The sequence below is a fragment of the Pongo pygmaeus genome, chromosome 7 (assembly GCF_028885625.2).
Source record: "Pongo pygmaeus isolate AG05252 chromosome 7, NHGRI_mPonPyg2-v2.0_pri, whole genome shotgun sequence".
Lineage (NCBI taxonomy): Eukaryota > Metazoa > Chordata > Mammalia > Primates > Hominidae > Pongo > Pongo pygmaeus.
Genome location: NC_072380.2, coordinates 148332985 through 148621342, shown reverse-complemented (window position 1 = coordinate 148621342; position 288358 = coordinate 148332985). Strand labels below are relative to the sequence as shown.

The 288358-nt window shown below is 40.7% G+C and overlaps 1 protein-coding gene, 1 long non-coding RNA gene and 1 pseudogene across 9 annotated transcripts; 2 read left to right on the top strand and 1 right to left on the bottom strand.

Annotated features, from left to right (window-relative positions):
* Positions 1–67087: 67087 nt before the first annotated feature.
* Positions 67088–268308, bottom strand: KHDRBS3 (KH RNA binding domain containing, signal transduction associated 3). 7 transcript variants are annotated; one of them, XR_010127301.1, is made up of 11 exons: positions 267791–268306; positions 204214–204332; positions 182427–182543; positions 176249–176395; positions 167568–167707; positions 142321–142516; positions 116228–116310; positions 78449–78507; positions 76436–76585; positions 74982–75040; positions 67088–67393 (listed from the first exon to the last, which is right to left on the bottom strand). XR_010127301.1 is itself a non-coding variant. In XM_054497905.2 (9 exons), the coding sequence occupies exons 1-9, from the start codon at positions 267876–267878 to the stop codon at positions 76494–76496; spliced, it is 1041 nt and encodes a 346-aa protein (XP_054353880.1). In that variant the 5' UTR covers positions 267879–268306; the 3' UTR covers positions 76304–76493. The 7 variants fall into 7 exon arrangements, 4 of the variants coding, with proteins under 4 accessions (XP_054353880.1, XP_063525174.1, XP_063525173.1 ...); XR_010127302.1 differs by lacking the exon at positions 267791–268306 and adding an exon at positions 267562–267764; XR_010127303.1 differs by lacking the exon at positions 78449–78507 and having other exon boundaries at positions 267791–268308.
* LOC129042885 (microtubule-associated protein RP/EB family member 1-like) lies at positions 97289–98514 on the top strand (annotated as a pseudogene).
* LOC134740048 (uncharacterized) lies at positions 267782–274120 on the top strand. Of its 2 annotated transcripts, XR_010127305.1 has the most exons (4): positions 267782–267863; positions 270096–270271; positions 270728–270832; positions 270994–274120. It is a non-coding gene; the product is annotated as an uncharacterized LOC134740048 (long non-coding RNA). The 2 variants fall into 2 exon arrangements; XR_010127304.1 differs by having other exon boundaries at positions 270728–274115.
* Positions 274121–288358: the final 14238 nt, after the last annotated feature.

Sequence of the window (288358 nt, the reverse complement as noted above, 5' to 3'; positions counted from 1 at the left end):
GGGCATATGTAACCACAGCTGCCAGGAGGGTACAGAATTAGATTAAGATCTTTCATTTTAGGTGGTTGGAAAGGTTTTGCCTTTTATCCCCCTCAGGAAATGGGTTGTTAATCTTTAAAGTGAATCAAACCTGAGGGGCCCTCTCATGTCTCCCCTACAGACCCATCTCGTTCCAGAGAACCTTGACTGGACAAAGGAGAGATGAACTCTTCTCTTTTTTTTTTTTTTTTTTTCTGAGATGGAGTCTCGCTGTCGCCCAGGCTGGAGTGCAGTGGCACAATATCAGCTCACTGCAGGCTCCGCCTCCTGGGTTCACACCATTCTCTTGCCTCAGCCTCCTGAGTAGCTGGGACTACAGGCGCCCGCCACCACGCCCGGCTAATTTTTTGTATTTTTAGTACAGACGGGGTTTCACCGTGTTAGCCAGGATGGTCTCGATCTCCTGACCTCGTGATCCACCCGCCTCGGCCTCTCAAAGTGCTGGGATTACAGGCGTGAGCCACCGCACCCGACCTCTTCTCTTGCAGCTGTCATTGCTTTGCTGGGAGACCCCTCAGCTCCTCTGGGGCTGGGAGATGTGGCACCTTAACCTCCCTCCTTGGATGTCCTAACATGATCAGACATAGCACTGACAGCCTGTCCCTCCATGGGTCTCCTTTGTCACTCTAAGTGGCACCTTACTGTGGCTCCAGCCAAATATTGGAGATTCATTCATTCTTCTCTTTCCCTCAATATCCCACACACACACCCACTCACCAGCAGGTCCTATTGGCTCGACCTCCAAAATGTATTCCGAGTGCAGACTCTGCCCTCCAGGGCCTTTGTCCCCACCCTGGTCTAGACCCCCAGTGTCCCTTTTCTTGCCTCAGTGACAGTAATGACCTTTTAATTGGCCTCCCTGCTTTACCTTTACCCCCAACAGAGCATTCTGCATAAAGCAGCAAAAGTGATCATTGCCAAATGTTAATCGAAGGAGTTGTTATGGGTGGAATCATGTGCCCTGTAACGGTATGATGAAGTCCTAACCCCTGGTACCTGTGAATGTGGCTGATTTGGAAACTGGGGTTATGCAGATGTGACTGGTTAAGATGAGGGTGGGCTGTAGACCCAAGACGACTGGTGTTCTTATAAGACTCAGAGACACACATGCAGAGTCATGCAAGGAGAAGGCTATGTGAAGTCAGAGGCAGAGACTGGAATGAGGGGGTCCCCAGGGGCTGTTGGCAAACAGCAGAAGCTGGAAGAGGCAAGGATGGACCTCCCTGGAGCCTCCAGAAGTAGTATGGCTCTGCAGACACCTTGATTCAGACTTCTGGCTTCCATCCTCTGTGGGAATGAATTTCTGTTGTTTTATCTAGTTTGTGGCGATTTGTTACAGCAGCCCTGGAAACTGATACAGATGGAAAAAACAGCAGCTTTCCAGTGAGGAATCCTGGCAGTCACCGCCCTATTGAAGGCAACAAGGTTCATGCCACCAGGGATAGGTCTTCTTGCAACCACTTACTCTCCGATACGATACAATGTGATAAGAAGGGCACTCCATCTTGTTCCCCAAAACCCGCAGCCTCAGTCTAATCACGAGAAAACTACAGACAAATCCAAACTGAGGAACATTCTGCAAGATGCTGACTGCTACTCTTCAAAAGCATCAGGTCATGAAAAACAAGGACAGACCCAGGAGTTGTCACAGATCGGAGGAGCCTCAGGAGCCCGGATGACTAAATGCAGCCTGGGATCCTGGATAGGATTCTGGGACAGAAAAGGGACATCAGTGAACAAGCCACTGAAATCTGAATAAAGTCTGTAGCTTAGTGAAGAGTGTTGCATCAGTGTTAATTTTTAGCATTGATAAATGGGCCATGGTTATGTAAGATGTTAACATGAGAGGAAGCTGGTGAAGGGTAGACAGGAACTCTCTGTGCTGTCTTTGCAACTTTTCTGTAAATCTAAAATTATTTTCAAATAATTTAAAAAATCCAAACCTTCCTTTTGCACTTAGTATAAAATTCAAATTCTTAACCAAAGCCTGCCAAGGCCCCGTGGCCTCTCCTGCCTCCTTTTTTGTCCCATGTGGCTCCATTCACCCACCCTCAATTCCCCAAACATCCAGGACAGTTCCTGCATGAGGACCATTGTCCTGGCTGTTCTTCCTCACCAGAAAGCTCTTCTCACTGAGTTTTAAAGAACTGGTGCCCAGTCCCTTTCTGTCACTCAATCTAAACGTCTCTTACTTTCCTTTCTCCAGCACTCGGTCGTTCTCTGCCCCATTGGCCTATTTTAATTGTCCAAGTCACCCTAATTTCTGGTTTTGTCCATGTTTGCCAATTTATCAACTGTTTATCTCTTTCCCTAGAAAGCCAACTCAGTAATATTAAAGATATTGTCTATCTAGTCCATAGATAAAGTTCCAGCTCATAGCAGGAGAGCCACAAATGATTATCCAGTGAGGGAACAAACAAATGACGAATTGGAGAATCTCTCTGAGACTGCTTTTTCAACAGTAAAGAATGCAACAAATATGCTTTTCTCCAGGACTTGCTTTATGATGGACTAGTCCCAAATATACCATGTAACATAACCAGGAATATTACTAATATATTATTAATACAGCATGGTGCCCAGCACACCATGCTGAAAGGGTTTGCTCTTTCTGCCCATCCCAGCAGGTGGCAGAGCTGGGGTCTGTGGTCTCACAGCAGAGCAGGAGCAGGGACTAGAGAGTGCCAGAATTTCTCCTTTGGACTTGGAACCAGCCAAGGATACTGTGGAGAGAGAAATGAGGTGTACTCATTGAAAAGTCCTAGGTGCCGGTTGGAATGTAAGAGACCCACATGAGAAGCTGGAACTGCCAACAAGTGAGGACACACTGCTCTTGGCAGTGGGTCATGAATAACGTATTTGTTACCCACGACATAGGTGCTGGGGTTCCAGCCTCCACGCTTTCATTCCAGGTAGCAGGAGGGAGAATTGAGGAAGGGCAAAAGGCGATTCCCAGGTGAATAAGATCCGTTTGCAGGAGCACTTTGGGAAGTGCATCCAGCACCTTTCCCTCATATCACATCCACTGAACCCAGCCACACAGCCAAGCCCAAGACCAGGGCGGCTGGGAGGTGGACTCTCTTAGCAGGTCATTGCTCCCGCTAACAAAATGGGAGTTGTATTGGTTTGTTGTTAGGGAAGAAGAGAATAGACATGGGCAGGTGACCAGCGGACTCTGTCCCAGGTGGCTTCTACCCAAGTGGCTCTTGTCAGGGACTATCATGACTCTGGTAGGCTTGGCCCAAGATGACTGGTATCCCAGAAGGAAAGAAGAAGTGCACCAGGCAGGGGAAGGGCAGGGGTGGTCTCTGCAAGAGGCTGTCCTTGCAGGTGAAAGATGACCAGCACATAAGTCCAATGCCAAAGAGAAGCTGTGTATCTGGGCTGATCAGAGTCAAATAAATTTTAAAAAACCAAAAGCTTTCTCTTGCAGTTAGAATAAATCCAAATTCTTAACCAATCCCCTGCGGCCTCCCCTGACTCCTCTGACACAGGAGGGTCTGAGCTGCAGGCTGAGGAACAACAGGACCATGTGGCAGCTGCATGAAGCTGGCTGGCCCAGCTTATCTGGGTAGGAAAACAGTGGTCAGGTCCAGTAGAGAGGGGTCTAGCAGGCTTAGGTTCCAATCAGAGGAGCTAGGTTCAAGCCCAAGGCTCCAGCCCCACACCTGGAGGACCTGAATCTTATCAGGAACCAGAAAGGACTCTAGTCTTCTGCCCAGCACAGGGTACCAGGGTACAGAGAGCAGCATGGCCTTACAGTCCATTATTTTTTTAATAGAGTTCTTTCAGTTTTGAAATAAGCAACCATAAGCACTGACAGGTGAGGTACATGCCACTAGACACTAAATTTTTAAGGAAATCCAAGCATTCAGATACTCGAACCCTCATGATGACAGATGGTGGTTGAGTTCCACGGGTTGCCCCTCCTTCCATCCCTGCTGCTCTGCCTCTTCATGACCCTGGACCACTCTGACTGCCTCCAAACTGGAGTCTCAGCCTCCTTCCCCCTCGGCCTCCATGCCATCCTCCACTAACTGATGGAAATGATGGTTCTAAAGCCAGCAGCATTGGCCTCACCCAGGAGCTTGTGGGAAATATAGACCTTCAGGGGTCACTCAACCCTAGGGAGTCTCCATGTGCATTTTCACGCTACCCCCAGGTGATTCCTCTGCACAACAGAGTTTGGAGAGCACGGTTCTAACTCACACCCCAACCAGGCCATGTCTTCCAGCATTGAGGCAGAGGGCCCAGACACCTGTGCGTGATCCGGTAAGACATGGTGTGTCCTCCCAGCCCACCCACCCACCTCACCAATCTCATCTCCCTCCACTTGCCCAGAACCTTCATTTCAAACATAAGGAGATTCTTACCACCCCCCTAGATGCTGCCACATGTCTCCACATCTGGACCTTGCAGTCATCCAGCTATTGCGAATTCATTCCTTCCACAAAGATGCTCAGGGCTCAAAGCAGGGGACCGAGGGGGCTGGACTTCATGGAGCCTGGAATCTACGCAGGGAAGATGCTTAGGAAGGAAGCCTGGTGCTAAACATTCATTGATTAAAGACACATGTGTAAGTGCCGCAAAGATTTTTCTGGCTGAGAGGAGCACACAACAGGTGCCTAACCTAGAACTCTCCTGATAAGGTTTGGCTGTGCCCCCATCCACATCTTGTCTTGGATTGTAGCTCCCCAAATCCCCACATGTTGTGGGAGGGACCTGTTGGGAGGTAATTGAGTCATGGGGACAGGTTTTTCCCATGCCGTTCTCGTGATAGTGAATAAGTCTCATGAGATCTGATGGTTTTATAAAGGGCCGTTCTCTTGCACATGCTCTCTTGCCTGCTGCCATGTAAGACGTGACTTTGCTCCTTATTCACCTTCTGCCATGATTGTGAGGTTTTCCCAGCCATGTGGAACTGTGAGACCATTAAACCTCTTTTTCTTTTAAATCATCCAGTCTTAGGTATGTCTTTATTAGCAGCATGAGAACAAACTAATACAACTCCTCTGCTGAGGGGCAAGAGAGTCACAAGGAAGAGTCACAATGCAGCCAGGCCAGGCAGAGGAAGGGGTGCATGAGGCCAGAAAGGAAGAATCCCGGCATTCCCAGAATGTGGGATGCAAAGAGGAACGTGGCCCCAGAAGACTCTCTGGATGGAGCATTTGGAGAGGCTTCTGGGGCCACTCTCAGGGGTCACGGTGAGGAACCCAGCCCAATGGAGAGGAATGTATGTGCTTTGCTAAGGCCCCTCTTCAGTTTTCCCATCTTTGAAATGACCAAGCTGGACTTGCTAAAATGCCTGTCCCCGGAAAATGTCATGATGCTACATTATTCATGGAGGATGTTCCAAGTGCCTTTCTTGGGAGGTATCCCTGAGTTTTCCTACAGTGACTACAAAATAGCAGCCATTGCTGCCTATCACTTGGGTGAAAATATGGCCATATGTACAAAATTGATTCACTACCAGAGAAAGGGGCATTAATCCAGCTGCAAATTCTCTTTGCTGAGACACGAGGCAGTAAATTTCAGCTAGCCAGCAGCAGCTCCGATTTAGTGTGAAATATGGTGCTTATGTTTTGTGTGTGTGTCTTTTAATAAAGGGAACACTTTTTCAGATTCTTAATTGACAATCACATTTTCCCATCTAAAAACCATAGCAGATGATGAGATCATAAAAACAAGAAGCAAAGAAATGCCTTTTTTCTGCCCTTATTGACACTTCAAAACATGGAGTTAATTGAGTGAGCCTTTTGGTCTGCAGTCAGGACATTCCTGTTTTTGAGTATCAAAAGAAAATTAACTCAGCCAGAATAATTCGTTGAACATCTATTAAATGCAAGGTGGTTTTCTCAGAACAGGGAATAACAATAACAGTCTTATTATTGTTATTATTGCCACCATCCTTTATTGAATGCCTACTCTGTACTGAGCACTTTTTACAACTCTCTAAGTTTCGAAACAGCTCTGAAAGACAAGCTCTCATTATTCCCATCTCCCTGATGATGAGCAGTGTGCTCAGAGAAGTGACTTGTCCTTGCTTGCACAACTAGATGGAGAGTGAGCAGATTTGAACCCAGGTCTTACGTTGCACCCCAGCAGTCCTCTACTTCGGTGATTTCCAGGAAAGACATGAAAAGGCTTCTGCCTCAAATCCCCTTGGGATGGTTAAGTGTATGTGTCAACTCGACTGGGCTAAAGGATGCTTTGATACATCCTCGGATAGCTGGAAAAACATTATTTCTGGGTATGTCTGTGAGGATGTTTCTGGAAGAGATTAGCATTTGAATCAGTAGACTAAGTACAGACAATCTGCCCTCACCAATGTAGGAGAGCATTATTCAATCAATTGAGGGCCTAAATAGAACTATTATAGTACAGGTGGCAAAAGCAGTTTAGGTGACCTTACACATGTAGATGAGCCCCACACATCTGATCCATCGTCTCTCTCTCTCTGGAACTTAGAGATGCTAATCACCTTTTTTATTCTAGACTTCGGGGACAGAAAGAGTTCCATTTTAACATTTTGTTAACTATTGATTAATTTAACACATGTTTATGAACAAGACATTGAGCTGAGTGCTGCGGACACACAGCGAACAAGGGACTCAGTCCTGCCCTTGAGAAGCTCATGATTTAGCAAGGGAGACAGATACTAAACTGTAATTACCAGTGAAGTGGGTGCTTCAAAGGAATCCTGTGGAGATGCTGGGCATATCACCTCTTCTAGGGTTGCAGTACAGTTTGAAACATGCAACACCATTTCCTCCTTCATCTGTCCCACAGCCAGGGTGTCCAGAAGCTAATGGTTGCCCTTGTATGGGTGGGAGAAGCATCCAGCCCACTCAGGGACCTAGATAGAAGTTGGCTGAGAGGAGAAGCTGAATGTGGCCCTCAGCCCCAGGGCTCCTGTCTTTGTTAGCTCAGGCTATCATAACCAATCGCCATAGACTGGGTGAATTGAACAACAAGTTTATTTCTCATATTTGAGGAAGCTGTGAAGTTTGAGAGAAGTGTGCCAGCATGGCCAGGTTCTGGTGAGGACTCTCCTCCTAGTTTGCAGAAAGCTGTCTTCTTGCTTTGTCCTCACATGATGGAGAGCAGGGAGAAAAAGCAAGCTCTGTCCTGTCTCTTCTTATAAGGGCACTAATCCCATCATGGGGGCTCTGCCCTCATGACCTAATTACCTCCCAAAGACCCATCTCCAAATACTATCACGGGTGGATTAGGGTTTCAGCATATAGATTTGGGGGATATATTCAGTCCATAACAACCTCAAATTTGGGTACCCTGAGACCGTCCTGCTTGGTCTTCAGTCTCAGCAGCTCACCCACCCTACAGTTTCCCAGCCCCAGGGCAGCTCTTAGAGATATGACCCAAGGTGCTCTGACCTAACTGCACAGCCTGTTCCCTGCCTCACCCTTGGCCGTGCAGAAACAGGAGAGTAGCTGAGCAGGGATAGGGCCTCTGGTGTGGGCTTACATCAGCCCAGGAAATGGGGTGCACACTTGGTGCAGCCCCACCAGCCACAGCCGCTTCTCTCTCTCTGAAACTTATCCAGCAGAGCCCTTCCGCTCACTCACCAAGAAGAATGCATGCCTTGCTCTGCCAACCCTTGGGTATAAAACCAAAATAGTGACAGTTCCCGGCACAGGTGGGTGCCAGGCTTGGAAACGTGCCTCAGGAGAGCTTTGGTATGAGGGAAGATGTATAGATGTGGGGTGAGGGGTGCTGGAAGCAGGCTCCAGGACAAAGCCAGCAGAGAGGGAAATTGATAATAACCACCATCTATCAAAAGGCTTTTGCTGCACAGCAAGAACGGTGCTAACTGCACAAAGATGATGTTAAGTTTAATCTTCAAAACAATCTAGTGTGTCTGGGCATCTCCCAGGCACTTGAGTCACATCACTGAAAATAACTACCCAACAGAGCAAACATTCTAGAGGAAGGAGGCAGACAATGAGTGACCAGCACGATAAATTTGTACATCTGGAGTACATTAGGTCACAGATGCTACGGGGAAAAGTGTCAGGCAGTGTGAGGGGATTGGAGGTGCTGGGCCACAGGAGGCCATATTAATTGGGTGGTCTCATGGAAGGTGAAAGAGAGGATATGTGGGTGACAGCATTCTGGGCAGAGAGAACAGCTAGTGAGTAAGGAATAGTGTTCCCAATTTACAAATGAGAAAGCTGAGACTCAAAGAAACTGAGTAATTTTCCTTATTACACAGCTTATAAATGACAGAGTTGCTTGTTAAAAAGTGGTGTGCTCTGCCCTCTCCCAAAACACTGCATCAAAATTTCTGGGACCCAGAATTGTTCTTATAACTCTAAAATTTGGGATCCATTATTCCATAGAGAGACTGTCTTTCTAGGCCTTGTGATTTAGTAGCTGTTTCTGGGGAAGTCACTTAACAGCTTAATTTCCACTGTAATTTGGACATTTGTCCCCCAAAACCTCATGTTAAAATTTGAGCCTGTTGGAGGTGGGGGGCCTAATGTTTGAGTCATGGATGTGGATCCTTCATGAATAGACTAATGCCCTTTCTGGAGGGGAGGGGAGTGAGTTCTCACTCTATTAGTCCCCATCAGAGCTAGTTGTTAAAGAGCCTGTCACCTCTGCTCACCTCTTGCTTCCTCTTTTGCTGTGTGGTCTTTGCACACACTGGCTCCCCTTCACCTTCCACCATGAGTGGAAGCAGCCTGAGGCCTTCACGGGATAGAGCAGATGCCAGCACCACGCTCCTTATACAGTCTGCAGAACCTTAGGTATTAGCCCCAGGTATTCCTTTATAGCAACGCAGATGGACTAAGACAGTTTCCTCTTCTATAAAGGGAAGAGTGCATGCTCTAAGTGGATGATATTGTAGCCCTAAGCAACCTAGATGACAAGGCAAAAATGGAAAACAACCAAGTAAATAATGACCAAAAAAGAAAACACATCAGGTTATCAGAGGTGAGAAAATGTTCACAGTACATAGTCCTATACTGGTTTATATGCATGCTCAGCAACCATTAGTTCCCATCCTGGAGCTGTTTTTAGGGGTCCAGTGGTCACCCCCACCCAAGACCAGCCATAACAGCATGTGGGATCTAAAAATGGTTCCAGTCACTAGATCCCGCCTTCAGTACAACTAACCACATTCCCCAGCTGCTTCTAGAATTTAAAGAAAAGAAAGAAAAAAGAGGGAGAGAGTGAGAGAGAACCCAACCCCATGCTCACGCTGCTTTTCTTAAGCAGTGAGCCGACAAGGATGGAATCAAGCAATCCATCAAGAAGGAAATTAGGACACTGAAGTAGGGAATTGAAAATGAAGCTGAGACTGACAAGAAAGTAGATGAAGTATGAAAAGAATCTCTCTTTTTTATGCATTTATACATGAGAGCATCGAAAATATCACATCTGAGAGAGACTGCATTTCCATTTGCAGAAGTAACTATAGAACTGAAAGTCAGGAACAGAAGGTTGCAATGTCACCAGATGACATGGCCTCTGATTGGACCCCTAGGCCCCTCTACACACATACACACACACACACACACACACACACACGGCACTGCCTTTTTCCCGAGTCATTCTGTGGCCCTCCGGTTTTCTCTTCCCTTCCCTATAGCTCTTCCTTCATAGGTTGGCAAGAGAGCTGCTTCCAAAACACAGGTCTCATCTATTCTCCTCCAGCCAAAAGATGGCTCTTAACTTCCTACTCTTCTGAGGACTCAGAGAGCCTCTTTTCATAGAATTCTGAGCTCTCCTCTCCATCTTCCCTGCTCCACAGCTAGTTCTAGGCTCCTGCTCCAGTGGTACTGATCCACTTGCTTCCTCCCTCCTTCCCTCTGTGCTCTACCCGTGATGTTCTTCCTTCACTCACACAACAGGCATTTATTGAATGCCTTCTGTGTGAAGTGTTGGAGCCCAGGCAGGGGGAGTTGGGCAGCCATGCATGGGGTAGCTGGAAGGGGAATTCAGAGCCTAAGCTGGAGTAGGGGAGCATCTGTGTGGGGTAGGTGGTGGCAATAGAAATGGAAGATTTGACATATACAGGAGGATTGATTGAATGGGTGAATATATGAAGGGGGAGAGAAGCTAGATTTCTCAGTGGGAGAAGGACTTACAATACAGAAGGGGTGAAAGCTAGAATACATTCTCTGGTGGTGGATTGAAATCACTCATCTCAGTCAACTCATGGTTTCAGTCTATACAGATAGATACAGAAATAGACATAGACACAAATGCCCAATGGCAGCTCCTGGAAGCAGCCACACTCCATTAGTGAGGAGCACACCTCACATCCTGATTTGGCCTCTAGCCACCATTCTCTTCTAAAAGGAATCAGGGCTTCTTGAGCCATGCCTATGTCCAAGGCTAAGAAAGGGAATGTACAAAATGACCCTGGCACATCTTGTGCCAGAGATCAAAGTAGTGTAAAAAGAATAAAAGGAACATGTCCATAGGACATGGGAGCCAACTTAAAGGGGTTCCCACTGACCAAATCAGAGAAACCAGAGCATCAGAATGAGTGTAATAGATTATAATTCATAGACTAACACAAGAAACTGCTAGTTTATACTGACAAATAATATAGAACATATCTTGAAGAATGGAATATTAACATATTTTGAATGTAACTTCCCCAAATAATACTTAGCACTTGTAAAGGAAAAGACATTTCACAGTGGAGTGGGACGGGACATTCTATCTTATTCAAGGGATGGGACAACACAAGCACCATGTTGCTTTTGCAATATCCTTGCCAAAGGATATTGGCAACAATCTGGTGGCCTGGGTCTGACCTTGAAGAAACATCAAGAAAATCTGATTTTGGGGCAAGAAGTATTCTACAAAAGGACTGGCCTGAAATTTTCAAGTGTTAAGGCCCTCCAAGTCAGGGAAAGAAGGATCCTAAAGGGGCGTGATAACTAAAGCAATAGGTTATACTTTTGGTATATAAAGGATGTTCCCGGGACGATTGAGGAAACTCGGGTGAGTCTGAGGATGGGATGTAGCCATGCATCAGTGTCAGCCTGCTGATTTTGATGGATGCAGTGTCGTTATGCAGGAGAATGTCCTTGTTTGTAGGAAACACACACTATAGGACACACAGGTGATGGCAGCAGGTCAGGGACAGACTCTCAAAGAGTTCCAGAAGCATGTCCCACACTTCCAGCCTTCTGTAAGTTTGCAGTTGCTGATATAAAAAGATACAAGAAGAGGTGCACTGTGCAGAGGGATGACAGAAAGGCTCTCTGAGAGCCAGGAGAAGGTGGCACATGAAATGCAGCTTGAAGATTGATTCTGAGTTTCCGAGATGCTCGATAAGGTGTCTTGTTATTGTTAGGATTCCAAGAAAGTGCACCAGCAACTTCCCTTTGTGCCCAGTCCTTTCTCTTTCTCTGGATCTCAGGGACCCAAGACCTCTAGAAAGGCAGCTCCCTTTTTCTATAGGGGTGATCTAGGAGGAACAGAGGTGGGGGGATGAGCACACCAACAGAAGATTTCCATCTTCTTATGCACCAGCTCTATCTCACACTGACTCCAAACTGAGGTTTCACATCTCCGAAAGCTTTAATCACTGAGATCCTCCCTCCCTCCCTCCGTCCCTCCCTTCCTTCCTTCCTTCCTTCCTTCCTCCTGTCCTTTCTTCCTTCCTTCTGTCCTTTCTTTCTTCTTCCCTTCCTCTTTCACTCATTTATTCATTGATTCATTCATCCATGCTTTAAAAAAGTCATGGCATCATTGTATTAGGTGCTGAGATACATGATTAGGTGCTTACATGAGTAAGCAAAAATAAGAAAGACAACTTCTGTCTTCAAGGCCCAGTAGGGAAGCTAGATGTTGACCATAGATGCACAACCATAAATGCAAAATTATAACCATAAGTGCTTCGACAGGGAGGTATGTGGAAATAAGAAAGCACATTATGGAAACTGACTTGGGCAGGAAGGTTAAAAACAATCTCTGAGGAAAGGAAAACTTCAATGACTAAAGTAACTCAGAAGATTCTGAGTTAAGATTCGAAACCACTGATTATGAGTTCCTGAAGGGACAGGCTAAGCTGCTATAAGAGAAGCCCAAAAATATCAAAGTCCAACAAGACCCAGTTCTCGCTCTTGCTGGTAACAGCCTGGAGGTGGGTGGGTCCAGGGAGGGTCTTTGCTCGGCCCCACAGGGAATTCCAGCACCAAGGTCCTTACTCCTTTTGCTTTGCTTCTTTCAGGCACTGACCTCACCTGCACAGTTGAAGCCACTTTCTCTGTTCCGCATCTGAGTTCCAGCTGGAGGAAGGAGTAAATCAGGTCTTGGGAGACAAGCCATTTTCTTCTTAAAAGACGCAGAGGCCGAGCACAGTGGTTCACGGCTGTCAGGATCCCAGCACTTTGGGAGGCCGAGGCAGGAGAATTGTTTGAGCCCAGGAGTTTGAGACCAGCATAGACAACATAGTGATACCCTCTCTCTACTAAAAATAAAAAAAATTAGCCGACACAGTGGCATGGGCCCATAGTCCCAGCAACTTGGGAGGCTGAGATGGGAGGGTCACTTGAGCCCAGGCGTTCCAGGCTGTGGTGATCTGTGATCACACTACTGCCCTCCAGCCTGGACAATGGAGTGAGAACCTGTCTCTAAAATAGTGAATCCATAAATAAATATAAATGAATAAAAGATGTGGCCTAGAGGTCGGCTGCGCATTTCCATTCACACCCATTGGCTGGAACATTGTCATATGGCCCACGGGAAATGAGACTCTCAGGGGGTGATCAGGGCATTCACTGTGTCCCACAGCTGATTCTGTGAGTTTAGTTTCTGATCTGCTTCCAGGGCGAGGCACTAAGAGGGTGTTTTGAATGAAACTCTTTGAGTTTCATTATCAACTCAGCCGGTAACTACTGTCGCCAGCAGCTGAGAGGCCCAGACAAAAGAGTGCCAGCAGGAACCTACCTGCGCGAGTCCCCATCAGGGGTCAGATGGCGGGCACAGCTTCAATGACACAACCACAATGTGAAATTTTAAGCATTTTTAGTGCTCACAGACCCTGGGAAGTACACAGCATGCAAAGAGGCCACACACACACATGCACGCACTCATACATACTCACGTACACAGGCACGCAGGGAGGTCAGGGAGCACGGCACAGGCGGGTGGTGGGGGTGACCCATGGGCCAACGTCCTCACTGGGCCCACGGTGTTATCCCAACAGGTTTCCCGTGGGGAGCTTTAATGCTGGGTTTAAAGCAAGCAGGCACTATTTCCAGGAGGTCACACTGTGACTGAGAGGTGGCAAATGTCTGAATGGTTCCTTTAAAGGAAGTGGCAGAAGAGCCAGGAGCCCAGCCTGCTAGGTAAGACAGACCTCTCAGTTTTATTTCTGGCCATCACCTGGAGCCACTTGGATTGGGGATAGCATTAGGAACTGTACCAAGGGGGACTAAGTCCTGCTTCTGGTATAAAAAATTAAGCTTCAATTTAAAAATGGACACTGAGATGACGTAAAATTATGAGCATTCGATACACTGAGACAAGCCTGTGGCTGCTGGGAGGCCACACTGCCCTGCAGCTGGGGGCCTATTGGGGCAGAGGGTGCCATGGACAGATGAGGTTAATGGCTGCTCTGAGTAGGCAGGAAAACCGAGTGAGTCTCTGGGACAGAGTGGGAGAAGAGAGTGTTCTACGGGGACAGCAACTGGAGACTGCAGTCTCCCATTCCCCGGTGTCCCAAGGGGTGCCAGAGCCTCTTGTCACATACACCCCCTTCAACTCCCTCTGCCCTTTAATAAGGAGATGCCATGGGCTTGGAGCAAGACAGCCTGAGCTCCTGTCCCAGCTGTATCCCTTGTTACAGTGTGACTCTGGGCAAGGCACCTAATCTCTACGGAATCAGTTTAGTCATTGGTGAAACAGGACTAAAGCATCTCCCTCTCCATCTACAGTGCACCACCTGCCACAGCCCCTGGAACGTGCTTAGGATGCATACCAGGGTACAAGCTTAGGAAGTGTGGGCACCCACCCCAGCCCATGGACCCGTGTGCTCCCTGCGTTGAGCCTGAGATGCCGTGCTTCTCTCTCTACTCTCTCTACCACTGTGGGATCCCTTGGTGGTTTTGGTTTTCTGTTAGTAAACTTCTGTGTTTGGGATCTCGTTGTCTAGACAAATAACCACGCTCATCCCTGCCATCCACCCAGTGCTTCACACCCTCACTACACACAGTGTGGTCCTCCTGTCAGGTGTCAGCATCACTGAAGAATATTAGAAATGCAGAGTCTTAGGCCCTATCCCAGATCTAATAGCTTCAAATGAATCTTCATTTTTATAAGATCCCCAGAGACCCTGTGCCCGCTGAAGTTTGAGAAATGCTCCAAACTTATTACTGCCACTCCACAGCTGTCACCTCCTCAGCTCCACCCAACTTCTGGAGCTATTGTCATCACCATTTCACAGTGAGGAAATGTCCACTGAGATTAAGAGGCAGAGAGTAAGAGGGACTCAGATTGAGATCAGCTGCCTTTCACCCAGGGTCCCTGAAATACCTTGGCCTGACTTTCCCTCTGGGTACCAGGCAAAAGGACACTTCGAAGAGCTTCACTGAGCAATCCACCTGCCCAGGCCTCCTGAGACATGCAATTTAACATTACTGTGTGTCACCTCATCCACACCTCTAACAAAGTCACCAGGAGAACTGGAGAAATTCAAGATGCCAGCAAAGAAATAATTGCCAGGCTGAAAGACTTCGTAATTGCCAGATGCCTGAAGTGTTCAGAGAGCTGGAGCTATGGAGATGGGCTAACTGATCTTGACATGGGCTAAGAAACAACATCACACCTGCAGCAATGACTGCAGGCTTTTCTAGTCCCAAGAGGGAAAGGAAAATTCTGCTCCCAACAAAGAGAGAGAGAGAGAGAAATGGTCTCCGCCCCCAGTCAGTGGCAACACAGAGAGGAGATACAAGCACAGGCCGATCTGCTTGTGAATTGTCACCACACTTAACTAGTCAGGTAGCCCAGGGAAAGTTCTGATTTATTCTGAGACATAGTTTTCTCTCCTATAAAATAAATGTAATGATACAAATGTCAGGGCTTTTGTCTATTTTTAATTGGGTTATTTTTTAGCTATTGGGTTATATGAACTCCTTATATATTTTGGTCATTGAAGCATGATTCTCAATAGCCAAGATATGGAAGCAACCTAAGTGTCCATCAGTGGATAAAGAAATTGGGAGATAGACAGATAGACAGGTAGGTGGATAGATAGATGGATAGATAGATAGATAGATAGATAGATAGATATTAATAGATGCAAATATATAATGGAATATTGTTCAGCCCCAAAAAAGAAGGAGATCATGTCATCTGTCATTGGAGACAGCATGGATGAACCTGGAGGAAACTATGCTAAGAGAAATAAGCCAGACCCAAAAAGACAAATACTGCATGATCTCACTTTCATGGGGAATTTAAAGAAGTCAAACTCATAGACGAAGAGAGTGGAAAGAAGGCTGCCAAAGGATGAATGGTGGAGAATATAAAGGATTTTGGTCAAAGGGTAAAAACTTTCAGCTATAAGATGAATAGGTTATAGAGATCTGATGTACAGCATGCTGACTGGAGTTAATAATAATGTGTGGTATACTTGAAATTTGCTAAGAGAGTAGATTTTGAGTGTTCTCACCAAGAAATGGGTAACTATATAAGGTGATAGATAAGTTAATTAGCTAGACAATGATAACCACTTCACAGTGCATACATATATCAAAAACATATTTTATATGCCTTGAATATATACAAATTTTATTTGCCAGTTATACTTCAGTAATAATTTAAAAATATATAGTATACTAGAGCATTAAATCAGACATAAATTGATCACAGTGCCCCAGGAAGGGAGAGCTCAGTGAAAGCTGCTTATCATCAGGCTGGGAATACCATTTTTGCACCTCTAACATCTTTTTTCTTTTTTTTTTTTTTTTTTTTTGAGACAGAGTCTTACTTTGTCACCCAGGCTGGAATGAAGTGGCGTGATCTCAGTTCACTGCAACCTCCACCTCCCTGGTTCAAGCGATTCTCCTGCCTCAGTCTCCCAAGTAGCTGGGATTACAGACATGTGCCACCATACCCAACTAATTTTCGTATTTTTAGTACAGATGGGGTTTCACCATGTTGGCCAGGCTGGTCTTGAACTCCTGACCTCAAGTGACCCTCCTGCCTTGGCCTCCCAAAGTGCTGGGATTACAGGCATGAGCCACCACACCCAGTCCTAACTTCTTCTCTTATAAGCAGAGGTGATAAAGACCAAAAATGGGGGACGTGAGTCAAGAGAGGAAAGGAGAGCAGACTCAACTCAGTAAAATGATGAGGAACACAGAAGAATCTTGCCTCCTTCAGGAAGCACTCCCCAGCTTCTCTGGGACAACTGACTGACCTCTTCCTTCCAGGCTTGCTACAGCAGTGACCATCTGAGTCAGACCACCTAGATTGCTATGAAGAGGCATGTATTGAGGACCCCTCACCTGGTATCCACACTTACCTCCAGCTCCCTCCAGTATTTACTCAGCTCCCAACTTACATCCATTTTCCCAAGCCTGCTCTCAGCTTTGCTCCTTAGGCTGATAACATCTGTGGCCTCTCCAGATCAGACGTTCTCTCTCTCCTTCTCAGAAGTCACTATTGAGTCTGTCTGCCCCCACGTTCTCAGGGAAACCACCTCCCACCTCCCCCAGCCTGAGTAACCTGGGCTCAATGGTGATACATTGATGTCTTAGTCTGTTTGTGCTGCTAAAACAAAAAACTACAGATTGGGTACTTTATAAACAATAAAAAATATTTTTCATAGTTCTGAAGCCTGGGAAGTTCAAGATCAAGGAAGCAGCAGGTTCAGTGGTGAGAGCCCGGACTGCTTCCACGGTGACACCTTGTTGCCGCATCCTGGGAGGGGATGAATGCTGTGTCCTCACAGAGCAGAAGGGATGAAAGAGGTGAACTCACCCCTCAAGCCTTTCTATAAGATCAGTAATCCCATCTGCAAGGGCTAAGCTCTCAGGGCCTAAAGGCCCCACATCGTTATACTGTTGCGTTGGGCATTTAGTTTCAACATGACTACTGGAGACACACAGACATGCAAAACATAGCAACAAATTTGTGATATTATCTACCTAGGACACCCCTACCCATTTTCCCTGGAAACTGCCATCCCACCCCTAGTCCCTCTCCAGGGTCACCATAGGGCCCGTATTTCCTCAGACCCTCCCCACCTGCTCTTCTATGCCTGAGAAGCTGACTAGATCCAGCCTCATCAGAGCTCTTCTCCCAGGAACTTTCAACTGAAACAAGACTTCATCTCTCTCAGTTAAAGGGTCCACAGAATATGAAATGAAGATGCTGAAAGCAGACAAAATTCACACTGTGGGAAGAAAGCCAATTTCAGCAAATGAAAATAAATCTAGCAAGCTGAAGGAGCAGGGGTTGGGCTGGGTGCTGTCACCTTGGCACTGTGCTCTTGCCTGCAGAGGTCTACATCCCCCAAGTCCCTCCTGAGTGGCTCTCAGATAGAGGTGAAGAAGGGAGGACCTGTGTGTAGTTTGGGAGGTAGGAGGAAGGCAGAGGCCATTCTCCGGTATGAGCAGGTGCAGAGCTGTCTGGTGGGCCTCAGCCACCCTTGCTCATGCCCTGACCACTAGCCCTGCTGACCATCACAGCCTGAGATCCACCAGGCACACAGAGGCAATGAAGGCCACAGAGGCAGCGGTGACCAGAGGGGGAACACTGCCTAACAGCAGCGTTTCCATGGCCCTCCCACCCACTCTCCCTCCATAACTGCAGTCTAGGGGCCAGATAGCTTCAGCCTCTTGCATTTCCCACAAGCTCCAACTTGTCCAGTCCCCAAGGGTGACTCTCTGACATACCCTTCCAGACCTGGCTTCCCCAGCACCCCCACATCCACAGACACCCTACTTCCCATTTTAAACTCCTTAGTGAAACCCTTGCTGAGGCTCCATTTGCCTGCCTGAAGTTCACTGGTGTGGGGGTGGACACTTGACCTGATTTTGCGGCCTGGATGAGGCTCCTCATCTGTGGTTGTCCTGGCTTCCTTTGAATCTCTTGATCCCAGCCCCAACTCTTCCCTCCCAAAAGCTTGTCTCTAAACAGCAACAACTAGTGGTCTTCAAAGACATAAAACCAACCATGCCACTCCTCATTGCTTTTTCATCACCATCAAGAGAAAAGTCCTGACTCTTCCCCATGGTTTATCAGACCCTTCATGACGTGGATTCCCACCTGCCACTCTGACCTCACCCTACCCCAGCCCCATTTCACTAAGTGTAAAGTCATAGTGGCTTTTCTTCTCTTCCTGAAACTACCAAATCTTTTCTATGTGCAGGGCTCTGTGGTCTGGAGCAAACTTCCTGGCTGTTTAAGGGTTAACTTCATCTTACACCACAAGTCTCAGCAGCAAAGCACCATCCCACAGAGACCTGCCCGCTCGTCGTTTGCTTCTGATTACAGAATTTAACTTATGTCTGGGCACAGTGATGCACACCTGTAGTCCCAGCTACTCAGGAGGCTGAGCAGAAGGATCACGTGAGCCCACGAGTTCAAGGCCAGCCTGAGCAACAAAGTGAGACCTTGTCTCTTAAAAAACAAGAATCTAGCTTATATCCAGGCAGATAGAGGAGAGCAGTGGATACTTATTGCCTGACTCATACATCAAACCGCGGACCCAGTCCAAAGGAAAAGGCAATAGAACCCGAAAGGCATTCCTGGATTCTACGCCATCATGTGAGTCTAGTGGATGTGTCTATAAGGCGTGTTCCCCACTGGGATTCCAAATTCACAAGGTTAGAGGTGGTGCTTTTTATTTCTGTTCTTATCTCCCTGAGGGCCTAGTAGGAAGACAGATCCAAACCAGTGTTCAGTATACATAGAACACTGAAGGCTAGATTTGCAAAGGACCTGAGGAACTCAAGGAACCAGTGGCCCAAGCCTTTCATGTCAGAGATGAAGAAAATGAGGCCTCAAGGGAGGATGATGCTGCACCAAATACCCCAGGGAATGTGTGACAGCCTTCATGCTTACATAAAACACAAGAATTGAAATAAAAAGCCAAGACAGAAATTCTTCAACCAGACTGTCTGATTTAACTCTCCTACAGGTGTGTCCCTAGCCTGGGGGAAACTGGAGACACAGGTCAATCCTCATTGGTTTATTTATGCTGCATATGCATCCCCCAAAACTTAGTGCCTTAAAATAGCATCAGTTCGCTGTTTTTCATCATTCTTCCTCCACAACCAAACAGACATGCATTGCATGAATCTCCCTCTGTGCCTGGCCCAGGGCTTCATCGTGCTTGGGGCACAGAGTTTCATGACATCTGGCCCTGGGCTAAGGGGGGGTTCTATTTCTGGGTTTACTGGGTATGCTACAGGTCTCTGTGGCTCACCCAGGCCACTGCATTCAGCTGCGAGCTAGTCTGGGAGCTTCAGTTAACCCGACTCTCTGTGGTGTCTTATCTTCTACAACTCCTCCACGTGGCTTCTCTTGACAGCCCATAGTCTGGATTTCCTTAGAACATGGCAACTGGATTCCCAGAAGAAAAGCCCCAATACCTGAACACTTTTAAAGACTTGCATCATGGCTACTAATGTACCATTAGCCAAAGCAAGCCACATGGCCAAACTCAGAGTCAATGTCAGACAGGAAATGAATACCAGGAAGTGTAGTTCATAGGGGACATCCATGTACTTGTCTGCCACATTCACTACCCCCACAGAACAGACAGGTTCTTCCCCTCCCCAGTGCCTCACCAGGAAGAGATTGACTGGACATGGTCCTGAACTAAGTGAGCTTCTATCTCTGGCAGTGTTGGAGACTGAATACCCCGAACTCTCCTCTCACTGGAAAACAACTACAGATGCTGGAGAAAGTTTTGTAATGTTTTCAATGTATTACCAAACTTGGAAAAAAATTAGAACAATTCTCAGAGGCCAAAAATCAAAGTGGAAAAGGCAGCCAGAGAGAAAGGCAGTGGGAAGTCTGCTTTCACCAGGGCTGTCTGCTGGGCCCTGGTGCATCTGAGCTTCCGTTTTAATGACCACATTCCACGTGGGAGAATAAAAATGGAGCTAGGCAGTGGTAGGAAGTCCAACAGGAGATTCCAAATGAAGCTGGAATCCCAAAGGACTAGAATCTACTCCATAAGTGTGAACTGGAGAGATGGGGGAAGAAACGGAAAACATAACTTGCATAGAAGCAACAGGAAAATTTGCCCAGCCCTACCTCAAAACTGTGTAGATGGAAACAATACCTCCCTGAGAATTCATAGCCACTAGCAAGCTGTCATGCATATTTACAGAACAAATTATTACTCTTTGTGTTGTTTAAAAGACCCTGTATTAGACTGCTCAGGCTGCCACAGCAAAATACCATAGACTGAGCAGTTTAAACAATAAAAATTCATTTTCTCACAGTACCAGAGGCTGGAAATTCAAAAGCAAGGTTCCAGCAGGGTTGTTTTCTGGTAAGGTCTCTCTTCCTTGCTTGAAGACTGCCCCTTCCCTCTGTGTCTTCACGTGGCCTTTGTTCTGTGTATGCATGCAGAAAGAGTGCTCTTGTGTCTCTTCCTTTTTTTATAAATTATATTAGATTAGAGCCCCACCCTTATGACCTCATTTAACCTTATCCATCTCCCTACAGGATCTATCTCCAAATACAGTCACATTGAGGGTTAGGACTTCAACATATGAATTTGGAGGGTACAAAAATATTCAATCCATAATAGACTCAAAGTTTGACATTTATTTTAAAATGAAGCAAACACAAATCCTTTTTTTTTTTCTTTTTGAGATGGAGTCTCACTCTGTCCCCCAGGCTGGAGTGCAGTGGCGCTATCTCAGCTCACTGCAAGCTCTGCCTCCCGGGTTCACGCCATTCTCCTGCCTCAGCCTCCCAAGTAGCTGGGACTATCAGTGCCCGCCACCACGCCTGGCTAATTTTTTGTATTTTTAGTAGAGACGGGGTTTCACCATGTTAGCCAAGATGGTCTCGATCTTCTGACCTCGTGATCCACCCACCTTGGCCTCCCAAAGTGCTGGGATTACAAGCGTGAGCCACCGCGCCCGGCCGCAAATACAAATTGTTTCTAAAAGAATACAACTTCATTCCAGTAATCAAATAATTCCTGTAGATAAATATCCAAGGAAAATGAGTTTACAATATTTTTAAATCTCAAAACGCTTGAGGAAACAAGACACTGTGAATGTGGAATCAGAAGTGGAAATAATGACATGCAATATAAAATTGGTACATTTACTGTTTAAAGACATAAAAAAAGAGAAAACTACATGAATAAGGAATAGGAGAAGATGAAAATAAACAAGCAGACCTAAAAAGTAGTACTTTTCTAAATAAAAATAAAATAATTGAAATTTAAAACTTAATGTGTAGGCTAAAGAGCAGACTGGCTACAGATAAAGGAAGAATTCATGAAAGAGATTCTAGAGAAATTACCCTGAGTGTAGCATACAGACATCAAGCTGGAAAAATATAAACACAAGGTTAAAAATCAAGGAGAGTAGAATGGATGAGGAGAGTGACATAAGCAAGAGAGCCGACTAGAAGCCCCTAGTGCTCATCCCTTCCACAAAGACAACCAAAACAATGAATAAACAATGACATTTTAACAAAAATAACTAAAGGAGAGCACTGGAGTATGTCAAAGGAGTAACAGAAACTTTGGTGAGCACAGAAAGTCAGGACGGCCACACAGAGAATGGAAGGAAACACCAGGACAACACCACCTCATCCCTCAACCAGGATCAGCTGGGAACCAGGAGGAACTGCTCCCTACAGTGAAAGGTAGACAAGAGGATCCCAGCAGCCCCCAGCTACACCTCGGATATTTCAGACCTCACCGCTGGGGTCCCCTGCAGTCCTCACAGGCACTAAGCCCAGATGGGAAGCTTCCTGAAGGCCACATAGCTGTGGTCCCCTCAGGGAAGGAGCTGACACTGTGCCCCTCTCATGTGGTTTAATCTGCTACTGTGCTACACCATCTAGGAACTAGAAGAACTGCTGGAATGTGTCTTACTCTGAGGGTGAGTAGCTATGGTACCCCTTCATCTCTGAGGCTAAACTGCCATCAAACTACCCCCACCCAGTGGCCACCCATCCCCAAGCCAAGCTGTAAGCAATTGCTACTCCCTTCCTCGTGGGGCCAAGTAGAGGTGGAATTGCTTCACTTACCCCACCCTCACCCCCTCGGGCTAGATCTTCTTGGGTAAACGGTGCCGTGGCAAAACAGCTCCATCTACTTCTCTCAACTGTAGCTGTGCCCTGTCCCTAAGTGCCCTGAGATGAAACTGCACACTGCCTCCTGAGGAAATGGTGCCTTGGAAAAGCCCTGCATTGCAGGGAAACGGTATCTGGGCCATCCAGAATAGTCGCACTCCTAGGCCTGAGCTGAAGTGGCACATCACCTTCTGGGAAATTGCTGCTTTCACTGACCTGAGCAGCTACACATCCTAGGGCTAAGCTGACATAGTACCCTGCATCTCAGGAAAACAGAGCAGTGGCTGAGCTGAGACATCCCACACTACAGGCCAAACAACTCTAGCACCCTGCTTCCCTGGAGCTGGACTAGCACTCTAGAGTCTGAGCTACTGAGACACCCCTCTCTCTGCAGTGGAGTCATCACTATACTGTTCCCTGTCCTCCAGGGTCCAAATGACAGCTGTGTTTGGCCACTCTGGGGAACTTTCTGCTGCTTTACCTGGTTCCATAAGGTCTGGGATATTGCTGAGCCCCACCATCTCAGGGTCTAGAGTCACCACTACACAGTGCCTCATCCCAAAGGACCTAAGATGCTACTCAGCCCTGTTGGCTCAGGCTACAGAATTACAGCCATACCCTGTACCCTGGGCTCAAACTTCCAGAGCAACCCTTCTTCCCTGGAGTTGGGCCAGGGAAGAATCATAGCTACAACCCAACCGCCTGGACCCAAACTGCTAGGTGGTATCTAAGAATCCCAGATCCTAGTGCTGCAGGCAAGCTACATTCAACCATGCCACAGAGCAAAACTGCACCCCAAAATTCAGGTGCCACACAGGGTCCTGAGAACCTGAGACTGGGACCCTGGCTCCACAGCCACTCCAAGCACTTGTACCTGAAACCCAGAATCACAGCAGCTGCTTCTAGGCCATATGAGGCCAGCTACCAAGAAGGATCCCCTCAGTTATGTCTTCCCATTGTGGGAAAAATAAGAATAGGAGAAATTTAAAAGCCCTTGCCACTGAGGACATTAAACACCTATGCTAACACCACTGCTACCACAGACATTTATAGCCTAAACAGTGAGGTGCCCACAGTTATTGCTGATGTTGAACATAAATTAAAAAATGGCATGAAGACTGTACCATTGCACCTACCCAGAAACAGAGTTACCATGCCCTTCCCAAGTGACATACTAAGACCCAACTGTGGGTGAGAGTTTTTCTCTACAAAAGCCACTCTAGAAAGTTTAGAAGTGACTGTTCCACCAGATGCACAGACATCAATGCAGGGACACAATAAGCAAGAAAAAGCAAGGAAGCATCACACTATCAAAAGAATATAACTCTCTAGTCATAGACCCCAGTAAAAAGAAAATCAATGAATTACCAGAAAAGGAATTCAAAATAATGATCATAATGATCATAAGGAAACTCAACAAGATATACAAAAATACAAATAAGACATTTCAACAAAATTAGGAAGTCATAATATGAATAAGAAATTCAACAAAGAGAGATATCATAAAAAAGAATGAAACAGAAATTCCACAGCTGAAGAATTTATTGAATGAAATAAAAATACAACAAAGAGCTTCAATAGAAGACTTTATTGAGCAGAAGAAAGAATCAATGAACTTGAAGATATGTTGTTTGAAATTGCCCAAGTAGAGGGAAAAAAAGAAGTTAGAATAAAAAAGAACGAAGAAAGATTTATGAGTCACCATTAAGGGGGTGAGGTATAAAAGACTCATAGGGTCTTTTATGATAGGGTGCAGTGTATACTGCTCGGGTGATGGGTGCACCAACATCTCACAAATCACCACTAAAGAACTTACTCATATAAGCAAATACCTACTGTACACCAATAACCTATGGAAAAAGGGAAAAAAAGAAAAAAAGAACAGACCAGAAATAAAATTGAGACAAAAGAATACAAAAGATCAACAAAACAAAAAGTTAATTTTTTGAAATGATGACATCCACAAACCATTAGCTAGGCTAACGAAGGAAGAAAGAGAAAAGACCCAAATGAATAAAAGCAGAAACAAAAAAAGGAGCCATTATGACGGATACCACAGAAAGATAAAGAATCATTAGATACTATTGAAAACAACTATACTCCAACAAATGGGAAAACCTAACAGAAATGAATAAATTCCTGGACACATAAAACCTTCTAAGACTGAACTAAGAAGAAATGAAAAACTGAACAAACTAATAATGAGTAATGAGATTAAATCAGTAACAAAAAGTCTTCAATCAAAGAAAGGCTCAGGACCTGATGGTTTTATTGATGAATTTTACCAAACAGTTAAATAAGAGCAAATAACAATTCTTCTCAAAATCTTCCAGAAAATTGAAGAGAAGGGAGTTTTTCTAAATTTATCCTATGAGGCCAGGATTACTCTGATACCAAAGCCAGACAAGGACACAACAACAACAATATCAAAAAATTCTAACCCAATATCCCTGATGAACATAGATGCAAAAATCCTCAACACAATACTAGCAAACTGAATCCAACAGTACATTAAAAAGATAATTCATCACGATAAAGTGGGACTTATCCCAGGGACATAAGGATGGTCCAACACACACAAATTAATAAACATACTTCATCACATCAACAGAACAGAACCAAAACCATATGATCATCTCAATACATGCAGAAAAACATTTGATACAATTCAACATTGTATCAGGATAAAACCCTTCAACAAAGTAGGTATAAAAGGAGTGTACTTCCAACATAATAAAGGCCATATATGAAAACTCCACCACTAACATTATGCTGAATAGGGAAAAGCTGAAAGCTTTTCTTCTAAGAACTGAAACAAGACAAGGATACCTACTCTCACCACTTTTAGAACATAGAACTGGAAGTCCTTCCCAGCACAGTTATGCAAGAGAAAACATAAAGTACATCCAAACCGGAAAGTGGGAAGAAAAAATAGACTCCATCTCAGATGCTAATCTGCCATGTTGACTTCTGAATAGCCCCAGTCGTGTGAAAGCCTCCTGATTTCTACTTTATTTACTGTGCTTAGTGTAAGTATATGTCAACCTTGATATTATTGCACAAATTATAGGCTATTACACATACAGCATTTTGCCCATTCTGGAGGGTTGTCTTTAATTGTCTTGCTGGAGCATGTTTAACCTTTTCCTATGCTATATAAGCTTTGAGTCTGCAGAGTAACAGTGCAGTGATGTATTTGTCTTGTGGCAACCCAAGACCATGCTTCTGTCTATAAGTTCCCCAATAAAACACATTTTGTAGACAAACTGGTTTGGCTGTTTTGTTTTTTGGTTTCTCAGCCCCTTCAGCTTTTGGGGGCCAGTTTGTGTATATGACCTTTTCACTTAACAGAAAGAAAGAAGACAAATTGTCTCTGTTTTCAGATGAAGTGATCATATATACACATACCTTAAAAGCTCCACCAAAAAACTCTTATAACTGATGAGTGAATTTAGTAAAGCTGCAGAATACAAAATTAGCATACAAAAATCAGTAGTATTTCTATATGCCAACAGCAAACTAGTGAAAAAATAAATTAGGAAAGCAATCCCATTTCCAATAGCTACCACAAATAATAAAATACGTAGGAATAAATTTAACCAAGGATCTAAAATATATCTACAAGGAAAACTATAAAACACTGATGAAAAGAATTAAAGAAGTCACCCAAAAAATAGAAAGATATATCATATTCATGGACTGGAAAAATTAACATTATAAAAATGATCATACTACTAAAACCGATTTACAGATTCAATGTAATCCCTATCAAAATACCAATATCATTCTTTACAGAAATAGAAAAAATCATTCTTAAATTTATTTAGAACTAAAGAGGACCCTGAATAGCCAGAGCAATCCTGAGTAAAAAGAACAAAACTGTAGGCATCACTACCTGACTTCAAAATATACTACAAAGCTATAGTAAGAAAAACAGCATGGTACTGGCAGACAAAAAGGATATACAGACCAATGAAACAGAATAGGAAACTCAGAAATAAATTCATGCATTTATGCCCAACTTATTTTTAACAAAGGTGCCAAGAACGTACATCAAGGAAAGGACAGTCTTTCAATAAATGATGCTGGGAAAATGAAATACCTAAATGCAAAATATTGAAGTTATTTAAATTTTTATATTTAATTTATATTTAAAACATACATTATTTAAAATGGGATATCTAATCTAAATTTGGATATCTAGAATCAAATTTAACACCCATCTCTCACCATCTACAAAAAACAAATCAAAATGGATTAAAGACTTAAATGTAAGACCCGAAACTATCAAACTAGTGAAAAATAAAAACACTGGGGAAATGCTTCAGGACATTGGTATGAGCAAAGATTTTTCTGATAAGACCTCAAAAACACAGGCAACCAAAGCAAAAATAGGCAAATGGAATTACACCAAGCTAAAAAGCTTCTGCACAGTGAAGGAAAGAGTCAATAGAGTAAAGTGATAACCCACTGAGTGGGAGAAAATATTTGCAAACTACTGAACAAGGGATTAATAACAAGAATATATAAAGAAGTCAAACAACTCAATAGAAAAAAAAACACGAATAATCCTTTAGGAAATAGGAAAATGATCTGAATAGACATTTCTCAAATGAGGACATACAAATGGCCAATAGGCATATGAAAAAATACTTAAAATCACTAATTATGAGGGAAATGCAAACCAAAACCACATTGAGATATCATCTCACCACAGTTAAACTGGATATTATCAAAAAGACAAAAAATAAGAGATGCTGGCAAAGATGCAGAGAAAGGGGAAAACTAGTACCCTGCTAATTGGAATGTAATTAGTACAGTCATTGCGGAAAACAGTGTGGAGCTTCCTCAAAAAACTAAACCTAAGTGTGCATCGATGAATAAATGGATAAAGAAAATGTGGCATATATACACAATAGAATACTATTTTTTCACAAAAATGAATAAAGTCCTGTCATTTACAGCAACATGGATGAAACCAGAAATCAAATAAGCCAGGTACAAAAGAAAAATATCACATATTTTCACTTATTTTGTGGAAGCTAAAAAGTTGATCTCATGGGTATAGAGACTAGAATGATAGTTACCAGAGGCTGGGAAGAATGAGGGAGCAGTGAAGAGAGGTTGGTTATTGCGTACAAAAATACAGGTAGATAGAAGAAATGAGTTCTAGTAATCAATAGCAAAGTAGTGTAACTATAGTTAACAACAATATATTGTGTATTTCAAAACAGCTAGAGGAGAAAATTTAAAATGTCCTCATCACAAAGAAATGACAAAAGTTTGAAGTGATGAATATTCTCATTCTCTTGATTATTATACATTGTGTGCCTCTATCAAAATATCACATATACACCATAAATATGTACAATTATTATGTATCAATAAAACAACAATGGGACTAGTGTGAAAAGTCTTGTCATTTTATGATCAAGTTTCCAAATGATGAAAATGGCAAAGAGGGAACATGTGAATAGGACATTTCAAAGAATTTCCTTGACATGATGAAAGACAGGTCAGGATTCAGGAAGCCCAACACATCACAAATAGACCATCCCAACCATTAAGAAACTGAACAATACCAAAAACCAAGAGAACATTCTAAAAGCATCCAGAGACAGAAGACAGATTATCTCTAAAGGAATAACCATAAATGTAAAACTGACTTCCAATAGCAACACTCAAAGCCAGAAAACAGTAAAATGTCTCCAATGTGTGAAGAAAAAAATAAATGTCAACCTAGAATTGTACGTTCTCCAAAACAATCTATAAAGATGTAGGGCACAATAAAAGAGAATTATCAACTGAGAATATTTGTGACCCACAGCCTCTCACTGCAAAAAAAATCTGAAGGGAACATTCCAGGCAGAAGAAAAATCATCCTCTGAAGGCTTAAAGGATTTCAGAATAGGCCAGACACAGTGGCTCACACCTGTAGTCCCAGCACTTTGGGAGGCTGAGGTGGGTAGATCATGAGGTCAGGAGTTCGAGACCAGCCTGACCAACATGGTGAAACCCTGACTTTACTAAAAGCACAAAAATTAGCTGGGCATGTTGGCATGCGCCCGTACTCCCAGCTACTCAGAAGGCTGAAGCAGGAGAATCGGTTGAACCCAGGAGACAGAGATTGCAGTGAGCAGAGATCATGCCACTGCACTCCAGCCTGGGCAATAGAGACTCCATTTCAAAAAAAAAAAAGATTTCAGAAGAGAGAATGAGCAACTACATTGGTAAATATATAGGCAAATCTAAAAAAACTGTGCAAAATAATAATCATCCAACAGCATTCACTTACTCATTCATTTATTCCACACAGCTTTTCTGAACACCATCTGGTCTTCAGGCTTGCATGGAACATATCACACACACACACACACACACACAGAATGAACTTCCATGAAGAATTTAAATTGGTGATTTAGGAAACCAAGGAAAATGTCCATTCCATAATTTTTTGATAGTTAGAACATGGAAAGTAACTTCACTAATATAGGAAGGCAACTAAGAACATTGTTATATATTCGGTGTATGGGTCTCCCCCATGGGTGGTGAGCAATGTAAAGACCAAAACCCGCACATGCTTACTCTTTGTTGCCATAGGACAGGGACCAGGGAATGGGCAGTGAAGAGGTCAGGCAAAGTTGATAGGTGTTCTGGGGAAGGGCTAGACCAATTCAGTTTGCGGGAGACAGGGAAGTCAAGAGCTGAGCCTTGTGAGATGATGAGAACTTCAGGGAGTGGCTGGGAGAAAGGCAACGAACACAATGAGGCAGAGCCTGTGTGATGCCAACCACAGCCCTCCTTCAGTGTGCTGCTGGGGGATGGAGATAAATCAGTATGTTGCAAAGCCTCTTCCAATCAAAGAAAGTAGAAATATTCCAATAGGGTTTGGCTGTATTTATACCCAAATCTCATCTTGAATTGTAGCTCCCGTAATTCTCACATATTGTGGGAAGGACCCAGTGGGAGACAGCTGAATCATGGGGGTGGTTTTCCCCATACTGTCATCATGGTAGTGAAAAAGTGTCACGAGATCTGAAAGTTTTATAAGGGTAAACCCCTTTTTCTTGGCTCTCATTCTCTCGTCTGCTGCCATGTAAGATGTGCCTTTTGCCTTCTGCCATGATTGTGAGGCCTCCCCAGCCATGTGGAACTGTAAGTCCATCAAACCTCTTTTTCTTTAAATTACCCAGTCTCCGGTATGTCTTTATCAGCAGCATAAGAACAGACTAATACATATTCATATATTTTAATCAAGTTATTCCATATTAAAAAGCTTTTCTAGTAATGTAATTAATGATGAATATGTGGACATTGACATACAAAATTTTAACATATCAATGTTTATAATAGGAGGAATATGAAAACAAATTGGATAGGCAAATTATGGTACTCAAGGAAATAAGATGCGGCCAATACAAATGCTTTATTATGTTAGAGTAAATAATCAAGATATAAAATTACAAGAACAGTTTGATTATAACTCAACAAAGGTAACTATGAGGAGAATAATAGCAAACAGGAGAAAAGATTTCCAAGTGTTCATAGTGATCTCTGATTAGGGGATCTATAACTGATTTCCATTTTTCTTCTTCTCTGTGTTTTTCTGACCTCCTTAAACAGACATATTATTTTCATAATGAAAAATAAATACAGAATTGTAACTTTGTCATGTTTCACAGTACACTTACCTGTTATGAAATGAGGTTTTACGAAAAAATACCAAAAGAGAACTTCTAAGGCTCTTTCCCTACCTCCAGCAGTGCTAGAACTGCAACTCTGACCAATTTTAACTTAACTCTGCTCAGAGCAGAGTTAAGTCCTGGGATTTTCTTCCAGTGAGCTTTTCCACCATGCTCCCAAGAGACTCTGGATTTTCAGATCTCTATGGAGCTTCAGGCATCCCTGGCACCGCTTGTGGTCCAGGCTCTCTGCTTCCCCCAGCACTTACATTGTGGGCTGCAGGTACTTCTCCTCCATCCATTCCACATGACTCTCACTGTCTCATTATGCCTGTAGTGGATGCTCTGATGCACCAAGATCACCCTTCAGAATGGAAGGACTTATTCCCCCAGCTGCTGCAAGTGCTGACTTACCTCATCCAAGGTCATGGCCCCTCTTGGTCAGCCCACATCCAATAACTGGTCAAGAATAGACACAGTCCCCTTCCTCCACCTCAGGACTACTCTGAAGGGCCATCCCAGCCTCAGAGCTCCTGGTGGGGTTGGCTGAAGGCTTACTGGGGCTGCACGACTCAACTCCTCCCACTGTCTAACCCTTCTTTCTATCCTTACTCCCATAGAAGTGACCTCCAGAGCACTCCCTAATAAATTCCTCCATGTGCATGCCCATCTGAGTCTGCTTCCCAAAGAAGCTGCCCTGAAATACCTGCAGGAATCTCCTACATTTGTCCCTCTGAAATGCTGATACCAAGGACCTCTTTCTGTCTGAGATGCCGGCCTCCCACTGGCAGTTGACACACTCATCCTGGCGTTCTGACACTTGGCATCACACAAACTCCAGCTCCAGCTAGATGGGCGAGGCCCCTACTCATAGCCCACACAGGTCTGTGATTCCCCTTTCTTGTGTCATTTTGCATTTTTTCAATGACATAATTAACAAGCACTCACTATTTACTAGACATCCCGGTAGTTCTAGTATAAAAAATGAGCATGGCTCCTGTCCCTGTGGAGCTCTCAGATCAGTGCAGGAAACAGATGTTAATCAGGTAGCAATGCAAATTAATGTATATTAATTTGAATCATATGAAAATGCCAGTGCTAGGTCATCTTAACTTATAAAGCCAACATTTTCTTTCTTTCCTTTTTTTTTTTTTTCTTTTTGAGACGGAGTCTCGCTCTGTCACCCAGGCTGGAGTGCAGTGGTGCAATCTCAGCTCACTGCAAGCTCCGCCTCCTGGGTTCATGCCATTCTCCTGCCTCAGCCTCCCGAGGAGGTGGGATTACAGGTGCCCGCCACCACGCCCGGCTAATTTTTTTGTATTTTTAGTAGAGATGGGGTTTCACCGTGTTAGCCAGGATGGTCTCCATCTCCTGACCTCGTGATCTGCCCGCCTCAGCCTCCCAAAGTGCTGGGATTACAGGTGTGAGCCACCGCACCTGGCCCAAAGCCAACATTTTCATATGGTTCAACTTAAAAGTTCTAAATAGTAATAAAACCCCAAGTGTGACGTTCCCAGCATGAGCAATAAAACAATACTGAGAATTATCTCCATTCATTACCAACATATTTGTCCAGTGCCTAAAACAAAAATTCAATCTTTTGTTATTTTTCCCTCTATTTGTGCACTTATCATTTTTTAAAATAAAAGCACACGTATACAGAGAAACCTGATTGAACATTGACTTTCTCTCCCCTTAGTTCCTTACAACCTGTATGTTGCAACTAACATTGAGATTGAAATTGAAAAATGAGTTTGGAAATTCAAGGCAGAGCTAAGCAAAAGAAAGAATAAAAAAGTCAATTCCCAAATGTGCCTTGGCCATTTCTGCTGCTGTGCTTTTTTCCTACATTTCCTGACAACAAGCATTTGATGAGTTTCTCTCTACCTGCCCCCACCCCACACCTCACAGTCAGTCAATTTAATGATGATGTATTGAAACTATTGCTGACATAAGAAAGTGGGACTCCATGGCAGCCACTCCAGTTCTAAAGTAAATTTCCAGCAGAGATGAGCAACAGTGAGAGTCTCAGAGGGCAGCCCTCAGCATGCCAGGGTGGGGAGCCACGTGGGCATTCTTAGAGGAAAAGTCAAGATGTGTGCATTAAAAAAAAAAAAACAAAAAAACCCAGACTGGAATGAAATAGAAGAGAATAATGTGAGAATAAATGGGGCAGCATAATGATGGCAACAAATTCTCCATGGAATTCTTCCAAGGACAGTTTTCATCTTCTAGTTAGGTGTTGTGCACCCTTCTCTGAGCTGTTTCCAAGTGTTTGCACAAAATTCTAAGACTCTCCAAGACATAGAAAGCTCAGAATAGAAGCAGTTGAGTGCATCTGGGGCACCACATGGTCTGATGATCTGTCGTAGACATTAAGCTCCTACAGGGCAGGACTGGGTCTTAGGGAAGACTTTGTAGTATAAATACAAGATAAGAAGACACAGGCCATGCCTCCACTTCCGGTCTTTTCAGAGATTCAAATGGGCTTTTCTTTCTTCTTTTTTTTAAGTAATCACTTCCTTTATACTTGGGCAAATAAATTGTTCAGCATGCCCCCGATGAGATTGATGTCATCGACCAAGACATGGCAAGGGAACCGAATCCTGAATTCTGGATCAGCCCCTGACCGTGTCCAGAGTCACTTTCACCAGATCCCCAAGAAAGTTGTGCATGGAAATTAGAGACAGCAAGGCTGCCTTTATTTTTTAAAGATAAACATATTTTGATTTATTAAAATAATTGAATATCCAGGAGAGAAAATAATGATGTGGTAGCTAAACATGTCCACTCAAATGAATCTCAAATGCGCACTGTTGGGTGAAAGCAGCAAGTTACAGAAGAATATATCTCATATTATCACACTTATGTAAAGCTTCTAAAAAGGCAAACTTAAGCAATATATTGTTTGAAGACATATAAATAAGTTACTGAAAGTATAAAGTAATGCAAAAAGATGATTCTCTCTCTCTCACACACACACACACACACAAATACACACACATGATAATAGTTACTCTTGGGCACGAGAGATGAGCATATTCACCTGAATGGAGCAGGGAGGGGGCTGTTAGCCAGGATTAATCTTTCATGGAGCTGGAAGGAAGCAGATAAATGACACCACTTTAAAATACTAAAAACCGGCCACGCACCGTGGCTCACGCTTGTAATCCCAGCACTTTGGGAGGCCAAGGCAGGCGGATCACGAGATCAGGAGATCGAGACCATTCCGGCTAACACGGTGACACCCCGTCTCTACTAAAAATACAAAAAATTAGCGGGGCGTGGTGGTGGGCACCTGTAGTCCCAGTGAGAGGTGACAGCGTGCTGGCAGTCCTCACAGCCCTCACTCGCTCTCGGCGCCTCCCTGCCTTGGCTCCCACTTTGGCAGCACTTGAGGAACCCTTCAGCCCACCGCTGCACTGTGGGAGCCCCTTTCTGAGCTAGCCAAGGCCGGAGCCGGCTCCCTCAGCTTGCGGAGAGATGAGGAGGGAGAGGCGCGGGCGGGAACCGGGGCTGCTAGCGGTGCGGTGCGCGTGGTGCTTGCCGGCCAGCACGAGTTCCGGGTGGGTGTGGGCTCTGCGGCCCCCGCGGGCCGGGCAGTGAGGGGCTTAGTACCTGGGCCAGCAGCTGCTGTGCTCGACTTCTCGCCGGGCCTTAGCTGCCTCCCCGCGGGGCTGGACTTGGGACCTGCAGCCGCCATGCCTGAGACTCCCCCTCGCCGGGGGCTCCTGCGCTGCCGGAGCCTCCCTGAGGAGCGCCGCTCACTGCTCCACGGAGCCCAGTCCCATCTACCGCCCAAGGGCTGAGGAGTGCAGGCGCACGGAGGGGACTGGCAGGCAGCTCCACCTGCGGTCCCTGTGGGATCCACTGGGTGAAGCCAGCTGGGCCTCCTGAGTCTGGTGGGGACTTGGAGAACCTTTATGTCTAGCTAAGGGATTGTAACTACACCAATCAGCACTCTGTATCTAGCTCAAGGTTTGTAAACACACCAATCAGCACCCTGTGTCTAGCTCAGGGTTTGTGTATGCACCAATCGTCACTCTGTATCTAGCTACTCTGGTGGGGACTTGGAGAACCTTTGTGTCCACACTCTGTGTCTAGCTAATCTAGTGGGGAGGTGGAGAACTTTTGCCGCTAGCTCAGGGATTGTAAATGCACCAATCAGCACCCTGTCAAAACGGACCAATCAGCTCTCTGTAAAACAAACCAATCGGCTCTCTGTAAAATGGACCAATCAGCAGGATGTGGGTGGGGCCAGATAAGAGAATAAAAGCCTGAGCCAGCAGCAGCAACCAGCCGGGGTTCCCTTATGTACTGTGGAAGCTCTCTTCTTTCACTCTTTGCAATAAATCTTGCTGCTGCTCATTTTTTGGGTCCACACTGCCTTTATGAGCTGTAACACTCACTATAAAGGTCTGCAGCTTCACTCCTGAAGCCAGCAAGACCACGAACCCACCAGGAGAAAGGAACAACTCCAAACGCGCTGTCTTAAGAGTTGTAACACTCACTGCGAAGGTCTGCAGCTTCACTCCTGAGCTAGCTAGACCACGAACCCACCAGAAGGAAGAAACTCCAAACACATCCGAACATCAGAAGGAACAAACTCAGGACACGCTGCCCTGGAGACCTGTAACACTTTCCGTGAGGGTCCGCGGCTTCCTTCTTGGAGTCAGTGAGACCAAGAACCCACCAATTCCGGACACATCAGCTACTCGGGAGGCTGAGGTAGGAGAATGGCGTGAACCCGGGAGGCGGAGCTTGCAGTGAGTCGAGATCGTGCCACTGCACTCCAGCCTGGGAGACAGCGAGACTGTGTCTCAAAAAAAAAAAAGAAAAATACCAAAAACTCTCCAAGCTATTTTCTATTCTGAGATTCTAAAATTCTCAGAGATTAAGAAGTTAGATGTTACGAGTTACTAGGGCAAAACACTATACTTTCTTGGAATTAACTGGGACCCTTCCTCTTTCCTTCCACGCTTCTAAGATGGCCCCTAAGATTCTAGCTTCCTGGTGTACATCCAGGTCCTCCTGATGCTGAATAAAGGCTAGGCCATTTCCAATTCTCCACGCTGTGCAATTGTATAATGCAATTGTTATAGACTCCGATTGTTTGCTTAGAAATGCTATTTGCAGATGTGTATCATCCTGCTGGTAATCATATTTTTAACTGTTTAAAAGGATAACAAGGTCTTTGTGAGGCTCCTACTTAAGCACTGATAGATGTTAGAATTAATCAGGTGCTCCTGTTTGGGCGGGGTATCATTAGTCATACACTCAATCATCTTTACTGAGCACTTACCACACACTAGACCCTGCTTGGGGCATGGGTAATTTTCAGTGACCCACAAAAGCAAGGTCCTGGTGTTTCAGGAGCACACAGTCCAATGGAAGAGAGAGACAAGTGATTCCACAAAGAACGCAGGACTTTAAACGCCAGAGAAGTGCAAGCAGTGGGCTCCGGGGTTCAAAACAGCCCAGGCTATGAGAGTGGAGGTTAGCAGAGGAGACAAAGTGGGAGGAGAACGGGGGAAGGCTGGGAGGTATGGCCTTTCCACCAGGGGAAACAGCGCAGGCAAAGGCAAGGAGGTGCAAAGATCTCAGTGTTCAAGGAACCACAAGTATGTACGTTGTTATACCTGAAACTTCTTTTGTTTTTTGTTTTTGTTTTGTTTGTTTTGAGATGGAGTCTTGCTCTGTCACCCAGGCTGGAGTGCAATGGCGCAATCTTGGCTCAATGCAACCTCCGTCTCCCGGGTTCAAGTGATTCTCCTGCCTCAGCCTCCTGAGTAGCTGGGATTACAGGCACGCACCACCACGCCCAGCTAATTTTTGTATTTTTAGTAGAGATGGGGTTTCACCATGTTGGCCCAGTCTTAATCTCTTGACCTCATGATCCACCTGCCTCGGCCTCCCAAAGTGCTGGGATTACAGGCGTGGGCCACCTGCCTGGTCTACTTCTGAAACTTTTAAGCTATGTGTAGAGGAATCTCAGAAGACACCATTGAGACTAGGCCAAGAAGACACAATCTCACATATGAGATATTTATTTGGCTAAGTTAACTGTTCATCTTCTAGGACAAATATCAATAAACTTTATCTGTAAAAGACGAAATAGTATTTTAAGCTTTGGAACATGGTCTCTGTCCCAACCGCTCAATTTGTAGCACAAAAGCAGTCAGGGCGAGTATGAAGGAAAATGGGCATGGCTGTGTGACCAATGCAATTTGATTTACAAAATCAGTCTGAGGGCTGGATTTAGGGGGCAGGCCATTGTTTGTCAACCTCTGTTCCAGAAGTATTAAGCTGTTAGGGGGCTTTGCCAATTTTATATGCAGACACAATTTGTGGCAATAAATGAAGATCATTTACTGAACACTCTGTAAGCAGCTTCCATGGTTTGATGATGATTTTTCAATTCTGACGATTCTAATTACTCAATTGCAATTCTACTCTGCTCTGCTTGCCTTTTGGTGTTACAGGGATGACCAAGTGCCACTGGACAGACAGACCCATGGAATGTTGGAGCCAGAAGGGAATCGTGAATCATACAATCCCATGCATTTTACAGACGAGGAAATGGAGATCCTGAGAGGTGAAGAGACAGCCCCAAGGTCACAGAACTAGGCTGTGGCACACACAATTGCGTTAAAAGGCCTGCGTCTGTGGAATGCCCACCTCGTACTTTAGACACACTGTTTCCAACCCTCACCCCTGTGCTGCCTCTCCTGCAGATTGTTCTCAGGGAGTGGACCTCAAAGGAACCTTTGGCCCTCAAAGGAGCCCTGCATTCCGAGAGTCCATTGGTCAGTGGAAATCGGAATTCCAAATGAGGGTTTGTGTGAAGAGCATATGGCAGAGTTGCCACTGGAGAGGAGTAGCTGGTATGAAGCCCAATTGGAGTGGTCAGCACCCAATTCTGACCTCCAAAAGAACACTTAACCTCTCGGTGCCTAATTGTCCTAATATGCTAGTTGAGAATAATGGTATCGATCATGCATGGTTGCCGTGATAGTCAAGGAGGGTCATGCATACAGGCCTCTCTTGCTGTATCTAAGACCCTAGAACCACTCACTCAGGGACAGGGTCGGGGGCACAGCCTTTCTGGGCCCTCCAGTATGCAGAATGCTCAGCAGCATCGTCCACAGTGGGTTGGTAAACAGCTGGAGCTTACTGAAATGGTGCAGTGTGAATTGGGCCTTCAAGAGGTCAAAACTCATCTCTGCCAACTGACTTAGGAATGCCCTCCTTCACCCATGGAACTCTTCATAGCACACTCATTGAATGCCAGCCAGGCCCAGGGTCAGGATGGGGACTGTGAATTTCCCACAACTTAACAGTGCTCTGGTGTGATCCCACCCACAGAGGGTGCGTGTGTGATGTGGGCATCAATGCCAGCCTGGGGTATCAACTGGAACTGGAACTCTGGGCTAGGAAGGGCATCGTCCATCTCTTGCGCAGGCTCTGAGCTGCCTGCAATGTGCTGAGGATTCTGCAAACATCGTCTTCTGGAGCCCTCATCATCTCCTGAAGGTCAGTGTGATGGTCAACCTCAGGTATCCAATTCACTGGATTAAGCTGTGACTAGTGAGCTGGTCGACTGAGTGAGGAAGATCTGCCCTCAATGTGGGCAGGCACCATCCAATTCACTGGGAGCCCTAATGGAACAAAAAGGCAGAGGAAGGGTAGATTCTTTCTCTGTTTTCTAGAACTGGGATGCCCGTCTTCTCCTGTCCTTGGATGTCAGGATTCCGGGTTCTCTGGCTGTTAGTCTCCAGGACTCACTCCATCAGCCCCATTCTCGAGCCTTTGTCCTCAGACTGAGAGTTGTGATATAGGCTTCCCTGGTTCTGAGGCTTTCAGACTTGCATTGAGCCACTCTACTGGCTTTCCTGGATCTCCAGCTTGCAGACAGTCATTGGACTTCTCAGCCTTCATTATGGTGTGACCAATTCCCCTGATAAATACCTCTTTTATATCTATTTATATCATGCTGGTCCTGTCTCTCTGGAGAACCTTGACAAATACAGTCCGATGAAAGAATGTGAGGAACTAGCCCAAGGCTACAATAAACACTGGAGGCTGCAGCCTCAGGCAAGGACTCAGCTCAGGGGCTTTAAAAACAGGGAGGCACCAGACACAGTCTTTCCCCCGAGAGGAGCTGAAAGTCTAATGTGAGAGGCAGATACAGAAGGGCCTCATGTCATTCTAATGGGGAAAACAGGAATCAAGGTAGGGCCACTCCATTGGCAGGGGCAAGAGGTCTTCCTGGAGCTGGTGGCACCTGAGCTAATAAGCCCTGGGAGTCCAGAGGGGGCTGGGGAGTGTGTCTGTTAAGAATGGGAGGCCTGGGCTTGCATCCACTCTGAACCACTTACCAGCTGAGTAACCTTTGATGCAACATCTCCTTTTGCTTCAATTGCTTCAACTGTTCAATGGGCTCATAATATAATCTGCCTCACAGAACTGTTGCAAGGATTAAATGAGCTAAGAGTTTGAAGTGTCCATTCATGCTCACTGTTCCTGGGAAAGGGGCGGAGTTGGCTGAGTGACATAGGGACAGGACCCACAGCCCGTGAGCAGGTGGCATACCTGAGTACAGGACTAAGGGAGGAAGTCCACACCCATGTGTGGGGCACATCTGCTGACATGCCATGAAACCTGAGCCTTTTCTTGAAAAAGAACCATTGCCCACAGGCCATGCCATGTGCCGTGTCCATGCCTGACCATAATCTCACTGGCACAGGTAGATGGATGGCTGCTAGTCTAGGAGAAATCCAGGATTCTTCCACAGTCACTCGTATTCAGAATCCTTGCTCCTGACACTCTGAGATGCCACCATAGTTCCAGATGCCACGTGGGGAGGGAGCTCTGCAGTCAGTATCTCATTGAACCGACCAGAACCTTCAGACCCTGTAGACTCCCCTCAGCTCAGTGCCATAGGCTGGGTCATCCGTCGTCATTACAGACTGGCTGTTCTGCTCTCTGAGGCCCTGCCCTGGAAGCTTCTGAAAGCAGCCGGACTCCCGACCCCTGGATCGATTCTACAGTCATGCCTGTTCTTTCTAATCAGAACAATGCTGCATAACACCAAGTCCGCTCTTCTTAAAACACAAGGGGCTTTCCGAAAGGTGTGCAGATGATGATAAACAGGGCTTGAGCCCAGCCTAATCAAGCCCATGCATCTTCACAACCTGGGGACAGAGCAGCGGCTGTGGAGAGAATGGGGCAGAAGAAAGAGCCTCATTCGAGGAGAGGCAAGTCCATCCATTCTGTTCAGCCCTGAGCACACAGCTGGGCCTTTGGTCTGGGGTCCCTGGAGCAGGCCCCCGGTGCACAACAAGCCTGGGGGTTTGCAGGACTTGAGTGTGAATCTGCCTCGCCCCCCACTTGCCCGCTCTGGGTTCTTGACTTCCTCACAAGCGTAAAGAGGATGATAATGATTATACTTAACCCATAAACTAATCAGGGTCAAGTGAAATAATTCAAGGAAAGCTCTTAGCCTAGTGCGTGGCTTATAGTCAGGGCTGAACAAGTTTTACCTAAAAAAGAAAAAACAAATTTAGTGCCTACATAGGCGGGGAGGCCTGCGGCGAACACAGCCATCCTGCCGTCTGCACTTCCTCTCTGCTGGGGACCCGATGATGCATTAAATGTTCTCACGTGAGCAGCCTTAGCATTTTGTTCTCACATCAATCTTGCAAATAAACATAATTAGCCATCCTGTGACTCATGAAAAGACAATATCAAAAATGTGAGGTGACCTGCTCGAGGTTACACAGCAAGGTCCCTCCCACACCATGGTGGAGATAAACCTAACGGAACAACTCCAGAGAAATTCGTAGCAGATTTAGAGTAGAAAATTGACAGTAATAAAAATTGGTAATGGTAGCTATTGTAGACCATGTTACTGCTGACAAAACAATTATTGTTACAATAATCCCACCATGTTATTTTATGGAATCCTCCCTAAAATCCTAGGAACTCAGGTGTGCCACAAATGCTTCTTGGGTAAATGCCACATGAGGTTCCATTATCATTTCCATTATGCATGCGCAGGGCCCCAAGTCAGGCAGATCCAAGTGGCTTGTCCAGGGCCACCCAGCGCTGAATGTGGGAGGCAGGACTCAAAGGGAAGTCTGTGTGGGTTCTGTGCCCAAGTTTCTGCAAAACACCCAGCTGAGCCGCTGTAGAGGGGCACAGGGTGTTTGGCCTTGCTGAATTTCTGTTTTGAGAGGACTGGAAGCCAACCTGTAGGGCTGAGCCCTGGGAGTGCCTCTGACCTCATTTACTTCTGGGCAAATCCCCAGCCTTGACCTCCCCTGCTAGCATTTTGAGAGTGGGAGCTCCCTGTGGGAATGCGCAGCACTTGTGTATAGAAAAACCTGCTGGGGATTTCCCTTCACTGGGCAATTCATTCCATTTCTTTCCTCTTTTTATCCCCTAAGCACTTTTAAACATTTCTGGGAGATAGTTCCATTGCAAAAGTTGGAAAGGGAGGTGCATTTGAATCTCAGTGTACTGTGAAGCCTGGACTTGAGCCCTTTCCTTTTGTAAACAATCATCAAATCAGAGCTGGAAGAGCCCTGGGCCATCATGCAGCCCAGCTTTAGTGTACAGGTAGGGAAACTTGGAGGCTTGGAGGCAAGGAGACTTTAGCAATATCACACTTTTAGATAGTAATAGATACACCAGGCTCTATCAATCCCCTTCTCTTTCTCCCTCTCTCTTTCTCTCACATGCGCACACACACACAAACACACAGACTCACACCCTTAGCAGGCACAAAGGATAGCCCACTTGATAAGTACGAGAGAGACTGGCAGCTGCCTGCCCAGCATCCACTCTCTCTATCCAGTGGTTCTCCAAATATTGACCCAGGACCGGCAGCAGCAGCATGGCATGGAAGCTTATTAGAAATGCAAATTCTCAGGCCCTGGCGCAGACCAAATCAATCTGAAACCCTGGGGGTGGGTCCCTGGAATCTGCATTATAACAAGCCTCAGGGTGATTCTGATGCAGCTGAAGTTAGAGAACACTGGATTAAGAAAATGTGGCACATATACACCATGGAATACTATGCAGCCATAAAAAAGGATGAGTTCACGTCCTTTGTAGGGACATGGATGAAGCTCGAAACCATCATTCTCAGCAAACTATCACAAGGACAAAAAACCAAACACCACATGTTCTCACTCATAGGTGGGAATTGAACAATGAGAACACTTGGACACAGGAAGGGGAACATCACACACCGGGGCCTGTTGTGGGCTGGGGGGAGGGGGGAGGGATAGCATTAGGTGATATACCTAACATAAATGATGAGTTAATGGGTGCAGCACACCAACATGGCACATGTATACATATGTAACAAGCCTGCACGTTGTGCACATGTACCCTAGAACTTAAAGTATAATAATAATAATAATAATAAAACCACTGCTGAAGGGGATGCTTTTTGTGTTCTCCACCCCTCCCCGCAGCCCACCTAGGGTTTCAGCTGTGGCTGGGCTGAGTGTCTCCTGGCAGCATCCCACTTCCTATACCAGCCACATCTTTCAGCTTGTCTGACCCCAGGGTGTGTCCAGAGCCGCAGCTGCTCACCCAGGGATGTTCAGAGTATGGGGGAATTCACATCCCTGGAGCCACCTTCACCCACTGGAGGGCATGCGTCCGTGGCCCAGCCCCAGCCCCAGCCTCAGCCCAGCCCCCTGCCCTGACAGTTGCAAAACATGGCCACAGCTCCAAGCATCATCAGCTCAGTGATAGTCTGTGCAGTGCCTTCTCCATCCATGGTGCACACGCCCTCTGGCCTTACTTCTTTTCCCAGGATCACCCTTGAGTCTGCCAGTGGTTAAGTCTGTGTTGGGATCTGCTTTGGGGGAACCCAGACTAAGACAGATGGTACCAAAAGTGGCCCCAGGAGGCAGCACTCCAGATGGGATTCTAGCATTGGGTCCCTCATTGGTCAGCAGTAACAAGCACACGATAGGTACTGCCAAGACAAAGGGGATCTGAGATGAGGTAGAGGGAGGAGAGGCACAGATGCTCCAGCCACTGACTGCGGCACAATAAAACCACACCAAAACTTAGTGGCTCAACACAGTGGTGAGTAAATTATAGCCCTTGGGCCAAATGTGGCCCTCCACCTGTTTTTGTCAATAAAGTTTTATTGGAACACAGCCATGCCCATGTGTTAAGGCTGCTTTCATGCTACAGTGGCAAGTTGAGTAGCTATGACAGAAACTGTATATCCTGCAAAGCCTAACATATTTACTACCTTGTCCTTCACAGAATAAGTTTGCTGACCTCTGACTTAAAACAACATTTATTTTGCTCTTTTATGTGCAGTTTGGGGATGGCTCTTTGGGGACAGCTTGTTTGTGCACCACACAGAACCAGATAGGTGCACAGGCCAAGGCGGTACAATCACGAATGCAGGACCATGGGATCTACTGTTCCTCCCGACGCCACATCACCCAGAGGCAGCAGGCTCAGCTGAGATGGAAGCTCAGCCAACAGCAGGCCAGGGCTCTGTCCTGGGGGCTGCAGTGTGTGCAGTGAGCTCGTGGTCAGTGTGCAGGACTTGGAGCCAGTAGTTGGAGTACACAATTCTAGGAACAGCAGGTGGAAGGAGGATTGGTCCCCTCACTGTCACAGCTGGTAACTTCCTCAAAGAAAATGGCTCCCCGTCCCTGCAGCTCTAGTGTGTGCTGGGTTCAATGTCCTGGTTCCCAGAATAAGATGGTCCCGCCAGGACACAGGTAAAGTTTACCCTTAATCTAACCCTGTGCTTGCTGCCTGGCCACTTTGGGGCCTCATGCTGGTGGGCCAGCAGACAGAGAGAAGAGTTCCTACAGTAGTGGGGACACTCAACCCTGATGACACAAGAAGGTAGGGTTGGCCCCACATGATGCAGAAGGGATAAGCATGTCTGGAATTCAGGGGACTCACTGGGATGGCCTTTGATGCTTCACACCCAGAGATAGCAGGGAATGTGTGACCGCCACCTGAGGTCAAGGCCACCAGAACATAGCCCCTCAGGGAGGGAGGGTTGGGGCCCTCTACCAGCTTGCTTGGCTGGATGAGAGTAACATGATAGTGCAGGGCAGCCTCCAACTAGTGGGGATGGTGTCAGTGCACAAGGTCCAGCCACCACCTCTGGGGAGGCAATTTTGGAAGGCATCCTTTTTAGGGGACGCAGGAGAGACTGAGCCCTAGTTGCTCCCAGGCAATAACACACGGTATTGCTTTTTCTCCTTTCTCAGTCTCATTCTTTCTGCTCCCTCATGTATATTGTACCTGCAGCCAAACCTGCATCTGAAGCCCTGTTCTGGGAAAGACCCAGACTGAGACTCTCAGAAACAGTTTGTGCTGGGGTCGCTCTGTTCCTGTCTCATCTAATGGGCTTCAATTAGAAGTTACAAGGCGGGGCTCCTGGTAAAGCTCTTTAAATGGGGCTGTCTCAACTGACAGACGAGCTTTGCCCCTGGCCTTCTCCTTTTTCCTGCTTGGACCACAGATGCAGTGGCTAGAACTGCTGTGGCCACCTTGAGAATGGAAGCCCCTGCTGAGGACGGCAGAGCAGAGAAATGGAAGGAACTGGGCCCACCAGTGCACATGCGGCTGCTGCACTGCAGGGAGGAGTCTGGGACCTAGCACTTGACTGCCTGGGAGAAAAACCCCAGCTCTGCACCACAAGGCTGTGCGGTGTTGGGTAAGTTCCTGAAACTCTCTGGGCTTGCGTTTCCTCATCTGCAGGGTGGAGCCGTGAGTCCACCTTCCTCAGACTTGTTCCAAGGATTAAACTAAATGATTAGGTATCAGTCCCTCGGCCCAGTGCCAGGCTCAGTTGGTGCTCTCTGGAGCTTGTTGTTATAACCTTGGGACCAGGGCCTCCAGGGTCAGCACTAGGAAAGGCACTATGAAAGACTAACTTGTTTAAACCCATTTTTCAGGTTTCTGCAAGGCTAATATACAGTATAAAGCTTTAGCTCCTCGAGGAACTCATTCAAAATGCAAAATTGATTAGTGCTTTCTGAGTACTAGGGTTTTAAATTTACCGATATTACATTCATATTCTAGACAGTGGGGCTCCAGTCATCATGGTGGGCCTTGAGTTGTCTGGAAGTGGAGGATGCCGTGGGCCTCTCCTACAGTCTCCCGGCAATAAGAGAAGAAGCAGGGAGATGATGGAGACGCTGGAGGCAGCTCTTCAGCTGGAAGAAGCGTTCTCCATGTGCACAGCGACTGTTCTGAAATGCCTGGGGAGCTGCCTGGGGATGAGGCAGTAGACTTCCTCTAGTGGACTGCCAGGAATGATGCTCCAAGCTTTCACAAGAGGGACTGTGGGCAAAGATGTGGGCACAGTAAGAGCACCAGCAGAAGCTGCTGATGTCCCCAGAGACCAGCAGTGTTGGAAGCCATTGCCAGCCATGCCTGAGATCAGGGGAGAGGGTGGTTTCCAGAACCTGGTAAGAAGCACAGTCATGAATGAGGGTGCCAGACAGGAGCAGTGGCCGCAGGCAGAAGAGCACTGTCATGCTCAGAACCACTGCCCCAAAAGAATGTGGGGACCAACCCGCTGAGCAGACACCCCAGAGTCTGACCCGGGTCCCACACTGATGGAACCCAACCAGAAGCCGTAGAGGTCAGCTTCCTGGGGGAGGGAACAGGGTAGAGCAGAGGGGAGAAGGATCCAGGGTAGAAGGAGAACAGCTACTGTGTGAGTTCAGTGGAAGGTGACCATCAGGGATGGGCTGGACAATCTGAGACGGAGCAAGTTCCCTGTCATCGGAGATTTCTCAGCAAAGACTGGACAAACACCCAAGAGTTAGCATCATAGGATTCCCTACTCTGGTTAGAAGGATGCTCAACCTAACAGCACACAGAATCATTCAGGGAACTGTTGAAAAATATGGATGCCTGGGCCCTGCGCTCTACCCCAGACACACTGAATCGAACCTTGTAGGGTGAGCCAAAGCATGCATATGAACAGCCTGCACCTTCGGCCCTGCAGGAACCATGGGTCAGAGGCTTGGGTAGGATCCAGGTCCTGACCTGGGAAAGGAGGGAGAAGTCCCAGGTCTGCCAGGAAGCACTATCTTTGAGTTTTGGGAAGTTCTTTAGCCTCAGAAGCTCTAGTTTCTCAGAAGCTCTAGTTCCTTACCTTCCAAATGAGAGTTTCCAACTCACCCCAGTGGAAGAAGACAGAACTAAGTGAGCCCCTCCTCTGGTTCCCGATCTCCCACGTCAACCTCTGTTTTAACACTTTTCACACTGTCTTGTCAGAGCTGTCTAAGAAGGAATGAGCTGCCTCGGAGAGACAGTGAGCTGCCCATCATCAGAAGTATGCAAGCAAAATCAGAACTATTTGTCAGGAGGAGAGGAGGGAGAGAGGCAGTATTCCTACAGTGAAGATGGGACAAGATGGTCACTTCTTTTTATTTTTTATTTTTTTAATTTTGAGAAGAGTTTCACTCTGTCACCCAGGCTGGAGTGCAATGGCGCTGTCTCAGCTCACTGCAACCTCCACCTTCTGGGTTCAAGCAGTTCTCCTGTCTCAGCCTCCCAAGTAGCTGGGATTACAGGCAGCTGCCACCACGCCGGGCTAATTTTTGTATTTTTAGTAGAGATGGGGTTTCACCACGTTGGCCAGGGTGGTCTTGAACTCCCGACCTCAAGTGATCCGCCCACCTCGGCCTCCCAAAATGCTGGGATTACAGGAATGAGCCACTGCACCCAGCCCAGCATGGTCACTTCTAAGGGGAAGTGCTGTGGTCAAAAATGGGCAATATCCCTTCTCCCACACACGTCTTCATAGTAATCAGATCCCCTGACTGGCAAGCAGACCTGGCCTCCACAGACCCAGCGTGCTCCTTTCACCTACCCCTCACTGCAAGACCCTTTGCCTCATCTTCATGACGTCCTAATGGCTCCCATATTTTTCCTTCAGCTGGCATCGCTTTAAGGGGAGAAGGTCATTCCTACAGCACTTGGAGGTCATTGCTCAGGGTGGCAATGATCCTCACCAACTCCCCGTCCCTTCCTCCTCCTCTCCCCACCCAGATGCACGGGGCATCCATTTTGCCCTCCTTGTCACATGGAGCTGTGCCTTTGGGAAGAGGCCATTCTGGCAGCTCTCCAGTGCCAGCACACCCAGGGATGCTGGGAGGAAGGTCCTGGCAGAGGCTAAGGGTTTTGGCCTGGCAGAGGATGGAGCTTCCCCTCCCTTCCCTGCTGCTTCTGAGAGCTGCTTTGGGGATGCTCTTGAAGCCATTCCTAATTATTTTAACAAAGCAAATACATTCATATACTTTGATATGCAAACTATTACCAGTCACATGCACCCCTAGCTGATCGTGACAACAGCTGAGAACTGCTGGACTGAGCATTTAATATGTGCTGAAGAGTGGACCAAGCTATGATCCTCACCATTATTCATGAAGCTAAAGAGGAAGCTGCGGGTGTGGACACCATGAGGCAGAGTGTGGGAGAGAAGAGATGAGGGACAGAAGAAGTGAGGGAGAGAAGAGGTGAGGGAGAACGAGTGTCATTTCCCCTCGACCTGGTGAGCTGAACAGCCCATGTGACTATGTTTCCCTTCCTGCTTTACCTCCAGGCACCTCGGAGCTAAATTAATAGCTCAGAGGCAGAAACGACTTCAGCACAAGTAGTCTATACATATATATTTTTCCTAGTTTCTTTTATATGATCTTTATTTTGTGTAGGTTTTTTTTTTGCTTCTTTTATATGTGTTTAAATATTGTAAGACTTCCCAAATCCTTTCCAAGAGGTAGACAGAGTGTAAGTGATAAATGAATAAACACAGAAATAAGTAAGGCAGACACAAGCATCTTTTTTAAAGCAATTTTTCATTCCTTTGTGGGCGTCTGTCATTCATGGCAAATGCATTGCTCACTGTGTGGCCCCAACCATTCACCCCTTCCAGGCCTCGGCTCACCCAGTGTGCATGAAGCACCTGCTGTGTGTGATTGTGCCCAGCTCTGAGGAAGCACAGGTGCCCAGAGACAAGGCAGCAGCCCAGTGAGACGGGAAGGAGGGGCTCTCCCTTGGGAGGCGGCCACACCCCCTCAATGATGAACTGTCCTGAAGTGTGCATGTGTGGGAGGAAGTCATTCTTCGCTGGTCCTCCTGCTGAGTCTTTTCTGGTGAAAAGATTAGAGATGGATTCCCAAGTCCCTTCTCCATAAACCTCTTTCACCAGCCTATTGAGATGCCTAGGGTCAAGGGAAATTGACGAAGACAGCCGTGACCACCCATGAGGGCTTGGACCACCACCCAAGGGCTGGATTAGGTAGGACCCAAAATACACCATTCAGGAGCAGACACAAAGGGACATACCAGTCTTCATCCTCTTCCTAACTGGTTTCCAAGAGGGTGGGGTGGGGAGGAGGCCACCTTCTCTCAAGCTGGAGGAAGCCATGGAGATAGGTGCTGCTGTCCAGGGGGCAGGCAGCAGATGTAAATGAGTAGGAGCCTTGGCTGACACTGTGTGTCCAAGTCCTTTCCCTTCTCACAGTAGGAAGAGATACCAGATACAACCCTACCCCCAGTGCTGTGCTCAGCTTGGCCTGGCCTTGACCCAGACTCTGGGTGAGGGGAGGGAGCCCTGAGCTCCCCTGGAGCCTTATCCTTTAATGACAGTTTGGCAGCAGTGAATTCCCAAGTCCAAAGCTGATCCTTAAGGGATTCCCTAACTCTAAGCAGAGCACTCCATGATAGAATCTTCAAGAAAGCTGGTAGGCCTGTGTCTGAGGTCACCTTGGAGAAAGGGGACCTTGTGGTCATCACCAACCCTGAGAGTAGTAGGACCTCAGAACAGGAAGGGGTTTCCAAGGTTGTCTGGTTTAGTGGTTTTCCAACTCTGTTCCTTACAAACTGGGGGTTTGCCAGGGCTCAGCACAGGAGGTGTCCTAGGGAAGATCCAGAGCATGGTCCTAGCTGGAGCAGCTCCAATTTCACCAGTTCTTCATACTGGTAAGATTTTGTTAGGAGAAAGGGTTAGAAAACTGCTGGCCATGTACAACCATCAGTAAAAGCAGGACTCCCTTTCCAGGCCAGAGGGAGCAGCTTATCAGCTTGAACTTCTGTGTGTTCAGGGAACTGATATAAAACCCCACCTTGGCCAGGTGTGGTGGCACACAGCTGTAATCCCAGCAATTTGGGAAGCCAAGGCAGGCAAAACACCTGAGGTCAGGAGTTCGAGAACAGCCTGGCCAACATGGCAAAACCCTGTCTCTACTAAAAATACAAAAAATTAACTGGTCCTAGTGGTGGGTGCCTGGATTCCCAGCTACTCGGGAGGCTAAGGCGTGGGAATGGCTTGAACCTGGGCGGCAGAGGTTGGCAGTGAGCTGAGATTGCACCACTGCACTCCAGCCTGGGCAACAGAGTGAGACTCTGTCTCAATCAGAAACAAACAGACAAACAAAAAATCCGCCTTGCTCCATCCAAGATAACAGAAGCAATTGAGAACTCTGAAGTCAGTTGAGTGATCAAAATGGCACCTTCTGTTACTTATAGCAGTAACCGCTTGTGGTCATGTGACATTCCTTCTCTCTTTCTCCATCAAAAGACAACATTGTCCAGCCTCCCTTGCAGTTAGAAGTGGTTGCCAAGTATTGGCCAAGAAGATGTAAACTAAAATGTAGTGTCAGACTTCCAAGAAGATTGTACAAGAGGAGCTAACTTAGCTGGGATGGGTACTACTTCTGTATTTCCTTCTGCAGTATGGAATGTGGAGGCAATGGCTGGAACTCCAGCAGCCATCTTGGCCTGTGAGGTGACTCTCAAGATGAAAGTCTGCATTTCAGGGAGTGGAGAGAAAGGCCGGGATCTGATGGCCCTGTGGAGTCCCCGTATCAGCCCTACATTATCTGACTTATTTATGGACATCCTTTGTATGTGAAAGAAACAAACTTTGTTTAATCACAATTATTTGAAGTTTTCTGTCACATGCAACTAAGTCTGCTTCTCATTATTAAGCTTGGTTAAAGGATCATGTGACCTAGCTACATGGCTAGAAGGATTTGCCAACACTTTTGCCTCCCCATAACCCAACTTTAGAACTTGAGAGAGCCCCCTCTCCACCACCCCTTGCATGGGCAAGTTTAGTTTTACAAGGATGACACACTCTCCAAAATAACTGCTTTCTTCTGGTCCCAACCAGAGATGAGAAAAAAGCGAGGATTCCAGCACACGGAGTCTTCTAACAGATGAGCTCTGCCCAGCTGACAAAGGCCAGGGGAGCTCCCTGCCCCTGGGAATTTGCAGTGGGGAGAGAACTGTTCCACCGTGAGAAGACTCTCTGCCTCCTGGGACAGCTCTGACTGCTGGAAGCTGCTCATGTTACTGACGTTATACTGAGCTGGAAAATCTCCGTTCTGGGGGATGATGCCAGGGAGTGTGAGTTCTACCGGCATTTACACAGAACAAGTCTACTTTCTCTTTGAAGGGTCTGAGGATGCTTCAAAATAAAGGGAGAGCCCAGATTGCAGGGTTGCCCAGTGAAATATAGCACATGCAATTAAATCTGAGTTTTAAACAATGAATTATTTCTTCTTATAAAACATGTCCCAAATATGGCAAAGGACATACTTATACATAAAGATTTATTTGTTGCTTATCTGAAATTCAAATTGAACTGGGCATTTTATATTTTTATTTGCTTAATCTGGCAACCTTAGCCGAGAGACACCAAATTTCCAAACTCTCAGATGGGCTGCACTGATTTTTGAGAAAGGGGTGTGATTTGAACATCCGTTTGCAATGTTCTTTTCTCTCCCTGGCATCCTTTGGGCCATTTCTAACCTCGCCTTTTTCACAAATCCATGGCCTCCACCGAGCCTTTCCTGTTAACTCCAGCCTACATCAACCCAGAGGGCATCTGTGCCCCATTTCTGCCTCTGGTGTACAAGTGATCCTCACCTCAGCCTCAGACCCAGGGCTGGAGAACAAGACCTCTGGAGCCCCTCAAAGTCTTCATTGTCTGGCTACAGCAATTTGTTTTTGGACTAGCACAGTGACCCCAGTCTGTCCAATCAGAGTGCATCATAGAGCCTTGCTGGGGCATGTGACTGAAGTCTGTCCAATCAGAATGCATCACAGAGTCTTGGCTGGGGCATGTGACTCAAGTCTGTCCAATCAGAATGGACCACAGAGTCTTGGCTGGGTAAGGGTGACCAGATCTCACCTGGAAGAAGGCTTGGCTGTCTTGAGATCGGAAGAGAGCAGTTAGTCCAGGAATGGCACCAGCCCCAAGGGACCAGATTTAAGAGACAAGCTAGCGTTATCCTCTGGACTTTTTGGCTTACTTGAATCAATAATTCCCTTTGGCTGACAGCCAGCATGTTCTGGGTTGTTCTGAGGCTTGGAAACAAAAGGCTTCTAACGGATACAAATCTCCAAAACCGGCATTGAAAAGTGAGAGTCCAGCAAGCCTGTCCCATCTCAACAAACACAAAGTGCTGGGCACACTGCTGATCCCCTGAGACTTCGGCTCTCCTTCCCCTTCTGGGGTCCACAGGGCGCTTCCACTTAGCCCTTACCACAGCCCTCATTGCGGCGAAACAGATAAGGGAATGATCATGATAACAGCAGCTAGCATGGCCCCGGCTGGAGAATCAGGTTCAGGGCGGAGATCTCTCCCCTGTTCTCTCATTTGATCCTCACGTCAACTCTGACTGAGCTGCTATTTTGCAGCCTGCCCTGCCGAGAGGACACAGAGATGGCATAACCTGCCCAAGGCAATGTGGGTAGCCCTGAGGTGAAGCCGGGATTGGAGTCCCATTCCGGAGCCTGCACTCTTCATCACAAGCTGCCTTTGTTTTGGGTGCCAGGGCTGGCGAGGGCACGGCAGCGGTCGTCAGCTGGGAGAGCAGAAAGAGCTGCTCGCAGAGTCCTAGAGATAATTTAGATCCTGGTCCCAGCCCACACTTGCTTAGGAAGGGCCAGCAGGCCCCTCTCCTGGCCTCAGCGTGCTCGTCTCCCATTTAGGGACTGACCACCCACCTTCCTTTGTTGGCAGCATTCGAAGCATGGGGTGGAGGCTGAGAGGCAGGCTGGGGCCAGGGCTGAGGGTGCTCAGAAGGAGGGGAAGGAGTGCCTAAGAGTGAGTGGAGCCAGCTGGTGCGGGTTGGCCTATCTTGGAAAAGCACCTCTGGTCATCCTGCGGAGACTGGAGGGAGAGAGGAGAGATACTTCTATGGCCCCAGAAAACCAGGGCTCCTATGGATGGAGCTTCCCAGGCATGAAGTGGTTTAGGGTCTGAGGGTAGCCCAGGCTTTTTGGACCAATCACAGCTCGATAAGGTGGCCTCCATATTGCTGGGAATATGCTTTGGGCTTCATCTGCTCCCTCGGGTTGGGGCCGCAGAAACCAGATGAGCCAGGAGGGCTGATGAATGGGATCAGGGGAGAGCTCTGGCTTCACGGGCTTGTGCCAGTTCCTGCATCTCTATTCTTCCTGCACCTCCCTTAGACAATTCCCCACACCGCCTGGGGCAGTGGAAAAGGAGCGAGCTGAGGATTCGACAAATGTGTTCTCTCTCCCAGGACTGCTGCGAGAGCCCTGAGCTGCCTCCAGCTGCGGTGATCCCCTCCACATAGCAGCTGGCTCCTTCTAAAATGTGGATCTCATGATGTTGCATCTCCATCTCAAACCCCCAAGGGCCCTTCACTGTCCAGAAAGCCAAGTTGTAGCTCCTCAGCAGGGCAGCAAAGTGCTGCAAGACGTGGAGGCCTTGCTACCTCCGAGCCTCAGCTCCACCCTTCCCCCGAAGCGTGGCCTGCTTGCATGCCCTGCATACGTGCTCCATTTCTTCCCGGGGCTTGGGGCATACTGCTTTCGTTACCTGGACTGTCTTTCATTCTTCCTCTAACCTCTGACTCTCCTCTACAAGAGGAAGCATGCGTTGCCTCTTCCAGGAAGGTTCCCGGGTGACACCTTCCTGCCCTTTGCCTTTGACCCTCCCTCCAGCCCCTGCCTCCTCAGGCTGCTGGGGTGTTCCTGTGTGTTCTTCCACACACCCCAAAGGATGTATCTTCTGGACACTTGAACCTTGCAGCTATCCTCCATCCTTTTTGCCTTGGCTGCTGGGATGCTCAGGGGACCATTTTAGGCCTTATGGTATGCAGGATGCCCTCCAATCACACCTTCCTCTGCCTGCATCTCCTTTCCTCAACCTCAGTTGCTTTTTCCCACACGTCTTCATCTCTTCTTTTCATCCTTATGTATAGCACACATGCATTGCTGGAAACCATCCCCAAGTCCTTTTATGAGGGGTGAAACAAAGCACAAAAGTAAATAAAAATGATAAAAATCCACCAACTTCTATGAATTCAATTATGTAACTAACAGGAACAATACATTTTTCCTCAGAGGCAATGAGATGGTATGTTTTCTCTACGCAGAATGCAAAATGTTGCTGGCATTTAAGGGAAATGAAAAATAAATTGCCCTGACTTCTTCTTCTTACCCACCTCCTGCTGAGTCTTCTCTTAAGCAACCTCAGAAATCTGTCAAAAAACCCAGGTCAGAGAATCAAGAGTTAGAGGGGTTGCAGAATTCACCTAAAGCCTTCCAGCTGGTTAGCAAAGCCAGGTAATTCAAAGCAGGCCACCTTGCTCCAAAACTTGAGCTCTTCCCGTTACACTCAAGGACTGCCCAAGTTGTCTTAGTTCTGTGTATTTGTTTCCTATTTCTCCTGTAACAAATTGCCACATACTTAGTGCGTGAATGCAACACAAGTTTATTTTCTCTCAGTTCTGTAGGTTAGAAGTCCAGTATGGGTCTCACTGAGCTAAAACCAAGTTGTGGGTGGGTTATGTTTCTTTCTGGAGGCCCTAGAGGAGATTCTGTTCTTTGTCTCTTTCAGCTTCTAGAGGCTGCCCATATTCCTTGGCTCGTGGGCCCATCCTCCATCATCAAAGCACATAACTCCAGTCCTAGGATCCATACTCACATCTGCTCTCTCTGACTTTGACCCTCCTGCCTTCCCATTAGAAGGACCCTTATGATTCCATTGGGGTCCTCCTGGACCATGCAAAATAATTTCCCCATCTTATGATCCTTCACCAATCATAACTACACTGTCCCCTTTGCCGGGTGACATAACATGTTTGCAGCTTCTAGGGATTAGAGCATGGACATCATTCTGTCTACTAGTTTGTGTTTCTCCCAAAGCAGCCCCTAAGACAGGATACAAACCATTTCCTTGGGAGGTGATCTGGGGAAGCACAGTGGGACAGCGGGGAGGCTGGGGGACAGGAGAGGGGCCGAGAGAGGGTGTGCTTGTGCGCAGTCGCTGCTCAGGAACCTGGGGCTCAGTCTCACTTGGGTTCCTCTGAAAAGTGGGGGCGGAACATGCTTCTGAATTCTCACAGCAAGAGGCAAGGAACCCAGGGTATTCAAGTGCCGCCCACCAGATGCCCTCTCTCACTGGCTGAGCATTTCTTCTGGGGGTGCCATTCCACGGGGACATTCCTGAGGCAGACAAAACCACGGTACTTGAGGCAAGAAGCCACCAGCGTGTGTAGGGGTTGTCCACCGAAGCTTCTGGTGTTCTCAGAAGTGGCCGAGAGTGTCCAGTAGGATATTGACAGTGTTTGTTAGATTTTCAGTCAGATAACTGAGCCTGGAGAGGTTACTTGACTTTATCGCTAAAATGTGAGGCAGAAGAGGGAGGGAGGAAATGAAAGGCAGAAAGGAGGGGCCACTAGGGCTGCCGGTGCCTACGCAGAGAGAGGTGGGCCAGCCCCAACCGACCCGGCAGCCCCACCTTCTCTGTCCTCTCTGTGCCCGTCCAGGGCTTTGGGCCAGAAGCAGAGTGGTCCTGAGAACCCCAGAACCATAGGATGCAAAGGATTGGGACAGGTTTATAGCAATCCTTCCATTTTCCCCATGAGACAACTGAGGTTTAGAGGGTGGATGTGGCTCATCTAGAACTTCTTAGGACCCATAACTGCAAAATGTAGTGGGGAGCAACATAGACCCAGGCGTCTGCATTCATGAGAACAGGCTATCCAAAAAGCAAAAGCAAACATAAAAAGTCCTCTGTCTCCAGGATCACCTCATGAAGAACTATTTCCACTTGTGTTGTGGTCCCAGAGGGTTTGCGGGGTGTCCTGGCAGCTGTTCAGCCCCTTCCTTGGGTGCAAGAAGTGGTTTTGTCCCCCCAGAGAGGAGCTGAGCAGAGAAGGCACATCATCTGTAAGTGACCTGGCCCAGAGGTGGTGTCTGTCACAGCCCTCGCTTGCCATCGGTGAGGGCCAGGGGCCAGGGCTGGGATGCAACGCCCATCGGGAGTGAGAGGGCACCTGGGAGGTGCAGCTACAGCAGCCCCTGCTGCAGGGCCAGGCGGAGGGATCCTCCATCCCAATGCTGCCCCCTCCTGCTGTGGATCACGGGCAAGCCCTAGAATCTCGGAGGGTCATATCCCTCAGGAGTCAAGTGGGGCCGTGGGTCCCCGCTGTCAGGGCTACAGACCACACTCCAGTGTGGTCTGTATATGGGTCCCCAGTGTAGCACCTCCCGCAGGATATGCACCTGAGCTTAGGTCCTTTCTCTTCCTCGTGGATCTTGGGCTGATGCTCTTTTTATCATGCTGGGCTTGCTGTGACCAGCTGACTCCTCTTCCTTTTCTTTCTGGCTGAATTTACTGCAATTCTGATAAAATGAAGGAAACAACTTTCGTGCAGTGAATGCCCTCAAAATGGCTCCAGAAAAGGAGGCACAGCCTGGGCTGCCACTCTGTAACCCTCGTCCAACAACTGATGTCCTCCTGGCTCTCATCTCTCAAGGCCCAGTTCTCATGTTGGAGGAAGAAGGGAGGCTAAGCCCCTTGGTGCGCCCTGGTCCCCTGCCCACTTCTCCTCTCACCCCCCACAGGATGGCCCCAATCTATTTCTGCAAAACATCTGTTTACAAAGCAGGTCGCAGAGAGCACTGTCACCTAAAAATAGAAAGTCATCACGGAGCAGACGAGGAGCTTGTCTGCGAGAGTAAGGGCAGCTTCTGCTTTCCTTTATTCCCCTTTCTGCTTCTCTGCACTCCACTCCCCACCTGCCACCCCTGCCTATAGGCTGAGGGGACCATGGGGCACTTCTCAGAGACAGGGAGACAGGCCATGGTGTAGTGCCTGCTCTGTGCGAGGACCGGGGCCAGCTTTACCCAGGTTTTCCTCTTTCTTTTTCTTTTTCTCTTTTTCTTTCTCTTTCTTTCTTTCTTTCTTTTTCTTTCTTTCTTTTTCTTTCTTCTTTCTTTCCTTCTTTCTTTCTTTCCTTCTTTCTTCTTTCTTTCATCTTTCTCTTTCTCTTTCCTTCCTTCTTTCTTTCTTTCCTTCTTTCTTTCTTTCCTTCTTTCTTCTTTCTTTCATCTTTCTTTCTCTTTTTCTTTCTTTCTTTCTTCCTTCCTTCCTTTCTTTCTTTCTCTTTCTCTCTCTCTTTCTTTCTTTCCTTCTTTCCACAAACATCATGAGGCTGCTGCTATCATCCCAACTTGTTAACTGAGAAAACAGAGGCTCAGAGGATTATGGGACTGCCCTCAAATCACAAAGCCAGGCCCACTGCACCGCGCTGACTCCATCACAGCCACAAGGGCATGTACCCCAGTACTTGGAAGGGTGGTTCGGGAGTGTAGGGGTGCCCTTCTCCTGCCCTCTTCCTGAGCTGAAATGCGTCTCCCTGGTACAGCCTGTACCTGCATGGTACTGGGTTCAGAGGCAATGCATCTCCCTCTCCTCTGTGGAGTCTGGCCCTGCTCTTAGTAGAGACAGGGCAGAGTGCTGGGTGCTTTGAGACCGCCCTGAATGCATGTCTGTGACCTGGGCCTAGCATAGGCAGTGCCTGAATCTAAATTAGGCCATGGGTCCGGCCCTCTGGCTGGCCCTCATCTTGACTCTACCCTTCACAGCTCTCCCTCTCCCCGGCCTCCTCTTCCCAGGAACACTGAGCAGCTGTGGAGGACCCGCTGTGTTCCAGGAGCATCCCCCCTACCTGTCCAGGCATTACCAACAAGGACGCACTCAGCGTGGTGGAAATGACTCGTCGGGAAGGGTTTAGGCAGTGGCTGGTCTGAGTTTGTAACTCAGGGCTTTGGGGGGCCACGTGCTCACAGTGTCCTTGGGGTGTCCAGGCTTGGGCTTTCACTCCCTTGATCACCGAGAATGCCTGGCGCACCTGCTGTGTGTCTGGTGGAATCTTTCGCCTGGATAAAGAGGCCAGCTCTCTGGCGAGGGGAATCATCTCTTGTGCCTTCTGAGGATGCAGGGATGGAGAGAGACTGAGCACCAGCAGGAAGAGGGTCCCAAGACCCAAAATGTCCCGCATCCGCAGAAGTGCAGCCATCGCAGCCTTAATGCAAGGCGTGAAGACGAGAAAGGAGCAGAATAGCCTGAGGCCCAGCGGGCAGGGAGAACTGCACTGGGGGGAGACTGGGGTGCTGGGGGGCTTTAGGGGGAGGGGTCAGCTATTTACTGACACTTGCTCAGGTGTGGGATTTCTCCTGTCACCTGTAGCTGCTGTGGTAGGGCCCCTCCTTTCTCACCTGAAGGACTGGGAGGTGGGGGATGACTCTGTTTTCCGGGCTTGCTGCAGGTTATCAGTGAGGGGCTGGCAGATGCCCACCCAGGGAACCTAGTGGAGGCATTGCAGCCATCTGGAGTCCTGCCCCCCTCCTTCCCATTCACTCACGGTGGACTAGGAGACGGGCATAAGCAGACGTCTTGCTGAGTGGTTCATGCAGCCATCTTACTGTGGTACAGTCACAGGACTGGGTTGCTAGTTTTTCTAGCTAATTTGACTCCCTTGTCCCACAAAACAATGTATAGGACAAGGCCTCACTGCTTGGGCCATGGATGTCAACTGCAAATGGCAAATGAGGCTGAATAGTTACCAGCAAGTATCTGAAGCAGGCTGGCTGGGGGTAACAGAACGGGGGGACCCCGGGCTGTGCCTCGGCCACACAGCCCACCACTCAGCCGCCCACGAGCACGTGGAAGGGAGGCCGCAGTTGCAGATCATCCGCTCTCCCAAGAGAAGCCAGAAAGCTGGACGTTTGTGTGTTTATTTGGCAATAAATGAAATCTGAAACACAGTGTGGCCCAAAAGCAACATGTTGTTGGCTATGTGGAAGCAGAGAAATAGGCATGTTGTTTAATACTGTTGAATAGGAAAGAATTCTTTTAAGTATCTACAATTTGACCTCAATTATTCAGTATAATAGATGTGTAGGCAAAAAAAAAAAAAAAAAAAGATCTGGGGAAATAAATATCCTGTAATACAGTTGCAGCGGTTAGTTTGAGCTGGAGGAATCAAGGGGTGGAAGGAACAGCTCACCTCAATCAAGCCAGTGTGGTCTTTGGAATGATGAATGCAGCCTGTGTTCTCCATGTGAAAAGCTTATGGTTTCCATTATGAACACCGTATCCCTCTCAACCTAGAGTACGCAGGTGGAGGCCTGTGCTGCCCAGTGCTCCAGGAACTGGCTTGGATTTTAAGTTTCCTCTAGGGATGCTTCACAGACGGTGCTGTGCGGCCAGAGGCCCAGGTAGCAGGAGCCTCAGCTGCCTAGGCTGTGCTGCCTTTTGCTTCCTGCTTTTGAAGATTTCTGATCTTACCTCTGTGATCATCTTTTGACATTTTTGGAAACCATGCCCTTTGTCTGCAGTGTTTTTGTGACAGGGATGAATTCTTTTTGGGCAGGGATGCTGATCTCCCCTTGACAGCTCCAGGCTGCTTCCCCAGGGGCATGGTTTGGGGAAGTCAGGGGTAGAGAACAAATTAGCACATCACAGCATTTTCTTTGAGATCACCCTGAATTTTGTTCAGCTGACATACCACATTAGACTAGAGAGCTAAACAGTCTTTGTCTGATTTTCGGTTTTTAGAAAATGTGTGTGTCTGTGACTCTCCTGTCTACCTTCCCCTCTTCTCTCCCTCTCTCTGAGTTTGTGAGCTGCTCGGGACGGGGTATGTCTTTCCTCCCTACATCTCCTGCACCCAGCAGAGGCCGACACATAGCAGGTGCACATCAGCGTTTGGTGAATGAATAGGTGAGCCACAGTTGCCTATTTTCCATATAACTTTTCTACTGTCCGTGGTCCACTTTACCAATCTCAGGCTTGAGAGTCTCTCAATAACGTTCTAAAGTAGGTAAGGAAGTATCTCCATTTTACAGATGAAAGGACTGAGGCTCAGAGAGGGATCTTCCACGCTGCTTAGCTGACTGATGGGAAAAGAAGTTGAAAGCATAGCCTGGCTCTGGAGAACCAATCCAGTAACAGGACATCTGAGGCTGGCATGGATACACTCTGTATCTGACACTGACATGGCCAAAGACTGGAAGAAACTGGCGGAAGAGTGTCTGGGGACAGCCTCTCGGTTCCTGTTGTTAGGCAGCTGACCAAGGCCAGTAAGCAGCTCCAGAGGGGGCTGGAATCCTCTGGAGGGAAGAAGGCTAGGAAGATTGCCAGGCAGGCAAAGGCTCAGGAAGCAGCAGGTAGGGAGATGGAGAACCAGCCAAGGAAACTGAGGCTAAAGCCCCAGCAGAGACAGCGCAGTTTCAGGCAGGCTGTGACTCACTCGCATGAAATGTGGTGGCAAATGCTCAACAGGTGCACCAGGCATGAGGAGTGGCCGCTGGCAGATTCTTGGCCACACGTGCTGGTGGAGGGGAGAAGCTATGGGCACATTCTCTCCCTTAGCAAGCATTTCGCTCGGCTGCTGCTGGTGTGTAAGTGTCCTCATCCTGCCCTTGGAGGTCACTGCCTTAGAGGGGACACGCCTCAAAAGGCCAGTGCTATGCCAGGTTTTCATTGCATAGATGGGCCACCCACTAGCTGTGTGACGTAGGGGAGGCGTGTCAGCACAGAGGAGGTCTTGCGGTACGAATGCGTGAATGAAGGCACTACACTGTTGCTGCCTGAAGAGAGGAAGAGGGGACACAAAAGGGTACCTGTGAGAGAAGGAGGGGCAGTTTCCAAAGGAAAAGGCTTTGTGGCATGCCAAGGGGATCCATGCACGCCAGCCAGCCAGGAAGAAGCTGCAGCCTGCAAGGCCATGCTGAGCTTCTGTAGAACCACAGCCGACAGCCCAAAGGGAACGTTAGGCCAGGCCCCCACATCCCGAGCAGCAGCTGCTCCTGCAGTAGCCAGCAAGGTGCCGGCCAGCAGACACTGCATTTCTAGCCCCAGTGCAAACGCTGGGTTCATGAAAACCCCGCCTCTCCTAAGTAGCTCCTGAAATGTGGTAACCGGAGAAAGCCTCTGCTGTGTGGCACATGGAGGGATGCCAACCCTTTTCAGTTTTATGTATGTACCTATTTTATCTCTGTATCTCTGTTTGTCTGTTACCTCAAAAGAAAGATACCTAAATAGTAAAAATGCAACCTAGTAGAAGCGACTTCTGAGTTTCCTGCATTCGTTAGCAGATGTCCCTGTTTTCCTGGTGAGCTGGCTATGTGGATGGACCGTTCTTAATGGGCCCCTCACTGGCTACAAGAGTTTGGGATTTTGAAAGGGACTCAGAGCAGAGAGTGAGCTTCGCCAATATCTGAAACTGCAACATTTCTTCCATTTGTAAAATTATCTAAATGCCTTCAGGGAACATGGGAAACATTTCTCTTGTCAATGAAATCTTCTGATGTTAATTAATAAAACTGTACTCCTTTGTGCTATAAAAATGTGTTTTATATTTTTATATTCTGCACTGCTGTTGATGCCTAACACTCCTAGAAGGCTGTGCAGTGGCCGGCAAGCCTGGGGCTCAGACCTCAGCTCCACAGGCAGTGGCTGTGAGGTTTTTGAGGGACTGTTCATCACCAGTCTGTTTCGCCATCTTCCAGTTCAGGCTCCGCACACCCACCTTATGTGGTTCTGGGAGGATGCTCCGACTTCAGTGAGTCTTAGGAGGTGCTTGAGAAATGTTCCCTGCTCCTCACTACACCCTCCCACCTGCAAGATTTCCACCTTTCTCTATGCCTGGACAAGCAGAAGCACCTAGGGAGGCAGATGCAGGGGATGGGGACACTGTGGCATCCAGAACCAGGTTCCAGGCACTGGGTTGGGGGAGAACCAGACACGCAAGGCAGGCACCTCCGCGCAACGTGAAACCACCCTCTAGATGGAAGGGCCAGGCTCTCGGGGCACATGTTGGAAGGAGGAAGGAATATTTCTGACAGGGTCAGGGACGCCTTCGGGATCGAGTGACACTGCAGTTGAGGAGGACCTGGACGCCATGGGAAAGAACAGACCATGGAGGTGTGTAGGGCCAGCTGCAGCATTTGAACATAGTGAGTCCAGTGGGCATGGAATATGGGGAGGGAGCAGTGCGGAGAGGGAGGCTGGGCCAGAGGGTGAAGGGCATGAGGACCAAACCAAGGAGCTTGAGCTTTACCCTGGAGGCAATTAAAAAGGTGTAAGGGTTTGGGAAAATGATTTGCACTTTAGGAAGATTAATAGAAGGCAGGATAAAGGGCAAATTACAGATGGGTTACAACTGGAGTGGACACCTGAGGAGTGTCGCTGATGCTGCAATCATCTTGCAGAAATGATGTGGCCCACAGCTAAGGCAGGAGAGAGGGGAAGACATGGATCCGGCACGGAGGATCTGTGGAGCAGCAGAACTGCGGGAGGCAAAGGGATGGCTTCCACATTCTACACTGCTGTGTGTGTGTGTGTGTGTGTGTGGTGGGGGAGTATTACCCTGATATAAATGGCCAATATGTATCAAGTGCTTACTATGTGTCAGGCCTCATTTTAAGGGCTTGGCATGCATATCACTAAATTCTGGTAACCCCTTGAGGTAGGCAGTACTATCCCCGCTTCGTAGTGAGGACACTAAGGCACAGAGATGTAATGTACCTTGCCTAGGTGGGAGCCAGCCTCCAAGGCAGTCCTCCGTGGCCCTGCCTCCTGGCATCCACACCCTTGTGGAATGTTCTCCTACGTGGCACAGGAGTGGTGTTTAACAAATCGCATGTGGTAGGAGCGATGTGAAGTCACTTCTGAAATGAGAGTATAAAAGTCTGTGGCTTCTGTCTTGTGTGCCCCTCACTCACGGACTCTCCCTCCTTTGCAACACCTGCTCTGGGGAAGCCAGATGTCATGTTGTGAGGACACTCAGGCAGCCTCCAGAGAGGCCCGTGTGGCAAGGAGTGGAGACAACTGGCCAACAGCTGTGTGAGTGGAAGCTGAATTTGCAAGTGGATTCTCCAGCCCCAGCCAGGCCTTCAGATGACTGCAGCCCCAGATGACTGTTTACTACCTCACCAGAGGCTGTGGGTCAGGAGTACCCAATGTGATAGTATTCAGAGGTGGAGCCTTTGTAAAGTGATTAGGTCATGAGGGCTCCATCCTCATACAGGATTAGTGCCCTTCTGAAAGGGCTTTGAGTGAGCTCCCTTGTCCCCTCCTACCATGTTAGGTCATGAAGAAGGTGCCATCTGTAAGTAGAGAGCAGCCCTCACCAAGACACGGAATCTGCTGGTGCCTTGATCTTGGATTCCCCAGCCTCCAGAACTGCAATACATTTCTATTGTTTATGAACTACCCAGCCTAAGGTATTTTGTTACGGCAGCCCCAACAAACCAAGACAAAAATTGGTACCAAGAAGTGGTGTAATGCTGTAACAATTACCTAAAAATGTGAAGTGGCTTTGGAACTGGGTAATGAGCAGAGGCTAGAAGAGTTTTCAGGTACACTGCCATGACAGGAGCCTTAGGGGTGATTCTGGTCAGGGCTCAGAAGAGGAGAGCTGTAGAGGCCTTAGTCCTCTTAGAGATTACCTAAATGACTGTGAAGGGAATGTTGATAGAAATATGGATGGTAAAGGTCATTCTGATGGTCTCAAACAGAAATGAGGAACGTGTTACTAGAAACTAAAGGAAAGGCCATCTCTGTTACAAAGTGGCAAAGAACTTGGCTGAATTGTGTTCATGTCTCAGTGTTTTGGGGAAGGTAGAAGTTGCAAGTGATGAAATTGAATATTTACCAGAAGAAATCTTTCTAAGCAAAGTATCGAGGGTGTGGCATGACTTCTCTTGACAGCTTATAGTAAAATGCAAGAAGAAACAAATTAAAGATGAAATTTATAATCCAAAGGGAAGCAGAACAAAAATTTGGAAAAATCTCAGCCTGCGGAGAATGAGAAAATGTGTTCATGAGAGACTCACACCAAAGGTGTAGCAAAGAGACCACCTGATAAGGAGATTAGCATGAATGGGCAAATGCATTTCATCAAGACAATGGAAGAATGACCCTGAAGGCATTTGAAGATCTTGGGAGGTGGTAGTGCCTAGTGGAGCTGTGGGTGGGGGCAGGACCACAGCAGAGAGCCCCCATTAATGCAATACCTAGTCTAGCCGTGGGAGCGGGGCCACTCTGGAGACCCTAGACTGGTGAAGTTACCGGCATGAAACTCCAGCGAGAAAGCCACGCGTGAGACTCTAACCTGTGAGCGCTGCCACGTGGGTTACACCCAGCAAAGCCATGGAGGTAGAGCCCCGTGTATCCTTGGAGGCCCAACTCCCACCCCAGTGTGTCCAGGATGTAGGACTTTGAGTTGAATATTATTGTGGAGCCTTAAATGTTTGCCCTGTTGGGTTTTGGATTTGGTCAGGATCTATTACCCCTTTATTCTTTCCTATTTCTCGCTTTTGCAGTGGAAGTCTATCCTATGCCTGTCCCACCATTGAATTTTGGAAGCACATTTGATTTCACAGCTGGAGAGCAATTTGCATCAGAATAAATTGTACCTTGAGTCTCAACCATATCTGATTTAGATGACACTGTGGACTTCAGACTCAGGAGTTAGTACTGGAAAAAGTTAAGACTTTTGGGGTCACTGGAGTGAAATGAATATTTTTACATGTGAGGACATGAATTTTGGGGGCCCAGTGGCAGAATGCAGTGGTCTGAATGTTGATGTCCCCCTAAATTCATATGATGAAACCTAGTATCCAATGTGATAGTATTGAAAGGTGGGACCTGAGGAGTTCAGGGCTGCAGCAAGCTATGACTGCACCACTGCATGTCAGCCTGGGTGACAGAGCAAAGACCCGGTATCCAAAAAAAAAAAAAAAAAAAAAAAAAAAAGAGTGATTAGGTCATGAGGGCTGCCCTTAGGAACAGGATTAGTGCCCTTATGAAAGAGGGTCACAGAAGCTCCTGTCCTTTTATCCTCTTCTGCCATGTGAGGACACACAGAAGGTGCCATCTTTGAAGCAGAGATCAAGCCTTCAGCAGCAGACACTGTATCTGCCGGCACTCTGGACTCCCAGCCTCCAGAACTGTGAGCAGTACATTTCTATTGTTAATAAATTACCCAGGCTAAGGTATCTTGTCATAGCAGCCCTAAGGGACTAAGACAAGGGCTTGTAAAGCCTAGCGGGAGGACAGAAACTGTTAGGATGACTCTAACATAGTCTGATGACATAGGTATGGGGTGTTGTGGGTTAGAGTTTCTGGGGCTAAGTCTTGAAGAATGAGTTGGCTAGAATCTTGGGAGCTTCACTGTGCTGTGAATGGGTGAAAGGTGTACAAAAACATTGATTTTCCTCAGCTTCTGGGGCAGCTTGGGACTGGGTTAGGGTTAATAAGCTCTGGGTCTCCTCCACTCACCCCAGTGAGTTCTGTATATATTATAATTTTCTTTATGTGCCATGCCCTGAAAAAGTTGGGAATCACTGGGTTAGAGGAAGCAGAGTGAGGTGGACCAGCTAAAAGGATACATGTGAAGAAGTGAAAAAGATCAGCCAATCTGAAGAGCTACAAGCTGCTCCTAGTGGCCCTAATGAAGAATACATGCAGGTGTGGAACAGTGCCTGGTGCCAGAAAGGCCAAGTAGAAAGCCAGGACTTTCACGTCGGCTTGGTGGCAATGATACCCAATAGTGTCAATGGACACTATGGGAAAAACTTGGACCTCCACCTGGCAGTAAGGAGACACCCTAATCTCTCCCAGCTGGGGTGGTGTCAGAGAGGCATAGTGGAGAGTCAGTTTTATCATCCACTGCTCAGTGGTAATGAGGCTGTCACACCCCCACACATCATGCCAGTGGAGTCAGGCTGGTATCAGTGGCAGCTTTTTAGGACCTGGAACCTACCCAGCAGCAACAAGAAGGCCCTGCTTCCCCCTCCCCTTGTCAACAGAGGCCAAATGGGGAAACTGGACTGTTTCTTCTTCTACCTGGCAGGAACAAGGCAGCACCTCCCTTCCCTCAGCAAAGCCCTAAGGAGGCCATCTAAGTATGATCCAGAATCTCCTCACATAATACCTAAAATGTCCATGTTCTGGTTGAAAATCACTCATTCTATCGAGACCAGGAACATCTTGAATAAAACGACAGACAGCAATGCCAAGATGGCATAGAAGTTAGAATTGACCTGATAGTTACCATAGTGGAAATGTCAGGCTAAAGAGGTAGGTAGGAGGAAAATCATGAAGGAATGTTGTGTGATAACCCAAGGAATCTGCAAGTTAGCCTGGAAGCTGTAGGAGGCTCCAAAGGATTTCGGTCATGGTGGAACATGCACCATTTAATGTCTACGTCATATAGCTTTGGCAGCAGCAGAACTGTGGAACCTATTGGCATGGTGAGTGCACGTGCTGTGCCCTCTGTCTTATCTACCTTCCTGCTTCTGCACCCACCTAGGCTGTGCGTGTACAGAATAATGCGTGTGCACAGACCTGCTCATGGACATCTCTCCAGCAACCCTCACTTATCTCTCCTACATGCTCAAGCTTTTTCTCTCAACTCTGTACCCCTCTCCAACAATTCCTTAAAGCAAGATCCTTGAAAGAATTGACTAGACTAATTCCTCTCCTCCCATTCTTCTTGAATCTGTTCCAAGCCTTCGTTCTATGAAGTAAATCAAGACTACCAATGACTTTTCTGCTATTACTGTGTGTGTCCAATCTTCACTCTTCATTTCTCTTGACCTATCTATCTGCAGCAAAGGATCGCATCCCTTTTCCCTGAAATCCTTTCTTCAGCTGTCTTCCAGGGCGTTACTCTTGGTTCTCTTCTTCTTTCACGGCAGCTCCTTCTTGGTCTCCTTTTCTGGTTCCTCTTCATCTCACTGACTTATAAGTGATGTGACATTCCATGGGTCTGTTCTCTGATCTCCAAACTACAGCTTTAAATGACATCTATATTTTGATGGCTCTTAAATTTCTATCTTCAGTTGAGATCTCTCCCACCTCCAGATCTGTATCTCAAAACTTAACATAATCACCTTGTCCTCCTAAAATCTCCCCATTTCAGAAAGAGGCAATTTCTAGTTTTCCAGTGCCTCTGGACCCAAATCTTTGGATCATCCAACTTACTTTCCATATCTCACAACCAATCTGTGCACTAAGTCTTACTGGCTTTACTTTTTCAAAATACATCTGAAGTCTGGCCAGTTCTCAGTGCTTACACCCTACCACCCTGGACTGTGGTAGCATTCCTTCTTACGTTCATAGCAGTGGCCTCCAATGGGTCTCTCCACCTTGCCCTATAGCCTATTCTCAGACATTGCCAGAGTGGTTCTGTTAAAAAACACATTGCATCACACTACTCCTGTGCTTGTCAACACCTCCTCCCATCTGCCCATCAGCTCCCATTAAAGCTCAACATTGGCACTTCATTCTCTGGCACCCAACCAGCCCACTGATTTCATTTAATTCTCTGTCCCTTGCTCACTCCATTACTTCTGCTCTGGCATCCTTGCTGCTGGTCCTCAAGTGCCCAAGCATGCTCCACCTCAGGACCTCTGCACTTGCTAGTGTCTTCATGTAGCTTAGTTCTTTACTTTTTATGGTCCCTGCTAAAATGTTACCTCGTCTACTCAAACTAAAGTCTAGCACTTCTTCCTGTTACCACGGTCTAATTTTCTCCATGGCTCCGTCAGCACCTGACATTCTTGTGATGTGTGGCCGGTCCCTCCCACGGGGATCTAAGCTTCTCCAGGGTAAGACAGCCTCTGTTTTTTTTTTCTCCGCTCTCTCTCTAGTATGTTAGACAGTACCCAGCAGTTAAGTTCTCAAGAATGTGCTTAATGAATTAAATAATGTAGGCAGTAAAATAAGAAGCCAAAATTAGGTTGTAGGAGTGGGATCAAGGAGAAGGGGACAGACGGAAGTTAAGTCAGAAAGTTTGAATCCATGGGATTTTACTTGTAGATCTGTGATTTGTATTAGTGACTCAGCAGGTAAAAAGGAAGCAAGCAAAAAGAAAGTTCAAATTCTTTTCCATTTACCATAGTCTGGCTTATGTTCTAAAGTTCCTATTTGTTTAAAATTAATTCCGAAACAAAGGGTGCCTGAAGCTGCTTCCCAGCTGTCCGTAGCCCTCCCGAGCTCGCCCTCATGATAGACATGTACCCTTCACTCTCGCAGCCCCGACTCGCTGCAGAGAGCCACTGCTCTAACACACAGGCTTGTATTCTATGCATTTCTGAGACAGAGAAATGTGTACTGGACACATCTAAAAGGTACAAAAGAATTATGTTTTAGGATGCATACGAGGATAAGAAAAAGCTAAGCTATTTGAAGTCATTCTGTCGTTAACACAATGCTCCAAACATGGCATGCTGTAAAAAGTCAATGTCTCAAAAAAACTGTGTCTTTGAGGCAAGAAAGCGACAATTTAACAATGTGCAAGACAGTTCTTGAAATTCCAAGTCCAGGGAACATGTTGTGCAAGCTTCTAACAGAAGAAATAAAACACATCCTCCCGGGGTGTATTGAATTAAAATCACAATGCACTAGTAAATGATGAAAAGAGAATGAACAGAATAATACTGTCCACAGGGATTATGACCTTTATGTTCCATAACAAATTACACTGAGGCATGAAAATCACGTTTCTATTCTGACAATGCCACTCTGCTTCCCACAGAAGCCTTTATAATTAACCTTTTATGTGACAGAATACTTTTTGCATAATGCTTTCATATTTATTAGTCCATAACTGAGATGGATAAATCATTTTCAAATGTGGAATATGTGTAGAATCTTGACTTCTTGCAGTGAGTTGCAGCTGTACATGGTTTTCAAGTGTACACAATTTAGAGCTGTGCTGAAATAACAAGACTTTGTTTTTCTAGGTTTAAAGTAGAAGAGATTTCAATAGGCAGCCTTTATTAACTACTATACAAATCGTCCTCTTTTTGTTATTGGGAGACAACAAAATAAGATAGATTTTCTTTCCGTTTTTTAAAAAGGTAGGTTCTCCAAATTAAAAGCATACCATATAATAAAAACATGTCACAGAACACAAAATTATGCAAACAAAAAATTAATTAAGATGTTTTTCAAGTTCCCAAGTGGATTCATTTACTGACTAGGCACGTTGGTGAGTTGACTATTCTTAAGCAGTCCATAAATAGAAGGAAAGTTCCTGAAAGAGAGGAAAATGAAATATATTTGTATATATCAAGAAATTAATAATAACCATATGCTCTGTTGGGAACGGCAGGGTTTAGAGGATTCAGGCAAGTAGACACTTAATAGAAATAAGGATGTTTATGGAAAACAATGCAAAACAGAATCGTTAAAATTAAGGACATAAAATATTTGTGTTCAATAAAGACAGACAAATGATTAACTAGTTTAATGATGATTGCACTACTATCCATTATGATATTTATGGAGTGATTTCAGAATGGCAATGCCTTGTTTTACATAAAACCTCAAATATTAACCTATGAGTTCCTAGGGGTCCACCCTGGCAGAGTCCTTGCATTCTTGTCATCTGATAAAAGACTGAACTTTCAGATATATTTTAAATTGTATTACCTAACCCCAAAGAACCTATTTTGATGTGTTATACGAAACAAAACTCTGTTATTTAAAAAACTGGCTGGTGATCAGAAAAACCAACAAACAAAAAACGCAATCGCTGTGGAGAAATGGCCATTGTGGTGATGTTGACTTCTCACGGCTCTGGTCATACAAGTCCCAGGCCCTAGGTAACTGTTCAATACCACAAAGTGTGCTCAAAACAACTCAGGACATCGCTGATGGCTCCATAGGACCCAGCCCCTTCCTATGTCTCCAGACGCATCTCTTTCATTTCTCTCCCAGCATGTTACATTCCAGCAGCTGCTTATACGTTCCTAAAACACACGACACCATTTCATGTCTTGGTCGACACCCTCCTCTCCCACCTGTATTAGCTTATTATGTCTTAACATTTTCTCCTCCCTTCCTGGCTTGCAAGATTTCCACTTTCAAAACTCCATTCAGGTTTTATTTCTTCCTCTGTCCTCGGAGCAAGTTCGTCTCTTTCTCCTCTGCACCATCCCTGCCCTTCTCTAGCCTTTTATTACCGCAGAGTGCCAGAGACACGGTGGGCATCTCAGCGTCACCTGCATAAAGCATCAGTACTGCTAGGATGAATCAGATGCAAACTGTTATTTAAAGGTGAATCCTTTAAAAAGTTAAACATCTAATACAGTAAATCTATTGATGAGGGCATTGCCTTAATTAACCAATAAATACTTCTTGAATGGCTTGTGCTGAATGCTTTCAGGTTTATAAAATGTGACAGACACACCTGCGACCCTCAAGGAGCATACTAGGGATGAAGGACATATACACAGCACCAACCCATCAACTGGCAGGTCAGAATGAGACATCTGCCAATCCAGTCCTCTCAGCCAGGGTTCTCATGGGGAAAGAAGAGAAGGCTCTTTTGGCTGAGAGAGATAAAAGATCTTGAAGAAATGGGAGGATCTGGATAACCAGAGAAGAGGAGAGGGTGGGCAATGAGCCCATGCAGGGGAGTGCTAGAGGAGATCCTGTCTGTTTCCTCAGAGAGCCTGTTGGCCTCTCCTGCTACCCTGGTGTGGCCACCTTACTTTCCACAAAGCCTACCCCACCACAGGCCAGCCCTTAACAATACACTTGCTGATGTAAATAAGCTCCAGGAATGCGAGGAGACCAGCAGGAGTCTGAGGAAGGGTGGCAGGACTTTCAGCCCTCCCCATAACACACAGATGAGTGTGCAGGAGGTGTCCTTACTGGACCCAGCACACCCTGCACCTCCTCGCCAAATCACACAGGGTAACCAGCCTGTCACATGCCAGACGTCATGCTGTCTATAAAAGACCATTTGAAACTAACTTTTGAGCAGATGAGCTTCTGGTGTGGCCACAGGAGCTAATCTTGCAGATCATAATGAATACATATAGCATTTAGATAGGTTTCTTTCACAAAAGCATATTAAGATGCACCATGACCTCTATGGGAAACATCTATAAAATCCCAGTAGGTCTACTTTAAAAATTCATTCCACAGATGTTTATAAACATGGCTTCTTGCATTGCCTTTAATGTGAACAAAATATTAGAAACTAACTTACATCTCTGTCAGTAGTTGTTTGGATTATGGCTCTTTCATATAAATATTATTCAGCCAATAAAAAGAAAAAGGTAGCTTTCTAGTATAAAATAACAGAAAATGAGCTCTAAGACATACTCCAAAGTGAAATCAGGGGAGAAAATGGTATAATGTTTTCTATGTAAAAAACTGTGATAATTAAAAAAAATGCTTTACTTATGCACAGACTATCTCTGGAAAGATACATGAAAATCAATACAAACAGTTGCCTGTGGGTGTGTGGGGGTAAAGGTGGGAATTAAGACCATTGTGTGTGTATATTTTGTACCAAGCACATGTATTACCGACTAAATAAAGGGCATATTTTGGTTTTCCAACTTCACATTTATCATTGAAAAAAATCTAACGGTTAGAGAAATATCACACTTCCACTAAGAAAACAAATTAATACAAATGCTCCCCATCTTAGGATGGGGTTATGTCCTGATAAACCCACTGTAAGTCAAAAACATTAAGTTGGAAATGTATGCAACACACTTAACCTACCAAACATCATAGCTTAGCTTAGCCTACCTTAAACATACTCAAAACACTTATATTAGCATATGGTTGGGCTGAATCATCAAACACAAGGCCTATTTTGTAATAAAGTTTGATATCTCAAGTAATTTTTGAATGCTGTACTCAAAGTGAAAAACAAAATGGCTCACTGCCACTGCCTGGCATGGCAAGAGTATCATACCACTATGGCTAGCTGCAGAAAAGATACATATTCAAAATCTGAAGTACAGTTTCTACTGAACATGTACTACATTTCCACCACTGTAAAGGGGAAACCTTCTAAGTCAAACTATTGTAGTAGGGACTGTCTGTACTGAAAAGTGCTCAGTGTTAGTGTTTCGAGAATTATAGGTTCATTTGTTCACTCATTCATTCCTCACTGAACACCCTGTCAGTTCCCACTATGTCTATGTGCCAGGCAGTGTGCTAGGATTTGGAAGTACAAGTCCAATAAGACATGGTTCTTCTATCTTTAAGGAACTTCAAGTCTTGCAGTCAGGGAGAAAAACCCACTAACAAGCAGAACAGAAATCTAGCCTCAGGATAACACCATCATCCCTGCACACTTCACAGTGGTACCTGTTTGTTTATTCTATCTCCTTGTTTTGACTGTCTGTTAGGTACTAGGACCTGTGTTAGGTAGCACACACATAAATTCCGCCAGCAGCGGTTCAAATGAGATAAACACACAGGACAGAACTTAATAATCTGGTAAGTTCTCCTCAAATGAAAGGATGACTAATTTAATCTAATAAGGCCAAACAAGACCTAGTACATCGTCCTGTACTATCAGCCACCGAGCTACCACATCCACTTTATTCACTCATACATCCAATGGCTTGTTCATTTACCACTTACTAGGCATAAGGCATGGTAATTGCACTAAAGATGTTTACAATCTGGTGGGAGGAAAGGAGGGTAAACAACCAATCTCAGGATACTGTACTGCAGAATTCATAGAGTAAGATGAGGGTCCACAGTAGAGCTGAGAAGATGGCGGGCTAGGGAGGGCCTCCGGGGTGAGGGGATGCTTCAAGCTCCACTGGGAAGTCTGGATAGGCCAGCAACAACTAGCTAGACCAAGAGCTGGGTGAGAGTTGTGTTCATTCATTTGTGTTCATTTATTTGAGTGGGGTAAGGAACTGTGACTTCAGGCAGAGAATGGCACTGATAGAAAAGCTCTAGATGGTTTTCAATCTATCAGGGCTGGACCACAGTAGGCTGGGGACAGAGCATGCTGTGCTCCAGGCGGCTGGGGAGGCCAGCAGCAGAATCACGCAGGGCTTGATGTTCAGAGCCAAGGAGGCTGAGCTTTATCCTGAAAGTCACTGAAGGACTCATCACATTAAGATCTGAAAAATGATTGCAGCAATGGATGCTAATCACTGAAATACACAACTGAGATTTTTGAAACAGGAATGTCAGTCAGAATCAACTTCAACTGGACAGGATTTTCCATCGATAAGGGAGGGTGAAATTCAGATTGAAAAATGATCTATAGCCTTTCCCAATCACAAACAGAAAGAGAATCAGGCATAAAATAGATTGTTATTTTAAAATAATGATGGATTTTTTCCTTTCTGTCCCTACAAAACACTGAATATCAATATAAACAGTAGATATTGTTTGCACAGAAAATAAACTTTATTCCTTAAATTTGTCACATATTCTATAAAATGTCTCATATTTTCATTTAACTTTTGACTCTACAATTTTATTTTTTCTTCAAATCATTAGTTTTACATTCCGGAACCTGTCTCTGTATACAGTGACCAAAGTCTTTAATTTGAGTTAAACAAGGGAGCTAGACTGTCTAAATTGTAGTATTGTTAACATGATTGTGTGGGTTTTTTGGGGTCTGGGCTAACCGTTCCTAACACTGCCTGTTAGGAATCATCTTGATCACACTGACAATGCCATTCACTTACTAAACCCTTACACTGTCAAATAACTATGTTAAGAGATGGGGACAAGAGGATGAAAAAGTGAGGGCAACTATTTTTTAAGGCACTGATTGGCTATAAAATCACTAACCAGTGGAAACAGAAGTTTGTAGAGTTCTTTTTGGAACACAGACTAAATGAGGCACTATATCTGCCCAAGGGAATGGAGTAGGTCAAGCTTAAAGGCAGAGAGGATACTACACTTGAAAATGGTTGCACTGAATTTGAGCTTCTTAGCAGAACCTACAAGACCCTTCATTACATGTCCCTGGTCCTACCCAGCCAGCATTGCCTCTTACTTTCTCTAATTATCTAATATACCTGAAGTTTCCTCAATGATCATGTTTTCTTATAATTGCAAATATTTACATATAGCAACCAATGAGTGAACACCTTTATTTGTGCCAGGCATGCTTCTAATCTTCACAGCAATACTAAGGTAGGTATCATGACTGTCTATTTTATAAGTGGGGAACCTGCAGTTTAGACTCTTGTTTAGAGAGGTTAAGTCACTGACTCAAGGTCACAAAGCGGGTGAAGGGCAGAGCGGAAGTATGGATGCTCTGAGAGTACCTGCCCTGTGTGGTTATCTTCTACTGGTCTTAATATCTCCATGGGCCCCTTCTGCTACCTCTGACCAACTTGCCTGGGTTACACATCTCCCTTCCATGTGCCTAGAAGGCACATGTATCTCTGTCAGAGCTCTACAGATGTGGTCTTTGCCCATTTCCCCAGTAGACTGTGGCACTTGCAAGGACAAAAATGATGTCTTTAATCACTGTCTTCCTACCATCTGCAACACAGCAGGTGTTCAGGAAATATATCTGAGTAAATACTGATACTGACTTGACTTGGAATACCTGAGTAGAAGAAGATTCAGAACCTAAACAAGTGAAAGACTCTCTCCATGAAGGAATCTGGGGCAGGGGCGGGGTAGAGGAAGAGAAGGGGGCAGTTATCATTCACAATGCTCAGCGTTGTGTGAGATACTCTCTGGGACACAAGGTAACGCAAATTAAAGGCTCCTGCTCTTAAAGAGCCTTTAATCTAACGGAGGAGCCACTGTAATATAAAGAATGACAGTGTAACAACATGGTTAAGATCAAAGACTCGGGATTAAAGTCAATCGGTTCAAATCTGGGCTCTACCAGTTATAAGGTACATGAGCAACATAAGCATGAAATTCACCTCCTGAAGCTTAAATTTCTTCCTTTTTTAAAATGTAGATGATACCTTCTTATGGCTGTGAGGATTCAATAAAATAATTTACAGAAGGTGAAAAGCACATGCTTGGCTGTTATGGCAACTTACAACCAATATGAGTCATATGATACCAATACTAAAATGAGGAAATATAAACCAGGCATGCTCTTTAGAGAAGGTGGAGGATCACAGCCTGATTTAACCGGTGAGGACATCATGGAAGAGAGGGCATGGGGCTGAGTTCTGAGGGACGGGTATGGTTTCTTCATGCAAAGATACAGGCAATAGCAAAGTTGTGTGTCATGGGGCTGTCACCTCCATTTGGTTTTGTGGTATTTGAATACAGGGTTCCATGTCTTATCAGTCTTTGTACGACCAGTGCCTCTGTTGTGTCCAGTATGGAGCTCATGTTCCATATATGCTGTCATATGAAAAAATAAATGAATTCCAAGGGGGCAAAAACACAGGTTAGGAGGAAGCGATTTGGGAACAATGAAATGTGCTCTTAGAGACATGAGAAGACTGGCTTATCTATAGCAGGGTCTTCCTATGGAAACAGAAAAAAATCAGGTCTGGTGGAACATCAGCCAGATAAGAGAAGATCTCGAAGGCCAAGTAGGAAAGTTCCTGTCCGATAGTGATCTGGGCCTTTCTGGATCATAATCCCTTTTACAGTCTGATAAAGCTATGGATGCTTTGAAAAAATGACAATAAACATAAAATTGTACAGTATTTCCTGTTAATTAACTCTGAATAGCACCTGAGGATTGACCCTCTACCTCTCCATAATTCTTGATTTATTATTCTGTGTGCCAACCCCTTAAGAAAATTATTTAATAAAGAAAAAAATTGTGAAAAATTTCAATAACATCACACACTACAGAGATGTGGTGGACGTCACATTCCCATTCCGTACAAGAGAAAAACAACAACAAAAATCCAAACAGACAAACAAACAGAAAATACAATGAACTTAGTTTGGTCTACAAAAATGATGAGAATTATTTTCTTTCTTAAAAGTAATTTAATTATTTCAGGCTAATTTTGGCTGTTAGGGAAAACCAAGCTCATATATTTTTCATATATATTAAATATGTGAATACAACTTTGATAATTAAACTTTACATGATTGTATCACTTTCAGGTTACAAAACACTCTGATGATATTATCTTAATTCTTCTAACAACTGCATGGGATAAGCATCATTTTCACTGAACTGACGGAGAAAGTGAGACTTGCCCAAAGTCACACAGCTAAGTGGCAGAGCTCAGATACAAACACTGAAAAAGTAAGACTCTCTGGAAGATCAGGGCCTAAGTAGTATTTTTTGATGCTTTAGAAAAAAATCCAGAAAATGTAAAAAGAGAGACAAAAATAATAATACCTTTCCTTTATAGGTCCCCAGATTTTTACATTTTATGAAGTAATTTTTATAAAATACATTTTATAATACTTATAATTTGTTTCATAAAATTCAGAAGCACAGAAAACCATGCTTCCACAAGACTAAGATAAATACTGTCAAAAATTTCCAGCATATCTGTGTAATTTTTTTGCCTATGCACGCATATAGAAAACTAAAATTGGGATATTATATATTAAGTTTGGCAAACTGCTCTTTTTACTGAATAATCTGGAAATTATTTTTCATGCTATTGACTAGACTGCTAGATATTTTCTGAAGAAAGTAATCTGAATATTTAAATATCAGGATGACCTGAGCCTCCAATCTCTGCCGCTTATAATGAAGCTTCCTGGGTCTGACCTGTTTACATTCAGGAAGCTTCTTTTCTGACTTTTGGAGTTAATCTGACATAATCACTAGTGTTGTACTAGGAAACCAGCAGGGGAAATTTTCCATGTGACTTCAGGTAAGTGTGAAATTGTCTTCATCTTCCACACAGGTCAGGATAATTGGAACAAAAAGGCAAACTTACCTTTGTTTGCTTCAGGTGTTCAACCAGTTCGTGTGACATTCCAAGATGGCTGACATTTCCTAACAAAAGAAAAGACCTTTTTACTCAAAATAAAGAGAAAAAAATCCCCCAAGAAATAAAAATTAAACATTTTACATAATCTACAATTAAAAAAGCTTAATGATTAAAGAATAGCTTTATTAAATATTTGTCAGTTTTAAGAAGTGCCCTCAATTACTAACCAAATAATGTATTACAAATAACTAGTTATGAGGTTTTACAGTTGTTTAATAGGGAGTAATTGGCCCCAATTAAACTGACTAAACTAAGACTTTTTAGATTACTAAAACAAATTAAACTTTTTAAAATGAGAATTTAGGTGATCTTAAAACTTTTCTAAAATGGATAATGAAACTTGCTAAGTTGTAATCTCCCTGGTTTTATTAGTTATATTAAGATAAATTAAGTGAGATTAAAATCTTATTTGATTTATTTACCTTTGAAAATGAAGACCGTTTAAGGGTTACACATCCTCAGCCTTGGCGAGTGCGACCTCAATTAGTCAAGCCAGAAAGTCTTTAAAAGCTTTGTGCTTAGTGCTTCCAGCATGGAGCGAGGTGTTCATTAAGGTACCAAAATTCTCATAAAAAATCCAAAGTTGCACTAGTGAAAAAACGCTCAACAAGATGAAAACTGATCACATCTTTTTCAGAAAATCCAGTAGTTATTTTAAAACCAGTTTTTAAACAAGATTTGGTTTTGCGTAGTTTAACGTGCCACTCAAGCAGCTCGATACCATTTGGACTCTTTAAACAGCATTTAAATCTATGGTGAGTATATAATGGTACATTTAATTTTATACCATTTTTAAAATAAGTTGTACAATGTTTAGTGTGACCCTTTTATGACAAGCATTGTTAAATGAATTCTTTCCCTGTTTACAACTATTTATGAAGGCCTTTTTAAATAAAAAAAACCCCATGAAATTGTTAGCTCACACACACAAAATTTCTTTCAAAAGTTTATTTAGTATCAAGCAAGAGGAGACTTTGCTTAACACTACAGAACATTTCAAGACTTGAGTTACAAAAGAATACCACATTATTTGCACTTGTAATTGGCTTCCCTTTTTACGCATGTTGGCAAGAGAAAAAAAAACTAGCACATGGCTGAAAGATAAAATAACTAAATTCTATGGAAACCTTTAAAATGAAAGGTGAGGCTTATGTTAAAAGAATAGATTAACATATTTAGTAAACCTATTTTTTGTTTAACACTAGTTAATCAAAGTTATTTTTTTTCCTTTTGATGACCTATTTTTTCATATACAGACTGGAAATAACAAAATTTTACATGTCTTTTTTTTTTTTTTCTGCCCAGGTTGATGTTTCAACAAAGTAGTTTTAAGTTCCATCCATTCAGATTTTAAGTATTTTGATTTATTTAAAAAGGGATTGTTCATAGAAAAAAATTACTTTGAACAGTATACAGGACTGGTGGAGATTGGCTATTTCACAACATCAGACAGTACAATCAGTATCTGCCATATGGCTGGTCTCTGTAGACGCCCTTTGCTGTCCTCGCTGAAGGTGCCTTGTGTCTTGAGTTAGTCCACTCTTCTTGCCCTACAATCAGTAAGATGAATCACAATTAGATCGCTGCCATGAATCCCACAGGCTTCATTTTTCAGACTCTCTAACTTAGCCCTGAACCAAAGGTACATGTCATATTGAAAATATATACCCCTGGTGTACTGAAAAGAAAAACAAACAAGGAATTTACTTAAATAAATTACAAACACAAGGAAAAATAATCATCTCACTCGCAAAATTCGTCATCATGGGAAGATAAATGGTTCTTGTATCTGAAATGGCAACCAACTTTGCAAGGACTTTCCTTTGGGTTACTCATTTAACAACAGTTTACAAGCTCAAGTAGCAAAGAGAACTGCCTTTTGCTAAACATCAGGACATTTATGAGTGAAAAAGAGAATGGGAAAAGGATCACTTAGATGTCTTCCAACAGCAAAAACAAAGAAAAAACATAAATAAACATCTGTGAAGACAAAGGAGAAGAAAACTGGAGAGCAAAACGGGAAGGGGCAGACTGAGAAAGGGAAATATGATCTCACTTTTCACAGGCGCTTTCACGGAAAGACTGAAGGAAAGTTGCATTGGGTTGAACTTCACTTCTCAATAGCACTTCATGAACATGAAATAAATTTAACGACATAATGTCAGATTTCACTCATCATAATGCTAAATCCGTACTGGACAATGGTATTAATAACCAGGGACATTCTATCATCTTTATCTCCTGAAATTAAACACCTATTCAGCTTGAAGATAACTTTTAATGAGTTATCTATAAGTCTTGGACATCAAACAGTTAACATCCCTGCTGCAACATACAGCAATGTAAAAGCCATGTGTCCACAGAGACCAATTTAGAAAGCTGGAAAGGAAAAATGCTTAAAATGACCTCTTCTTTTGATACAAAACATGCAATCAACATCACTCCCTCAAGCTAACTTGCATCAATTTAGGTAGCCTGCATTCAGCAAACCAACATACTTCTCTTAAGTGTTTGTTACGGATAACAACAACAACAACAAAAAATCCAAGGTGCAGCCATCACAGCTTCGGGCAGGTGATACAACAAAATGCACTTCAAAAGGTTTAACACTGGAAAACGGTTTTTCAGTTCTGTTAGGAGAAATGTCCTAACATCCATTAACCACAATCCTGATACACTTGCACCGGGTACCAGGGATTCATCAGAGCTTTGCAACTGATTGAAGCTTCATGTTCTCTGATCTCCTTGCCCTGCGGCAAAGGCTCTTCTTACTATCATTATGTTGCTGCCGCCAATTCTTTTAATTAAACCTGTCATCCTTTTGCATAGTGAGACTTTGGACATGAAGTCCCCAGCATCTCTACCAGCTCCACTGAATTAAGAGGGGTTTAGCTGCTGCCCTGTAAAGCTTACAGACACTGTATCTCCTCTTTGGCTCGGTGCTTTTGTAACCTTTATGAAACGACTCCCAGTGTAATTTTTTTCAGAGGGTTTGAGATTGGAAATGAATTAAAATATAAAGATGAAGGTGGGAGAATCACTTTAGAGCTATAGTCTCAATTGCTTCATTTCCCTTCACTGTCAAGAAACAAAGACACTTCAAAAAGACCCAGCTATCAAGTGTCTGCAGTTTGAAAAACTACTCTGTGAGAAAATCAGCACACAGCAATCAACTCAAACATAAAATTCAAGTTCAGAATCTGGATTCATGCAATCTTCGGCAAGTCTTTAGTCCTCTTTAAATATTTAAATAATAAAGGAGCTCTAAAAATAGCTAGACACGCACAAATGAATTGACAGGAAGCTGCTGTTTCAGAGTCCAAATGTCCTTATTCTCTTCCCATCAAGATCTTTAAGGTCTTTCTACGGCCATCTCTCCTCCCTCTCTTCACATGCTCTGGCCAGCCACTCACCGTAGGAATCATAAGTCTCCTCACTGAGTCCATGTCCGTAATCATAGTAATCAGCACCACTGCAAGTGAACAAAACAAAACAAAGGACAAAATCATCTGGCTGTGAGTTTCAACGGTATTCAATAAAAGTATTGTAAAACTTAAAGACAACTAATGAAGGGGAGGACTGAAAATTCAAAGAAATTCCCACCGAGATCACAGAGTTCTATAGCAGAAGTGTTAACTTTAGGATTATCAAAGGCCCCTTGTCTAGCTCCCTAATTTTAATACATAATAAATATGTTTCGACATTTTAACCACAACAATTGGCCACCCAACACACAGTAAGTGTCTAAAAGTGCACGAGGAATACAAAGACAGCCCCTGACCTGGGAAGACTGGGAGTCTGCGGAGAGGGGGGATGTGTGTGGACAATTCTAGCCCAGGGTGCCAAGAGCTAGGGCTGGGCCTGTGCAAGGCACTGTGGGAGTGGGGGAGGAGGTAAACACCTCCTTTCCAATAGATGGGATGTTTACAGAAGGCAAAGACTTTATTTCTTCTTACACCCTCGTCTACCAGAGAACCTGGTGCTGCATGAATTGTGGGTGCTGTACTTTATAATACATTAAAAACAAATGCCCAGATGAAATGTTTTCTTTCACCAGCGCTGCTGCATCCCCATCCGGAAGCTGCTGGGAAAAGGCGACTCAGCAGCCATGGCCACATCGGACAGGAGAGCAGGGAAATGGATCTCTGCAATCCAGTCACAAGTCTGGTTACACGAGGCCAGGGATCTTTTCAAAGTCCAGGCACATCCATGTTCCAATGTACAACATCCTTGAGTGAGCACGAGGAAAGAGCCATCACTGACGGCAAGACGGAGCAGTTATCACTGCCATTTTGCAGATGATGCAAAGCAGCCCACATACATACAATGTATTGAACTAGGAATAATTTTTTACAGGAACAGACTTGTGAAAAGTCTAGATTACTAAGCCATAACCATTCTGAGTATTTGAGAAAGAGTTTCCATGTACCCTCTCAGGCTTTCCTCTTTCCCACTCAGTTTTGTAGGGAAACCACCATCCTGAATTGGTTATCTTAGATTGTCATGGAAATAAACATCCCCATTCTTCCAATTTCATACAATCAAGAGGTTTCTAATCAAAATGGAAAATGATCCAGCTCAGATGTTTAACACCTCAGGAAGTCACAGTTTGAGGAGCACAGATGCATGCTGTGAATGCCTACTGAACACCAGCCACTGAGATCCCACATCAACCCTGGCCTCGTATAGTAAAACTGTCATACCCATTTGACAGATAAGGATACCGCAGACCAGGAGAGCTAAGAAGCCAGGCTAAATTGCATGGAGAACAGTATAGCTGAATCTCTTTGACTACACAGGCCAGACTTGTGGTCACAACCACACGGAGTTTTTCCCCCACGTTTTCTTTCTCAGGAAAATGACACCCGAGACTAATCATCACATTTAATGACTACGGCACAGCATGGCCATTCCTATGAGAAAAGTGTAAGCAATGGAGCTATGTTCCTTTTTATCTCAAACAGTGGGCATGAGTTTTTATATTTGCTACTCTTTCTCCCAGAAGGCCCTTCTCTCCTCTCCTCCAGGCTATTTCCAACTCAAGCCCTTAACCTAAATGCCACTTCCAAAGAGAACCCTGCTGGTATCCCTGAGTGAGGTTGGTTTCCTAAGACAGCATGCCCTGGTTGTCATTCTTTTGGCCTGGAGGAGACCCTCACGTTACGTATGTTAAGTGGGTACGGAGAAGGGGCACCTCCATCACTCTAGTGTGTCACGAATGGCTTGGAGCATGCAGCGCTTGCACAGTGTTCTGAGGGGGAAGGTGAAGACAGGAGGAGAAGGAATGGACAGAGGCAATGGCAGCAAGGGTCTTCCAGGCAGAAGAAACAGAATATGCAAAGCAGAGGCAGGAAGCAGGTTGGAAAATCTAGGTGTCTACAAGTAGTTCAATCAAATATAGTAAGTATTGATGAAAAATGCCTGGACCGGGCCAGGTGCTGTGGCTCACACCTGTAATCCCAGCACTTTGGGAGGCTGAGGCAGGCAGATCATGAGGTCAGAAGATCGAGACCATCCTGGCCAACATGGTGAAACCCTGTCTCTATTAAAAAAGAAGTATATAAAAATTAGCTGAGCGTGGTGACGTCTGTAGTCCCAGCTACTTGGGATGCTGAGGCAAGGGAATTGCTTGAACCCAGGAGGTGGAGGTTGCAGGGAGCTGAGATTGTGCCACTGCACTCCGGCCTGGCGACAGAACGAGACTCCATCACAAAAAAAAAAAAAAAAAAGACAAATGCCTGGACCGGAATATTCCTTAGAATACTTCTTCCACACATAGAACATAGGCCCCACCTTGTTATCCTGGCTTAATCATATCCTTACAAGTTAATTAAATACGATGTAACACAGTGGTTATGATTTGAGCTCTCTGTATAAAATAAGCTCTCTGAAATGTGCTGTGTTAAGCTCTGTTGGCTTCACACATTACAGAATAGTCACTACTACAGCTGACCTAATATACCAAGTAGCAATGTGCAATTTTTCCACAGAGGTACATGAGCCAGAGTTTTAAAAAATGGTCTTCAAATTGAGGGCTGGCATTCCTAAAAAAATTTAGAAGAAAAAGGAGCGTGAGAGGAATGCAACTATTGTGGGCTACACCACTGCCCTATTGACAATTTCTCGCGTGCATGAGCTCACCTAATCTAAAAAACTGTATGCTTTTATAGACGAGGAGCTGAGGCCCAAGCTGAGCCATCTGCCCAGGGTCACTCAACTTATAAGTGGCAGCACCTACACTCAAAGCTCAGAACACTACCACTGCCATGTGCTGAACACAAATGCTACAGGTGGCTTTTGCTCACCACGGGTGGCCACCTTGTGTGACTGGTTCCCACTTTGACCTGGTCTTTTGCTCTTCCAGAATTTCTCTTGTTTGCTCTCCCTGGGGCTTTAATGATCCTTCCTCATGCTCAGAAACAGAAGTCGGGCCCACATGAAACATGCCGCCATGTGATCATAGTGATCTGTGACTGCCTTAGTCTCTCTCCGGCTTCCTTTCTGTAGTCCTAATTTTCCCTCATGGGGAAAATTATGGTGAAAGTTATGGGGAAAATTATGGGGAAAGTTATGGTGAGAAGAAGAGGGACTAACTGAAAAGAGAGCAGATCAATTTTCATATTCAAAAAGATAATAAACCAGCAGATACTAACAACAAAAGAAAAAACATGGCTTTCCTGCTTCTTAAGATATGATAGCTTTAAATATGAGAATGCTATTAAAGTATTAATAGAATATTTCTCTTGTCTTGAGAATTGAAATTGAGACTCAATTAAAGCTTTTGACAAAAATGTCTGTCAGCTGTCAGTCAAGGCCTGGGCCTTTACCCGCAGTGCCACCTTGGGAGTGTGGCTTCCACGTGGGAGTCTTCCTGTTCATCTGCCAAATCAGGGGCTGGTCTAGACGCTGCTCAGGTCTCCTGGCAGCTCTAACATCTTCCATGGCTCTTTCACAGCATCTAGCCCCACAGTAGTCAACATAATTTCTCATTTTGTTGAAAATAAACTGGCAAATGCTTCTTGGAAACTCAGTGCTAAATTAAATGAACCTCAGTCTTCTTTCCAAGGGTCAGAAGTTACATCATAATGGCTCCTCAGACAAATACAACCTTGATGTTCTTGAGAATTTTATGTCTGTTGCACAGATAAATGAGTAACCTCACCATAAAACTGAAAGGGATTTCCTTGACTGAGACAGTTCCCAATTGTTTAACTTGGAACTGTAAATGACAGGTCCTGTGACTAATAAACAGAAGAGTTAACAACTCCTTTCTGACCAAACTAAACCTCCTTTATTAAATGAAGTGAGCAGTAATGAACATGAGCATAGACTGGAAATTTACTTTGAGGTGCTTTAACACAGTTCAGCATAATAAAAATGAGGGTAAGGAATGTTTTTTAATGCACAAGAAGATAAAAGGTAGCATGATTAGGTCCAGCAATGGTTGGGTGATGAGACAATCTTAGTTTTGACAAGTGAAAACTTAAAACTGACATTTACTATCATTTCACCCAGTTTCTGATTACTTATTGCAAGACTGTCATCAAGCCAAAGAGCTGGGAGCAGCTGGGCCCCATTCTCATACCTGTCAGTTCCATCTGAATTGCTTTCACAGCATTTCATTTCTTGTACCTCAAATGTCTATTAACCAAAGACATGTCCTATTTCCCAATGATAAACTAAAACCCCAACATATGCCAAAGGGGAAAAACACTAAAAATCTCTTCATTTATGGATACAACTTTTCATATTGATAACAGGCAAGAAAACACATTAGGCCAAATACTTCTCAACTCCATCAAAGGGATCCAGGGAGGCCCCTCTCTCAACAGATCAAGAAGGGGGCTTCCCTTCCTGGCACCAGGACCATGTCTCTATCCTCTCTCCACGACCCACCCCATTACAACGGGTCAAAGGAAGCCAGCGTGCTCAGCATCATTCCTGGATTTCCCAGAGGTTTTCATCAATTCCATCAGCTTGAGTCAAGAAATAGCCCCTAACATCAGGAGACAGCATGTCCCTCTGTCCCTCTCCTGATAGGTGTCAAGGAACAAATCATAGCACTGAGACCAAGTTCATGACTACCTAGGCCTTCTACCCTACATCTACAGAGGCCAACAGGAAGACCACAAACCCTGAGCAAGGACTCAAGTGGGATGAAGTCTACCTTCCCCAGGTCATCCCACCTCTATGAGTGGGGTTAAGAAGAAACTCCTGACATTTGTCTTTCCTCTACTCCTGCAACCTCTTTGAGCCTCTCCACCAATTTCTACTTTAAATTCACTGGAACTATCTCATTAGGCCTTTTGCTTGTATTTATGTCAGCTCAGGAAGCTCTAAATCACTACGTTGCTCTTTGTCTTTAGCACACCTAAAATTCTGCATACCCCCATCTATCCTCAACTCCTACCCACCCCTGCAATTCTGTCACTGCACCCTCTGGAATTCGTGCTCTATCACTAGCAAAAATCCCTTATATAGTCTCAATCTCTTCTTTGAAAGTTTCTTGCTCAATGAAAACTTGATTTACCTCTAATGACAATTCTTCCCCAGCAACCCTCTCCACTTTTTTCTTTAACTCCCACAGCCGAGATATCACTGGGTGATGTGGTTTGGATGTTTGTCCCCCTGCAAATCTCATGTGGAAATGTAATCCCCAGTGTTGGAAGTGGGGCTTGGTGGGAGGTGACTGGATCATGGGGGCAGATCCCTCATGAATGGTTTAGCACAATCCCTTGGTGATAAGTGAGTTCTTGCTCAGTTCACAAGATGTGGTTGTTTAAAAGTCTGTGGCACCACCCCGTTCTTTCTCTGCTCCCTCTCTCACTTGGCCTTCTGCCATGAGTAACAGCTCCCTGAGGCCCTGTACAGCCTGCAGAACTGTGAGCCAATTAAACCTCTTTTCATTACAAATTACCCAGCCTCAGGTACTTCTTTATAGCAATGCAAAAATGGCTTGAATACAATGGGCCTAAAGGAAAGGAGAGTATTTTTCTTTTTGTGGCTAACTCCTCCCCTCCCCTAAGGTACAGACACCTCTGCCTCTTCTAGACCACCATGCTTCACTCTTCTGAACAAACACCCAGCTTTCAATCTCCCAACAGCATCACTGTCCTGAGTCCTGGTGATTTCAGCATATGGGAAGATGATCCTTCAAACACGCAGGCCTCTCAACTTTCTGGCTCCTCTTGTCCACTGACCCAGCCTCCTTTAGCCAACCCCTCCACATCACACTCTAAGATCTTGCCATTAGCAATAACTTCAATCTTCAACTTCACATATCCCACTCTCTATGATTTCCTCTCTTTTAGTTTCTAGGATTATACCAGTTAGCCTTTCAACTTCATCGCAATCATCGCCATTATTCCTGTTAAACTTTTCATCCTTTATCAAGGTAACCATTGAACTTCAAGTTGCTAAATTCAATGGTCAGTGCTCATCCACATGTTATGTGACCAATCAGTAACTACCTGATATAGCTGATTACTACACTTCTTCCTTGATATACTTTCTTCACTTTGCTCCCAGGATGTTATACTTCCTGGTTTCCTTCCTACCTCACTAGCTACTTCTTTTTTTTTTTTTTGAGACGGAGTCTCACTCTCTCGCTCTTTTTCCAGGCTGGAGTGCAGTGGCGCGCTCTTGGCTCACTGCAACCTCCACCTCCCGGGTTCAAGCAATTCTCCTGCCTCAGCCGTCCGAGTAGCTGGGAGTAGCTGGGACTACAGGCACATGCCACCATGCCCAGCTAATTTTTGTATTTTTAGTAGAGACAGGGTTTCACCATGTTGGCCAGGATGGTCTCAATCTCCTGACCTCGTGATGTGCCTGCCTGGGCCTCCCAAAGTACTGGGATTACAGGCGTGAGCCACGGCGCCCAGCTAGCCATCTACTAACTTCTAAATTCCCAACTCTATAACTGGTTTGGACTTTATGAACGCTATGTCTTCCTATCCATCTAAGATTTAGTCACTTATTTTATAATCATTTTCTATTCTGTGAGCTGTTTATTCAAGGTGTTAGTTTTCCAGTTTGTTGAGTATGATGTCTCTTAAATGCTTTATAAATTTTAGGTATGTGTTAGTTTTTGCTTTTGAGGTTTTCAGTTTGCTTGTGTATAAAAGCTACCCCTTATTTAAAATAGGCTTCTTCTGGTGGCTATGGAGAAGGACACAATATACTATTGGGTGGGATGTGCGAGTAATGTATGCTTTGTCTCTGGGGGCTCCTGGGTCCTCCAGAGGGTGGGACTACCCGAGGTTTGGCCTCGCATTGTTATAGCTTTACTCTGGGATCCAACACCATTACCCTGCACTCAGAACCACTGAGTTGGAGGCAGAGCAGACCAGCCTTGCTGTTTCAGAGACAGTTCTTCAATCAGTTATGAGAACACCCTGAGCCTCTTTCTATCCTTTATAGCCATTGATGTGGGGGTTAAATCTTCCCTAAGCCACTCTACCATTGTAGCACCCTTCTCTTGAATGGGGTTTTGTCTGATTTTGTTTTTTTCAGAGGTTTGGTTTCATCTACTTCCTCTTTCTCAGGAATCTTTCAAAACTTGTTTCTGTCACTTCATGGGATTTTAAAAAGGAGGGGTGGGTGGACCAGGTATAGGCTTTTAGTCCATCTTCTTGATTCAATCTACTGTTTCTTAAAAGTCCTTTTCAGTTTACAATGCACTTAATCTTTTAATTCTCAAAATATATTATTTGAGGTAGACATATTATTTAATTTTACAGGTAAGAAAACTGAGACAGAAGACAGGAATGACACTTCATTCATATTTGTTCTGGTCAGTGCTGACATCTAGCATGTAGCAGCATTCCAACAGATACATGAATGGCTCATACAAACACTGGGACTGAAAACTTTGTCCATGTCTCAATGACTCGCCTGTAATAATAATGTTTTGTTGCCATGTCTGTGACAATCTGGGGGGGGGGTGGGCGAAGGGGTAGTAAATTCCTTCGGAAGTCACATTACTAAGTTCTGTACTATTTAAATTTAATGCAAAAATTTTTCTTGATTATTTTGCCCCATTCCTTTAAGGAAAACCTTACCTGTAATCGTTATGATAAAATTTAAGACTTCAGCTAACATCTACTAACTGCTTATTATGTGATAGGAAAAATGGAAAGAGTCATGCATAATCCAGGTAACTGCTCTAGACTGACCTAGTTTTGTATTTCCTTTCTATTTAGAAGGAGGCTTTAATTGTCATACTAACCGTTAGGAATTTTTATAAATAAAGCAAAATAAATGAAATGTAGTATTGAAAATAAAATTTGGGACTACTCTTGTTTTCACATTATCATACATAACTGAAGATCTGAAATTCCTTTAAGGTAAATGACTAAAAAATTTCCAGTCTGCTTTCAATAAAAGCCTTACTTATCTAATAGTTCTTTTATAACATTTAACAATATTTCCCCAGGAGGGTATTGAATAATATGTTCCAGAATTAGGTTATGCAAGTTGGGTGGAAAAAGAGTTACAGCCAAAGTCCAGTCACCTGACCACAACTTTGCTGAATTTTGGCTTTTCCTTGGTCCTTGTTCACTAGTGCTCCTACTAGGGCAATGCCACTGCTACGACTACTGTCATTTAATCTGGGAAAAGAGATGGCAGTAACTTCATTCTTGTCTTGTTTTGTTAAATGTGTTCAGAGTAAATACATTACGGTTAGCCTGTCCCTCTTCCCCTGAGAATTCCGAGACTACATGGGGCCGGTTCTGATGAGTAAGGCAGAAGCTCAGCCTCTCTTTGTGGGTGTCCCTGGCATGCACAGACTACTGTCCATGTGACCGCAGGCAATGATGATATTTCTGCCCTCAAGGGGCTTACAATGTGAGGGCGATTCAGTTGATGGGAAGGCCGCATGAGGTGTCAAATGTTTCAGACAGCTTGCTTTATTCTTCTCTTGCTGCTGGATCCATCATGAGCCCACCTCTCCCACAGTGTTACTGCATCTTACTTTTCAAAATAGCCTAGGGTAGTGGTTTCTAAAGTGTGACCCACAAACTCTTTCAGGGTTTCATCAAGTCAAAATGTTTTCAGAATAACACTAAGATGTTATTTGTCTTTTTCACTATACTGACCCTTTATGTGGTGGGTAAAATTGTTGGTGGTTGACCAAAAGTCAAGGCAGTGGCACCAAGCTGCATGAGAATTCTTTTTCTTTTCTTTAAGGCATTTTCACTTAACAATGTCCTTGATGAAGTAAACGTTTACTAATTTTATTAAATCTCAACTATTAAAGACACTCAACTTCTGTATGATGCAGAAAAAGTGCTCTTGAAAGCAGTTCTGGGGCACACTGAAGTACAAGGGTGATCTCAAGGAAAAGCACCTGGGGCCATTCCTTACATTGTGAGGCCAACTAGCTGCCTTTTCCATAAACATCATTGTTACCTGAAATAACTCACAGCAACGAACTAGGCTTACTCAGACTTGGGTATCTGGTTCACATTTTCTCAAAAATGAATAAAGTGAGCCTGTCACTTTAAGTAAAACAACTGACAGTATTTATTACCAATGACAGAATCTGAGCTTTCCAGTAAAAACTGCAATTTTGGAAAACCTGTATTTGCTACTGTAAACTGATGGCCAAGTCAATACTTATCTCTGTTGAGATCAGTGGTGATAATACGACTTTTTTGATACTGCATAATGAAATGTATAAGAGCACTTTGAAGATACGCATAACTCAGTGAAGTGACATTTTTCAAATGATGCATGCATGATGCCAAAAAACCCATCAAGTATATGGCAGACCAAGGTATTTTAATGTAACAGAGTATGAAAAGGTTACTGGTATGGTTTTAGAGTCTACATTACAACTAATCTTTAAGAAACTGCTGGGTGGGTGCAGTGGCTCATGCCTGTAATCCCAGCACTTTGGGAGACCGAGGCAGGTGGAACACCTGAGGTTGGGAGTTGGAGACCAGCCTGGCTAATGTGGTGAAGCTCCATCTCTACTAAAAATACAAAATTAGCCAGGCATGGTGGCGCATGCCTGTAATCCCAGCTACTCGGGAGGCTGAGGCAGGAGAATCGCTTGAACCCGGGAGGCAGAGGTTGCGGTGAGCCAAGATCGTGCCACTGCACTCCAGGCTAGGCAATGAGCGAGACTCCGTCTCAAAAACAAACAAACAAACAAACACTACTACCTGCCAAGTTTTGATGTAGTATCAAAGAAGAATATCAACTATTATTTGAAAAGGCTACTTTCCCCTTTCCAGTGACATATCTGTTGTTCCAACTACTTCAATCAAAACAACACAACACATCAGAAGGAATGCAAAAGCATAAATGAGAATCCACAATTTTTACCATTTTTTTAAGAAAATAGAGATTTTTCATAAAAATAGATTATATTTACAAGCAATGGGTTGACTATTACATTTAATGATTGATAAATTTTTTAAATGTTTCTGTTTTAATTTCTAATATGATAAATATTTATATAAACCACATACATTAAAGCATGTTGTGGCTCTCAGTAATTTTTTTCCCCACACCACACCAATGTACTTAACTAGTTTTTAAGAGTATGAAGTATACAGGGATTGTGAGATCAGAAACTTTCAGAACCACTGGCCTAGGACACATGGCTTCAGTAAATTTTAGGAGGCCGGCAGAGTGAGCATTACGCTTGCCTGAAGAATTATTCTTTTATCTGGAAAACTGTCTCCTTGTCCAGCAGTGATGAGGGAGGAAGTATTCACTAACTAGTTAGCCAGAGGACAGAGCCTGATGTCACAATTGCTTAGTCTCAGATCTCACATAACACCATGACTACAAAGCTCGGTCTTCTGGGGCAGACAGCAAAAAGTCAGAGAAACTAGGATGTCAAATAAGCAATGCAAATATAGAGATTACCCTCAAATCATTACGAACAGTTTTAACATGGGAATAGCTTCAGTTCCCTAACTGGCATGTTTTATCTACTAGTGCCAAGAATATAAGAAAAGAGAAACAAACTTAAGTTTCAAATAAATAATTTTCTTTAGGAATTAAAAATCACATTCATTTGACAATAACTGGAATATTTAAATAATTTTCCATTGAAAACGCCAAACCAAATTTATAGTTTAATCAGAGAAGCCCCCTCTAAGAGAAAAATTCAGCAATCCTATCAGCTTACAAAAATTGAAGGTCTGGCTTTCTAAATTATAGAGCTTTCAGAGTTGATATTGTGAACCTGACTGTTAGACATTTCACTGCTCAGGAGAACACCCATCACAGTGCTGACAGGGGAGGGAAAACAAGGGCAAACTTGAAAAATAATTTCACTATGTTTCTCAAGCTATAAAATGTGATTTGGGAAAAACAGTGGGACGCAGGACTTAAAATAATTTGAGGAATCATTCCTGCTCCCCATTTAATTAAGAGTTAACAAAATCCCAGTTTACAACAGAATCCTATTTTAAGAAATGGGTTGATATCAACTGTATACACATGTAAGTAAGTCAGCAACTGACAGGGGTTGAGGGGAGGGAGGAATGACTGGGTAGAGCACAGAGGATGTTCAGGGCAGTGAAAGTACTCTGTATGATACTCTAATGGCGGACACATGACATTATACATTTTTGCAAACCCAGAGAATCTACAACACCAAGAGTGAACTCTAATGTCAACTAAGGACTTTGAGTGATGATCATGTGCCAATGTAGGTTCACTGATTGTAACAAACATACCACTCTGGTGGCAGATGTGGATAATGGGGAGGCTGTGCATGTGTAGAGGCAGGGTGTCTATGGGAAATCTGTGTCTTCCTCTCAATTTTGCTGTGAATCTAGGACTGTGGCAAAAATAAAATCTTTAAAAAAGTCATAACTGAAAATTTATCTCCCAGGGACAAAACAGAATTTTAAAATGATAGCTGAGAAAACAGATCCTTTCCTCTTAAAATTAGTAATTAAAAAAATGAAACTGGTTTTACTTAAATACTTAACAGTCCCTATATTTCATAAGACAGAGACTATTAAAATCTGAACCTTATTGTGGCATTAACATGAGCTTATATTTCTATAAATTCTACAAGGAAAGTAGACTCACCTGATTTATTAAGTCTTGCCATTGCTCTAGAAGAAAGTTATCCATTTTACCCTTGCATTTATATGCAAACTGGGGTGCACAGCAGTGAAGCCTTGTTGTCAAGTATCTCTGTATCACTCAGTGGGAGGTGAGGGCATGAACACCGCACTGTGCAGGAGAGAGAGCTCCTGCTCTAGTGAGACCAGGCTGAGTCCTGGCTCTGCCACTTACCAACTTTTGGCCATGCACAAAATCAAATAATATGAGACAATCATATCATGCATGCATGCATTCATTCATGCATGGATTCAAGTTATTTAAAACATATTTAATAAACAACACAAATTCACTACTTTCATGGAGCTGTCTTTAATGGGAAAGACAGACAATAAACTATATATATGTATAAATAATATGTCGCATGATCAGATGTGCTACTGAGAGTACGAAGAGCAGCTAAGAGATTGGAAGAACTGAACTAAGATTGTTATTTTATAGTTTAGTCAAAGAACTCTCTCTAATAAGGTATCATCTGAGCTGAGATTTGAAGGAATTGGAGGAGATATGCAGATATTATCTGGGGGCACAGTACTGCGGGCAGAGGGACCAACAAATGTCCAAGTCCTTCAGGGGACACATTCTTGGTACAGCTGAAGGCTAAAAGGAAGGCAGCGCAATTGGAGCAGAGAGGACAGGAGAGGGCCACGCAATCAGTAAGAAGGCAGGTGGACCACGCAGGGCCATGCAGGCCACTGACAGGCTTTCGTTTCTTATGTGTGTGTGTTTTTAAAATCCTGGTTGAGTGAAATAGGAAATTTTTCTTGGTTCCAAGAAAAAAACAGAATTGTCATTTACAGGGAAAGGGAAGAGGATAGCAGCAACAGCTTTCAGGGCAGGGAGAATTCAGGAGTTTGATGTGGGACATGTTAGGTGTGAGAGACCCTCCTCTGGAGAGGAGGCTGCTGGAAAGAGAATCTAGGGGTCAGGAGACAGGTCTCACCTGCAGACATAAATCTGGCAGTCATCATCATTGCTCTTGGTCATTAAAACCATGAGACAGTGAGACCACTGAGAAGAGAGCAAATGGAGAAGAGGTCAAAGGAGTGAGCCCCTTGACTCCAGAATGCAGAGGGCAAGAAGAGGAGGGTCTAGCAAGAGATGGAGAACACCCAGCCAGAGAGAGAGGAGTCCAGAGGCTCCGAGATGGTGAGGGCCTAAGGCTCTTCAGAAGGAAGGACGGATCCCTCATCAAGTGCAGCAAAGGTGCTCAGAGGAGTCACTGAGGACCCGAACAGAGTTGTTTCAGTAGCAGGGTGGGGACCAAAAGATCAAGTTCAAGAGAAAGTGGAAGAAGATGAAGTGAAGACAGCGAGTTGAGACAACTCTTGCACACTTTGGCTTTGGGTTTTGTAGAGGAAGTGTGTGCACATGTGTATACATAAACAGTCCAGCACTGCATAATGATGTTTCAGTCAATGCCAGACCGTATATACCAGGGCAGTCCCTTCAACTTATAATGGAGCTAAAATATTTCTACTGCTGTAGCCGTGGTAGCATCATAGTGCAATGCATTACTTGTGTTGGTGACACTGGTGTAAATAAATCTATTGTGCTGCCGGTCATATAAAGGTCTAGCACATACAATTATGTACGGTACATCATACTAGAAAATAAAATTAAAGGATTATGCCAGTGGTTGTGTATTTACCATATTATACTTTTTATCATTACTTTAGAGTATATTTCTTCTACTTATTAAAAAGAAAAACGTATCTGGTTACCTCCTGAAGGACCTGCCTGAAGCTGTTTTAGCTGTGTCTACTTGATCTGTAAAACAGCTTTAGGCAGGTCCTTCAGCAGGTAACCAGAAGAAGGTACTCTTATCCTAGGAGATGACAGCTTCATACATGTTACTGTTCCTAAAGATCTTCCAGAGGCACAAGATGTGGAGGTGGAAGACAAGGATGTAGATGATCCTGACACTATGTAGTGTGTATCTGTCTTAGTTTTTAACAGAAACGTTTAAAAAGTTAAAAAAAAAAAAAAAAACATTAGTTTAAAAACAGAAAAAGCTTATGAAATAAGGATACATTTTTGTATAGTTGTAAAATACGTTTGTGTTTTAAGCTAAGTGTTATTATGAAAGAGTCAAAAAGTTAAAAAATTAAAGTTCATAAAGTAAAAAAGTTATAGTAAGCTGTTAATTTTATTATTGAAGAAAAATCCTTTTTTTTTTTTTTTTTTCCCCCCCGAGATGGAGTCTCGCTCTGTCGCCCAGGCTGGAGTGCAGTGTCGCTATCTCAGCTAACCACAACCTCCACCTCCCCGATTCAAGCAATTCCCCTGCCTCAGCCTCCTGAGTAGCTGGGATTACAGATGCACGCCATCACACCTGGCTAATTTTTTTGTATTTTTAGTAGAGATGGGGTTTCACCATGTTGGCCAGACTGGTCTCGAACTCCTGACCTCAGGCAATCTGCCTGCCTCGGTCTCCCAAAGTGCTGGGATTACAGGCATGAGCCACCACGCCCGGCCGGAATACACTTTTTAGTACATGCAGTGTAGCCTACGCATATAATGTCTATAAAGTCTACAATAGTGCATAGTAACATCCCAGGCCTTCATAGTCACTCACTACCCACTCACTGACTCACCCACAGTAACTTCCAGTCCTTCAAGCTCCATTCATGGTAAGTGCCTTATACAGGTGTACCATCTTTTTTTATACCATATTTTTACTGTATCTTTTCTATGTTTAGATACACAGATACTGACCACCGTTACCATTGCCCACAGTATTCAGTGCAATGACATGCTGTCCAGGTCTGTAGCCTAGAAGCATGAGGCTGTATCATCTAGCCTAGGTGTGCATTAGGCTATCCCATCTAGGTTTGAGTAAGTCACTCTGTGATGTTCCCCCAATGATGAAATTACCTAAAGATGCATTTCTCAGAATGTATCCCAATTGTTAAGCAACACATCTGTATATATACATACATACATATATACATGCATACATACATTCATTCATTAAACTTTATAACTCATTGCAGGTAGATATTACCCCATTTCACAAAACAGAAAAAAAAAAGTAGGTTTGGTAAATTAAGAAACTTATTTAAAATCACACAGCTGGTAAGTGGTGAAGCCAGGATTAGAACAAAGGTCTGTGTAAATACAACAATGCTCTTCTTAATTTCTCTGAGACCAAGGTTTTATGTTATCAAAATTAGCAATATTAGACTACCCAGATACTCCCCAGGGAGTCAGTCTGCTGAAACCCAGACCACCACAGGAATTCCAGACCCAAGGGAAAGCACAGGCATTGATGCTCCATCAAGCTCAGGTGGGGCTCCATCAAGCTCAGGTGGGACTCCATAGGCAATTACTTGTTCCAGGTTCTCTTCCAAGAGGTTTTCTAGCCTTGGTACCAGACATTCCTTACTCCCTCTCTGCCCCCAATCATGTCACGGTAAATGCTGGTGGCTTGTCTTTCATCTCTTCACTCCCACCATAAACCATCTCCTAACAGGGTCCAGCAGCATAATGTTTCCCCTCCGGAGGTGTTTCTGCCCATTGTCTCGGCTTTTTCCATAATCTTCCAGAAGTTACTATATGGGTGGAGTCTGCTGCCATGAAACGGTCAGATGCCTGACAAGAGTTACTGAATTTACTGGGGTTAGAGCATTTGCTCTCCTATCAGGTGAAGTATTCAAGCTCAGACATAGAACATGGGTTCTAACAGTCCTACAGTATTCTAGATGTCCCAATCAATAACTTCAGTATTTCTTTGCACCTCAATCCAATGCCTCTCCATCTCACATTCTAGGTGTTTCACTGGCTGCTATAGGATCAACTACGATTGTATGTGAAAGCATTTTATGAACAAAGTCCATTATTGTTATGGAGACCTAGCATGCAGTAATGATTAAGAGCCCAGAGTTTGGATTAAAGGCTCTCTGAGTTTTGAATCCTCTTCTTCCACTTGGAAGCAGGGTAAGCTTGGGCAGGCAGTTAAATCTTTTAAGTTCCAGTTTCTAGAAGTGTTTCAGACATAAAAGGTGCTCAATAAAGACACTGATAGAAGGAATGAATGAACGAAGGAATCTGGCTTATACTTTCTGCTCAATAAGTGTCTGCTGCAGCTGTCTTACAGCCAGGCTGATAATGAATGAATAATAATTAAATGAGTTCACCTACACAAAACACTCGTCACTGGCCTGCCATTTAGTCAGTACAAAATAAATGGTGACTATTATCCTTAACCCTATTGTAACTAAGTCTGCAAAACCTCAGATATAACAATCACTTTGTCAAATAAAAGGATTTCAAATGCTAACACAGGTTTGCCAGAGAATTGGAGACACAAACTTTTGCTTTTACAGCTGGTCCCTTCCCTTTTCTACTGTGAAATACTTCTAAACTTTATCTCCACTACAAAGTGCAGGAACTTACTGGTACTTGGCTGAATCAAAGGGAAGAAATCGACCTTCAGAGGTCATGTGGCCCATCTACTGGCCTTCAGCCTAAACTGTCTTCATCATCTGAGAGAAATGATTATCTCTCCACTTTCAAAGACTTCTAGCGATGAAACCTGTATAACCTGTCACAGTAATACCCTCGAACAGGTCTGCCAGAAAGTTCTTGCTTTGTGTTTAACCTTAATCTCTCATGAGACACTCAGAATCCTTTTTCTCTTATTTTATTCTCCACAAAGCTTGAGTACCACCTTCTGTGTAAGAAGACTCAGGAAGACAGATTACTCAGAGGAAGCAATAAGGAAGCATGTGCCCTGGAAGTTTCTGGCAAGACCGATTTAGAGACGGCCCTATTGCAACTACTACTATCTGATGCTAGATGACGGGCATGTGGAGACAATGAGTTCACAGTCACATGAGACACAAAGACATGCAAATAAAATTTAATATCACACTAATAACAGATAACACTTATCAAATACCTATTATAAGCCATGTATTCTACACAATTTATCTTTCATCTTTAAAATAAAGTTGCAATAAAGCTGTTATGTCTATTTCATAAATTTAGGTTTAAAAACAACATTTTTCTGCCATTTAAGAAAACAAGCTCTCACCAATTCTACTGCGTTTTGTGAAATAATCTTAGTATGAAATTAGGAGGTTCAGAGACCATCTTTTTCATTCGACATCTGTTTAGCAGATATTTACAGAGCACCCACTATATGCTGGGCCTTGGAATGCAGCAGCAAACAAGATTTGGTCTTTGTGATAAACCATGTTGAGTTTAGTGTACAAATGAGACAAGTGTCAACCGGGGAATGGAACATGATGACACCGAGAAACCCAGAGTTCTGTAGGAACTCAGAGGTGGGATACCTGAACCAGTTTTGGGGGACATGAGAAGATTCCTGAAAAAAGAAATGCTTCAATTGACAACTAACAGAAAAGCCAGACAAAGACGAAGAAAAAAATCATTCTAAGCAGAACAACAGCATTCATTCTGGCTTAGTAATAAGAAAGCAGCTAATCAGAGGCATAAAGTTTAGACATCGTCTAAGTCACATGGCTAGAATACATGGAATCAGGATAAAAGTCTAGTTACTCCGAATGCCAAGTGGTGATTTTTTCAACACCACCTGCTTTTCACTACCATCTAATTTAACTGTCAATCACTACATTCTCAGAATAAGAAGAGGTATGTTTGGGTACTCTAAAAAAAAGCCATGTAATTCAGAATCAAAAGGAGATGGCTAGAGGTAAGATAACTGATAACCAACATCTAAGAGAAAAAGCCAGAGAAACTTCTGGGGTGCTGGAAATGTTCTCCTCATGGTTATGTGGGTGTATACATATGTTAACTTTCACTTAACTATTTTTTTTCAGATAAATAAACATTTATGCTCTTTGCTGTATGTACATTATATCTCAGTAAAAGGAAAAAATCTAAAAGAAAAATCCCTAATTTGTATGTTAAAAGGTAAGAACCAATAGGCATTTGTTGCTGCCTGTTTAACATGCATCTTCACCTTCTTTCTTACCAACAGATCCCTTATAAGACTGGGGATTGGGTGCTAGTGATAATGTATCAGTCCTTTTGCAGATGAAGTAGCCAATGAGACAGAAGCAACATTCATGGAGTGAAGCTTCCAGGAAATTTCCTAACAGAAGGCCAACTCACCTAGGAGGCATGGCTTTCCACTCTTCCCCCTTCTTCCTGCCTGAACCTCAACTTGGCAGCTGGAAGTATAATAGCTACTGTGAATGAGAAGAGCCTTGGGATAGAAGCCAGGGTGAAGGAGTACGGAAGAGAAGGGCAGAAGCAGCCTGGATTCTTAGTAACTACAGAAAACTGTCACATGAGCTTGGAGCTGATTACATCCTTGCATGAGAGAAAAATAAAACATCTAATTTGATTGAATTTATGATTAATTCAGAGTTTAACCCATCCCTAAAAGATAGAGCAATGCATCAGAAATAAAGCGTGTGAGTATCCCTGTATTTTTCTGATATAGAGATAGCTAACCTTATTTTCTTATTTTAACAGAAAACGGCAATGTCCTGCTACTCCTTCCTACCACACAAAGTTGCTTAAAAGGTTGCAGAGCGTTCTACATAATTGAAAAAAAATTATGAATTTTTATTAGATTCCAAGAAAAAGGAGACAAGGAGAATAATGTTTTCCTTATGAGAACGGCCTCAGTTCCCACTGTGCCTCTTTACTCCTCCAACACACCCAAGTCCACCATGCCAGGAAGCCTCAGCAATGGCCGGGCGTGCAGTTCAGAGGACATGCTGATGTCCATGTGCGAGGTCTATGCAATGCCATATTTACTTTTATAGGCTCAGGTTTTCATTTTTAAGCAGGTTTCTCCATCTTACTGTAATCATTTTAGAAGTTGGCATAGAATAGTTAAAAACCAGGCTTTGAAGCCAAACAAATATCAGAAATTAGCTTTAGGATTTATTCCCTGTCAGCTTAAAGTTAATTCAATTTCTCATCTGTAAAAGTTTTAAAAAAAATCTTTCATAGGACTGTTGTAAAGTTTAAATGAAATAATGTGTTATATACATATATGAAGGACAGCTGTTAATGATATTAAAGCAGAAGTCCTTTTTAAATGAGTCCTTATTTTTGTTGTCATACAATCTATTCAGCAAACATTAATTCTTGCCTAAAAAGTAAGGAACTGGAACCGGAGCTGGGTGCGGGCAGTGGACACAGTTCCGCCAAGAGCCGAAGATGGCAGTGTAACGTATACTCAACGTCAGTGACCAGTGATAACCTAAGTCGACATGACATGCTGGCCTGGATCAATTAGTCTCTGCAGTTGAACGTGACAAAGATCGAACAGTTGTGCTCAGGGGCTGCCTAGTGTCAGTTTATGGACATGCTGTTCCCTGGCTCCATCGCCTTGAAGAAAGTGAAATTCTAAGCTAAGCTAGAATACGGGTGCATCCAGAACTTCAAAATACTATAAGTAGGTTTTAAGAGGATGGGTGTTGACAAAATAATTCCTGTGGACAAATTAGTAAAAGGAAAGTTTCAGGAAAATTTTGAATTCGTTCAGTGGTTCAAGAAGTTTTTTGATGCAAACTATAATGGAAAAGACTGACCCTGTGGCTGCCAGACAAGGTCAAGAAACTGCAGTGCCTCCCTCTCTCATTGCTCCAGCTCTGAATAAACCCAAGAAACCTCTCAGTTCTAGCAGTGCAGCTCCCCAGAGGCCCATCTCAACACAGAGAACCGCTGCGGCTTCTAAGGCTGGCCCTGGCGTGGTGTGAAAGAACGCTGGTGTGCGCAATGGGGACGACGAGGCAGCTGAATTGATGCAGCAGTCAATGTATTGAAACTTACTGTTGAAGACTTGGAGAAAGAGAGGGATTTCTACTTTGGAAAGCTATGGAACATTGAATTGATTTGCCAGGAGAACGAGGGGGAAAACGACCCTGTATCACAGAGGATTGTAGACATTCTGTATGCCACAGATGAAGGCTTTGTGACATCTGATGAAGGAGGCCCACAGGAGGAGCAAGAAGAGTATTAACAGCCTGGACCAGCAGAGCAACATCTGAATTCTTCACTCCAAATCATGTGCTTAACTGTAAAATACTCCCTTTTATTATCCTTACAGGACTCACTGGTTTCTTTTCATAAGCAAAAAGTGCCTCTTGTTAAAGTGCATTTTGCAGACATTTCACTCCTTTTCCAATAAGTTTGAGTCAGGAGCTTTTACCTTGTAGCAGAGCAGTATTAACATCTAGTTGGTTCACCTGGGAAACAAAGAGGCTGACCGTGGGGCTTACCATGAAGATGCGGGTCACACTGAGTGCTGGAGAAGGTGTTATGTAACATGCTGACGTGGCGACCTCAGTGGAGAAATGTAAAGACTGAATTGAATTTTAAGCAAATGTGAAATCAGAGAATGTTGTAATAAATAAATGCCTTAAGAGTATTTAAAATATGCTTCCGTATTTCAAAATATAAAATATAACACGACAGGAGATACTGTGTTTGACATTGTGTTTGGGAAGGAAGGGCCAGACCTTGGAACCTTTGGAACCTGCTGTCTTACAGGGCTGCTTGAAGCCTCATAGGCCTAGGCTTTGGTCTAAAAGGGACATTTAAAAAGTTGCCCTATGAGCCATTTGGTGTCATTGGCCAATTGCATCCATGTTAAAAAGCAAGCGGCATCGTTGCCTGGATATAACAGAGGATGTGTTTTAGCCCTGAGATGTTCGAGTTGAAGAGCTCGGTTTTCATTAAGCATTTCTATTTTTCCAGTTATCCCCAAAATTTCTATGTATTATGTTTTTGGGGAAGTGAGGTGTGCCCAGATTTTTAATCTAACAACTACTTTTGGGGACTTGTGCACATCTCTGGGATTTGAATGGGGATTGTATTCCATTTTACTGTCTTTTAGGTTTACATTTACCATGTTTCTCTTCTCTGCTCCCTTTGCCCACTGGGGACTCCTCTTTGGCTCCTTGAAGTTTGCTGCTTGGAGCTGGAAGTGAAGCAGGCAGGTGACCATGCTGCAATTCTTTCTGGACCTCTAGCAAAGGGAGTGGTCAGTGAAAGCCATCGTTACCTTGGGATCTGCAAGGCTGGGGTATTTTCAGTATCTGCTGTCCACAGCTCTCCGTTGTAATCTGAATACTTTGCCAGTGCACTAATCTCTTTGGAGATAAAATGCATTAGTGTGTTGCTAGATGTTAATTTTCTTTTGCAGAAAATATAGTACCGTGTCTGAATTAATTATTAATATTTAAAATATTTCATTCCTTAACTCTCCCTCATTTGCAGGATTCTGCAAAATGTGTCTCACCCACTACTGAGATTGTTCAGCCCCTGATGTATTGGTATTGATTCGTTTCTGGTGGTAGCTTGTCCTAAAATGTGTGTAGAAAGCAAGTATTTTATGATAAAATTGTTGTATAGTGCATGCTGTGTGGAATTCAGAGGAAAACCCAGATTCAGTGATTAACAATGCCAAAAAATGTGAGTAACTAGCCATTGTTCAAATGACAATGGTGCTATTTCTCTTTTGTGGCCTTTTAGATTTTTGTTGCCCTAAAATTCTGTTTTATTGGGAACCCATTTTCCACTTGGTCTTTCTTGAGAAGGTTTTTTTCTACTTTAAACAGTTTCTAAATAAAATTCTGTATTTCGAGAGAGAGAGAGAGAAAAAAAAAAGGAAGGAACTTAGCTTTGGTGACACTACACTAAAAAAATACCAACAACTAACAGTTTCCTTTTGTTCGCTTAGTACTCTGCAACTTCATAATTTTATTTAACTTTCAGGAAGGTGAACATTAATTTGCCTACTCACTTTATTAGTTAAGCGTAAGGTTTCATAAGGTTTACTGTGCGGCTCACTCAAGGTCACACAATAAATGACATTGAGGATTCAAATTCAGACATGTCTTTTGACTCAAGCTTCAGTATTTTTACTGTAGCTTCTTAGTTAATTTCAAACATCGATTTCTCAGAAACGCTAACAAGAAAACTAAGATTTCTTATGAAGAGACACAAGGGAACAGATCCTTATCACTTAGATTTTTCTGGCAAAGGATGACTTACAAAATACTATCAATTACAGATACTGTCACTAGACATCACGAGTAATTTTAATGACAATTCTTTGCATGAAGTATTGAAACTACATATTAGAATTTCATGGAACCTAACATTGAAAAACCAGGTTGAAATACTGGGGACATGTAATAAGGAGAACTGTTAGCACAGACTGAGGTTCCGGAGAAGGTCTGGAGAGTAGAAAAGGGGTCAGAGATTGGTTACCAAGTGGCAGGGAGGCTGGGAAGGCTACCGCAAATGAAACATGTGCTTAGAAGTTCAAAAAATATACAACTTCTTTGGAGAAAGAACAAGATCAAGGTTGGGTTCCTTAAGCCTATTTTTTTTGTATTTCTGTTTTTGATTCCCCAAGTCCAACTACACTGGGTGTCAAGGCATGGAATCTTTTGGTATTGGATTACTTGGCTCTTCTGATACCATTAGAAATGGTCCATCAACATGTTATGAGCCAGGTTACAGTATTTCTCTGGATCATTCATTAATCTTGCATTTGTTTTTGCAGCCAATCCTTCCATCTGGTATACTAAGGTATCTTTTTGAGGAGATTTCTGACAAACACATTTGATATTTAGATTTCAAAGCCATATCTATTACTCTTTAGGAAAACACTGATTGTGATCTGCAATATTTACACGTGAAATAATTATCCCTTTTGATTTTTTATGGGATTGTCAGCATCTTCCTTTGACACAATGTTAGGGCAGCAAATGGTTTTTAGTGTTTCTGGGGAATCTGGTGGCACACTAACTGACATCAATCTGCATATCAAATTATACAGGCTCACTCTTCAAATATGCAGGATTAAAAGAATTTAAACTATGATACTTATAGTATTGTATTTTAATCAGATAAGAAATTGTGATAAGAATACCTACTTTGTTTTAACATTACTGATGTAAAGTAAAATTCTACCTCTCCACATTTATTCAATAAATATTTATTGCGCACTACATATGTTCTAGCACTGTGGTAGGCCCTGGGGGAGGTGACAGTGAATAGATTTAAAAAAGAAGACAGACATTGAGCAAATAATCACTTCAATATAAAATTGCAGTTATGATGGAAAACTGCTGGGTATTATGAGAGCATGTAATTATACGGAAAATATCACATGGGCTGCAGTAGGGAGACATGATAGCTCAGGAGTGGAGTGGAGGTGGGGCAAGCAACAGCCAGGCTCCGGGTGCTCCACAAGCAAGGTGACATTCACTCGGACCAGTGTGGAGGTTACAGGCATGGGGAGCACCTTCATTGATAAAAACCAAAACAAAAAAAACTCTGTGGAACTCCTGAGCCTGTTACTAAGGTCCATCACAAAACGTTCTCTATGGATCCTTCTATAGACACTTAGTGCACCTTCCCTCCTAGGCACCGTAGGCTGCAGCCTCACTGAAAAACTGGTCACTACCAGTGCACACCAAGTCAATCTCTTCATAGGACCGCTGCAAGTTTTTTTTTGTGCTCTTCTGCACAAAAACCTCCTTCTGGTTTGCCTGGTAGAATGGTCATCTATTACTGGCAACAGTTGAGAATATACCCACTAAACAACAACTCACTATCTTAGGTGCTTAAGAAGTGTTGATGAACAAAAAAGGATGAAGATTCCTGCCCTCACAGAGCTTAAATTCAAATAGTGACAGTTTTAAGTATGTTGGGCACTTATATTCTAATAGAAAACGTCAAATTTCCCTTTGGAATAAGGTATTTTTGAACAATTTGGCCCACTGAAGGTCTCAATAGTTGTTTGCAGAATGAATGTATGGAAGACATTACAGAAAGGCCAACAATTTATTTTTGGGGGAAACAAGTATTTCCTTGGCAACTATCTGGTAGGCACTGTGCAAAGTGCTTTACACGTATTATCTAATTTATACAGTACTTATTACTCAAGAAGAACAGTTCTCAACCTTTGGTTGCTTATCAGAATTATCTGTAGAGTTTAAAGAATTTACAGATAGCTGCACTACACCAAGACTCAGATTAAAAAATAACAGGTGATTTTCTTGGCACTCTTTTTTTTTTTTTTTAAAGGCTGCATAGGTGACTCTTCTATATAGCCAGAGTTGAAGACTACATCAATTTTCACATTAGACTTACAATGGTACCAGATTTCTTACTGGGTTTCTAACAAAGAAATGTTTAAAACAGATGCAGATTTACACGTTATCAATTCAACTGAAGAACACACATAGATCACCTTTCTGATCAGTACTGCATTAGGTGTTGGTGATATAAACATGAGTACAAAAGGGTCCCTGCTGCTAAGGGACTCTATGAAAAGGAGATGGATTCTCAACAGTCCAGCAGGTTCTGCTGGAGGACAGAGCAAGCACAGAGCATTGCCAAAACACAGAAGCCTTAGTACTTATAGGACATGGAAGAGTGGGATGTGAGGTGAGGAGAATCACCGAGGATTGTTGGATGGTATAACTACTCATCCGAGAAACTGGTAGCTCTGTTGCAAGCAATCTGTCAAAGACTAAAATACAAAGAAAGGCAAATTGTCCTGTTTGCACCATTTTAGAACATTCTAAAAACCACAATATCTTCAAAAGGTATATTTGAGATTAACTAAGGAGCCATGAAGATTTTGATGACAATGTACTTTCACAAGTTAGACTTCACATTTTAATAGGTTATTGAGTCAAGTATAAATGAGCCATAACTGTGAAACTCAGTATCAGGTTATATTACATGAGTGAGTGACCTGAGATGAGGCAGAGAAGGAATTGGGGCCAGGTCAGGAAAGGCCTTGCTACCGGGTGTGATGGCTCACACCTGTAATCCCAGCACTTTGGGGGGCTGAGGCAGACAGATCGATTTGAACTCAAAAGTTCAAGACCAGCTTGGGCAACATGGCAAAACCTTGTCTCTAAAAAAAATTCGAAAATTAGCTGAGTATGAACATTAAAGAGTAAAGTGACAGTGGCACCGTCTCGTGCCTGTGGTCCCAGCTACTCAGGAGGCTGAGGATGGAGAATCGCTTCAGCCTAGGAGGCGGAGGTTGCAGTGAGCAGAGATCACGCCACTATATACCAGCCTGGGCGACAGATTGATACCCTGTCGCAATCAAAAAAAAAAAGGCCTTGCTAAAGTGATGACTTCGAACAGAAGAAACAGTCTTGTATCAATTATTTAATCCACTCTGTTTCAAAATAACTTGCTAGCACTAGCAATATTGCTCTATTTGGTGGGATTAGAAACTGCCAAGGGTGAATGCCACACACCTCCCTTAAGAAATCCCCTCCTTTTTCAAATTGCCACATATGCTTTACACCCTTTGTAATCAGTTTCCCTGACCATAAACTTCAAAGAATCCAAGGGGCAATCATTATCCTGGAGAAGCACATGCAGGGCTCCACTGGAGCTGTACTAACATATGGTATGTGTATGTATCCTGTATTGTTTTTCCAAAATTCCAAAAACTGGAATGTAACACATATTTAGCTTCGACAGTTTTAGATAAAGAATTGTAGAACTTTAATGACAGCTATTGATAGCATTTATGATGTATGACATGCTTTCCATAAATGACATGCTTTCCATTTTGCTTAACTTTACAACAACCCTATGAGGTCAGTACTATTACTGTCATCCCCATTTTACTCTAGAGCACAGGTTAAATAACTTGCCCATGGTCACACTTTAATTTACTACATCTTTATGCAGCCTTAATTGAGACACTGTTTTAATTATATTACTTTGGCTAAGACAATATGCATAGGTTTCTTTTCCTCTATGTAAGATGTCTTATTGGGCTATATACCTATATGTATTTTTTATTTCCAATGTCTCTAAAATTTAGCAATGTTTAAGACTATATCCAATACTTTTTATAAATCACTTCTAAAAGGTTGCAATTGGATGGAATACTTCTATTTTATAAACTTACAAACAACATAAATTCATTTTCACGTGGTACAGCAATCCTTATAAATGGTAGATAAAGGAAATACATGGAAGTTTTAATGATTATTTTCCTACTTTCTAATGTATATGTCTACTTTTTGGTCCTTTACAGAACACTGAACAAAAAAGCATCAGAGTAAGAAAACAACCAACAAAAGAGCAAAGTGTTCACGCCTTTACACTTGCAGTGTGCTCCAAGTTAGGTTTGTGATGCTCTGCACAGAAAATGAGTAGATATGAGGTGAGCTGGAAGCAATCTATCACCTGGTGATAACAAAGGTGCCAATGATTATCCCCCCATAGTCAGTACTACTTACAGAGCACCAGCAAAATGCCCAGCAGTGACAGATACATAAAATAAAACACAATCACAAATTCCGAGTGCCACATGCCAGGCTCCATACTAAACTGTTCAAGTATATTCTCTCACTATGTTTTGTAGGTGGGAAAATTGAGGGTTAGTGAAAGATCACATACACAGCTAAGTGGAAAGGTCAGGTCTGCCTGACTCCTAATCATATAATATTTTCACTCCATCTTGTTTAATATATTTTGGAATTGACTATCTTACTCTAATTTCTGGGAGATTAACCATGTCAAAACGCTGGGTACACATACTTTAAGACATCGATCAAAGAGAATACAAAAAATAAAACTACAACTCAGTTACTTACTAAAATTGGGGTAAAAATCTAACCATAATAATACATTTTGTAACTACTAAGAAAAACTGGGAGAGAAATATAGTTACCATTGATATAATCACTTATTAGTATGCAAACCATTTTTATATCAATTATTTAATGTAATTGTTACAATTCTGTGGACAACCTAAATTCAACACATCCCAAATGAACCTATTAACTTTTTCCTAAATCTCATTGCCACTTAAATTAATTATATCACTATCTATCCAACAGGTTGAGAAACTGAATTTATCACCTACCCCCCTTTCCCAGAACTCTTCCAGAAATTGCTTACTCTTTTCAATTAAAGAACTCTTAAATATATTCACACTGTCAGACACTCACTGTTACATTGTAAGTTCAGGCACTTATTATAAAAATATTGAGTCATAAGTCACAAATATTTTTAAGGCTCTCAATGCACACTCATAAATTACCTTCCAAAAAGGAACATATCCCTTCATGATGACAAACACAAGGGAAAAATATGATCACACCATGTCTGAATATTATTTCAGTTTCTAAAGTTGTGAGTCTAACAATGAGGTATGAATCGATTCTGGGGAATTCAGGCAACGACATCCTCCATTACAAGTCAACTTGCAACAAGTAACTTAGAGCTCTGTCCTCAAGTCGGTGCTCCTGACACATTTTAGGACTAAACAATCTGAATTAAATGAGCCTTTAACAACTTTTTATTGCACAAATAAGGTATCAAAATGGCATGCATAATTTTATTTAGATTATTTGTTGGGATTTTATTGACTGGAGACATTCTCAGAAAAGACTATAATAGTTTCTGGATATAATACTTAAACTCATAATAACAACAGCTACATAGAGAGGTAGTATAGCAGAGTGCTTAGACTGCCTGGGTTCACATGCCAGCTCTAGCACTCACTCTCCATGAGTTCAGGGAAGTTTCACCATCTCTGTGCCACAATTTCCTCATCCATAAAATGGTATAATAATAGTAGCTACTGGCTGGGTGTGGTGGCTCACACCTGTAATCCCAGAACTTTGGGAGGCTGAGGCAGGCAGATCACCTGAGGTCAGGAGTTTGAGACCAGCCTGGCCAACATGACAAAACCCTGTCTCTACTATAAACACAAAAATTAGCTGGGTGTGGTGGAGCACTCCTGTAGTCCCAGCTACTTGGGAGGCTGAGGCAGGAGAATCACTTGAACCTAGGAGGTGGAGGTTGCAGTAAGCAAAGATGGTGCCACTGTATTCCAGCCTGAGACAGAGTAAGACTCTGTCTCTGAAAAATAAAATAAAATAAAAGTAGCTAAAAAGGCTATAAAATGCTTACAATGGTAGGCACCTACTACATGCTACTATAGCAAATTTATTGAACTATTATGTATATTACATCTGCTATCTCACTTAATTACAATGTTGTAAGTCAAATAGTCATCATTTTACAGATGAGAAAAGACTCAAAGAAGCAACCTAGTCAACATCATAGAGCTAAGAAAGTAGTAGAGCTGACATTCAAATCCAAGCTTTTGTGGATTTATAGTCACTGTCTTTTTTTTACTAATAATCATGCTACCTCATTTTAAAAGTCAGAAATTATACAAAAGTTATTATTCTCTTCCATCAAAGAGACTATATATGCAAGATTTGTAGAAAAAATTCTTTAAAAAATAAATAAATACATTTTAAGAATGTATGAAACACGAGGAATAAAACATGGGAAGACTTTAGAGTAGGTCTTTATCTTACAGACTTAAAATTCTATAGTGAAGATTTAAAACTGGAGGTTTGATCATCAACACAAGCATTTTTTAGAAACCCTGTCACATAATCTACATTTTAGTAATGAACCTGCTTCCCTGGTATGTTCACTCTCTGCAGCATCTGTCATTGCTATGAATGGCTGATCATAAGTACTGCTGTAGTCTTCTCAATGCTATTAAGCAGATGGCAGCGCTAAATCCAAATGATGTAGTACATATCCCTGGTGGACTTTGTTTTCATTTACTACCATTATTCTACAATTCCTCAGCGATAAATCTCATGTATTCTCAAGAACATTAAAGAGTAAAGTGACAGTGGCAATTGATTTACTGCCACTAGCTTGCCTTTGCCCTGCTACCGTGTTGTCATACACTTGTGGAGATCATGCATGAAGATTCCATGTGGTGGTCTTCTCTACATTTATAGGAACCTAATTTTTCCCCCTTACTGGCTGCTTTTGAGTTAGGCAAAAGAATGTAACCTTGATCTCAAAGAGAACAGAGTATGAGCACTACCTGATATGAATTAGCTATGTGAATTTGGTCAAGCTCAAATTCTGTGAATGTCAACTCCTTCTGTAAAATTAAGGAATGACAATCCTACAGAAGTTCTTAGGAATTAAATGAAATAATATGTATGAGAGCACCTAGATACATAGTAACTCACACTTGGTAAGTACGCAATAGATATTTCATTCCTTCAAACTTTGTTAAGTAAATGAATCTTGAAAAACATTTTCCTTTTTTATTAGTTTAATTCTAAAGAAATTCCTGATGAAGATACAAAACTTCTTATTTTCAATATAATCAAGGCATCAGATTTGGTAGGACACTGTAACTTAGTGAGAAGCTCAGTCTTGCTTCTCAGACTCATCTAATCAAACTTTCAGTATGAGCAGTGTTTCAGGTTGTCCACTGACTGGTGACACAAATGCTCAGTGCAGCATTCACCAAACCCCAGCCATTCAGGGACAACTCTCAGGATATGCAGTATACTTGCCATCTACATACACACCTATTCTGTTTGTGACTTCATACTAACTCTCCATGTTAACTTTCTTTTACTTTAAATAAACTTGCCATCACTGAATTATAGCAATAATCATAAAATCATGTGTTTGATATGCTAACCACATTCTTCCAATAACTTTATAATATAATCATTAAAATTTTTTAAGAAGTCTGCCCATGTAGCATCTGAAATCACATTGTGAGACGTCAATGATATGGGTACTACTCTTTGAAAAACACTAGTATAATGGAATGAAAATGGACTTTGAAATCAATAGTGTCATTAAGAGTGTCACTCAGCCTACTTAAACTCTGAGTCTCAGTTTTCTCAATAATAAATTGAGGATAATATCCACCTTTTAAGGTTAAAATTAAGATCACAGGGTGGTTGTGCGTGTGTGTGTGTGTGTGTGTGTGTGTGTGTCTGATACACCACAGCAGATGGTCAATATATAACAACTATAATAAACAGCAATATTTACACATGCTAACACTCAGTCTTGGGCTGTTCCTTCCCTTTTCCCTGTCAGAGCTGACAAAGATTCTCTGCTTGGCTAAACTTTAGTCAGCCTCCTGATCCTTCTCCTAGGCCCATCTGTGGAGCTCCTTGTAAAATCCAGTTTTAAAAAAGAACCTTGCTGAGTCAGTTTAGCAAGAACATGCCACCCATGATATCTGATCACCCTCAATATCTGATCAGGTTCCTTATCCTCCATCATTCCCCAGGGGAGGGGATGTCTGACCATTCTGGCCTGCCTCCGGCAAGAATCCTGTTAGGTCGGTTCAGCCAAAATCCCCCCTACCACTGATGTTTCCCTCTCAGTAATTTTCTATCTCCTGACCCTAGCCCGACTTCTCAGCTATGAATTCCCACTTGCCAATGCTAGATGCAGAGTGGAGCCCGGTGTCTCTTCCCTACTGCAAAGTCCCAGTGCAGTGGTCCATGTATCTATTGCAGTGGTCCTGAATAAAGTTTGCCTTACTGTGCTTTAACAAGTGTCACCAAATAATTTATTTTTTCTTTACAGGGTTGTAGCTTCACTTTTTCACCCCTGTCTCCACTCTTTTGTTTTTTTCTTACCATGGGGTCCTGAGAATTCAGTATTTACAGGTCTGTGGGGTAATTTGGGTTGATGTCTCTTGTTTTTTGTTGATGTCTACATAGTACTGTGTTAGAAGTATTTCTGTTGATAGTTTATAATGCTCAATTTTTATTAGCACTTTTTGAGACCCTTTATGTTCTATTTAGTTTATGATCACTATAGGAGCCGAACAGTTCTTTGGAGAATTTATACTTATTCAGAAACGTAGACTAAAAATATTATGATAGTTACTAGGATTGTAAATAAGACATCAAATGTAAACTAATTCCACTTAGTTTAGAATAAAATAAAGACATTTACAAGGGGTTTCCAGGAGTCAGAAATGGTCTGTGAAGATTCAAGCGAGGTCGGGGCAGAGGAAGGGCTCTGAGGGCTGAGGCCGTTATCACCCATTCATTTTGATTCCTATACTAGCTACTCAGAAGCCGTGTATCCATAGGAAGTAATCAACATCTATTTTTGAGACAATGTGTATTAGAATAATTCCAATATTGTAAAGAATAGTTTATGTTTCTCTTCATAGTAATTGTGTCAAAATCTTGTTACTCATTAAATGTGTGAAGTTAGACAAACAATGCTTTTGTTTTATACTGTAATGTTAGCATTATCAAGGTCATTACAAAAATCAATCGGGAAATGTACCTGAACCATACTGAATTTTTTATAGGAATTTTCATTTGTACTCTGATTTGAATACAAGGTATTTGAAAATTGGGAGAAAAAAATTCCTAATTTATAAAACCTCCAAAGAGAAACTTGTTTCTGTAACACAACAGTGTCATAATAATGAGGACCTCAGGAGTTTAAAAGTCACTATGGAAAGAAGCCCTTCCACACAACAGATCATACTCAACGGTAGCCAGGCCGCCTTGCTGTCTTATTCAATTTTGTTTTCAGGTGGGATATGGCTGTTGACCTTACTGACTCCCAGTGTATAGGAAATACTGACACTGACCATCCACAGGGGAAGAAGCCCTTTGCAAGGTTTCCTCTCTCACTATAAAACATTTGTTCGCACAGTCCTTGCAGGTTTCCCAGAACCTGCTCTTCGTAGCCAGTCTTGTGTGAAACAACAAGCAGAAGGAATTTAGAGCTGCAGAGGATGGCATGAACTCAGGCTCACACTGTGCTATCTCCCTATGCAAACCATCTCATTCAGTCCTCAAGCAGAGACAACAGAGTGGACAACAGACTTCCCTCCACACAGTTTACAAAGACTACATGCTTTTCTGTCTCTTTCAGCCTTCAGGCAGGCCCTCTAAACGAGAATCTTTTTACACTGTTCTCACAAGTAGAAACAGTTACACATTTTATAAAAGGAGGCTTAAAGAGGTTAAATAACTCACCCCAAATTACAGATCCAGTAAATGTTAAAGTTGGTGTCTGACCATAGGTCCGTCAGACTCAACCACTGTGGCACCGGTCTCTGTTTCTGATAACACATCGTCATAAATAAAAATGTTTCTGACCTTGTAACTGTAATGTGCTTATGCGTACTATAATATTACTAACCTATATTTTAAATAACATACAAAACATTAAAATAGACATTTAAAAAGTAGGAATATGAGGTGCCGCTTTCCAGTTCTCTCTCTGCGGCTTGTGGACTGTCTTGCTTACCCCTAAGTGAGTATATGCCAGAGACAGACACAGCCAGAATCATTTAACTCAGTGCTGTCTATGAGAAGACACTGTAATAGAGAGCTTTCCAGTACCCACATGTAAAAAAAAGTAAAAAGAAATAGGTGAAATTAATTTTAATAATTTTTTTAACATTCTTTTTTTCATACAAAGTCTCTGGAATGTGGTGTGAGTTTTACACTTCCAGCACATCTCAATCTGGACTGGCCACAGGTCAAGGGTCCACAGCTCCATGTCTAGTGGCTGCCATGGGGGACTGAGCAGCTTTTACCTCTGCTCTGTACTCCCTCCTACCACACAAAATGTCAAAGAACATTTGCAGAACAGCTTTGTACTCTAAAAGGAGGCCAAGTGCAAAATTCTTCACTGATACTGAACTATAACTGTAGCATAGCACGTACTTTCAAATTCTGAATTGAGAGAACTACTTACGTATGAAATCTTACGGAACCTGAATTGTCAAAATCAAGACATGTTAGATTAGACATCATGGCACTGCCTACAGGTGCATCTGAAAACTGGGTGCTCCTTGACAGCAGTGGCAGTAAATGCTATTCACTGAAAGGATCTAACGTAAAAGTGGAAAAACAAATTTCTTAATTTCACTAGTCTAAGCCTACAACTTTAATATGTATATTTAATATAAATTAAATTCCCTATTTGCTTAAGGTAGTCCAAATTTGATAAGGCAAAACTTCTAGTTCATATTGAAGCATAATTCCTAAGAGATTTTAAAGCATCACAAAGTATTAGATTTTTGAATACTGTATATGGGAAATATAAACAGTAATTAGTCCCAGCAACTGTAATCAAAACCATGACAAAAGAAGAGCTGAAAGGCAATGGAGACAGTACAAAAGAGAATGTTTTGGCACTGAGGTGATTTCTTTGGGCTTTACTTCTCTGAATTTGGAAATGAGGAACGTCACTTATCTGAATTTGGGAATGACATTTTTAAACTTGAATTTAGCAATATCAAAGGGGATGCAGAGAGGGGAGACAATTTATGTAAAGTAGATGAAATAATGCCAAGCACAAAAGAAATCTAAGATGATGGCCGTGATGATTTCCTTGTTAATGTCTACTATTTGATACTGGGGATGATCTGAAAATCTGCTATCCTAACTGGTTCATACCAGGTTCCTAATTCTGAAACATGCAGTGTTGTGCTTAAACTGGTGTTAGAGTATGTGCATTTTATGTGCTGAATTGTGTACCTTGCCTTCTGAAATTCATATATTGAAATCCTAATCCAGTACCTCAGACTGTGACCGTATTTGGAGACAACGCCTTTAAAGAGCTGATTTAAATTGAAATGAGGCCTTTAGAGTGGGTTTTAATCCAATCTGACTGGTGTCCTTCAAAGAAAAGAAAATTTGGATACAAAAAGAGACACCAGAAATGTGAGTGCACAGATAAAAGAGCACGTGAGGACATGGAGAGAAGGCAGCCATCTGCAAGCCCGGGAGAGAGGATTTAAGAAGACTGGAGTGTTTTATTATGGCAGCCCCATATAGTAAACTAATATGGTGCATAGAACCATTTCTTCACCCCATGCTATATATAGCTGCTTCCTTTCAATTTATAGCAGAGAAACTATTTAGTGTAAGCTAAGAGTGCTGTAGTGGAAAAGATACTAATATATAGTTACAGCGAGACCTCAGTTCAAAGTTTGTCTCCTTTGTGTAAACTGTACGATCTGAAGCAAGTTATCTAACTGTGTGAGCCACTGTTTTCTTCTTTAAAAGGGACAGATGTTTACTTGCCATGTTATGAGGATTAAATGAACACTCAAGAGTATCTAGCAGTGGCCTCTGCACTTGTCCATGTGAGCACTTCTCATACAGTTCTCTGTACTCCTTCAGGTAAGACAAGTTGTAGCAAGGAAAAGATCACTTCAAAGAAGGTAGACTGGCTGTCACAAAAGACGCTTCTTTTAGTGAATCTTTCCTGATATTTAAAGGGCTTATAATTTATAACATACCAGTATCTTAATTAGTCTCTGCCTCTGGGCTCACCATCTGCCAATCCAGCCTTCACAACTGTCATCTAATTAATTTCTCTAAATTCAAGTATAAACGCATCATACCTTTACATGTAACTCTTCAATGGCACTGTCTCAGCTCCTTGTGGAGGAAACATGCTGTCACTCCTCCTGGTCCCTCTCTCCCCACAGCTCCTGTGTGCCACATATTCCAGCCCTACACAATTATGTGTAGTTGCCACACAAAACTTACCGTTTCATGCCTCTGTGACTTGCTAGCCTTACTCTGTGAACTGCTCCTCCCTGTTTGTCACCTGGTGACTACTACTTATCCTTCACTTTCTCAGGTAAATGTCCGCAGTATTCCCAACCAGAATTTAGCATAGCCATCTTATGAAAACAATGAATTTCTCCTCAGACCTCTCATGATAATTAGAATATTACATTGTTTTAAAATATTTATATTTGTTTCTTTCAAGTCAGTAAGCTTTTCAAGGATAGAGTCTCCGTCTTAATAATCTTTGTATTCCAAGCATCAAGCATAATGCCTAGCACAAAATGGACATTCAATAAACACCGATTGAATAAATAACCAAAGAATAAATGCTTGTCATCTATCATATAAATATACAATCAGAGCTTAAAGTAGGAAGACCATGAGCTTTAAAAGCCTGGGTTCACATTTGGGATTAGTCACCTACTTCTCTGAGCCTCAGTTTCATCATGTATATTAACTCTTGCTGTTTTCATTTGTATCAAAACAAGACATGTAAGTAACAGATTAAATTCCATGCCTGATTTAGAGTAGGCTCTAAGTAAATGCTAGCTTCCCTTAGTGATCTATCAGTTTACCCGCAGTCACATTTTGACATCACTCGCCTTGACAGATCACAGGATTTAATAGGACAAATGCTTTAAGTTTGGCTCTTTATATCAAATATCAAAAACCAAAAGATCACATGGACTATAATCTTGTATTGTAAATATACTTCATAAAGAAAGTTACATTTTGGTTTCTACATCTATTAACTGGAGGGAACTCTATTTATTGTATAGGACTGGGTTGATGCCTGTGAAGATCTACTGAAATCAAATACAAAAAGCATTTAGCATAGTATCTGAAACACATTAAAAACTCAATAATAAATATTAAGTCGCTTCTCTTTTCTCCACAGAATGAATCGAACTGTAAACATCACTATACTGTGATACAGTTCAAGCCAAAAAACATGCTTGCATTTGAAAATCCGACACACTGAACAGAGTCATGTGCTGCATAACAACGTCTCAGTCAACAACAGACTGCAGGTACAGTGGTGGCGCTATGATATCATAATGGTGCTGAGAAATTCCTGTCACCTATGACATCTCAAAGATCCTGAGCCTGTGCAGTCTATGCAAATGTGTGTATTTATGTCTTTGTTTTTAATTTTCAAAAAGGTAGGCCCTGTGTGGTGGCTCACACCTGTAATCCCAGCTCTTTTGGAGGCCAAGGTGGGCAGACTGCTTGAGCCCAGGAGTTCAAGACCAGCCTGAGCAACATGGCGAAACCCCATCTCTACTATAAATACAAAAATCAGCCAAGCATAGTGGCACACGCCTGTAATCTCAGCTACTCTGGAGGCTGAGGCACAAGAATTCCTTAAACCTGGAAGGAGGAGGTTGCAGTGAGCTGAAATCACGCCACTGCATTCCAGCCTGAGCGATAGAGGGGAAAAAAAAATTTACAAAGTAAAAAAAAAAAAAAAATTAAAATAGATAAAAGTATATAGAATAAGGATATGAAGAAAAGAAATATATTTGTACAGCTGTACAATGTATGTGTTTTAAGCTAAGTATTATTACAAGAGTCAAAAATTAATAAAAACAAGTTTATAACGTAAAGAAGTTACAGAGGGCTAAGGTTAATTTACTATTGAAGAAAGAAGAAGACTTTTTAATAAATTGAGTGTAGCCTAAGCGTTTATAAAGCCTGCAGTGGTACGCGGTAATGTCCCAGGCCTTCATATTCACTCACTACTCACTCACTGACTCACCCAAGAGCAACTTCCCGTCCTTCAAGCTGCATTCATGGTAAGTGCCCTGTATGGGTATGCCACTTTTTATCTTTTATACCATACTTTTACTGAAGTTTTTCTATGTTTATACATATTTAGATATAGAAATACCATTGTGTGTCCACTGCCTGCAGTATTCAGTATAGTAACATGCTGTTCAGATAGCCCACACTGCCCAGATGTGTAGCAGGCTACATCATGTAGGTGTGTAAGTACACTCTATGATGTTCACACAATGACAAAATTGCCTAAGGACACACATCTCAGATCATATCCCAGTCGTTAAACGATGCATAACTGTATAAACATCCCATAACAGATACGGGAACAGAACTAACAGAAATGTGCAGTGAGCCTCTCACACAAATGTACCAGGGTTAAGAATATGCACTTGACAGTCACACACCTGTTACCATTTTATCAGCTGTTTGGTCACAAGCAAGTGCCAGAATCTTTTGGTTATGTGACCTCCTCATCTACAGCAATACCATCAGCTTTATAGTACTGTTGTCAGGACTGATGTGTTCAGACAACCTAGACTGTAAGGCCTTACAGAACTTATGGAAACAGTGCCAGGAATACAGTATGCACTCAGCAAATGCTGTGGGGATGGGAGACTTGCTTTGCTAGGATATTTAGATTACATACTGAAATATTTGTGGATATTTATGTTTTTAAACAAAATCTGAGAAGGACTTATTTATAAAGGGTACATATCTTTGAGTTAGAATATCTGACTTAGAATTTCATCTTTTCACTTTCTGTGCGATTTCTGGCAAATTACTTAATTCTGTGCTCCTCTTCTTCATGTATACAATGAAAACAATGCCATATACTTCATAAAGTTGCTGGGATACTTAAATGAGATGGTGTATACAAAGTCTTATCAAGCATTCACCACATGCCAGTCACTGGGCTCCGTAAGTGTTAGGTCTACCCTCAACACACTAAAGGGCACAAACACGATATACAGGCTTCCACCAACAAAGACCAGTTGAGAGTCAAAGTTTGAAGGTTACTCAATACTTACAAGTTACAGAAGAATAAAATTTGGTATGAGCAAAAACAAAAAGTTTTTTTATATCCCTATCTACCTCAGTACCAGAGTTAACAAATAAAGAGAACCTATGTGTTCAAAGCTTGACTGGCACTGGACGAGTTCAAAAGTGAATTTCTGTTTCATCAAAATCACCTCATAGTCCATATTTTCTTATGCTTCAGAATCACTATAAAGCCAATATTTTGTTTTATGTGTATATTTACCTTTGTCTTCCACTTAGAATTTTAAACATAAAACAAAAGGTTTCCACATATTTAGGAAAACATTCTCAACATAAGAAACACTAATTTCATGTATCAATGAACATCAAGGTAATATTATCAGAAGAGGTAACTATGAAGCTCTGTTTTGCCTCTGGTAACATTTAATTATCTGTGGGTAAATATTTCTTTGGAAAATAAATCACAACTAAGTCATTATTCACAGGTAGGAGTTTGAAGTTGATAGAAAACAGGAGAGCTGCTACTTAGAAACTGAAATGTTCTATGAATGGGAAACAAAACTTTTGACACTTTCTTCTCCAGGCACTGACAATGTAGGATACTTACACATTTCCAATGTAATTTTGGGCCTTAAGACTAAATAGTTACAGACTTTGAGGCCATTGTTCCTCCTCAAAATATACTGAACATTTAAGTTGAATTTTTAGACTAAAATTTCAGTTTTTATTTCCCAAGCCTGATTTCTTTAACATTATAGTAAACTTGGGTAGGGTAATACATGCTGGTTGCTAGAACAGACAGGGCTTCTCCATTTAAACAAATACAAAAACAGGGCAAGCCAATTACCCTCTCTAGCTGACTGCCATACTTTTCCCAGAATATATGAATGTGGAAGGGAATGGTTTCTGTTGTGGGGTCTGGTAATAAAGACTGACTCTTACCTTTGGGCTGGGGTGCTATAGCTGTTATCATAGGAATCATAACTCTGTTCATCATAAGCAGTGCCATATCCATCATCATAGTCCTAAAACATAACAGGAGAAGTACAAAAACATTCAGAGAAGTTTCTAAAAAGAAAGAAGCATTCTGCTTTTAGCGAATTTCCATTAATTCAGCTAGCATTTAATTATATGTCTACTTATAGTGTAAAGAAAAATATAGGAGTGACTTCAGTGAAAATGGTGAAGAACTTCCACACATTCTTTCTACAAAAGCAAAGAGCAATTGGTAAAAATGGTCAGAATCACCATTTTCAGAATCCTGGAAATTAATCAAAAGATTGCAGAGCTCTAGAAAACACTGTCTTTTTTCTTTTTTTTAAATGGCTGAATCCTGGTAAGAACAGTGAGCTTTGCGCTATTCTAACTTGTCTTATTCCCATGCTCCACTCCCCAGCTCTGAAGGAACCTTGAAAACCAACAGCCACCATCACCAGGAGTCTGGATGCCGCTGGAGGGGGCAGAACAAGGCTGGAGTTCTGACAAAACCCCATTCCTAGAGAACTGTCTTCATTTGACCTGACTCAGACTACACCCCTTGCAAAATGCCTTTTTCCTCAGGGTATCTGAAGAAAATACTTAAAGGCAATCGTTTGACATTTCTGCTGCCTGAGGTAGTGAAGAAAAACTGAACAAACAATGGGCTAATCAAAAATCTTCAAAAGAAAAGTGGGGAATGAGGTGTCCAAAACAGGTCTTGTAAAGCTCTGAATTATTCCTGGCAATCTAGAAGGCCGGGACCATGCACAGTGCCACATCCATGCCCAGAAAAGACCTGAGAGGGCTCTGAGCTCTCTCTCTCCTGGCTGACCTTGAGGTTAAGCATGAGTCCCAATAGGCACCCAGAGGCCCTTGGCAAAGATTAGAAAGTTTCCAGGCATTTACTAAAATCTCTGCCCAATCATTAGCTGACTAGTAAACTAACACAGAGGAGACTTCAATAGCAACGCACAAGAAATAGAGACTTTATAAGATTAGTTTAGAAAAGTCACTAAATAACAAAAACAAACAAGAAACCCTGGAAAAAATTGATTTCCAGAGTTTACACATTAAATGTTCGGTTTTAAACAACAACAAAAAAAGTTAAGACATGCAAAAAAACTCACAAAAGTATGTCCCTACACAAGAAAAAAAGCAGTCAATAGAAACAGTCCTTGAGGAAGCTGAGACATTGGACTTACTAGACAAAGACTTTAATTTGGTTATTTTCAATACAGTTGACACTTGAACAACACATATTTGAACTGTGTGGGTTCACTTACTGCAGATTTTTTTCAACTAAAAAATACGGTATTCATAGAATGTGAAACTCATATATATGGAGAACCAACTTTTAAAATATGTATGTTCTGCAGGGCTGATTATGAAACTTGATTATGTGTGGATTTCGGTATACACAGGGGATAGTTGTGTAGTGAAGGAATTAAACAATACCCTTTCTAATCAACTAAAGTATAAGAACAGTGTCCCATCAAACAAAGAATATTAATATAGATATAGAAAACATAAAAAAGAACCAAAATAAATTCTTAAGTTGCACAGTACAATAACTAAAGTAAAATATTCATTTGAGAAGCTCATCAGCAGATGGAACTAGGATGAAGAAAAAAGTTAGTCAACTTGAAGATGGATGAGTGGAGAAAATCCAGTCTGAGGAAGAGAAAAAAAGATGAATGAACAGAGTATCAGAGACCTATGGGACAGCATCAAATGTATCAACATACATAAGCATATACATACTGACAGACCCAAAGGAAAAAATAGAAAGGAATAGAGATCATTTTGAGAAACAATGGCTAAAAACTTCCAAAATTTAATGAAAAACTGTAATCTACACATCCAAGAAGCTCAATAATCTCCAAAAAGGATAAACTCAGAGACCCAAATGTAGACATGGTTATTGTTAAACTGCTGAAAGACAAAGACAGAATCTTGAAAGTAGAAAGACATAAGCAAATTATCACATGCAAGAGACTTTTATAATATTAGCAGCTGATTTCTAACAAAAACCATAAAGGCCAGAAGACAATAGGAAGCCATATTAACAAGTTCTTAAGAAAAAAAAAAGATTGTCAACTAAAATTTCTCCATCCAGCAAAACTATCCTTCAAAAATGAAGGAGAAATTAAGACAAAGGTCATTTGAATCCACATTAAAAAAAACAAAGAACACTGGTAAATCCTTAGGTAAATATAAAAGATAATATAAATTTTTTTTATTTGTAACTCTTTTCCTTCTATATGATTTAAAAGACAAATACATAAAGAAATAATTATAAATCTATGTTGATGGGTATGCAATGTACAAAGATGTAATTTGTATGATAGTAATAAGACAAAAACGAGTGGAGAGAATGGAGCTATTAAAAAGCATTTTTGTGTTGGTTTAATTCTGAGAAAGCAATATAAGTAATTTAAAAATAAAAATGTAGAAAAAGAAACAACAAAGCAGTGCAGTGAAAAAAAAAAACATTTAACACAAAAGAAGGATGTAAGGTACAAAAAAGACCTAAAACATGTAGAAAACAAATAGCAAGATGGCAGGTATAAATCCTATGTTATCAGTAATTACATTAAGTGTAAATGGATTAAACACACCTATTAAAAGGAAGAAATTAGCATCATGGGAAAAATGATCCAACCACATGCTGCCTACAAGAGACACACTTTAGGTTCAAACATAAAAAGAGGTTGAAAGGAAAAGTATGGAAGAAGATATTCCATGAAAATAGTAACTAAAAGAGTAGTAGAGTAGCTATAACACTAACATTAGACGAAAGAGACTTTAAGACAAAAATTATTAGAGAAAAATGACAAAAAACGATAAAAAGATCAATCCATCAAGAAGGTAAAATAATTATAAACACGTATGCATATATAAAAAACATATGTAACAATAGAGCTTCAAAATACATGAAGCAAAACTACCAGAATCAAAGGGAGAAATAGACAATTCAACAACAATAGTTGGGTACTTCATCAACACACTTTCAGTAATAAGTAGAATACCTAGAAAGAAGGCCAAAAAAGAAAAAAAAAAATTTGAACAACAATACAAATCAATTATACCTAACAGACATCTATAGAGCACTCTACTCAAAAAGAACCAAATACACATTCTTCTCCACTGCACATGAAACATTCCTCAGGATAGACCATAAGTCTTCCCAGGTTAAAATTTACTATAAAGCTACAGTAATCAAAATAGTGTGGTACTATAAAGCTTTCAACTTTGTAAAACAAATATTAATATGAAGGGATGGTGCTGTCTTTGTAGGAGTAATACATAATTTATTTATATATGATCACTAATATTTAAAAAAATTTTTTTAGAAAACAGCAACTGAATATTTGTCAAAGAGCTATATGTTTTGTACTTTGATGAGAATGTATAATATAAAATGATAGTCATTAAATGGGGGCAGAGGAATAACAGAAGTCATGAATATGATTATAACACAATTTGCAAGCCATAGTGTTCTTCATAGTAGCTGAAGGTAGATTACTAATTTGAGTATGATCTTCCAATAGTCAATCAAGGAAGAGAAACCTATCAGACAACAAACAAATACTTTTGAGATGATTTTGGTTATCAGGTAAGTAGCAAAATACAGACATTACAAATAATTCTTATGAATTAAAAGAAGCTGGAGGCTCCTAATGGAAGGAAAATTCCTATTAAATTAAACCTTCATGACTTAACACCTATGCCATTTCTGGCACTCTGCTAGACACCATGGTTGGAAAGGAGTCTAGTAAGTAGGATGACATAAGGTGTAGTGGGAGACAGCTGACAGACAACTAAAGAGACAACTATAATTCTACAAGTCAATTGCCGTGTCAAGGGTAAGCACTGAGGTGGGACAGACCAGCCCAGTCAGGAAAGAGAAAAGTGGAAGAAAATTTCCCAGGTGTATCAATGCTAGAAATTAGTTTCAAAGCACAGAAAGTAGAAGTTGCCATTAAAATAGTCATTAAAAATTAAAATTAGGCAGAATGAACAGCAGGTGCAAAACAATGGAGGTACAGGAAGACAAGAACTAAGCTCATTCAAGGAATCAAAGAGCTTGTTATGGTTCCTCTGTATGGTGCAAATGGAAGAGGAGACCCAGAAAATTATACACTAGCTCATGAAGGACCAAGTTAAGGAATAAGGATTTGAATTTGGATGACATCATTCAAGTTGTGTTTATGAAATATCTCTTGGTGTGTGGGCACGAAACAGAAAGGGTGAAGATGAAGTTGAGACTTGCAACTAGGTCACTGCATCGTGCACACAGTTTGGCAAAATGCAAAGATCATGGTTACTTTAGTAATGTTAGCTTGAAAAGAATATGCTTCTTCAAATAATTCTATTTCTGGCTTATTTGAAGAATCAAGATTGTAAATGACTAGAATTATTAAAAAAAACTAAAATATTAAGCAGTATACTGTTTTAACCCTACAGTTAAGACACTCATTCCTTACTCAATTTTTCTGTCAGATATTACAATACTAGCAATTTATCCGAATTTTCAAATTGTTTAGGTCTTTGAATTACTGACTTTGATATTTTTATACTGAAGATTTTAAGAGATTAAATTTGCAATTTTCACAAGATTTCATTCAGGAGGATTTCACAGTTCGATTTGGCCATGGTGGTGAATATTTTGTACTTCCATTATGACGAGTATTATTTGTTCAGTGGACAACGCTTGAAACATATAGGGAAGCATGAAGCAGGGTGCAATAGGAGAAAAGAAGGAAAAGCTGAGTGTGACTGCAAATCAGTGTCTAAGGTTCCAGGTAGGGAGCACAGGGACTTCTTGTTGAACATCTACTATTTTTATCACAAGGTAGGAGATGAGGTTACTGGCTGAGAACAACAGTGAAGGGGGATTAACCAATAAACAAATGACTCAGCAAATGATTAAAATGAGGAAGAGGAGAGAGTAGTGGAGCTGAGTAAGAGCCTCTAAACCTTAAGATTTTTTTGTCTGAGGACTGGGTGATCTGAGGGTTTAGCAGGCCTCCCTTTTTTCCCTAATGCTCTTATCTTCCAGTGTTCTGAACCACTGGTTGCTCATTTTTTCTTATTTACATAGTTTTATATTATAAAATTCTTCAGTAGATGTTTCTGAGGCTAAGATAGAAATTAAAAAAATAGTGAATGCATTATTTGCTATAACTCAACAGATAATTGAGTGGAATCAAATTATAGAAGGGGATGTCAAAGATTTAGATCAAGCACACATCTAAGCTTAGACTCTACTCTTAAAAAGCTTGCCGAGACCTGGCATGAGGAACTCACTACACTTCAGTGCTGGCACTGCTCAGATATGCTGAAAGATTTACTTTATATTTGAAATTTTTGTGTAATTTTTCACATTTCCATATTTGCTCCTAGAGGGCCCCATTGTGACAAGCCCCAGTCTACATGTCAGACTCATTTTTTTGCAATGTGTCCTGTGCCTCCCATGCAATGACTATTTCTAGTTCATGTGCTGTTTCCTGTAAGTCTCTGGCCTGCTCTGTCTAGTGAATTTTTCAAGGTGAAGCTCAAATGAGAGCTTCCAATTCTGTTATAACTTCTGAGTCCCATGAAAACAGTCTATGACACCTTTGTTATGACAACAATGGACCTAATATATGTACTTCCACTACTGGGCTGCATAGGATATACCTTGCTTTTTGCTTAGTCACCTACCTTTCTGAATATGGATTGTGTCTTATTCATTCTTTCACAACATCACACCAGGCACAGAGTAGCAACAGTGCCTGGAACATAATGAGGACTTAAAAGATGTTCATTACATTGCTGGATTGAATCCCTCTAGAGGCAAAGCAGGCCAAATCCTTCTCTGTTTAGTCCTCTCACCTCTTTCTTGAATTTTCCTCAGCTGATCCATATATCGCCAGAGCCTCTAGCCATTCATCAGATGACCAAAAGTGAGGAAACCTGGCGGTATAAAGTTACAAGCAACCTAAGGAATTTCCTCTGGAAGAAGCTAAATAAAGCTCCTTTACTAATCCTAGCACTTTGGAAGGCTGAGGTGGGCGGATTGTTTGGGCCCAGGAGTTTGAGACCAGCCTAGGCAACATGGAGAAATCTGGTCTCCACTAAAAAAAATACAAAACTTAGCCACGCATGGTGGTGGGCACCTGTATTCTCAGCTACTTAAGAGGCTGTGGTGGAAGGACTGCTTGAGCCTGGGAGGCGGAGGCTGCAGACCAAGGCCATGCAGGGCCACGACCATGCCACTGCATTCCAGTCTGGATGACAGAGCAAGACCTTATGTCAAATACATACATACCTACATACATACATACATACATATATAACGCACCGCTATGTTGTCAAAATGTACTGCAAAGATGTTTTATCCCTTTCCTTGCACTTTAAAAATCAGACCGTGCACTTGTGAGCGAGGCAGTGCAGGAGATACAAGAGATCTCTAATACTGTGGTGAGAATCCATCAGTCCACACACACGTAGGAAGGCATTAACATCTGGAGAAAAATCAGCGCTTTCTGCTTTACCATCCCATTGTCATCCAACTAGCCAGTGAGTCTGTTTTTAATCTCCCTAAGTCTCTCTCACACCCATCCCCCCTTCCTCTACATTCCTAATGTGAATCATTTCATTCAGAATTATTAGATTCATCAGAATCATTCAGAATTCTTCAACTGGACTAGTCAGAGACCCTAACTGATCCTGGATTTCTAATGCTTATCTAAACATTCCTCCAAAAATTATACACCTAGAATGCAAACCCTCACTTGTACTCCTTCCCTCCCTGCTTAAAATCTCCACTCTGCACTCCTCTGTCCTGAGAACAATAGGGGAAGACTAACCAATAAATAAAGATATAAGATAAAGAACACATTCCTAAGCCTCTCACAGTTCTGCCCTCAGCAACTCACCCAGGGAGGTGCCTGCCACTGCTGCCTGGTGCTGTGAGGGAGGTGCCTGCCGCTGCTGCTTGGTGCTGTGTGCTTCAGCACCTGCGTGAGGGCCCTGCAGCAGCTGTGTCGTTTCACCCGCAATTCCTCTGCACAGGCTGTTTCCTCTGACATCACCTTTTTAGTGAGCCAACAAGAAGACTCCAGGCTGAATTATCCCTCTCTCCTTCCTGCGTCCATGATAACCAATAACTTGTATATTCACAGCTTCTGTAATTATTTCTTTGCCTCCTCTCCTCTCACTAGTCTGTAAGGTCCTTAAGGGTAAAAAGCAGGCCTTTTCTCTTGTATTCCCAGTGTCTAGCACATAGGAGGCATGTGGTCATGTTTGTTGAATAAATGACGAAAAGAACTAATTAATGACAAGTGGCAGGAAATGTAGTTAAGTGCTTCTTTAAGAAGAATGCAACTTGAGGAGATACTGTATAATAAAATGCAGTATGTATTACAATACTGTAAAATTTGATGACAAGAACTCACCTATATCATTTTCTGTCAAACATTAAGTATCCGTCTTAGATTCCCTGCCCTCAGCAGAAAATTGCCTATGGAACTCTGTATTCTACTTTTGAAATCAGAATATTATTAAAAACTGAACAAACATGGATGAGAAATTAGTTATTATAAACATAAATAATGTTTGCCTCATTAAAAAGACTTGCTTATTCATCAAGTCTGACTTTTTAGCTTAGAAACGGCACTGAGCTGGCAGTGGTGAGCTGTCTGCTTGGCAGATGCCAGGCTACAGGAAGGGAAGATGTGTTCTTACACAGGTGGAGAGTCTTCATTTGTCATTCCCGACCTATAAAACTCAAACCGACATGTGGCCAAACACCAGAGAAATCTTGCTTTAAAAAGAAGAGGTTTTCCAGGATAAAGGAAACACTATGACCTATTTAATTCTATTTCTGTTACAAGTAAACTCACATTTAAACCCGGGAAAAATCATTTTAAGTGAACAGATGAATTTACAAAAGAGTGATTTTTTAAATACTGTTTCAGTTTTGAGTCATTTTAAAAGAATGTAATTATGCTATCTGACATCTAACTTTAATTAGGATAATAACTGGTCACTTCAACACGTAAAAAGTTTTCATATAAACGCAGTGTTAAAAGCTTAGTCTCATAATAATTTGATTGAGTTTAAAAAACAAACTAACTGAAAACAGTCTTTTCAGAAATTCAGTTTTCACTGGGGTTCTGGGTAATAGCATCCGGGTCGATGTAGTGTCACCTCTGAGACTCATTAATTAGACTATGAGCACATCACAAAGCCAACTAAAGATAAAAATTACCATATTAACAATGATTCTAAATAAGAATCTTTCTCATATCATTTAAATAAGTCATCATTTAAGAATTAAATCACATGCCCAGTTGTTTATTTTAGGGCTGTGAGGAAAATATTGTGTGACTTGTAGACGAATACAACTTCCTTGCATCAGTCTTTGGAGTCTGATGACTATGTTCAAAAATTCCAGCTCTGCTACTTACTAGCTGTGTGGCTTTGGGGAAGTCACTAATCTCTCTGAATCCCAATTTTAAAATTTGCAAAATGGTAATCATAATATACCTCTTGGTTGTTACCAGTGGTTGTGGGAAGATTAGCCAAAAAATATTTATGAAAATTGTTTGGCACAGTTCATACCTAATAAAGGTAGTTTTGTTTTAGCTAAAGACCTATTCCTTTTAACACTCTCAAGCTGTCAGATCAGAGAAAAATCAAAGCTATCCAGGTATTTGACTTTTATAGAATACGATGAATTCTTAAAACTTTCTCTAAAATGTGATGTCTACATTCCCATCCTGCAATCACTTGTATTAACTACTTTGGTTTTTAGGTAATGACTGACCAAGATTAGCTGCTATTCTATCCACATCTGAATACAGCCTTTTAAAATATGTCTGTGTCAATCATTCATAGGATCTCTTCTCTTAGTTCATATCCAACTGAGATAGAATTTCATTTGTTTAATTTGTCAAGGTGCTGAAAAATACACTGAAAGAAAAACAAAATAACAATGAAGTCAGAAATCCTACAAACAAGTGAAGGGAAAATTAACTATAAATAAAAAAATTAAAGAAAATGAAATTAAACCAGAAATTCCACAAAGATAGGAAAAAGGGGGAATAACTAAATTTCACTGGGTCCATATTAACCTTGCATCATGCTACAGATTTTTATGGACATCTTTCCATCTATCCTGGGAAGCAGATGTTGTTGAATGCCAACTAGGTGTCAGACACTGTGCTGAGCACTGGGGACACAGCATTCAACACAAACAAAACAAATATCTTTGTCCTCATGGGGAAGCAGAGAAACAAAACCAAGCAAAATATATGGTATATAAGATAATGAGAGTGTTGGGGAGGTTTGAGATTTTAGACACTATGGCCAGGGAAGTCCTTACAGACAAGACTTTGAATACAAATGTGAAAGCCGTGAGGGAGCTGGTCACACGGATTTTAGGGGACTGGGGGAGAGCATTTCAGATAGAATGAACAGCAAGCATAAAGGCCATGAGGTAGAGGGGTGCTGTGGTTTGCATGTTTGTGTATTTCCAACATTTATGTTGAAACTTAATGTCCATTGTGGTGGAATTAAGAAGTTGGGCCTCTTGGGAAGTGCTTAAGACATGCAGGCTCTCGTGAACTGGTTTAATGCCTTCATGACAGGCTTCAGAGAGCTGCCTGGTCCTCCAGTCCCTGCCATCCATTTTGCCCTTCTGCCCGGTGGGGACACTGCAAGAGGCACCATCTATGAATCAGAGAGCAAGCCTTCACCACTTTATCTGTAGGTGTCTTGATCTTGGACTGCACAGCCTCCAAAAATGTGAGAATACATTTCTTTTATAAATTATCCATCTAAGATATCGAATTACATCTAATTATTATAGTTTATTAATATTATAATTTTATTATAGCAGCAGGAATAGAGTAAGACAAGAAGTAAAAGTGGAGTGAGCTGGGAGAGAGGTGCAGGGACCAGACCATGTGGAACCTCTGGGCTTTAAATGAGCAAGGTGGACATGAGAGAGTTTGTGCTCAGGGTCCTTTCCATGTGGTCCAGTCTCTCTCTTCACGCTTCGCTGATCTAACTTCCAGCGTACTAGTCCTTTCTCCAGCTCTGTCTAATCTGCTACTGAACCCATCCATGTAGTTCTTTTTAGTTACAAAATGTCTATTTTTCTATACATTCTAGTTCTGTTTAAATCATCAAATTTATTTTTTAATTCCTTTATTATAATTGAGTATAATGTCTGCTATCTGAATCCACTGTGTCTGCTTCTGTACTTTTCCTTAGTTTATTATAGTACCTTCATGTATGTCTGTAATTTTTTTATTGAATATCAGCAATTACACATGAAAAAAATAATTTCAGGACCAGGTTGTCATATTTCTCCAGGATAGGAGAATTAGTAAGTCTAGGTTAATCTTAGTCCCACAAAGGACTGCTATGATTGGAAGCTGACCATCAGTGCATTCTCTGGAAGTATAGCTTCTCTGGGATCCATTCCACAGCCAAGGGGATTTATCAGTCCCTTCACCTAAGCTGGGTGGACCCTTAAGGCCCATTTTTTAAAACTTCTCCGGGCTCTAGATTTCTTTTAAGACTCAGTTCACATTCTCACCTACCTTCTTTAGAAATTGGCAGAAGCTCATTGCAGTCTTTCTCACCAGGGTTCCACCAGAGAATGAAACCTGATGTCCTAAGACATCCACTGTGTATAACATGAATTAATGTCTTTCGTTTGTATCTAGAATGATACTAGCTATGTACCATTCTTAGGACAGTTGAGGAAATAGTCACATGAGTCATTTTTCATACTCTGTGATTCAGAGGAAAACTGTCTTTCATTTTCATTTTCCTCCAAGCTGTTGGCCCAGTTATTATTATTTTTTAACCATTTTAGCTTTCATGCCTTCAAAGATTTTTTTGTTTATTTGTTGATTGTTTCTTTCACCTTTTGTAGTCATGCTCAGCAAGAGTCTGGAAGCTGACTTTCATCAATATCCAATATGTATTATTTATTGTCCATGTCTCCCAATAGAAATGGAGTCTCCACATGAACAAGGGCTTCATCTGCCTGTTGACCACTGTGTTCTCAGTGCCTGGCATGGGGTGAGCGTTCAATTAGTCATGGATTTATACTGATTCATTCATTCTTCCAAGTGCTCTTCCTTGAGAACAACAGCCCCTCTTTGAATGATGTGCCAGATGAGAGATGCCAAGTGTCCTTAGTCCCACTGTGAAGGGGAAATGGCTACTGGCCCACCAGAAGGCATATGTAATTCACAGTGCAGAGGCTTCTATACTGGGAAAATGTTAAGAACAAGCTATCAGAGTTTTATAACATTTGCATTAAGATTATTCTCTGATCTGCTTTTAGACTTACTGAGAAACCTTCAGATTATCACGTGGTCTAATAACAGATCTGCTTGAAGGAAGATGTGTTATTCTGTTATAAATGAGAGCATCTGGTCTATTTAGTCTTATCATCTTAATTCACAAATTGGTCATATTTTTAAACTTTTTATTCAAGCATAAAATAAGTCATAAAAAGGTACAAATCCTAAGTACACAGCTTAGTGAATTCTCACCAAGTGAATACAACCAAGCCACACAGCAAGGAGTAAAAAAGTAACCAATGCTCAGATCAAGAAATGGGACATCAACAGTTGCCAGAAGCTGCCCTTGTTTCCTCTGAATCACCGTCTTCCCCCAAAAGTAACCACCATCCTGACTCTCAGCATCATCAATGAGTTTTGCCTGCTTTGACCTTTATATAAATGAAATCAGAATATCTACTATTCTGTGCCATTTTTCTTTCATTAAGTATTATGTTTGTGAGATTCATCAATGTTGTGTGTAGCAACAATTGGTTTATTCTTACTGCTTTAAAATACTGAATGATTATACTATAATTTGTTCATCCATTCTACTATTGATAGACATTTTGCTTCTTTCTAGGTTTTGCCTACAGGATTCTTATACACGTCTTCCAGTGCATCTATGTGTGCATCTCTGCTGAGGAATTACCCACTGCTAGGTACTGGGGAGGCCTGTGCACATAACAGACAGCCAAATGTGCCAGACATTTTTCCAAAGTGGCTGGAGCAGTGTACATTCCCACAGCACTGCATCAGAGTTCCTATTGTGCCACATCCCAGTCCACAATTCAAAGTACCTTTTTAATTTTAGTCATTCTAGCACATGTGAATAGTACTGAATATTATAATTTTTATATATTAATGTCCAACATACAGCAAGAGTATGCCCTGAAAGATTGAGCTACCTTGTAAACTGAAGAATTAGATTTCTGAGCCAACAACAAAATTATTTATCACCTTTCATGTGTCAGGTATCAAGTACTTTCCACATGGCAACTTACCTCATCTTTATAACTTAACAATCTCATGTGATAAGCCCTAGTATTTCCACCTTTGAATTAGGAACTGAGGCACAGAACAGTTAAGCAATTTGAGTAAGGTCACATAGCAATTAAAGACAGGGCAAGGATTCGAAAGTCAGTTTGGCTCCCAACTTTGCTTTTAACCTCTATGATATGCTGCCTGGCCCTATAAAATTGAGGGCCAGACCCTGTACTGTAGTGAACTCTCCAGGATAATGCCACACTATAAGAACATATCGAGATGGCCAACTGGCCTTCCACTTCTGTCACCCAACCTGACAACGTGGTTCTATTTTAAAATTGCTTTTTATTTTATTTACTTTTAACCACTATAGTCCCGATTCTGCATCCTGTTATGCACCTCATGCTCTATTCTACCTATAAACAAAATGAATGAATAAAAATGTATAAAGATGACAATAAACCTCATCAATAATGGACATCACCAAAATTCTTCTGGCTGACTGCAGCACACTAAGATCCTCCCCGTCTCCATGCCTTTAAATATCACATCGAGTCTGCGCAGAGTCCTCTTAGTTCCTCCTACCTGAGTGCTACTCATCCCCTTCCTGTTTGGTTTAAATGTTATCTCCTCTAAAGTCTTACCACATTCCATCAAGCAGTTGTTCTTTCCTGTTTGTTCCTCCCTATTCTTTGTACAAAAGTCAATTATAGGTGTTCTAATTCTCAAGATTAACTGTGTTTCGTCTCTGCATCAGGAAATCCAGGCTGGGCACAGTGGCTCACACCTGTAATCCCAGCACTTGTGGAAGCCGAGGCAGGAGGGTTGCTTGAGGCCAGGAGTCTCAGACCTTTCTGGGTAACAAAGTGAGACCTTGTCTCTATAAAAAATAAAAAAATCAGCCAGGCAAAGTGGCACACAAATGTGGTGCCAGCTACTCAGAATGCTGAGGCAGGAGGATCGCTTGAGTCCAGTATGTTGAGACTGCAGTGAGTTCTAACTGCACCACTGCACTCCAGCCTGGGTGACAGAACAAGATCCTGTCTCCACCAAAATATACTGGGTCCTGTAGATCAAAAGACATGGCTCCTACCTACCATTAACAACTTAAAGTATAATGGAAAGTAATAAGAAAAATAAAAGAGTACTTACATTACTCTAAGTACCTTAAATAAGATGTATACTTGTGGATCCAAATAACAGATTGACCACCTAAAATAAACAAGTAATTATGAAAGTATTCAAAGTGGGGGTGATAACTACTGCAGGAGATCAGGCATGCCAACCCAAAATATGCCACTTTAGCATAAAGATTATTTTGAGCAGAAGCTAATTGAGAATCAGCAGATTAAAAAAGCTCTCTGCCCTCTCTGCCCTCTTATATCTGCACCAAAGCAAGACATAAATTTATAAAGGCAAAGGTTTCCCTCCTCCCCTGTCTACCAGGAGGGACCAAGGTTGATCACTGAACACAAGTTTATTTTCTTAAATTTATTTTAATTTTGCAGAGACAGGGTCTCAATATGCTGCCCAGCCTGGTCTTGAACTCCTGGCCTCAAGCAAACCTCCAACTCCAGCCTCCCAAAGTGCTGGAATTACAGGAGTGAGACACTGAGGCCCACCAAGATAACTTTGGACCCTTATTAGCCTGAGATGACAACAGAGGAATCTACATAACAAACTTCCATTTATTTACCTTTCCAGAATTCGCTCTCCCTAGAGACTTACAGTCCTTTGCCTTTGTTTATCTAGTCATTTCTAAAAAATTTACTGTTCCTTACGGAAGACGCTATATAAACCAGAGTTCGAAGCCCCCTCTTTGAGATTTACTAATTCCCTGGGTATCTCTCCCATATATATAAAATATGCATGTCAAAAAACTTATTTTTCTTTTGGGTACATTCCAGCTAAGAACTCAGAGGGCAGACAGAAAATTACTTTTCCTCCCCAACACTATGTTCCTTCTTAGACTCTAATCTACTTACAGGCAGAGACCGTGTTCTATGAATGCTGGTTGAAAACTGTAAAACTAACATGGCAGGTTCTTGCAGAAAATCCATTATAACAAAGGAATAATCTAGTGGTTCACAAGTTCCTTTCCCTGCCTCAGCCCTAAATCACCTGAGGGACATGTTACATCTGTCACATCAGCTCAAATAAAACCATTATAGCTCAACTAACTTGGACGGGCAAGCCTAATTATGACAGCACAATTTGCTTTCCATGCCTTAATGACATTTTCATTTTAGAGCTTTCTACTTCCTTGATAAGGTGTTTTGTTGTTGTTTTAACTTAGGAAGAAAAAAAAACAAAAACCAAAAAAAAACTTCCATACTCATATATTTTAAATCTGAACTTATTTCCTAAAGTCTTACATTTCTAAAATAAGTCAACCTTTCAAGCAATTTAGGCAAAAGATTGATTTGTGACGCTTCTGATAAGACATTTCAAGTAAATTGCATACTGCTCTTACCCTGGCTTCTGGTAAAATGAATATGAAAAATTATAGAACCTTCATCTTTTTATCTAAAATAAAAAGGTGTCCCTAGGCTTTTCAATTCACATTTAAAATGCATTTTCATAAATAACCTTTTCACAATCTGTACTCTGTTTTAATTAAATTTCTCACTATGGAAAACAAGATAATTGAAGCAGTTTTGAGATTAGTTAACTGTCAAAAATTATGTGAGTAGTCACTGCATTGGGGAAATTTGCCGTCAGTACAACTCCCGTCTCTACAAAAATCCCCAAACTAGTCACAATTAAAGCTTCAGGTGAGCTCTAGCTTTCTCAAAAAAGTGAGAAGGATGACTTCACTGAGTCCTTAAGTAAAATCCACATTAAATAACAACATGTATACTAAAAAATACATTTCGTTTCCCCTAAAGGCCTTCATTGATGTTCCTAGTCATCAAAATTTCAGAAGAGTTTATTCTTATCACAAAGAGAAAACAGTGGTCCCTCTATTCCCATGTACAGATGAGGGCACCATTTATGGTAGCAACAGTGTTTTCTTCAAGACAACTTTCATCTTACACAGCCTTAGTGAGTCATGAAGCTGGAGAACACACAGACAAGGGAGGCCTGCTCGTACAACAGGAGGTTTATATTTCTGCTCCTATTCAAAAAAACTATCTCTTTGACTCTTTAAACCTGGATTAAGTTAACCAAAGGCAGCTGTCCTATGAGGAAATAATACATCCTGCAGTAGTTGCAGAAGGACTGGTAAAACCAATTATTCCTTAGTATCACTTGCTCAAAATTCTGTATAATAACTTTTATGTCCAAAGAGATTAAATAATTTTTCCCATTTATTTGTTAGCTTCTCCATTAGAATACATTGACAGGGTGCTGGAGCATGGGCTCTAGAGCCAGAACGCTGGGCTTTAAATTCTAGCTCTGCCCTAATAGACTGTGTGACTTTGAAAACGTACCTAGTGCCTCTCTTAAGTAGGCACTACCAAGCCTCAGGAGATGATTTAAGGACGATTCCACACTCTGTTCAACAAACATCTTATAGTTAGATAATCAAAGAATAAAAAATATCTGCTGAAGAAAAGAGTTTTTGTATTCTTATGAGCTTGTATGACTACATTTAAAATGCCCTACCATACTTACCTTTAAAGGTGATTAAGCCATCAGCTCAGCCTCAAATGCTTAAAATTGATTACACAACATTGAGATATCAAGAGATATTAGTGAATAATAAGTACTTCCTATGAAGAGAGCTGATGCAATCATAATTAAATGATTTAGAGAACAGTATGATTAGAATTCCTAAGGCAATTTTAGTTTATACATCTTAAGGGACGGCAAGTCTGTATTTTTTAAATCTCATTTTGTAAAACATTTTTCAAGATGTTTTAGAATTCAAAAGGCTCACAGCTACCCATTTTTAGCTTGTTTCTACCATCATTAAAAAATGTATTTGTTTATTCTGTAACTTACTTTTCAATTAAAGGTTTCTATTTGATGAAAACACAATTTTTTATTTCAAAAACCATCTTTAGGGTGAGAGTGGAAACCAAGTTTTGACAAAAATACTCAAACCACTGCAGACTTTTTAAGTTGGAAAGAGGTTAAGAACGTCATTTAGACTAACCTGCTACCTATGTATCATCACCACTATTTTGCAGGTTAAAAGAAAATTCAGGCCCAGAAAGGTTAAATAGTCTGCATAAAAACATAACAGAGGGTCACTCTGAAGAGAAAGGAGGTTAGAAACCAAGTACAGCCACATACCACATAATGACATTTTGGTCACTATGGACCACATATAGGACAGTGGAGCCGTAAGATTTTAATACCACGTTTTTACTGTATCTTTTCTATGTTTAGACAGGTTTACAGACACAGATGCCCCATTGTGTTACAACTGTCTACAGTATTCAGTACAGTAACATGCTGTACAGGTTTGTTACCTAAAAGCATATAGCCTAGGTGGTAGTGGGCTCTACCATCTAAGTTTGTCTAAGAACACTCTGTGGTGTTCACACAATGATGAAATCGCCTAATGATGCATTTCTCAGAATATATCTCCTTTGTTAAGGGATATCTGACTGCATTTTGCCTCTCAGAATAATAATCTTTATATTAAATTGCATTGTCTTTCATACTTATTAGTTCACTAAGTGGACCATGTTATGTTTGCTAAAACTTGTTTAAGATACTCAATTTTATTGCACTAAGTGTGCTGAAAAGTACACATAACACATGGCATGACAAAGAATTAGTTGGCCTTGACAAAGGTCATGTTATCCATCCTCCACACATTTACTTAGTATCTCCAAAATGTCAGGTTCTGTGAGACTGGGTATACTACGATAAAACAAAGACACAGTTCATTCCCTAAAGGATCCCACAGTATACTGAGGACAAGGACAAGCAACATAGAGGTGGGTACAATTTGTTAAAGGGACATGAAAGATGCTGCTAACTATGCTTGATTAGGTCCAGAAGGCTCCATGATCTAAGGCTATAAATAGTAAACAGAGTTGGCATGGACAAAATAAGAAAGTGCATTCAAAGGGAGCCAAGAGCTCGGGAAAACAGTTTACAGTTCCTGCTATGTTTAAGGGACTGCAACTGGGATAGACTGAATGCAAAATGACAGTCGGTTAGTCAACAGGAGGATAAAACGTCTCAGGAAGGCCCTTAAACACAATGCAGAGGAGTCTCAACTTTATCCTGAAGAGACTAAGATCCTTCTAGAATTTTCAACTAGTTCTCTTCCTTATGGGGGGAGGTGGAGGGCAGTAGCATATCCGATGTTAGATATTAGAAAGTATACTGGAAGTAGTATGAAGAATACATTATTTAAGGAGAGGAATGAGCTGGAGCAAGACTACAAGCAAAGGTGCAACTGAGGAGGCTATGACAACCTCTGTCTGCTGTGCATCCATCCATCCAAACTACCAGTATTTATTAAGTGACTACTATATGTTAGGTGCTGGGAATAAAATAGTGCACAAAAATAGCATCATAACAAAACCAACAGCAATGTAGATGAGCTTGAAATCAAACAGCTATTCATGAGGAACAAGTGAAAAGACTTGGTAGCCATTTGAATACAGAGAAGGAAGATCAAAGAATTAGAACTTGGGAGTCTGGTTATATGGTAGTGCCATTCATCTTAACAAGAAACTCTGGGAAGAATGAGGCCCTTTGTGTTGGTCTATATCACAGCTTTCAAAGTGCTTATAGGGCATTCAGGGAGAGGGGATCGTGAACAGATGACACTAGAGTTAGAAATTTAGATTTGGTAGTTTTGATACTATGATATAGTAAGAAACGTATAGTTTGTCTTCCACAGCTCCTGGCTCGCAGCTCCTAAAACCCCTGGAATTCTCTAAGTGATAAGAGCAATAAAAGTGAAAGGAGGGCCTTTTGTTATTCATAACAAGTCCCCTTCCATCACAGAAGAGTTTACATCAATAAGATGACTTCCAGAAAGTGCCTAAGGATAGAGGAGAGGTGGCTGGCTGTCAAGGGAACCATCCGTGTGATTAAACAGTTGAAAATTGCTGCCCCACCTCTGACCTCCAGGGAGGGGAGGGGGCTGGAGATTCAGTCAATCGCTAATGGCCAATGATTTAATCAATTACACCTATGTAGTGATGCCTCCATTAAAAACTCCAGCTGCAATAAACATACGTGTGCATGTGTCTTTATAGCAGCATGATTTATAGTCCTTTGGGTATATACCCAGTAATGGGATGGCTGGGTCGAATGGAATTTGTAGTTCTAGATCCCTGAGGAATCGCCACACTGACTTCCACAAGGGTTGAACTAGTTTACAGTCCCACCAACAGTGTAAAAGTGTTCCTATTTCTCCACATCCTCTCCAGCACCTGTTGTTTCCTGACTTTTTAATGATCGCCATTCTAACTGGTGTGAGATGGTATCTCATTGTGGTTTTGATTTGCATTTCTCTGATGGCCAGTGATGGTGAGCATTTTTTCATGTGTTTTTTGGCTGCATAAATGTCTTCTTTTGAGAAGTGTCTGTTCATGTCCTTCGCCCACTTTTTGATGGGGTTGTTTGTTTTTTTCTTGTAAATTTGTTGGAGTTCATTGTAGATTCTGGATATTAGCCCTTTGTCAGATGAGTAGGTTGCGAAAATTTTCTCCCATTTTGTAGGTTGCCTGTTCACTCTGATGGTAGTTTCTTTTGCTGTGCAGAAGCTCTTGAGTTTAATTAGATCCCATTTGTCAATTTTGGCTTTTGTTGCCATTGCTTTTGGTGTTTTAGACATGAAGTCCTTGCCCATGCCTATGTCCTGAATGGTAATGCCTAGGTTTTCTTCTAGGGTTTTTATGGTTTTAGGTCTAACATTTAAGTCTTTAATCCATCTTGAATTGATTTTTGCGGCATTATTCACAATAGCAAAGACTTGGAACCAACCCAAATGTCCAACAATGATAGACTGGATTAAGAAAATGTGGCACATATATACCATGGAATACTATGCAGCCATAAAAAATGATGAGTTCACGTCCTTTGTATGGACATGGATGAAATTGGAAATCATCATTCTCAGTAAACTATCGCAAGAACAAAAAACCAAACACCGCATATTCTCACTCATAGGTGGGAATTGAACAATGAGAACACATGGACACAGGAAGGGGAACATCACACTCTGGGGACTGTTGTGGGGTGGGGGGAGGGGGGAGGGATAGCATTTGGGAGATATACCTAATGCGAGATGACGAGTTGGTGGGTGCAGCGCACCAGCATGGCACATGTATACATATGTAACTTACCTGCACATTGCGCACATGTACCATAAAACCTAAAGTATAATAATAATAATAATAATAATAATAATAATAATAAAAGAAAAAAAAAAAAAAAAAAAAACTCCAGCTGAAGGGGTTTCGAGTGTCTCCGGGCTGGGTGAAGATACGGAGGTGCCACGAGGGTGGCTGCCTGGAGAGGGCATGGAATGCCCTCCCCAACACCTTGCCCTATGTGTCTCTTCAATCTGACTGTTCCTCACTTGTATCCTTTCATAACAAATTAGCAATAGTAAGTACACTACTTTCCTGAGTTCTGAGCCGTTCTAACGAATTATCAAATATGAGAAAGGGGTTGTGGGAATCTCCAATTTCTATCCAAGTCCAACACAAGCTGTGGGTAACCTGGGGGCCCACCAGTTGCAACTGGCACCTCAAGTGGGACTAAACCTTTAACTGTGGGGTCTGTGCTAACTCCTGGTAATTGGTGTCAGAATTAAACTGCAGGACACACAGTCGATGTCTGCAGAGAACTGAACACAACCTACACATACAGTGCAAAAGTGATGTATTGAGAGCAGCAGTAAAGAGGAAACAGTTTTCCTTTCAGTAGCTAATTTAACATGCAAGTGCTTAGGTGAAGTAATGGAAATGAAAAAGATCTTATAGAGATAACAGACGAAACTACCATACTGAGTGTTAGGGGGATGCTGATTTATTCAGATTGTGTGTTTTCTTTGCATGTTGACCCTAAAACAATTTATAAAAAAATGGTTTCACTTCAGAAATTCATAAATTGGGCTCTGCCAGGACACATCAGGCATGCTTTCCTGTGTAATTACACCAGCATTTTAAATTATTAAAGTGCTCTCATTGAATGTGTACTGGATTATCCTAATTAATTTGTCAGTTATTTAATTATTTGGACATAAATAATAAATCAATGTCATTTTGGAAAAAAGGTACTTCTTGTTCTCCAAAAAGAGGAGTTACTGTAATTATATCTAATTTTACTAAGTTAAAAGTAGAGCGGAAGGTCCCAGATTTATACTTAAATGACTTAAAAAACATCCACTATCTGTTTTCTTCATTTTGGAAAAAAGCTAACCATGTTAAATTACCTTGTTTGAGAGTTATTCTGAAAAGGAGAATTACTGAGAGATGGATTTGGTGTTACCAATGGCTAGCCTATCCTACTCAAATGGCTACTGTGTCATACGTACTCCTGTAATAATAATCACAAAGTCAAATAGATGTATTTGCTAACAGATGTTCATCTCAATGACACACACTCAGCGAATATTTTGTTACAGTGACTCCGATGAAGAACAGATGGATCAGATGACAGTATAAATGATCAAATATCTTCACCAACTCACCTTGAGAAATATCTGATGAATTTCAATAGGCACATTTTACAAGGAAATACCTGTGAATTATCAAGTTTTCTCACTTTGGCTAATAGTACATTTTCTAAAATGGGCACAATATAACTATTTAAAAATAACTAGAACAGATACCATTGACTAAATTTTTCTTGGGCCTAAAACTGTATCAGAATACTTGCAGTACACATAATATGAAAATCACTGAGTATCTTTCAGGATTGAAATGCATACTTTCTGAAAAATGCAGCTATTGTGGAGGGATTTTAAAAAATAGAATTTTCCTCATTTTGTTTATGTAAACCACTGATGTGATCTTTTTTCATCTTTTATTCTGGAAATAATGGCCTCAGATAGTAAACTTTCAATGAAAGCTAATGAAAAGGAAACTGAACTGGTCTGATATAGCCAAACACATTGCATAGAAATCAAACCTTTATCACTGGATATATTCCAAGGAGATTTTTAAAAATTACGTTTCTGAGTTCCAAAGAAATGACAAGCCCTTTTCAGAGATACAGATGTGAAATTCTTAAATGAAAGTGTTATTCTTATTTTTGCCAATAAATGTATTAGTAGCACTTTGTTCATTTTTTTTAATCCAAACATCATCCCTTTCTTCCTAATAGTTCATTTCCATTTACCTACTTCGGGTAGCTTAAAACCAGGGAATTACTGAATCGCAAGGAACACAGAGGTTATTTAATCCAGTGTCCTATAATCCCTTTCATGGCATTTCTGATGAAGGGAACAAGCAGCATCTGTTACACTTTCTCCAAAGATGAAGAGATTTTATTTATAACCTCGGCTAGTGGAACACTGTTTTTTTTTTTTTTTTTTTGGTTTTGTTTTTTAAAGTACCGGTTTTTCAAGACAGAACATAGGCTTTGAACTTTGAATCCTGAATGTGCTCCTTCTTTACCAGACCTGTGACTTTGGGCAAGGCACTTAACTTCCCTGACCTTAAATTCTCATTTGTACAATAGAGATCAGAGTAAGTGGTTTAAGGAAAACGTGCCATATATCAAAGTGCCTTGTGGAGAGCAGTTTCTCATCAAATATTACATCCTTCTTGAAAGCCCCTTTTTATACTGAGATGAGATTTACAGTAGGTTTTTCTGTTTCCTTTAGGAGCTAACAAAATTAATCTTATTCATTTGTAACCTGTGACTACCCGTCCAGTGCTATAAGACTACAGTAACTTAGGCAAGTTATTTTCTCAAATACTATCATATTTCTTCCCATCACATGCTTTACCAGTAACTTAGAAAAAATCAATGGTAATCTTCATCTGAACAATGTCATCAAGTCTCTGTATAGGGTTGTTCAATCCAACAAACATTTACTAAATGCTTACAATGTGCCAAAAACTGAGCTAGCAGCCAGAGACTAACCTAGAGATATAGAATTTTTCCTTAGAAGTTAATAATCTTTTGAAAACTAGACATATTGTGATTGTACTACATAGCTATATGCTAAATACTATGTTACATATAAACTGCTATGTGAATAAAACTGAAAAATCACACAGAAGGCATCTGTGGTGGGTTCTCTGCAGGAGACAATTTTTGAAAACCATCTTGTGACCATTCATTCATTCAGTCAATATTTACTAATGACCTACTATGTGCCAGACATTATATACTAGTTATTGGGAATAAAAAAGTGAAGTGTGGTGGGTGGGAGGTAGGGGAGGGTGGGGGAGAGTGCCTACCCTCATGGAATTTAGAATCTAATTTATGATGTTCTAGTTCCATGTAATAATTTTAGTTATTCAAAGATGGCCAACTTTCCCATTTGATACATGAATGAATAACCATTTATTTGTGTTACAAGCTCCTTGGTTTTCTAAGTTGGGTATCTTATAATACACCCACCCTATCTAAAATCCAAGAAACAAAGAAACAATTTTCTTTTTCTTTTTTTTTTTTTGAGACGAAGTCTCGCTCTGTCGCCCAGGCTGGGGTGCAGTGGGGCGATCACAGCTCACTGCAACCTCCACCTCCCGGGTTCAAGCAATTCTTCCACCTCAGCCTCCCAAGTAGGTGGGTTTACAGGTGCGCACCACTATACTCGGCTAATTTTTGTATTTTTTTTTTTTTTTTGGTAGAGATGAGGTTTCACCATTTGGCCAGGCTGGTCTTGAACTCCTGACCTCAAGTGATGTGCCTACCTTGGCCTCTGAAAATGCTAGGATTACAAGCGTGAGCCATCGTGCCGAGCCCAACATAAAAAAATTTTTTAAGAAGAATTTATTTCCCACTCCCCCTACCATGTTGCAAAACTAAGCGTGATGGGTGAGTAATCTTTAGGATTTCAAACAGTTCAGACCAATGGCCAAGGTCTGAAGTTATGCCAGAGGTTGCAAGCTGTATTAGAAAAATTGGAAGTAGAAAACTCATTTAAAACTGGGTCAGTGGAGGAAGATGAGGTCAAACGGGTATCTGCAAGGCGGTGCTACTGATGGCAAGCCACTGTAAGCGAGCTGAAGGGCTTTTTCTACTCCTTATACGAAGTACCAGCAAAGTTTGTTATATACAGTGAAGTTTTTACTATACTGAAAAAGCCACTGAAGCTTTTACTATAACTGTGCCAAGGCAGCTCACAAAATGCTAGGCTAAATGAGGAAAATCTTTCCTCTTGACTAGTAATCTTAAAAGGCATTGCCAGGAATAATAGATGCTAAATTAAGTGGGAAAGCTATAACATTTGTAATCTGAACCCTTCATGATGGTAATTCAACTCGGGGAAGGAGGTGCACTCATGATGGTATTTCTTTTCCTTTGGTGTCCCACTACACCACCCAAAGCACACCTGGAAAGCACACAGCTGTTTTATGTGTGCAAGACTTGTTATTGTATGAAGTTGATAAAATTGCAAATGCTGCATTCCAGCCAAATTAGAACACTGGCGGATACGGCCGTCAGTTATTTGAAGGCAATACTACCATGTGACAGAAAGAGCACTGGCTCTGTGTTGAAATCACAGCTGCAGTAACAGTCAGTGCTTGGAAGAGTGCCAGGCATGAGTGAGTGTGGGAATTAAACAATGAAGGTTGACTTTTTCCTTTAGAGCTCTTAAACCTTTGTCTGGTTCTGGAAAAACGCAGGTAATCTTCTACAGGGCCATTATCCCATTATCCTTGGTAGCAGATGGAAAAGGGAGTAAATTAATCCTACAGAATACTTCTCAATTCAATTGTTTTAATGCCTTTCCTATCATTAACAAAAATAAAAAATAAATCAAAAAATCAAAAGTACAAGCAGCAAACCCAAATGTCTTGAATGTCTCTTGCTTTTGCTTTTCCTCCTTTGGACTTTAACCTTTCAAGAATTTTTCAGTTTTATTAATCTATATATTTCCAGACTCTAATAATTAGAGTATACATGCTGAGACAGACAACATGTGTGTCTGGCTCACATGGTAGAAATCCAATCTTTATTGAATGGAAAGATGAATACATGTAATGAAGGCAATAGTTCTTTCTGAAATAAGTGGATTATGAAGCCCAAAAAGTTAAATATCTTGCCTGATATTAAAATTTATGGTAAAATGGGGTATAGGATCCAGGTTTCCCACATAACCTGCCTGGCAATTTCTACTACATCATCCAACCACATCTGTATTAAATCTAAACCTAAGAAGTCAATGTAAGCCAAAGTGGAAATGAACAGACACTGGGCCTACCTAAAAGGAATTTAAGATTTCCTCTCCTTTAGAGTCGCTGATACTTTCAGGAGACTCAGCATTTATGGAAGAGCTGAGGCATAATTATTATTGTCGTCTGGTAAGAGTATTAGGAAGTAGGAACACATCTAACTGTAACGAATTCAAAGAGAGGAACCACATCCTTCCTCAACTGAATAATAAACTTGTAAAACTATTATGGGATTTGTTAAAATATAATTCAGTGAGCTCCCAGTATGCACTCTCTCCCAAGTATAAAAAGATAAAAGCTATCCATTCCTGCCCTTCCAGAGGTTCACAAGCTAGGTGGGAGAGAGAAATGTAAGAACTGTAGTAATGCTCAACAGGTTAGCTATTACCGCCTCTAAATTTCCCTAGCAATGGTTGACCTAAGTGTAGAAGGACACAAGGAGACAGTCAAATGAAACATAAGAACACCATTCTAGGCTGAGAAGGCAGTATAAGCAAAGGTCTGGAAGACTAAGATGACACAGAATGTTCAGGGAATTACAAAAACTTATATATGTCCAAGACAAAGACTTTGATCTTACCAGTGGCCACACAGATGAGGTTGAAGAGGTTGTCTGAGGCCCAGGGGATTATTGCAACCTTCTAGAAACTATGCAAAGAGGCACAGAGCACCTAGCAAGAGATCTCTCCTAAAGTAAAACATGAAAACCTACTGATACTTGCATTTTATCATTGTTACTGCTTCCCTTTCATTGACAACGGTTCACATACTCTTACTTTAACAATTTCAATTATTAATATGAATCACCTATCCATTGCTTCTTATTTTCTTCATTTATGGTAAATGAGGACATCAAAGAATTCCCTTCCCCCTCAACTTTCACGGTTATTATTCTCTCTTATGTTAAGTCAGTCTATGAATTATATCAAAGAATCACTGAATGATAAATGAAAAACTGATTTGCACTAATTGAAAATAGAGAACTTTTGTTTTCTTCACTGAAAAGAATTTCCACTAAGAATTCATATTCATCAGAGTAGCTTAAAAGGAAACAGTTAAGGCTGAAACCATCTTGGTACACGCAGGCAATTATTTTTTAAATGACTGAAGTATTCAGGAGTGAAATATGCAAGAATGTTACATTAAACTCCTGTAAGGGCTTGAAAATATGTCCCCTGAACCTCGGTCTTACACCTCCCGACCACCCAAATTCCTCTTCCATACCTTAGATTTAAACTATTTGATGAAAAAGATCAGGCCATTTTTATACCTCTAGTATTAAGTACTTCTTTAGCACTCAATAAATATTTGCTGAAACAAAGTAGAATACTCAAGAACCAAAACAAGGTGAGGAAGCGTACATGGGCACAATATTCAGTGCTAAGTCTGGATTAAGTCAATATGATGAACAAGGCTGTTGTCTGACACCTTCACTTACATATTCTCCATAAGTCTCTTGTGTCGGGGGTGGCGGTGGAGGTCTGTACCCAGTTGGGGGGACTCCTCTTGCTCTGGGAGTGAGAAGTCCTCTTCCCCGACTCACTGGCCCTCGGGTGGACAGGACTCCTCTGGGAGTTGGCGTCCCTCGTGGTACTACAACTCCAACTGGCCGGGCTGTAACTCCTCCCCTTCCCCTGTAACCAAGAGGGTCAAATTAGCAATATCTATCATAGTCTCTAACATTCTGTTATTCACATATATTTATACCTCAGAAACAAAATCAATGTTCTATATTTTTGTAAAAAGGAATACGGAAGTCACAAGCAAAGAATTAAAGCAAACATGAAACAGGTGTCTGCCAAAAGGAAATTAAGTCATTTAGGCAGTTCGTCTAGCAACAATATAGAAGTCTGGAGTTAATCTCTGGTCAATACACAGAGTAGGAAACTGTGATATTTGGAGAAGCCACATGCACCCAAGACTTCTATATAATGCCATGCCAGGATTACACCCAAACTTCACTCCCACACTATGAGGTGTGCCTTTTCTTGCTTATCTCAGGACAAGGAAACTGAGGCTTAGAGAGATTTTAAAACTGTCTCAGAACAGCTGTGAGCAAAGCCAGAGGCCAAAATATATGCCAAAATTCCACCAGAGAGACAATAAAATGTACTTTCCTGAATAATATGTCAACCACATGGCAATAAAACAACATTCTTACGTTAAGTAAACACAGGCATTTTCTGAGGTAGAATTCAACATATTCATGTATTTCTAATGTAAATCATAAGACTTCAAGTCAGGAAGGAAGGAGATGGCTCTATCAAGAATGGCTCCACAGAAGCAAAAACCTGAGAAAATACACGGACAGAAAAGTGTGTCTACCCCAGAGAATACAGACACAGTATGATGCACCTCATCTGGACAAGGCCCTCCAGCAAGAACTGCAGCTGGCGGGCTGGCTGCCTACAGATCAGCTTCCTCCTTCTTCAGTGTGTCTGGGATAGCGAATATGCAGCTAAAGACTCATTTTCCAAAAATAGCAAATTATCAAAACCCAAAGCTGGACTCTGAAAAGACTGATGAAATTGATAAACTTCTAGACAGGCTAAAGAGAAAAATAAAGCCCAAACACCAATATCAGAAATGAAGAGGGTTTCGGCCGGGTGTGATGGCTCAGGCCTGTAATCCCAGCACTTTGGGAGGCCAAGGCAGGTGGATCACCTGAGGCCAAGAGTTCAAGATCAGCCTGGTCAACATGGCAAAACCCCATCTCTACTAAAAATACAAAAATTAGCTGGGCACGGTGGTGTGTGCCTATAGTCCCAGCTACTTGGGAGGCTGAGCAATGACAATCACTTGAACCCAAGAGGCTGAGGTTGCAGTGAGCCAGGATCATACCACTGCACTCCCGCCTAGGCGACAGAGTGACTCTGTCTCAGAAAAAAAAAAAAAAAAAAAGAGAGAAGAGGAGGATTTCATTATTATTGACCTCAAGGACATATAAGAATAATGAAGAAATACTATGAACAACTCCAAGCTCACAGATTTTTAACTTACATGAATGTGACTGCTTCTGATTCATAATGACCAACACAAAAAGAATTAAATAATCTGAATGGGCTTATGTCTATTAAATAAATTTAATCAATAGTTAATGATCTTCCAAAAAAGAAAGCATCAACTCCATATGGTTTCAATGAATTTTATCAAATATTAAAGAATGAAATGATACCAGTTCTCTATAATCTTGTCCAAAAAATAAAAGCAGAGGGAACACTTCCTAACCCAATCTGTGGGGCTGGTCATTGGAAGTGCCTCGTTAAAAGTATTTCTACATTACTTGTCAGAGGCTGGGACCAGTCTGGGCCAGCCAGGGAGGCCAGAGGTGACTGTCCCCAGCCTACTCTTGAGCACTGGTTAGGACCCGACAAAGGAAGTATCTCTCAAAATACTAAATCACCCTCAGAGGCTACAACTGGCCAGAGATGGGGAGGAAAAGCGTTAACAGGTGCCAGCTTTGTGACCAGCCCAACTGCTCTGTGACCTCCTTAGGATGAGACATGTGGCCGGAGGGGGAACAAGAACAAGGCCTCCTCATAACCAATGTGGATAAAGACAGTCTAAAGTGAAGAACTGGAAATCAGCATCTCTCATGAACACAGGTACAAAAATCCTCAAAAATATTAGCAAACTCCATTCCATAATGTATTAAAAGAATTATACACCATAACCAAGTAGGATTTATTCCAGGTACATAAGGTTGATTTAATATTAGAAAATCAATGTAATCCACCCCATCAACAAGGCCAAAGTAGGAAAATCATGTGATTATATAAATAGAGCAGAAAAAGCATGCGGCCAACGGCGACATTCATTCATAACAACTTTCAGTAAATTTCCTCAAGTTGAAAAAGAACATCGGGCAGGAGTGGTGGCTCACACCTGTAATCTCAGAACTTTGTGAGGCCAACATGGGTGGATCACTTGAGATCAGGAGTTCCAAACCAGCATGGCCAACATGGTGAAACCCCGTCTCTACTGAAAAAAGACAAGAATTAGCCAGGCGTGGTGATACATGCCTGTAATGCCAGCTACTCAGGCTGAGGCATGAGAATTACTTGAACCTGGGAGGCAGAGGTTGCAGTGAGCCTAGATGGCGCCACCTAGATGCACTCCAGCCTGGGCGACAGAGCGAGACTATCTCAAGAAAAGAAACAACATGTACAGCAAACCTACAACATTGAATTGTGAGCAACTGAATGCTTTCCCCTTAAGATTTGGAACAAGGCAAGGATGTCTACTCTCACAACTACTATTCAACACTATACTAGAAGTCCCACCTACTTCAATAGGACAAGAAAAGTAAATAAAACTTATACAGATTTTGAAGAAAAAAGTAAAACTTCCTTTGTTCACAGGTGACATCACTGGCTATGTAAAAAAGTCCCCCAAAATAGTCCCCAAAACCCCCCAAACCCTACACATACTCCTATAGTTAATAAGCTAGTAAAACAAGTTAATAAAAGGTTACTAGTCAAATGCTTTCCTACATACCAGCAATAAATAATTGGAATTTTAAGAACAAAAAACATTTACTGAAACCATAAAAAAATTGCATGTTTTGGTACAAATTTAACAAAATATGTACAGTATTCCTATGTAGAAAACTACAAAACTCTGATGGAAGAACTCAAAGGAGTAACATCCATCTTCATGGTCATAATATTGTTAAGATGCCAGTTCTTCCCAACTAATCTACAGATTCAATGCAATCCTAACCAAAATCTCAGCAAGTGATATATTTTTAGACATTGACAAACATTTTCTAAAGTACACATGGAAAGGCAAAAGACCCAGAACAGACAACACAATACTGACAAGAAAAACAATGTTAGAAGACTCATAATATATAATTTCAAGACTTATTATAAAGCTACAATCAATACAGCATGGTATTTGTGAAAGAAAAGACAGATCAATGGAACAAAACACACAGCCCAGAAACTGACCCTCAGAAATACAGTCAACTGATTACTGACAAAGGAGCAAAGGCAGTTCAATGGAAAATAATGTTTTTTTCAACAAATGGTATAGGAATAAGTGAATATCAATAAGCTAAAAAAAAAAAAAGCAGACACCTAGACACAGACCTTACATCTTTCACAAAAATCAACTCAAAATGTATCTTAAAACCAAATATGAAACATAAAACTTAGAGAAGAAAGCACAGAAGAAAATCTGTATTATATTAGTTTGGTGATGAGTTTTTAGATACAATATCAAAAAAGTCCTTGAAAGAAAAATTGGTAAGTTCAACTTTGTTAAAATTATAGACTTCAACTTTGTGTAGGACACTATTAAGAGATAAAGAGACAAGCCACAGAAACGAAGAAAATATTTGGGAAACATGTTAGCTGATAAAGGATTTGTATCCAAAACATAGAAAAAACTTTTATAACTCAACAATAAGAAAGCAAATGACCCACTTAAAAAGCAGGCAAAATACTTGAACAGACAACTCACCAAAGAAGATCTACAGATGGCAAATAACCAAACAAAGATGTTCAACATCATTTGTCACTAGGGAATTCAAACTAAAACAAAAGTGAGATACCACTTCTCACTTATTAAAATGAGTAAAATAAATAACTGAATATACCAATTGTTGGTGAGGATATGAAAAACATAAACTCTCATTCCCGCCTGGAATGCAACATAGTATACAGCCACTTAGACAGTTTGGCAATTTCTTGCAAAGCTAAACATAGCCTTATTATACAATCTAGCAGTTGTATTCCTAGGTTTTTACCCAATGGATCTGAAAACTTATGCCTACATAAAAACTCGCACATAAATGTTTATAGCAGCTTTATTCATAGTAACCAAGATGCCCTTCGATAGATGAACAGATAAACAAACTGGGTTACATGCATACAGTAGAAAATGATTCAGCAGTAGAAAGAAATGAACAATCCACAAAAACTAGGAATAAATCTTCAATGCACATTTCTAAGTGAAAGAAGCCACTCTGGAAAGGCTACATACTGTATGCTTTCAACTGTATGACATACTGAAAATACTAAAACTAGAGAGATGATAAAAAAAAAATCAGTAGTTAACACAGGTTAAGGGGTGGAGAGAAGGTTGAATAACTATAGCTTAGGGTGATAAAACTATTCTGTATGATACCAAAATGACGGTGAATACACGACACAAAGCATTTGTCAAAACCCAAACAACTTCACAGCACAGAGAGTGAATTTTCATGTTTGCACGCTAAAAACCACAATATTATTGAGGAAGTAGGAGACTCTCAGGATGCAATGCTGAATGTGAACAAACATTTTAACTAGATTAAAGCATATGAAAACAACTTTATTGAAGGGGTTGGAGAAAAGTAAACTTAGAAATGAGAGAAAAAGGCAAAACAAAAAAAAAACAAAAACCATAAATAAGCACTGTTCTAGTTGATGAAGTTATTTTTCTACAGGAAGAAGTGTAAGTACAGGTTAACCATTCTGATATCACTGTACATGTATCCTGGAACTCAACAATTAAATAAAAGAATGGTGGGAGCCAGTTTCTCACGTTGGAGTGGAGTAATAAGCAAAGGGAAGACGCTATAATGGTCAATGTGGGAACAGATTAAAATCAGAGACATCAGTATGAACTCATGTTTAGTTTACTGTATTTACAGATGGTTAAAGAAATATGCATAAATATGTGTATATACATCAGTGAGTACATACACATATATGTCCATTCTATGTCAAGCTGAGAAAGCGCAGACTTCAGCACATCCCAGAAACAATAAGCAGGGCCAGCAGCCTGATCTTGGTTTCTAATACCGTACTCCAATAAATGGAACCTAAGCTTCTTGGAGAAATGATTGATTTTAGGACTGGAGGTAGAAATATCTAAGACTAGTCTGGAGCAAATGTGTAGCGCCAGAAAGTAAGAAAGTGCTTAAAAACCCCTCAAATTATATTTGAATAAAACCCTCAAATTATGGGTGTGTGTCAAAGCCAACTGAAAGAACTCCCAATGGCCAAAGCTGAGACAACCTGAGCAAGAAAAGACAGTGGTACCGAATTGTAACACAATGTATAAAATTAACATCCATGAGTCCACACTGATAGAAATGACTGAATCAATCAATCAATAGATAAATAGGGGAGAAGGCACAAATCTTCCAGAAAATTTTTGTAGATATTCCACCTAGGGGGAGTGAACTGTAATTCCCCACTTCTTAAGTAGGGGTTCCCCATAGTGACTTCCTTTTAAAGGATATAGTAAGAAAAGAAAGAAAAAGGAGGAATTCGACAGTGGAGAAACTTGACAAGTATGACCTCAGCTACGTTATCAAGGTAACATGAGTATAAGTCATGTGGACAGTACGTATACTTGATATGATGTGGCAAACACAGCATTTTACCTCTGTGGTTTTAGTTCCCCAAACTCATAAGCCCAGGTTACTGATGAAAACAAATCTGACATATCCCAATTGAAAAACATCTTAGAAGAAACCTGATTAGTACTCCTCAAAACTGTTAAGATCATCAAAACAAACAAGTCTAAGAAACTGTCACAGCCAAGAGCAGCCTAAGGAGACAGGACAACTCAACGTGATGTTGTATTCCACGGATTCTGAAACAGAAAAAGGACACTAGGTAAAAACTAAGGAAACCCGAAATGGACTTTAGTTAATACTGTACCAGTTTGTCAATAATACAGTTAACAATGTGTCAATATGGGTTCATAAACTGAAATAAGTGAGCCATGCTAATGTAAGATGTTAATAATAGAGAAAAACCACATGCGGGATATACGAAAACTCTCTGTACTATTTTCACAATCTTTCTGTAAAGCCACGACTGTTCTAAAATACTAAGTACATTAAAAAAAAAAATCTCAATTTTGCAGCTTTCTTGCAGCTATAGTGGCCTGTGATCCAGTTCTGGCCAATAAGATATTAATTAGCACTGACTGAGATTTATGGGAAACTCTTTAAAATTACATAGTTGGCATTCTCTTCTCCCTTTCACTCTTTTCTTCTTCCTGCTAGGATGCAGACATGTTTGTAAGGGCAGCAGGCTCGAAGGAAAAAGTGAAAGGCTAAGAAAAGCGTAGCCATAAGCTCTGTGGAGCTGGGGAAGGACAGTGTGGCATTGCTCTACAGGTTTCTAAGTGGGGAGCCACAAGCTCTATGGAGCTGGGGACGGAGAGTGCGGCATCACTGTACAGATTTTAAGTGGGGAGCCACAATGAACCACAAGCTCTATGGAGCTGGGGAAGGACAGTGTGGCATCGCTGTGCAGGTTTTAAGCGGGGAGCCACAAGCTCTGTGGAGCTGGGGAAGGACAGTGTGGCATCACTGTGCAGGTTTTAAGTGGGGAGCCACAATGAGCCACAAGCTCTATGGAGCTGGGGAAGGACGGTGTGACATCGCTCTGCATGTTTTAAGTGGGGAGCCACAAGCTCTATGGAGCTCGGGACGGACAGTGTGGCATCGCTCTGCAGGTTTTAAGTGGGGAGCCACAAGCTCTATGGAGCTCGGGACGGACAGTGTGGCATCGCTGTGCAGGTTTTAAGTGGGGAGCCACAAGCTCTATGGAGCTGGGGAAGGACAGTGTGGCATCGCTGTGCAGGTTTTAAGTGGGGAGACACAATGAGCCATAAGCTCTATGGAGCTGGGGAAGGACAGTGTGGCATCGCTGTAAAGGTTTTAAGTGGGGAGCCACAATGAGCCACAAGCTCTATGGAGCTGGGGAAGGACAGTGTGGCATCGCTGTACAGGTTTTAAGTGGGGAGCCACAATGAGCCACAAACTCTATGGAGCTGGGGAAGGACAGTGTGGCATCACTGTACAGGTTTTAAGTGGGGCAGGAGAAGGATGTAATATTTCTACTGGGTTAAGCCACTACGGGTGCATATTTGGTATTAGCAGTTGAACCTAATCTTAATGTAATATGTCTAATGCAGTAAAAAGAAAAAAAAATTACATTTTTTTGTCATCTCACCCTCAGGTAACCCTTTAATGACTATTGTAAATTAGGCTTTTTCTTTAAAATCCTAGACCATAACAATTGGTACAGTAAAAATAGCTGTCATGAGCAAAAACACTGGAATCAGATCTGGATTCAATTCCTCATGTACTTACTAGCTTAACATCTACCTGCCAGTTAGCACTCATACTAATCAAGAATCTGAACTTTCCAGGTCAGTTTCCTCAACTGTGAAATGAGGCTAAACATAGAGCCCACTTTTGTGTTTTTAGGAGAGAAACATGAGACAGTGCACATAAAGTGTTTAGAATTTTTACTGACTCAATAAAAATCAACAGTTTATTTAAACTTCAATCACTCTGAATGGTAATGATGATATAATTTCTGTAGTGTCTTACTCATCTTTGCGTATCTCCAGTATATATATCTAGAGAAATCTTTAACATGATAAGAGTAGTTTGTAGCTATAGTGCATCTAACTCCTTTGTGACATTTTCATTAATTAGTGTATATTTAAACTAATTAACGCTTCCTGTTTTCCTTATCCAATATCCATGATTGCCATCCAAGGTACTTTATGAATTACAAAATATTCAATATGCTTCTTGAATATATAAATGTATGCCTTCCATCAAATTGAAAGACATACATTTATATATTCAAGAAGGCCACACTTCTCTTCCACAATCATTGACATTACTGGTTATGTCCCACTGGTGTATGAAATCACACTAAGGTATTTTTATCTGCTATGGAATTTTAGACAAGTCATTTGATACACATCTAGTTGTTCTGGATGCTTATCTATAAAAGATATTTTGAAAATTAGTTTTTTAAGTGCTGAAATTCCACAGGAGTGATATTAAGCAGCAATAACATTAACAATGCTTTAGATGACACTGGTGGAAGAAAGGCATGATGGAGGTGACGTGCTAACACAAGAATCCTGTCTTATCGCAAAGTTTTCACTGAGTGCTACAAGTAACATTCAGGGCAAGGCTGAACAGCTAGATTGATAACATGGGGATGAGAAGAGAAAAAGCGTCTATTAGTGAGAACTTGATAATCAAAGACACTTTTTCAAAAACAGTAAAGTAGATCCAAATTGATAGGAATAGGGTACCACAAACTGAGTGTAACAGAAGAGCAAAAAGATAACACATCTGCACAGAGTTTTGAAAGCAGATGAACGGATGGTCTACAATGCAATAATTCTTTCTGTTTGGGTTTTTCAGCAGGGTGACACGGTTTCTGGTCTTGAAACTCAGATATGAAAAAAATCCAGGAAGGCTTTTGTAGTGAGCTGCCATGGGAAGAATGCTTTGAATGAACAAATACCAAAAACAGAAACAAAAAAAACCAGTCACTCAGAAACGAATTATTTAGTTTACAGATTAATACAAAGTTTTAAGATGTAATGAAAAAGCATACACTTTGGATTCCAACACATTAATACTCAAATGCAGTTCTGTCATTTGATCTTTAAGCCTCAGTTTTCCTATCTGTAAACTGGGGTTAATAAATCCTATGGCAGAATAGCTGTGATGTTTACACCCTGGGTATATAAAGTGCATAGCCTAAAACAGGCATGTAGTAAGTGGTAATTAGTACACAGACTTCTGCTTCTACTCTGTCCTGATACTTTCCTTTTGTCTGTTTAGTGGAAGATGAGGGAAGGAGACAGTACAACTCATGCCAGTTCTCATTTTGCACACTTAGCAACAGCAATGTGGTCTGATAAGAGTTTGTAAACACATACTAAATTTTTTGGCTCTTGTCTATAAATTCTATAGACAAAATATAAATACAGAGAAGCAGCCAAGTACAGCAGGTAGAACAATGAATTCAGTGGCAGATGCCCTGATTGCTTAACCAAGTTCCAGCATTGCTAACTTGGTGACCTGGGAAAATACAGCTGACTCCTGGGGTTCACTCAGATGGAGCAGGACCCATGCTCCACATCTTACAGAGTGGGGCTTGCAAGATCTAGCGACAGGGGCTTAGTCTTCTACCAGGGGTCACAGTGAGAAAAACCTTCCCAGAGATCCATTTGAAGTCTGTGTCCTGATGCAATAAGCACCTGAGGGTAACTGTATCTTTCCTATAACGTTCCTAATACATTTGACAATCTTGCTTCATTTCTGTGAGAGTGCTTTTCTGAGAATAAAGTTTAATCATTCTAAGAGTGTTTTCCTTGCCTAAGGTTGCTATGCAAATGAGAAGGCTGACAAAAGGAAAAGGCGAAACAGCCTACAGTTATAGTCTCTTACAACACAGGGAAGAAACTGTCAGAGCTGATGAAGACTAAAACTTTTGAAGAGATGATGTTGGCGGCTCTTAGTCTGAGCAACTCTAGAGACCACCCGAAATATGGTTCTAGGGCAGCACATCTCACGCGTTCATGCGCATCCACACTGCCTGAGGACCTTGTTTTAGGCCAGAGTGGGGTTTACATTCTGCTTTTCTAACAGGCTCTCAAGCGCTGCTGCTGGTCTGCAAACCATCTTTTGATGAGTTGAGTCTTAGATCCAGAGGTTGTAGCCTTTTTATGAAGCAGGTTATCGGTTATTTCTTTTCTTTATTCTGTGTTTCATCCAATCTTCAACGCAATTAAAAAAAAAAAAACTAATTGAGCAACTGCTTCCTTATCCTACATTGTATAGAGTATAAAAGAAATCCAAGGCACTTTACAAGATACAATTTAACAAGTTACAAAGTGGTTACTGGTAAAATTATTGACAAACAAGACAGCGTATAAGGAAGTACATTCTTAACTGCAAGAGTTATTTTTCTTCTCTTTGTACCCAGTGAAGTCTCTGATAACAGAGAGCTCCTTATTTATTTTGAAGCCTGTATCACCCACTGTCTTCCAATTCTGATTTTTAGCATGCTTTTACTTTTTTCCTTCATTTAAAAACAAAAATCTTTCTCTGTCATTTCTATCAGCTCTATTGCCTTTTGGAACTTTGCAGCAAAAAATTCCTTCCTCTCTGGAAACAATGATCCATTTGATAATAGATAAGTTTAAGACAGAGAAGTAATTTGCCTATGGTCCTCTGTTGAGGGACTGATCAAATATCTGTGCTACAGGAATTCAGTTTTTAGTGTCGAATTATTTTGAGTAATCAAAAAAGGAATCACAGTACAGTTTGATTCCTTGAAAAGGAAATTTTAAAAATTAAGTAGGATTTGGAAGTGTGTGCTTATCTTTCTATCTCCATTTTATTGAAGAGAGAACTATGGCTTAGAGAGAAGTAACCCCAAGCTCCCCAAGGCCACACAGTAAGTAAGAGTCAGGGGTGACTCTGGAAACTCTGGCTTCCCCAGTGCCAGAGTTCCCCCACTCTAATCCCCAGCCTTGAACGCCCTGCTTCTTTTCTGCCTCCAAGCCTTTGCACCCTTAACTGGGATGACTTCCCGCCAGCACTATCCCATCTGATTTCTTCTGTTTGTTCATATCCGCTCTCCCCCTCCAGAATTACTTGCATCCTCATTTGTATTTTCATGGCACTCTTTTCTTCATGTCTCTTTTCCTCTAGTTATACCACTCTGTAATAGTTGTTTGTCTCTGATTTTCCCCTCTTAAACTCTAGACTTACTCAGGTAAATACAATGACTTCCTCATCGCTGTAACTTCAATTCTTATCACAAAAGGGATTTAAGGAAAATCTGTGATACTAATGACCTAGCTTCAGAAACATGATTTTCAAAGAGGTTTTGAAAGAACTATTAAAAGTTCTGAAAAACCAAAGTGTGGTGGGGAAGAGAGAGCCACACAGTACATGAACATACTCACTGGATTCCTTTTGCCCTAAACTGTCTTAGCTTATTAGTGGATCTTGTTTAAACTTTAGGAAAAAATAAGTTGGCAACCCAGGTGTCAACTTTCCTCCCGTTGGCATTGATGTCTACAGCAGGCTCAGAACATTTCTCCAGTTTTATGCTGCACGGGACATGTAAAAGTGCTGGCTGAGCTGTAACTGAGAGAATCTGTGCCTAGTTGCATTTCTTGTCTGCTCATCCCTGGCTAGCATTTCAACTACAAGTTCTAGTCAGAAGTTACCCAATTTGTAACACTATTTGCCTCTGTTACTGTCTTCTCAAAGCCTATGAAAGTGATTTTAAAAGAAACCAAAGATTTTCCGCTTTTTGTCTCCCCTTCATCAGCTCCAGTGTGGTTGCTCATTAACACACCATCAGAAAGTGCTTTAATAAAAAGTAATTGAATACTGAAGGCTGATTTCAGTAGAAGGAATTCGGTGGACTTTTTGGCCGGGCGCGGTGGCTCACGCCTGTAATCCCAGCACTTTGGGAGGCCGAGGCGGGCGGATCACGAGGTCAGGAGATCGAGACCATCCTGGCTAACAGGGTGAAATGCCGTCTCTACTAAAAATACAAAAAATTAGCCGGGTGAGGTAGCGGGCGCCTATAGTCCCAGCTACTTGGGAGGCTGAGGCAGGAGAATGGCGTGAACCCCGGGGGGCAGAGCCTGCAGTGAGCCGAGATCGCGCCACTGCACTCCAGCCTGGGTGACAGCGAGACTCCATCTCAAAAAAAAAAAAAAAAAAGAAAAAGCATAGAAACTCATTTCCATGGTAAGTCATCCAGTTTTCTGCCTGAGATGTGGGATACTCATGCCAGGTAACAAGCCTAGTTGGGATTAAATGCACAGACTACCCAGTAGGCACAGAGTTGGAAGGAAGGAGGAGAAGAGGGTGACTGTTTGGATGGGAGAACTGCCTGAGCAGGTAAAGCCGGTAGAGAAACAAGCAATTTAAATAACATCCCAATGGAGTGTTCTTTTATTTAAAATTTCCATAATTTTATCCAGTTAGGAAATATATTACCATTTTCCTATATCTACCCTTTCCTTAATAAAAAAGGACTTTTTAATATTGATTGGTACATTAATATAAATCATACCATACTCTGGTAAAACATTTATGGCCCTAATATTAACTATGCAGTTTTCCTAATAAAATTTCTCATAACTTCATATACTATAGAAGGAAAGTACATCATTTTCAGTTATGAAGATAATCTTTAGCATCTATAATATTCTTAATCAATTTTAAAGATAATATCTTATAACATTTCTATTCAGTATGTAACACTTTGGTGTTTATGCCTCTAAAAATAAAGATTTTTTTTTTTAATGGAAGGCTTTAAACATTCCAAATGGCAGTGGAGTTGAGGACATTTATTTTTATATTATCAAAATAACACAATATTAAATTCCTAAAATGTGTATGCATAAAAGAAAGTTTTGCCAAAATAAGTGCATTCTGCCTTCTAGTCTACATATATATAGACATAAATTCATAATCAACAGATACAGAATTGCCCCTTAAGCCTGCCTTGTAAGAATCACAGATAATTAAAGATTATAGACAAAAACTATCTTTTTTAATAAAGTAAGAGGCAGAGAGGTTTTTTTTTTTTTTTCCTTTCTTCTTAAAAAATTGTATGGAATTGGGTTTGGTGTTAGGAGTAAAAAGACAGAGGGGGCCAGGCTGGGTGAGGGGGAACAGGAAACAAGGTCTTTGCAGCCTGGCACTCCGCACTGAGCAAGGCCTCCTAGAGAGCATTCACTCCTTCATCTCCACCACAGAACCTGGGTGGCTGCTGTGCCGCAGGCCCTGTTGTGGGCAGTAGGAATGTAACAGTAACCGAGACAGGAGTGTCGCCCAGAGACCATGCGGCTCACCTTCTAAGTAGATTCACACGTTCTACAGTAGGTTAAATATATATATTTTTTCTTTCCAGGAAATTACAAGGAAGGAAAGTATAACTTTCCTGTAAGTGTTCACCTTTTGCTATAATTTCAAATTACTAACTCTCAAGTTAGTATCTTAAGACAATCCAAACTTAGAAAAACTCCTGGTGAATTTGATGTTGCTACTTAATTTAAAACCTCTTACCTGGTCCTTACCTAAAGTTTTTCCTTAATGATAATTCTATAATTATCTTGCCAATTTGCCCAGTAATTTTATAGCAGCCAATTTAACACTAGTTTTTCTATGTATTTTGAATCCTGAAATGTGCATTTCTCTATCTCAAGGCCTAGAGTTAATGATTCTAAATTTTCATTTCAGTGCACATCAGAATTACATACAGGTTTGGTATTTCTTAAGTACTGCATTATATTTCAAAAGATGAAATAATTTATGAATTTCAGAAAACTTCTTCGTAAAATATTCTTTTTTTTTTTTTTAATGAAACCAACTATGAATAAAAACGGTTGAAGCATTATTGCTTTTTTTTAAACTACAGGGCTCCTAATGGTGATTGGTTTAGTTTTCCAAACAGTAAAACTCAATTGTCTCGTAAAATTTAGAAGACACCATTGTTTAAACAAATGAATAAAAACACAAAATTTAAAAAATGTGAAGTTAAAAAAATCTAAGCCCAGATTTTAACATGGTCCTTCAATATAAACTGATAATGAAAGGCTGCTTTGTAGACAAAACTGACTATAAAATGTAGGCACCAGTTACAGGGGGAGGCAAGAGCAGAGCACAGGAAAATGATCATTCAAAAGCTGGTCAGCAAATGTGCTGGAAAAGAGAATTCCTACAAATTCAGATGACCGGTCAGTCTTCTTTAACCTCTTAAATTATTTTAAGAAACAGGTTTCCACTGATTGTTTCAGAGAACACATGCTTATTACTTTCACTACTTTTTCAGAATCTTTATATTTCGACTTGACAGCTACGTATATTTGTTTACTTGTCATTTTAATTCTTTTGTCCATGTTTATTCTCTTAGCTCAGAGTTTCTTTTGGGCTTCTTTAGAAACACTCCTAACTCCCTGGCAGCCTTTTATAATGCATTCTTCTCTGATGCTTCTTGTCATTTTAGTCCCATCACTTTCTCTCTTCCAGAAATGTCTTACATTTAGTAATTTAATAATTTCCAGTATGTTTACAGATTTTAAAACATTTTTTTCACTCATTTAGTGGAATTTAGGGGAAAGGAGGGTACGTGAATAAGCATCTCTGAAAGTGAGGTTCTTGATTAGTTATTTTTTTGAAAAACCTCTATATTGAAAACCAGTGAGTTACCCTATTTTTTAGAATAAATTCAATTTTAGCAGCCAATCATGCTTATAGTTTTTATTGTATAACGGTGTTATGGTTTTAGGCTTTGAAAATTTTAAAGAAAATATATAATATCCAGAATAGAGACAGCATAAGGAATTAAAGTATTTTAATATTCTTTAAATTAAAGTTGGGTGAGGGAAATGGAAGACGGGAAGCAGCTTTTGTTTGGGGCTGTGTGTGTGGCAAGTAAGGCAGTAACCACGTTACACAGGGCATGCTTTGACTCCTCAGGGGAAACCTGTAATATTGGCAGTGCTGCCCCCATCTGACTAAAGTGTAGAGAGGAGCTTTCCTGTGCCTCTTAAGGAGTAGTGGTAGTGACATTTGAATTTAGGTCTGATTCTAAAGCTTTCTTTTCTATGTGTTACCCTTCAGGGGCAAAAAAAGAAATTTTTTAATTCCAGCAGGCAATAGGCATGCAAATTAAACTGTTAAACATGTATTCAGTCATAGTACTTTGCTCTTAGTCTTTTGGGTAATGGGAAGGCCACATGGAACATACAATCTGTGGTGTTGGGGTGGTGGTAAATGTAATCCTGACATAGAAGCAGTTATGGATTTCTTAGATTTTTAAAAACCTGATCTCCACTTACTATTTCAGTGAATATTTATTGAGCACACACTGAATTTCAACACCATGCTTGGACCCAACGATACAAAGGGCAAAAGTCACATTCCCTCTCTACTATGAGCCCAAGCTAGTCTGGAGATTAACACACTTAGTAATTTCATTGCCATATGGTCCTAGCAACAGCAAAGTATAGCACGGGGTGCTAGATGCTCAGAAAAGATGTATAGTACCCAAACGAGTTATTCCATACTTTTGGAAATAGTACATTTCAATAATTAAACACAGGGGAAATATACTAATGAAAATGTCTGATGCAGTCTCTCTTCTGGGGCCTTCAGAAGTGCTTACACAAGTGTGAACTGACGTGTTTTCCACATCTGAGAACGTCTTTATTCTCTGTATCTAGGATGAAGTTTTAATGAGTTGCATCCAGTTTTCTGACCCAAACCATTGTTAACAGTGCTATTAATAATCACAAGGGAATAGCTTAAAAGCTCTTTGGCACAGCAGTTAACACAGTTCCTCATCATCCTGACAAGTGGTCAACTCCAACTCCATTCAGCTGCTATAGATGTGTCCAAGGGCGTTAATATGCAGTAAGTTAATTCAGAGGTGTTCAGGAGTAATTATGCAGTCAATGAAGACTGCCACCACTTGGGGTCCCTTAAAGGATCTGTGCTATTTTATTTAGCAGAAGTAAATGTGACTGTTTCTTCTATTAACTGTTTACTGCTCTACCAGCCAAAGCACTGGCTTTGTAATATGCATGGCTGGATTAAGTACAATTGATGATGTACTACTAGGTTTGAATATTCAAACAGAACTTTTTGTTTTTATAACCATCTCGGCTCACTGCAACGTCTGCTTCCTGGGCTCAAGCTATCCTCCCGCCTCAGCCTCCTGAGTAGCTGTGACTACAGGCATGTGCCACCACACTCGGCTGATTTTGAATTTTGAATTTTTTTTTTGTAAAGATAAAGTCTCATTATATAGCCCATGCTGGTCACAAACTCCTGGGCTCAAGTGATCTTCCCACCTTGGCCTCCGCAACTGCTGGGAGTACAGGTCTGAGTCATGGTGCCCAGCCAAAATACAACTTTAATCATGAAGGTTTCATTGTTAATTCCTCTCTATCTCGGCATTTCTTTCATCAACTGATTTATTTCATCCTCTACTGTTTCTAGTTTTACATTCTTGGGAGGCTTGAATGTACCGTGTTTGACTGAATTATGAAGATATTATTATAATACTTTGGCTTTGGCTTATCATAACATTTCAACATTAAAAAATCAAGTTCCTCCTCTAATGTGAAGAACTTTGACTTTAACGTTACATTTATATTCAGAAAGAATGCCTGCTAATAAGAAATTTAGTATATTCAGCAAACATTGAGAGTATTATTTTTCAAATATAAAACTACAGAGGAAACCAAGGAGAGCAACAACTCAATTGAGGGAGTTAGGTATTAATCCTGACTCCACTAACAACTAACTGTCTAACACTTGAAGAAGATGTATAACTCTATATTTATAGTCTACTTTCATCATGTATAAAATAGAGATAATAATACTTAGCTTATACATGGCTGTTGTGAGGCATTAAAGAGCCACACACATGAAATTTCTGGCACATGTGTTTTCTCAAAACACACAAGGTTCTACTTCTGGTATAACAACATAAGCTCCAACCAAATCACACCTTGGGCAAAAAACTAAACTTTGGATAAAATACAAAAAGCAATTACTTGAAGTTACTGGGTAATGACTAGGTAGATTCCAAAGGGTTATGACGCTTGAAGAAAGGTAACTGAATGAGGTGACTTCTTATGGTGTTTCCAATGAGGACAAGCTGCAGGGGGCATGCTGAGCAGCTAACACTCTAATGGAAGGCTCTGAGTCTTTGCGCTTTAAGAATCACAGGCCAAAGTTTCCAGCAACCATAGCTGCTGGAAAGTGAGGAAGGAACTGTAGAAGGAAGAGAGCCAGAGATAGGGAGCCACAGATTCTGTGTATGAACTCTCACCAACTCTCTAGTGACAACTGAACCACAAATGCACAGGGCAGACTGCAAGTTTCCCTGAAGAGGATGAAGAAGCTCATCTCAGATTTTAGCTGCTTACCAAGAGATACTGTCTGCAGTTGGAGTTCAATCAAGCCATCTGCTTAAAGTCTAAAAAAATAAATAAAAGCAACACTGTTTGGAGGAATATAGCAAATTCCAGAGTTTTCAAAGCACAATATTTACTCCAACATAACCAGATTAATTAGCAGACAAGGAATTAAACAAAACTCTCAAAAATTTATAATGTGTAAAAGTATAACCAGGGATCTCAGTTTTAAAAATCACCCACTTCTTCTTCCTTCCCTCCCCTCTCACCTCTTCATTCTTTCCCTCTAAAGAAACTCCCCTCCGGCAATGCATGCTTATCAAATCATGTTCTTGCTTAAGAAATTCCAGAGGCTAATCTTAAACCAGGCAAGAAGCTCCTGCGGGATCCTTCCACTTAGCGGGAATCACAAACAATTAGTCCACCGCCACTGGTCTGAAGTCAAGGTGACACCAGCCAGGCCTCCGGGTAGGCGATTATCCACGACAGCCACTGGAACAAGACTCGCAGCCCCTATGCTCTGCAGCACTCCCACGTGTCTCCCACACCAAGTTTCCCTTTAAAAACCCTAGGATAAAATTTAAAATTTAGAATGCTAGTTCGTCATCTTCTCAATTTGTTGGCTCTCTAATTAAACCTGCTTTTCTTCCCATCAACCCTCACCTCCTGTGTTTGCCTCTTGTGTTCGGCTTTTGAGCAACGAGCAGCCAGCAGCCAAACCTGGGTGTGATTACAAAAGAAAATATCCTGGTAATGAACAAAAAGATAGAAAATCTCAGCAGACAAATAAAAAACTATTAAAAATCAAATGAAAATTTTATATCTGAAAATATAAAGCATCTGAAATGAAAATATCATCAGATTGGCTTCAAAATACACAGGAAGGAGGCAGTGAACTTTGAGGCTAGGTCAAGACCTAGCCTCTTTTTTTTTGTCTGGAAAACAGACAAAAAAATAATGAAAAATGAGCAGAGACTCAGCCTGTAGGACAATATCATAAACACACTTCCCCAAATTTCTTAGTTCACAATGTCCTTAGTGTTTCAGTAATTTTTTCATGATATTTACCCCAGGCCAAACCAATAAGAACAAATTTGGTAATTAAATTGTGAGTACCAAACAACTTACATATTTATTTCTCAACAACATTGCAGCTGTTTGAAAAATAATACATATTATAAGATGTATTATAATTGAAAGGAAATATTTTATTTCATTATTAAATAACAGCAATTATGCATATTGGGTGCTACGTAACTTCTCAAACCATGGGATCAGATGGGACACTGTCACTCTCATTTCCTGATCCACACTTATTTTCAGATAATGTTTATTGTTTATCACAGCAGCTGGTAAAATACCAGCGTCACAAAGATGTGACATCATGAAAATCAGTAACATATGATCTAATGCTCAAAAGAAACTATAAAGGATTATCTTAAGCTGACACTTCCCATAGTGTGGAAACAGGGAAAGGGGCAAGTAAAATATCGGAAGAAACAGTAGCTGAAAATTTCCCCGATTCGATGAAAACTGATAAACGACCCTGGGTGACTGGGTTAGCCTAATGTTCTCACTTAAAACAAAACCACTACATTAAACACCAATATCTGTGAACACGCACTTATTACTTAAAAAGAGGGCATAATCTCCTTTGTTCATGTTTCTTCTTGCTGCTTCTGGTATCAAATGTGGGAAGGTAGGACTGCTCCTACGTGGAAGAAAGGGCCAGAAGAGCCAGAGCAAAGGTCAATGGAAAAGCAGCACAGAAGCCACCGAGTGTTGGGAGAGGAACAGAAGGCAGCATCCTGGAGGGCTCACAACTGTCAAGTCAGACAAAACCAGTACCTTGACATACCCAGTCCTGTGGCAAATAAGATCAGCATTAGCAAAAGAATATTTCCAGTGGTCAACACTTGATCAGAAAGAGGCTACAGAATGTGCTATAGCACTTTATTCACATTATTGTTTACTGAGCAATTACCATATGCAAGGTACTAGGGACACATGAGTCTTTATGGATTTGCATTACCCATAAGGAATAACCAATGACAAAGTGAATAAATAAGGTAAATTGGCTTGACCAATGATACTACTCCACCAGGACAGGGTGTTCTGAGCCAGCTTCTGGCTGAGAGGAAGGCCCCTTCACACTGCGTGCTCGGCAAGGGCTTCTCTGACCGTGTATGCTGAGGATGCAATGCTGAGAGGGAGGCGGCCAGACACCTGGAGACAAAGCCTCCAACGAGAAGGAGAGTAAATGTGAAGGATCTGGGAAAGAAATGAACTTGGGCTATTTAAGGAGCAGCAGGAAGGAGACCAGTAAGGCTGGAGTTAAGACAATGGAAAAGTGGAATAAGATAGAGTCAGAAAGGGGAGGAGAGTGCCAAGTGCTGGACTGTGTAAGTGCATATGAGGAAGTGTGGATTCTCTTCTAACTGGAAAGGAGCCACTGAAGGATTTTAAGTATGGAAAATATAAGATCACATTTAATTTGAAAAAGTCATTGTGACTAAAAATGGAAGAGTAGTGTGGATTAGACTGGGAAGGATGGCAGAGATGATTAAAGAAAAAATGACTTGAGGTTGATTTTAAAGGCAAAATAAAAATGACTTACTAAGGAACTGAATATGGCAAACAAGAATGCCATTAAAGATATTATCACATCATATGAAGGCCAATTTATGGCTATTCATTGGAGATTTTTCTCACAAGTCTTAAGTAGAAATTCATAGGCTCCAACAAGTATGTTTTTCTTTTGTATGTATTGTGACTGGTTTTGGACTTTAGACACTGAATTCTGTAGCCATATTTCCCTCATCTTTAGCCACAAGGCAACTCAAAGTATAATTTCAAGACCAATTCTGCCAACACTACGGAATGTTGTAATATGTACGTTTTTGTGTACTGACCTTACCCTTGGGTTTTTGTAATTTTCTACCCTAATTTGCTCATCAATTTATTTTTACCTTAGTTTTATTCTGTGGACTATATTAGTTTGGCATTAGTTACCACCTATCATTAGTTACCGCATGTGATTTCATGAAAAAAAGGAGTAGATAAATACAGTCGCTTAGCTATGAGGATAACTTCTAAGGAACAGCTCCTTAGGTGATTTCGTCATTGTACAAACATCATAGAGTGTACTTACATAAACCTAGGTGGCATAGCCTACTACACGCCTAGGCTATATGATACAGCCTACAGTTCCTTGGCTACAGACTTGTTCAGCATGTTACTGTACTGAATACTGTATGTGACAATAACACAATGATAGGTGTTTGTGTATCTACACATATCTAAACACAGAAAAGGTACAGTGGAGACACAATAAAAGATGGAGACATGACAATATAAAAGATGGAGAATGGTACACCTAGATAGGGCACTTACCATGAGTGGAACTTGGAAGACTGGAAGTTGTTCTGGGTGAGTGAGTGAGTGAGTGACAAGTGAATGTGAAGGCCTAGGATACTACTGTAGACTTTATAAACATTATAAACTTGGACTACACTAAATTTATTTTAAAAATATTTTCCTTTCTTCAATAAATTACCCTTAGCTTACTGTAATTTTTAAAAATTTGTCAACTTTTAACTTTTGTTTAACTTTTTGACTCTTTTCTAGCAACACTTGGCTTAAAACACAAACACTGTGAATCTGTATAAAAATATTTTCTTTATATCTTTATTCTATCAGTATTCTTCTGCTAACTTTTTAAAATTATTTTTTAAGCTGTTTTCGTACGCAATTAAGATAAAAACGCACATTAGCCTATAGCCTAGGACTACACAGGGTCAAGATCATCAAGATCATCGTCGTCACTAGGCAATGGGGACTTTTCGGTTCTATTATAATCTTATGGGACCACTGTTACATGTTCTGTCCGTCCTTGACCAAAAATGTCATTTTGCGGTGCATGACTATTTAAGTCTTTTCATCTTGTATTAGACCATAATGAAAACACAATGAAAGTGCTAGAATGAAAATTATCTGGGAGAACTACAGTAAGAGAATGGAAAAAAAAAAAAAAAAACTTATTACTTATTCTGGATCAAAACACAAGGGAAGGACCAAACAGAGAGGAGAGGTTTGGATGATGAAAGCAGACTGCCTGGATTCCACCTGGCTCTACCAACCACTAGCTGCATGACTTTGGGCAAAGAACTTACCTCCCTGGTCTCACTGTCCTCATTTGAAAAATGGTGGTTTACAAAACAGTGCCCACCTCATCGGACTATGATGAGGCATAACTTAGTTAATATCTGTAAAGTCCTTAGAAAAGTACTCAATCAATAGTAGCTGAAATATAAGTGTTTGTTAAAATGAGTTTCAATTCGGACTTGAAGGTAATAATGATTTTGAAAAGGCGAGACTGAAGAAACAAGTGAGCAAAGATATAGAAGAATACAAGCACCAACTTTATGAAACAAAGCTTCTACCCTAGGGTTGGTTAAATACACAGGAAATATGGCAAAATAATCAGTAAAGATTCAACTGTACAAAGGATTTGAGAAAACACGTACCGAGAAGGCTTTGAATTCCTGTCATACGAATATAAACATCGTACTGTAGAAACAAGGTGTTTAAAGGATTTGGGACCAAGGAAGACCATAATCATATGGAGGAAGGAAAGCAGATTGTGTGTTCAGTGCCCTGCTGTTGCCTAGCATATGAGCTGCTTATGATTTCAAGTACGCAGGTGGTAACCGTAAGTACGCAAATAAAGGCATTTAATTCTGGCACTGAACCAACCATTACTCCACCACAAACTGAAACCAGGGTCTAAAATTTGAACTTAAAAATAATGCTATCACAGAATATTAACCATCAAGACATTAAAACAGCTTTAAATGACAAGCAATGCATATGCTGTAATCACGAGGGATGGGTTTTCATCTGTGCAGATGGAGGTATCTGTCCAGGTACTGTATTCAAAATAAACAAAAAAACTATTTCTGTCTTCCTCCTCTGTTCATAACATTTTCAACAACTTAATTTAGAAATCGACAACTGAATTATAAATTATATTCAGTAAAAATGGCAGATCTAGTGTAAGGAACACAGTATCCCCTAAACAACAGCAGTGGGTGGGCTCAATTCTCCACTCTCTATTCTGGAGGGGATATTCATTCTGTGCTGGTATTCTGCGAAAAGGTATAAGAGTAATTTAATCTTAAGTGAAATATCACCGGGTTAATTTTATTACATACACACATATATAAAGATATGTATATATATAAAATAAATCTTGTAACATGCACTTTTCTGTGTACTACTCTTATTTGTATAAAGTTATATACAGCATCCACAGGAAACTAATATACCAGGTAAATAATTTCTTATGATGAATACTACATATAGTGTTCATCACAAGATATATATATGTATCACTAAAGTATATATATATACAGAGATATCTTTTTATCTATATTTCACTAAGAAGATTGGAATGCTGACATATAAATGTCATGTGTGGGAGACTTATGTTTCTCTTTTTAGTTTATTTTTATTTTTGCAGAGATGGGGTCTGGTTATGTTGCCCAGGCTGGTCTCAAACTCCTGTCCTCAAGCAATCCTCTTGCCTTGGCCTCCCAAAGCACTGGGATTACAGGCATGAGCCACTGGGCCTGACCTGTTTGTCTTTTTACTTATCTATATGTATTTTCTGTTCACTTTTTGCGTGAGATTTGAGGACAGATGTTTGAGTCTCTATTATTTCAAAGGGGTAGGAGATAATTTCTTGATTGGGAGGTTTGCTGTCTGCAATGGCATCAATAATGCACCTGGCCACTTGTGAATGAACATGTACTATTTACCTGCATTTACAAATAAACAAACAAACATAAACTGGTAATGTAGGGATAAGTTTGGAGACTTTCAGAAGACTTTTTAAAATATATTTTGTTGGCCGGGTGTGGTGGCTCACACCTGTAATCCCAGCACTCTGGGAGGCCAAGGCAGGCAGATCACAAGGTCAGGAGTTAGAGAGCAGCCTGGCCAACACGGAGAAACCCCGTCTCTACTAAAAATACAAAAAAAAAAAAAAAAAAAAAATTAACCAGGTGTGGTGGCAGGCGCCTGTAATCCCAGCTACTCGGGAGGCTGAGGCAGGAGAACTATTTGAACCCGGGAGGCGGAGGTTGCAGTGAGCCAAGATCGTGCTACTGCACTCCAGCCCGGGTGACAGGGCAACACTCCATCTCAAAAAATAAATAAATAAACAAAATAAAATACAATATATTTTGTTGTATTTGGCTTGTAAATGTACAAGCTCCTATCACAACAAAGATAAAACTAACTAGACTAGCAGGCCACTCAAAATTATGCTGTCCTAATCCTAGGAACCTTATCTAGAAAAAGAAATTTCTAGATAAGGTTACCTTATCTAGTTACATTACCCTATCTAGAAAAAGATATTTTACAGATGTGATTTAGATCTTGAGATGGAAAGATTACTCTGGATTATCCTGGTGTGCCCTAAATATAATCACTTGTCTCCTTGTAAAAGGGAGGCAGAAGATTATAGATATAAGAGGAGAAGGCAGTGTGAGGATGGAGAGGTTAAAGTGACGTGCCTACAAATCAACGAATGTTGTAGTCATCAGAAACTGGAAGAGACAAGGAAAGGAATCTCCCCTAGAACCTCTAGGGAGAGAACGACCTTGCCAACACCTTGACTTTGGCCTAGTGAGAGTGATTTTGGCATCTGGCCTCCATAACGATCAGAGAATACATTTCTATCATTTTCAGCCAAAAAAAATCTGTGCTACTTTGTCACAGCAGCCACATGAAAATAATGAAGCAGGTAAGTAAGTTCCTAAGATTTCAAGTAAATTTAATGGTAGAAAAAATAGAAATGAAAGAGATTTACCATTTACTGAGTCCCTACATAAATTATCTCATAAAATCATCAATAGCAACCCTACTACTATTAGCTCTTTTTATTAATAGAGAAAATCCATAGGTATCATACCCATATCTATGTTTCTTGCATAACTGCTCTGACATTGCTCTAATCAGCAATGCATAATTGAGGAAGTGACTTTTTATTCTCCCAAATAAACTTAGAGATATACAAGAATGCTATTTTAAATTATTTCATGCAAAATTCTATCTAAAATAAAAATTTATCCATAGTCATTAGTTTAATTGAAAAATTTGCATTACTTCTTTCCACTGACTTCAGATTGAAAAATTAAAAATAATTCTCAAATAAATTTGAGATAGTCATATCAGATTTATGATTTCTTCAAAACATTTTTCCCATTAACATTAATCACCAATCCAAGGAGAGAAATAAAAAAATACGTGTGCCTAGACCAGCTCAGGAATTTACAGATGCCACAGAGCTTTTACAGTGAATAAAATGACAACAAGTATGTGGACACTGACTTGGTGTCTGATACTGTGCTTAGGATTGGTGATGTCGCAATGAACTAGGCTGATGGTTTACTCAATGGCAAAACGCAAGTGACTGCTAGCCCAATCTTCATATCAATGCGATTACTTACATAAAAAACAAGTCTCATTTAAAAAAATTTAAAAAGTAGTATTACAGTGAATAATAATATTCACCTAGAATCATCAGCTAATAAGTGTCACAGGTTATATTTAAGCCCAGGAATATCTCACTCCAAAATAAACCCCTTAATATGATGACATCACATTGTTTGACCATAGGCTTAAAAAAGTTATGATTATGATTTTTAAAGTGATAGGGTTTCACTACGTTGCCCACGTTGGAGTGCAGCAGCTATTCACAGGCACTATCATAGCATACCATGGCCTCGAACTCCTGGCCTCAGATTCCCGAGTAGCTGGGACTACAGGCATGTGCCACCACGCCCACATGAATACAAGTTTTGTTCAGATAGAACTGGTTTTGGCTACTAATAAAGGAAATATTAAAACTGCTGCCACGGTACGTTAACCTAAAAAAAAAATTACACCTACCTTGTTATTGCTGGGGCTGGTACACCTCTTGTACGCAAGGTGGGTTTCCCTCGAACCACTGGAACATCTGCATTTTCTGAACCACCATTCAAATATGTTAACTCCTGGAGCTGTGCTTGCCTGATCTCATCATTATAATCCTACACAAAAGACAGAAGATAGCAAAATTCACTTCATATTAGAAATGCAAAAATATTCAGAACAAAAAGCAAGTAATTCTTAATAGAAAAAAGGATTAGGAAAATAGTTGAATTTACAAAACAAAATACAAATTTGCTAAAATAAAAATGTGGTAATAAATTTTTGTAAAAAAGGAAGAAAAAAACTACAGCATTTTTTCCTCAAGCTAAAATTTTCTATAATCAGCCACTAACCTTTCTCTGGGCATACTTCGCAAGTGAGACATTTATAATAAAATTAAAATGCCATAAAACTGATATATGGGCGTTGTTATTTACAACTCAATTCGACTAGCAAGTATTGATTATCTATAATGAACCAAGTAACAGAGAAGCAAAGAGGAATTAAGCCATAGCCCAGCACCCAAGGACTTCACTCTAGCAAAGAGGAAGGATATATATATATACACAACAGCATAGCCTTCATGTAGTTAAGAACCACAGGGACACAGGCTTTTTGTACATTTCCAGCAGAAAATCATACAAGTTGTGAAATTCAACATTTTCAGAATTGAACACATAATCTTATTCCTGAAAATTTGCTCTTTCATCTTAAATTAATATCAAAATATTCAAATAAGAAACTTAGGAGTCATCCTTGATTTCTCCTGCTTCCTTAGTACCCTGAACTCCATTCAACAATCATCAACTAAGACATGGATAAATTTAAGTGTAATCTATTTTACAAAAAAGGGAAAGTTCAGGTCTAAAGGATCAAAAAGGAAATAGTAAGTTCGTTACAAGAAGTCTTGCCTCAGGATGAGAACTAAAGGGGTAATATCCAGAATCTACAAAGAACTTAAACAAATTTACAAGAAAAAAGCAAACAACCCCATCAAAAAACGGGCAAAGGATATGAACAGACACTTCTCAAAAGAAGACATTTATGCAGCCAACAGATATATGAAAAAATGCTCATCATACTGGCCATTAGAGAAATGCAATCAAAACCACAATGAGAAACCATCTCATGCCAGTTAGAATGGCGATCATTAAAAAGTCAGGAAACAACAGATGCTGGAGAGGATGTGGAAAAACAGGAATGCTTTTACATTGTTGGTGGGAGTTTAAATTAGTTCAACTACATGGAAGACAGTGTGGCGTTTCCTCAAGGATCTAGAACTAGAAATACCATCTGACCCGGCAATCCCATTACTGGGCATATACCCAGGGGATTATAAATCATTCTACGATAAAGACACATGCACACGTATGTTTATTTCAGCACTATTCACAATAGCAAAGACTTGGAACCAACCCAAATGTCCATCAGTGATAGACTGGATTAAGAAAATGTGGCACATATACACCATGGAATACTATGCAGCCATAAAAAAGGATGGGTTCATGTCCTTTGTAGGGACATGGATGAAGCTGGAAACCATCATTCTCAGCAAACTATCACAAGATCAGAAAACCAAATACTGCATGTTCTCACTCATAAGTGGGAGTTGGACAATGAGAACACATGGACACAGTGAGGGGAACATCACATACCGGGGCCTGTCAAGGGGTGGGGGGCTAGGGGAGGGATAACATTAGGAGAAATAATTAATGTAGGTGACGGGTTGATGGGTGCAGCAAACCACCAGGGCACGTGTATACCTATGTAACAAATGTGCACATACATGTGCACGTTCTGCACATGTAACCCAGAACTTAAAGTATAATAAAAAATAAATTTTAAAAAAGATCAATGAAAGAGAAGTGAGAGCTCAGATGTAAGCTACAGTCAACTGCTTTTTTAAGTAGTCTCTTCTACAGCTGGTACTGCAATAACTAGAAAGCCATATAAATATAAACAAATAAAAAATAAAGTGGGAGCCCCACATACTTCATGTTATACACACAAATTAGAACAAAATGAATCAAGAGACCTAACTGTAAATAACTAAAACTATACAACTCTTAGATCAGGGGGGTCCAATTTTTTGGCTTCACTGGTCCACACTGGAAGAATTGTCTTGGGCCACACATAAAATACACTAACACTAATGATACCTGGTGAACTACCAAAAAAAAAAAAAAAAAAAAACCTCAATGTTTCAACGTTTTAAGAGAGTTTACGGATTTGTGTTGGGCCGCATTCAAAGCCTTCCTGGGCCGCATGTGGCACATGGGTTGGACAAGCTTGTCTTAGATGAAAACATAAGGAGTGAATCTTCACAGAGTATACTGAAAAGGTGTGGCAAGAAACTGAGAAGGATAAGAAGATATTACATTATAAAAGCCACAGGAAGTCAGTGTTGTATTTACATTCTGTCAAAGCAGCAAGTCCTAATTCTATGGGATTCATTAACAGTAAATCCACTACTGTCAGAAATAGTAGTTTGGGTGAAAGGTGGAGATGGAATCCATTTCAGTGGAATAAATAATAAATAGCAGTAAGCCATAGAAAGTAAAGGCAGGCAGCTTCTTCCAGCTGTATGGCCACAATGAAAACGAGACAGAAAGGATCACAGTTTGCAGGCAGGAGCAGAGGATTTTAAGACAGAAGAAACATGAGCATATTCGAGTGTAAACAGAAGATTTAGAGGAGACAGATTCCTGAATTATTTATTATTTAGAATTAAAAACCTGAAAGAAATTCAGGATATTTATTTTAAAAAATACTACCTCTTTTCAAAAGCAGAATGCAAAAAATGACTTGAAACTTGTAGTAGAAGGCATTCTGGAATTTAAAAAAATATGAACACTAATCAAAAAGAAAGTTAAAATCATAATCAGCTAACACTTGCAAAGCAGGAAGAAGAGAAGGCAAATAATGACCAATACAAGTAACTGTGATTGACAAGAAAAATTAAGAATGGAGTCAATATTTTATTGTAAATATAAATTATTTCCCTGACTTATTTCAGGTATTGTGACCTCAGGGGAAGCATCTGATTCTTTCCATCATTATTTCAACCTCTCTAAAATAAGCCTATTAGTATGTTCCCGGTCATTTTACTGAAAACGTGTGAAGATTAATACATAATTTGTAAAACACATTCTAAATAAGTGATTTGTAAAGCTCTAAATATAATGTGCTATATAAATGGTAAATATTTGATCTGCTGACAAGTGTTAGGAGGTGTAATACTAAATTGTATGAAGTTAAAAACAGATTCATGCAAAAAGAACACAGTCAAGGCCCTATTCAAAAACAAATTAAAAAATTAAAAAGTATTGTTCTAAGTAAGGTTAGGTGATTATAACAGTGTCACAAAAACTAACGTCCATTTAAGATATCCTCTCTGAAAAACTACATTTAACAATAGTGTAGTAGGGAAAGAAATATGGAATTTGAGTCAATCACATCTGAGGCTAAGCCTAAATTTAACCAACTGAACTTAACAGCTATGTGATTGTAGACAATTTTTTTAAATTCTAGGTGACTGTTTCTCCTGGTGTCAAATGGACACTGTTGATATAACCATTATAGTTAGTATTTTCTTGGTCTTTGAAAAATGCTTTTAAATTAGTAGACAATGCAAATCATTCATAGTAGCTTACAGACTTATTTTTGTAATTTTGCATTTTAAATTATCATTTTAACTCCCCGTCTGAAAAGTGAAACTATTACAACATTAACACCATCATGAATTGTAAAGAGCAGAAAAGCCATTAAAATTTTGAGTAAATATGTGTAAGCAGGACTTGACTATCCAGTGAGCTTAGAATCTATTCAAACGTATGTTAGTCTGAAGAATGGAGAAAAAGTTTTTAAATGAAATCATTAAAAGTAACTCATAAAAATTCAGTGGGCTCTCTGTTAGGAATTTACTCTTCAGATATATTTGCCAAAATATGCCAATAGTTATGTCCAAGGTTAATCCTAGGACCACTGTTTGTATTGTGATCTATAAGAAGTAACCTCAATGTTCATTATTTGAGGGCCAATTAAATAAACTTTGGAACATGCATATAATAAAATATTATGCAGACATTAAAAAGAATGAAATAAAACTGCATATACTCATAGGAACAAGGTCCAAAATCACGTAAGTTAAAAACAAAAGGTACTAATAGGACATGCGACTTCTGGTACAGCTAAGGGAGGAGCTCAGCAAAGCCTACCCCATAAAAAGCAAAATAAAAACTGACGAAATGGTTCAAAGTAACCATTTTAGGAGTCTGAAAACTGACTAATGGTACACAATAAACTGAAAATATATTTATTCATTAAAAAGTGCTGCATTTCAGGTAAGAAATATGAGAGTCTGGCCTGCTTGCCTAAGGATGCACCTAGTATTCCCATCTTGGGTGGCGTCAAGAAACTGACCATCAGGCTAGCCAGAAATTGGACAGATATTCAGGAAATGAGACGGTCTTGAAAAGCTCGCCACACACCTCTGGCCGGATGGAAGGCTATATGCATGGACAGCAAGAAGAGAGTGAGACAAAGCTCTCCATACAACCTTTCCTGAAGGTGAGTGCACATATATGCAGCGGAGACAGGAGGAATCCCAGAGCAACAGAAAAGCCAGGGTGGACATGACGAGAGTCTTCTTGGATCCACTCCCCTATGTACACACACAGCTCCATCATCGGAGGATGGAAACCTCACTAACACAGCTGTCTGAACATGAGCTCCCCTTGGCTGTCCACTAAGCAGTGCTGACACAGACAACATCCCTAGCAGGCCAGGTTTAAAAATAAAAGCAAGAAAAAAACACATTAACAGAGATATTATTAGCTGTAACTATGAGGAAGACAGGCTGCAAATTTATTCCAACTAAATTATTAAAGAAATAGAAGACAAACAAATAAAAAATAAAAAATAAAAAAAACACCTCAGCAACAAAAACCCCTCCGGGAAGACAATAAATCAGATTACAGGTTTGCTATGTTATCACAAATACAGACTTCTCAACAAAAAATTAAGAAACATGCAAAGAAACAGGAAAACGTGACCTATACTCAGGGGGATAAAAGCAGTACAAAGAAACTGTCTTGGAGAGGGCCCAGATGTTAGAATTGCAACAAAAGAAAATTTAAAAAGCGTATTGCCGACAATGAAAAATTCACTAGAGGAGTTCAATAACAGCTATGAGCTGGCAGAAGAATTAGTTAACTTGAAGACTAGTCCATTAAAATTATTCAGTCTGAGGTACATGGAGAAAAAAGGATGAAAAATCCTGAATGTAAGAAATCCATGAGACACCAGCATGTGTATCAACATACACGTAAATGGAATTAGGGGGTGTGGTGGGGGGTAGAAAGGCAGAAAAAGTTTAAATAGCTGAAAACTTTCCACATTTAATGAAAAACATAAACCTATAGATGCACAAAGCTTAGCCAACAATAGGATAAACATGTATATCACACCCAAATCGCTGACAACCAGAGGCAGAAAAAATCTTGACAGCAGCAAGAGAAAAACAACAGATTATACACAGGAGAACAGCAAAATGATTAATGACTCTTCTCATCAAAAATAACAGAGGTCAGAAGGTAGCAGAGTAGCATATTCAAAGTGCTGGAGAAACAGAAAACAAAAACTATCAATCAATAATTATATAACCTATTTTTTAGGATGTAGGTAAAATAAAGACATTCCCAGAAAAACAAAAGACTTTTTGCTAGCAGACCTAGGTTACAGGAAAGCCTAAAGAAAAACCTTCAGGCTGAAAAGAAATAATAACATATGGCAATTATGTTATTATTTCTTCCACAGGAAGAAATGAAGGGCACCCAAAATAGTTAATATAAAAGACTCCAGAAAAATACTGTGCGACAAACAATACCCCTCATAATTACAGATGTAAAAATCCTTAACAAACTATTAGTACACCATATCTAGCAACACATAAAGAAGACTACATGCCATGACCAAGTGGGAATTATCCTCAGAATGCAAATGTGGCTTCACATCTGAAATCAACTAATGTAATACACTATTATTCACAAAATAAAGGAGAATAAAACCACACAATCTCAGGAGGAAAAAGATTTTCAAAATTCAATACCCATGTTTATACATTTATTCATGATAAAAACTCTCACCAATTAGAAATATAAGAGAACTTCTTCAACATGACAAAGGGTAGCAATAAAAAAAACCTATAGCCAATGGTGAAAGACTGAATGCTTTCCCCCCTAATTTTAGAAACAACACTGCATTGATGGTTCTAGTCAGTGTAATAAGGAACGGAATGGAGTAAAATGGAACAGAATAGAATAACAACATTACATTAAAAAAAATTAAAGGCATCCATATTGGAAAGGAACTAGTTAAGTTGTCTTTATTCACAGATGACATGCTCCTGTATTCCACTAATTAGGATTCCGCTTCATCATTGTAATGATTCTATTAAAAAACACCACACTGGAACTAATAAACACGTTTGGCAAGATCACAAGATACAAAATCAACATACAAAACTCAATTGTATTTCTATACACTAGTAACCATCTGAAAATGAAATTTTAAAAACTGCACTCACAATAGTATCAAAAAGTATACAATATTTACAAATCAATTTTGCAAAAGGAAAGGAAAAGGCTGACACCCTGAACACTATAAAACACTGTTGAGAAAAATTTTAAAATATCTTTTTTAAAAGTGAAGAAACATTTCATGGATTAGAAAACTCAAAATTGTTAAGATGAAAATTATCCCCAAACTGATATAGATTCAATATAATATCTATCAAATCCTAGTCAGCTTTTTTTAATAGAAATTAAGAAGCTGATCCTAAAACATATATGAAAATGCTAAGCCAGAAAAGCCAAAAAATGTTTGAAAAAGAACAAAGTTGGACAATTTACACAACCTAGACTTCCAGATTTACTTAAGGCTAAAGTAATTAAGAGCATGCTACTGGCATTAACAGTAGGCATACAAATCAATGAAAAAGAATTTGAGAATGCAGAAATAAACCTTTACATTTATGTTTAGTCAATTTTCAAGAATGGTACTAAGGTACTGAATGAGGAAATGATTGTCTTTTCAACATATGGTGCTAGGACAACTGATATCCATCTAGAAAAAAATAAATTTAGAGACTGACCTCAAATACACAAATTAACTCAAAATGTATTTTAAGTGAAAGAATACCGAAAAATTTTTAAAAGAAAACAGTAGAAAATCTTGGTGACCTTCATTAGGCAGAGACTCTTTTGGCCAGCCCAGATTCTGTGTGAGGTAAATTAGAGTCTACCTCTGGGGAAGGACTGTAAGGGTCGTGGGAGAAATGGTGCTACTGCAGCCATCTTTGGAAAAGAGAATCTGTCTCACCTGGCTAGATCTGCACTGCCTGGTCCACACTGCATGATCACCAAAACGTACTCCTCTCCTTAGCTGTGGTCTTGCCATAGTTTCAATTTTGTAGTCATTTATATGAAAAACTGAGTCATATCTGACTTTGCCATTAAATTCCATGAGGGATCATGTATTTTATTAGTTCACATCTGCCTACCACATAGTAAGCCCTTAGAAATTTTGTTTTTAAACTAAAAGAAGAAACAGATTGTCATATTTGCTCATAGGAACTAAAAAAAATACTAGCCATTTCAGTTCCCAGGTTATTACATACTTAATGCAATTCTATGTCCTGGCTTTTTAAAGGCAAAAGTGATTTAAATATCCTTTCCCTATAAATATAATAATTGTTTTCCTCACAGATAATATAATCATAGTACATGTGTTGTAGTATGTAAGTCAATCCACCAAACTAGCCTGGGATGACCAAAGACAGTCTTATCCAGAGAACTACTTGGCAGATGTGTCAGCTTCTCTAAAATAAATTGTCTGCAGAGCCAAAGTGTTGATGCTTTACGATTCTTTTTATCAAGAGCATGCAAATGACATAAAAAGTCCTTTTATCAAGAGCGTACAAATCACACAAAAGACTTAAATCAACTTTCGTAACAGAGGTAGAGATGTATTCTCTTTAAATTGTCACATCCTTAGCAATGTCAAGGTGTCTGAAAGGGTTAAAACAGTCAATTTTTAACAAAACATCCAAAATACTTGGCAGAAGCTAGCTAAATAGCCCATCCCCTCTGTGCTCATTATGGTTATGTCTGTTATATTTATCATGTTGTACTGAAATCATCTGTTGATGTTTCTCTTTTCCTCTAAATTACATATTATATTATACTAAATGAGGGCAGGGACTGCTTTTATTCAAGTCTGCATGCCAACACCAAGCACAGTGCATGGCACACAGAGGCACTAATGGTTTTGTGTTGGAGAACAGAAAAATTGTACAGTGTCACATAAAATCGTAGGAAAAGCGTTTCAAAACCTGAACTAGTGATTGTGCTATGCAAGCTTTTTAGCCACGTAGCCTTGGCCATATTATTGAATCTTCCTGAAATTCTAACACCTCATATATACAGAAGGAATAATGCCCAGTAATTCACAGGGACACTGTAAGGTCTACTTGAGGTGATGTCCATACAGCTTTTCAGCAGAAAAGGAGCTATGCAAATAACAGTTACAGACAAGAATTATCAAGGATTAAAGCAAAGACTTTAAAGTACAAGTTAACTATCAAGAAAAATTGTACTAACAGGGATGAGGAACTTTTTGATTTCTTCCAAAGCATGTCCCATCCTGGCATAAGCTTCTGCAGGTGGGGCAAACACTTCAATGAGAACGTGGAGATCATCATTGAGATGGAAGTACTTCGCTTCTCCACTTTTCCTCAACTCTTCTTCCTGGAAAAAAGAAAAAAGAAATCACATTTAAAAAAGTGTCATTATAAGAAATGAAAAATAAATAAATAAATCAATCAATAAATAAAAACTAACCCCCAAAATAAAAACAATCCATTTGGCATGCGGTTGTCACAGAAAATTCATGCAACAGTAGACACCACTCTAAAAAAGAAGGTTTAAGGTATAAATGTGATCCTGATATTCCCAGGCTTTTACACACACTCAAAGGCTTCCTACTGCTGCTGGAATAATGTCCCACTCCAGATGCTGACTTGTGGAGCCCCATCATCTGCTCACTTCCGCTGCTAGGGTGTCTTCACCTTCTCCAGTCTCCTTTGCTCAACCCTCAGCAGCCACTGCCCACGCTTCCTTTGTGCTTCTCAACCTGGCTGAGTTCACGTGCTCACTTCTACACTGGCTATGTGTGTCTCTGTGATGCTGGTACAAGGCACTTATCACTATCTGAAATACCTTACTTTAAAAAACATGTCTATTTTCTATCTTCTCTTGGTAAAAAGTGATTACCATGGAGCAGACACTGTGACTGCTTTGCTTAGTGATGCATTTTCCATGTCTAGAAAAGTGCTTGGTATACAGATGTTCAACAAAGATTCGTTGAATGAATGATTAAACATTCATTCATTGCTATGTCAACTTGCTCGTTCACATATTCATTCAAAAAACACTTCTACATACCAAGCACTGTATTCTATCCGAGAATAAAACAGTGAATAAAACAAAATGAAAGACTTTATTACATTATTTTACATAATTATGACAAAAGTTTTTAATCTTTGTTTGTTTCCATAATGAAATGCAGGAGGAAAACTGGGAGGAGAAAAAACAGATTGTTAAGGAACTACTGATTTTGCTCCACTGCCTTTTCCTAACCAACCTTCAATTTTAGGTCCTGATTTCAGAATCTGGGTCTTCCATTAGTCTTTGTTTCCAATGTTACTATCAGACAGATTAAGATTAACAGGAATCTGAGACTAATTTCCAAAAGGTAAGAAATCTTTCTATTCTCTCAAAAAGGCTATCCCATAACCAAGAGAACCCCAGGAATTCCTGGCAATACCACCTTTTAATTTCACAATTAAGCAAGAGGCCAATGATAAAATAAATGCCAGAGGCACATAACCCTTGACTTCACCCGTGAAGGATTCAACTTCTGTTACTTGACTAATTTGAACTCTTACAAAGAAAAGAAAGACTAATACACAGAGCAGGAAATGGGCATGGGATTTAGTCAGCTATAATTTCATCTCAGCTATGCCAGTCACTAGCCATGTGAGTTTAGACAGACTGTATGTAATCCAATACTTAATTTGCAAAATCTTTTATTGGTAGCACATGTATATTAATGCAGAACTACTGAGAATACAAGGGACAGCTTTATATAAATGCTGGCGAAAGGAGACAGTGTATATACTACCTAGTACACTGCCTAACATATAATAGGCACCAATACATGCTAGCTTCCATCACATTAATAGAAGTAGGCCAGAAACTGAATGAAAGGAAAAAATATAAGGGAATATATGTAAATATAAGCTCCTATAATATTCTATAAATTTCCTTTGAAATTTGTTTTGACTATAAAAAACATTATCTTATGCCAACTTTTCATTGTTCTGATCAGAACATTTCAACCATCTGATCTGAATCTCTCTCATTGCTCAAGTTTTAAAAATTGGATTCTATGTACAGCAATTCATCCCTGAAAGCACAAATTATTGAAACAAACACTTATCCTTTTCTAATAGAGTACCAAAATAATGATGTTAATGAAAGATTATAATTGTTCATTCTTATTCAAGCATTTTTATTTCTATCCCAAACTTAAGCTGGACAGACAGGATTTCTTATCATAGCTGTAGCCATGGTATAATTCCACAGAGAGAGGAGTTCTTACCAAACTACTCTATAGATTAATGATGAGAGGCAATGTGTTATTTGGAGAAAAACACAGATGTTGAAATTCTGCATTAAACCCCTAATCCAACATTAACTGTATGACTTGGGCAGATTACATTACCTTCATCTTAAAGGGGTGATTTTTAAGTGGGGAAAATAATAGTATAGTACTTATCTCATAAGGCTGTTACAGTAATAAAGGAGTTAACAAACAAAACGTCTTTAGGATGAAGCCTTGCACATAATAAGCACTCAGTAAATGATAAATACAGTAATGATAATTATTATGTAACTATCATTTTATTTATTCTATTATTGTATAGTATAGACGATGTAGGCGAAACATCCAGCATGAAGTTTGGCACAAACTGAAGGCTCAACAGACCGGAGCACTGTCATGATTATTATGCTATGCAACCAACTGATATACATCAGTAATGACTCCCATAATTTCATAAACGTAGCAAATAAATGCAGAAAATAAATTATATTCACATTAGATTTTAAATAGTGAACACCTTGAAAATCTAAATGGATGAGATTAAAATAATAAGTAATGGGAATCCCTTTAGAAATAAACATATTAACTGATAACTTCTGAAAACTAAAACTAGTAAAAAGGATCAACTGAAATAAATATTCAAGAATTCTGGCAGTGACGATCTGATTATAATACAGCAGATGGAATACTAGTAGTATCTTTTTTTTAAAATTAATTAATTTATTTATTTTTGGAGACAGTCTCGCTCTTTCACCCAGGTTAGAGTGCGGTGGCTCCATCTCGGCTCACTGCAACTTCTGCATCCCAGGTTCAAGCAATTCTCCTGTCTCAGCCTCTGGAATAGCTGGGATTACAGGCGTGCACCACCATGCCTGGCTAATTTTTATATTTTTAGTATAGATGGGGTTTCACCATGTTGGCCAGGCTGGTCTTGAACTCCTGACCTCAGGTGATCCCCCCTGCCTTGGCCTCCCAAAGTGCTGGGATTACAGGCATGAGCCACCGCGACCGGCCAGTATCCATTTAAGTTGCAAACCTGTTACTTAAATGATCATCTGTGGTCAACCTCAGTAAAATGCTTTTGAAAGAATGACTGATGGATAATGTGACAGAGGCTACAGCACAGTATGGGACAAAAATGGGGAGGGGAGTACAGGTGGGCAAGACGTAGACAAAGCTGGTGGAAAACAGTTTAGAGAGAAAATGACAGGCTGGGGGCTTTATGTTATCAGTTCAAGCCCAAAGAGCCAGAAGTAAGCTAGGGTGCACTGCTTGCAGCCACAGGTTGACGGGGCCAACAAGCAGATGCAGAGTTCAAGTCTGTGTGCGGCTAAATAACAATGCAGACGCCTAGCCGTCTCTTATGTGAGACTCAGGACAGTGTCTGGATAACAGTGAAAACCTAAGAATAAATTAAACCTGAGAACACACTGACATTTGGGAGGATTCCAACAACTCTGAGTACTCAAATACTGAAATGCCAGAGCCTTCCACACAGCAAAAGCCTGTCTGGTGATGCTTTTCCCATGTTGCTTACACAGCCGAGGTAGTTCCTTGAAGGGAGATGACAATTCTCACGCTTCACTACTCCTCCTCCTTATCATCTCCTGGTCTACGATCAATCTCTGCTTAACCAAACATGCGGAGAATAAGAGAGCTATGTTAAACCCAGGGGAAAGGCTGCTTGTATACAGTAACTATGATATTTCCTAGTGTGTGAGCTTCCTCCTAGTCCTCCCAAAACAGTGACTCTCTCTAATAAACCCAGATAAGATATTCAAATTCTCTGAATCTCAGATCCCAGCAAGGATCTGGGACATTTTACTAGAATGACTTTACACCAAGCAGAGGAAACACTTAGACAGTTTGAGAATTAACAGAACTCATTCTGACCTAATGCCACTCCACTGAGGGCCACCAAGCAGAGTGGGGCTTATAGGATTAGAAAGTAAGGAGACTTCTGGTCCCAGTCCACTGACAGTGGGTTCAGTGGATTGTAAATCCACAATGTATGCTACTCCCCTCGCTGGTTCCTGAGTGCCTTGATGAAATACACACAATCAGCCACTTGCAGAATCACCATATTGATTTCCAAAGACATAGAAATGAAAGAATCAATGAATGGGTGATAAATGATCTGGAAAAGAGGGCCAATCATGTAAAAACAGGGTGTCCCATGCAAATGCAGAGCAGGCATGCAGCCAGGTAGTCAAGAGGACTCATTGCAGCAGACGCTAAAGCACCTTAACCCCCAGCAGTCTCCATGCAACTCAAGGTGCTCATCAGCAAAATGGCCACGGTGGCCGGGAGGGAAGTCATGCATTACTTCATAACACAGACTCCCCTCAAAAAGGATCACTGGCTATTGACATGCTGTGTGTCCAATATGCCAACAGCAGAGAGCCTTGATATGACAATATAATCTGGAAGGCCCACCAAGCCCTGACACCAAGCTGATAATATTTAGGATCCCTTTCATTATATGGGTAGTCAGGCACTTGCTGTTAACTTGGGCATACAATCCAGATAAAGTTTTGCCTTCCTTGCTTCCCTTCTACCTGTAAAATTCTTGGTGGATGTCCTGATTACTACCACTGTATGCTACAAAACACGGTTTCTGACCAAGCAGTGGTTCTGACCAACCCCCTTAACAACAAACTAAATAAGTGGGACAGTGGAATCCTGCTTGTGGGTTTCACTGCTCATATCGTGCAGCCCATTACCAGATGGCCTTATTAGAGGGTGAACTAAGATATCAGCAAGGGTACAGTACTTTCCTGCAAAATACACATAATTTCTGACCAACCGGACAAATATATGTTTTCATTTTCTCCTAATGCCAGAATAGATGAGTCAGAGAATTGAAGTCATAATTTAAGACAGCAATGTTTAGTGAGTAATTAAAAAAACCAAGCCATGCACTGGAATCATTTCAAACACCTACTGAAATTCATCTTGAGGTTCTACCCTAAACAAGTAGAGGTATGGGAATCTGTACTTTTAAACAGTACCCCACACAAATCTGAAACGTGTCATGTTTTCCAATGCTGTCGAAAATATACGAGTGCTGTTGTCAGAAAACCATGGTTTTATTAACCGTGTTAATCAAAAACAAAAAATTTCTCAAATTAACCCAGATAATATACTCAAGTTCTCTGAATCTCAGTTTCCTTATATGTAAAACGAGGAAAATACTATCTCCCATCATTTTTCCAAGGATAACATGAAGGAGTGCATGTAACATGTTTCACACAGTGCCTGACTCACAGTAGCAGTTCAATAAACAAATACTGGCCATTTGTATTATAAAAGCTATTGTTTAGATAGCTTTTCTGTGAGGATGTTGCATTGTGTTTAAATCACCTGTGTTTACAATATCATTGTTCAACATTTCACGGTATGTGATCGCTCAATGTGGATTTGGTTCTCAGTAACATAAATCTTTTAATAATGAGAAAACAACACGTGTCTTTAGAAAACAATGTAAGTGATACACATTACGATATGAGAAAATTCCTTTCAGAATTGGCATATTTAAGAAAATGATCAATAAAAATAACAGTATTTTTAGCTGGTTAAAAAACATGACTATTAATGTGAATACATCTAAGTAGAACAATTATGTGTTAGAACAATAAGCAATTACTAAAACACTTAAAATCAATTTTAATAACATTCTAAAATGCACACAATATCCAATAAAAAAGAAGAAATAAAAGCATATACGTTATAAACTCAACCATATGTAAGGTCTGCACAGAAAAAAAGACTCCAAAAACACTAATCTAAAATGCAAACAGTAATGATGAGACTATAGAAAGCTTTTATTTCTTTTCATGATAATTTTAATATTACCTTACTTCCTACAAGGTGACATATTACAACTACAATCAAAACTTTAAGTATTATGCTTTTATTTAATGTATGACTATAAAGGTTACAGATGCAGGTTTAATCTACTACATATTCTGAAGCTGACCAGAGTGACTCAATTTTCTAAACAGTATCACAAATATATCCCCTTATGTAACTATGTATGAATACAGTGGATAACGTAAGAGCACATAATATAACATGACTCACAACTTAGCTATTTTCTATAATTAATATTACCTTGGCCTTGTCTCTCATGGAACCTTTCCCAAGGATGGACATTTTTGTCAAGGTTTCTTCTTGTAAACGCTTCAGAGAATTGCCACGTGGACCCAAAAGTTTCCCCACAAAGTTGAACTAGGAAAAATAAACAACCAAATTTGTAGCATTTATATCTGAAAGTAATTTCTGAATCTTGAACGTTAAGAAACACTGTAGTGTGCTACACATCATTGATTAATGGCAAATATTTAAGCTCCTGCTACATGCATTAAAATATGATGTTTCCCACAAACCACATAAAACGAGGCTAAACGTAAAATAAAAAACCCTGATATATTTCTTTATATTTATTTCAGTGATGGCTATATTCCACAACTGTGAATGAAGCTAATTTCCCAGAATTCCTTGGTTGCTATCCTAACAGTTTCAGCACACGTTAAATATCACCATGAATGAACACTTCTAGGATGAGAACATAGGTGAGGAAAAATGACACCAGGTGTCTCTAACATGCACTAGACTGGTCACTGTGGAATACCTGGTTCTTCTACCTGGTCAGCCCTTAGATCTGGTTATTCAATCAATGAGAGGACTGGCTTAGATGAGTTCTTAACTATTCAGTGGCTGATGGAAGCTTTACAATAAAATTTATTGCTTCTAAAATAACTAGCTATGGGAATGTGGGCAATTTATTTAACCTTAGATGTCTGTGGTTCCTTATTTAACAAGCAGAATAGTAGTGAATTAATTAAGGGTATGCGTTCTGTAACCAGACTACCATGATTTAAAACCTAGCCTTTTCTGTTTGCCAGCTGAGTAAACCTGGGCAAGTTACCTAACCTGTCTATACCTCAGTTTCTTCATCTGTAAAACAGGAATGACAACAAGACTTACCTTCATAGGGCTGTTCTAAGGATTAAATAATATAAATAAACTGTTTAAAACAATGCTTGCCAGATAACAGACACTCAATACATACAGCTTGAATAAAAAAAAAAAATTAGGAATTTCACACAATTGTGAAAAGCCTTGCTATAATTAAGGTAAATCATGACTAGTTCTTGCTACCAAATAGAAAATCAGCAGGGAGGAAGCTGTTCGCCTTGGCAAGATGCTTGATTACAAACTCACATAGCAGCCACTTCTTCCATGATCCATGCCACTGCTGTGCTGCTGTTTTTAAGAGAAAATTGTTCCTCAATTTACCTAACTATGGCAATTGAAGTAATTTTCCTGAAATAAGTACTTAGCACTTTAAAAAATCTAAATGGTATTTTTTTCCTTCCCACTTTTAATTTTATTGGTCTTCAACCAAAATTCAAATATATATTTTTAATATTTGCATGTAATTATTTTTTGCTTGTTAAAATGCCATTTTCAGTAAAATATTTTTAAATATAAAAGTTATACTTGCAGAGTTTACAAAGTCTAATACTACTACAGGGTGAAAAAGTGGAGTAAATGGGGAGCAAGAATCAGGTGGGATTGGGTACTGACCCATACAATCCCACCTGATTCTAGCTCCCCATTTACTTTTATTATCTTTCTGAAAATTCTATTATTTGGACATTGCACATCCTGAGATGGACTCCTATCTCTAAATTTCTCTTTTATTATTTGTGTCTCTCTGTTTTACTTTCTGGAGAATTTAACTACATTTCCTATATACCTACTGATTCCTTCATTTTTGCTATCAAATGTTTACGAATAGGACTGTCTTATAGCTGTTTCTTCTTTATGGTGTTTTGTTTATACTTTGTGGAAACGATTAAATTTCTCGTCCTTTCTGGAGATATTGATGACAGCAGCCCGTCCCCACCTTGGAGGTTAAAGTATCTGCTTCTTCCAAGAGTCTCCCCTTCCCCATTTTGTGAGCTAGTCTCTTTCTCTTTTATGGGATTTCCTCAGATGTCTGGTAATCCTCTACTATCTGTTCTTAAAAATTCAGGATTGCTGACTGGAAGTTCTGTTTTCATACATGGGACTTGGCAACAGTAGTCTTCACTGTAAATATGGCAGCTGAGTTATTTTATCAAGAGCTACTGAAAAATCAGTATCTGTATTTCTTTTCACTTGGGTGAGGCACTTCCCTGAAGAGAAACTCCTCAATCTCTTAAGAGGAGGTGTAAGCCCAGCTGCCAGAATACTGGGAATCCCATCACTAAGCACGCACACTTTTATTTAAAGGAAACAATTTCCTCATTTTCAGTGTGACATCTCACCCTCATCCCATCCTCAGTTGTATCTGTATCTTGGAGCCTCACAGTTGTCCAATTCAACCTCTTCAGGAAACCTCTGGTCTTTTGCTAGAGTGTGGAGGGGCAGATGCCTGGTTTTATAAGATGAGAACATCTTGTGATCTAACTACTTCTTTTAGCTTTCAACCAAGTCTACTCTTGTCAGTTCTACTCCATAAATCCACCTTTACAGTAATCACTACCTACAATTCCTGAGTGCTCTCGAGTTTTCCCACAGTAATGAACATGTTTCTGGTTGAATTCCTCCCCGCCTGCCAGCTCAGGTTCTGCTTTCTCTGGTCTCCATTACCATTTATCTATTTATTTTGCAAGCACCAAAATTTTACAGACATCATTTGCCTATTGTTGTCTCACTCTTCCATTCTTGTGATCTTCATAAACTCATGCCTTTTCATTTCATTTATATTTATTTTAATAGGTTTCAAAAATGGAGCAAAAATAAATTTTGATAGTCAAATAGTCACATTTATCTTGCATCTTAAGTGGTCAAATAGTTCCCAAGTGATAAAAATTAAGAGGCTTTAGAAATCATCCAATCCAAACATCTAATTTTACATGGAAGAATCTGAAGTCCATAGAGAGATATGATTGATTAAAGGTCACTTGACAGCATTCTAGGTAAAAAGAAAGAGCATTTTATATGACTTTTATATACCTTTAGGGGTTTCTTTTTTCCACTTAACTTCTGTTGGTGTTCTGTTCACAAAAAGTACATAAATGAATACTGTGACAACCAGAAACACTTATTTTCCCTTCTTTTTCCTCTCAACTCTGTTCAACCATGTATCTCCCTAGCCAAGTTAGTTCTATCTCCTGAGTCAAATTAACCCTCCTGAGTCTCAGACTTTTCATCCACAAAACACAGACCATATTACCTACTGTGGGTGCAGGTTGCATGAATTAAATAAGAAAGTATATGAAAATCACCTACGAGAGTAGCCAGCAGATTGTGCATACTTGATGCCAAATTAGTAAGTAGTAAACAGATGAATTTAACTGTTGTGGATATATACAATTTTATCTGAACAAGACCCACCTTCTGTGGAACTGCATCCCCTTCAGAACCTATGGCAAGTGGGACAAGGCTACCAAGGGAGCCACCATGCTGAAAATGGCACGACCTGGCCCAGGCCACCCAGATCGGCCAAGGAATTGGCCTTTGACTGAAAGTCAAGAGATTCTGAAATTTAGAACTAATTATGTGGATACTGAATGTCCTGAGAGCTGAGTCACAATAATGGTAATGTGCTTGGCTGCTCCAGCAGGTTCTCAAACTGCAGATGTTGCATCACCTCCCTGTGGGACATTTGGAAATATTTAGCATGTTTATTTGGTTGTCACAATGACTAGGGTCACTACTGGGACTCAGGGGCAAAGGCCTATGTCAGGTATCAGAAACAGATGATGCTGCCCTTCACCAAAGTGTCCTGTTTAAAATGTCAATTGTGGCCCAGGTAAGACATACTGCTAGAGGGAAAAGCCACAGACAATTTCTTAGGCTTAAAGCCCTCATTACTGTCTTCTCAGTTTGCAAGTTCAATTCCTCCATGCATTCTATAGGACACCCTAAGGTAGGTTTTTTTGGTTGTTGTTTTTTGTTGTTTTTCTTTTTTTTAAGAAAAAATCCTTCAAGCTAGTCATAGTCAGTATTTGCAACAAGAAAGGGCCTAACCAATAGATGGACTGAGTATGTATTTTGGACTTTCTGGATGATATAAATAATAAACAACGAAAGTGGCATAGTTGTCTTATTTGCCATTAGTCCCATAACACCTCCTGATGTCCCACTTGCTATGGGTTCTGAAGGGGTGTCATCATACAGTCCCCCCATCTTATCAGCAATGTGAACACAGCGGTTTCTTAGCATTTCTAGTTTTCAATTTCACATTTACCAGGTGTGGCTTATAAAAGTTATTACATTTCAGGGTCATTATGAAGAATAAAATATCAGATAAAGTGCTAAGCACGGTGACAATGTTGAATTTTACCTGAGCAGCCCCGTGCACCTAAAAACAGTGATGATTATGAAATCTCCCCACCCTTTTGTGTTTCTGGAAAGTGCTTGTTGCAAAGGCCCACTCTTACCCACGTGACTTAGGTAAGACTCACAGAGGATCCTTTATTTACCTACAGCAACGACAGATACAAACCCTCAAAATTCCCATTATTTTGCCCGTTAAAAATTAGCTGAACTGTTTGTTTCCACTGGTCAATCAGAAAAAGACATATATCCTGAGTTAGTTAAACTTTGGTTCCACTTCTCTCCTTTGTCCAGACCCCTGAACTTTGACCCACCTTCAGTCTGAACCAGTAGACAAGCTCTACCCAACCCATTCATCACACTGCCCCACACCGTTCTGGCCTCAATCACTTCACCCATGAAAGGAAAGCCTTTTTCTGCCTGACTTCTGAGATGTAACTTGCAGTTCTCATGGTCAGTGCTTTTTCCCTTTTTAATATCCCCTTCTCCCTATTGTCAATAGTCCCTTTCTGTGCTCTTGCAGTCACCTTTTCAAATAAACTCTCCCCTTATCCATGTCCTGATTTTTTATTTTAAAAACTATATCTACAAGACAGTAAGAAATAAGAAAATACATTTTAATATTCATTTGTATAAATAACCTCATTTGTCCATTAATACATATTAATTTACTATTAATATTAATATTCATTAATAATTTTATTTGTTCACTTACATGGAAATTATCATTTTACAAATTTACAAATGATCATTCCTAAGACTAACAATTTTTCTCCAGATGTCAATTATTGTATGTCTCACAGACACACAAATGTTACATTTTTAAACACAAACCATCCAAAGTCCGATTATTTTCTCCATTAAAGATTAGCTGAACTGCTTGTTTCTACTAATCAGGAAAAGTGACATACCCTGAGTTGGTTTCCAAGTGATTATGAAGATGGTATAACAACATATAGTAAGTATATCTGAGTTTCACTGCATGATGTATAAGCTACAATAATTATATTATTCACTGGTAAAGACCAAGTGCCTTTCTGAACTAGCTTTAATTGATCTAAACTATATTTGTGACATGACACTGTTCCTTGGGGAGCAATTACAGTTAAGCTGTCATTTCATAAATAACTAAATCTCAAGAACCTGTCATGGTCTCCATTAAAAGGTTTCCCATAACTGAGTGCTCACCAAAAAGTTGATTGGTATAATAAAGGGATATCTTACTGACCTCTAACACAACACTCAACACTGAACTTGGAAACTCCGCCACCATAGCTTCAAACATGCTCTTCTTCCAGAGTCCCTTAGCCCAGCAAATGGCGCCACTGTCTTCGCAGCAACTCAAGCCTGAAGCCTGCCACCTACTGCATGAGGGCACTGACTAGGCCTGTGTGTTCACTGCTTTATCTCTCCAACATGAATAGAGACGGCGTTTAATACATGTTAATGATCTAATTAGTTACATGTTAACGATTTTACCTCCTAAACATCTCTTAAATCTGTCCATTGTCTTCCGTCTTCCCACAACCACCCTAGTCTAGGCCCCCATCTCCTCTCCCTGGACCACTGTAGAGTCCTTTCTCTGTATCCACTTCCATCTCCTTCAATCAACAGAAAGGTCTTTTTAAAACACAAGTTGCCCGTATTACACCTCTGCTTAAAATACAACAATGTGACTGTCCTGCGAACCTGAGTGCCAATGTTTTGCTACTGCTGTGAAAAGCCCTTCCCAAGCATGCTAGCTCTGGCTCACCTCTCTAGCCTCACCACATTTCTACTTTTAATTTTAGCCATTCTGGATTTCTTTCAGCTTCTCAAAACTGCTGTGCTCCAAGAACTGCACATTCAGTTCAGACGTACAGAGGTGGAAGGAACGTCACATCCACCCTTTAAACAATTAAAAAAAAAAAAAAAAAACTGGACAGAAAGCAAATTAACACTGAAGTCCCTGGGCAAAAATTATTTCTCCCTGTAGGTATCTCTGTCCAGGCATCTACAGGGAGAAATAAAACTCAAGCATTTGCTCATCTGGGGTGGGCTAGCATGAGAGTATGAAGCCCTGGAAACCACCCAATTAGAAAAGTTGAAACCTTCTTAAAAGCTTTTTCTGCAGAAAAATCCCTCCTAGCCCCCAGGCACTCACAGAGAAAGTTAAACAGAATAAAGAAACCACTTCCCCTGGGGAGCTAGTGGGGGATAAGGGATTGCTGAAATCTGCCCAGACCCACCTATCCTATGTCCTTCTCCTGAACAAAAGCCTAATTTCCAGGAGGAATGGGTGTTTAAGGCACCATCTTAGAAGCAGGGACCACGCCCTCGCCACACAGTAAACCTGCCGGTGCCTTGACCTTGGACTTCTCAGCCCCCAGAACTGTAAGAACATAAATTTCTGTGCTTTATATATTCCCCAGTCTCAAATATTTTATGGTGGCAGCACAAATGGACTGGGATACCTTCTGGTATTTAAAAAGAAAAGTCACATTCTGCAAAGTTAAGTGACCCGTAGGATTAAAAAAAGAAAATTTCTAATACAGCATTTTGCAATTGAGTTAAACTTCTTGACCCAACACACATATAAATATATAATAACTATTCTATCCCATAAAGACCATAATATTATATTCAATTAAAGACAAAACTTTTTTCAGAACAAACTATATTCTACAGAAATTATGAGTCCCTATTTGCAAGTAACAGGTATAAATTATATGATCTTCACACAACCTTAACTGACTTGGCAATGAGAAAATTAGGGACAGAAAAGTTCTACTTTAAGGCTATCTTGGTTATCCACTACTACATAACAAACTACCTCCAAATTGAATGGTCTTGAAAAATAACCATCTTATTCATTTGCTCACAATTCAGCAACTTTGGCACTGTTGGGGGCAGACAGGTTCATGAGTTAGTGGTGGCTGTCAGCGGGGACCTTGGTTCCTGCTGGTTTGCCTGACTCTTCTTCACCTGAGTATCTTAAGCTTCCACTTACCATGGTAGCCTCAGCGTGATAGGCTTGTGCACGGTGTCTGATTTCCAAGATGAGAAAAGCAGAAGCTAGAAGTCTTTCTTAAAGCTCAGGCTTGGAAATGGCATTGTGTCGGTTCTGCTGCATGCAATCAGGTAAGCGAGATGCAGAGTCAGACAAACTCCGGGAAGGGCACCACGCAGGGCCTGAAGGCTTGCATGTATGGTCATGGGGGCAGAGCACAATATATACACTACACCACTGATAAAAATGACAAAGCAGTCACTGATCAAAAAGTCAAATTTTAATACCCTCAAACATTATGGTCTTTTCTAAGGCCTGGCTAGCTACCTGCCTGTCGCCCTCTTTTTCCTAAGTTGGGAAGCAAGGTGGTGATTTCTCTGAGCGCAGAAACCCTGTCTTACTCATCTTTGTACCTCAATGACTGTCTAGAACAGCATGTAACTTATGACAGGCAAGCAATATTTCATGCACACAAAAGTGAATGACAAATGCCAACTGAAATTAATGCCCAAAAAGTATTAATCACTACCCAAGATGTTAATTAAAACAAAACTTAGAATATACCACAGAGGGAGATGAAAGGAAGCACATTTTTGGTATATGGGGTCTAACTGGCCAACAAGGACTTGTAATTGAGCTTAAGTTCTAAGTGTTTATCTAAAAATGTTAAAAAAAAAAAAAACCTGAGAAGAATTGTAAAATAAAGGATATTAGTATCAGATAAACAATGTAAATTTATTTCTCTAGAGGTGGGTCTAAAGTAGAAAGTAAAAAGGAGGATATAAAGAATTTTTTAAAAAAATGTTTGGATACAGTACAAGATACAGACAGTTCTTGACTTACAATGGTTCAACTTAGTATTTTTTGACTTTATGATGGTGTGAAAGCAAAACACGTGCAGTAGAAAACTTTATTTCCAGTATCCATACGACCATTCTGGTTTTTCAATTTCAGTTCAATATTTGATAAATTACATGAGATATCCAAGACTTCATTATAAAACAGGCTTTGTGTTAAATGATTTTGCCCAACTATAGGCTAATGTTGAGTGTTCCGAACATATTTAAGGTAGGCTAGGCTAAGCTTTGATGTTCAGTAGCTTAGGTGTGTCAAATACATTTTTAACTTACAATATTTTTAACCTACAAGGGGCTTATTGGGACAAAACCCCATTGTAAGTGAGGATCGGTATATATCTCAAATCAGTTTAACAGCTAAGAACCTGTGAGAAAGGAAGAAGGCCATAAAGCAGGTCCATCAGTACATTCCATGGTGACAGCAAATGTAAATACTACCTATAGGTTATTACCTCAAATATCCCGCAGTCTTAAGTTAGGCAATGTAAGAATTACCCCCACCCACATTTACACCTTTGCTCCTTCAATGGGCACTGTGTGTGTATACACACACATATTTATCTATCTAAAAATCATATGCCTGTTCTATCACTGGTTAATACTGCAATACTTAACATCTAGGCCAAGAGATTCATCATTAACACTACTATACGTAGAGAAATAGTTCCAATTGAGAAGACTGTTCTTGTCATATCCAACTGGATCATAGTTGTTTTTAATCTTTTTATAAGGCTGAGTTGTACTAGGCACAAAAGAAGGATCAGCTCTCTGGTTTTCTCACTAATTTAGATTGTATTTATCTATAACCTTTAATTAAGTGTCTTTTGCAGTAATATTTGCCCACTGGAGGACATGTTTAATTAAAACTAGCTAACATAATCCATAAATCTGCAACCAGGCACATATAAATAGCTGTATGCCCCAGTACACTGAAAGCAAATGAATTAATAAATGGTGTTTTGCTTTCATGCCATCATAAAGTCAAAAAATCCTGAGTTGAACCAATGTAAGTTGAGAACTGTATCTTGTACTGTATCTAAACATTTTTAAAAAAATTCTTTATAGCCTCCTTTTTACATTCTACTTCAGACCCACATCTAGCAAAATAAATTTACATTGTTTATCTAATACTAATACCCTTGTGAGACCTGCATTGTGGAATAGCCCCTTTCACTTCAGGATACTGTCTCAAAGTGCATATAACTGGACTTAGATGAATCATGTGAGGGTACTGCATTAATCTATTCACTAAATATTAATAAAGTTTAATTTCTTAAGAGCATAGGCTCTGGAGTCAGACTTCTAGGATTCAAGTGCCTGATACTTAGTAACTTTTAGCAAGTTACTCAACTTCTCTTCTCTGTTCTTTCGTTTTTTTTAATATGTCAACAGGAAATAATAATGTCTACCTCACGTTATAAGGATTAAATGAGTTAATAGTAAAGTGCTTAGAATAATGCCTCACACACGGAAAACCACTCCGTGTGTGTACACACACATAAACAGAAGTCTATACATAAATAGAAGTTCTACTGTATTTTCCCAGCACCCAAATGTATTACAAAGCATGCACCCCTCTTTGGAGAACACCACTCAAGCACTTGCTCTCTGTACTTTACTGGGGAGAACAAAAGCTGTCAAAGAACATCTTTAGTTTATAATCTACACTTAGCTATTTTCTGCCCAAGGACAAAAATACAAAGGGAGAACAAACAAGGTTTATTTTCCCTTTATTCTCTTGAAAGAACCGATCAATACTTTTATTAGCTCAATGGGACATTTTAAGTTTAATAACTTGACCACTAACACAATGATTACTTAAATAAATCCCCATTCTTGGTATTCAGGATTCTGACCTCATTTGAATTATATCAGTATATATACATCAGTGTATACATCAGTGTATATAATGCCAAACTCTAAACAATAGTAAACCTAACAATGGAATTGGGACCATGGCATTCACATGAAATGGAGTAGCCTCCTCAGAAACAAAACACTTGTTTCTTAGCACAGTTGCTAACTGAGTCAAGCTTTGCATTACTGATAATCATTTTCAAGATTCTGATAATCACCCCTGAGAATAACAATCACTTTTTACGTGGGCATTTTAATGTCCTAAGAGTAAGTCATTCCAAACTTGTGTTTAGGTGTTTGTTTATTTCAATATCACAAATATTTCAGGATTCTCTTCTAGATATATACAATTCCATGCCCAAGTAAAGCACTGAAGGCATTCCAGAATATATTCCTTACGATTTAAATGAATGTTATGATCCACTATTCCCCATAATGAAGTCATTCTAGCCCAACAGTTATTCTACCTTTCTCCCTCATGTCTGTTAATGTCCTGAATTTATTCTTAAAGACTAAATTTAATTTCATCCACAATTATTTCTCTAGAAATAACTCTCTATCACGCCTTTAAATTCTATGCTGTGCCTCTACATTTGTAATATTAATTTAATCTTTATCCTATATTATTTAGTAAAATTTATCATTTCCCCCATTAGATTATGAATTACTTGAGAGCAAGTAGGACCCACATTTAATTAAGCATTTTTCCTATATAATGGTTTTTCAATAAATACTTATGGAGTTAAAGCTTATTTTTCTCCAAATTGAATGGCACTATTCAATAAGGTTTTTATTGATTTTTTTGTTGTTGTTGCAGAGATTACTATATTAAAGCTATAAATACTATTATTGAAATACACTAATTTTCCAAATACAGATCACAAGGTATTATTAGTAGTGGTTGAGATTATTTGGTGTTGCTCTGTTGACTGTAATTTTAACCTAATATCTATTTCTAAATGATAAACAGCCCAACTTATTTAGATGTTAATAATTCTAAAGATCAATGAAGTGTACAAGTAACTTTTCCAGAATATACTATGAGCAAAATAAACATAGACATACACACACACAGGCACACGCAAGTAATATACAATCTGAAATAAGCTATCTTACATACTTGCTATCTGCATTTGCTCAAGGTTGGATATTCCAGGAGGAGGTGTGTGGAGGACAAGCTATGAAGCCCATAAACATGAAACCGTTAATTCAGAAAATCCCAGACTGCAAAAGTCAGGCTACAAGTGGGGAGAATGAAATGAAAGATTTAAAATCAAAGGCAAGAAACTGATACAGCAAAGAATCTATTGCAATAGATAGGGTAAGGGATGATAGTGTTTTAAATCAAGCAGTGAAATGAAATGTAAAGAGAGATAGATGATAATTTAGAAAGTAAATGAATGGTGTCTGAAGGATGGATGTTGCAGGAGTCAGGGACCCCAAATGGAGGGACCAGCTGAAGCCACAGCAGAAGAAAGTGGATTGTGAAGATTTCATGGACATTTATTAGTTCCCCAAATTAATACTTTTATAATTTCTTATGCCTGTCTTTACTGCAATCTCTAAACACAAATTGTGAAGATTTCATGGATACTTATCACTTCCCCAATCAATACCCTTGTGATTTCCTAGGCCTGTCTTTACTTTAATCTCTTAATCCTGTCAGCTGAGGAGGATGTATGTCGCCTCAGGACCCCGTGATAATTGCGTTAACTGCACAAATTGTAGAGCATGTGTGTTTAAACAACATGAAATCTGGGCACCTTGAAAAAAGAATAGGATAACAGCAATGTTTAGGAAACAAGAGAGATAACCTTAAACTCTGACGGCTGGTGAGCCAGGCGGAACAGAGCCATATTTCTCTTCTTTCAAAAGCAAATGGGAGAAATATCGCTGAATTCTTTTTCTCAGCAAGCAACATCCCTGAGAAAGAGAATGCACCCCTGAGGGTGGGTCTATAGATGGCCCCCTTGGGTGTGGCCGTCTTCTATGGTCGAGACTGTAGGGATGAAATAAGCCCCAGTCTCCCATAGCATTCCCAGGCTTATTAGGACAAGGAAATTCCCACCTAATAAATTTTGGTCAGACCGGGTGCTCTGAAACTCTGTCTCCTGATCAGATGTTATCAATGACAATGGTGCCCGAAACTTCATTAGCAATTTTAATTTCGCCCTGGGCCTGTAGTCCTGTGATCTGGCCCTGCCTCCATTTGCCTTGTGATATTCTATTACCTTGTGAAGTACGTGATCTCTGTGACCCACACCTATTCGCACACTCCCTCCCCTTTTATAAGTCCCTAATAAAAACTCGCTGGTTTTGCGGCTTGTGGGGCATCACGGAACCTACTGACATGTGATGTCTCCCCCGGACGCCCAGCTTTAAAATTTCTCTCTTTTGTATTCTGTCCCTTTATTTTTCAAACCAGGCGATGCTTACGGAAAATAGAAAAGAACCTACGTGACTATTGGGGCAGGTTCCCTGACAGATGGAGGCAAGCAGGTCAATGAGGGAGAAGTGTGTAGGTAAAAATTATGTCCTGGTATCTGGCATGAGCACTCAAATACACAGTTGTCTGTCATTTACTCAAGTAAAAAACACAGGAAAAAGTCAAGGTTGGCCAAGAAGAGGAGGTATGAAGTTCAGATATGGACATGGCAAATCTCTAAGATGTTTGTGGGATATCCAAGTGGAAGTGTTCAGTGGCCATTTGGTCTAACAGTCAGAACAGAGACAGGTGATGCACCCAGTGCCAGAAAGCACAGGTCAGGATGGCTCATAAGCCTGACTTCTTTCTCTATAACCATGATTCTCAGTCTGTCTTTGTATTATGTGTCCATTTTTCATATAATTACATATTGATTATTTCTTTTAATGGAAATTTATAGTTCAGTCTACGGCATGAATTTTTGCCATTTTCCTCCAAAAGACTGCATCCTAGAAAAGAGGGATTACGTTTTGTTCACATTTCCTATCTCCAATACCAGTACAGTCATGCAATTTTCAGTTGGTCCAATTTGGTGAACCTTATGGAGCCCAGAGCCAAAATAATCAGTATAGTAATATCCAAGATATATAAGCCCAGCAGTATATTGCTAAACCACTAAAAATATTTTCACTTTTTGGTTCAGCAATAGACATAGAGATGTATCCTCTATGACATACCCTCAAAGTAAGCAGAGATTTAATTAAAGAGTTAAATATAACAAAATTCATCACACACTTTAATTTCTTTTTTCTTTTTTTTTTTTTTGAGATGGAGTCTCACTCTGTGCCCCCAGGCTGGAGTGCAGTGGCATGATCTCGGCTCACTGCAAACTCGGCCTCCCGGGTTCATGCCATTCTCCTGCCTCAGCCTCCCGAGTAGCTGGGACTACGGGCACCCGCCACTGTGCCCGGCTAATTTTTTTTGTCTTTTTAGTAGAGACGGGGTTTCACCACGGTCTCGATCTCCTGACCTCGTGATCTGCCCGCCTCAGCCTCCTAAAGTGCTGGGATTACAAGGCATGAGCCACCACGCCTGGCCCACACACTTTTTTCTAAATTTACTGCTTTGTGACCAATATACATGTAATAGACTGTTTCTAGTCTTTTAAATGTAATAAAAATTTTAGGGGGCCTATATATAAGGATTATAATCAAATTTTTAATTATTCATTGGCTCAGGAAAATAACACCAATGATAATAATATGCCCCCCCCAAACAGTATCACTAGATTATTTCAGGAACCCCTCAATATATGCCTGGCTGTTTTTGGATTTCACTTAACAAATTTAAGTTCAAGTGTTGCTTTCTGCCTCAATAATCAAGCACTGTAAGGAGAGCAAACGTTAAGATTTAAATTCCCTCCACGATACATCTGAAATGCTGTCATATTTGTAAATACCAATCTAAATAACTTCCCAATTCTCACAGACAGGGGCTGTGTCACAAGACCCAAGTCCAGAGCCTCTGAGAACAGGACAAACATAGCTTCTAAAGATTTACTCCTCCTGCGGCCGCTTACCGGTTCTCTTCCTTCCAGTTCCCACTACAAGATGTGGGTTGACAAAATGAGAAGGTAGAAGGGAACTGTCCATCATAAAACAATGGCCATTATGGGCCAATCAGTTTCTCTAAATTTATATAATCCATAATGGCCTCTCTACTTTATCATAGGCCCAAGATTTAATGAATACTAGGAGTGACTCATAATAACTAAATGTATCCTTAAGTGATTATATTTAATATCAGGCTGCCTTGATGTCAACAAGATTCAACATCCCAACTAGCCAGTTGCTATGGTTTCAATGTTTCCTCTCCAATTCATGTTGAAAATGGCCACTGGGGGGGTAATTAAGAGGTGGGGCCTTTTGGGAAGTGCTGAAGTCATGAGGACTCTGCCCCCATGAATGGATTCAAGCCTTTTAAAAGGGCTAAGGTAATTAGCTGAGGCTCTTTTTGCTCTTCCACCTTCTACTATGTGAGGAGGCAGCAAGAAGGCCCCCACCACACACCAAATGCAGGTGGCTTGATCTTCGATTTCCCAGCCTCCAGAAATGTAAGAAATAAATTTCTGTTCTTTATAAATGACCCAATCTCAGTATTTTGCTATAGCACCACAACGGTCTAAGACAACCAAATTAATTTTGGCACTGTGGATACAAAAAACTAGCCTACATGTACATATTATCACTTTATTTCTAGAGGTAAATTACCAAGTGAACATCAAAAATCATTTTCACATAAATTATCTGAAAAAATATTATGTCTGAAAATCAATCAGGAGCAACAAAAATGGCAATATTTAACATATCTCTATGACTGTAAAATATTTACTATCCTAGGAAATCTGTAAATCCATGATGATTTCCATGGAATAGGCTTCTACCAAGTATTAGTTTAAAGGGTTTTAAATTGTCTATGACATACTATACTACAAGGAAAAAATGCAAGCCCACTTCAAAAAAGAAAGTTTCCCTGAAACTCCAGGAACAGACATGTTTTATTTCTCAAAGATCCCTGACCTAACCATTTATATGAACAGAACAAATATATCACATTCCCAACATTCAGATTCTAGAAAAACTTTTAACATAAGAAACTTTTGCTGGTTAAGACAAAGTTACCGCAAATAGTATGTACACAGATTAGAATGCTTAGAGGCTAAAAGAACAATTATCAAATTAATAAATTTAATAAACTTAATTTAAACTTATAGACAACATAGCACACTAAACCTTGAGAATCACAATCACAGTACAAAAATACCTTCTGAGTAAAAACCTCAGGCACATTTTTCCCAAAAAATGGAAAATGTTTTTATATTAATAAAGGTTACACTAAGTTATTAAAACATTCATGTACAGAAACATGTAAAGTAGAAAAATATCACAAAAACCTATCCTCCAGAAAATAACTGCTATTAAGATTCTGGTTCACTTTTTCAAATAATTCTCCAACTTGGATTCTGGATTTTCTGTATCTTGACTTTTCTTTTTTCACTTAATATTATAGCACAGACACTTAAAACAGAGCATTATGCATAGAGATATAACGTATTTAATGTCATATTACAACTCACTTTTTAAAATGGTCCATAAGCATTCTTTCACTCCAGCATGACTATGCATGTGGCATTCCCTCTCTTGAAACAGTCTGCCATCATTAAGCACCTGGAGAAGCCTCATTGTCTAAAACAGTTCAAATGTCATTCTATACTTTAACTTTGCAGGACCTTTGGCCAATGCCACCCACATTCTGCTCCCTTACAACTTCATTTATGTCTTCTATAAAAATCTGTCTAGTCAAATAAAATGGCTTGTAATTCCCCAAATGCCTTCTGTGCTTCAGTATAGTGCTCCTCTGTCACCACCCTTCAATTTCACTATCTCACTTCTGACCCCAGCCAGCCAGACTCTTTAGAGACAACCTCCTTAGAGCAGCCTTCTCTGAGCCTATCACCAGGATCCTCTTCTCTGTCCTTTCAGGGCACCCTGTATTATTAATATTAACTTATTCATCTGCATTCATCAAAAAAACTGGCAGTTATTTTAGCCCAAAGACCATGACTTAACCAATTCGATTTTCCCAGAACAATGTCTGGCTCAGAGAAGACCCTCAATAAATGCTAGGTATAGACAGAGCCGAATCCACTGACGGATGAACCAGTGAATAAAAAAATAAATGTAAACCCTAAACCATAATGTATCTGTAGGTCCTCAAAGACAGGGTACCTTGTTCCAATGTTGATTTGGCGTTTATATTGACCATGTTCCAAGCTGGCGCTGATCAGCACCAGAGGTTAAGGTTTATCTGCAAAAAACCCATGGAGAACAATTTCCATAGCTTCTTAAAAAAACTTCTAAAAAAATCATAAAACAGCATTTAGAATTTCACCCTTTACAAGCTCAGATACATAACTCAAGAGAGTGAATATACATTAAGGTCTGAACACTAAATGATTCATGTGTCCGATGCTGTGCCATTGAAAGAGTGTTGAAAATGGTTCATTAACAGAAGAGAAATTATTCAATTAATGGAAATCACTTTATCAGATGGAGTTTCACAAACAGTAGTTCTCTCTTGCCCCAGAAGCTGGAAGTGTACCATCAGCATTAATTCCACACTACACTATTCTCTACTCACAGCTATTCCAGCTATTTTGTTTCCTCCAGTTCATTCTATTAACTGACACAAGCATGAAAGCTTCTTTTTAGGACTGATTGCAGTGCTATATTAGCTTGAAACAGGGCTGGCTTGAAACTTGTATGCTCCATTATGCTAAGCAGAAATATTGTTTTTCAGTATCCTGAAAGCAGTAACTTCTAAATGGTCTACTTCAGACATTGTAAGTACTTGAAATGGACTCTAATCTCAAACACAGAAATTATAATTTTTAAATTATAATTTAAATTTATAATTTTTCTTCCCTTACCACAAAGCTGACAATGAAAAACAATATTTGAGATTTTATTTCACATACTTTATTGATGTTATGAGTCAATAATGATGTGAACACATTCCGAGAAATGCATTGTCAGGTGATTTCCTCATTGTGCAAACATCAAAGAGTACATTTACACAAATCTAGATGGCATATCCTACTGTATACCTAGGCTGTATGGTATAGCCTATTGTTCCTAGGCTACAAACCTGTACCTCATGCTACTGTACTAAGTACTATAAGCAATTGTCACACAATGGTAAATATTTGTATTTCTAAACATAGAAAAGATACAGCAAAAATACAGTATTATAATCTTATTGGATCACCATCATATATGCAGTCCATCATTGACTGAAATCACTATGCAGCACATGACTGCAATTTATTTTATTTCATTTACAAACTTGGAGACAACAAAGTATTAGTTTCACGTTAATCATCATCAACTAGACTATGAACTACTTAAAGACAGGGTCTATAATCTGATCATCCTTCTATCTATTGCATATTAAGTTACAGAGCATATTGAGCATAAAGAATCAATATACAAAGGTTTCCATCAGTCATGTTTTGTTTGAGTAATGAGTCTGTCTATGAAATGTTTGTAACGTAATTTTCTGTTTACAAGACACATATATTCCCCTGAGTTCTGCAGGTATGGCTGAGTACATTCCTAACAGGCTGCCCACCTATAAATATCAACTGTAAACTCCTAAACTCACAGCAAAATATAAAAGTTAACTATCTGAAGCGCTGAAGACTGATCGAAAACAGGAGGATTCTGAAAGAAAGTTATGATTTCAGCAAAGGAAATACCCTGGGGTGAATTTACTCATTTTAGAGTTTTTGGCCTTAGTGGCAGAGATTGAGAAAACCATAGTGCTTGAAATGTGAGGGAGGAATACTAGAAAAGACAGTCAGACTTGCAGATAACCAAATATTATGTATAAAATCTTCTGAAATCTCTGGCTGGCCTCTGAATCACATGACAAAAATTAGACACAAAAAGCCAAACTAAGGAAAGAAATGAATTGAGACTTGAACTCCTACCCAACAGACACAGTTTATACCCGTTAATTAGCTGCTAAAACAAAAATATCAAAATTCTTCTGCGAAAGTAACAGAATCCAAGGTTTCTACAATGTACATTCACAATAGCCAGCACACAATCCAAAATTACTCAAAATGCAAAGGACTGAAGCAATATGACTCTTCATCAAGATAAAAGACTCCCAGTGCAAAATAAATCTAAGATGGCCAAGACTTAGAAGACTTAGAAATTAGTAGACAGAGATGTTCAAGGACCTATTTAACCATACTCAGTGACAGAGAGGAAAATAACACTTACAATGAATTAAAAAATAGAAAATCCCAACAGAGAAAACCATAGTTTTACATACATACATGTATATATGATTCGAATGTAAATTCTGAAACAGATAATTACGATTCCTGATATGAAAAAAAAATTACTTGGTGGGTTAATAGCAAAATGAAGACAGAAAGGAATCAATGAGTTTAAGATACAGCAGTAAAAGTTATAAAATCTGAAGGACAGGAAAGAAAAACAGAGCCACAGAAACCTCTGTGAGAGTGACAAAAGACTGAAATATGTGTAACTGAAATCTCAAAAGAATGAGAGGAGAAATGATCAGAAAAATAATTGAAGTAGTAACTGAAATATTATGATAAAATGTACAAATCCTTTTAAAAACAAATTTTCACAAAAGATGTCATAGGAAATCTGTCTAGTGTCATACCAAAGATACTGAATTCATTATCAAACTCCAGGCCCAGAATGCTTCACTGGTGAATTCTATCAAATATTTAGGAATAAGTAACACCAATCTGATATATGTTCTCTGAGAAAATGGAAAGAAACACTTCCCAAGTCATTTTATGAAACCAGCATAACACTAACACTAAAATCTGACAAAAATATTATTTTAAAAAATGTACACGTCAGGCTAGGAGTGGTGGCTCCTGCCTGTAATCCCAGCACTTCAGGAGGTAGAGGTGGGCAAATCACATTAGGCCAGCCTGGTCAACATGGAGAAGCCTCATCTCTATCAAAAATACAAATGTTAGCCAGGTGTGGTGGTGCATGTCTGTAATCCCAGCTACTCGAGAGACTGGGGCATGAGAATCACTTGAACCCAGGAGATGGAGGTTGCAGAGAGTCAAGATCGCGTGACTGCACTACAGCCTGGGCAACAGAGTGAGACTCTCTCAAAAAAAAAAAAAAAATAGTATAAGTCAGTATCACTCATTAAAATAAGATGCAACTGAATCCAGCACTATATAAAACAGATAACACGTCACTACTAAGTAGGGTTTAATCCAAGAATACAAAGGTTTTAGTTTTAAAAATCAATCATTAAAATCTACCATGTAAACAGTGTAGAGAAACACATTGTGTTTATTTCAACAGATGTAGAAAAAGCATTCAAAAAAATTTACCACCCACTGAGGATCAGAACTCTCAGTAAAACTGAAGCAGAAGGGAACTTCCTCTACCTAGCAAATGAAATCTACCAAAAAAACCTGTAACTAATATTGTTCTTAATGTTAAAATAACTGCATGCTTTCCTCCTTGATTAGAAACAGAAATAATTCCTACTCTCCTCATTTGTCTTCAGCATTATACTGGAGATATTAGCCAAAATAATGCAAGTAAAATAATAAGATGCATAGAAACTGGAAAGGGAGAAGTAAACTATTTAAGCAAATGGTATAATGATGTGCATGACAAATCCTAAGAAGTCTACAAAACAACTTACTAGAATAAGTGAATTTAAATTTAGTAAGGTAGCAGGAGACATGGTTAACATACAAAATTTTATATTAGAAAAAAACTGGAAAATAGAAATTTAAAAATATTCAATTTACAATAGTGTCAAAGAACACAAAATATTTAAGAATAAGTTTAACAAAAGACATACAAAACTCCTATCTTAAAAAGTACAAAGCGCCGTTGATAGAAATTAAATGGAAGACTCAATATTGTTAAGATGTCAAATCTCCCACAAATTGCTCAACAGATGCAATGCAATTGCAATTCTAATCCCAGCAGATGGTTTTGTAGTAATTAACAAAGAAATTCTTAAATTTATATGTAATTGTAAAGGATCTAAAGTATCTAAGTAATCCTGAAAAAGAAGGACAAAGGTGGAGGAACTACATTACCTAAACTCATGTCTCACTATGTAAAAGCCTACAGTAATCAAGACAGCGTGGTACTGGCATAAGGATTCATAAATAGATTAAAAGAAGTGAACTAAAAGCTTAGAAATATACCCCCACTTACATGCTCACCGGATTTTCTCATCAAAGGCACCAAAACAATCAGTGGAGGGAAACATCTTTCAACAAATAGTGCAACAAAAACTAGATAACCATATGGGAAAAAAGATGAACTTGAACCTCTATCTCATACCATATACAAAAATTCATTTGAGATATATCATAGACCTGAAAGTAAAAGCTACAATAACACTTTTAGAGAAAATACAGAAGAGTATCTTTATAACTTATTAAGAACTCTAACATTTCCTTGAGGTTGGCAAAGATCTCAAGATTCAAATACACGAATAGCCAATAAGGATAAGAAAAATTGAACAAAATGATCAATCACAAGGTAAATGCAACTTCATACCACAGGAAGATACCAATATACCATCAAAATGGCTAAAACAGAAAAGGCTGACAGCACCAAATACTGATGAGGGTATGAGGCAGCTACAACCTGCACACATTGTTTGTGGAAAAGGTACAAGGTATAAGTGCTTTGGAAAAAAGTATGACAATTTCTTGTAATACTAAATACACAACAATTTTCAATACTGCATATTTAATAAAGAGTAACAAACATATCTGGTTATGAAACAACTTGTACAAATAGCAAAGACATGGAATCAACCCAAATCCCTATCAATGACAGGCTGGATAAAGAAAATGTGGTACATATACACTATGGAATACTATGCAGCCCTAAAGAGGAATGAGATCATGTCCTTTGCAGGGACATGGATGGAGCTGGAAGCTATTATCTTCAGCAGACTAACATAGGAACAGAAAAACAAACACCGCATGTTCTCACTTATAAGTGGGAGCAGAACAATGAGAACACACGGACACAGGGAGGGGAACAACACACAGTGGGGCCTGTCATGGGGGCAGGGGGAGGGAAAACATCAGGATAAATAGCTAATGCATGTGGGGCTTAATACGTAGGTGATGGGGCAAACCACCATGGCACACATTTACCTATGTAACAAACCTGCACGTCCTGCACATGTATCCCAGAACTTAAAACAAAATACAACGTTAAAAAAAGAAAAAGAAAATGAAACAACTTGTATAAAAGTGTTCAGAGGAATTTAATTTATAATAACCAAAAAATTAAAAGTGCCTAGACAAATGGATAAACAACAATGATATATTCAGGTAACAGATTATTATTCATCAATAAAAAGAAATGAACTACTAATATACACAACAGTATGCAAGAATCATGTATATGAACATTCAGAAGAAAGACAAAAGAAAAATAGGATTTAAATAAAATATAAACAATGATATTTTTGAACCTTTATGTACCAAGCATTTAACACAGATTATCTCATTTAATTTTAAACCATCCAACCTCATATTACAAATGAGGAAACTGAAGTGGAAAGAAGTTGAAGAGGTTTCCCAAAGTCACACTGCTAGTTTGACTCAAAAGGATATATTTTCAGGAATCTGTAACTCACACTAAAGTTAAAGGGAAAAGACAGAATGACTAAATTTACTAAGTTTTTAATTAACTTTAAAAGTGTGTGTAGGGGGATGCTAAGAGAAAACATCTCTAAAAACACCCAACAGAATATAAATTAAACATCTGCTCTCCTTTGATTCAGGTTAAAATACCTGCAGTGTAGACCTCACTGTCTTACCTTAGGGAACTGTTTTACAGGAATTAACACTTTCTGTCCCAGCTTCATGTTCTTATTAATCACCACATCGATGTACTTTTCTTCATCCTTGCCTTCTCCTTTTTGAAACTTTTCTATTTCTGTGGAGGCAAAAAGATAACCATGAAGTGTATGACTCAGAAATGCAGGGGCTGGGTGTTCTGGTTAGCTTTGTTGTGGCACGAAGTCAACTACTACTGAAGTATGGACTATTAAATTGAGGCAATTGTTTTCAAGTACATTTCCTGTTTTATCAATGATTCTTCATAAATGGAATAAATGCATGTATCATGGCTCTACAAAGTCCAATCTCAACTGCTCATACCAACAGAGGAGAACAACAGACCAGATAACAAACACAAAAATAAGTTACTTCAGGTCTTCTGGATAACTAGATAAGGCTGATCAAATGAAGAAGAAAAGCCATTAAGTATTCACAGTTCAGTGATACAAAGCGCTGAAACATCCCTAGTTATCAATCTTGCCTGGCTTTTCAAGGCTTCTACAACCAAGAAGTGATTCTACGATGGCATTAAACACCCTAGACAACCTTGCAGTAGCCCACCTCCCCAGTCAAGTCTTCCCTCCTTGCGTGTGACACGTATCAACCATATGCTAATGTCTTTACTAATGCTCTTCGCTCTACTTGTTATGATGATTTCATCTTCATCTCCTTTCGAGACTCAACCACATTAAATCTCCTTTTCTGTGCAAGTGTTTCTTTCCTCAATGGGGTGGCAAGAATGGAAGAATCAATCACTCTCACCTTTATAGTCACAAAGCACTTTACGTGCAACTCTACTACTACCCTTAGATGGAAAAAAAAAATGTGCTACCTCTCCCTCTGGAACATAAATTTCTCTTAGGTAAAAATCTATTTATTCACTCATAACTATCTTAAACTAAGCAAGCTCCAGATCCCAGAAAATTTTAGCATAAAGTTTCATTCACCCTATGGCCCATAGTATTTGGTTGCACAAGAGATACAAAATTAGGTGCTTGCATGACTGCTGAATGAATGAGTACTGTTACCTCCAAGCACCAACCTATAGACACCCAGGTTCAGAGAAGGATAAAGAACAGCCTGGAGAAGGTATCAAAGACGGCATCAGCTGTACAAAGGAATACATGTATTTATCCATTTTGCTTGTTAAGCTAGGAACATTTAAGAATTTAATATGTGCCATCCCTGAACAACATATCTCACATTCGTGACATAATTCAATCCTCAAGACAGATGACAAAGAGGAGGTTCAAAGAGGTGACTTCACAATAAATGGCAAAGGTTAAGATTTACCCTCAGATTTGTTTGGCTCCAAAGACAAGGTGCCTGTGCAGTCTCTCCCACCATTTTTATGTCATATCAGAAAAAAAAGTAAGAAAGATTTTTACAGTATCTTGGGATAAATGAAAGATTTATTTAAGCTAGAGGCTTTGGGCCTGGGGCCTCTGTCACCACTGAAACAGCCAATGGGCTTCATAATACCACAGAGGAGCTTTCACTCCATCGTAATATGCAGCCACCCATTTCTAACTAAATGATTGTCTATTAAACAAGGTTTTGAATGAGCAACAAAGAATTATTACAATTTAAAGGACACTAAATGGGACATAAAAATTCTAGATTCTCATCTCAGATCTGCTAATAATTGTCTTTGCAATTAGAAAAAAGTATATCAGTTAGGATGCAGGTTCTTCAAGTTTAAAATGAGAAAAGGGAACTAGAATATCCAACGATTTGGTTCTAAAACCTTAGGATCTCATGTGACTTACAAATGCTGACAAAGCCTCTCACTCCTTGATGATACTTTGGTCACTAACAGTAAGCAAAGCGCTTTCCTGAGTTCTGTGAGTCATTATAGCAAATTACCAAACCTGAGGAAGGATCCTGGAGCCTCCAAATTTGTAGTTAGGCAGAAATCTGGGTAGTCTGGGCATTACATTGTGGCTGGCATCTGAAGTGGCAGCAGTCCTGTGGGATTAAGCCCTTGATCTGTGGGGAGGGGAGGAGGTCTGATGCTAACTCCTGCAGTTAGCTTCAGAATTGAATTATTGGATACACAGCTGGCATCAGAGAATTGGTTAGTGTCTGAAAACACTATACAATAGGGATTAACAGTGATGAGGTGGGGCAGACAGAAGGAAGCAGGGTAGAAACTGAAGATAAGAAAGGATGGCTAAGAGAAGGAAACAGCAAATTATATCTGCAGCTTCTAATCAAAGCTTCCGAGAAGAGATAAAGAGTAAGTCACCAAATAAATGAATTTGTCATTTTGTCTGCTTTCTTGTACTACACTATGTTTTGATCCTGAAAAATTAATTTTAAGTGGAACCTGTAAAGGAAAAATATACACAGTAATAGAAGAGTACCTTTAATTTTATTGATTTTTTTCTATAAAAATAATACATGCACATAGTAACAATTTAAAACAATATGACAGTATGTAAAATTTTTTTAAGGTTTCTCCTATCACTCCAACTCCAGAAATAATTATAATCAACTGTTTTTATATACTCTTTAGGAAATTTTCCACCAATAGAAAAGACACACACACACACACACACACACACACACACACACACAGTTTGAAAATTGTAGCACCGATGGTATCAATGAGCTACACTGGTTTTGTTTTCTTCAGTAAAGAGCAGTAAGTCTCACATCAGCTGCTCCGAGTATAACAATTAATGACTTCAGCTTTAATTAGAAGAAAATAAATCCCACCTTTCATTATCTATTTATGCAATAATTAGAAATACCTTTGGCATAGTTAGACGATTCAACAAAATCAGGTACACTGAAACGTCCTAAAATTTTTTTTTGTATAGTATGTGTATGTGTGTCAAAATAGATTCAACTGCCTCCTTTTCAATTAACAAAGTAGTTTAGGCCGGGCGCCGTGGCTCACACCTGTAATCCCAGCACTTTGGGAGGCCAAGGCGGGCGGATCACGAGGTCAGGAGATTGAGACCATCCTGGCTAACAAGGTGAAACCCCCGTCTCTACTAAAAAATACAAAAAATTAGCTGGACATGGTGGCAGGCGCCTGTAGTCCCAGCTACTGGGGAGGCTGAGGCAGGAGAATGGTGTGAACCCGGGAGGCAGAACTTGCAGTGAGCTGAGATCGTGCCACTGCACTCCAGCCTGGGCGACAGAGCAAGACTCTGTGTCAAAACAAAAAAACAAAGTAGTTTAGTAATTGTTGAAAACTCACACCAGATGTACAATATTTAAATCCATTAATTCAGAATTCCACACGTTCTTCCTTCTGTCCGTGTCATTTAACATTTTGTCGTAAGAAAATCATATAGGTAAGCTTTTAAAAATTAGGAATTACGTATTTTATCACATATTGCAGTTTCAGATCATCTATTATTTTAAAAAGGAAAATGAAAGAAAATCTATATAAAGATTTTATATAGATTTTATATAAAGAAAATCTATATAAAATATCTAATTTCCTCTCTACATAGACACAGCATCCTACAAATCTTAAGTTGCTAGAATGCACTGTTTCTATCTTAAATTTTGAATGACGTTGGAATATTTTAAGATTTTTTTTTAATTTTTTAAGCCTGATGCCATATCAGAAGCATGTAGGTTTGCATTTAACAGGCCTAAAGCACCACACAACAATGCAAAGAGCCCTGAGCCCCATCGCGGGAGTCAAACAGACCTGGTTTAAATCATGAATGCTGTACTTTTCTCAGGCCCTTGTGCCTTCCAATATACAATTCAAAACTGGTTGAAACTTTTCTTGTTTTTAGCAGATGATGTTCAATCAACAATTTTTATTTTCTACTTGAATGAGGATTATAAGTAGCTTAATTTTTTTTTTGAAATCCAGAAATACATAAAATGGAGAATTGCACAAAATTATCTATGAAATTTTGAGACAGCTGTCTCAAGGATTTATGCTTGTCCCTAACTGAGAGTTGCATATTCAAAAACCCCTGCTACTACCCCTCTCATCTTCCCTGAGGGAGGAAAGATGCTTGAGATCCACCAAGATGGATGTGACCCTCTAGTTAACTGTGGCAAAGTGAGGCCACCAATAGAGAAAACCCAATCAGATTTTCAAGGACGAATGCATAGGGGATTTGACTTTCACTAATCCCCAGATTTCATTTGGTACCAAACAGCTTAAGGTACCAATACCATCTCCCAGCTCAGAAATAATAAGCAAATGTGTGACTAAGGTTTTAGATAATGTAGGGGATTAAAATGCTATGTTTTCAAACCATGTACACCAAACCTCTCACTGCAGAATTCTTGTTTTCAGTAATAATATCTGTATTGTTTTTCATTTGTTCATTTGTTTTGCTTTGATCTAGTACAGAACTTCCTAAGCAATGGCCTCTTTTCCTTTTTAAGGTACCAGATATACTAAAGTCCACTAATCTTCTAAAAACAGCTAAATAATCTTTGCATCTAAATAAGTTTCCAATATAAAAATTTTAGTAATGTAAAATTTTTAAAGTAGCTTCCTTTCTCTCATATAATCAAACACAAAGATTATTTTTCCTTTGTTCTAGCAACTTCATTTCTAGAAATTTAACCTACATATATACTTAGATAGATGTGGAATATTACTCACAAAATTATCCACTACAGCATTGTCTTTAATAGCAAAACACTGGGAACCACCTAAATGTCTATCAACAGGAGCTGGGTAAGTAGGCTAGAGCACACCCTGGAATAAAATAGCATGTGGCTACTGCACAAAATGAGGAAAGTTCATGTTCTGATAGTCAAAGATCGGTACCAAATGCACTGTTTACTTACACACACACACACACAAAATGTAAGAAAAAAATGTTTAGTTTACTTACACACAGAAAACATCTCCCTATTGATACACAGTTTTACATCATGTAGCGACATTACAGTCAACATATATGACAGTGGTCTTGTAAGATTACAATGAAGCTGAAAAATTCCTACTGCCTAGTAATGGCTTAGCTGTGGTAACCTCGCAGCACAAAACATTACATGTTTGTGGCAATGATAGTGTAAACAAACCTTCCACGCTGCCAGATGTATAAAAGTGTGCAGTAATGACCCAGTCCATATTCACTCACCACTCAACCACTGACTCACCCAGAGCAACTTCCAGTTCCACAAGCTCCACTCATGGTAAGTGTCCTATGCAAGTATTCCATGTTTTATCTTTTGCACTGTATTTTTATTGTGCTTTTTCTATGTTTAGATACACAAAATACTTACCATTGTGTTACAACTGCCTAAAGTACTCAGTATGGTAACATGTACTCTGGCTTTGCAACATGCTGTCTAGGTTTGTAGCCTAGCAGCAACAGGCTATATCACCTAGCCTATGTGTACAGCAAGCAGGCTGCACCATCCAGGTGTGTTTAAGTGCAGTCTATCATGGTCCACAACAACAAAATCATCTAAGGATGCATTTCTCAGAACACACATCCCTGTGGTTAAGCAACAAAAGACGGTATAAGAAACTAGTTATCTATTTGGCATGGAGAGAACAAAGTAGATAGGGTACAGAAATACTTCTCACTGTATCTCTTTTTGCACTGCTTTAAGTCTCTGAAGCATGTGAATATTTTACCCATCTAAAATGGCATGCAGGGGCCGGGAAAGGAAAAGAAAAAGAGACTAATATGGTAGCCTGATGGGGCCACAGACTGCACACAGGAAAGCAGTTAATTTGTGGTGACACAGCAGGAAGGGCCAAAGCAAATATACACTCTGAGCTCACTTCTCTCTCCTGCCAAGCTTCTGCTATTGACCACTAGTGGATAGCTCTTAACCCAGCTCAAAGCCAGACGGTAAATATATCTATGATACAGGTCTTGGACCATGCTTATCAGCCTCTGGGCACAGAGCAGAGTAGGGAAGGGTGGAAAGAGGACCTGATAAGGCAAAAACAAAAAAAATCGACAACAACAACAATAAAACTCCAACCCTTCATCTTTAGCAAACACAAGGAATCAGTTTTTTTTTTTTTTTTTGAGACGGAGTCTCGCTCTGTCGCCCAGGCTGGAGTGCAGTGGCGTGATCTTGGCTCACTGCAAGCTCCGCCTCCCGGGTTCACGCCATTCTCCTGCCTCAGCCTCCCCAGTAGCTGGGACTACAGGTGCCCGCCACCACGCCCGGCTAATTTTTTGTATTTTTAGTAGAGACGGGGTTTCACCTTGTTAGCCAGGATGGTCTCAATCTCCTGACCTCGTGATTCAGCCGCCTCGGCCTCCCAAAGTGCTGCGATTACAGGCTTGAGCCACCGCGCCCAGGCCCACAAGGAATCTTTAAAAGGAGTTTCTAATACCTCCTTCACATACAAAAGTATCCACCTGAGCTCACCACACATAAATTTACACATCAAAATATTGAAAAATAATGAAAATTATTTTAGATGTCACTTATACCAGTAGTAATTAAATTATAATTATTACTTTGTTGATGATAACTCACGAAGTACAGGGCTGTGTGTTTGACTTAAATTATCTCTTTATGCTAACAAATATATGATCTGTCACCTGCATTTTACAGAGTGAGATCCTGAGGACTGAAATGGTTAAGAAGTTTGCAAAGGTTAGAGAGCTAATAGCACAGTCAGAATTCACATCTAGATATATCTGACTTCAAGCCCATACCTTTTATTTTTTAAATTGTTATTAAAAAAACACAAAATTTATAGTCTTAACCATTTTTAAGTATGCTGTTCAGTCCATCCACACCGTTGTGCAACAGATGTCCAGAACTTTTCTGTCTTGCACAAGTGAAACCCTATGCACATTAGACTACTCCCCATTTTCCCTCCCCCCCAGCCCTTGGTAACCACCATTCTATTTTGTTTATATAAATGTGACTGCTTAGCTGTGTCATATAAGAGGAACCATACAGTATTTGTCTTTCCATGCTTGGCTTATTTCACTTAGCATAATGCCCTCAAGGCTCATCCATGGGGCAGCATGTGGCAGTATCTCCTTACTTTTTAAGGCGGAATAATAGTCCACTGTAGCTATATAACACATTTTGTTTATCCATTTATCAGTTGACAGATATTTGGAGTGTTTCCACCTCTTACCTATTGTGAATAATTAAAGACTACACCTTTTAATCTCTTTTTTCCTTCTTTCCTGAAGTGAGATGTGAAAATGTTCTAAAGCTGTAAATCACAAGTATTGGACGTTCTTAATGTAGCCACATCTGCTTATCCCTTCACTTTATTCTCCTACAGCCAAGTCATTCTGCGGGAAGTACTGCTTCAATGTATAGAGAACAGCTTGAAATTACAGAACCTCAGTACTGGTGATCTTTAGTGAGCTCTCAAAGTGGACTTAAAGGAACGGCTGAAGGAATTTTGTGTGATATCAGGGACAGATCTAGGTCCAAATCCAAATGAAAATATAAATTCCACTAATGTCAAAATAAGCAAATTATAGAGTTAAGTGAGTACAAAGGAGTCAAACAGAAGCAATCTTTGCATAAAGTAGATGAAGGGGAAAAAAAAAAAAAGAGGGGCAGAGGAGACATGACTATAGCTCTTTAGTCGCTGAAGCCTAAGATGATTAAATCAAAAAATACTCTAAGGTCCTGCATTGTTATCCCCTAATGTAACCGGTCAATTTCCATGGTTTTAAGTTAAGGTAAAAATTGGTACTCTGGCCCCCAAAATTGAAGAGATAAAAATAATGGCAAAAGGGTCCACTTTCTGCACCCAAGACACCTTTTGAACACTGCTGATTGTTGAATTCTTAACTGCTAAGTAATAAGAACTTTCTCAGTAAAAAAAACAAAAACATAAAACCTCAGAGAGTAAGAGTCTTTGAAATAATGCAGCCAGACTCCAACTGCTTGAGTTTGAATCCCTGCTATGGTACTTAATTATATGGCTGTCAGAAAGTAACTTAATCTAAGTCACAATTTCCTCATCAAAGAAATGTAGAAATAACAGCACCTGCCCCATAGGGTTTTTATGAGGATTAAATAATTTAATATTTGCAAAGAACAACAATACCTGGTCCAGTTAAGTTCTATATAGGCATTTGCCAAATACTATACATGCCTATACTAGACAGTAAGTTCTTTAGGGGTGAGATTTTATCTAATTTAACTTTATATCTCTTGAGCAACCTAGAAATTGCAAGTCTGTGTCCAGCTTTTTTCTTTTTTCTTTTTTTTTTTTTTTGAGACGCAGTCTTGCTCTGTTGCCCAGGCTGGAGTGCAGTGGCGCGATCTCCGCTCACTGCAAGCTCCGCCTCCCGGGTTCACACCACTCTCCTGCCTCAGCCTCCTGAGTAGCTGGGACTACAGGCGCCTGCCACCGCGCCCAGCTAATTTTTTGTATTTTTAGTAGAGACGGGGTTTCACCCTGGTCTCAATCTCCTGACCTCATGATCCGCCCACCTCGGCCTCCCAACGTGCTGGGATTACAGGTGTGAGCCACTGCGCCCAGCCTCCAGCTCTTAATTAAAACATCAACTTCCCCTTCACCCCACAGATGAATTGATAATATCCTTCGCAATGACCTGTTTTGCTGTATAAAACTTGTACCACAACAGAGTATATTTTCATATACTCATTGTTCACACTTCCTGTGCTCAACAACAAGATGGTAAGCTCATAGAAGGTTAAGAACATCTATTTATTCATTTTTGTTATATTCTAACACTTAGCATAGTGATTTAGGACAACGGCTGCACAAATGGTTACTAAATGGTTGAATAAATGAATGAATGAATGTTTAAAATAATTTAAAGGAGTATAGTGAGTTTGTAAAGAGCTAGGTAGCAGTCACTGCTGAAAAGTGCTCTTCTAAAAACTGTAACTTGTTTTATAAGAGCTATTAATAGAAGTTCATAAAAGGGTCAGAAAATAACTGAATAATTCAAATCAGCCTGCACAATGACCTACTAGTGTGGAAATAAATAAAATCAATAGAGTTATTACCCCCCACCCACTTTTCCAAACACCTTAACTCTTGTGTAAAGTTTAATTAAAGGCATTGGCCCAAATCTCTAATAAAATGAGAAGCTCATATAAGATGCTCAGCATTCAGAAATCTATTTCAAAATAGTACAACAGTCCAGCTGGAGTATTTAAATTGTTTTTAAAAGAAATATAGAGTATTTACAGCCACTGTAAATTCTATTGGACAAATTACTGAAATGTTACTGTAGCTGCTAATCTGAAAAGGAATTTTTTTAACCTCCAACATGACAAATGTTTTCAGTAAAGAATTATTTTATTTAAGCAATCCAAACCTAACTGAATACCCATTACATTCAAACCAGAGTTGAACACACTATAACTACCCAAACTAGATTGATTCATACAGTGCCTAATCTTGCAAATAATATTCCATGAACAAATGGCACAGCAGAGTAGAGACACATATCACTAATAGGTACAAATAAGCTCATCATAAATATGCATAAATATACCATCTAGGGAGAAAGAAACACTCGATACTCCAAATATTACAAATGCTTGGAAAACTGATTTTTATAAACACAGAGCAGGGCTGGGTGCGGTGGCTCACGCGTGTAATCCTAGCACTTTGGGAGGCCGAGGCGGGCGGATTACGAGGTCAGGAGATCAAGACCATCCTGGCTAACACGGTGAAACACCATCTCTACTCAAAATACAAAAAAATTAGCCTGGCGTGGTGGCAGGCGCCTGTAGTCCCAGCTACTCAGGAGGCTGAGGCAGGAGAATGGCGTGAACCAGGAGGCGGAGCTTGCAGTGAGCCGAGATCGCGCCACTGCACTCCAGCCTGGGCGATAGAGCTACACACTGTCTCCAAAAACAACAACAACAACAAAACACAGAAAAAACACAGAGCAAATATTTGTACGTAAAATGTCCTTAAATATACATACAACACATAAGATTAAAACATACACACAAGAAAATGACAGTCAAATTTCCAAAAAGGAAGACAGGAGGAAAAGAAAGGAAGAATAATAATGAGGAGGATGGAGAGGAGGAGAAATTAATTAATTCTACCCATTATGGCTAACTAACAAAAATATTACAATGATATTAGCAGCTGGAATTTACTTAACAACTATCTTCCAAGTAGTCAATCTCTGTAACACTGCTGCAAAATAGATACAATGTTCATTGACATAAAGGAGATGACTATTTATAGACATCCAGTGACTAAGCTAGAGTCCCACATCCAACAGAGATTCAGGATTCCAACCCCAGGTTATCTGATTCCTGTGTCCATGCTTCCTCTACTTTCTTAGTATTACTGTAGCAGAGAGATCTTGATTTGGGGTGAGAAAAAATGTTTTGGATTATTACATTTTGGGGAAACTCACCAAGTTATTACAAGTATCAAAAGAAATGCCTATGGAAGTGCTTTGAAACTACAACACACAAAGCAAATATAGGTTTATTTAAAATACAATTCCTAATTTGTGATGATTTATTTATACTGTTAAAAAAGGTGGCGGGGAGAGAGGAGGCCAGTACACTGAGATGGCTCCAGAACTTTGGGTTCATACGGAAGCAAACTGAAACACAACTCAGAGTGAATGACCACAGACTAGGAAGAGAATACTTAAGCTTAACCAATGAGAAACCACCAACTAACCTGGAACTAGAGACTACCAAACAAAAACCATCAACTGGCCAGGTGCAGTGGCTCAAGCCTGTAATCCCAGAACTTTGGGAGGCCAAGGCGGGTCAGTCATTAGGTCAGGAGATCGAGACCATCTTGGCCAACACGGTGAAACCCCGTCTCTACTAAAAATATAAAAATTAGCCAGGCATGGTGGCGTGTGCCTATAGTCCCAGCTACTCAGGAGGCTGAGGCAGGAGAATCACTTGAACCCAGGAGGTGGAGGTTGCAGTGAGCTGAGATTATGCCACTGCACTCCAGCCTTGGCGACAGAGTGAGACTCCGTCTCAGAAAAAGCACCATCAACTATCCTCTAACTAGGGACTTTCCACTTTAACCAATCAAATATTTTCTTGGTCTTGTTTCTACAAACATTTTATAGAAGTTCTGCCCTCACGCTCCTTTGGTGAAACCCTGAACCACTTGAGCTCCGATGCTGCCCAATTCAAGTCTGCTCAAATAAAGGCATTACAATTTCAATGTGCCTAGCCAGGCACTGTGACTAACACCTATAATTACAGTACTTTGAGAGGCTAAGGAAAGAGGGTCACTTGATCCCAGGAGTTCAAGACAGCCTGAAAAATGTCTCTACAAAAAATAAAAATAATTAGGCATGGCAGTGCACGCCTGTAGTCCCAGCTACTCTGGAAGCTGAGGCAGGAGAATCGCTTGAGCCCAGGGGGTCAAGGCTGTAGTGACCTATGCCGGCACTACTGCGCTCCAGCCTGGACAAAAGAGAGAGACTCAGGTCTTTAAGAGAAAAAAAAAAAAAACAAAAAAAACCAAAAAAAAATGAGAAAAAGAAAATTTCAATGTACCTAAGTTTATCTCTCAACAGCTCTTATGTTATAGAATGGATTTCAGAAGAATTTGTGACACCAGAATGATTCCAGAGAACCAAATCCAGATACATTTAAAAATTCCAAACACTACTCAGAATTACTAAAATTTTGTAAATTTCTTAAGAAAACTAATTTGTCACATTAATTTCTCCTTAATTATATATAGTCATTCACAAAATGAAAGGCATTATGACAGGAAAGAGAAACACAAAGATAAGACATAGTCATTCAATGCTTCAATGAGATAAAAATGTATCCCTTAAACAAGGGGAAGTACTCAAAGGTCTTCACAAATGAGTAGGTTACTGGATTTTGGTACTATATTCTAACAATTTTAAATAAATTCGTAAATTTCATAGGTTTGTTAAAATTTTAAAACCATAAGGACTAAAGAGTAGAAATTGAAGATGGGATGTTCCCTAAAACTGGTAGAAGGAATCTAACAAGTTGAATAATTATCATATTCTAGACACTATACTGGAGGCTTTATAAACATTCAGTCCTCATAACTTCTCAGAGTGCCAGGACAGAAATTACCACTCCCTTTTTCCCACACCTAATAAATGGCAGAACTAAAGTTCGGTTCCAGCATTGTCCGACTCTCAAAGGTTTTGCTTGTTTCCCCAGATACCAAATTACAAAATGCTGGCTTCAAAACAAAATAAAACCTTCCAAGAAACAAGTCAATGAAACAGATTAAGTTTCACCTCCAATAAATATATGGAATTCTATTGGGATAGTCAACTGTATTCATTTAATGATCCCCATTTACTAAGATACGTAAAAGAGGAACTCAAAAACATCATAAATGTACAATAGTACAAACTAAATTATATTATGCTATTATGCACAGTGGTGAGGACAACAAATGACTGAGATTGAGGTTCACCTACAGATTTATTGGTCCCAATGGTGAATACTGGTGAATTTCTCTTCTAATGACTCATTTTTATCTGGTAGTCAGGAAAGTTCTGAAATAAATATTTACTGAAACTGGCTAGAAAGACTGGCTAAGTTTTTACTTAAATCAAAAATGACAAGCAGGAAGGTATACCTAAACAACACAAAAAAAAGAGGCTAGCTAGGAGTTCCTGTCTTCCCAAACAGACCAGTCCCTTAGCTATTCTAAATAATTGAGTATTATTCTTAATATAACCCAATGCATTTATCAAATAAATAGTAAGTCCACAGACTAAATGAGGTAACCAGTGCACTGGACTAATTCAAGTTAGTAATGACTTAAGTCACTAACTTTGGGAAGGAGAGGATGGGAATAACTATTAAAGATTGAAAAAGGAAAATCTACATTTTTATTTACACCTATGGGTTAAATCACATTTCTCACTTTTAATTGCAAACATCATTAAGTATACTGCAAAAGACCAGCTACCTTAAACAATTATCAGGCTCCAGAGGTCACCAATTAGAATCCTGCAAGGATCTGAATTAAAAAAGGTTTTATGATTAGGTGAAGTAATGATCCAAGAAAGAGATTAGTTCTGTTCAGACTGCACTCATTATAAAATCCATTTCCTTTGTGTGAAGATTCAATGTCTTTCTCATTTATCCCGCTGGCATTATCACACTTTGAGATAGAAATATGACTGTACTAATAATATTCTATAACAACCATATAATACAAGCACCTTATTCTCTATTACTTTCATATCTAATAGAACTACAAATGAATATTTTCTATTGGTTAGATGTACCATAATACACTGACACTATTTAAAATAAATTCAAAATAGGATTTATCACTCTATGTCCATACATTTTTACATCAGTTTCTGAACCAGTCCCTATTTACACAGTAAAGGCTCAGAGTAAATTGAGGGCGGGAAAATAACCTTAAGACATTAAATCATATTTTCTGCATGATGATATTAAAGGGGGTCACCTTTATATAAAGAATTCTACTCATACTCAATGTTTTTTTCTAAGCCACCTGAAAATGGCCAAACAGGCATAAAACACTTTTTAAAAGCAAAACACAATTACAGCAGAAATATACATCGTCACTTAGATTTAATCATGATAGAAAATTAAGACACTGATGAAAAATCAATTTGCACAGACTTTAATAGTCACAGCGTCTATGGAAATGAAATATCTCAGCATAGAGCTACAGAATTACTGAAAATGAGACCCGTCTTCTCATGTCAATTTAAAGGCAGGGAGTGTTATGCATACTAGGTCACTCTCCAGTCGCATCTGTTGCTCCGCCTAGAGTCAGATGCTATCTCTTCACAGTGGACATTCCCACTGGGGGTTTCCTTTAAGGGATGTTGTCAAGTTAAATGTAGATATTCATGTTCTGAAGCAAGTTACACGTTAAAAACATAGGGATTTCATTAAAAAAATAAATAAGTACACCATAGCCAGCCAATGGCACTTGTTTTCATTTTGTCCTTCGACCATAAAGTGTTTAGTTAAAAAATTACGCATTCTAGAGGGTTCCACTTGCCAAATCTACTGCAAACAGACTGATCTACTTGAGGGCTGAATATACAGATTACTAGTCATTTCACATGGCCTGTCTGGGCAAATGAGACAGAATCAAAGAATAAATACAGACCTTTACTTTGACTACAACTAACAATAAGTACCTCAGATGGATATCTGACTGTCTTCTATTCTCATCTTAAAAATAGGAGGTGGAATAATTTGATGATCTTTATTACACATGACTAGCTAAGACAGTAACACTAAGACTAATAACAGGGCCAGGAATCTAGAAAAGTATTCCGTTAGATCCGTTTGAAGAATTTGCCAATAATTATAGAAACAACGGTTGCCAGCTCACCAAAGGCCCATGATACATAAACAAATATAAAATATATCCTGCAGTCTATTTATTTGGGGTGGGCAGATAATTAGGAAAAAAGATGTCTAAAAGGCTCCATAAAAGAGGCAACAATAGAAAAAAGTTGAGGAGCACTGCCTAGGAAAGCCAACTGAAATAAACAAAAATGTTTATCCTACAGGATAAATGATTCAGGAGAGAATCAAACTTATAACACAAATAGTTTTGTATATTATGTTAAAAAGGGGTTAGATTTGTCAGTAAAAAAAACCAATGGTACAATTAGGACCAAAGATAGAAATTATAGAGAAAAGAGGTCCAGTACAAATTACTGAGTTGAAGATTCTAACAATAAATTTGACCAAGGATGGAACTAACTGTCTTTAAAATATTTTTAAGTTCAGCCAGGCACGGTGGCTCACAAGGTCAGGAGTTCGAGACAAGCCTGGCCAGTATGGTGAAACCCCGTCTCTACTAAAAATACAAAAATTAGCCAGGTGTGGTGGGGGCACCTGTAGTCCCACCTACTTGGGCGGCTGAGGCAGGAGAATTGCTTGAACCTGGAAGGCAGGGGTTGCAGTGAGCCGAGACAGCACCACTACACTCCAGCCTGGGCAACAGAGCAAGACTCCATCTCACAAAAAAAAAAAAAAAAAAAAAAAAAGAGGAATGTTACAGAAGGAAGGATCCAATGATCTGATGGAAGCTTGGACTTGGAGGTTCCTTTCAACCCTAAGAGTTACACACATTTTTATGATCTGTCCTGCTGACGCGCTTGACAGGTAAAACTGTGTTATCCATCATCTTATCCCCAGTCACTAGTTTTGCACCTTGAATAGAACACACATTCAGAAATTTTTGTTGAGTGAATACAAGCAAATAAATGATGATATTCTTCATGAAAAAGCATGGTGAGACTTGATGAACATTTAAGAATACCCAAGGTTTGAATTAACAAAAGTGGAAGTCATCTTTCATTTCCACAAACAAGCCATCTATGCCAGTTATTAAGCTATGGTCTCTTAGCTCCACACCTACCTGCCTATACGCTATCCTGGAATGCTGGGTAGAGATTCGGAAAACCTCATTTCTCCTCTGCCAGTGGCTCCCTATGAGGTTCTGCCATTCGGGAATGTGAGGCAGGGGGCCTGTTCCTTCCTACTGTGTTTCCAGTTCCCGGCAGCAGACCAGAGTGATGGTTCTAAATTCTAGCAGTTACAGTAATTTTTTTACCCTACATTCCCAGAACCATGCTCACCATACCTCCTCAGCAAGATAGGACCCATTTCTTGGAGGTCTGAGTCCCAGCCCTGTGAGGACCCTCTTCAAGCTCCTGAGGTAACAATACTAATGGGGTCTTGGTCCCACTTCCTCTAAATTACTTCTTTTGCTCTTCCAGCCTTGAGGGTGATGGCTTGCTGCTAACCTTTCGTTACTATTTCTGTATCGCTTCGGTACTCCCCATTTGCTTTTTGGGTCAACCAGTACCTATCTAACCAATTCCTGCTATTCAATCCTCTCTGCTAAAATACCTGGCATGATTTCTGTTTACTTGATTGATACAACCTCTTGGTAAATTCCTGAAGTATAGTGGAAAGTACCTGGGAATCAGCAGGCGGGAGGTCTTAAGTACAATGTGCCAGATACTATGCTAGCCCTGAAGGCGATCCCTCAAGGGTCCCAAGGGACCACAAGCAGGGCACGGAAGTGGTTGACAGGCCAAGGTTTTGGAGGACAGACCAAGCCTCAGCACTAGAGAACCTCTGGCAAATCACTTGGCCTCGCTGAGCTCTAGTTTCTCCATGCATAAAAATGGGGGAAAACGCAGGCATGTATGACCCATCCCCAACTCCTAGGGTTGAAAATCACTAGTCTAATGGCATTGAGGTCTTTCTAATTTGTTCCCTCTACTTCAATATTGCATTTTGGAAAACCAAATAGCTAAACTATTTAAGAACTGTGATGTACTGATGGTTAAGAAGGCCCTAAAGAAAAGGCGAGACAAGCTTTCCTGGGCATCAGCATATTTTTTTGCAGCATCTCTTTGAGCTGCTGAGAGTGCTTTCTTGCTACTTCTTTGGTCTCGACTACATCTTGAAGAGCTGAGAGCAGAGATAAGTGAAGTACTGCTATAGTGGTGTGCCTGGTTATTACCCACTCCTCCCCTACTATATATCATCATGATCACCATCAAAGTTTGAGAAAATGGCATCTATGTAATGACATTAGCATAGATGTTCTCTATACAATGAAGCCATAATGAATATTCCTGGAGGCTAAATTATCTGAGCTAAATGTCTGATTTCCCCTGTGAAAAGCACAGGAAGACAATATAATCTGGGAATATGCAACTGCAGGTGATGTTTACCTTGAGAAGCATACCTATCAGCATTCTAATTTGAGTAGCATAGAGTAAATTTCTATGAATGTATAACCATTCAACACATTATTCAGAGGGAAAGTGTTTATCATCTTCAAAACATTTGCTATTCCAAGAACTAATTAAGTTTACAAACTGTGTTGTGAATACCAGAAGGCAGTAGATGTACAAATCATATTGTTAATTATGCCTCTGACAAAGAAACTGTATTACAGGTATTACATACAAATGCTACAACCAGCCACGTTCTTTAAATTCCATGATTTCCAGCTTGGGAACAAATGAAGCCAAAACAGGAGGCATAAAATGAATGTAAAGTTAAATTCCTTAGAGGAAAATGCAAAAATAGCCCTAAGTGACCGTTTAATCGAGCTATTTTGTCACCTGTTTTTGCTTTGGCACTCCCAGAACAGCATATTAACCTACAGCCTCCAGACAAGCACAACTGTCTAGCTTTTTGACACCTGCAGTGAGAGTCGAAATTAATAATGATATGGAAAGAGGAGCTTAATTTAGTGAGACATGAAGTAATAAAAACTAATAAAAACATAAGTTCAAATCACAGGCCAGCACTTACTTACAGTATGACACTGAGAAAAAAGCAAAAAGCAAGTCAGAAGGCTCTCGGTCCTCTTGACAATTGCTTAGGCAGGCTGAGGTCTACCTCTAGAGTTGTGATTAACAGCACACCTCAAGTGTCATGTCTGGAAACCACACATAACAAACTCTAACTTACTGCACCCTACACTTCTGCATATTTATGAGAGCTAATAAGAGGTAATAAAAATTTAAATATGAATATAACTAGAATTAAATATGTTGATCACAAAAAAAGATTAAAGTATCATTATAGTAACTCCAAATTCTCTTGACTCAGAAAACCGATCAATTGTGGCAGTCCTACCATTGACAAGGGTATGGACATGGTAAAATTACAAGAATTTTGAACTTGAAGTTGGAGGTTCCAGAACTCTTCTATCATAACTTATACTTTGGGTTTATTTGGGTGAGTTACTTAAGCTCTCCGAGACTCAGCTTCGCATCTGTAACATAAAGATCACCTACTACCTCACTAGCTGAGGTGGAACTAAATGAGTTCATGGGGGGGAAAAAAAAAAAAAAACTTTCAGAACCTGAAAGAGCTACTCCTATGTCAGTGTGACCATTTCAAGGGTCCCAAAGCAATTCCAACCCAGGAGGCCACGTTTAATCCTCAGATATAAGTTACACAACAAGGTTCATTACAGGGAACTTTTCCAACTAAACCAGGGCTACAGAGTTAGGCCTTCTGTAGCCTGGCTAGCTCTGTTAAGCTCAAAGCTTCAGGGAAAAAATATGTTGGCTTCCCTCCATAGTGCCGTGACAGTAGCAACTGGATAAAGCAGTTTCCCTAAAGCAGTTAAGAGAACTGTACACGTGCCCAAGGTCTACAGAAAAATGTCCTTCTGGAATAACCTAACATTGAAAAGTGTTCTATTATATTATACACAGGTATATTTCTGTATGACGCTTTTGTCTACTATGTTATTCCTGTCCTAAAACTGTATCACACAGTCATACCACAGATGTGCAGTGATGACCTTGATGGCAATCAAAACATGAAGACCAGCACTGTCCAAGATAACTTTCTATGATCACAAAAATGCTCTGTGTCTGTGCAGTCAAACATAGCAGCCACTGGCCACATGCGTGGCTAGTGAGCACTTGAAAGGTGATTAGTGTAACCGAAGATCTGAATTCTTAGTTTTATTTCATTCTGATTAATTTAAATTTAAATTGCCTCATGTGGCTAGAGGTTACTACAGAATACATCTAGAATACACCTAAAAACCAAAAAGGAAGTGAAAAAGAGGACCAGCAGAAAGAGATGCCACTGAAATTGAGACATTTATTCTTTCATTGAACAGAATTTACTGAGTGCTTACAACGTGCTCTCAATGTTCCCTAATACATAATAATTCTAAGCAGCAGCTCAATAGGATGGAAAAAGCACACATGGACTTTGGAGACAGGCATCGCTGAGCTCAATAAATGGTAGTTATGTTACTGTGTAATATGATGCCGACCCTATTCTCAAGAAACACAGATTTAATAAAGACTACATGTGGATACTCACAATGTAAATTATAAATTTAAATTGTAAGCACTTTTATAAAAAGTACAAATAAAATATTACAATATATATAGAAGACAAACACTTCTAGGTCAAAAAATCAAGGGAAACTTCAGAATGAGTAGTATTTTAGCAGAGCCCAAACAAATGGGCTTGGATATGTGGAGGGGTATCCTATGCATAGCGAACAGCATTGGCAAAACTTCATAGATATATCCATGTTCTCAAAGAATAAAGAACAGCAGTGAGACAAAAGCATAAAGGTACAAGGGGAGAGTATCTGGTGATAAAGCTGAAAAGGTAGACAGATTGGGAAGGATTTTTAATGCTATGCTAAGTTCCTTTATGACAGGACTGGGAAGTCTAGGGAGACATTTATATAGGGCAGTAGCAGGAAGATTCATAGCTCGGAAAGAGACAAAACTACACCTAATGGCAATGCCCTGTGACTGTTCTGTTCTGATGACTTAGTGTCAAATGCTATTAATATTATTAAGGTTAAACAACTCAAACAACAATATCTCAACAAGACTGTTCAGGAATAAAAATATATGTATTTTTTAAAGTGGTTCTAAAATCCTCTACAGGTCTTGCAACTACCTATGTTAGTAGAGTGAAGCAAATTAAAAGGCTTCAATAAAGCATGCAAAAAGTGCAAGATGTGACAGTGTGAATTCAGTGAAAGAATTCATACATTATAAGGCCAAGGACTGAAGAGTGCAAAAAGTGAGAATTACTATACAACAGCATCTGAAAATGTCTTCTTGTGATTACAAGGTCATTTTGCAAGGACAAGACTTCTCTGAGACTAAATGTAAGACATTAAAGAAAATTCTACTATATGATATCTATGAAAGAAGAAGAAGAACAAAAAATCCCTACACTCAAACTTTTCTGTGAGATAGAGAAAAAAAATTGATAAGCTACAGTTTTGGATAACTGGTAAAAGTTATAAATCTTACTAAACAATGGGTAAAAAATATAGTATGACTTTATGTTTCTTTTCCTCTAATCTTACTTCCAGCTTAAATCTGTTGAATTAATTCGTGTTCTTTCAAATGTATTCAGATATCTTAAGCATTCTTTGATATCTTTTAATTTTCTTGTCAGGCAAATAGCTACATTCGATTCTTCAGGAAATAATTTTTGCAACTCATAGAAACAATATGCTAAAAGAAAAAAACTTTGTCTAAAACATGAACCATATCATGACTGGTATTTTATGCAGCCTTTTAAAAGTCTGAAAGCCAAAGCATCCTGCCTTTATGTACACTGAACGGTCACCAACTGGATATGTTTGAAGACCTTAAATTCTAAGAAAACATAACAGAATAAAGAAAAAGGGCTCAGAATTCAGCTATTTTGCTTCTGTTTGTTTTATAAGTTAAATCTCTTTCAACCACAAACTGTTCTAGCTATGGTTTAAAGACAGGAGGAGATGGGAACCAGCATTTATTGAGAGCCTACCAAACAGCAGACAAACAGTTGAGGCACTTTTCAATATACCATCTTAATTAATCTTCAAAGGAGGGAAACAAATGCAGGAGGGTCTTTTTTTTCCCTATCAAGCTAAGTGGAACAAGTAGGCACTGAGTCTGTATCTGATAAAAGGTCCATGTTTTTTGGCTAAAACAATGGTCACCACATTCTTTAGTGAGAATATGTAATCAAGCGTGATATACTTAATATAAGGTTCCACTAATTCCTAGTTAATCATTTTACTCATCTTTCAAAAGCATTCACCCTATACTACTTTGTAGCATTTACCATAAATTGTTTAGATCCGTCTTACTCGTGGCTAAATGCCAGCCCTCAGCAGAGCACCTGGAGCCTGGCAAGTACTGGATGAAGAAATGAATACATGAAAGAATCTTAAACCATCAGCAGATGTGAGATCTCTTTTGGTTTTTGTCATAAACTAGTTGAGTGACCTTAACTAAACCACAAGTTTTCTGAGCTTTATTTTTAATTTCTTCTAGGAAGTATCTTCAGAGCTCCCTGCCTCTTCCCACCCAGCCCAGCCAAGGCCCGTAGTTAAGAGCTAACTGCCTTCCGTGAAGAGAGTAAGGTGAACTTCTGCTTCCTTTCCAGATAATTCTTCTTCAGAGTAGCCTCTGTTCTGGCATTTAAAAACCTACTTCCATTGTCTTCCATCAGCCCTAGGAGTTCCTCAAATCCTTCTGATAAATTTGTTGTTTGGCCAAAGTCAGTTTCTACTCTTTGGAAACAAAAAACTTTAAGAGACACAATATGAAGCACCACAGTACGTGCTCCACTCTATTACTTCTAACCCCTTTAGTTACAAAACAAAAACAAAAACAAAAACAAAAACAAACAAACAAACAAAAAGAACCAAACTACCAAATCCTGGCTTATGGCACCTCACAATGAACTGAATTTTCTCTCGCTGACCTCTGACCTCTGTGCTAAACTTTCATCTCCTCTTAAAATCCATGTTTTGGGGGCCAAGTCTATCAGCAGCTGCAGTGATTTTCTGGGATGAGTGATACACTTTCTTCAATTAATGATATGAAAAAAATCACTAAACAGGAAAACATGATTTTCCATTTTAAAGTCCTGAAGGTAATTATAGCCATTATATAGTTTTAACTCCTGTAAACTTGCAACTGTAAACTGTAACTGTTATAGGCTAACAACTGGAAACTTTATTTTAAATGTCACAAAACAACTTTATATTTTATTTTTAATTTTGTGAGGTTAGAAGGGGGTAAGAACTCTAGCATGGGAATGACCAGATAAAGAAAAAATGGAATTGCTTAAAAATAGTTTTCATTGTCACATGATATAAAAAGTCTCTTTGATCAAATAAAAATTCAGAGCAGTCTCCTCCCTCCTGGCAGGGTTAAAAACTCAGGAAGAGAAAGTAAATAAGATAATGCCTTTAAAACATTCTGATGCTTCTAGAGTGAAAATGAATAACTTAAAAAATGCAATGAAAGAACAAACTGAGATGTGTAGATAATGTGTCATACAAAAATGCTGCTTGCTGGCTATATCCCGTATCTAAGATTTTCTATCTCCAAAAAGAGGAAATTAAAATGAAAGACCAAGTTCCAGATAAGAAAAGGGTTGCAATTTGCATTTTGTGTAGACAAAAGAACGTACACACAGGTAGCCAAGTCTATCAGGAGTTTTAATAGCATTAAGGTGGATTAGGAGAAAGATTGACTCAAGAATAGGCAGAAGTGGATTTAAATTATAGCTCCACCACTTAGCAGCCGCATAATTTTAGCAAAATTAATTTCTGACACTCTGTTTCTTTATTGACAAAATATACATAATAATATGCTTAATATGCAGCACTGTTGTAAGGAGCTAAAACAGAAAACAAATATAAACAATGCCTCATAGAAGGTACTGGTATCACCTATATGTATTGTCATTATATTTCCTGTATGCACAACACAATGACACCAAAAAAAGACACTGAAAATACCTACCCTTCCCAACCACAACTGCACTCTCTCGTGTTCTTTGCCATATTCCATCTCTTTTACCTGTATAATCAGGTGCCTGCCCACTAGAATAGGCACCAAAACTGACCTGTGGTTGTAGGGTATGAGAAATATTAGGTCAGTCAATTCTAAGAGTATATAAAACGAGCAAAACCACTCTAAAATGGATCTAACTCAAATGTACAGTAATGCAGATTTGTTTAAAACAATACCCAGTTCTGTCCATGACAGGTACATTTGTGCAATGCTTCCACGACGCTTACCACAGGTATTAGTGCTGTCTACACACTTGATTGTGCGCATGGGGGCCATATCAAGGGCTTTCTTAATTCTGCACCCTCCGTATTTCAGAGTACATATTTAACATATTTTAGATGACTAAATGAATGATTATGCATACATAATGATATTTTTAAAAAAAGAAGAAAAAACAACTTTTCACCATTACTTGAAATCATTTTCATTCATTGATTTATTGAATACCTCTAACATTTTGGAGACTATATACTGGCTGCAGAATTCTTCCAGAAACAAGAAAAACAAAGTTTTGATGCTCAAGAAACAAAGCAGGCAGGGAAGGAAGCCATTAGGGAGACAATTACAGCAAAGGTTAATGAATGTTCTGAACAGGTGTGTAGGCAGGGCTATGAAATCTATCAGCAGATGGGCTCAATCCAGTTCACTTCAGATCAAAGAAAGGACATGTAAACTAAGATCTCTAGAAAAGTTTTCAACACAAGAATTATGTGATCAGGTCTGGTTGATAAAAGATCATTCTGGCCACCCTAGGGAGGATGGCTTGCTTCGTGAGAAATAATGCAGTACGGTAGTTGAACCACTTAGAAGACAGCTGCTGAGGCATTCCTTAATTAAAACTAAAAAGCTCTCTTATTTGTCATCCCCAAAAGAATCCCCAAGGAAAGTGTGTTTTATGTATTAAAGCTTCAATTCCTTGGAGCAGTGCAATATAGATAGAACTGTATTTTTTTTTCATCTCTGAGGTTGAGAACGTCTTCTAACCCATTCATCCGCTTCATACAGAGCCATGCATCATCCTTTAATGAACACATTAGCTTAAGAATCCAGCCACCAAGCTAGGTTCACAGGGCAGCATCAAGGAAGGAAGTCACCATCATGCCATGGTAATTAAGTGCAAAAGGACAGCACTGCTTCCTATGATCACATGTAAATCCTCTAACAGTGGCCCAATTATTAACAGAATAAGAATGTATTTTTGAGAAGTCAAATGGAATAATACAAACAGAATGTCTAATTTCTAGCTTTTTACGACCTCAGATAGGTAACTTACTCACTTGGTTAACACTATTCATTTGTAAAAGGGAGGAAAATACTATTTACATACCATGGTTACTGAAAAAAATTAAATAACTTCAGTGCATAAAGAGCAACTAAGCACAGTGCTTGATATATGGAAAACATTAATAAATGTCTGCTGTTTTAGGCATTTATAGTAAAACATTATCAATTTATTTTGATATATTACTTTTTTTGTCCTAATAACCTTATAATTTGTGCCTGTGACTCCCCCTTCACACCCAAGAAAAGAGTTTTCTGGTATGTCACTTCCTATTAGTAAGAGACCACAAGATATGCTTGTGATGCTTGTGATAAAAGGTAATAAGGCTGAATTCATGCAGAAAAGAAACATTTACAAACCCTAAAGGCCTTGAAAACAGCCATTAAAATGTAGTGATGAAGAGGCAAAAAAGACATGCAAGCAGGGGCTGCTGAGGTCATAAGACACAATCTCCTCATCAGAAATACTCCTCTAAACCTGCCTTTAGGACCGCCGGAGCATTTCCGACATATGCACTGTTAACAGCATAGCCGATTTTCTGACTCAACTGGCACTCAGAGCAGTCCAGGAATGAAGTGGGGATATTCAAACTGGACGATACCAATGGGCTCTAAAGGCTAGTATGCCCTGTAAAAGAGTGAAGCCTTGTTTGTGCTCATCACCATTCAAATGACGAGATGGTCCCAACTTCCCTCTGTTACTCCTTCCAAGGACAGAGGTGTCTAATTCACTTCCTCTTCAGTCTGGGCTCACTCCACTGACTGACTGAAACAAAAGAATGTGGCAGAAGTAGCATTCTGGGGCTTCCTTGTCTAGGTCATAAGATGCATTTCGATCCTGTCTTAGCCTCTTGATTGCTCACCCTTGCAACAGTCCCTCTGTGAACTGTGCCCCTGTGCTCTAAGAAGCCCAAGCCACGATAAGGCTATGGGCAAGCTATGGGCAAGCAATAGGCAAGCTAGTTGGCCAAGAACTCCAGCTAAGCTCCCAGCTGAGTTCCCAGCCACTGACCACCAGCCAACGAGCAGCCATGGGATGAGCCATGCTGAGTGTCCGGCCCAGCTGGGTTCACACCACACTGTTTTAAACCACTTTGTTTGAGATAGTTGATCACATAGCAATAAATAAAATATATACATCAGGACATGGAAATTTAAGTTAAGAAACTGCCAAGGCAGTCACCTGCCTATTAAGTAGCCTCCTTCATGTTCAGCCTAGTGGATATTTACAGATTTTTTTTTTCAAACCCCTATTACTTGTTTTAAAAAATGCTTGTGCCAGGTATGGTGGCTCATACCTGTAATCCCAGCTCTTTGGGAGGCCAAGGCGGGAGGGTCACCTGAGGTCGGGAGGGTCACCTGAGGTCAGAAGTTCAAGACCAGCCTGGCCAACATGGCGAAAACCCATCTCTACTAAAAATACAAAAATTAGCCGGGTGAGATGGCATGTGCCTGTAATCCCAGCTACTTGGGAGGTCGAGGCAGAAGAATTGCTTGAACCCAGGAGGCAGAGGCTGCAGTGAGCCGAGATCACACCACTGCACTCCAGCCTGGGTGTCAGAGCAAGACTCCGTCTCAAAAAAAAAATGCTTCTGAAGAGTTTTCTTCAAGTCACTGATTATCTTTTGCTAATTTTTTTTTTTTGCATGACCTTTCCCTCTCTCTACAGTTTTCCTTCCTAATTCTGCTTTCTCATACTAGATCCATGCCCATATATCTCTCTAGCTGTAGTTAAATGCACCCTTCAGCTCAAGGATTCAGTGTGCTCTATCTCCAACACAGCCCTTGGCTCATCTGCAGAGTCTACTTTTACTTCCCTAGAAGGGAATACATATCTCTGTAGCACATATTTACATTTCAAAAGTAATATTTACTTGCTTAAACTACACTTTCTAAAATACTAAAAATGCCACATATCTACACTTAAAACCCAAGTAACTACTTCCATCTCAGAGATTCATTCCCCCAATTCTCTAATCACCTCCGGAGAGGCCAAGATCAGCTCTTCCTACACAACTCTTCTCCACTCTTCACCACTCTTCTCCCTCCAATTATCTACCTATCCATCCAGTGATGGCCCACAGACCTGGCACTAAACTGCAGCTAGGGAAACAATGATTAAAATAAGCCCCTAACCTTTAGGAATTCAGATTTTGGCAGCTTCGACAAACTTGTAAAGAAAAAAATCATGGTGGAATATGATAAGTGAAATAAGAAGTTGCAAAGGACCAACAGACACTAGGGTGAAGTGGGAGTAAAAGTGCTATTTACTGGCACAAATTCAGGAAGAAGAAAATATCGTCTTCTCACTGATATCATGTTCTGCCTCATATAATTAATTCTTGTCATGATATATTTCCCCTACCTCTAATTCAGCTATTCCTCTGAGTCCTAGAGGTAATTAACTGCTTGCATTTAAAAGCCTAGCAGGCTGAGATTCAACTTCTACTTAGGATTTAGAAAACAGCAAGAGAACATAGCTTGCCCCATAATAATGACAAAAAGTTGGATAATTGACAAAATAATTTTTGAGCTCATCACAGAGTTACGGTCACAAAAACAGGTGAGTTGAATTCTAAAGCCCCTCCAAAGAGAGATGAGACCCAAGAAATGCTTCACCTTTGGCAGAGCACAGAAGTGGCAGCTACAAAAGAAAGCAGAAAGAAAACAATCAAAATCTTATCAAATCCTCAGAGGCTAAATGTGGGCTCCTGTAATAGTTTAAAATACCTGGGAAAAAACACTCATTCTCCAACATTTTCCACAGAATTCCACTTAGATGCTCACAAGCAAGACGAGGGGAGGAGAAAGGGACTTAAGAGTTCCTCTAGGTGGTACAAGTGGAGATTAGATAAAAAAAAAACAACAACAACAAACTCTGCTTGCATTATCACAGACTCTCAATCAAGGCAAAAACCATCTACCCCCACGGCAAGGTAAGTAACCCTCACAATCAATGCCTTCCTCCACCTCCACAGGTTCCAGCCAAAGGGTTGGAACCAAAGCCATAGGTCACCTGCGTGAGAGGATGGCGATGGTGGAGGGGATAAGAAGACATTCTCTTGAACTCACTATGGAAGATTTAAAAACTTAGCCTACACACACATACAGCACCAACACTAAAGGTTATCTGCCTCTGGAGGAAGGGCAGAAAACCAGTTTGCTCAGGATCCTGCATTGATACAAATGGTTCAGTTCAATGATCTAAGCTGACAACTGAAGAAACTAGTAAATCAAGCTCAAGAAACAAAAGGAGGAGGGCCAGGCGCAGTGGCTCAAGCCTGTAATCCCAGCACTTTAGGAGGCCAAGGTGGGTGGATCACGAGGTCAGGAGATCGAGACCATCCTGGCTAACACGGTGAAACCTGTCTCTACTAAAAATGCAAAAAATTAGCCGGGTGTGGTGGCGGGTGCCTGTAGTCCCAGCTACTCAGGAGGCTGAGGCAGGAGAATGGCGTGAACCCGAGAGGCGGAGCTTGCAGGGAGGCAGAGCTTGCAGTGAGCCGAGATCGCGCCACTGCACTCCAGCCTGGGTGACAGAGTGAGACTCTGTCTCAAAAAAAATAAAAATAAAAAAATAAGAGAAACAGAAGAGGAAAAAATAACAAGAAGATACCAATGAAATTACAGGTACAAAATATTGGAAAAAAATAATAAAACCAAACGTTGATGCTTTGGAAAGCTCAATAAAATTCATAAGCCTCTGGCCAGACTGATTAAGAAAAAAAAGAGTAAAGAATTAATAGTATCAGGAATAACACTGACACCACCACAGATCCTACATTCACTATAAGAATAAGAGAATATTATTAACAGTTATGCACCAATAAATTTGATAATTCAGATGAGATTATTTCCTTAAACTACCAAAGCTCACTCAAAAAGGAAAAGATAGCATGAATAGGCCTTCTATATATAAGAAACTAAATTCATAGTTTAAAAGCTTTTCTCAAAGAAAACTCTAGGCCCAATGGCTTCACTGGTGAACTCATGTAAGGTAGAATGATAACACTTGTACACAAACTCTTCCAGAATAAAGAGTGAATACTTCCCAACTCATTTTATTAGCCTAATACTAAAATCACAAAAGTTTTATAAGAAATAGAAAACTACATACCAACATTCCTCATACAGAAAGATGAAAAAGTTATTACTAAGTTTTTAACAAATTGAAATCTAGCAATATTTAAACAGAATAATACATGATCACCTAGTGTGGCTCACCCCAAGTAGGTGACTGGCTTAACACTGGAAAATATTCAATGTAATTCACTACACTAACAGACCAATAAAACCATATCATCAACTGAAGAGATGCAGAAAAGTATATTAAAATATTAAACAACTATTATAATAAAAATTTGCAGCAAAACAGGAATAAAAAGAAACTTCTTCAACCTAATAAAGAACATCTATGAAAAACCTACACATATCACAATTAATGATGAAAGATTGGATGATTTTTCCCTATGATCACAAAAAAAGAAAGAATGTCCGCTTTTACCATATCTACTCTACACTGCAGTGGGGTCCTAGCCAGTAGGATAAGAGAAGAAAGAGAAATATGAAAGTAATTCAGATTTGGGAGAAAAAAAACTATCCAGAAAATCTGAAGGAGTCTACAACAAACCCACTGTCCCAGCTACTCAGGAGGCTGAGGCAGGAGAATGGCATGAACCCGGGAGGCGGAGCTTGCAGTGAGCCGAGATCGCGCCACTGCACTCCAGCCTGGGGGACAGAGTGAGACTCCGTCTCAAAAAAAAAAAAAAAAAATTCCAGTAACATTAAAAAATATGAAATAGGGATAAATTTAATAAAATGTGTGTAAGACCTATACACTGAAAACCACAAAACATTGCTGGTAGAAATTGTAAAAGATGTAAATAATAAAGACATATACCATGTCCATGGATCAGAAGACTCAATATTGTTAAGATATCATTTCTTCCAAAACTGATTTATAAATTTAATGCAATCCCTATCAAAAGCACAGTAGAGTGTTTTTGCAGAAATCAGTAAGCTGATCCTAAAACACATATACATGAGCAAAAGGATCTTGCATACAAGGTCCTTATGTAAACAGGGAGGAAAATTATGAAAAACAAAAACAAAGTTGAAGAACTTGCACTACTTCATTTCAGGAACTTACTAAGATGCTCTAATAATCAATATAACTTGGTACTGGCTTAAGGAAAAACAAACAGAGGAACAGAACAGAATGGTGTTCAGAATTAGACCCACACACATACGGTCAATCGATTTTTGACAGAGAGGCATTCAGTGGAGAAAATACATTCATTTAACAAATGGTTTTAGAGGAAATATATATATGTAAACTAATGAATTTTGATCCTCACCATATGCAGATTAATTTGGAAGTAGAACACATCTTTCAATATTCCTTTTTTGCTTCCCAATTTCTTTAATATATCTTACATCTTTCTCCAGACATAAAGCTGTCTCTATCTTGATTAGTTCCACAGATATACAAGTATTTGAATTACTGTCATAAAGTAAATGTGAAATGCATTTTAAGATACACAAAGTTCAGCTAAAAAAAATACAAAGCAAAGCTAAGTACTACACTCCACGTATCTAGTGCTAATAATCCTAATAATCTACTACCTAAAGTACTTTCATATCCATTATCTCATATTACTGGATCATAGGGATCCCTGAATTTTGCCAAACAATTATCAGCATTCTATTTGATACCTTCCTTGAGACAACTATCTAGTACTATGGTATCCACAAGAAGTAATGCATATGGACTTCTCTTTTTGTCACAAATAAACATTTTTCTTTAAAAAGGTACTCAAAGAACAACATTAAATAACATTAACAATTTTTTTTGCTCCATCAAGGAAATTCTTAAGTAAAATTGGCTTAAAAAAAAAAAAAAAAAGAAGTTGGCACCAGGCAGTGAAAAAGAAAATTACTACCAGTACTGTTTGGTGCCACTGCCTTAATTTGCCACTGCCTTAATTTCTGCTAAGAGGCTTAGGTTTTACCTACCATTGCTTCTGAATTATAAGTAAAAATGTTAACATAGTAAAAAAGGCTAAAACAATGTTGTCTGATTATAAAACATCATTTGGACCTTGAAGACCCCCTGTGAGAATCTCAGGAACCTCCAGGGCTTCATGCATGACACAGAACCACTGCGTTAATCTATGAATATGAATGTCAACTCGCTTCTCCAACCAAGAAAACCACTGCCCCTTCTTCTCTCCTGGGGCTCTCTGGTCCTTAGCTTTGTAAACCAGGGCAGTTTTCTCGCATCGAGTTTAAACTTAAATGTATACACACAAAGATACACACAGTAGAATTGTTTACCTTTATCCAGCCCTAAGTAGTTACCTAAATGGAATAAAGCTAACTGAATGCATGAGTTCCAGTTCATTTTTTTTTCTTTTTTTTTTTTTGGGGGGGGGCAGGTGGGAAGCTGCTTTGGTTTTTCCTAAAACCTAAAGAATTTCCCTCCTTACATACCTAACGGTGGTTGGAGAAGTAAAGTGCCACATACACAAAAATAGATACCTCACAATTATCTAGGGACATGAAAAGTAACTGAAGATATTGTATCTTTCTATCCATCTTCCTCTCAAGAAAGAGATACAGACAGGCATAAAACACATACAAAAACCCCCAACTCCAAAGCTCACAATTATTTGGAGAAATGAGGCAGAGGAGAGCAATACCATCAGTACAAAATAATAAAGCATCAATGCAGAAAAAGCGTTCTTAAAATTAAAGGAGAAAAATATACACAAATTAAGGCTGAAGTCACATTTTCAGCAACAGAATGAAACAGATACCTAAGTCTGTGACTACCAAAGAAACACAAAGAAACACCTGTATCTCTGACAAGTAATGTTTAATAATGCCAACATAAAAATTCCTGGTTTCTGAATTACATGTATTACTAATTTTTAAATGGAGCACACAATACAGAGTACAAATTCTTTCCACAGAGCAGGTTCATCTGGCCAGGAACACTTTATCAGCATGTTGCTCACTGACTCCATATTCAAGCTATTATCCTCTCTTCTGTATTATCTAAGCTTTGTCTTATCCCTTTAATCATAAAAAATCAGGAATTGGTGTTGTGATTCATATTCTACACTACCTACAGATGGGAGCTTCAGAAACAAACACAACTTTGGTTAAAACAAAAACAGAAACTTCCCATTTGATTTTTAGTAAGTCATATTATTTTCATTTATTACTATTATCTGAAAAGGTATATTAACTCTGAAGATACTGGTATTAATATTGATAACCAACTGTCCATACTTTAGTCCCTACTGAATTTTAAACTTGAGGACAAAAACTGGCTCTAACCTTCAACAGGTATAGGCAGCCTATAAACCTAAAAAAGTGACTTTGACACTATTAAGACGGGAATGGCAGGAGCTTCTCCCTGCCAGGTAAGAGGTAGGTAGACAGGAGAAAACAGGGGATGTGCTCTTAGGCTGATGACCAGGAACTAGGGATAAATCACTTCTCATCACTAAAGTATTGTGAAAAGCAAGAAATTCTCTTCTAAAAGCCACTAGAGAGGAAGGGGAGGGAAGGAAAGACCCACACTGGTAACAAACAGTCATGTGTCACTTCATGATGGGGATCTGTCCTGAGAAATGCATCATTAGGCAATTTTGTTTCCGTGGGAACATCACGGAGTGCACTTACACACACCTAGGGGTACAGTCCACTACACACCTAGGTTATATGGTGTAGGCTATTATTCCTAAACTACAAAACTGTACCACATGTTACTGTACTGAATGCTGCAAACAACTGTAACACAACAGTATTTGTGTATCTAAATCTAGCCAAACACAGAAAAGGAACAGTAAAAATATGGTATAAAAGATAAAAAAAGGAACACCTGTATAAGGCACTTACCATGAATGGAGCTTGTAGGAGCGGAAGTTGCTCTGAAGAGTGAGTGAGTGTGAAGGCCTAGCTAGGACATCACTGTACACTACTGTAGACTTTATCAAACACTGTATACTTAGGCTACACTGAATTATTAACAAATATTTTTCTTTCTTCAATAAATAATTCATATTACCTTACTATAACTTTTTTACTTTATAAACTTTTGTTTTTCAACTTTTTGACTCTAGTTTTACTTTATTTTTTTTTTTTGAGATGGAGTCTCGCTCTGTCGCCAGGCTACAGTGCAGTGGCGCAATCTTGGCTCACTGCAACCTCCACCTTTTGGGTTCAAGCGATTCTCCTGCCTCAGCCTCCTGAGTAGCTGGGACTACAGCTGCGTGCCACCACTCCCAGCTAATTTTTGTATTTTTAGTAGAGACAGGGTTTCACTATATTGGCCAGGAAGGTCTCGATCTCTTGACCTCGTGATCCACCCGCCTCAGCCTCCCAGAGTGCTGGGATTACAGGCGTGAGCCACCGAGCCCAGCCAATAGCTTTACTTTTTAAACTATTTTTGTTAAAAACGAGTACAAATACACACATATTAAGTCTAGGCCAGACACACATTATCTTACCACACACACATTACCTGTCTAGCACCATGACAGATATGGTGGTAAATTTAAAACAAAACCAAACAAAAAAACAGGCCCTGTCCTCTTGGGGTTTAGAGTCTAGCTAGTAAGGCAAACTTTGAAAGGAGTTGGGGAAGGGGTTGGACAGAATTACCAAAAAAGAAAAAAGAAATTCTCTAAATATATTACTAGCTAAAATTTGACAATAATTTAAAAATATTAATCACACTAACAACTGCTGCCATTTACTGGATGGTCATTTACTACCAGCAGGTACATTACTGGGCTTTTATACACAATAGTTCCTTTATTTTTCAGAAAAATACAGAAGGCTTAAAAAAGTAACCAACATTGCACAACTAATAATTAGCAGTGCTGGGTTAAGCACCCAGGCTTAGCTGGGAACAAACATTTAACAGCCATTCAGAAAATGTTTATTAAGCATAAGCATCACTTATTAAGCAAGGCAGGAACTACCTTGATGCTGACTACAGTAAGAATCAAGTCCCTTTTCCTTAAGTTATGATGCCATACAGTATTCAAATCATGGATGCTGTTTAGTAGCTGTAAATTGTACATCTACTCTTTCTATGCTTCTGGTAACAGCCAGACTCCTGATCAAATATGAAATCTATACTATGAATATCAGTAGGCTTGCTTCCTCATCTTGGTCTATTTATCAACCCACCCTGTTGTTAAGGATGACATAATTTTTCAAAAGGATGCCTGGAACTCCACTGAGAATTGTTATCCTTAACTTTTTCTAATCTCTAGATGCTGCATCCAAACACCAGTACACATAAGAGCATAAATTCTTTTTTTTTTTAAAGTGTTTCTCCTAATAAGCTGAATCTGAAGTCGGTCTGCAAACTTTTTGTCTCTCCAGGCTGCAGTATCTATTCACAATAAGACAGTTATTTTAACAACCCAGTAAATGAAATAAATATGGTTCCTCCTGCAACTTATCACGTATACCTGACAATGCTACTTATTCAATAATTTGGCAATAACAACCCAAAGAAAAAATTCATTCCCCTCTTAGTTCTGTTTCTGAAATCAATACGGTAGTAATCTTCCTTTAAGCAAAGCATGATCAGTATCAGCACATGTACCAGTTAAAATCAAATATATCTAACTATATAAAATACATAATTTTACATATAACTATATATGCAACTTTACATATAAACATATTTATATACTATATAGAGATGTTTTCTGAATACTGATGTCCCCCATACACACTTATACATACACATGTATATACAGACATATGCACCTATGCACATGCACACACAGCACCAATTTGTGAAAACAATAAAACACATTAAAATTAAAATTTTTAACAATGATTTGATATAATTTTTGAAGCACTTCTGTGTAACAAGATCTAATCATCTTATGAACAATCCCTTAAATCCAACAGAGTTACAAAGATTACTCTGCTTGCTTTTAGAGCAATGTCTACATTCCATTAATCAGTACAGATACCCAGGTGGAATTAGTCACATTGAACGTTCTTGCTCATGCTCTCTCCCTTCCTTACAGCAGCCATCCACCCATAACTCTTCACCATTCTGAAATCCACCATGGACTATCAAGGCTCCATGACTTAGTATGTGCTATTATCTTGTCTCCCTTTTCTCCTTCCATCCCATTTACACTTTAAACACAATCTCAAATGTACCATTCCTGTGAAAACTCCCTCCAAACATATCCATGAGTTGTGCTCTCCAAGGGCTCTCCCCATGCTTGGGGCACGCGTCCACCATGATAGGATCACCATGGTAACACTTTATTCTCTTAATGTATTTTTCATGTCTGTGTACATCTTGAAAGCAGAATATCATCTTTATTCCCCTCCTCTCCTCTATCTAGCCCAGAACAGTATCTACTATAGTAGGTATTTAATAAATTCACTTATTTTACAGACATTTAAAGCCCACCATGTGCTAGGAAACCAACAATGAGCAGAAAGAGACATAAGAATGGCCCTCCTGGGAACCAGCAGCACCTCTAAGCTACTTACTAAATAAGTAGCTTTACCAGGTATACATGATAGGTTGCAGGAGGAACCACGTTTCTTTCATTTACTGAGCTGTTAAAATACCTTTCTTTTTGTGAACAAATACTACAGCCTAGCAAACATAAGAAGCGTGTGTTACGTGTAATGTTAAATACAAATGGTGTCAAATAACAAATATACTTAGACAATGAATATATGACATTTAAAAGATATAAAATGCTGAGAAAAATTAAAGACATATAAAGGAAAGAATAAAGGAAAAAATTTGTTTTAAATAGGTCTAAAGGTTTATGGTCAAAATACCTGATAGGAGAGAAAAATAATTTTGTCCAAACATTAGCTCAAACCATCCTCTTTAAGAAAATAAAATAAAAGACAAGAGTCTTTTAAACACGTATCTTTCATCAGATATATTTTTTAATATAAGTATTTGTGTGCAGTTAGCTTCATGTTTGATCTTATCTGATAACAATATTTCTCCACATCAATTTCTGTCACAATTAAGCATGTCAATTTTTAATGAATGTACACAACACCAAGGAATATTATTCAAACTGTGTTAATATGCTGAAAACATCTGGGAGACAAAACACAAAACATACATATCTAAATATGCATAGATTCCATATAAACAAATATTAGTAATCCTTTCTAATGAAGCTGAGGAAGCCATTCAACTGGATATCAGACACCTGGGATTGAAAATAGTTCCTCCACTTAACCTGTCATATAACCCTGGGCAAGTTATTTAACCTCTCTAAGTCTCAGTCTTTTCACTTAGAAAATGAAGATAGCATCTGCCTTTCCTACTAGCAAACCTCTAATCTCTGGGCTGTGTGTAAATTTCCCTCATCTCCCCTTTATCCAAGAACTGGAGCTCAGATGAGCCCTAGGGCAAAATGTACTACTACTTGTAGACAAACTGAGCTACCACCTATTTAGCACCCATTCATCCAAAATGTTTGCTATTCTCTACATGTCAAGTACTGTTTTGACTATCTGGAATCAAAAGTGAGTAATACAAAAACCTTTCCTTCATAGAGCTTCCATTCTAGAGAAAAAAATGGTACCTTTAAAGAGAAAATAAGTGATTAGAAATGTACTGGAGAGAGACTCACCTCATCACCCCCTGTCTCACTGACCTCTTCTACTTTGCTTCTCAAACCATTAGACCACATGAAGAGGATGAGTCCAGGAGTGCCTCATAACTGGGCATACAGCCACTCTCAGAAAGCTGAGTGGGAACCCAAATGGAGTCTCTGGCATGCTGCTCTGCGCCCTCTGGTCCAGACTGCTCTACTGCCTAACACAAGTCAACAACAAAGACACCAGATGGGAGCTAAGGCCCTTGGTAGTATTAAAAGTATTCTTGCCTGGTGTATCTTTGTAAACATTGTATTTTGAGGCTCTAGAAAAATAAAATATATATATATATATGTATATATATAAATAAACTGGAAATGCCAATCAATCCTGCATACCTCATAGTGTTACTAGGATGCTAAAATGAAGTAACAGGTGAAAATGCTTGGCTGAAGGCACTGTGAAGGACTTCGCAAATGCCATCATCATCGTCATCACCCTTATCTTTATCATCATTATTTAGTCCTATTTGTGCGTTATTATATCACTGAGGAATAGCTGGTATTTTGCAAATTAACTTCACACAGAAAAATAAACCTATCATATTTAAAAAAAAAAAACTGCAATAAGCAAGAACTTAGATGAGAACATGGGATTGACAAAAAGTAATCAAATAGAAAAAGGAATATCCAGGAAAACTAGCCCTCAAATGATCTGATGTGACAACATGTGTGACCCGTTCCCCTCACTCATGCCATAGACTGTCATACTTTATCTCTAAACCTTGGCTCTTCTGGCTGAAATGTCCTTCTCCACCGTGTGGATACCTGGCAAACTCTTACTCATCCTGTAAGGCCCAACTTAAAAACTACCATTCTCTGTAATTTTTCTTGTCTCATCCACATTAATTTATTGTTTTCTCTTCCCAGAGCACTTTCAGTATTCATTCATTCAATATCTTTCATTGAATGTCTCTTTCATGTCAGTCACTGCTGTAGGTGCTGGGATATAGCAATAAACAGGCAAAGTACTGTTTACACAGAGTTGATATTGTAGTGGGGACAGACATGATAAATGGATCATGTGTCAGATGGCAAAGGAGCGCACTCAAGAAAACTGAACTGAGTAAGAAGGATAATTGAGATAGAGAGACAGGGTTTTTTCTGTACACAGCATTTATCACACTGTATACAGTGCCACTGAACACATCCTGGTCAACTGCAGTTTCTGATGTCAGGAGCTATTTCTCATCTTCGTGTGCTCCACAGTTGGCACAGCACTCGACAAATAGCATCTATAAAATAATAATAATAATAGCTAGCATTTAATAAATGTTACTACCTCCCAGGCAATAAATATTGTCAACCTAAAATATATAAATTTGGAAAGGAGAACTTTCTAAGGGTTGCAACCTGCAGGCTGAGCCTCTGGCTGAAATCTAAAGCAGGACTTTGAGGAAGAAAGGGGAGAACAGAAGTTTTATGCTAAGCAAGTTGGCCAAACATACACACTTAACAGCTTATAGGAGGAGCTGTAAATATTCATGAAAGGGGAGTCACATGTGTAATGAGCAAACATACATGTTACCTAAATGCCATGTTCACTTTGCAGTAGAGACTTAATATTAAAATGAGTAAAATTAAGCTCTAAATGTCCAAAGGTGAAGTTTTAGACACAGAGGCGGGTTGTGCGCAACCTCTGGAAACTGGCCAGAGCCAGTTCATGGCAATGGTCAGGTCTCAGGAGGGAAGCTCTGTAACCACAACCAGGTGGCTGCCAGGCCCAGCCAGCGGAGAGGAGGGGCCTAGCCCAGGTGTCAGGCAGTGGGTCAGCCAAAGTCTTCCATTCTTCATTTTCCAGGGCTGGTTCCTGTTTAACTCTTAGGGAAGAAGGTCTAGCGATGATGAGGAAGGGAGTGTACTAAGGCGTGATCGGCCTTCTATCTTATCTTGGCTGGGAAACTTAGTTTTTAAAGTTTTTCTAGGGTCCGCTTGGCCAAGAGGGGTCTGCCCAGTCAGTTGGGTGGCTTAGGATTTTATTTTTATTTCTCAATGCTTTACATATGTTAGCATATTACTTCACATTAACTCTTGGTTATTTTTACCTATTCCACATTTTACCTCTAATTTACTGAGGAAATGTAGGTAGTGAGGGGTTAAATTACTTCCCCCAGGACATAGAGCTAGTAAGCCACAGGAATAAGACAGACCCAAACCTAGGCGGTCCAATTCCAGAGGCCTCATCTTCATCACCATGCTATTCTGTCTTCCAAAAATAGTGAACATTCAAAGTCATCTTACATCAAAACCAATGGGAGTTCTTCATTTATGCTCTAAACGTATCTAAAAATGTCCTGTCCAGGCCCAGAAACAGACAGTCCCAACAGCCCTAGATAGGGAGAGAGAATGAGCAGGTCATGACAGGATTCAAGCATCAAACACTCCAAGTATCTCCAAATCCGGAAGAGTTAAGTTCAGCCCTGCAAGAGACAGCAGATGGACAGGAGGAAGCCAGGCAGGGGACAGATCCAGGCACCTAAGGCTGTTGCCCTCATCACACAAATATCCTCTATCATAAGGATATGATACCCTCATGACATGAATATCCTCCTCTGTTCATAAAGGAAAAGTAAAGAATAATGCAAACTCAGAGTACGAATCTGAAGTCTATGCTTTATACTATTTAGTTCCAAAGACTAATTAGCTTCAGATTCCGAAGGGCAGAAAATTCCCTCCATTTTCCTCCACAGCTACCATGACAACATCTTACTACACTCCAATCTGACGGCAATGACAGCCAGCATGGGCAGTTACAAACCACAACAAACCACTAATGGCAGCAGAATGTGTTTACTTGCCACAATCTATCATGCTTTGGGTTCAGTGCTGTACAACGCAACTGGAATAATTACTGGTTTGAGAAGAAGATATTTTCAGACAGGTCAGACCATTGTGCCACATGTTTAATGTAGAAGAAAAGAGTCCATAAATATAATCAGCAACTTTCAAATATCAGCCAGTTGCAAAGAGTATTTAATTAATAAATACAATTCGATAGAGAAAACCCTTCAGTTTTGACCTTTCTTTTTAATGCAAAAGAGATACGGGGTTGGGGGGGAGAAAGATACCTGATGTCTAGAAATGCTGAGAAACAAAAAAACAAATAATGATATTGTCTCCAGGAATAGGCATGAGAACAACAAAGCACTACCTGTTATTTAACGCACATCGTTCTTTCCTAGATGTTCTGATGGAAACAGCCTTATGAAAAAGAAAGGAATTAACATTTGTTGGGTACCTACTACTGGCCAGGTACTAATTTAATAAAGTGCTTCACAAATACTTCATTTACTGCCACTGACATTCACACACACTTCCCAACATCCCTGCTACCTACTTAGGTGGTGTTAGTCAACTTTTCAGAGGTGCAAAGTGCTGTAGAGGTAGACTAACTTGCCCAAATCCTCACAGCTAATAGCTGCAGAGCCCATTTTAAATCCACTCTATCAGACCCCTTGTCCAAACAATGAAATCATCATCTCAAACAGCAAGCTTCCAGTCTCTAATGCCACTTCTCACCCACCCCAGCATACACACACGTCCAAAAACTCAAAAAAGTAAATGGAGATTGGGAAAAAAAGATGACACGTAGGTACATTTGGGTCTGCAGAAGCATAAGGACAATCTGAGCATGTAACTGATAAAGAATTATTTCAGGGGACACGAAGTTTCTTCCAGAAACCAGTCTGGTAACCAAGAGCTCATTCTACCCTCCCCCTCTTTTCTTACGTACTAAGGCTTAAAAAAGAAAAATCTGACCATTTACCATTTCCCAGGGCAACACTGGGAAATGCTCTGTAATCCTACTCCAGGTTTTATCAAATGCAAATCCAAAGACTGCATATATTATTGTTAATTATTTTTCTTTCTGCCTACGGACAACTTTAGCCACTATAAGTTCATCAGCCCAATCAGCAACTCTGAGGTTATACATTAATGTAATGTCCAATGACATTAATGACATCTTTTATTAACTTCACAAACCCCGGAAGAAAACCAGAAAGAAGTGCTTCTCCAACAGCTTTTCCAAATTCTGAAAAGCATTATTCTGGCAGTGTGCCTATTACTGTTTAGATCATTATGCTGAGTGCCAAAGAAAGCTCTCTGCCCATTTAACAGTACCAAGGAACAACAAATTCTGTTTGAAAGGCAACCAAACACCAGGATGGGAAATGGAAAACCAAACCTTCAGTTTTCTAGTTTGGCACATTTTGTTCCCATTATCAAGCACTCATAAACGGTGACAGGCTGCAAGCCTGCCAAATAAATGTTTTCTACTTGGTATCTTCCTAAACAGCCATGGCCCAAGCAGTGACAGCACCAATTACCTTAAAAGATCTTACTACAAAATATGATTTAGAAGGCCCCACTTAAGTGCTCACATGCAATGATGGCAGAGTGTAACTAATACAACTCATCTATAAATCAATTTGACAACGTTAGTCGACGATGTAAGCCAAGAACCTTTAAAATGTTGATTAACTCTGACCTAGTTATTCAACTTCTAAAAAGCTCTCCTAAGAAATTATTTGGCTGGTACAAAGAGCTTTACTGCAGAATTTACTGAATAAACGTTTACGGAAGACCTATTTTGTTTCAAGCACCGTGGATACACAGTCCCTGCCTTCACAAAGCATACCCTCTACAGGGGAGACATAAAGAAGATTCCAATCCAGTGTGACAGAGACTATGACAGAGGTATGCAGCGTGCTCTAAGAGATCAGAAGTGGGTACTCAAGCCATAATTTAAAGTGGGTGACAAAGCAATTTCCTGTAGGTGATGACACCTGAACTGAGTCCATAAGAATATGAGTTCATATGCACATGATAGGCACATAAGATAAAAAAGCACCTGTGATTTAAAAAAAAAAAACAGTACACAGAAGGCTTACATTAAATATATATACAAATATATATATTTATTTTTATATATTTTATATATATATATATATATATATATATATATATATATATATATATATATATATATATAGTGGCTTTCATGAATCAGACAAGAAATCCAAGAAATCCAGCATGATTGTAACCTCAGGGTCAAAGGGAGGAGTGGCAGAAATAACACTGGACAGGTAAGCAGGGCAGTGAATACCATCCTAAAACAATCTTGAAGATCTAATCAGATAACTAACGAAAAATTTTTAAACAAAAGAATGACTTCATTGGATTTGCTTGTTGCACTGTTACCTTTTAAATTGCAAACCTAAAAAGGGAGAAAAATAATGCTGGCGGTTAGCAAGCCAATCAAGGTAAGAACAGAGATGGACAGAGTGTAAAGACAGGACAGACAAATCAGGATTATTAATCATTCCCAAACTGGAAATGCTCATTAGTGAAGAATCGGTTAACAATATGATGACATACGTAACATGGAGTACTACACAGCTATGAAAAACAGTATTCACAACTTTCTGACGACTTAAGAAAATGACTACGACAGACTATTAAACTTAAAATAATATAAAATTTCATATGGAGAATGAAGAAAATTGTCTAAAATATAACCAATAGTTATCTCAAATTGATTGCTTTACGGAAAGCACATTTCTCTTTTTTTTCCTTTCTACCTTTTTTACATCTTCCACTTTTTTTCTATAATAAGCATTCATTCAAGTACGTAAAGAGTGCCTTCTATGTACTAGACATTTGTACAGGTGGTACTTATACAGGGTTCCACAAAACAGACAAGAATCTTGGAAACTTATTATACTACATTTATTATCAGAAGAAATATTCCATTTTAAATTTAAATACAAAGGGGAGGGGGAAGGAGAAATGTCCTAAAATTAATTAGTTTTAGTAGTTTTTTAGTGGATTCCTTGTTTTCTACACACAAGATTACCACCTACAAATACTTAGTTGTACCTCTTCCTTTCCAATCTGTATGCCTTTTATTTTCTTTTCCAACTGCCCTGACTAGGCTCTCCAAGACAATGCGCAATAGAAGTGGTAAAGACAACATCTTTGCTTTCTTCCTGATCCGTTCACAAATATAATGGTTCCTGTGGGTTTTCATATATTGTTCTTTATCAGCTTTTAGAAGTTCCTTTCTATTCCTAATTTGTTGGGTGTTTTTTATCATGAAAGGGGTCAGAATTTGTTAAAAGCTTTTTTCTTTATCCACTGAAATGACTATGAGGTTTGTGTCCTTTATTCTTTTGATGTGAGGTATTCTATTACTTGATTTTTGAATACTAATCCAACCTTGCCTTCCTAGGATAAATCCCACACGGTCATGGTGCATAATCCTCCCTTTTCTTATGTTCTGAGATTTGGTTTGCTCATATTTTGTTGAAAATGATTTCATCTAAATTCATAAGAGATACTGATGTGTATAGTTTTCTTGTGATGTCTTTTTCTGAGTTGGGACCCAGGGTTATAATGGCCTCAAAGAATGAGTTGGGAAGCTTCTATGGTCTAAAAGTTTGTGTCCCCAAAAAATTCATATGTTGAAACTTGACTTGCAAGGTGATGGTATAAAGAGGTAGGGCCTTTCGGAGGTGATTAAGTCAGAAGGGCTCTGCCCTCATGAATAATGGGATTAGTGCCAACAGAGGCTTGTGAAAGCCTGTTTGCCCTTTCACCCTTCTACCATGTGAGGACACATAGAAGGTGCCATTCATGAGGAACAGGCACTCCCCAGACATGGAATTTCTCAGCACCTTAATCTTGGACTTTCCACCCTCCAGAAATCTGAGCAATACATTTTTGTTGCTTATGAATTACTCAGTCTAAGAAATTTTGTTATAGCATGCCAAAGGACTAAGACAGAAGTAGTCCCTCCACTTCTGATTTTTGAAAGAGTTTGTGAAGAACTAAGAATTATTCCTTACATGTTTGCTAGGATTCACCAGTGAAGCCACCTGGATCTGGGCTTTTCTTAGTGAGTAGGTTTTTTACTCTTGTTTATTGATGTATAAACCAGTATATTCAGATTTTCAAGTTTCAGTTATTTGTGTCTTTCAAGAAATTTGTCCATTTAATCTAAGGTATCTAATTTATTAGCATATAATTGTTCATAGTATTCCCTATAACCCTTTCTGTATCCATCAGGTCAGTAGGAATGTCCTCTGATTTCATTCCTAATTTTACACTTAACAGACATCTATAGAACATTAAGTCTTCTCTCTTTTCTTTCTAGTCAATGTAGCTAAAGTTTTGTTAATTTTGTTGATCTTTTCAGAGAACCACCTTTCGGTCTGTTGACTTTTCTCTATTAATTTTCTATTATCTTATTTGATTAATTTCCATTGAAACCTGTGTTATTTCCTTCATTCTGCTTATTTCAGATTTGCTCTCCAGTGTCTTAAGATGGAAGGTTAGGTAACTGATTTGAGATTTACCTTTATTCTTAACATAGGGCTTTTCCTCTAAGTACTGCTTTGCTGCATCTCTTAAGTTTTGACATGTAGTGTCATTTTCATCTACGTCAAAATATTTTCTAATTTCACTTATGAGTTCTTTTTTGGCTCACTGGTTATTTCAGAGTTTGTTAATTTCCACATATTTTTGAATTTCCCAAATTTCTTTGTTATTGATTCTTAATCCCCTTCTACTGTGGTTGGAAAATATCTTTGGCATAATTTCAATCCCTTAAAACTCACTGAGGCTTGTTCTATGAACTGGCATGTGGTCTATCCTGGAGAACACCTCACGCGCACTTGAGAAAAATGCATTTCCTGTGGTTACCAGGGGGCAGATTCTACAGATGTCTGTTGAGTCTAGTTGGCTTACAATGTTGTTCAAATCTACTATTTCCTTACCAATTTTCTACCTAGTTGTTGTATACATCATTCAAAGTGGGGTATTGAAGTCTCCAACTATTATTATTAAAAAGTTCATAATGATTTAAAGTCATTGTCACTGTAATAAATTATTACAAACTTAGTGGTTTAACACAGTAACAAAAATGTATTTATTATCTTACAGTTCTGAAGGCTAGAAATCTAAAATGGGTATGTAAGGCAGCATTCCTTCTAGAGGCTCCGATCCTCTTCCTTGCCCTTCCCATCTTCTAGAACAGCAGTTCCCGACCTTTTTGGTGTCAGGGACCGGTTTTATGGAAGACAATTTTTCCATAGACAGGAGTGCAGGGGGATTGGATTGTCATAAGGAGCATGCAACCTAGACCTCTCACATGTGCAGTTCACAACAGGGTTTGTACTCCTATGAGACTCTAATGCCGGTGCTGATCTGACAGGAGGCAGCGCTCGCTCACCAGCCGCTCACCTCCTGCTGTGCACCCGGTTCCTTACAAGCCATGGACAGATCCTGAGGACACATCTGAACACGGTATCCCTGTTCTGAAAACTGCAGCATCCATGGCTTATGGCCATATCACTCCAATCCGGTTTTGTTGTGATACTCCTTCTATCTGACTCTGACTCCTGCACATCCTTCTTATAAAGACCACTGTGATAACAGGTCCACCCAAATGATCCAGGATAATCTCTTCATCTCAAGATTTTTCATCATTTCTGCAAAGCACCTTTTACCATATAAGGTAACATTCACAAACTGTGGAGAATGGATAAGGACATGTTTAGGGGCCATAATTCAACCTACTGCAGACAGCAATGGAAACAAATCACTGAATCAAGTCCTAGTTTGTTTCATGTCACTGAGCTCATCAGGGTCAATATAAGTCGAGTACATTTTAGCCTTACTTTTAAATATGTATATTTGTGTTCTCTGAGTATTCTTTACATCTGTTTACTTATTATGTCAGAAACTTTTCATTTCTCTATATTTTTCCAATATTTTATGAAATCATTTCAAGTGACCGTGTTGAATATGCAGAACGGAAGCAAAAATCTGTGAATAAGATACACCTTTTATAGCACAGCAAAAAAAGCACAGGTTTTGAAGTCAAAACAGAGCTCAGTTTTAATAGTGCCCTGCTACATATTAGTAAACACTAAGGTTTAACTTCTCAGGCTTAGTTTCATTGCCTATAAAACAATACCTATAAGATAATTATTATCTATCTACATATATGGCTGTATCTATCTATCTATCTGTATACGTAACATATATACATTATTGCAAAGATTAAATAATACATGAAAAGATCTGGAAAACAGATCCTGGAATTGCATGTGCAATAAATAATAGTAGTTATCACTGTCATTATTACATATTTTTATTTCTGATTATGAATATCCCAGAATAAATTTTATGGAAATTAAATAATAATCTCTTCTCTTTCATAAGCCATCAACAATGACCACAGCCTGAAACAATCTTTCTCTTCTGAACTTCTACTATATCAATTGCTGGTATAATTCACTTGGCAAATAATTACTATACTTTCAGCATTTCCTCTATTCCCATCTTTCAATGTCATTTACCGTTTTTATCCTGACTTTATATTTTTATATACTTTTTACCCACCTAATGTGAAAAGTTTCTGAGGCCATGAGCCTTGAAACCAAATGGAAACTAGAAAACCAAATGGAACCAAATGGAAACTTGAAACCAAATGGAAACCAGATGGAGCCTTGAAACCAAATGGACACAAACTGAAGTTCTTGCTCTACCACATACTACATAATCTTGAGAGTTAGTTAGCCTTTCTGATGCTCAGTTTCCCCATCTACTCAATGGTAATAGTGTTATTACCTAAAAGGAGCATTAGATAATACAACGCACCTAGCATGAAAAGGCAGAGGGAAAAGCAAGTGCAAAGACACTGATTTCCATTTCCCAAACTGCAGTGTATTAAGATGAGAAGACACTGTTTGAGGGAAAAACAAATGCAGCAGTTAAAGAGGAGCACAATACATTCTTATTAATAAAAATGGGGGCCAAGTGCCGTAAATCATGCCTGTAATCCCAGCACTTTGGGAGACTGAGGCGGGATCACAAGGTCAGGAGTTCAAGACCAGCTTGACCAACATGGTGAAATCCCATCTCTACTGAAAATACAAAAATTAGCTGGGTGTGGTGGCGCGCACCTGTAATCCCAGCTACTCAGGAGGCTGAGGCAGTAGAATCGCTTGAACCCGGGGGGCGGAGGTTGCAGTGAGCCGAGATCACGCCACTGCACTACAGCCTGGGTGACAGAGCGAGACTCCGTCTCAAAAAAAAAAAAAAAAAAAAAGTGGGAAGATGGAAGGAAAACAAAGAAAATTTGTCAAGTCAATGAATTAACTACCTGGTCATTTTGACATATGATACCAAATAACCTGACAAATACCCTGACAGGCACTCTGAATACTACACAGATCGTCCAGATAAGACTGCACTGTGATGTGGGATGCAAGACAAAGTAACTCCGTAAGGCCCTTCCATTTTAATCTATTGTAATTTAGTAGAAACAGCATGGGTTTGGGAATCAGACTGGTGAAGTCCAAAGCATTCGGTTATCAGCTAGCCATGTGACACTGCATCAGTCACAACTTCCAGAAGAGCCTGTGTTCTCACTTGTAAAATGGAACTTATGTCATGCATCTAAGAGGGGTATATTGAGGTTGGGAAAAATATGGCCTGTAAATCTCCTGGTATGGTATCTGACACTTAGCAAGAACTCAACAAATCCCAGATCATTATTATTAATAATTATCTGACAATGACAAGTCACTTAATGTCTCTAGGACCCCTGATGTATAATTTGAGATTTAAAACCAGGCTGAAGGCCGGGCGTGGTGGCTCACGCCTGTAATCCTAGCACTTTGGGAGCCTGAGGAGGGTGGATGACTTGAGGTCAGGAGTTCGAGATCAGCCTGGCCAACATAGTGAAACCCTGTTTCTACTAAAAATACAAAAATTAGCAGGGCATGGTGGCGGGCTCCTCCTGTAATCCCAGTTACTCAAGAGGCTGAGGCAGGAGAATTGCTTGAACCCGGCAAGTGGAAGTTGCAGTGAGCCTAGATCACACCACTTCATTCCAGCCTGGGCAAAAGAGCAAAATTCCGTCTCACAAAAACAAAACAAAACAGGCCGAAGATACACTAGGTACTTGATAAACATTAGTTTTTTGCCACATACAGTCATACCTCTGTGGTAGGCAGAATAATGTCTCCCCCAAAGACATCCGCATACTAACCTCCAGAACCTGTAAATGTTAAGTCACACGGCAAAGGGGAATTACGGCTGCAGATGGAGCTAAGGTTGGTAACCACCTAGCCTTAAGATAGGGAGACTATCCAGGATTATCCAGGTGAGGCTGATGTCAGCACAAAGGACCTTACAAATGGAAAATTAAGGTGGAAGAGAGAGGAGCAGAGAGGTGGCAGAGCGAAAACATTCAGCCTGGAGTTGTTGGCTGTAAAGTCAGAGGAAGGGGCCACAAGCCGAGGAATGTGAGCAGCCTCCAGAGCTGGAAAGCTCAGGCACAGACTCTCCCCTGCAGCCTCCAGAAAGGAGCACAGAAGCACCCACACCTTAACATGAGCCCCGTGGGAGCCATGTGGACTTCTGAGCTCCAGGACCCTACGATCATAAAGCCACCAAATTTGTAGCAATTTGTTATGGCAGCCATAGAAAACCAGCATACTCTCACTTTGTTTTTCCATCTTATTTCAAATAGGTCTCAAAGAACATTTGAATCTGAAACTTGAAAAAAGAAAAAGCATCTTTTTTTCTACACAGATACACCTCATCCTAAAATAAAATCTATTAAGAATATAACTTCTTATTAAACTAAATTGAGTGATCTTCTTAATAGTGCTTGATTTCAAGGACTTGCCATAAAGAATTGAGACACTATGAAACAATATAAACTGGCTCATTAACATTTTGGGCCAACGGTGTTAAACAAGAGATAACACATAGCACAGAAGTACCTGAGTTTAGGAGAATCAGCCAACTCAAATGAAGTCTGAATTCTTAGAAACTAAACAAGACATACTGCATACTTCCACTGGGCATCTGGTTCGATTCAGGGCAAAGTTTGTGGTATGAAATCTCTTGTGAATATTGGGATTTGGTTTAATCAGAAGAAATACTGCTTTATCTATGTAAATGTGATGTGAGCTGGGGCCAACATTTTCTCTCCAAATAAGGAATCCAAATCCAGATACTTAGGAAAGTTTATAAAGATTTTTTTTTTTGAAACAGATGGCAAAACTTTTCTGGAAAGTTTTACAGGTTACTCACACAGAAACTGACAACTTTAAAGTGAATTAAATGAACTATGAGACTGTGAACTATCAACTGACACATCACTAATTCCTGGTATGGTCTATGAGCAAAGGAACTGAAAAAATGTCAGTGATAGACTCAAGCCTCTAGAAGACAACAAGGATCCTGCTGTTCTCTCAAAACTGCAACATCAGCAGCAGCAAGCAAGAACAGTGGCCATTCTCACGGATTCCTCCGACTCCTCTGGAAGATCAGATCGGGCCTCAGTGCTAGAAGGTGGGGCTTCCATGCAGTAAGCAAGAGGCTTAAAGGCTGTCTTCTGAGGAGGGGCTCTTTTCTGGGCTTTTCTCCTGCAACTCTCCCTTTTCAGTCTGTTTTTATCATGTGGCCATTGCAATAAGAAAGCCCCTGAGCTCTACCCATTTTGGAAGAGGCCCCTATGCTCCACTCAAAATAAATAAATAATTAAGAACTGAGGTGCAACCCAAGAGAAAGGCAGCCTGAAGCAGACAAGTGAGCCTTCTCCTGTCCAAAGCCGCAATGAAAGGAGCTGGGGAAATCTGGCAGTTTATACATCAAAAGTTGTGGCCAAAGTTTGTTAATAATAAAAAGTGTTTATCTGTCTAGAATGTTGTCTCTGCACTCCACATATATCCTCAGAATATCCCCGAGGCATGACCTAGACCCTCATCAAGCAACGGGATTCATATTCAAGACATGAAGATCTAAGTCCAACCACTACCAGAAGAAGTAGCAACACTAACCAAAAACATTCAGAACGAAAGCAGCAATTTCAGCATGCATATGCTGGTGCGGGCGGGAAGCCACAAAGCGCATCATCTAAATGGAAAGTGTGAACCAAGTCCAAGTCAATTTGGAAGCCACGTGGTCACCAATGAAGAGAAGCTTTGAGGAGCCAGGAAGCTTTCCGGACGGAAGAGCCTGTGACACCCCAGCTACTCCACCATACTTGCTGAGCTCTCTGTACCAAAGGTCTCTCCTCCAAATTCTCATCAGCTTAGGGCTCAAGAAGCATACAGGTAAGCATCACTGGAAGTAACGAGTTTTAAGATTCCTACTTAAAAAATGCATAATCAAAAAAAAAAAAAACTTTTCAAATAAACAGTTTTAGGTGTAATTTACACAATTCAGTAAACTTTTTATTTACTTATGCTAAGTAAGCAAGGAAAGGAAGAACTGAGGGATTCTTTTCCTTTGCCCAACCTTTCAATGGTGATAGAGCCACAAGGATCCCTCTCCTGTCCTTTCCCTTTTGATTCCACACACTCCCTGAGTGATCTCATCCTCAGCCACAATTTCAAAGGCAGGGCAATGCATTTTAGTAAGGCTGGTATCTAGAAAGACCACATGTGATTCTAAACTCACATAATACAAAACGTTTCAACCTCCCTGTTGAGTACCCACAAGCGATCCGTCTAAAACAGAGTTGAGCACGCCATTCTCCTGCATGACATCCTTCAACTGTGATCCAGAACCTTAAAACACATTCGTGCTCCCATGCATGAGGCCCTTCATCCTAGTCCCTGTCTAATCCTCTTGTCCCATTTCTCCACACATTCCTGCATTTGCTTTATTCTCCAAATAAGACTGCTAGGAAGAGCTTTCACATATGTCATTCATTCAACAAACACAGTGTGTCTTTTGCATTTCAGACACAGCTCTGGGCATTGGAGGCCCAGCAAGGATAAATGCCCCAGCTCTCTAGGGCCTGGAGTCTAGTAGGCACCATCTTGATGCAGGTCACTGAATCCTCATCGTGTGTCTGGTGTCTGGGAGGTAGCGTCGTGCCTATTTTACAAAGTGAAAACCTGGAGTTTAGAGCGGTGAAGGTATGTACCTGGGCCCAATAACTCTTCCGTGACAGAAGGGTACCTCCAATTGAGTCTGAGTACCAGAGCCGAGGCCAGTGCCTACACTGCCATAGAGTGAACACTCCTGGTACACCTATCTGAAAAATGGCAGATCTCTCCTCAAAATCAGTATCTGGAAGTTCTAATAAAGAGAAAACACTTTTTCAATCTTCTTTCACTTGCATTCTGAAAGAATGAATTCATTGCTGTCATCCACAATGAGAAAGCTGAGACCAACTGGCTATTCATTCTATACACACTTACTGAGTGCCCACTATCTCCCAGGCACCACGCTGAGCACTGGAGAAGGAATCAAAGGTAATGAGTCAGATTCCCTGCTTGTAAGGCAGCTGGATTCTCATTGGAGAAAGAACTCCCACCCAATCATCACAATCGCAGTGTGATAAATGCAATGTTGCATGCACAGAGGACGGTACTACACTAGGAGCTGGCACACAGAGAGTGAGCGAAGAGAACAGGGACGCATTCACTGCACACTGTAAGCCAGACAGGGAGCCCTACGAGCTCAGAGATGTCATGATTTAATGCTAAGCAGAGAGACTCTGAGAAGTGAACTTGCATTAGTTCCATCACACTCTGGAGCCCAGGATGTTTCTACCACTACGTGAGGAGTCACACACAAGTCCCCACTCCCTCACCAAATCGGAATAACAAAGCTCCATGCAGCACCATAGTGCCATGTGCACTTGTCTTCATTACAGCCCTTCCACCCCACAATATAAATGTCTTTTAATTTGGCCACTTCCCCACTGAGCTGAACACTCTTTAAGCAGGCATAAAGTATTAGCTTGCTCTGCATCCCAGAACTTAGCCCAGCCTAAGCATGTGATCCTTACTGAAAAAGGGGAGAAATAACAGCAACTCCTCCAATCCAGTAGGAAAGACTGTGGAGAAACAGACACCCAACCAGTCTTCTCTTACGGGTGTTTCCCCCAGAAGTCTATAAATAGTGATGTCCTGAAAGGGTCTAAAAGTCTGAAGCCTGAATAGATTATGCTAGTCTTTTGCCTTAATGTTCACTCTCCAAACCTAAAAGACTACTTTCTGCCACAGACCTTTTATTGGAAGTAACATGGTGCCCTACCTAAAACAGGTGAGACAAGAATTCACACACATTCTTCTCAGTTAACATTTCAAGGAGTACACAGCGAATATCAATTCTGTGCCTAGTATTCCATGCTGGGCCCCATGAAGGAGGAAAACAAGAAAACTTGTCCTGCTCGCCTAATTAACTTTTGATTACTTACAGATACACCAGACATGCTACACAGATTTTCTCATGACCATTTTATACATGAAGAAACTGAAGCTATTCAAGCTTACTATTTCCACAGGTAGCAACACATCGTTCACCCATTTAAGAAGCAAAACCCAGCTGGGCAGGGTGGCTCATGCCTGTAATCCCAGCACTTTCAGAGGCCGAGGCAAGCAGATCACCTGAGCTCAGGAGTTCAAGACCACCCTGGCCAACATGGTCAAACTTCGTCTCTACTAAAACTACAAAAATTAGCTGGGCGTGCTGGCGGGCACCTGTAATCCCAGCTACTTGGGGGGCTGAGGCAGGATAATCGCTTGAACCTGGGAGGCGGAGGTTGCAGTGAGCTGAGATCGCGTCATTGTACTCCAGCCTGGGTGACAGAGCAAGACTCTGTCTCAGGGGAAGACAAAAAAAAAAAAAGAAGCAGCAAAACCCCGACCAAGGGGGAAAAAGGGATGAGAAAAATACAATCCAGAATACAATCAATCGACTGTTAATGGCATGACTTTCTTTTTTTGTCTCCTTATTCTCTGAAGCTATTAGAAACCGTGTAACACAGGGCAGGGGATTATCGCTGTTGGTTCTGAATTGGTGGTACACCAAACGATGGGCAGCATGTCAAAAAGGAGACATTCCTCATGAGTCTAAGAGAGAAAGAGACACTTTAGTACTTCTCATGTTAAAACAAAACAAAACAAAAAAGTAAAACTTGTTAAATCAAAATCTTATAAGGCACTTCAAGACCCAGAAGATAAAAGCCATGGAGGAAAGAAGCCTGCTCGGTTTCCTTTATCAGCACTCCAGGACGCTCCACAGATCCAAGGATTGTTTTGTGACCCAGAACATTAAACCACTCCTTTGGATTCTAGAGAAAGGAGCAAGCAGAACCTCATGCTGCTTCTCACAGAGAGGAAGGCTAATGGCCTGCTGAACACCAAAGAAGCTACACACCAACAGGTTTAAAATCGACTTTTGAATTTTTGAAATTAAATAAAAATTTAAGCAGTAATTAAAGCCTAATTTATTTTAGAGTCATCAGAGACACTTTAAATTGAATGAACCTCCATCTTTATGCTCAAGCTGCTGGCATCAGCTGCGATGTACTCTAGCGCTTGGTTTCTTTCCAGTGTCAGACATCACCTTGATGGCAGTCTCTGTGCATTAACAATAGGTGGTCCTGGCCAGGCACGGTGGCTCACGCCTGTAATCCCAGCACTTTGGGAGGCCAAGGCAGGTGGATCACGAGGTCAGGAGTTTGAGACCAGCCTGGCCAACAGGGTGAAACGCTGTCTCTACTAAAAATACAAAAATTAGCTGGGAATGGTGGCACATGCCTGTAATCCCAGCTACTGGGGAGGTTGAGGCGGGAGAATTGCTTGAACCTGAGAGGCAGACGTTTCAGTGAGCCAAGACTGCACCATTGCACTCCAGCCTGGGCGAAGAAGCGAGACTCGTCTCAAAAAAAAAAAAAAAAAAAAAAAAAACGGCCATCCTGGCTAACACAGTGAAACCCCATCTCTACTAAAAATACAAAAAATAAGCCTGGTGTGGTGGCGGGCACCTGTAGTCCCAGCTACTCGGGAGGCTGAGGCAGGAGAATGGCATGAACCCGGGAGGCGGAGCTTGCAGTGAGCCGAGATCACGCCACTGCACTCCAGCCTGGGAGACAGAACGAGGCTCTGTCTCAAAAAAAAAAAAAAAAAAAAAAAAAAAAAAAATAGGTGGTCCATCCTAATGGCATACTCTTCTCTGAGAATGGGATCACTCCCTGATTTGTCACTGCTGTAATAAAATCCTTTTTTGAATGAATTAGAGCAATAAATTACATAAAGAAAACTGTGAAGAAACAAATCTATTCTGAGACAATAAAAGGGGTATAACTTTGAAATTTTTCACCCAATTGATTGGTGCTGAAGTCTTGCTTCTCAGTCGAGCCTACGCAGAATGCAGCGACACCAGACCAAAGCAGGGGCCATGTGCTCTGCCTGCAGTATGGCTATGCTTTCAGATATGCTTTCATTAAGGAAAGGTAACTATTTCATCATGACAAGAAAAATACCCTCACGAGTTTATAAAATCATTTTTCTCAGTATTATTTTGCATATTGTGCACATTATGTTTCTAAAAGCCTCTCATCTTTAAATAAGGACCTGAACAAATTGACAAGTCATAAGAGACTGATGTCCAAAAGAGCCATGAGAGGTCTGCAATAGAAAGAGCCCACAATTATCATTAATTCATTCATGCAAATAACTTCTATTGTGCCCCTATTTTAGAAGGCATGGGTACAAATGAATTTTACCAAGTTTGGTAATAAAGCCTGGGCCCCTAGTTTCTCTGCTGAGAGCAGGGAAGGGTAAGCAGACCACAGCCCATGGCACACTGCCTGTTTTTATAAATAAAGTTTTATCAGAACACAACTATTCCCATTCATTTACATACTGCCTGTGGCTGCTTTTCTGCTACAGCAGCAGAAGTTGAGTAGAATGCACGGCCCACAAACTATTTACTCTTCAGCCTTTACAGAAAAAGTTTGCTGGCCCTAGGCGTAGAGTTTAGCATAAAGACAATGAAGGTACAGTCACAGATAGGTATCTACCTCCCAGCTGTCCGGTGAAAGAGCCAGAAAGCAATGACTACCAGCACTCCAGATCTTGGCTTCTAAACAACATTCCACGCTAAAAGGAAATGAGGGCGCCTTTGAGGAAAATGGTTCATTTGAGGGCTAGGGCAGAGCAAGAACAAGATGAGCATGGAACAAGTTGCTGTTATAGAGATTAAAAAAATACTAAGCCAATTTAGGGGATGATCCTCTCAAATGGACCCAGGAGCCAGAGCAAAGGGCTCTCAATGGCCAAATCTTAAACAATTTGAGCTTCAATTTACACAGTGATAGTAAAGGATTATAACCCACTGAATTAAAGAAAAATGCATGAATTTAGAAGACAGATATGACTGAATAAGAAAGAGGGTGAGAGGGATTGAAAAAGAGAAAGAGGCAGAAAGAAGGAGCATAAAAGATTCCATTTCAGTAGAATATCAACCAATAAATGTAGATGGAATGACTGTTAGAAAATTACCATTTTACAACCATCATAGTAATAATTCAGGTAAGAAATGTTAATGGATCTAAAATATGTGAGGGAGAGTTTAATGAGGAGCAGGATATTTATTTACATAGTCTCAAAGTATCTCCTCACAGAAGTATTAATTAATTACCAAAGAAAAGCAGTAACTTCACAGAGGAGAAAACTGGCACTACCTTAACCAAGTGATGGAACTTTTCACCAATAATGACACAGACGTTGTGGGCCCCGGTATGAGGGGCTGAGAAGGACCTACCATCACCTCGGTGGCATTCCTGCCAAGACAGTGTGTGACACAAATCTAACTCTAAGGAAACATCAGACAACCTAAATGGAGAGGCATTCTACAAAAAACTGGCCTTGTATAGTTTTTGTACAGTTTTCCAAAATGCCTATCACGAAAGGCAAAGGCGGACAAAGCAGCTACTGCAAACTGAAACACTAAAGAGGCCTGACACTACACGAAATGTGTGATCTTGACTTGGGTCCTGTAAAAGACAAAACCAGAACAACTGGTGCCATCAGTATGTGAACTGTAGATGAGATAACAGCACTGTATGGTTGTTAAACTTCCTAATTTGGATCATTGTACGACAGTTATGAAAGGGTAGGCCCTTATTTTTAATAAATACATGCCAAGGTATTTAAGTATTCATTTGTAAAAGATGATATACGAGGAACAGAAATATATGTGTAATAATCTCATCTTAGATACAACAAATATATTCTATGTTAAAAATGTATAGTGAAATTAAACAAATATGAAACCACTGTCATTTAATCTTTTTTTTAATTTTTAATTGTGGGGGTACACAGTAGGTGTACATATTTATGGGGCACATGAGATATTCTGATACAGGCATGCAATGCATAATAATCACATCAGAGAAATGGGTATCCCTCACCTCAAGCATTTATCCTTTCTGTTACAAACAATCCAAGTATACTCTTTTAGTTATTTTAAAATGTATGACAACCACTGAGGTGGCATCCTCTCTGCCATGTGCAGATGAGGGAATAGAGGCTCGGTGAGGTAAAGTCATGGTCCAGAACTCACAGGTCAGCTTAGCAGTTCAACAAATATGTGTTGAATAAACGAATAAAATGAAAGGATAAATTTTTTAAGTCCTGGGGACTCATTAACAGCATTCAGCCCTGCTAAAAGTTACTAAAACAGGAAGCCTGGCTTTGTCCAAAATTCATCCCACATTTTATAGCTAGTACTCATCAAGTCTCAGCCCACTCAAGTCAGTAAACAGAAGGCAAGAGGAAGCAGAAATTTCCACACCAACTGACAAATCTTTTGTTACTGTTGTGTGCTTTCTTACACAAATCAGATTTGGGAATTTGATTTATATACTCCAAAGCAAATTAACTGTGAGGAGTATAATTTTCCCCCAGAATAAACATATTACCATGGCCTGTAACCGTAAGTCAGACTACCCTAACAAGTTATTTGACAAAAGCTTTCAATTTAATGTTTTTGGAGTATACTTTTCTTTAGGGCACACTGATCCCTATAATATAAGTTAGCTTTGTGATCTCGAACAAGTTATAAATCCCTCTAACCTCCATTTCTTACCTGTAAAATGAAAACAACAAAACTAAATTCACGTGAAAGTCATGGATTAAATGAAGAAATGTGTGAAGAACCTAGCTACAGTGCCAGGCATACCTTAGGCGCTTGAGCAATGGTGGCTACAAAAAAACGCATGGCTTTCTGAAAATATTGATTAACAAGTACGCCTCTTAAGATATCAATAATATGAAAAATACCAATGCATGAAAATCAAAAGCAATGCACGTTTATCGATCAAGACTCATTTCAGTTCAAATAGCTACCAGTGTGAAAGAAAGAAGGTAACCTAGCTATGTGGAGTGCCATCTAGTGGCAGAAAAGCAGAGCACAAACGGCACAAACATTGAAGCAGAGAAAGAACAAGGAAAAATGATGAAAATGAAAACTGCCCCTTATCTTCATCATAATTTCCATATTTTCTCCCATGGGAGCTCGAATCAACAGTGACCCCAAGTGTAAGATATATATCGAAAAGAGACATTTAAAAGGGTGCCCTCACACACTCTTGCCCTTTATCATATCAAGGAAGAACATCGATAATATGCTAGGAGCACCTTTTAAAATTCTTAAAATAGCAGCAGGGGCTGATTGGTGAAAAATTATGGAAATGTAAAAAATTATGGAAATTTACTGCTTACCAATTCAGAGTAAGGTATCTTGTGCTTGTGGAGAGAGGCTGCTGGGTGTCCAGACATGTTTTAAGATATGCAGTCATAAAACTGTTTATGGAAGCTTCATTTGTTAATTTAGGCTTCAGGTGCTGTGTCTTGAATAGCATAATAAAAATCAATCAGAGCTGCTGCTAATTTTGTGCATGATATTAATGAAAGAAGCTTCCTAAAGACTGAATTTCTCCTTCAATATTTCCTGGATTGGAAAACTAAAATAATTCTAACAACATAAAATTACCCTAAGAAATGAAAGTAGATGATTTATGTATTGAATTTTTATTATATACCTTATATCTGAAAAGTGATGCCGATACTCACACATCTGTCTTAGAACATTTTATAAAAATTGCAGGTAACGTTTATTAAGCACCTACTATGTGTTAGACACTGTACTTACGTCTAAAACAGCAACCCTACAAAGAAGGCATAAGGTCCCCAATTTCACAGACGGGGAAACTGAGGCTCTGAGAAATAAAGTAACTTGCAGGGGATTACAGACTAGAAAGCTGTCACCTGTAATCACATGGCTCTTTCTGCACCAGCTCATTCCTTGTTGAGTAACACTGTTTCCCAAGTAAATGCTACCCACCAGATGTTGCCACTGGTCAGAAAGTTCCTATGCCGTTTTGCCATGCCCCTGTGTGCCCTCTGTACGGTATGCAACCTACCCTGCTCACCCAGTCCAATACTAGGCATTTAATTTGAAGAGCTGCATAATCCAAATTCCCCACAAAAGTAAAACATGAAAAACAAGACATATTCAAAGCTTCCACCTCTATCTGGTGCTAACAGGTGCCCTACAAAGTGTCATAGTGTTGGGCAGACAAGGATCTGAATCCTGATTCACCAGTTACCAGCTATGTGTTCTTAGGCAAATTATGTGACCTGCCTGACCTCGGTTTTCTCATCTATAAAATAAGGTAAAATGACTTACTCTCTTTTAAGACTGTTAAACTAATTCCATGAATAACATACATAAAGCATGGGAACCAGAAAAGGCTCTAGATAAATGGTAGCTACTATCATTAGCAACTGCAGGGCAAGTATATTTAAACATATTCCCACCTTCCAGAAAGCCACAAGCATTATCTGTGGGAATACTTTTTCTCTTTTGTAAACCTACTTTTAGAGAATGAAGAATTCACAAATATACCATAAACTGACTATAAATCCCTGATATCATACTCTCGACTGTTTTTGTGATAAAGTATTAAAATACAAAGAGCACTGCACCTCTAGGAGGCTCCCTCAAGAGACAGAACTTTAGCAAGAATTTCACTGGCTTTCTATATGGAATATTTTTCTATTTTCTTTTTGGTCATTGAAATATATACATATTTAAAAATCCTTACTTTGAATGCCTACTGAAGACTGAAAAACACTGCCAGAGAGCACAGGAGAAAAAAAGTGAGCTTGCGTTTTTGGTAAAACACATTTTCAGTAGCCCCTTTTAAAAATTCATCACCAATGGAAATCTCTAAGAGGCTTCTGCTATAATGAAACTTTTATTTAAAAACAACAATGTTGAATTCTGTCCTTTTATCTCTTTTCTTAAAGTATCTTAACAAAACACTGCAGACTTGATTTAAAATTTCATCCGACTACTTATAAGCTGTGTACCTTGTACCTTGACTGGGCAAGTTACTTAGTGTTTTTGAGCCTTAGAGGCCTCATTTGAAAAAAATAAAGGAGGAGTGCAGGGAATAAAACCTCCTACCTTGCAAGATCTTGTGGGGATGCGAGAGAATGCACAGAAAGCAGCTGGCACAGAAGAGCCTCAAATTGGTGGCTTTTATAATCATCATCCCCAACGCCAAGGAACATTCTCCTTCTATTGTTTTGGTAGAAGATATAAGTCATTCTATCTTCACTCAGTGGGGCTGGTGACAACAGGCAAATGGGGCTTTTGATATCAAAGTTGCTGCTGGCATTCAATTTGCGGTTTCAATTGCTCCTCTGGCTTTCTGAGTCTCCATTCGGCATCTGAAACTGTGGATAACTCTCTCAGGTAAGAAACCTTATCTGGCATGTGACTAGGGCTTCCAAAATTCTGTTTTTAATCTGTCATGAGAAATATCATTAGGAGTTTAGAGAAGGAGAGCAAATTGATAAGAGTGCAGTGATTTCATAAATTCCTTAAGAAAGAATAAAAGTAAATAAACATCTGATTCAAAGCAGATCTGACAACATCTTCTCATTATCTCCTAGAGAAGGATCCCTACTGTGCAACTGCATTTAAAGAGCACTGGGATGTTTTTCTGCTTGTTCAGCCCTGCATTTCACTTAGAACCTTCTTTCATTGATACGGGCAGAACTGTTGACTTCATCCCCACCTCCAATTCAGGTCCTCTAAAGCCGTAAGAAGCAAAGCTCTTTACTGACTGCTAAATTCCAAATATACTTTCTGATTCTGCTACCCTTAATGATAATTAACACGTAACACTGAAATGAAGACAGGAGTTCCCAAGGGCCCTGTGCTGAGACGTATGCTAGGTGCTGAAGACACAGAGGAAAGACCAGGCCCTGTCTTCCGAGGAAATCACTCTTTACCAGGAAAGACAAAGATCCAAACAAAGCAGTGTGATGAGGATCACACCGTAAGAGCACCAGGTGTTATGTGACACCAGAAAATAGGCAATCCAACCCATTTCGAAAAAGGTCAGAGGACTTATCTTTGGGCAGAAATGTGAAGAATGAAGTATGAAAATGGATGCTATATAATTTATCTTTCAATTCAGCACAGGCTAGAGGAAAAACAAACTGCACATAAAAAAGCCAGGGTTTTCATTCTCCTTCTATCATTCACTAATTATAACATCACAGGTTGACCAGTAACTTAGCCCTTTAGACTCTCAGTGTTACTGAGAGTCAGGACATGGTAAAAAGAACAATGGACCTGTAAAAGAACAAAGCTTGACCCTTCACTCTGACATTTTATTATAAGCATGTCACCATGGGCAAGTCACTTTAGCTGTCAGAATCTTGGTTTCTACAACTGAAAAACTGGGCTAATAACCTCTTCATCTCTGAGCTGTTACTAGTATCAAGATTACAAACATGACCCAGTACCAACAAGTGCCTCAAAAATGTCCACAGGCTGATTTATTAACAGTAAATCTAAGCCATCCAATCACTAAATATTTCAGCGTAGTTGAAGGACTAAGATGTTCCTTAGGAAAGAGGGCATCTACAAACCAAAAATTCATTCTCAAACGCACACAGAGGAGAGCAGGAGCTTCTCACCAGTGCAGACTGTTTTTCCTCCCTACCCCTAGGACCCAACACAGAGAACCGGCATGGCAGGTTCTCTATAAGCCTGTTACTAATGTCCAATACCAAAACCCTGTAACTCACAATCACTGGGTCACTTTTAATCATAATACACTCTATAAAACTCAGAAATGGCATATCTAACACTGTGAGTGATCGCATTTTCTTAAAAAACAAAACAAAAAAACTGATTAACACAAAGAAAAACAATAAAAAACTAAAAACTAAATAATCACATCCTCCTTTGGATGAAACAGAAAATCACAAACTATAGCATGAAGGCACCATACCTAAATACAATTCTGCAGTTCTCATTCTTACTCTCTACTTTACAAGTCTGTGACATTCAAGCAAATCCGAAATGTTTTCCAAAAGGGGTCCCCAAAAATCAAGTTTTAAGCCCCTGGGTTTTGTGGATTACAAAGAGATGTACATAAAGTAAAGTAATAATCCTTCCTTAATATATTTTTATCCCCCATATTTATTCTAAGTAATGCTAAGAGTTGTAATATTTGAGAAACTGATATAAAAACCATTTTGATATACCAACAAAAAACTTTTATCAACCTAGACACATATCTGGACCACCTTAATCTTGAATCCTCTGCTCCACTTTCTCTTGTAATCAAAGACAACTAAATGTAACTTGGCAGTGAGCCAGCCACCAATCCATACATTATATCAGATAATTAAAAATACAGCGTTATGTAATCTTATTTAATGGTTACTTGGCTTGTATTGAAAACCATCCAAACCAATATCAGAGACTTGGATTAAATTATAATGCATAAGACATTTCTAAAGATGTTTTTTAGTAAGAGTCAGCACATCCCCTACTAGCAAATATAAAACATGCAACACCACTTTCATCTCCAATTAACCTCTCCTTGGCAAGAACTGCAATGTCAATTCACCCAACAGGCACCAAGGTGGGGTCCGGAGTGGGATCCCAAAGCCTATTTTCTTTGACTGAGTTTTAACATCAAATAAACATTAACCACTAATTTTGTTAGAGAAACAAATTCAGAGGCCGGGCACAGCGGCTCACGCCTGTAATCCCAGCACTTTGGGAGGCTGAGGCAGGCAGATCACGAGGTCAGGAGTTCGAGACCAGCCTGGCCAACACAGTGAAACCCCATCTCTACTAAAAATACAAAAATTAACCAAGCATGGTGGCGCACACCTGCAGTCCCAGCTACTCGGGAGGCTGAGGCAGGAGAATTGCGTGAACCCGGGAGGCAGAGGTTACGGTGAGCCTAGATTGTGTCACTGCACTCTAGCCTGGGCAACAGAGCCTGGGCAACTTCGTCTCAAAAAAATAAATAAATAAATATTCAGGAAACAAATTCATTTAGGAGGTGGAGGAGGAGAACCAGTTATTCTGGTAAAATGAAAATAAAATCAGCAATCAATGCCCACGATGAAACACAAGTCTGGAAAAATATAAAAGCCAATGTATACCAGACAGGAGTATATCTCTTATTGTCATCCTAGCTCAAGAAAGAAAAAGAGTAATTCAGTTAGAAAGTTGATCAATCTTTAAGAACACTGAATTTTTAAAGAACGACTACACCTCATCTATAAACTGTTTCATTATCATAATGCATTGATTATTAAACTAATATACTAGTCACAGGAGGGCTTTAATTCAAAAGTGCCTCTTGGCCTCAGCATCAAAATCCTGGAAGACAAATCTACCGTGAATGTTTGCTTCTTCAAAGAAGGCAAGTGCAGACAGAAACTTTCTGTAAAAATCAGGATAAACTTCCTAAAGGATATATATTATTTCCTATACATTTAAGTCAGTTGGAAACACTCATACTAATTATATTGATTTCTGCAGGGTTTGAAGTCAGCAAGTGAGAAGTATTTCATTCCAACATTTTAGGAAGGCAAAATAAGAAAGAACAACGTCTTCGGAGACAGAAGACCTGAGAGTTCAAATTAAATCTCAGTTGCCCACAAGCTTAGATAGCTGGGATCCTCAGCTCCCTCTCTGAAAAGAGAAGACATGAACATATACTGGAATGCAAGTGTGAGGACGAAACTAGCGCCTTGGAAACTTTAAAATACTATGCAAACATAAGGCCTTGTTAGACTTTAGAGATACCATAAAACATATCTATTACATGGCACGCTAAGGTTTGCCATGCTGGCCCATTCTACAATTGAGTGCCGAAATACCAACTCCAATGTGAATAACTGCTGAAAACACAGTTGCATTAGAGGCAAACACAAAAATAACTAAATAAGAAAAAATAGCCCATAACAAGATGGTTGGATTTAAAATCAAAGCTTCCTCACAATCATGTAGCTTCAGATTTAAAACACTTGTAATTTTGGAGTTACATAAGAGTGTAATTAATATTTTAAATGATAAAGCTCTGCATTCTGAATATCAGCCTGTGATTTAAGAGAAAAATGTTTCAGTCTGAAGTAATCTAAATTAACAGTAAGGTAAGATTCTGAGCAGCACCTCCTCCTTCCTTCACATGTGAGAAATATACTTCTTATAAGAATTACTTTTATGAAAAGTAAGTTTATCAAGTTTAATACCTAAAAAACACTAAATGGCAACATTTCCCCAGTAAATATCTGTTTCAAGTAACTGGAAGCCATTAACACTGGTAAAAACACAGAATCCAAAAGAATTTTGGACGTTTTAGCAACACAATATTATGGCAACATGGCAGAGAAAATAATTCTGACTTTTAAAATAAGATAACGCACTATACTTTCAGTTTAACTGTTCCTTAATTGAGTACAACCTAACTTTGATTCAGCTTCTTTATCAGGAAAAATGCACTTGAGTCCACAGTCCAGAATATTTCCAATGCCACGGATCTCATGCAATGTTACAAATAAATTTCTTTCACAGAGATGACAGCCCAGCAGGCAATAAAAGATACATGTAAATCATCAGGCACAAGGAGTACAAACTCAACTGCAGAACTGTTCAGAGGGCATAGAAATAAAACTTAAATTTTTTTCTTTTAATTAGGAATGCATGCCCATTCACTTTTTCACAAGCCCATTTTATTAAAGAAATAAAAATAAGCCTGCAATTAAAATAAAATGAGGGCGCTCCATAAGTCTATTTCTGTTCAACAATTCAAATATTCTTAAATTCTTGGAGACAGTAAGAGTCTCTCCACCACCATCGGTCGACCACACACACACTCTACTCTGAAGAACTGGCTGAAACAGGCAAAAACTGGAGGTCACTGTTTTAAAATATAGGTATCTATATACAAATAGAATATGTCTGCCTCATCTTTCACTTCCAACAATAAAAGAGCCAGGGCGAGCACTAAGAGCAGCAGATCCGATTCAACTAGGGAACCACAGGCTGTCAGTGCACAGTAATCCCTGCAAAAGGTTAACAGATCTGACCAGATCATGTTGCTGCCATTTCCCAGAGAAAAGACAGACCAGTGGCACCCACACCCATCTTCATCTGAAACACATATTCCAGGAAAAGCAGAAGACTGCTCCCGGGAAGGAAGGCTTAATTTACCGTGCATCCCAGCAGATGATTCAGGAAGCCAGAGAAGGAGAAAGCCAGGGGAACACTGTCCCGGGTAGGCGTGCCTCCAGAAACCTCTGTATCCCTGACCCGCAGTACGTCCTAGGACCTTTCACACCCTGAGCTGGCTGGAGTCGTGTGAAAATGGCAAGGACTCCCTTCACCACTGTTCCGAACCTCAAGCCAGCCACCAGTGAGGGTCACCCAACCCAACGCCCTCCGGAACGGTGCTCTTTTGCCGGCCTCTTCTCCCCTACTGACTTCTCCAAGGGCCAGCCTGCAAGGCTTGGCATGGGCTGCCCACCCCTGGGGAGGGCTGACTGCCCCGCCAGGGCTGCTGGAGCCTGGTCACAGGAGATACAAAGGGCTGGGAGGGGGAACTGGGCTCCTCCCCTGGGACCATGGAGCTCCTCTCCTCTCAGGTGCTGGGGTCTGACCCCAACCCTCTTCCAAGGTCCCCAAACTTCGCTAACAATGCAAGCACCTGTTCCCTTCGCCTCTTCTGCATTTGAGTCCCTCAAGTCCTTCCATTTTCCTCCAGCTTTTTCTCCAGTACCTTAGACAAACCAAACGCCCTACTTCCCCGAGTCCAACACGCTCCCCTTCCATGACATAATTCAAACTCGTCCCCAACGAAGCCCCCAGATGGTCGCTGTCCCCCACCCAGAAGTTTCCCCTGGGTGTCCCCGAGTCCCCAAAGATTTCCTTCAACTCTCACCCATGCGCCCCAGCCTTCTCCTTCCAAGTCCCCAAAATTCACATCAGGGTCTTCCCCTAGGTGTCCTACAGCCTCCCAGATCCCCGTGCAAACGACCCCGGGGGCCACCCGCGCCTCCGTCTCCGCCGCGTCCGCTGACAGCAGAGGGTACGGAGGCGCCCCCCGGACCCCCGCGTTTCCACCCGGCCCCCAACCGCCGCCGGCCGGCAGTTAACGGCCGGCGCCTCACCTTGGTTCACCAGGCGCAGGGCGTGCGTGAAGGAGGGGTCCAGGGAGTCCTTCTCCGCCATCAGCTCGGGCAGGTACTTCTCCTCCATGCTCGCCGGCCGCCGGGCCCGAGACGTGGACTCCAGGCGCACGGGCGGCGGCGCCCGGCAACCCCCGACCCCGCCCGCGCCCCCAGCGGCGCGGACCCGGGGGCCAGACGGGGCGGCGGCGGCCAAGCCGGGCGGTCGGCTGGGAGGTGGCGGCGGCGGCGGCGGCGGCACGGGGGCGGGAACCGGCCGCTCAGCCCCGATCCCCGGTGGCCGCCGAGTGCCCAGCGCCGGCGGCCCCCGCGCCCCGGGCGCGGGCCGAGGAGGAGCGGGCGCGGGCGGCGCGGTTAGGCGGGCCCTCGGGCCCGGCGGGCGGCGGCGCCCCTGAGGCAGTCCACGGCGATCCCCGCCAGTCCCGCCAGCACCTGCCAGCACCCGAGCCACAGCTGCGACCTGCACGCCGCGCGCCGCCCAGAGCACTCTGAACCACCCCGCCGAGCGCCCAGCGCCTGCCGCCGGCCCCGCCCCTCCTCGCCCGGCTCCGCCCCGCCCGGCTCCGCCCCGCGCCCGCCGCCCCGCCCCGCGCCCGCCGCCCCGCCCCGCGCCCGCCGCCCCGCCCTGCCGCGCCGCGCCTGCGCACTGGCGCCCAGCGCCCCGCCGCGCGCTGCCTCCTGGGGCCGCTCTCCGCTGCGAGTCCGCCTTGCCTAACCCGGCGTTTGCGAGAAGGGGTGCGTCCAAGGGCCCCTCCCGCGTGCCCGGCGCCCACCTTTGGCCCTGAGGGTCGAGTGGGGAGCCTCACGACGCTCTTACAGCCTTTCAGATGCACGGACTGGGAAACTGGGGCTCAGAGAATTCAAGTGGCTCGCCCAAGGTCACCCAGCGAGTGATCCTGGGAAGAGGGGACAAGGGTCGAGCTGGAGCTGGGAAGGGCGCCCCAGTTCGCCCCAGCCGCGCACTGGGGAAAAGCAGCGGGACCGCCCTGCTCTCTAAAGCTCCCTGGACTTCTCTAAGTTATGTCGCGTTGCTGTCCCCTCGTATTTTTAAGAGAGTAAGGCAGGGGCGCCGTCCTTTCTCCGCGCCTGAGCTCAGAGCGCCAACCTCCTGAGATCCTCCAGCTCAGAGGTCGGTTACATAAAAGCGCGTGCCCTTCTGGGCGTCTTTGTCATCCCGACTTGCTCCTGGGTTGTCATTCTCTTAGGTCATAAACCGGCTGTGCCTGAACACAGCTGAGTGAGCCGCGTCTGAGCTCATCCGCTCCTGGGGAGAGGCCCTGGGACGCCCCGCCTGTCGGTGGCAATGCCCTCTGTCCCCTTCCGCCCACCCCCAACCCCCAGCAAATGCTCTCCAAGGCCATTTCAGATTTCCCGAGGCATGTGGAATAAACGTCCCCCAGGAAGGCCAAGGACTCCAGTCCTTGCCCTGCCGTTTTTCCTGCCTTCAAACACCCAGCTCAAGTCCCGGCTTCAATGTCACCTTGCCTGGACAGCCTCTCAGGACCTCCCTGGCAAAGCAAGTCACAAGTCACTTCTCTGTGTCCCCTCAGCTTGGTCAGAGGTCATTCACAGACAGCTGTAATTCTGTTTTCAGTGGACCATGAGCATCAGGGACAGAGCTTGAGTTTTGTTTTTGAGGGGGAAGGTCACCGGCGTGTAGTACAGGGGGCAGGGATGGAGGGTACTAGAAATGTCTCTTGGAGGAATAAGTCAGTGGCATGCCACTCCCAGCCAATAGCCTGAGGACAATCCCCACAGTCCCCCAGGCAGCCCCCGCACTCCCAGTGCAAATGGAGGCAGCTTTACAAACCCGAGGGGAGTGAGAGGTGGTAGAAATCTTGGAAGCTCTAAGTCCCAGACCCGAGTACTCAACTGCCCTCACTCTCAAGGCTCCACTCCTCCCCCGGGTAAGGTGCCATTTCAGAGTCCCCAGTAAGAGTCTTCCTCATGGCTCTCTTCAGTCTAAACTTGCAAGAAGCAGAAAAATAGCACAGTTAAAAGCAAAGCCTCTGGGGTTAAACAGCCTGGATTTGGAATCATGGGTCTGCTGCTCACTAGCTGTGACCTTGGGCAAGTTTCTTCACCTCAGGGTCCTCATCCGTCAAGTGGAGATGACAACCAAACCTATTTCATAAGAAGTTCATGAGAATAAATATGTTAACTCATAATGAAATACCCAAAACAGCATTCTGCCTATCGGAAATGCTGAGCTGATCTTTGCTTTGGGTTTTTTCCGGCTGCAAGGCTGTCCTCTGGGCCTTCTGAGCCTCCTTCGCCTTCCCTTCAGCTGTAACTCCAGGGACGCTGGGCAGACACCCACCTGTGGACTCCTCACTGCTGGACATGGTGCTTCGCCCCGGCCCGGCCAACTGAGTGAAGGACCTGTGACCGTCGCACCTCTGTTTCTGACCTGGGCCCAGCGTCAGGCTTGTAGGCTGCTTGTGCTGCTCTTCTCAATCCCAGGTCTATGACTGGCCTCTCAGCCCCAGGAACAAAAAGGGCACTTCCCAAACCACCCTCACCCAGAAGGGCAGGAGTGTGGATGGCTGCATCCTAGCTGCTACCTGCCTCACTATGCCGCTTTGTTAGTTAACTTAGAGCCTGAGCTTCCCAGTCCACACCCCCAAAACCAGGGTTATGCCAGTAGTCCTGCGGTGCAACAGGAGGGACTCATAGGACAATGTCTTTTCTTTTTACAACTGAAGGGAAGCATACACCTCTGGCTTATATTACTGTGTCACAGGACTTACATTCTATGGTAGGGTTCCCTGACAGCTGCTTGTAAAGGGGGAAAGGGAGACAGAGAATGTCTGGGATGAGGCTAGAAGAGGAGAATGGGGCCTGGATGCCCAGTGGCTTCATCGGAACGCTTAGACTCTCTTTTCTAACAGCTCTTCTCCCTCTGTGTCTTCCATTCAGACCATCTGCCCCGGTGACAGTCCAGACCTTGAGGAATCACTATTTTTATTAAGTGCCAGCCCTATGTTTACGTCTTCGGATTCACTATGGTCCTCGCAACACCCTGTAAGGAAAATTCTATTGATCACCACTTACAAAGAAGGAAACTGAGGCCCGGGGCAGTTTAATACCACCTTGCTTAAGGCTCCACAGCTGTCAGCGGGGATCCTAGGCCCACCTGACTCTCTGACCCTTCTTTCTCTCCCTTGCTGGTTCTGCCTTCCCAGGTGGCAATCTGGGACGCTCCTGACTGGCTCTTCATCCCTCCCTGATCTGAGCTGGCAGAGTCAGTCCACCAGCAGCTGTGGAGGAGGGCTATGCACTGGGAAACTGACAGCAAGGGCACTGAATCTTCTGCTCCAGACCCTCCTTCTCCGAGAACCTTCCAAGAGGGCAGGTGCCAAGCACTGTGAGTGCTCATGCAAGGTCCTCCAGGGAGGAGGGAGATGAATGTCTCCGTGAGATGCTCAGGAAATTGTCCCCACCCACCAACCTGGCTGAGCTGTTGGCTGTGGGGCACCTCCATGCCATGCTGCACACTCTGCTCATCTTCATGAGATCACCGTCCTGCAGGCGCTAACCCTCTGATTCTTTTGAAAAGGAGAAATCAGGTCTTGGGAAAGGTGGTGATTTTCCTACAAGCAGCTGCAGGTAGTACTCACACTCAGGTCTTTCGGCTTCCAGGCTGAAAGAGGTCTCTCTAGAATACACCAGTACTCACTGAGCACATACTATGTGCAGAGACTGCTCTGGATACAGGGGACATAGCCATGGACAGAACAGACTTCTCCAAAGGCCCTTAAGGCCAGGGCACTGGGGCTGCTTACTCCATCTGCAGAGTTTGTGGTTAGACTGACCAGACGCTCAGGTCTGGACGGGAAGCCCCGCACTGCAATAAGGAACTGTGGCTGCTCTTTCTTCTCACATCCAGGTCTGGGACTAGCCTCTCAGCCCCAGAGACAAAAGGGTACTTCCCAAACCCACCCCAGCCAGTGACACTGGGCCATCTCAGAAAACACAGCAAGTCCCTGTGGCCCCAGCCCACCGCCATGGCACTGTCTGTCAGAATCCACACCTGCCTCCTCTTCCTGCACCTACTGACTCCTGGGGAGAGAAAGACAAGTCCCTGGCCTTTATGACACTAACTGCAATAAGTCAGACACAGCTGCAGCAACTCGATGTCATCAGAGGAGACACAAAATGTAGGGAGTGCGTCTATGAGGAAGTTTTCATATTTGCTGCTCACGCTACAAGCTTCTCACTGCTGCTTACACTACAAGCTTCCTCTTCCTTTTGTTTAAGAAAGGTGAATCCTATCCCAGTTACTCCAGAACTCTGCAGTGCCATACTGTGAAGTCCTAATCTGACTGCACCAAAGGCCAGAGAGACCTCAGCTTGGCCCCAGCTGCCTTGCTTACTATCCTCCTCACAGGATCATTTTGAGGTTGAAACTGAAGCATTAAGCTCACATAGGCACCACGTGCATTTTAAAGCTTTTCCACTCTCCGTCCTCTCCACCAGCATTGTTTGTGCTCCTGGTCACACTTAACACATCTGGCCCTGGTCATCTGTGGACCCCTTTGCCTTCACACTGTCCTCAGAGCCTGCTCAGCTGCCCAGCCCAGTGCCTGGTCCAGAGGTCAGTTCACAGCAAGCACTCAGCATTCATTCTGGATCCGTGTCTCCTAAAATGCAGTCCCGGAACAGCACTGCTACCCAGCCATCTGAGGCCAATTCATTTGTCATGTAAGGCAGGCACCAAAAGATGGCACATCCTTACCTAGAAATCAGTCATTTATGTGTCAGGGAGGAAGATAAGAGTGTTCACTCTGATCCCTGACTCCAGTCAGTTACAGCAGGAAATACTTCTTCAAAACTTGTAACTGTGGCTGAAAAGCCTTGACACAAGTGGGGGAGGACACAAAGCAACTCTTCAAAGTTGGGAGACTTCACACAGTTCAAAGCCCCATGTAGATCTGGAGTGCCTTCACCAAGGACTATTTGGTCTGTGAGTGGCTCTCTTGTATTTTACTCAAACAAGCTCCAAAAATCTCCCTCATTCAGGTAGTCACAAGCCACCACTTTTTAGAGATGAGGAAACTGTTGCTCAGAAGGTTTAAGTGACTCAGAGATAGTAAGTGGAGAATTGGACACATGCTTGCATGCGTATACACACACACATACACATGCACGCGCGTGCGCACACACACAAACACACACACGCACAAACACACTCCCCCCAATGTGAGGATGGATAGAATCAGACTTTCAATCCAGTCACTCACATACCTGAAGACACCTGTCTTTCTGTCTCTATCCATCTGCCCTGCAAATCTATACCCTCCTCTCAGTATTTGGTGGATGGAAACCTCAGTTTCTCTCGTCAGCTCTCTTCTTTGACAAGAGAATCGAGCCATCCTGGCTCTTTCTGCAGCTTAAAAAAAAGAAAAAAAATTTAAAAAACCACACACACAGATATTGTGCACACACCCCCTAGTGGCCACATGTGGAAACACATGCCCCACAAAGTGCATTGGGGTTGATAACCACTTGGGTTTAAGAAGGAAACCCCAGATAGGACTGCAACTCCATCCTAGGAAGGAGGATGGTGAAAGATGACCTTATGTGGAAGACAGTGAAAAAGGAAAAAGACAAAGAAAAGGGGGGAAGAAAGACAAATGTGATGGAGAAAAATAAGGCAGGAGAACAAAAGGAAGATTAAAGAAAGATATATAGAATAGGAGGAGAGAGAGAAAAAATAAGGCAAGCTTAAAGGAAGGATGTTTCTCAGTGTGAAGTCTTTCTCTACTTCAAATATAAGCACAAAAAGTAATGATGGAAAATAACACGAATTGGTGTGTCCAGGGTCAGCTGGTCATCCTGTACACAGGCAGGTGGGGACAGACCAGCCAAGGATGAGAGGGGACAGGGCTTGTATCTGACTCCATCACTGCCTGACTTGGTAATATTTTCAGAATCCAAAGCTTTCTCTGTCCCTATTTCTGAGCTTGTAAAGGGTAGCTAATAGCAGTTGTTCTTTCCTATTTTATTGAGGTCTGATGAGAACAATAAAGATTTGCAGAGAAAACCCTGAAAAGTGCTCTAAGCTCTTGGACATAACCATCACAGAAATGTGTTTTATTATTTTTTCTCAATGCAGCAAAAACCCTCCATCCTTTGCTTCCTGGTCTAAAAGGTTATATGTGATGCTGGAGTGCCAAAGTACTTGCTGTATTTCAACAATGCGTCAAGTTATCACCACCTCTGGTGCTTTGGAAGATGCTGTGATTTGGAAAGCACTGTCAAAATGTAAAACATTATTGCCACAGTAGTAAAAATATCTGTGTCCATCTCCTAGTCCACTATTTCTTGTCAGGATGCATAGAGATACACACGAAACAATTCTGTACACATTAGTTGAATGTTTTACAGCAAAACTGCACATATCTGAGTTTGGCAAAATAATCAGAAACAAAATATTTCTGTCAGCGTCAAGTTACCCTTAGTGTCCGAACAGCTACCAAGGGGGTGATAAAGTGTTTAGTGTCCACTGCAAATGTGAACACATCCAGGTCTCATAGAAAAATGCCAGCTTGGGCTTGTGTTTTTCTTTAGTTAAGAGAGGAAGAAACAAACTTAACAAAAATGGCTGTGGAAAAAGAATGGACATAAAGCTGAGATTGTGGACTTAAGTTAGATCACTGAATTACAAGAGAAACATTTTTTCTCAAAATCAAAGTCAACTTTTGTTGGCAACTCAACTGCAAACTCGCTGAACGTCTCTGTGAATTTCATTCTTTGGCGTCTCTCTAGCGTAGCACTAGCCTTCCCACTAATATCAGCCCTCATCACCACCATGCCTGGATTTATACCAAGGGGAGACACAATGCCTCAAAATCCATTGCTTGTTGTTAATGGAGAGATGGGGGTTACTGGTTATACCTGGGCAACCTCAATCAACTTTATCACGCCTCTAATGATAGCTGGCATGTGGAACGCTCCAGCTTCCTCTGGCAAATCTTATCCTGAGAGCAAATTCTCTCTCAGTCTTTGTAGCCATACTTGTTGGTCTGCAAGCATTAGCAACTTAGATATACAGACTCTCATGATCTGTGCACAGCTCAAGAGTAAGTTACCCTTGAGCATATAGCAGTTGAGGCCACAAGTTAAGGAGTCTGATGCCACTGTGCGCCTGCCCCTAATAATCTGGGAGCTTTGGGGCAAGGCAGCCTCTTTGGGCCTCTCTTTCTGCACTTGCAAAATGAAGGCAGTACTACCCCCTCCCCTGCAAACAGTTACTTTAGGACCTCCATGAGTGGAATGTATTTAAAGTGTTTATCACAGAGCCTGACACTCCAAGGGCACAGAATGGGTGCAGTATCAGTAGAGCAGCACTGTCCCAAAATAATGTGAGCCACATGTTTAATTTTAAATTTTCTAGAAGCCAGTTGACAATGTGAAAAGAAACAGATGAAGTTAGTTTCTATAAGATTATTTAATCCAATATATCCAGAATACTGTTTCAATATATCATCAATAATTTTAAAATATTAATGATATTTTACAGTCTTATTTATTTTGACTAAGTCTTTGAAATCTGATGTGTAGTTTGCACCTACAGTACATGTCAATCCAATGTAAAATTTTCAACATTGGTTGAAAGGTAAAATGTGGTTCTATCCAAACTATAAAATTGTGTTTAATGGAAAAAATCTTACACTGCTTCTATTTTAAAATTTAACTTTAATTAATTAAAATAACATTAAAACCAATTATTCACTAATGAGAGCCCCAATTCAAATGCTCATTAGCCACATGTGGCTGGTGGCTCTGGTATTGGACAGTAGAGAGTCAGAAGATATTCTGGGACGTGGATTAGAAAACCCACCTGTAAGTGCCTGACCAAATAGGCTCACCCTTGTCTTACCCTCCTCCCCATGAAGTCCCAGAGTAGGCTGCCCAGGCCCAGGGCAGCAGCTACAAGATGTCCTTAGTGTGCCATGCCTCTGCGATCTTTCTGCCTCATCAAACTTGGGGGGCCAAAATGGGCTGTCTTCATTCCACCATGGGCATCATGACCTGATTCCAGGCAGGAGTAAAGAAAAGGGAAAGAGCTAAAGGGAAAATTCTCAGCACCTGTTGAGTCTGTGCAGCTGATAGGACTCCTTGTTGGAAGCCTCATCAAATGGCTTTTGCTTAAGCATCATTAACCAAACTGTATCACACATGGATACACTTATTTGCAAGGGGCAGAACTGGTAACTATAGTGTTTTCCCTGGACACATCGCATCCTCCAACAAAAGTAGAGTTCCTCAGTAAGGAATAGAGGACAATTGATGTTTAGGAAGCAACTGACAGCCTCTATCTGAGGTGGCATCTGCAATTGTCATGACCGGTTCAACTCCTGGCTCTATTACTGGACAACTACCATCAAATTCTCAGATGATCTGGAGGAGGCACTCACAATCTTTAAAGAAATAAAACAATAGGGTTGTGCATTTTTTGCTGGTTCAAGAAAACAAAACTCCCTTTCCTGCATGGCATCTTACAATTCAGCCAGGTATGACCCAGGGAACCAGAACATACAGGAAAGGGAGGGCAGGAGGACGGGACTGCCTTTCTGCGTGGACTCTGGATACTAGGAAGAAGTAGAGTCTTCTAGCCAGAGCAAGGTGTGGTGTGAGCAGGAAGTCCCTCCTTTTGGGGGCTGAGGGAGAAGCTGCGGCTCAAGTTAGTGCTGGATGGGGACTAGCTGTAAGCAACCAGGCGAGGGACTAGATGGAAGGCAGGTGTGTGCCCCCTGTTGTGGCCGTTTCTTTCTTCCAGGCACCAGAGATATTTCCATGGGCTCAGCTGTAGCTTGGAGGTCTTTCTTGAGATGCTGACTCCCTGTGCTCTCGTCTCCCCACTATGCCTCTGCTCATTGTTGAGCAGGAACAGATGCACTGTGAACCCCAGCATCACCTAGATATGGTCTTGTTTCCTCTTGGAGAGTTACTGAAAACCTAAACCTCACAGTGGGATCAATATTATGACCATTTCACAGGCCAATTGTGAGGCTGAGATGAACTAATGCACACAAAATACTCAGTTTCCCCCAGCACATAGTTTCCAAAAAAACTGTTCTGAACTTTTTCTTTTTCCTTTTTTCTTTTCTTTTTTTTTTTTTTTTTTTGAGATGGAGTCTCGCTCAGTCACCAGGCTGGAGTGCAGTGGCAGGATCTCGGCTCACTGCAACCTCCACCTCCTGGGTTCAAGTGATTCTCCTGCCCCAGCCTCCCCAGTTGCTGGGACTACAGGCGCAGGCCACCACACCCAGCTAATTTTTGTATTTTTAGTAGAGACGGGATTTCACCACATTGGCCAGGATGGTCTCAACCTCTTGACCTTGTGATCTGCCTGCCTCGGCCTCCCAAAGTGCTGGGATTACAGGTGTGAGACACTGCGCCTGGCCTCTGAGTTTTTTCTTATCATGTTACAGTGAGTTTTGTGTTTTCTTTCCTGTATCCTATTATTTCATATATTGGTCAGAATCTTGGCAGGAAACAAATGATGCACTCAAAAGGAGTCATTAAAGAGAGTTTCATAAACAGCTATTTATAAGGTGTGGGTAAGGCAAAGAGATACAAAGGGAAGAGTTTGGCCGTCTAAGCCACCAGTGGGAGACCTTCTCATCCTGTGCCTAAAGAGGTCAGGAAAGAGCAGATGTCAGAACCTGAGAGAGCTGTGGAGACGGGAACAGGCCTCCAGCAGGAGCTGTAGCTGAATATAGAAGACACCAGCCCTGCTGAACAGGGGCAGATCCAGGAAGGAGCCAAGGCACTAAACACCCTGACCTCACTCTTCCATCCTCTGATCTCCTGTGAATGCCTCCCACTGGCTGAGTTGGAACCAAAGTCAGGGATTGGGGAGCCCAACTGATGTATTCCATAAAGGCAAACCTCTGAGGATAGAGACTGAGGTTGAAAAAGGTGGAGAGTAGATCTAGAGGAGGCAAAGAAGACCAAACCCTTTTGCAATGTGCTGTAGTAAATAATTTTACCTGAAATATCTGGCACTGGCTTGTAGTAAATAATTTTACCTGAAATATCTGGCACTGGCTTACTGGATTTCTACTCTGGTTAATTATGTTTTCTCCCTGCAGTGTTTGGTATCCTCATTCAGGTTATGCATACAGGTGGCTTCTGGTTGAGAAGCCAGAGACAGAGAGGCATCTTGGTGCCACAGACAGAGCGCAGGTTCTGGGCTCTCCTGGAATTTCACTCTATGCCTCTCTCATTAACTCATCATATGAGCTAGGACAAGTTAACATGCCACTCTGAACCAAGCTCTCTAATCAGTATCATGGGAGGAAAAGCGGTCACCTCGCTAGGTAGTTGTGAACATTAAAGTGGTGTGTTTTCTATGCCTCTGCTACCCTGTGGAAGCTGTAGACACAATGGCTAGGAGCTCAGGTTCTCAAGGTAGCATTTGTGGGTTCAAATCCCATCTCTGCCATTTTTAGGCTCTGCGTCCTTGGGCTAATTACTTAATCTTTTAGTATCTCAGTTTCCTTATCCACAAAACAGAGAGAAATTGTCCCCACCATGTAACGTGATTGTGAGAATTAAACGTTCAATGACATGAAAAGTAATTGGGACAGTGTGTGGCACTTGCCAACACTCAGTGTCCCCAACTATATGTAAAGCACCGAGCTGCACGCAGTGTGTGCTCAATACCTGTTGAACTCCCTTCTTCTTTCCTTCAAGGGAAACGTGAGGCCTGATCAGCACTGAGCACATGGACAGCACCCTGTTGAGCTCTGAGAGTCAGAACTTCCTTTGCCCTGTTAGATCCAAGACAAGCAAGTGTTTGGGCATTGGAGCAGGAACAAAGGATACAGTAGGGCCCATGGATGATGGCTCACAGTCCTCAGGCAAAGGAAAGCACAAGAGCTGCAGCCCCGACGCCTCTGCCCAAGAAATAACTGGGTTTCTTCCAAGTATAGGGCTGCCTAGCGTAGCAGTTAAGATCCTAACTAAAGAGCTAGCTTCACTCTAGCAGTGTGATTTTGAGCTAGTTACTTAACATCTCTGTGCCTCAGTTTCCTCACCTGTACAAAGAGGATTACAATGGCACCTACCTCATCCTCACTGAAGATGAAATTAGTATATTTGAAAGTGCTCAGAACAGGGCAAGACATATAGTAAATGCTTTATAAAGATTTCTTAAATGAATAGAAAAATCTCAGTTCAGTAAACAAATTTTGCCCAATTGATTTCCCTAGTGTTCAGTACTGGTCTGAGTACTGTCCTCTCTTGGGTGCTGAGATCAAACAAAAATTGTACTTGTCTGTCCAGGATAAAGATAGAAAATGCTTAAGTCAGCAAAATCAAGAGGCCGTACATTGTACGGAGTCACTCAAATCCACTGTTTAGCATTCTATAGCCTAAGAATAATTTCATTTTTTAAAACTCTCACAGACAAAACAAAGCCTTGGCAATATTTCCTGATCAAGGGATAACAGAATTAGCCAACTGGAATGAAATTCTTGCTCCATCTTTACTGGCTTGTTTTTTTGTTTGTTTGTTTGTTTGTTTGAGACAGAGTATCGTTCTGTCGCCGGGGCTGGAGTGCAGTGGTGCAATCTTGGCTCTCTGCAAGCTCTGCCTCCCGGGCTCCTGCCATTCTCCTGCCTCAGCCTCCCGAATAGCTGGGACTACAGGTGCCCGCCACCATGCCTGGCTAATTTTTTGTATTTTTAGTAGAGACGGGGTTTCACCGTGTTAGCCAGGATGGTCTTGATCTCCTGACCTTGTGATCTGCCCGCCTCGGCCTCCCAAAGTTCTGGGATTACAGGCATGAGCCACCACGCCCGGCCTTTACTGGCTTGTTTGTATGACTTGGTCAAGTTATTTCACTTTCTTTGAGCCTCCATTTTCTCACTATAAAATGGGGATAATAATTCCTATGTCAAATATTCCTACAGGCATATAGCAGTTACTTAGTAAATGGGAGTGGTTTCCTTCTACCTTTCATCTTTGAACGTCTATGAATATGGAGAAAGTCTACAAAAAATCTAATTTTGGAGACTGAATTTCACAGAAGGCATCAGTTAGTCAAGCATCAACAAGTTTGAAGCCAAATGTCCATCAGGGTTTGTTTGTTTTCCTGACCAAGCAATGTACGGCAATGTTTCCTTCCTGTGCTAATCAGAAAGAAGTCTCTACTGTTCTACTTTGAACAAAAGGGCCACTTCCTCGGAGGCATAGCAGGAAATGCAGACTTTGGAGTTCAGCTTTTCAATGCCAAGTCATGTGATAACCTTTAGCAAGTGACAACGTTTCTAAGCCTCATTTTCCTCAATGGTAAATGTTGATTTTACAAAAATATTGGGATTGATTAAGTAATATTTTATACATACATTGCCTGCACACTGTATGGGCTCAGTAAATGATAATCATCATAGTAAGCTCATGTCCCCTTGAATAAAATTAAGCTTCTCATCAAATCAAACAGACTATATCTATAAAGTAGATAAAGAAAAACATCTCCAGAAATTGCTCTTGCACTGATTTATTTTCTAGGTTTTCTAAAACATAGGGAGGAATAAAACATTACTTTCCAAATACATAATGCCACTTCTGTTGAAGAAGCTGTTAAGTTTTAATGACATGAGAACAATTTACTTCAAGCAAAAGCCACAGAGTTACACCTAGTGCTGGAAAATTTGCTTCTAGATGGGCCTTTAAAATTAGCCGAGAACCTGAGGCTGTGTGGGGAGAGCTGTCGTGGTCAGTCATTGAATAGTTTCTCCAAGATGTCAAGTTTGCTCTTGTAACAGGCCCCTCCATTTAGCCTAAGACCCGTTAGAACAAACAAAATCCCTGATTAAAGGATTACTGTGGTCGTGTTTTTGCCTTTGTATCTCTACCTTTCATAAAATAGTTGTCCATCCTCTTACAAATAGCTTTTATTTTATTCTTCTTCTCCTAGTCTCCAACTCTCATTCTCTTTCAGTGTTCTCTATCTCAATGAATGGCCTCTCCATTATTCAAGAAACCTGAATACCACCCCCTCCCCTTCACCCCCACGGGGACTGTCAGCATTTCCTGTTGCTTTTCTTTCTAAATATTTCTGGATTCACTGCACTTCTCTCTCCCTACTCTCTCTTCTCCAGAGTCTTCTCACTGGTCTCATGGCCTCTGGCCTCCCTCTTGTCTGTTATCTACACTGTACCAAGACTGATCTTTAAAAATGCAAGTCTGGTTATTTCATCCTCACTTAAAACCCTTCAGGGGTCTCCAGTGCCGTTGGTTTAGATGAAGACCAAACTCTTTATTGAGCCAGGAAGGCCCTGTGTGATTTGGTCGTGCCTACTTTGACAATTTCTTCTAATATTATGCCAGCCACATAGATCTTTGGGTTTTGGGGAATGTATCATAAATGATTTGTGTGGCTGCTCCATAGCCTGGAATGGCTCCCTTCTGCTCATAGCATTAAAATTTAATATTCCTCTGATTCTGGCTATTAACCCATTTCCATCATTTCCTTCTACTGCATAACTCTCTTCTTTGCACCAAGAAAACAGTTCCTTCTGTGGCTGGTCTCTCTCCCTGGGGGCGGCATAGGCTTATATAGTTTCAAGTTCTGGTCCCTTTGCCCGAACTTCATAAACGGTGAACTAAGGGTCAACAGATTTTCCACAACCTTAACCTATCAGCCCATCACACATGTACACAAGTACACACACCCACACTGCTCCCCAGATTGCAGCACCTAAGCCAGCACCTGGGCACTTACAAAGCTCAGTAAATCAGTGTAATAAATCAGTGTAGTCAGAGATACAGCAACTGTTTCTGAGCACAGAAAAAATCTCATCGCTAGCATCATAAATCCTTTGTGTTCTTTTCCCTTGGTACTCATCTCTATATTGACTCCAGTGTTACTGACTGTCTATGATGTGCCTGCTACTATTTCAGGCTGTGGAACAAGTTCCTTGCCCTCAAAAAGCATAGAGTCCAGTGGAGGGGCATGCATACTGCTTACTAGCTTCATGGCCTTGAGGGAGTTACTTAGCCTCTTGTGTCCCAGTTCCATTATCTAAGAAATTAAAGTATCAGTGTCATCTTCACAGCATTGTTATGGAATGAAATAAACTAACACGTCAGTTGCTAAGAGCTGGCCTCATCAGACTGATGTGAAATATAAGGAGATAATACAAGACAAGTGCTTAGAATAATATTAGGATGATATCCATCTTTAATAAACACTAGTTCCATATTTTTATTATGGTAACAAAGGAATGTAGCTGCTGATTGTTATAAGTTCTCTGAAAGGGAAAGACCAAGTGCAATGATAAAGATGATTCAGGGAACATCTCAAAATTAGGTGGAGTGCTGAGGGAAAGGCCCTCTGATGAGGGAATCATTAAGATGTGAAGGAATTGACTATGATGGCCAGCAGAGGCCGAGGGTCAAGTCTGAGATGCAGCAGAGCAAAGTTGGGTCTCTGGGACAGACAACTGTGGTTCCAACACCTTCTCTGCAGCTCTCCGGCTGTGTGTCCTCCAGCCAGTCATGTCACCTCTCCGAGGCTCAGTTTCCTCATCTACAAAATGAAAACTACAATGTTCATTATATAAAAATGGGGGATAGCAATAACAGAGAGAACATTATCAATGTAGAAGATTTTAAATAAAATAACTCATATAAGTCACCAAGCACAGAGTATCTCACACAGTAGGCATTTAACAAATCACAGGGTGCTCTCTATCTGTCCATCTGCTCTTCTATGCTAAGCATCCTCCAAAATTAACGATTGCCTCCTGAGATCACACACATAACCAGTAAGTCTCAGGGCTTCAGAGCCAAGCGGATCTAACTCCAAACCCTGGGTCCTGCCTGCTTCACCAGTCAAATCCAGAATCATCACAGTAGCTAACCAGTGGGTGGAGCACTTCTTCTAACCCAGGCCTTTTTCATGAATGTTCTCTTTACTCTTCACAATATCTCAGTAAAGAGGATTCTATTTTTCCCCATTCTGTTCTTTTCTGAGAACTGAGGCTGTGCTAACTTGCTCAGTGATGGGGCTGCCCATGCATCCCTGAGGAGTTGGTTGCCCAGGGTGTCCCAGCCTGCTTCCTGTGTCCCTGGCCCATGTGTGGACTTCCTTCAGGAGATGGCATTCTCCTATGTGCTCAGTCTCCTACACCTATTGTGCTCAGTCTTATTCTTGATTAGTGTTCACTTCTTTCAGGAAAGTACTGGATTGCTTCAGGCCACAGAGATCTGAAGTGATCTGAAAAAGCCAGGACCTTAGCCACACTTAGTCTTGATGTCTTTTTGTTAACTTATGAAAGATTTAGCTTTTCAAGGGGCTGAAATTGCACCTGCCTCCCTCCCTCCCTTCCCTCCTGTCCTTTTCCCTTTTCCCTCCTCTTTTATTCTTTTTTCCTTTATCTCCCTTTGTGCATTGTACAGATCTGGGGACTTGGTAAATTGTCAAGTCCTGATGACATTGCGTGAGAGGCAAGGGAGAGGAGGAGAGACAATTCCAGTGATTCCAGCATGAGTGCATTGCACTGATTCCTCACAGCTGGAAGTAATGTCTGAACAGTCTCTGAGCTAAAACAGTGCTTTTCCTGAAGAAGCCATGTTTTCTGAAACAAGAATTAAGACACATTTCTGAGAAGGAAGCTGAGAAGATGTCAAGAGGCCAAAACATTGGGAATGTTGAGGTTGGGCTGGGGGCTGGGGCAGTACTTGAAATTAGATTTTTGTGTAGCATCTGTCAAAGGATAGTATCATTCCTGTTTCACAGATAAAGAAATTGAGGCCAAAGATGATTCAGCTTCTCAGTCGATGAGGCATTGCACTAAATGGTGAAACTTTTCCTTCTGAGAATTACCCCTATATGTATTCATAGCCTGTCTTCCCAGGCCCATCATAAGACTTCCTGAGCTCACGTAACTGCTCATTTGAGCATGGTCTATGTATGACCATAATCTCTCCTCATCACTCCACGGAGCCCCTCCTAGGTATGGGCTAATTCCCTGAAGTTCCTCAGACAAAGCATTCATCTTATTATAATGTAATTGTCTGTTGACTTGTCTCTTAGCCCCTGGACTGTGAGGCACTGATACGGTTTTGTTGTGTCCCCACCCAAATCTCATCTTGAATTGTAGCTCCCACAATTCCCACTTGTTGTGGGTGGGACCTGGTGGGACATCATGGACTCATGGGGGCAGTTTCCCCCATACTGTTGTTGTGGTAGTGAATAAGTCTCATGAGATCTGATGATCTTATAAGGGGTTTCCCCTTTCTCTTGGCTCTCATTCTCTGCCTGCTGCCATGTAAGATGTGCCTTTGTTCTTCCTTCGCCTTCCACTGTGATTGTGAGGCCTCCCCAGTCACGTGGAATTGTGAGTCCATTAAACCTCTTTTTCTTTATAAAGTACCCAGTCTCGGGTGTGTCTTTATCAGCAGCGTGAAAACAGACTAATATAGCCGCATTTATAGCTTGTCTACTTAATGCTTGTACTCCGGGGTCTGTGACAGCCACATTTTTCTGCCCTTGTTCTCCCTTCTAAAGGATCATTTTTCCTGTCCCCCAGCTGACACCACACTCCCCTCCTTCCTCCCGTGGCTCCCTCACACTTGTGCTTGTTCCTTCATAACTCATCTTGTTGCCATGCCCTTCCTGGAGGCAGTGCCCCTCCACTGGGCTGCCAGAGCTTTGGGCTTCCTCATGGCATGGCCGCCTGCTGCTCACTCATCCATCCCCTTTACTGGGCTGTGCTTTCCTGGAGGCCAGAGCCCAGAGGTTCTCAGTAAATGTTAGCTGAACAGATGAACAAATGACTCATCACTGTTGTAGCCCTGAATTTGTGGCAAGTATTTCCATTAATAGGTTCAAAAAATACATTTTAATATAAGTAACTTAAGCCATCTGCCTACATTTCATATCCAACATATTCATACTGGGCTGCTTTGTTCTGAGCTGTGGTAGTTTAAAACACAAAAGAAAAGGAAAACTAGTTATGAATAATCAGTTTCAGCATTTAGAAAAAAAAATGCCTATAGCTATTACCCGGAGAATTTTTAAGGCGGTGGAGGTGGGGAGGGCTTTAAATACACGGCATACTTTCCTGTACTCATGAGAAGCATCAAGTTTCAGGGCTTTTGCAGCTCCAAGTGTGAAAGAGAATGCGAAATTACTTAATAGTTTGTTATATATCAGATCTAGAAAGCCAATTATGTAAAAAAAAAATCACATCTATTTCAATAAAAGTGAAATCTATGTGAGCCAAAAAAGGTGTTATTTTTCTTCCTCCTATAACTGGTATTCAGAAAATTCAGGTTATCATCTCTGCCTCTACTATGATCAGAATGTGTCTCAGTCATTCATTCATTTATCTATTCAGCAATAATTGAGCACCATGTGCCTGGCCTGAAGAGCAACAGGGAAATGGCTGTGGCTTCATGGAATCCTCCTGGTGCTTCTCTCTGAGGATGACATAGATGAAACAAATAAGCTCACATATCAATATGGAAACGAGAAGTGGTGATAAATGCTCTGAATGAAGAACAGTGGGTGGCCCAATTAACTCAGATGCTCAGGAAAGGAACAGGCTACAGGGAGAACCCTTTGTCATGAGTCCTCCACCTACCTCACTGGAGGCCTAAGAGCTTGTGACTCATTGTCATAGGCCTCTCTTGCTTAATTGCTTCATCTTCAAAACGATGGAATATGGAATAAGGCTATTTCTAAGGTCTTCCTACCTCCAACAGTCTATGAACTTCTTTTATTAAATCTATTGAAATAGACACCCTCTGAATATTTCCCTTTATTCTGATTCCATTATGAATCACTGACAAAAAACAATGATGGTGATTTCATTTACCATCCCCAAAATAATTCAGAATTATTTTTATGCTAAATATATAGATATTTATTTATCTCATATATGTTTTGTTATAATATTTGAAAGCTGCATTCTTCTTCCACAGCATAATTTAACTTTGAAAAGGAGGTTTGTGTTAACAGGAAGAAACACAGAACAAAACAATTGATTGAAGACCTATGAGGATAAAATTTCAAGGAAAGAAAAATATGGCCAAATAACCCACGCTTGTTTTAATATCTATATAATCAACATCTAGTAGATTATATTTCTGAAATAGTATAAAATAATCTATATTTCATTAGGTAGTCATGTCAATTGAACAGAGTCTTGTCACAGAATGAGTTCTCTGCAATCTACAATTAATTAAGCAAAGAAACAAACTGCTTGAAGATCTGTTAAAGAGTATCAACACCATTATTTTTCCAATACAAAGTGCTTTCCCCTCCTGCATCTGATCCCTCTTTTTTTCCCCTCTGTAGTACATGGCTGCAAAGAAATTTTTAAAATAGACAGAGTCCTCATAATACAATTTTAGTTATCTCTGGAATGTGTCTCAAATCCCTGAATATGGTCTTCTTCTGCTAACTGTTCTCTGAGTTTTCACCGTGGTGGTTTTGTTCTTTGTACCTAAGGCTTTGTTTTAAATTGAACAGAAATTCTCTGATAGAAGTAACTCACATTTTTCCTTCCTTCCTTCCTTCCTTCCTTCATATAAGTCACCCATCACAGAGTCTCTCACACAGTTGGCATTTAGTATTCCTTCCTTCATTAGGCCTGCCTACCTTCCTTCCTTCCTTCCTTCTTTCCTTTGTTCCTTCTTTCCTTCCCTTCTTCCTTCTTTCTTTCCTTTGTTCCTTCTTTCCTTCTTTCCCTCCTTTTTCCCTTCTTTCCTTTGTTCCTTCTTTCCTTTGTTCTTTCTTTCCTTCCCTCCTTCCTTCCTTGCTCCCTCCCTCTCTCCCTTACTTCCTTCTTTCCTTCCCTTCCCTTCCTTCCTTCTTTCCTTCCCTTCCTTCCTTCTTCCTTTCTTCTTTCCTTCCCTTCCTTCCTTCTTCCTTTCTTCTTTCCTTCCCTTCTCCCTTCCTTCCCTTCTTCCTTCCTTCCCTCCTTCCTTCCTTCTTCCTTCTCTTCTTCCTTCCTTTTATTGTTCTTTGCTTCTTTCCTTCCCTCTGTCTCTTCATTTTTCTATCCATTTCCCTCTCACTCAAAATATCAAAACATCTCAATATTTTTGGTAGAAATGGGAATAGGGAGTTTGATAAACCATTGCCACCTTTGTCTGTTTTGTATCCTCTCGGAGCTGGCAAAGCCCCTGCAGGACTCAGGATGACACTGGGGTTTCCACTCACCTAGACACGATGTCAGCCATAGATGGGGCTTAGTCTCTTCCTCGTCTCTGCACAGTGCATGGAACAGCTCCTGGTGCCCTCTATTTGCTTAAATAAGAAAGCCAATTGAAGTGAATTAAACCCAGACTTGCTAGATGAGAACTACGGAATTTGAGTCTGGTCCCACTGTACTCATCAGGCTGGTGAGGAAATATTTATTCAAGCAGGAGTGAGGCTTTTCTTTTCATGATGTAATGAAAATTGTCAGGATGACATAAGTTAATATACTGACTTCGATTCATAGCAATGGTGGGACTGTGGGCAAATCATCTAATTCTCATAGCCTCTGTGTCTTCATCCTAAAAATAGGGATAATAATACTTCATTGGATTGGTGTGAAAGTTTAAGATGACATCATAATCAGCTCTCCTATAGGATCTGACACATAACAGGTGCCCATTACCTGTTTACAATCAGTAAGAACATTAGCACCTCCACCACCTGGAGGGTGACATTCTGAGTTATAACTTCAAGGCTTGGCATTGTTCCCTGACACGTGGTTGCTAAATGAACCAAATTCCATGCGTGTATTTGTTAAGCACCTACTTTACCTGCTCAGGTTTGCTGCTATGTGGGATAGAAGAAAAAGCTAAAAACAGGGCTCTATCCCTTAAGCAAGTAACCCGTTATGTTCTAGTAGATAATTTAATCCATCTCATTGTTTGGTAACAAACTGGACCAGCTGTAGACCGCCCAGGATGCCAATGAGAAGAAGAGTAAAACACTTTAATCTAACAACCTGCTTTCTCTGTCTGGAACATTGGTTAAGAAATAAAAAACAATTGCTGCCTTGTCTTCCTGGCTCATCGCCAAAAAAGGTAGGACAAGAAAGTCACCAACTGCTTTCCCGTTTTCTTACAGGTTTAAAATCTACACCAAAGCAGTGCACCTTTTTACAGAATGTCGGCTGAACTAGGAATCACAGCTGCCTACAAATTTCCTATGTGTCTAAATGCACAGTAGAAAAAGGAATGAATGAACACACAGTGTACATAATTCTGGCCTTTCCAGCTTAATTTTCACATTCTGGCCTTTCTTTACTTAATTATCATGTCCACAGGCATTTCACTCATTCACTCATTCTTTTATTCAAGCATTCACTCAGCTAACATTAATCGAACATCCCCTATGTGTTAGGCACCACGCAAGGCACTTTACCAAGTTACGGCCAGTCTGCATAACAAACCTGTAAAGTATTATTCCCATTGTACCGGTGAGAGATGCGGAAATGGAGCCTCAAGAGGTTAAATGATTTGACCATGTTTGTACCATTACTAACAGGCAGATCCCAATTCCAATTCCAAAACAGTACCCCTGTA

Excerpts from the sequence above, each read along its gene's own strand:
- KHDRBS3 (XM_054497905.2), bottom strand. The coding sequence starts at position 267,878 with ATGGAGGAGAAGTACCTGCCCGAGCTGATGGCGGAGAAGGACTCCCTG. Across the intron at positions 167,708-176,248 it reads TCAAAAAGTTCCTCATCCCT|GATTATAATGATGAGATCAG; the intron begins GTTAGTACAATT and ends TCTTTTGTGTAG. Across the intron at positions 116,311-142,320 it reads AAGAGACTTATGGAGAATAT|GACTATGATGATGGATATGG; the intron begins GTAAGTGAAGGT and ends GTTATGTTTTAG.